The sequence below is a fragment of the Cebidichthys violaceus genome, unplaced genomic scaffold (assembly GCF_023349555.1).
Source record: "Cebidichthys violaceus isolate CVI_PGR_0920_01 unplaced genomic scaffold, fCebVio1.0.p SCAF_20, whole genome shotgun sequence".
In the NCBI taxonomy this organism is placed as follows: Eukaryota; Metazoa; Chordata; class Actinopteri; order Perciformes; family Stichaeidae; genus Cebidichthys; species Cebidichthys violaceus.
The window spans coordinates 6,593,088-6,872,283 of NW_027176373.1; the positions used below are offsets into that span (position 1 = coordinate 6,593,088).

Below are 279,196 nucleotides of genomic sequence, written 5' to 3' on the forward strand. Positions count from 1 at the left end.
AGAGTAAATTATTTCTGAGCCATGCGTGTGTTCAATTACAACTTTAATCCAAAATTGATCTCAATACATTGGGCTCCATCATAATGAAATTTGATAAGTGTCCCAAAAATGAAATCTAAACTAAAACAATCAAGTTGAAAACAAGAATGACGGTGGCGGTGGCAACATGATGCAGATAACAACACTAATAATAAAACACAACAGGTATGGGGCAAAACAAAAAAAGTTAGATGAGTTTTGTAAGGAATAACAAGGCAGATGGTTATTTTCAATTTATATCATTATTCACATACATAAACTCTGTTTCATCCTCTCTTTTTTGCTAAAATGTTCTAAGTCCTACTTTGTTTTAGGATTGTTCTGCAAAAGTGAATTCTTTCTCGCATTTAGCGAGTGGCGGGTGCAAATTTTGGACCCTCCATGAATGTCTGCACAACATTTTATCGCGACCCATCCAATATTTGTCAGGATAGCCTGAACTTAAGTTTATTAAAATGTTGCTAAATAAGCTCATGTTAATTACTTTTTATAATCTAATTATAATCTAAAGAAGGGTTTAACCAAGTCTTTGTGGGTTTTAGTACCCTCCAATAGAACAGAGTGAGCATGAAGCTAAAGTTTGCTGGATTGCATTGCAACTCCACTTAGTCTACAGTGGCAAAAGACTCTAGACAAAGTATGTCACATTAGAATCTCCTTGTTATTATCAATTTAGACAATGTAATTGTGTATCTTGATATGATTCCATTGAAAGACAATAAGTGATCATATTGAATTATCAACCAGGTCTAATGAACCACAGACGTCACTTTTAGCATCATAAGTGAAATTCCATTCACCCCCACTGTATTGGGGTAAATCTCAGTCGAGGATACCTCAAAGTAAAACAAAAACTGTGCATGTGTTCTTAGAGCAGGACAAGGTAACAATAATACTCAAGTAAAAAGTAGAAGTAGACTAGCTTTCAGTTGCATACTGCTTATGGTTTGAATGCTAAGTAATCATAGAATCTTGATACTGTATGTCAACTGTGCCGTTTTCTGGGCACTTCTGGCCTTTCAATTTCACCTACGGCTGCATAGTCTGTCTTGCAGGACTATGAATTAGAGCATCATTTCTTGAGAGCTGCTAAGATATATATATATATATATATTAAAAAAAAACTCGGGACAGCCATCTCATATCCCAGTTCAGACAGAAAATGACAGACCAAAGGTCAACAAGATGAAAATAGGTTTCATTGCACATTCAAAGCATGCACAGCTGAAAGTGACTGCACAGAGCAGTGGCGTTGTGATTTTCTAACAAGCACCTTTGTCTTTGGGTATGTAAAGGCCTGAGTGCTAAAGCTACTGTGTATTGCTGACTATGGGGTGTAAAAGACTTCCAGTTGAAATGAACGTGATCACACACAAGCTGAATAACCCAAAGATGATGAGATGTCCTTTCTCAACAGCTGCTGCTTGCTCAGCAGGTGAAACAGGAAAGTCTAAGAACTCAATTGTTTCATTGAAATCAGTGCGCTTCGCTGTAACTTAGAAAATCACAAACGGGAACATGCTCTCATATTTCTCATTTTCTTATTTTTCTAATTCTTGTTTCAAACAGATCACCAGTTTTTCACGCAGGGGCATTCAAAGCCTTGCGATTTTTATTGCCTGTCTTGCTGCATGAATAATATCCCATTAAATCTGCAGTGACAGTTGAACTAAATCATGACCCGGCTTTAAGGAAGCCATTGACAAGAAGGAAAGCTAAGTCCTTACAATTTTCTGGGGCCAGATGGGGGCTGATGGAGTGTGAAGCACTTAAAAAGCTAAACATGGTGCCCTTTTACCTTTTACAGTAATTCAAAATGGTTTTTGAGGGCCTTTCATAGATACCTTGCCAGTCTTTCGTAGGTTGCAGGATATCTATGAAAAAAAGATTCGATGCAGAAATTGAAAGTGTTACCGTTCAGCAATCTCCTATCCGTTAACTCTAACTCAGCCATATTATAGCAAAGCACAGATTCACTGATTTGTATATGCTGTCCTTTCTTTGTTTCCTTTTGTACAGCAGCCTTGGTTAGCAGTTCACAAATGACGTTGCAGACTCACAAAGCCCTGGTCCATTGTGTGCTGCTCTTCAGCACGATAGCCTAGTTCCAGCCCCTTATCTTCAAGCCTTTTATTATTAACAGAAATGTAACATGAACAACAAAAACTGCTTTAAAGCAGAGGTGGCTGGTGGCTTCAGCATGGGCAAGCAAACGTCCACGAGTTGTCCCCAGCTCTCGCAATGTTGTTTTTACCTCCCTGACAACCGCAGAACAGATGCACAGCCTCTAAAAACTTCAGCTAGCTGAGAGCTAGACAGGAGTCCTGGGACATGCCAGAGATTGCTATTATTGTTTCAGGGCCCCGAGTTAGTATTAGTCAGGAGACCCAGAAATTCTAGCAGTACACCTGCCTCTGACTTGAAGTGACAGCTCCCTTCTCACTACCTTGTGTCTTTTCTGTCATCACCACAGTATCATACCGATCAGAGGGTATCACATAAAGAGCCTACTTGATTCTTTTACTTTGTGAGCAAGCTCCCAGTGCGCCGTCTTACATTTGCACTCACCAGTGGAGTGTGCCTCTCAGCAATCCAGCAAGGAGGGAAATGGTCTAGAGTGATTACTCACTCACTCACTCACTCACTCACTCACTCACTCACTCACTCACTCACTCACTCACACACACACAAATACGTATACAATAAATAGCATTTAAGGACCGATTGCAAAGCAATATCAGCAATATATTTTATTATATAACTTGAGTTTTTCTTGTTTATAGAGAGTATTATATCTATGCTATTTCTGCTGCATGTTACACTTGAGATGTGTGTATATATATATATATATATATATATATATATATATAAATATATATATTTATTTTATATAAATATATATATATTTTGTGTTTTAAGTTTGAGAGATTATGCATCATGTCAAACGTTTGTATAGCTAAATGTCTAAATGTAGGCCATTTTTACATAAAATTAGATTGTCTTGATTAATACGAGTGAGTTTTATGTAAAAATCTAAATTAGGTATATATATATATATATATGTGTGTGTACTGCAGTAGCTATAACACTAGATGAGATAAAATTCCCCTCATGGTCATAGGGGTAATGGTAAATCGGCCTAATACTTCACTAATACTAATAATAATTATATACTTGTAATTTGGTCATATTGAATGAGATATCCCAATTTTGACTGAGGACTTAAAAAAATGGTACTCACACACAACACCAGCAGTAAATGGGTACGTCAATTTTGTCCTACCTAGTTACATATTTTTGTCCTTAAAACAACAATTACCTCAAACTAAACCTATTTCTAATCTAAATTTGCAATGTTGACCAGGCAAAATGTCCTCACTAACCAGAACTGTTCTTACTCTCAAGGTCTAAAACAACACACACACTTACCACTATAAGCCACAGACTGTAGACGTTCATAGTTATTTACATAATGCGGCCAGTGTACCCTGCTATTGTATGGGTGTGTGTGTGTGTGTGTGTGTGTGTGTGTGTGTGTGTGTGTACTGAGAAGAAAAGAGTAAAGGATAGCTGTAGATGTTTGTAGAGGCTGCACTCCCACTCAGTCACAGCAAGAGGTCCGTAACTTCAACTCCACCTTTAATATGAAGGACAGCTTACTCTATATGCCCAACTCTAAAGCTAGTGGAGTGTTCACAATGTGAGTGTGTCTATTTATCATTTAGAAGACAAAAGCTTCTACTTAGTGGTAAAGGGCAGGGTTTTAATGTTGGTTTGCAAGTTTAGGAGACACAGCAGTGGACTAAATGATGGAGCTAGTAAAAAGAATTAGCTCCATGGACTATACCAGATGTAAGCTATAAGACACTCGTTAAAAGCTACAGATATAGTAAAGTTTACAGTTCAGCCTTGTTAAGATCTGGCAAGCCTCAAGCACACGACTCATAGACTGTAAAACCTGTAAGACACTGGGAACAAAACACCTATGACACCATCAACCACCTTTTACTTTACCTTTTAAATGATCATGATTAACAGCCTGTATAGCAGACTCTATTATCAACCCAGTCTGTTACTTTGTATTTTTTATAGAAACGTATAAAAAGGCCCCACTTGATGGACTTTATACTAAGTGTATATCAACTTTAATATGAAATGTGACAACATCCAATTATAAAAATGTACCAGCATTATAAATGTATTTATCTGCATCATGTGATTAGGAGTCTGTGATTGTGGTTTCATTTTTAAAATGCCATAATTCAACAACAGTACACAATAAAGCACAAACACAGCAGGTACAGTATACACTTAAATAGTAGATTAGGTTTTGGAGTACCTAGCTGCATAAATTTGCATGTTCACGAGGAGAAATTCACTCAAGTACCTCTTGTTTGGAGTAGCTATGATTTTGGGTTGGTGTTATCTGAGATTTCGCAGTACATTAGATTCTGTTTTGATGCTATTGCAAGTTGCAGAGCTGACATTTTATGCGTAATAAATTCTGGAAAAAAAAAACAACTAAAAATGTTTTTATTTTCCGCATGGTAATGGGCAATAAAACTCTGTATTACAAGTCACAGAGGGGCATAAAGATGATGTGAAGACCATTGTTGTCTAATGTAGTTGTTGCAGTAGCTTGTATGGCTGCCTGATATGTCCAGCTTCATGATGCTGTATGTCTGGTCCCAATGCTTCTGGCATAAAGAGACAAGCTTCTTCTCACGTAGAATTCAACTTAATAAATTTGGACTTAAATGAACAACACATTACTACACATGTACAACCTGCAAATCAAACAGCATCAAAAGAATAATAAATACATGTCAATATGTCTTAAAAGAGTGTCATTAGTTCAGACTGAAAGTGATGAATTCTGATTGATTTTGCAGCTGAAAGACTGATGTGATGTAATCTTGTGGAGCCTTCATGTTGCTCTCTCATTGTCTGATTTTACTAATGTGACATAATTTGGTAGCTCTGATTCAGCCCAGTGTGCTGAGTTTTTAACTACTAAGTCACTAGAACAGCAAACTCTTTCCTTTTTTTTTTTGATCATGGAAGAAAAAGGAAAATTTATAAAAAATATTGTTTATTGAAGAGACCAAATATTGAACCCGGAAGATATGAATTAAATATTCATGATTAGAATCCAAAGCAAGGAGGTGGTATTTCAGATGTAATTTCTGTAGACAATGTGATTAGAGTAAACTTGACATGGTACACAACCCTATCATGTCAGAAAAAAAAATATTCAGATTTTGAAAACATGGTTCTTTATCTGAAAAGAAATACTCTTCTCATATGGGAAGGCTTTTGTTTGGAGTAAATGAAGCATAATGTGCCTTGTAATTGGGGTTAAACAAAGGATTTGACATAAATGGTCTTGTCACAGCCCTAATATCTTCATGTCATGGCTGGTTATTAATAGGAGGTGGTAATTTAGGCCAGATCACCAGATTCTTTTTCACTGCTTTGATACAGATTATATCATAATTTGTTTCTCTGCTCTTGTGACAGTAAATGTGGTTCTGTGCTGTGCTCATACACGTTTGTGCATATTGGAATTGTGCAATAGTGATGTTTTTTTAATCAGTATTTATTCTTTAAAATGTTGGATTGTATGTACATATTTAGTTGTTTTTGCTGTATTTGCAGCCTGTTCTTGTATTCTGGAATTATTGGTTGTGTTTTCTGCTTCTACAGCACATTTCTGTATTTTGTTCTTGATTTTGCTGTGCTTTTCGTTATTAGTTGTGTTTTCCGATTCTGATTTTACAGTTTGTCTTCTGATTCTGATTTTGTTTTATTTCTGTTTAAAGCACATCTCTGTATTTTTGTAGTTTTTCTTGATTTTGCAGCATGTTTCTGTATCTGGTTGTGTTTTCTATTTTCGCAATGTTTTTTTAATTTTGTATCTGAATACTCTGCATGTGTTGTCAAATTGGAGAAGATGTTTTCTTCATTTGCTTATGTTTTGTCTCTTTGCATATGTTTTCTTAAGCTGCATTGTGTTGAGCATTTAGGGACATCATAAATAAGAGTATAAAACATGTCCTATCCATATATAAATTATATGGCATATCATCTCTCATGATAGTGCAACTGGCCATGGACTGTAGCTCATGACTTATGTTCTGGATGGATGTGTCTGTTTGACAAAGAGAGCAAGAAAGAGATTCAGTTAACATACAAGAACATGTGAACATACTTATTTTTCTTGCTTGTTTACTGTCAGCATCTCTCTAAAGTCATCCTGTGATGAGAGAGAGAGAGAGAGAGAGAGAGAGAGAGAGAGAGAGAGAGAGAGAGAGAGAGAGAGAGAGAGAGAGAAAGAGTTTTAGGCATGCATCGTCAGCACAAGTCTACACCTCCTTGCCATCAGGGAGCTGATGCTATGCTTTTCTTCAACATTACCTTGACGTAGTCCCTCATGAATGTGAAATTTATGTATTCCTAACTTTTGAAGAAAGTTCTCCACAGTCAAAGAAGTCACATACAGCATCTCATAAGTCACAATCTATTAAAAAAATAAAGGGGACTAAAATATTTATGCTTCAAGATCATTTAAACCCAAGCCTTTGATTGTGCTTCCACCCATTTTGTTTTCTTCCTTTTACTTCCTTTCTTTCACATTAGCACGCATGTACACACACACACACACACACACACACACACACACACACACACACACACACACACACACACACACACACACAGAATAAAACTGCTCATCTCTCTCTTGACTCCGGCTTTTTTTCTTTTATAATGAATCCTTTGCATCAGCATCACCTTCCACTGAATCTTGATTTGTTGACAGATGTGACAAAAATAACCACCAATTATTAGTAGATAAAAACAAGTGAAGAGGATAAATGTCTGATCCTTTTCCTCGGCTTATCAAAACGCAGCTGTATTAACACCTTCTGATTTATTGTTATTGATGGAGACATTACTGAGAGCATGACATTTCTACTACGATACAATCTTACGCCATGCGTCTCATTCGTGGCAGGACTCATGTCTGCTCAGTGTTCTCCCGTCCCTCGCCTTAACAACCCTGTCAAGGTATCTTAGCAACATGTCAATCGTTTTTTCCAAACAGCAGGTAATTTGTAGGCTAGACTGTGGACTGAGCTGATTGTCAGGTTTTCTAAATGCCTTTTCTTAACGCCTTTTAGCTGGTGCTGTGCTTAATATGTGGAAAATATGTGCAATTAAAATGTGCTTTCTGCTTGTAGAAAGGGGTGAATTTACTTTAAGTGTATAGGCTGTACATTGAAGGTTCACCTCATCCCAGATGTGTCTGACAAGGAGATCTGTGCAGCAGTCTGCCAAGCAGAATGCCATATGGAGCTAAATAGAGGAACTGAGTTGGGCCAGTTTCCTCTCTGCTTGCAGACACACTGCCACAGTGTGGGATGGTGTTGAATGAATGCAGAAGCAGTCACTCCCCAACACTGTGATCACTCTTCTTCCACCTCTACCCCACAGCAGTCTTACATTAAATTCAGCCTTCGCCTGTTTCCTGAATCCATTATCACTTTTGTTCTATTCATCTTCTGCACACTGTATGAAGCAGTTCCTGATACAAACTCTGGTGGGTGCTCTGAAACCTTAGATCTTCCAGCTTAAAAGGTAGGTCCCATCTACCCATGCCAATCCGCTAATCATTAATCATTTTGGGCACCTGATGTGAGCTAGTGCACAAATACGTGTATGTGTGTTTTGGTGAATTTAATAATTGGGTTGGTTTTGCTTTTTTTGTTGCTGTTGTTGTTAATGTGTGTTACTTATATTTGTCTGTTTTGTCGTGTTTCAAGCCATCTGTGGCCACTGTCATAGCACATATTGGCAGTAAATAAAGAGGACTGGCTCTAAAGTGCACATGTTGCTGCAATAGGTTACTTTCTCAGATTTTACAGTTTGTCTTTTCAGCGTGAAAGCTGGCAGCAAAGAATACATCACACCTCACCCAGCACTGCTCAAGCCCAGTTTGATAAACAAAATGTGAGTTTGTGAGCTATTTGTTGTGGTTATTTAACCAGTGTGACTAGTAAATGATCTTGTGTTTTAAGTATTTTAAAAACTGCTTAAAGTCTATATAGATTGACTTGTTTATACTGTATGAAGATTAAACAAAGGAAGAAGGAAATTAAAAAAAGATATATTAAATGTACAAAATACAGTAAGCATCACTTATGGTGCCTTTAACACAGGCTTGCTTCATCAGGCCCTCTTTAATATTCTCCTCCTCAGCCTGTGTTTTTGATAAGGTACATTGCCATTCTGGGGTCCTGTCTCAGGCGCTTGTTTCAACACACAACTTTAATGGGTTGGAGCAAAAAAAACAACAACGTAATGATATTTAGAATATGAATTTGAATAAGATGGAACAAGCCAATTAAATATGTGGTGTGTCTCAGTAGGCATACATAAGTGGCTCCGACGGATTGGAAAAGAAAATGAAAAAAAATAAAACATCGCAAGTTTCTCTTGTTCAATTTTAATTTAAAGCTTAGGATACACAGCCATGCGTTGCCTGTCAGTCAGCTGTGTGGCTACAGTTGCATAGCAGATTAGGAGGTAAAGGTCTGTTGTATTCATGGGTTTTCCTGTAAGTATGGATCAGAGGGTTCGTACATTAGCTCCTCCAGTCGTTGCTTTTAGATTGATAATAATGGATTGTAAGTATTGAATAAGTAGGTACATTTAAATGTGTGTTTAGTGGCTTTAGCTGAAAGCATGATTCAAGTTTGTAATATTTTGTTTTTTATTTCAATCCCACGTTGCCCATTTGTTTTTCCCCATTACATTGTGGTGCCAAATGTACATGTTACTAATAAGCATGTCTTTTCTCATGCTTCAAGTCACAGCAGACTTTTTCTGTAATCTTTCCTTAACCTTAACCTGTAAGTGTCTAAATGTTAACCATAAAAAAAACATGTATTGCTGCTGTAGTTGCTAAGTGCAGATACTGTATTACAATATTCTGGCAGAAAACAAATACAATACTTAATCAGTCAATGTGTTACTGATGCATTTAGCATCAACATTTTGCTATTTGCCAGATTTCATAGCAACATTACCTATAATGCTAATAGAACTTGTAATTGGAGCGGTGTTACTTTTCCCCACCAACTGCAAATTTGCAAATTACCCCGATATCAACATAAAATCCAGGAGACGGGGTTGTTTATTTTCATTGATTTGTCCATCATCTCTAGTGGTGATAACAAAATTTTGCTCACTGGGAACATGGCAAAATGTAAGAAAACAGAATCATCCTTTAAAGTACTGTATGGAACTGCAGTGAATGTTGATGCATATAGTATATACTGCACAGCTGATATACTGTAAGGTGCCAGTCATTTTATATATTTACTATTATGTGTATGCATGTGAGAGAGTGTCAATGGATGCCTGTGAGAGTGGGACACTTATTTCGTACAAGAGAAGAAGAGAAGATTGGATAAGGCTCACCAAAGAGAAACCAGGTGAGAGATCGAGGTGTGGGTGGATTTTATTTAAATTTCCAGCCGTTACATATTCAGCGGGGAGAGAAAGGCAGGGCAGGACTGGTGCGCTCTGCTTGGGTGTTTTTACTGAAATAAAATGGAGGGTATTGGTGATGAGAGTTGATGGGGTGCAAGAAGGGGGGTGAACTCTTTGAAAACTACTCCAGGAAAGTTACATTTATTTATCATTACATTTAATACATCTTCAATTTATAAAAAAAAAAAAAAAAAAAAAAAGGAGCGAGTTCAGGAAGACTCAGAAATGTCACAAGGCTGTAACAGAGAGAGGCGGTTGGTGGTTAAGGAGAGAAATTGGGAGCATAGTGAGAGCACAGGGATAAAAAGGAAGGACTGTGTGGATAGAGAAGGAGAGGGAAGAGAGTGAACGAGAGGTAGGATCCTCATACGTGCCATTGCTCTTTTTCCTGCCCCTCCTGCTCAACCTCAGGCACATTAAATTCACTTTAACGTTTGCTACATCTGTAATGTGGCATCTCAGCACCCCTTCCACCCTCCCCTGAGACACCAGGATAATCTCTGCTAAGCCTTCAGGAGAGAGGGGTTTTATCCCTCCGCTGACAGATAGAGAGAGACAGAAAGAGGGTGAGGGGGAAAGAGCTGGCTACTGGAGGATAACGACATAGATAATGAGTTAGCTGTCAAAAGACTTTTTTCTACCTCTACTTCCTCTCCTCCATGTTCCTCAACCCAACCCAGCTGCTCAATCAGTTGGGAGTTGCTTTTGCACTTGCTTTATATTGTATTAAATCAACGGTACAGTACAGAGACCGTACTGGAATTTGAGCATCAAATTCAGGCTTTATAGTGTCTTTATTTGCGTGAGCGAAATTCAAGCACCAGATGACAAATCAAGATATGAAAATATAATGGTAGATAATTGTTGCATACTTGGACACAAGGGACATCCAGGCGTGCATAACTTTTAAAGAACGTTTTTACTTCTCTGAAAGCACAGACATTCATGCGCATCAGCGCAACGTAACCGCATGCTGCAGGCTGTTTTTGGTCTAGTGAATGAAGCAAGCATAACGCCCCCCTCGCTTCCTACCCAAAGGACCCTTAAGCTGACTAAAGTGCCTGTATGAGCTTTACTCATAACCAAACTAAAACATTGCAGATTAACATATGCCAGGTGATGAATCAACAAAACAAATAAAATAAATAAATAATAAATAAATGAGAATATATGAGAATATGGGGTGGTGTCCATGTCCAGTTTCACTTTGCTATGACTTTCTCAGCAGCAGAACAGCTGGTAGGAGTGAAACTGACATATAGTGTTCCTACCTATTTTGCTTTTTGGTAGCTGGAAAACAGATTGCTCCCTAAATACAAGCTGACAATTGTGAAGAACTGTTGACACCAATTTTTTACTGACAACTAAAAGCAGTATAGAGTTTGACATTGTGGGAAATGTGCTTATTCACTTTCTTGCCGACATTTGGATAAGAAGATCGATACCACTCTCAGTTTTGTTGAGGGAAGCAAACTTCTTTGACAAAAACAAACTCTATCGTCTAGTTAGGGATGTAGAGCTGTCTTTTTTCATGGATGGCCTGTTCACAAGCAAGCAAGGTCTCAACAGGAGGACTGTGAGGTACAAAGCAAACAGTTATGAGAAGGATTTGTAGCAGTGTAACATAAACTTTTTGACCTTAGCTAATGAGCATCAAGATCCAAACTGCAAGGGATAGCATAGAGGATACTTTTTTTTCTCTTAAGAGATGTATAAACTTACTGCAATGGTGAATACTTTAGTATTTGTAGTATGTATGTAAAGAAATGCAATAGTTCAGAAAAGCAAGTTTTCATACCAAACAGCAGCTAAGGATTTTGATAGATAGCCAATCTCTCTAGTTTAGGTTTAAGTAATGAGTGCATGGGCAGAGTGAGCACATGTATGCAGGTAGGTAGCATTACCGTTACCTTGTGAATTACACAGCTGATAATGCCATCTAGCTGACATCACTTAAAAGTACATATCTATTTCTAACACCTGGCAGTGATGAATGCCATTAAATAACATTGTATATCTGTTCTTGCATGTTAATATAGGGCACAGTAAGCTCTATAATAACTGCATACTTGTCACACTGTCATACTGTCCATAACACCAGATCTTGTGTTGTACAATTTCTGACGGGACTATAAATTCAATCTTTCCTATTTTCTTTAACTTGTACTCCAGCGCTCCATCATGTTCAGTATAGGGCAATTTAATGCAAGTACGTACAAATCCTATACCTGCCGGTTTACTTTTGGTGTGGCTTCCCATAATACCAACAATCAGTTACGCAATAAAATGCGTACAATTTTGAAAAGAGCAAACATGTTAATCTTGGGGATCCTGAAAGATTTGCAAAGCCAATGTGTGTGCGTGTGTGGATTCCACAGATATAGGAGTATTACAGGAAAAAGGTCAGGGCAAACTAGAGAAAAGACGAGAAAGAAAAACAAGCCAGAGTGTGTGTGTGTATGAGTGACTGTGTTTTGCAAACTGTGCCTTCAATGTGCACAAGAGGACCGTACTCGGGTCAATGTCAGGTCAATGCAGCAGCTGTTTGATGTTGACAAGGTTGACAAAGACATAACTCTTACTACCGGTGAGGAATGCCATGGGTAAGACACAGCAGAGACCTTCAGCGCTAGTAAGACAGACATGCTGGGAAAAGAGCCCTGCCACTGTGACCAAACACAGAGTGACAGGAGAAAGTGGATGATAATACCAGCGGCAGTGGGAGCCTGTATGACAGGTGGGAGTGTACTGAGCCCAATTATGTGAAAGCATGCAGGGAGCAACAGGGATGGGGAACACACACGCATTCTGCACATCTCCAACTTTATGGGGATTGTTGTTAGATAAGACAGAAAGAGGACTTTCAGTATTTCAGAATCGTGCTGGAAAGAACAATTCGTCAACCAGGGACATTGATGGGCTAAGATGTGATGGATCAGGTGCATCGTCACTTACAGAGTGGGATCAGTTTTTTACTTCGCTTTGCATACTTTTTTTTTACAGCTTGCATCCCTTTTACAACTTCCTGAGTGACTGGAGACCAAGAGCAAATCAATGATCATAGAAAGTGCATGCTTGCATTATAGTTATCATGAAAACCAAGGAAATTCTCCCAAGCTGTAGGAAAGAGACAAGAAAAACACTACCGGTGTACTGCCTGTCAGATGTTGCTGCCGGGCCTCCCATTCTTTGGTGGAGGCAAAATTCTGAGCACATCACATACTGGTGGTTACACGGGCATGTGGGCTTATTGCACAGTTTAAGTCGAGGAAAATTGCTGGTATCTAGCAAAATATTGTGCTTTTACAAACATAGTGTGGTTTGGTTGAAATTGCATAAATTCTGGCAGATGCTCAATGCAAAGCGTCTGGGGAGAATCACATTCTCACGTCAAGCCTCAAAAACTGTGACTGGGCTGGACCTACTTTATTCCTCTCTCTTGGAGAGGGAGGCCATTTCTCACAACATACATACATAGACATATCACCTCAAAATATTTGTTTGGCTTCGGAGGCTAGCTGGTATGGCCTTGTTGGCAAAATTCAGCAGTGTAAGAATGCAGCCTACAGGAGATGAAAACGCGACTTTATTAGAATTCACAACAACCAGTGTGTGTAAGATGGAATTTCTCCGACCTCATTTAGTAGCAGGGTTTTCCATTAGTCAAGTGTTGTTGCTGCTTGCTTAACCAAGGGGAAAATGGGTTTTTAAAACTGCCACTCCTGAATATGTTCACAGTGTGTGTGTGTGTGTGTGTGTGTGTGTGTGTGTGATGGTGTTCATATTTGTGTGTGTGTACATACATCTCTGAGGTGACTACAGTGTGAGCTTGTGAGCGCAGGTATGTGCCGTACGAGAGCAATGGGGTTATGTCTAATGGATTTATCGCTGACAGTGGGGTTCAGAGGAACGATTTGACAGTCATCACATTCTCAGTTGAGGCTATAGAGCTATAGCAGTGGTGGGCAATAAATAATTATTTTTAATGAATCATCCTCAAGCTAGAAACTCACTGAGTCGGGAGTGGTATTGTTTCAAGGAGTTCTGAGTATATATACGACATCCCTGTCTAGGCTGCAGAGTCACAGTCACAATAATAATTAACAATGTGGCTAGATTTAAAAAGTAAAAACAATTGAGCCTTAGTCTATTAAAAATAAATTAAAAACACATACTTTAAAAATGGTGCAAGTCTTATGAGCTACTCCTATAAGGGTACTATAACTTATAACTGATCGAACTGTGATGATGTGTCGAATTCAAAATTGATTAATTCATATTCAGGGTTCTTGCTCCCTGTCAATCTCGCTGCACGTCTCTCCTCTCTGCTGCGGACAGGGGCTGTGCGAGTCATCCAATCTGATCAAATCATGTGGCACAAAATCCGCTACAGGAGATATCTTCACCAATACAAATAAAATGTCCTATTTTATCAATAGTGACGATCTTTCGCCATAAATGAGTATGTTCCGTAGACTGTTCTCTCTCTCTCTCTCTCTCTCTCGGCTGCGTGCCGTATAGCGGCAATACGCAATTACAACTATCCACTCCAACAATTGTTTTGGGATTGCTTGTGACAGCCATAGTGTCCACCTTTAGCTGCACTCGCAAAATCAATCTGCACAACGTTGGTAGCGCCACTGCGCTACCCATGCCCCGGTGTTGTTGTGGACGGTGGGGCAATGGGAGGGGGATGAAGCATCAATGCAAATTTGTAATAGAGCTACTCAATGAATAGTTTCAGGCCTAAAATCAACAACACTCTATTCTACAAGTAAAAACTAAAATCATAATAATAATAACTTTATTTATACAGCACCTTTGGTGAAAAACAGAGTTGCTTTGACAGACAAAGCAACGCAATAAAACAACAGTGAGGCCCAATAAAGCAAGACAAACTAAGGTAAAATATTAACCCAGGTAAAACAGTACAACAGATGAAACGTAAAAACAGTCAATATGATAAAAAGAAGAAAGAAAATAAATAAAGAAAATAATTTAGTAAAATAAAATAATATCAATTATAAAATAAAGCAGTTAAGCAATGACATCACATAAAAGCCAGTCTGTAAAAATGGGTTTTAAGAAGTGATTTAAAAGAGACTACTGATTCTGCGAGCCTTATCTCCTCAGGCAGGTCGTTCCAAAGCCGAGGGGCCCTGTTGGCACAAGCACAGTCGCATTTAGTTTTTAGCCTCGACTTTGTAACAGCCAGAAAGGCCCCACCTGAGGATCTATGGCTACAAGCTGGTTCATAAGTGGTCAACATTTCTATATTCTTTAAAAGACGGGCTTTAAAAGTGAATTTAAAAGTAAAATCTTAAAAATCATTTATAAAACAAACTGGCAGCCAATGAGGTGATGTGATGTTGTGTGTTAAAACCAGTGAAAAACCTAGCTTCTGCGTTCTGAACTAGTTGGAGGCAAGAGAGTGACTTTTGGTTGACACTAGAGAGAAGGGAGTTACAGTAGTCAAGTCTTGAAAAGATGAATGCATGAATTGAAAATAAATGATGAATTGTATCAATAGGACACACTAAAATAGCAGCTAGGCTTCTTGGGTCATCAGATCTCAAGGGAAGGTATATCTGTGTGTCATCTGCGTAGCAATGGAAAAAAGACATTGTCACGTTGGATGATTTGACCAAGTGGGAGCATGTATAAGGAAAATAGAATTGGCCCTAAAGTTGAACATTGTGGTACACCACAGGTAATGTGAGATGTAGAGGATGAGTAATTACTTATGGTGACCGAGTGGGTTCTATCTGAAAGGTAAGAATAAAACCAACTAAGTTCAGCGTCCTTGATGCCACCCAGGTTTTAAGACGGTTGATTAAAATGGTCTACTGTGACAAAAGCTGCACTTCCTGCCCACTGCTAAAAAGAGATCATTGGATACCTTGAGGAGCGCAGTTTCTGTGCTGTAAAGCTCTGAAACCTGACTGAAACTTCTCAAAGACGTTATTAAGACACATAAAAGCATAACAGTTGGGTTGAAACCACTTTCTCTAAAACTTTTGGTAAAACCAGAAGTTTAGAAAGATGCCTAAAATTGCTAAGAACAGAGGGATCAAGATTAGGTTTCTTAAAAAGAGGTTGGACCGCAGCATGTTTAAGAGTCAATGGAAAAGTTCCTGTTGCTATGAGATATCAATAATCAATAAAATATTGGGCACGGATGTATCAATAACCTCTTTAAGAAATTGAGTTGGTATAAAATCAAGACTGCACGTGGTTGATTTCATACAGCATATGATTTCAGCTAAAAAGGACAGCGATACAGGTTTAAAATTGCTAAAGTAACTAGGAATATCCCTACTGACATGTATGGTTTTCTCTAATTTAAAATTAAGTTCGAGAAAAAGGAAGTTCTTTCACTGCTGTTTGATAAGTCTTCATTGCATGTTTTTCCAAATCTCAGAAAATACATTTTACATAAAGTTTTTTGGGTGAATTTGTTTTGTCTTTCAGGGGGGCAACAGAGTCCTGGACAATCAGACAGGTGTGATTAAAACCGGAGACCAGCTCCTCTAAATTAAAAATAGGATTAAAGGCAGTTAAAAAGGCAGTAACAAAAAAACTCACAAAACTTTCAAGCGGACATAGAGTTAAAAACCCGGCGGAGGACAGGTGAAGTGTGAGAAACTGGTAAGGGATGAGAAGTGCACTTACACTCATACAACTTACAGTAGATATCTTTGAATATGCACGGTAATTTAGGACTAGCCCGGAGGAGACTGGAACTAGGGATCACAGCAAGAATGAGAGAAGCAAACGGCTGTCAAGGGGAACCAACCCACTAACACAAACTCACGCACCCTTCAAGATGAGTATCATTTTGAGTCTCAGTCTCGCTGGAACAATTAGAGTGTAAGAGAAGGCTGAGCTCCTGTCTGCTCGTCTTCACTGAGGATTAATTAATTCTACTATAGTCTATGAGGATTGCAGCAAGTAAATGAGAAGGGGGTGTAAATGAGAAAGACAATATTTTTGTCACAACTTTACAACAACTTTTATTAACTTTAAACATCGCAGTGTGAATCAAAGAAGGACCTTTTGGATACATCACAATTAACGTCTTCAAACTTAAATTGGCAATCCATGCGTTATGTCTTTATTGTGTGTGTGTGTGTGTGTGTGTGTGTGTGTGTGTGTGTGGGGGTGTGTGTGTGTGTGTGTGTGTGTGTGTGTGGGGGTGTGTATCTGATATATATATATATATATATATATACACACATATATATGTAGATATACATGCCAGCAAAGAATGCATGTGCAAAACCCCAGTTGGCCCTGCAACAAATACTGCCCTTCTAGTAGCAATCTCTTACATTTCAGCTCACACACTAGGGAAGAGTGTGCAGCGAGCCCAATGCTTCTTCAAACAGAGATTTGTGGTTGAGGTGATTTTACACTCAAGTGCTATAAAATCTTCAGTCACTTACAGATGTGTATATATAGAGAAAAACACGGGAAAAAGTAATTTATGTTGGACACCTCCACATACACTTGAGTTTCCACTTATTTTCACATTATCATATTATGTGGGGGAGGAAGTGCAACCTTCGCACCTTTAGAGAGACTGATGAAGACCTTTGAACTTGAGTATTATTGATATATTGACTTAATTCTGATCACCTCAACGATGATCATCAACCAACACAAGCTTCATTATTGGACACTCACAGCAACTCATGAAGTCTGTGCTATGTTCCAACATATGCATAACTTTCAAAGCCCTTGCACTGAACAAATAATTTGCAATTTAATTTGGTTCTACCAAACGACAGAAGAAATATAATATTCAGTTTACTCTCATGTGAAAAGTCCACTTGCTGTAGCTTATGCAGTGTAGCTTTTTTTTTGTCTTTTGCCTTAGGCTTTCAGCAAAGTTTGCTCAACTTTTTCTGCTGTGTCTCTCTTTGTATCAGAAATGAAAGCCAGCACGGACTTGGGTTTTCTCAAAGTATCTTGGGATTGTCTGTGCAAGTCTTTCAAGCATCCCTCGTCATCTCCATCTCTCCCTCCTCTAAAAACCCCCTGTGGCTTGTGTTCAGACTGTTATACATTAGATAGTATGTGTGTGTGTGTGTGTGTGTGTGTGTGTGTGTCCATGTACATGGGATTTTCAGCGAGTGCACACCATGTATCACTGATTTGTTGTGTTACTAGAGGAAGAGCACAAGGTCTCATAAACGTCTCATGAAGTTTTCTCTCTGGGGTTTCCCTCAGACGTTTCTTTTGCCCCCGACACTAACTTTTCCCCCAATTTACTACCACACACTTAAATTCAAATCGGCCTTACTGACATTTTGAATCCCAAAAATACAGATATTAATTACTTTCGTGTCGTGCAAATCATTTTGTCATAAACTTTCATCTTTAGGATATGTTTTTTTCAATCTCAGTTAAAAACAAGATGCAACGCATTCTACTTTGAATGTGGCATGCTATTGTTTCTCAAAATACATTTCACAATTTTGTAAGTTGCTCTTGTATTTGCAGAACCAGCAGAGCCACTCGGGAGGGCTGGGCTACCTGTTCTTGAGGTCAGGATGCACTTCAAGGTTTTAGGTTCAGTCATAGCTTTCATTAGGAGATACTACACATTTCCCCATTTACTTTGGAATTTAATTATTTTCCTAGCATTCTTCTCTTTTTTAGGTGGTTCAGTCTTCTTAATGAAGTTCACTGAATTGAACCCCAGAACAGACTGGCCTTGCAGATGGAGACCTACTTATTTCTCATGTTGAACTGAAGGATTTTGACAATGATATGACTCGCCTATTAAGGAGATGGATTCATTTTGATGGCTCATTTTTTAGGGCAATTTGTGGAGAAGAAATGGTCAATTTATGTCTCCCTCTGTAAGTCTGTAATGTATGTTTTAGTAAGAGTTAGCACTGCAGAGGCTGAAGCAGCTTTTAGCAGGTGTAGAGCTATGATGTCCAGAGATAAAGACACACACACACACACACACACACACACACACACACACACACTGTGGTCACATGCAAATGCACACATGCACACACTTGGAGCTTGTGAATCCACACCCTCACAGCCAACACAGTATATTTGAATATTGGTATACTGCAGATCGCCCACATCATTTAAACTTCATAATGCCTCATTGAGACAAGCAGCAAATTATTGTTGCCATAGAAACACATTTACCTTTTGAGCATATTTCCTGGAAAATGGTGGTAGCTCACGCTTAGGGGTAATGACTAGGTTATGCACAATAGCATGTTAAATCAACTGCTAAAAGAAAAATAAATAAATCAGCTGTGAGCTTTTAAAAAAAAAAAGCGCTTTGATATTATTAGCAATTAATGTAGACTGTAGGTGCAGTCAGACTGCTCCTTTCTGCCCCTTTAACCCCCACACACACACACACACACACACACACACACACACACACACACACACACTTACTTATGTCAGTTTTTCTCAATACCATGGATAAGCAAATGTACACTTATTATGATAACTCAATTTAATTGGATGATGAAGTAGTGTGCCAGCAGGTCAGCAATGTATAAAGTTGTGTTTTGGAGTCCATCAGAGTCACAGGAAATAAATGTTTCTAGTGGTTCTTGCAGTTGAAGGTGATAACCCGAAGTGCGGTACTGCAAGTCACGATGTAGTCACTTGTATGTGCTGTGCGAGTCTTAAGACTAGATGGACATATCATGACCTACCACATGCCCCTCCTGCATATTTTATTATCGACAGCTTTTTAATGCAAGTGACTGAAGAGACACTCATGACTGACCCTCGTGAATTAAAGAATCTGGACCGCATTGGTTATTTTTTGTTGTTTTTATACAAACTTGAGTGTTTCTTTGTTTTACATGTTTATCATATGATAAGTTACACACAACAAAACTGAACTATAAATCAGTGACATACCTTTTGAGTATTTTCCATTTTTTTCCCTTATTCAATTCTCTCTTCATTTAAATCATCCCACAGTAAATACAATAATCAATCAGCCTCCAAAGGTTTATTATGCAAAATAGTCTGTCCAATAATATTTCTAATAATATTTCTAATTCAAAGCTTGAATGTCCAACAACTTATATTTCTCCCCTGAATGCCGTACATTTCTCATCAGCTTGCTGGTTTGACAAGCAGCAATAAATTACCGTGCAACAAACTATTTGAAAAAATAACCAGAACAAAACAGGTGATTCTAAATCTGGGACTCGGGAAACTAAATGAAAACCAGATGTAATGTTCCCTCTGTCACATGCTCCAAAAGCAAAACAAGTTTGGAGTAGTTGCTCCAAATGTAATGCACTGAAAACTGTGGCACATGTTTACATGCATGCAATATATTTGTGTGCTAGAGAGAGAGAGAGAGAGAGAGAGAGAGAGAGAGAGAGAGAGAGAAAGATAAAAAGATATGCTTCTGACCTTGAAAGAGAAGAGAGTTAGAGCTTCCTCCTTATTGTAATAGCTTTATCAGACATTCGCTATGTACAAATCTCGACCGATGATACCATCAGCCCTGAAACAACAGGATTCTGTTTCAAGGTGGACTTCTTCTTTAATGTTTAGTTGTTCCGATCAATGCCAGAGCTCATCTTTGTTAGAACATTTCTTAGCTCCTCCCTTGAGAACAAAGTAATCTCTTACTTGAGATGGCCCGATACACAGACAGCTTGCATCTCTGTGTCTGTGTGTGTATGTGTGTTTGTGTGTGTGTACCCATGTCTGTGTGTTTAGTAAGTGTTGTCAGGTTGATGCCCGAGGCGAGTTATTAAGCAGCAATCCTGATGCCTCAGGCCACTGTAAGACCTTTACTGTCTCCTAATGCAGCCAGGGACTCTGTGTGTGTGTGTGTGTGTGTGTGTGTGTGTGTGTGTGTGTGTGTGTGTGTGTGTGTGGTTGTATTTCCGGATGTTTTTGCATGTGAGCAGTAGCAACTGTGTGTCATTTAATTTGTGTACGTCTGGTATACTGAGGAATGGTTGTATGTATGGGGAGGGCTGCGGATAAAGAGGTGCGTGGTTGTGGTTACACAAACGAAGGATTCTCTGGAGATAGCCATGTCTTTCCTCTCAGCCTGCGTGCGTCCTTATTAGGTGGGGAATACTTTTTTTTTTCTTCTTCACCTACCTCACTTCAGTTTGCTTAGATTTGTGAATCATTTCTGGCAGGCCTCCTCTATCAGAATATTTCAGCAATGTGTCCATTGTGTGCCAGAATGCTGCTGGCACATCAAACCTATTCTGGGGCCCTAAAGCTATGTTAACAAGTTTGCAGCACAACTACAAGTGAAAGGGCTTGAGGATGGATGTAGATGTGAGCCTGCATTGAAGAAGAGGCACATCCATGTGTGTGTGTGTGTGTGTGTGTGTGTGTGTGTGTGTGTGTGTGTGTGTGTGTGTGTGTATTCTCCACTGGCCCGCAGTAAAGGCTGTGAAATTGTTCAGGTCAGAACTATTTACTAGGCTGCTGTAAGTGTGTGTGCGTGTGTGTGCCCGCCACACATCATTCCATAGCTAAATGTTATTGCCAGAGAGATTACACTCCTTATATCCCTATTACCAGCTGCTCTCTCACTTCCTCTGCCTCTCCCTCTACTTCATATTCATTTTCGTCTCTCCATCCGTCTGCTTTCATATGTCTTCCTCTTTCACCACGTATCGCTCTCTCTCTCTTTTTAATTCTCTGCTTCTCTTGGGAAGCACTGGAGTCAGGCAAGGGCTTAAACATCAGGGTAAACGGGATAATACTGCATTTTGACATGCCACATATTATTTCCCCTTCAATTTCACTGCTTGCCGCCGAATGCAGGACTTTTTTCCTCCCTGCATCTCCTCCGCTCACCCTTTCTCCTTATCTCCCTGTCATAATGTGTTGCAGGTAGGATAGCATAGTGGCTGAACAGATTGCACTATACCTTCCAAATCCCTCATTTTTTTTTTATTCATTATTGACTGTCCTCTGTTCAACAAAAGTGAGCTCACAACAGCATAAGGGGATAGGAGAGAGAAAAAGTCACGGGAGTTTATTGCTGACAAACCGATGTTGCACTGCATGGCCAGTGACGGTCAAGCTATCTCATTTTCCAAGTAAAACTTTAGCGAGATCTTGCATTTGTCCCAGCCTCAAAAAAATATACAAGCTATCGATCCTTTGGTTTCCCCCAGTCTAGGAAGCACATGCACACTCAAAACATGTGCAATTAAACTTGGATTTCAAACATTGGACAGCCCTACTATACAACACTGGATTTATTTATTTTTTGGGATGATTTTTGTTGCCATTATCTGTGGTATTCATACACAGAGCTATTTAACATACATCAAGACCATTGTACTATCCTGGAGAATAGATGCATTTTATGTTGGCAGTGTCATTGTGCTTGTACCAAGTGCCATGTGCTGCATTGTAGACCAAAAAGCTGCTGTCATTGTAATTCAACATTTTCGCAGCATTCATAGCATGTTATTATGGATCTTGATAGGCCAATCAGATTGCATCTATGGAGGGAAACACTGTTGCTGCAGAGTATTCACCCAAACAGTGTTAAACAAGATGAACCCAAGCTGTTTGTGTGCTTGTTGTTTAATAATGCATCAGACAGACAGACAGAGATGCCTTGCTTAATAGATAACTATAAGACAGACAGGGGCTCATTGACTGCATTTCACTCATGCTGCTGGACGCTGGAAATAGCCTGCTAACGCTACATGAATGCTGGGAAACGTTATAGAACGTTTCTTCACTTCCCCTGAACGAGCATTAGCAGATACACAGGAACAGTGTCTCTCTGCTATTGCAACTCAAATTGTGTGAGTTTTGGTCATACTAACTACAACAATTACCAAGAGCAAAATATATTTGCTTATTAAATCCATGCTTTACTTGTCAATGCAAATGAATAATATGCCTATTTGGAAATTGTGGAAAGTGTGGCCTATACTACCAATGTTTCTGACCGTAAGTAACTCTGACCTGGGTTTGTTTTTCAGTGCTGGATTTAGTGATATTTGGGCCTCAGTCAAACTCTGCCTTGCTTTTCTTTTCACCCTCGCTAAATGAGAATGTTCGTATTGGTATTATAAAACTATTAACTTTCAATTACACAGTAAAAGTCCTGCATTAAAATGTTTACTTCAAGTGAAAATCAGGCATTGTTCTAATATTTTGCTGGATAGTTTAATGAAAAATAATGCAATAACCCTTTTACAGGTTGCCTACCTTGTCTAATGGCAAAGTCTGCCCCTGGTATGTTTTCCTGTGAACCAGAGTGTATTTCACCGGTGTTGCTGACTGCGAGTAGTCCAAAATAGACTTGGATGTGTGACGCAACAATGTTATAGCAGGTGAATGTTTCAGGACCAAAGAAGTGTTGAGTGTGAAGTTGTCTGTATGAGTGGTTCTCAACAAAAGCTACAAGCAGCAGCGCCACAAGCCAAGCATTCAGCCCATTCTGAACAGGCGTGTTTTTAACAAGCACTTTACTAGTAAATGTATATACATGATCGCTGAATCATTTATGAGGTTGCAAATTGCGCTGATAAAAATCCAAAACAATTTTAACATGACTACACGCAAAAGATGTACTACAACCCGAAGCACCTGCACTATATTATGATTTATGATTACATTTCAGCTATTTGACAGCAAACAACTCTGATGACAAACATTTAAAAATGATGGTAGGCAGGTGGATCACATTTTGACCAGTCCGGCTTGCCTCCCTCCCTCTCTGCTGTTCTATCTACCTGCCTCCCCTGACTGTCTGACAGGCAGATGTTTGGGCTGTGAGGTGAGGAGGTGACTCCACTGGGAGTCCTCTCCCCAGTAATTGGCTGTCACACACAGCTTCCCAAAGTTGGCAAACGGATTTCTTGGCATCCGTGAGCATAGGGGGGTAAGGCCAGGGATAATATGGCAAGGTGAAGGCTTTAACTGCAGGTGTAAGTGTGTGTGCTTAACCTCTTACTAGCACACTCTGTCCCTCTCTCACTTAACTACCTCTTCGCCTGTCTTTCTTTCACTCTTTCTCTCTAACCTTCTACAGATCTGGTACTCCGTCTTGCTGTGTGCACACCTTGGCACTGCTCAATAACCGTTTTTTCTTCCAGTGGTCACTTCATAGTCGTCTACTACCAGCTTACAAACCCACCTCCCGGCCTTTTCTGTCATATATACCTAGCACTCTCTTAATCAGCACACATTGCTGACTGGAGGGAGCCAGAGGACACGGAGGGGCCAGATAATAACAACAGACAATTGTCTAGCTTAAATGTTATGCTGTTTCTCGTTAATACTTATTAAATGACATACAAAAACAAAAAAAAACAAAAAAAACGAACAAGGAAGGCTGATGGTAGCATTACTGTTCTATACGATTGTGGCTCAGAAGGGAGAGCGGGTCATCCTTCAATCAGAAGATCGGCTGTCGATCCCCAGCTCCCCCATCTCAATGTGTCCTTAGGCAATCTGCCATGGGTGTGTGAATGGATTAGATAGTCCTGATGGGCAGGTAGCACCTTGCATGTTAATCAGTGTATGAATTGGTGAATGACATGTAATGTAACAGAACTTTGAGTGGTCGAAAGACTAGAAAGTCGCTGTACAAGTCCATTTAGCATTACTATTAGCCACCCATGCACCCAAGTATGGCACAGTTTAGTTTCCACCTCAATACACCATCTCTGCTGGTAAGATTTACAGTCTCAAAAATGAATCCTCACGTGGAGAAACTCAAGCATTCTGGGCAGCACCCACATGATGCAAGACAGTTCAACCTACATGATCTCAGCTGGGTATTAACTAAAACGTGATATAATTCTTCTACCACGTTGCTGTGGTAGAGAGTGTCACTGGGATGTTGAGGGAGCCTTACTGTAGATTACCATTTGTGTCACCACAACCACGCAATTCTTTACCGGGATAAACTGCTAACGTATAACACTGTGCAGGACACAACGGCTATGTTCAGACTGCAGGCAAAAGTGTGCATATGTGACTCTGATCTGTTGTTTTATTTCATAACAGTGTGAACAGCACAAATCACATGGAATCTGATTCTGGCCACTGTCATATGTGGTCCTAGATCAGATACAGATATGATAATTGTTTTGCAATGCGACCTCAGTCTGAACAGTTATATTGGAATTTATGCAACTTTTAGCTCATACACACACACACCTCTGTACAGAAGTAGCAGCCATGGCTCCACAAAATGCCATAGATTTTCAGGCGTACTTTCAGCTGGGAGACGTGCATAATAAAACACACTCTATTCAAACTCGACAGAAAGAAAAACAAAAACTACCGTCTTGATTAGTCTTTCTCCACTGTTCCAACAATCATTAACTCTGGTTTTTGTCAAAATAAATCCTGAAATCACACTGTTAGATAGGAAATGTGCCGGGCTCCACACACTGTTTATCCTCACCGTCACTCTCTCTGACAGCTGCACATCAATTTTTAAATGAAACCATAAACGCTCAGTGGCCTCCATGTTTACTTCCGTACAACAGCATGCTGCATGTTAAGTCTTTTGTTATTGTTCTTTTGCAAACGTGGGTCAGTTCACACTGGAATATGATTTGGCCACATTAAAAAAAATTATGAAAGAAAAAAAAAATCCGATCAGAGCAATAAATCCAAATTTAGACTCAGGCTTGCAGTGTGAAGGTAGTCTAAGTAGCTTAATTCCTAAACCCCACTCCTTTTCCCTATTTATTTTAATCTCCTATGAAAGTGTCCTCTCCTAACCTTATCCTTGCTGAAGGATAAATATCTATAATTTCCCTCAAACTGTACAACACTAATCTGCCACAAGCTCACCCAGTCTTTAACAATAACTGGATAGTCTCAGCTGCTACCTAAATCCTATTTGGTAGAAGGAACTTAAAAGATTCACCTGAGCAGATGAATATAATGCCATCCATTAAGATTGATCTCACATTCATTTGTATAGCGTCTTGTGATAGCTGTTCATGTGGTTATGTATGTTGAATTTAAATTGGAAAATGTACAAGTGACAGTGTACAGGTGGTTGTAGTGTCAGATAGCTGTATATGTTGCATGCATACATAATGAGAAAAAACCTGAACCAACCCATAATTAACAGAGAGAGAGGAGAGCAGTGCAGCCGTCTAAGCTGAAAGTGTGCACAATGCTTAGAGCATTAACTTGTGACAGAAAGTCTACAAGAGAGGGGATTTTTAAGTAATAGAAGCTGCTGAGGCTGAGACGCATCAACAAATCACACTCAAGTTCCTGTCCCGTGTGGTGCTCCTCAGAGGCGATGAGTCTTAATAAGTATATATTGCTTGAGCCTGAGGCTTAGCTTCACCAACAAAAATCTGTTTTATAATTTTAGAGTAGCAGAAAATTACAGGACGTCTACTTTTTGATGCAGTTAATTAGTGATCAAACAGGGCTCCGACTACCAGGGGACGATTATATCTATCGCCACACCTACATATACAACATCATACATCAGCTTGTAGTTTATTTAGCTTATAACAGATTTTGTGCAGATTTGCACAAATTTGAAAGCATTTGAAAATTGCCATCTTGGTTTTTTGGAGCTAGAAGTGACATGAAAAGGTGGAGCTAAGTACATTTTAGGTGACCAAAATGTCAACTTTCATGAACTATACTATAAAAGAGTTAAAGTTGTAAGACAAAAACACAGACAACTCCCAGAGCAGACAACGCTGTGGTAGCAACCTGTCAATCACAAAGTAGCCACGCTCTAAAGCATACCCCATTATATTCTATTTCACTCTAAATGGGACCATAACTTATAAAATCAACATCATGCTGTATTGAAGAAAACTTCAACTAGCGATTGAGACCATAAACTCATGTTTACAATGTTTACTGAGGTAGTAAATCAAGTGCAAAGTAGGGTCATTTTCTCATAGACTTCTGTACAACCAGAGGAGTCGCCCCCTGCTGGCTATTAGAATGAATGCAAGTTTACGGCACTTTCACATTGGCTTTACTTTTCAGGCCCAGAGGCTGCCGCCTGGGTTTAGAAGTTTTACATTTTACACAAAAACAACTTAGTTAAGGTAACATGATGGCAATGCATTGAGCTACAGGGTGATTGTCTTCATCATTAAAAGAAACCAACCCATTCCTTTGAATGGCACTTTGTGAGGCCATCCATCAACCACGAACCTTTCCCCAAAACTTTTTGTGTTGGTAGAACAATACATGCTACTGTCGTCTTCGCTACTGAACAAGTCATTTCAACAAATGTAGTTTTCAGTGGTTTTAATATATGACCGATGGAGCTCACTGTTCGGCGAGAACAGCCTTGATATCTTATCTGTGAGGAAAGTAAAAAAAGTCAACGCTTCCTGATTTTATTTGTGTCAAAGTTTCACAACAAACTTTAGCGCTGATAATAAACATTAATGTTTACCCCCGTCAAACTAGAGGCTACTGCGTCTTACAACTATATTCCTACTGGTACCATCGCCATGGTGTAGAGATCCCTTGTAGATCCGCAAGAGTTCTGGGACTTTCATGGGCGACAAGAGGCCAGCTGCCGTTAGTTGTGATTGGATTTCATGCAGCTCTGTTCATTCTATTGTGTTGCATTTCTTAGGAAAGGCTCCCACTTTTCTCATACCTTGGTGTCCAGACAGGATAAGAGCAAAATCTCTTTTGATTTTCACACAGCTCCTGTGTCCAGACTGGCAGGCTGTCTGCTGCTTTAGGGCAGTAGAAATAAGGTTTCATGGATAAAGACTGAAGATGATTAGAGGTTGTGTCAATGGGACTGTGTGAAAAATCTGAAATGACTGTGAAATATGTCTCAGTAGGTTTTAGAAACACTTCATATATCCCTTCACAAGGGCAAGTACAAAAATTACTTTATTTTATATTTAACACTATTTTATTTACATGGCTAGGTAACTCCTCAATGTCAACTGAGACAGAAACAGAAAATGAGACAGATTTTAAAATAATGCACACTAAAAAGGTTAACAATGAATGAATAAGGTCTCTTATCATTCATTTGTTAAAGCATATCTATCAGTGTTTCTTTCCTAAAGCCAGAACAAACAGCACTACTGACTTGAGTCAGTAAATAAATCAGGCTGTTCCAAAGAGAATGAACTGGCAGCTTTCCCAATCGCTACTCTGTAGAGAGGCGTCAGATTTTACATCTTGAAAACAATACAGGCTCCGCTATTAGTTTTTTAGTTAAGTGATAGTGAAAGCATCCAGGATGACAGTCTGGGGTTATGGTTTTATTTTCTCATTGAGAGCTTGTAGAGATAGCAGTAAACATCACTTCAGTAGAAACAAATTCTGATGTTGATTTGCATTTCTGCAAACTTCTGGTTGTAAGATGTTTATTTTCCAATACTATTGATTGAAAAGCCCCATAATCGGTGAAACAACTTCTTAAGATTAGTGTTATTCTGCTCAAAGTCAAACCAGCCCACCATTAAAGTGTCCATTTTTTTATCAAATTAACACCAGCGGAGTTCTAATTACATGTGTCGCAAAGCGCCTCGGTTTCCTACTTTGCTTCTTCTACATTTTATTATGCAAGTCCTTTTATTCGTCTCTGACGACGTGCTGCATTCTGCTCTGAGCACCACAGCAACAGATCATTTCTTTCTGTGATCAAGCAAAGGCTATTTACGTGGCTAGATGAAAGGAAGACATTTGCACTGGTTTGATAGCACCAAAGGAGCCAGCAGTAGACTGTATCAATATGAGAATCATTTAGCCTGAGGCTATTCTGGAAACATGAATGCACCCAAATGGTAGTGCAGTGTTCAAGTGTGAGATAACCTGATGCAACTTAGCCCGCAATCCTCTGTCTTAATTATCTATGTGTATTCACAACCTCAGGTTTTACATTTTGCAGAAATTAGCGGGGTGTATTGTATTAAATGATGGTTAAATGACGGTTCCCAGTGTCAAGTAAAGAAATGCAAATTAAATGGTGAAAAAAAACAGACAGCGATGACAGGAAAAGAACTGAGGGAGGAGGAATTACAAAAAATGAGGTGGAGGGAGAAAAAATTATATGTAGAAGAGATGTAAATATAAGAAAGTAAAAAGGATTGAATGTGTCCCATGATGTTATCTTGGCATAATTGGACTTGAACGCACTTCTCTTAGATTATGGGTAAATAAAAATCAATTTGAAAAACTCAACAGCAATATTTCTTTTCAGAAATCATGACCAGATTACTCAAAATAATCCACAGACCTTGTTGTGAACAGTTTCATGTTTTTTAAGGTTTTCAAATGTATTTCTTTGGCGCTTTAAGCACCAAGCCGAGTGCCATAAAGTCCCATTATATTTGAGAGAAGGCAGACATCTCTTAACTGATATCTCCTAACTTGGCAACTCACGCCAACATAATCTAGACTGATAAATAGCTCTATAGGTAAGAGGAAAACATTAAAAAAAATGTATTGTGGGGTGAACTGTCCTTTTAAGGTGTGTAAGAGACATAGTCATCAGGTTACTCCAACAGGACTTTCAGCATTGCATCAGGGGGGCAAAAATCACCCTGTTGCATCATCCAAAGTAGCGGCAACAACTTACTAACTGCCTGTAGGCCACGTATTGGGCCTGAATGTGGGAAAGTAAATAATTAAAATGTTTCGTGAAAAACGCAGGATTGTATAGTTACAAGCAGTTGTCCATCACTCCCACTGATTTTGGTGCACAGTCAAGTTTTGTCTTACACTGCTCCCAGAAGAGGAAAAGTAAAAAGAGGGATGAAGCCCTTTTTGTCTCCCAGCCGGTCTCAATTGACGGTGTTTCTGCCCCAGATTACATCAGGACCCTCAATGGGTGAAGCCTCAGTCAATATATGGAGGCGTCCATCTCCGAAACTGTAACTGGGTGTTTGTCTTCATCAAGTAACTTACTTCATCAGGTAAATTAATGTGTATGACTTGATCATGTATTATAGGGAAAATAAGGCTTACGTTTTCATTTTCTTAAGTCAACACTCTGTAAACAGCAAATTGTTTTTATCTAAACTTACCCAGCCATTGACCTTTACTGTATATGGGGGTGGTGCTATCTGATCTTCACGAGGAAATGTACTCTAGTCCAAAATCATTGCATGCACCGTCATTATCACAGTTGCCATCTTTTTTCACTTATCCCTTATGTGGAAAAATCAAATCTCAACGTTTCGTAACACCTTGCATTTCTTGGCTGACATTTATGTTAGGGGGCTGTATTTTTTCTGATACCTGTGAATCCAAAAAGCAAGTCAAACCATCCATTGAGATATTTACAACACATACAATCCTAAATCTAATATTTAAATCTAAATTGAATACAAGTGATACAATTGTAAGTACTACATCATTGATCATTTGCTGCTAAAAATCTGAGTAATTGATAGTGAAACAGGCTAAGCAGGTGAAGCAGAAGGGCTTTCTAGACTCATCATGTGCAACAAATTACAGAGAGTGAGGCTACATTTTTAAAATGTGTAGTGTTCACTCATTCGTTAGCTTGAGAGATTACATGCGCACATGCCCAGCTTTGATGAAAAGCAACAAGGTCACCCTCGATATCTAGGCTTTCAAACATCATTCCAGGAAATAAAACAAATGAAAAACTACCTGAAGAACATTTAGACGAGGCAGGTTGCAGGGAAAGTGGGGACCCAGAATCTAAATTTCAACACATTAACACTTGGAAGGCACTGAACACAATACAGTACATATCCTGATTATAACAGTATCCACATAGGCATAGGTATATAGGAAACACTTGTACAACTTCTAACTATTCACCCACAGCAAAATTATAGCAGGTGACACATCTGATCCTCTCTAAACAAATCATACAGAAAGCTAATTTGCAATCAGAAAAGCAGTCAGCATTTAAATTGTAAAGACTTCTGCCAGCAGTTCTGCTTAATAATGCAGAGCTTTTGTTTCCAGGGTACAATATTATTACTGGTGTGTGTGTGTGTGTGTGTGTGTGTGTGTGTGTGTGTGTGTGTGTGTGTGTGTGTGTGTGTGTGTTAATTCCTCAAGTTAATAATGAAATGTTCAAAGAAATTCTGAGAAGTTTGGAAAATCATGCCAGTAGATATTTGGTTGTTTTACCACAAACATTGGTGAATTTAAGTTATTGTACTTTCTGCTTTCGTCAGCTTGTTCTAAGTAGGTTTATGTAATATACATTTGTATTGTAATCTATGCAATCTTAAACGTGGCAGAGCTTGAGGAACACAGGAGTGGTGTTACGTGCTGGGAGGCTGATGGACTGAATGATACTGGAAGGGACACCTAGTCTGATGGGTAGATGTATAGAGAGGTTAATGGATAAAGCGTTGACCTTTGTACATGTCAGCACCCATAGGTGTGTAATCCTAGCTCCATCTCAGCCCTTCATAATGGAGACATTGCCTTGTAATAATGCCTGGAAAGTGTTTACAAAGATCAAGATAAAGAAGAACTGGAGCGATGCCGTTTCCGTTAGAGACAATCTCATGGTCCTGCAAAGTGCACTTCTGAGAAGGTTATCCTTGAATGGAAGTACATAGTCCTTTCATAGGGATGTCAGAACACAGGTATTAATGTACTGCCATTTACATAGCCCAATTTCAAAGCCATAACTCCTTATTTTTCTTCATAAATTATGTTGGCCATGAGGGTCAAAAAGCAACATTTCAGCACACAATGACATTTCGGGAAGAGCAATGACATTTCACAAAACAACGATATTTTGCTAAATGCGACAAAAATAGGGAAAACACAATGACGTTAAGGTGAGAGTTAAACCGGAAAAGCTAGGGACTTATTCGACAATGATTCCTCATCACTGATTGTATGTACATTCTGTCAGTAAGCAACAAATGGAGTACTTCTTCTTTTGGATATCCGACTGGATGCCTTCCGGCAGATTGCTGCCTCTCTCAGGTCGGGATGATAACATAAAATTAAACTTTATTTATCCCGAGGGAAATTGCTGTGTAGCAGTTGCACTACAAAGTGGGAAGAGTGCAATTATAAAAGTTTTATATTTCAGTTCAGAATATACAACAATCGTAAATAGTTTCTTTCGCTGTGTTATCACTGTTTTTTTTTCCAACCCACAGGTTTTCTGGCAAGTCCCTTACTGTGCAATGAGTGCGAGCTTAGCTATTGCATACATTATAGCCTATATTTATCGTAACTCCAGATTTAAGGTGTTCAGAGGCAGGTGGCAGGAGCCGTGGGGGACCCAAAGGCAGCCAAGCATCATCCACAATGGCCAGTCCAGCCTAGAATGATGGCTCTCAGGTCCGCCTGGCATACGTGATGGAAGAACATCCAGTCTTCTAGGAACATGGAGTGCATATACTGTATATAAATTCACAAGGTGTAGAGTTGTATCCTATAGCTTAATAAGAAAATAGGTATAAGAATAATTCCTCTATTGACATTCTGAATTTATTTTGTTTATTTATTAGACTAAAAAGCTCACAGAGTTTGTGGAACGTAGAGTCTGGAGGCTCTTCTTTTTTTGGCCGATTTAACCCACATTCACCCCTCCCGACAATCGGAATGGAAATCCGGTCCGGGACGATGGTCAGTACAGCTGTCCGGCCAAGATTATCGGGTAATGTGAATGATTTACAGGTCCATTCTTAAACCTCCCTCACTGTTTGGGCCACCCCGATAATATAATGTTTGATATTTATTTAGGAGTTTAAATCTGGATGATAAAATTACTACTTTCAGATTGGGACAATAGCAGCCAATCAGAGAGAGACAAGCTGGAGCAGCGCCCGTGTTTTCAAGCAACGTTAAACGTTCTAGCCCTTGAAGCTAACATCAGCTAGCATACTATTTTTGAGAGATATTCTCACTTCCAGCTCTCGCTGAAAAATGTGATGACCGCATCTTCCCATACCTCATGCAGAATCATTTAATGTTCTGCCTTTGTTTTTTCTCAGTGTACACTACACTACAGCAAATTGTAGCATCATGTCAGTATAATGTTTCCTCTGGCATGATAATCCTAATAATACATTATAGTGTGTAATGCAGCATTATTTTCAACTCTTGTAAAAAGTGCATGTTTGACATTAGAGAAAAGAACATCTGTGAAGTTTCTCCTTCTGTGATGCATTCTGATTTAAAAATCGGTTTGGGTTTTCAAACTCCTGTAATCTGATCCCGATTTAAGAGTGGGTAGTCTATGATACAATCTGGCAAATGGGTGGAGAAAGACGGCTGGTATATAAATATATTTTGCAATGGAGATAACAAGGAAATAAGGAACAGGGACTTGGATTGGCAGCAACACAATAAGGGCTACTTCAGGATAGGTTGGGGAACAGCATTTATCTGAAATGACTGGGAAAAAACGAGCATCAATGAGCAAAATGACTTGCTCGTGTGACACCTACATCAGTCTGCATTGGGATTACAGTCCATTTCCATGAAAACTGAGAGACATGCTTATCTGTTGTGTACAGCTAAACACCTGAAACTCACTAACTTATAATACTGACAAATTTGGTAAGGGATTTCATGATGTATTTTAAAGCATGGACAAGCTTCTACAACAATTTGAAATTTATTTTATTGATGTAGAATTTTCATTACATTTAAAATCAAGATGTTCCACAACGACTGTTAAGAACAGATAGATTCAAATGTTGAAAATCAAACATATGGTGTAAAGTATTACAGTGCCAGTTACAGTAATGCTGTGGACAATTTCAGTAAATAAGCTGCCAATTTGCACAGTGCCTGGAAAAAATAAAAAAGTCTCCTGGTGTCACCATTTCTCACCTGGTTATAAGCCTGTTATCTGTGCCTCCCTGGTCTGCCTCTGGCCCACTCTCCTCGATACTTTGCCCAGCCAATCACACAGGCAGCCACCTCAGAGTTAGCCAGGGACTCAGAGAGCCATGCTGAGGGGACATGGTGACTGTCACTTCAAATCATGAAGTGACAAGAAAAATGCCATTTCCTTTGTAGTGGAAGCCTTGGGTAAGAAATGATGAATCATTCCCATGCAGCTTGCAAAATTCTTAAGCAATTTCCATCTTGGGCAAATGCAGCGAGCTCATTTAAAAAAAAGAAGAAAAAAAAAAGAAAAGGCACCAGACGTGACCACAAACTTTTAGCGCCCACTCAGTGCCCCCATCAGCAGCTGACAACATTTACAATGTGTGAGTAAAGCAAGTGGATGAAAGACTCTCATAGGGTTCAGTTAATGCATTAGTAAGACAGACTAATGGATACAAATGGGACCTAATAAATTTCCCTTCCGTTAATTATTTATATATTTAACTTTTTTCGTGGCATTGTTGATTAGATAAACAGGAAAGCCTCTGCATTTCTATGTAAATAGCCATTTTAACACCCAAGATTTTTAGGAAAACAGCAAATCTGAACTCAAACTGAATTTTGTTTCGATGAGTCAATTCTTTACTTTCCACTGCATTTATGTTATCTCCATTTTGTCGCACTGTTTTGTGCCATTGTCTTGAGTTTTCAGTCAATGCACATTTAAGATTTTGTTTTTCATTTCGGTTTTCTCTGTTTTGACAGTAGGAATACTCAAAGGGCAAACTGAATTACCGAGACTCTCTCCATGTTGACCACACCGAGGGAAGAGCTGCTCTGTTTCTCTACCAAGGCCAAATATGTTAACAAGGCAGCAGACTCCAACACTCTGGGACCTTCTCCAAACCGTTCTTGGTATGGGTCCAATGTTTGGCTGCATATGTACTGTATATGATTGCCTGGGCTTGCAGGTGGCAGAGGGGGACAGATGTTGGACCTTTGTTTTCCCCTTGTTAAACGTGTCTCCGGAGAGCTTGTTTTTTTCACTGGACCATATAAACAAGAGTCTCCGCTGCCACTCACACATTTGCTCTCCCTCTCTCTACAATGATTTCCTTCACACAGAGAATGTATGCACTACAGTTTTATATTGGCAAATGTGTGGGTAAAGACAGACATGAGTCAATGAGATCGAACAGTGAGAAAGATGACAAAACACAATGACATGAACAGCTTCTTGCGGTTTGTGTTCTTCCTTTCTGAAAATCTGATTGATGTAAAATGTGAAGCTCATTGTGGACATAATGCTGGATCTTTAAAAAGGCAGAGCAACATTTTTTCATGGCAACATTTTTGTTTCTATAAAAGGTGTCTATAAAGTTATTTTTGTATTGATTCCAAAATTTGAAATGCAATTTGTTAAGAATGAAGTCCAAGAATTGACGATAAGGAGCTTTTTTTAAGGCGTAAAAGAGACCAGAAGCATAACGTCATTCCCAAGCACCAGTGGCCTGTTATGGCTGAATACACACATACTTTGAGTATAGCTAACCACTCATGCTTTCTCCCATCTCTCCCTCTCAGTTTCTCATGGGTCTTCGCTATTTCGTTCTATCCATAACTTTTTTCCCCCTCAAGCTCTTCTTTTTAAATCCTCAGGCAAACCTTGCTCATTCCCTTGCGCCTCATTTTCTACACACTCTCACCTAACTTCACCCCTGCTTTACATTCGTTCTCCTCCAGCTAGATAATACCTCTTTGTCTTGCCGTTTTCTCTCCAGTCTGACTGATGATGCTGTTCAACTGATGTAAGATTGCTGCAGGTGTGTAACACCTTGTCTTTGGGGGGACTGAGGAAGACAAACAAACCAAAGACACTGGTTTTCTGTGCTTATATATATATCCAAGTTGTTCAGCTTAGTAGGCCTATGATGGTTTAGTGAGGCTAACCTTCTCCATCTCTGCCCTCCTGTTCATGCCTGCCTCTCTCTGCAAACTCAGCTGAGTCATGGGTTCTGAATCTTTAAAAGCCTTTCCCACACTCTCCCCAAAGAATCTTGAATTTTTTTCCTTCTTCTCCTCACCTCCAACTTTCTTAAAATCATGAGTACACTCATCCAAAGCAACTTCTCTCCCTGAAACTCTATGAGGCCCACGCACAGCCTCTGCTGAGGAAAATATTGCCACCTACAAGAACTTCACCACCAATGTCTTACGTTGTGGTGAGGATGCGGGAGAGCAGTTGTCTGTGTATATTTTGAGGGAAGAGTGGGGAGCAGAGATTATTCTCATGGCATCTCTACATTGCTGAATATCATTACGTGACAAGTGACAGGAAAGACACATACTCCCTATGCCAAAAGTGAAGTAGCACGCAGTGGTACAGTAAGGCATATGCATTTCTGTGGTTACACAAAGGGAATAAGTAAAAGTTGGGGAATGATGAAGTTTTGGGTATGAATATTTACTTTTGACTACAACTAATTAAAGACTGTATGGTCTCTGCTGGTAAACAGTCCATATAATAGATTGTATTACTACACTCGTAACATATTCTTGATTCCTCTTTAGCCATGCTAGTCTTTGTATTTTACCAGATATATTATATGTGTACAACAGACAAACACACTATGGCAATAGCTATTCTGTCCATGTAGTGACATTTTGGGGGCATTGGCAGTACATCTAACGCTGTGCTTTAATTGATTTTGTGTTGTAAACTGATACCCTAAAGAAATCAGCATGTTGTTTAAAAAAAAAAAAAAAAACTATTGAGAGCTGTGCCAGCAACTACAGCAAGAAAATTGCTGACACAATATTTTCCCATTTCCGCAAGGGCATGAGATTCAAAGGGATTGGAGGAAAGAAACCGCACATGGTCTCTTCTGCCTTTAAGTCAGAGTCAAATGGAAGCTATAGCATCTTTAGCTTCTGTACTGTGACATATTTCCGAGTGAAAAGGAATATTTGAGCGGTATACAGTAACAGAAGGGATTAAAATCAAATCCTTAGCATTTGAGTCGATGGCTAAAATGTAGGCAGGCCAAGAACTTAACGCAACAAGGAGCTATGGAGGACTGTCAGCTCCAAAATGAAATGAAATCAAAGTTTTTGCAAACTGACATCCAAACATCTCTTCCAAATATTCACTCTACATTGTGCTGTTAGCTACAACAACTTTTTATATGACTGGTGGGGCTAACTAGTTGACATTTGATTGGATTATTTATTTATTTTTAAACGCCCCAAGTAAAGAATGAGTCAAACATTTCAAACTGTTTGACAGGGAGAGAAGAGACAGGGATTTTAATGTAAAAAAAACAACTAATATAGAGTTGTTTGACAAATACTTGGCATATAACAAGAGATGAAAGAACAATTTACACAGGGACACAGAATAGAAAACTGGGAAATGTATTTTTCTGTAAGTGTGTCTTTAAGGCTTGGTGGTTCCAAATTGAACAAAGTGATTCATAAATGTCGGGCAGAAGGTAAGTTGGATGCATTATTGTTAAACTGGATCATTTTGTGTCAAGCTTTACGTCCTGCGAGAGGAATAAGTGTCTTGTTAAATCAGTCAGCACTGATAACAGAGGAGGGAGCGACTTCAAAAAAGTTGAAAAGTAATGATGGCAGTTCCGCAGCCACCAAATATAATAAAATAAATACATGAAAAATAACTCAAAGATGCATCATTAAACACACAATTAAAAAGTACAATTTACACTCACTTTACTCATTATAATGGTGTTAAATTTAGTTCACAGAGAAAAGTTTTTAATTAGTGGCATTCTACTGACAGGTGCTACAAAGCGGCACTATATTTATCTCAACTAGAAACCATATAACAAGGCATAATATATATAAAAAAATAAGAATTAATTTGCATTTTGTCACTTGATGTGCTACAACTATGGTGCACGACAAGTATATCAGTTTTCTTCCTCAGAGATAAGAAGGAGAACGAGCAGCTGATCGTGAACAGTAAGCAGCAAACCAAGGTGTACCATTAGCCCAACATAAATACAGTCAAACAGCATGTAAAGATAACCCACGGGTCACTGCTAAAGAGTAGAGGGTTGTACTTGTGATGATTAAGAACCACAGCATATTGCACAAAGATAGAATTTGTGTTATATAATATTTAATAAATGACATGAGTCTGCTTAAGTGTGGGCTTTATAAAAATGAGGGTTAAGAAAAGCAAGGCAAACATTATGTATACACCACTGGAGCTCCAAAAAGAAAGTAGTACAACACTAACTTGTATGTTTATGAAGTTACGTTTGAGTCTTTTAGGACACATCTGAGGATTTAGGCCAACAGAATAAAGAGGGACTACTCTGCCCTAAAACCCAGCATCCATTTTACTCAAGTGTCCTTCACAAAGACATGAAATCCCCTCCAACTTTGTGCTCTGTGTCCTGCTGCGAGCTGACCTGTTTGTGTTCACTGCAAGATCAATAAACTATCACCTTGTTTTCACATTGGACAGTTCTCAGGTTCCAGCAGGTAGGAGCTGAAGATGGAAGCTGCCGGAAGATTCTTGATCAGATAACAAGATCAGAAGAGAGAATTGGGGGAGACGAGGCAACCATAAAACATTGCAGTACAGCGGAGAATGGAGATGGATTTGAACTAGAAGCTGTGTAAAGGGCAATCAAGTCTCTGGTGAGTTTAGCTGGAGGACACCAGTTTCAAAACCCCCGCCTGGAGAGACAGGAGTGAGAGGAGTATAATCAGTGAGGTTACAAAAGTTTGTGGGAGAGTGGAGAAGGGTCATGGTTTGGAATAAGTGCTTGGGATGTCAACCTCTTCTTCAAACAAGCAGACAAAATACTTTGTGAAAAAGAAGGGGAAGTGAAGGTAGAGAATAGTTTCCAAAAAAGGTAGAAGCAGAGGATTGGGCATCTTGACTCTCCATTTGTCGACCACTTCAAAAAGGATCTTTCTGGTTGGCTTTTCCACATTTCCAAATATTTATACTGTACACGTTCTCTGAATGTAAATGTGTAAGGGGTTACTGTGGTAAGTAAGGTGCTTAGGAAAACATGACTAAAGCTGTAAAGTGAAATAGAAAAAGATAAATATTCCCAGTGCACTCAGCATCTGAGGATTTAAAGGTGGTGAAGACATTTTTGCTGTCCTTCTATTATTGTTACTTTGCGCTCTAACAATACAATATAGATTTTAGTCGTATTCATGTTCTAACAGCATGTCTTTGTACCATGCTTGAGTGTGTTTGTAGGCACTTTTCAAAATGATTTATAGATACAGCAAAAAAGGGAGGCAAAACATATCTACTAAATAAGACCTACAAGTCTGAATAAAAAATGTAACTTAAGTTGTGTGTGTGTGTGTGTGTGTGTGTGTGTGTGTGTGGGGGGGGGGGTAATATCAATATTAAAAGACAAGACTGTAAAAGTGTGTTTTACTCTGCTGTGTTCGACATTAACCATGGCCTTTTGGTCACCAAGTTTTATGAGGTCTCTCTGGAAAACGAGACTGTGTGTCTCATTGAGATAACTGGTCTAAATATCAGTTTCATGAAAATAAAAAAGTATTCGCCAACGCAATACCACAGTTGCAAAAACATCCGCCGGTTCCCAGAGCAAGTTGGTCTTTGGACTCAAGGTCCTAATAGCTCTAATGACTGTGGCCTGGGGCATATCTGACTCAGATAGAGCGGAAATCAGTGAAGATCTAATCCGTGACTGCAAAATTTGCCAGCAAAAATGGCAACACTTTTAGAATATGATGATTAATTGTGATTCCTTTCCAGGCATTTGTCACTTTTGTCAACATTTAAATGATATTAAATGAGACACTTCAGCTCCACATATCAGTAGTAAGATGGGTCAAAACAATTTAATGAAGCAGGATTTTTCTCTAGAGGGAAAATACACCAGAAAATCCTTTCATTCATCAGGGGAGGTTTTAGTGGTAACCAGGGATTTCTGCTATTACATATACCAGACCTTAGTATTATGAAACTGAAATAGCTCTCTTTGAAATAAGATAAGCGAAGAAATACCATGACAGTTGAATATTAGCCTTTCATAATGTCACACATCTGTAGCAAGCCTCCATTAAGGCACTGAATATGCAGTGTATTCTTGAGTTATCCTTCCAGCAAAGTAGCAGCTGCCACGAAGGCCTCTAAAAGTTAAATAAAAGCAGAACTAAGGCATTAAATGTTAAAATAAACACCAAGATTATCACCTCACCCAACTGCCAAAACATGCAGCGCAGCTACTCTATTACTGTGCCTGGAAGAATGTGTGTGTGTGTGTGTGTGTGTGTGTGTGTGTGTGTGTGTGTGTGTGTGAGAGAGAGATGCATCTTTGGTGAAAGATAACGCAGAGATGGACACAGTAGGCTACTCACAGATACAATGTCCATGCTGTGAATTTTTATCTTTTGCTGGACTAGTGGATTCAGGCTTCAAATTTGGACCTGGCAGCTGTGCCTTTATTGGTGGCACTGTGTCCATTTTTGGCACGGACTCAGCAGTGGCTTTTAGCTCAGTTCTACAAAACTCGGTGCTGAGAGATTCATGGACTGTCCTAAGGGGTCCTCCGACAGTATGTGTGGAGACGGGGGAGTGGGAGTTGATAGGAGACTAGACTGACACCAGCAACTGATAGCAGGACTAAAACCACTGACTCTCTACCTGACATACACACACAAATACACGTATGCACACACAAAAGGGGCTGAAAGGAGGACAAAGCCTGAGGCTCTCAGTAGGGAATCCATCCTTGGAAAGATGGATTTCAAAGTAGAAGAACCTCGCTCTCTCTACCCTTCCCTCCCTTATCTCCTCCTCCTTCTTCATCCCTCTCTTAGCACTGCAAGGTGGAAAAATGACCTGCTGCAATCAGGAAAAAATGGCGACACACATGCATACATACACACACATCCACCACTTGCAAGAAGTGGGTACTCCTATGGTCTACTTCCTACCCTCTCTTAAAACGCCGTAACAATTATTCATGTCATTATTTGATATGTTTGTTTACATATGATGTATACGACTTATGTTCATGAATATTGTTTTGTTTGTATTAAAACTACATAGTAAATAGGTTTATGTTGGGCAGGGACAGATTTAGTTTTGGCAATGTCCTTCAAGAAGGCATGTGAAGCAGCAGAGGGGATTGAACTCCGCTTTTTACAGATTTACGTTTACGGTGAAACTGCATTAACTGTTTTGAAGATTTGATGGTGTTCATTCCCTCTCGGTTGTGTGCAGCCAGCGATGTATGTTTGTGTTTTATGTTTCGTCCTGCATATTTACAGTTGTGTTTGTGTGCGATGCGAATGCAAGCTTCTTTGTACATTGCCATGTATTTTTTAACAGTTCGAAGGTGGTTTTGATGACAGTGATGTTGACTGAGGTGCAAGTAAGACGACAATCCATCAGTAACAAAAGAACCACGAAGTTGGGCACTTCCAATATCACTGGAGGGAGTGATACTCTATACAGTATTTCGGCAATCAAGTCATCCAGGTGAACCACCACATATGTCTATAGTTAGTGGTGTAAGCACAAAATTAAAACGAATGCAGTGTGGGTACATGCCTGTGCTGTTGCCATGACAGAAAGAGATGGTGCAGGTGAAAAAATAAAAAAACATTTGGGTACACAGATGACAGAAAACCAACAGGGCCATGTAAAAATGTAAAAACAGACCTCCTATACATGAGCATGTCATTGACACGGACCTGGCACAAGCGCAAACAGACATTTACGCAAGAGAATCCTAATTATAGCCTTTAACTATAATGCTGGCAGCTCTCTAATTGCCAATTAACTCAGGGTCACTGCTGTTATCTCTCAATCGCACCCGCCTCTGTGCTTTGCCCCCTACTCCTCCTCCAGGAAAAGAGGGAGCTTTTACTCCATCCCTTGCTCGTTCACCTCGTGTGTGCAGACCCAAACCAAAGCAGTGTTTAATTTGTTGTATTTCTTTTGAAAAGCTGTGCAATAGCGAGGGACATGACAATAACTAAATGGTTATCGTTTTGTGTCACCGCTACAGAATTGTCTGAGCTCCTGCTTACCCTGGCTGGTCTGCATTCTGCTCGACTGCCACTAAATCACCTAAACCCTCTCCCAAGAACAAACACACACACACACACACACACACACACACACACAACAGTCCATTACCAACACACACACAAACACACATAGACTAAGCCACTAAATCACAGAGAGCAAATGTGACAGGATAGCTAATCTAACTGTAAACACATTTACAGTTAATCCTGAAACAGAAATGGCCCTTGGAAAATACATAATAGTAATGGGAAGGAAAAAAAACAAATTCATCTCAGGAGAGACAGAGAGCTTGAGGTGAGAGAATGGATGTTCAGTTTAATTCAAAATAACCCAAACTCACATTAAAAGATGCACATACACACTCACAAACACTCAAAGCTGCGTGTTTAGTTGTATGCGCCCTTATCACCACCACGTTGAGCAGATATAGAGTTGTTAGTAAAAGTGCACACACATGACTATACAGTAGGTGCAGTTACGCAGCAGTTACAGCACGATAAATTCACATTTATACCATTAGCAAACAAAGTTTCCATCTACAATCGATCTTCTTCAGGTGAAAAAGTAAAAAGGGAGGTCTATTCTGGAGCAAAACATTGTCAGATAATGCTTTGATACAATTTCTTTTTCTTTTTTTTTAATTGGAGCTGTGTAGGTGTTACTGCTGACATATGAGTTGTACCTTGTATACTGTATATACAACAATGACAGTAAGATGTTGCTTATGCTTCCATATGAGCTTGCGTGTGTGTGCGTGCTTTTCACAAACTTCTTCAAGAGTAAAAAAAGGAACAATAACAAATCCTGTCCAAGCCATCATGCAGGAGTAGAAAATGTCTCAAGGAATAGGCCTAATAAGGATCATAATGGCAAACGTAGCAAAGTATTTCTCTTTTAAGTAGGCTGCTTAGTATTTCAGAGGAGTTCTTTAAACGTCTCCCTGAGAAGAATGAATAGAGAGCAGGGTGGTAGGAGGGAAGGGGAGATGGGCGACATAGCAAGTAAACCAGGGAGGGTGGAGGATTGAAGCGGACAGGAAAAAGGAGGTATTGAGGGTAGCTGTATCATGAAACGGCTTGCAGGGTCTTAACACTGAGGGGTAATGAGTAAATAGCTCCGTCTATATTCATTTTTCTCAAACAGTTTCTTTGCAAATGCATAAGCACATGGTCTTTTCCTTTGATCAATGTCATTTTCCAGAGATAGGAAAGGTTAAAAGGATCAGTGGTTTTACAGCCAACCTCTCTTTTCCATTACATAGGCTACGTTTACCAATATCTGGATCAGACAAATCATGGCAAATATCAAAGCTGTAATGACAAGGTTTATAAACCCTAGATTCACACAGCGTTTATGTAATATTTCCGGATCATTGAAATGGTTTCAGTAAGTCTCAGTGATTAGCCTCCCTGACTTTCACATCAAGTCACATCAAATCAAGACGAAGGTCACATGTTTTCTTTAAGTATTTGTTTAACCATGCACACAGGAGAATCACTCTCAGGAAACACGGCAATGCTCGGACAGTAAATAGTATTTATGTCCTCCAAAACAGCAGGGGACAAGTGTACTTTGTTTTCTCAGTCCTCAATCATCTCCGACTACAAGATCTCAGATGAAATTGGTGCAACTATAAAGTACTATTTTGTATGGCTGTGCAAAAATATCAATATAGCTTACTATCGTGATAATATTTCTAAGAATAGTGTATTGATACGTCCGCGGCTGCTATCGATACATAAAAGAAAAATCCTGTTTTAAACAGATTTAAAATGTCCTTTAAATTGCCTCAAATCCATGTGTGTGTCAAACAACCTCCTTCTCCGCTCCTGTAACGCTAGACGTCGCTGCCTGTTTCCTTCTAAGTTAAGGCCAGTGACTTCCCAGCCATGATCCTGCCAAAATCACAACATGGCATCTCACAAGCAAGCTGCCATATACCGCTCTACAGTACACCGCTCTACAGTATACGCAGTATGTGATCCCGAATCATTCCTGTCGACACATGATGGATGTAGCAGTGTAGTGCCCAGTATTTACAAAGAGGTGACAAAACTGGTCAAAACATCGCTCCCCCGCTGCAGAGAGAGTAGCCCTGATGTGATATTTTCATATATCATAAGTGCATTTCAGTGCTGAGTGGCAATGTACAATACAAATACCTATGATGCAATTTGTCTGCTGAGTTATCAATACGTCATGTACATATTAGACTATCCAGATGTTAAACAGCAAGTTCTATTTTCAGCTTGATTTTTACATTTTTCATAAAAAAAGAAAAGAGTATTGCAATATATTGCAATATGTATTTGTCATCGTAATCAACATCATCGATCACAAAAATAGTTGTCGGAGCATCGCAAGTATTGTCTGTTCCTGGTCAAAGCATGCATTCCTTTGGAGAAAAACCTTGCCTATGATTCTCTCCAGCAATGTGGTGCTCTGTACACTCTGCAAATTGAAAAATGGCTTATCACAGCAGTACAACTGTTATGCACGAACCAAAAGCGAAAGCATCCTGGAGCGCTTTGTCAAGACAGCAGCGGCAGCAAGACAGCACCGTGTCTTGTTTACTTTTTGTCCCCACCAAGGCATGATACATATAGTGTTAGAATTATCAACACGAGAAACGTGTTTCTGTTAGTTATAGTCACTTGAAATTGATTTTCTAAATGTTTCTTTATTGGCCCCATGCTAAACTTCTGCACTGCTGCTGTTATGGTAATGTGACGTTACACCATCACAACATCTAATGTTGTTTTTCGGCTGTTTAAAAAGTTCTGTTTACTTTAACAGCCACGTATGAGTGACAAAATGGCTTTAGCTGACGTTACTGACTGTTGTTTCAATTATTTCCCTTGGCCCACACTGATGATGGATATAAAGATACATTTAATTATCCTGACTGCTTATTACTCCATGAAATAAATCCATGTCATACCCATTTCAAGTTTTAAATCAAGTATTCTACAGGTCACGTAAAGGGTTGCTCACATTCGGTGATCAAACTAATCTGTTTGTCACAGCAATTCTTTTGAATTTGAGGTCCAGTATTTCTCTGATCAGGAATCTGACAAACAAGACAAATACGGTATTATCATGTTACATTTGTTTGTTTTTACGAGAAGATGGTAGAATCAAATATTAAAATATTAAATCAGAGTTTAAGTTGTTGATATTTATTTTGGGTATATTAACTAATCGTTAATTTAAAAAAACTATCTGGAGGATAATAGATGCATTTGTTGAATTTAGATTAATCAAAAAATAATGGTTAGGTTAGGCCTTTTATGAGGCATGAACACAGACAATTTGTGGGAATCAAGCCATTGATATCACAACACAGGGATACTCACTCTACCACAAACCTCTAACCTTTACATTTATTTACATTAATTTCCCTAAAATCAAAGTTATGTTATTTTATCAAGTAGTCTTTTGATATCTGCAGTTGTGTATGTGTATGCTAATGAGCTTTGATACCTCCATTTTTTATTAATTTACTTGTTTATCTGTTGTCTGTCAAAAACATAATTCGTGCACTGCTTGCTGTCACAATGTTTTCATAATTTAAATAGGTGATGTGATTTGATTCATTCATTGATTAATTTATTCATTCCTTCATTGTATTCAAGTGTAGCACCCTGTAGTGTTGCAGCGCTGCTCTCCTTCACCACAGTCATGCTCTACAGCAAAGACACTCTGCTGCATATGCTAGTGAAAATTAGAGTGAGAGTGGGACAAATGATTTAGGCAAACATTGAGTGACTGAGGTTAGCAAAATCCACAGATTTGCTAAGCAAGACAATAATTATCATAAGCAAGGAAGAGCGTACAAAAAATTCAGGTAGTAGCAATGTAATTTTAGCTGGAGCCAATTACCGTAAATTCTGTAACTTGATGACAGGCAAAGAAATGTTACTTGTCTGTTGTCTGGCTCCCTGTGGAGTTTTAGAACCCCAGTAAAGTTAAGGAGCTGTTTTTTTTTAATGAGTGGGTCTCTGATCTCTTCGAATTATGCATACGCACAAGGACACACGTGACGCAAGTCCCACGATATAAAGTCCTACCAATGGTGTCACACTATTCCACTTAACTACAGGTAGTGGTAACCAAGAAAGTTGGACGAAAAAAAGTGCTACTAATAAACATGGATGTAAACAATGCTGGACTTAAAAAACAACTTTGTGTTTTGCAGAGTTAAGCTGAAAACACACTGCCGCGTCATGTGACACGTGTCAATTGTAAGCGCTGCAGTGCCTCAACAGAAGAACACACAACAGTCAATGAAATAGGAGAGTTGCCCATTGTAATTGTCTACTTTTGATTATAAATGTATAATCTCTAGGCTACCATATACCAGTTGATGTTCTCCCTACATATATACTGCTGCAGGGATGAGGTATTTTTGCAGGCCAACCCCAGAATTTAGCATCACACTGGTTCCATCGACAAAAAGCTGACGGGATTTTTCCATTGGATTTCAGAATATTACAGAAAATAAGCTCTGTGGCAAACAGAAGTTTATGATACTCACAAGTTTTTCTTCCCAAATAAACACCACTTTTAAAAGTTTTGAAGGGCAAATGCAACTGCTAGGAATAAAGTACTAACGTTATCAAAACTACTATAAACTACATCACAGTTGCAGGAGCGTGAGTATATAAGTAAATGAGGAAGTAAATGCTGATTTGTTGCCGTTTTGTTGTCTCATTTCGCAACTTGTTAGACGTGTAAAAGCTTTAAAATTCACAACTGGAGTATTTACTGACATATTATAAATAGTATAACAAAATCTCTTAAACTGGTGTTAACAACAGACTTAATTTCAGGCATCTAACAAACATCTATTTAAAAAAAACATTGACTTCAAGACGAGGGAACCTGAAGTGCAGAAAAGCTGACTCCTTTCCAGGTTTTAGGACTCGATCCTGCAGCACTCTATAGCCTAAATCTAAACACAGGGGCCATAACACTGAACGTGAACATAACTGTTGTTTGAGCCAACAAATTCACCACAGCAATATGTCTTCTTGTCAAGCTGATCACACGCAGAGGAGTCATTCTTCAACTTAAACTTCCATTCATATCATATGACCTTATTTACCTAAACTAAATATACAACTTGGGGGCCCACACTCTCACAAGCACAAAATCACTCTGCAACTCAAAAGTAGTGTCTTTTAAAATAAAAGAAAACTATGGAGGCCAGAAAGGTTGTTTGGGAGTGTTGTCTCCTAAAACAAATGACCACTTTACTTGCCAGCGCAAGCTACCATAATGAAGTGCATGTGCAATAATACTTTGTACTCACAAGTCCATTGGAGTGACACCTGGCGCATGGCGAAGATATGAGTGGCGCATTGGCGAGTGACGGAGAGGAAGAGCCGTGAGGGTGCTTCAGTCCAACATGGCGCTCTGCTCTGGTGACAACAGTTCAGATAGGGAGACATCTACTCCTCGTTGAGTCCGAGGAGAGTTCCCTCTCTGTCCAATGAGTACACAACTAACGATGACACACAGTGACACCTCTGCTTGCGTCACCACACAGTGACAGAGTGCTGTTTGCGATTAGCATCGCAACTTTTACAAAGTGCATCGAATCAGTACACGCGCGCACACGCAAACGCACGCCTTTACCTTCTGCAGGTTGCAATACGTCCTCAACCGGCTGGCATTCGTTGTTAGGACATATTCTCACTCTGCAGACATCCACAGCCCCCCCCCCCCCCCCCAGTTTCTTGTTTTATATTCACAATGATCAGATGAAAATAAACTAGTTCCAATACAACTCACTTACTATAAATATTTCAAAGAGTATTTATTCATCTTTATATGCTCATTTATTTTGTCTACTACTTAAAATTATTCCTCAGCAGTTTTACCATTATCTGCTTTTCCTCACTCTGAAGTTCCATGAATACTTCCATTGTACAGTATTTAAAGAATGTGGACAAGATTGTCTGAGTCATAATTTATGCCTACAATATGCCCAAGTGTTCATGTTTATTCATGGCTGTATTGTGAGTATTACAAAGATAAGACATCACTCTCTCTCAAGAGAGGAGATCACAAAAGTACAAAACCTCACTCTTCATCAGTTCTTTATTTTAAAGTCTTGGCAAGATAAATGTAGGTCTGTCGGTTAAAGGAGGATATCTCATTTATAGATCCTACATCCATGGATTTTCCATGTTGCACAAACATTTTTTCCTTAGTGACATAGAATACGCAGACCTGACTTGGCACCAGTTTTCCCTTCTGTCTTTCTCTCATTTAATTAATTCACTGTGGTGATACATAAGCCGTCTGACGATGAACACTCTAGCGGAAATTCTAACCAACTGTGAAGAACTCTGCATCACACATTTAATGAATTATTTGCAGATTACATTCGTGGGAGGCAAACTGTGATTATGTTTCAGTCATTATCAGACAAGATCACAACCAGGATTTGGTCCAATTTTCAGTCGTGAAGTGTATATATATATATATATATATTTATATATATATATATATATTTATATATATTTTATCACATGATATTCAGCAGCAGCTCCAAGTTCAATTATTTTCCAAGCACCTTTAACTGCTCTTAATCACAATCACATTCAAGTTAATTAGTCATTGTTTACATTTAATGAAGATGCTTAAATGCAGTTTATAATCTGACAAGAGCTCACTGTCACTCATAATTTCAGTTATACAATTGCTCCTACCTTGAACATGCCACTGTATGGGCTGTGGCAAATTATTTCTCCCTCTGCAACTCCCCTTCTTGTCCTATTTTGTACTGCCATACTTGTCAATGGCATATCTTTTCAGGTGCATTTTGTGTACCCCATATCTCAATAAAATGTGATTCTGTTGTGCTGAGTCCCGCACTGCAGCTTGGAGACACAGGGGAGAAGTGCCTGCTCTTTCAAATAAAACCACACAAACATTTTTGCAATATATGGCCCTATATCCTCTGTCTCAGACAGGTATACAAGGTATCATGTCAACTGTTTGTTGACGTGCCACATTTTGTGCATAGGTGTCATCCCACAATCAATGTGATATATAGATCATTAAAAACACAGACTTTCTTAAATTGCTTGGCAGTAAATTAGTTGATGAGGTTTTGTGTGCCCACACCCGTTGTACTCTTTGAACATGATGTCTATTAAGTTCCAGTCGGATATGTGACCCACAATAACCTAGATTCTATTTACAGCATTTTCATATCTAAATCATCGCATAAAAAACAGCTTTATTACACAATGCTCCAGATTGACTGACTGACTGACTGACTTAGGGAGAATTAGTCATTAATCATGTTACTGTCAGAATCTAAATAACTGAGTTCATTGTGAGTCAGTCCCTCAATTTAAGACATTCTAGTAAGATTATCCAAACAGCTCTCTTGGTGGGGCAAAACAGAAGAGTCTAATCTGTAATGTCATATCAAAGCACAGCCCTGAGCGGCTCCATTGAAAATAAATGAAGCACTGACTTTAGGAACACACGATATGCTTGTCTAAACTTTGCCCTATGTCATCCTGTTTTGTTCTTTTATTGCCTCTCTAGCTGATACTTATCTTTTCTATTTCTCTTTCACCTGCCTATTGTTCCTAAAGACACTATATTATTCAGTTTTTCTGACTGATTTACTGTATATATCTTGTGGGGTTTTTTCTCTTCCTGGATTGCAACAACAAAATTAAACCTCTGTGTTTTGAAAAATACAAATACAAAAAACTAGCAATTAACACTGTAAGTGATGTCTCACTGTTTTAGAGTGAGCAACGGACATAGCACAGCCTTGAATCTCATGCATAAACATGTCCTGACGCACACATACACCAGCACCCTTAATCCCATTTCTTTATTTAGTCGTTTTGGGGCTCATGAAGATCTAAAGAGATTGACTGAGCTACCATACCTTGAGGGATCACTGTGCTGTTGGAGGTGGTCCTCAGTCACGCCTCCAGTAACACTGATGATGGACTAAATCAATTAGATGGACCAGATACTTGTTTTTTTCCGCCCTGGATCCATGGAGCACAGTGGGACTTCCATCTATTCATCTACCACAGGTGACACACACACACACACACACACACACACACACACACATACACAGACTGGCACACAGGCATTGGCATACAGTGTCTGATGTGAATAACAAGAGCTCTACAGAGGGTCCAATCCCACGTTTAAGTATTCTGAGTCCCACACAGTTTTTCATTCGATCACCACCCTCCAGCCTGATATGAAAGCTAAACCATGGAATTGTTTATCGATCAACTTTTAACGAGCAACAAACCAGCAAAAGCAAATGAATACCAAATACCAAAACCTAGCCCGGCAAACATGCAGATGTGATGGTCACTCATTTAGATATGGAAATGTCCGCGCAAACATGCTGAAACCGTCAGACCACAACAATAGTCTAGGAATAATGGAGATGTGTTCAAAGCGATATTTGCTCATAGATTTAATTTGCTATTCCTGTTCTGATTTATTAATTGCTGCATTCGGCGTGTGTGGAGGCTTTGTTATTGTTGTTGTCCTTTGGCTGTTTGTCTGGACCAATTACGGTTGATCCTCCCGGGAGTAGACTGGACTCTTCAGATGTCTGCTTATAATCCATTGATTCCTTTCATCTCTGGTTGCAGTTGTGTATGTGTGTGTGTGTGTGTGTGTGTGTGTGTGTGTGTGTGTGTGTGTGTGTGTGCCTGTGCTTGTGTGTGGATGAGGGCGTGTTTGTCAAAGACAGATGGGGGTGGGTGGTTGTGTCTATGTGTTGGAAATGAGTCGATCTCATTTACACTGGTCTCTTTGCCCAACTGGGGGAGGGAGGACGCCTCACGCTTTTGTTGCCTCTCTGTTTCCTTCCTATTTCTCTCTCTCTCTCTCTCTCTCTCTCTCTCTCTCTCTCTCTCTCTCTCTCTCTCTCTCTCTCTCTCTCTCTCTCTCTCTCTCTCTCTCTCTGTTTCCTCACATATGCTCATAGCATTCTGTTGTTAACGTTCTCTGTCTCATTTGTCTCGCACTAAAACTATATCTTCCTTTCCCCCCCTTTGCATTACAACCCCCTATCTTAGTCTGTCCATCTTTGGCCGTCCACCTATTCACTCTCAATTTCAATCTTCGGCTGTTTTCTATTATTCTGTCTATTTCTATTTCACTATCGTTCACTCAGAATCCATTTTAATCTCTTACTCACTCACTCTTTCCCCATGTACTTACTGGGGTTCCATCTCTATCTCTTCTTGTTTCTCTCACCGTGCATCAGATAGTGTTAATTCAAAATCACACTTGCCAAATTGGGGATGTAGAAGGCAACGATATCATTTACAACAATGTGCAACATAGAAATTGTCGCATATTTATTTCAAATTCAACACAACTCGCTTGTACAATTAATTTCTCTGACTATCATGGCCTAATAATTAGCTTGTTTGAATCTTTTCAACAAGAGAGCAGCTCCAGTGGAAATTCATCCACTGGAAATTAGCTTCAAAGCTTGTACAAACCTCATCGCAGCAGCTTTGTTGATTCGTCTCCACAAAGACTGGCCACGAAACAAGGGGGATTAGTGCCGAGAGAAATATGCGGACTTGTGTGAGTCTTAATCGGGTAAGATGGATTCTCAATGTCACAAATCTATATTGTAACCAATATGAGAGACGTATGTATTGTATGGTTCGTAATCATCCTGCCAGATTGACGGGAAATTTTAAGATTACAAAGCAACATTGTTCATCGTTGAGGTGCAGTATAATTCCACAAACACACATGCTCTTGTTTCACACACAGAGATATCACTGGATAATCACAATGTTTCAAGCTGCTGTTAAACAAGTGACATGCAGTTAATACAATATGTCTGATCATCAGGAACGATAATAACTGTGGTAATTATCCATTACATATGTACACATACACACATATGGAGATGTACTTCCGCTCTCTGCCCTTTTCTCTGTCTCCCTTCGGTGTGTCTTTCAGGGTGGCTGGATGGATTTTGCTCCTACAGTATAGATGATATGACTCGAAGTGATAAGCTCCCAGAGTGGAAAGTCAAACGCTGTCTGGTCTCTTTACCATGATCATGATCCCATCACCTCACACTCATTATACAATTTAGAGCAGTGATTTTGATCAATCACCACCCATTGTAGTATCACTGTAGCAACCTTGAGGCTTTTCACAGAATTGAGGTTTTCTAAATAACTGCCTTACAGAGAGAGAGAGAGTGTGAAATAGAGAGGATAGAACCACAACGTTTCTGTCTGTCAAACATTTTCTCTTTGCACTCTCACTTTAATGTCTCTGCATAGTGTAGTGTGTTGCTTGGACAGATATAGCAGTAATTCTTTCTGTATGCATGCATGCATCTGTCTATGTGTAGTATAGTTCTGATATGTCGTTTGTTGCATCTGTGTTTTAAGTGTAACTTCACCCCCAGGTCTGAACCTAACTCCACCAACCGCATCATTTTTAAAAATGCTAAAAAAGAAGTGGACAAAGGGCTGAAGTGGTGGAAGGGGAGGGGGGAGCGCATGGATGTGTGAGGCAGGAGTTGCTCAGTGGACGGTTAAATTTCTATTTTTAGATCAATTTCATGACATAGATAAGTCCCGACCAAGCCCCCATGAAGACCTTTTGCTTTGAAGCAAATCTGATGTTGTGGACAAAAATCGTTGGTAACATGATGCCATTGTGCCCAAATTGGCCCATACACTTACATTGGGGGAGAGATGTGCGTAGGTTTTTAGGTATTCAATTGTACGAACAATTGAATAATTCTTATTTAAATCATTAGGTCCTAAAAGTTGTAAAATGCTCTATTAGCCGAATCCAGAGATATTTTCCTTCCTCCGTTCATGTGAATGAGGCTGGACCGAGGACTGGGAGGCGGGGTTTAAAGGAAACGCTAGTGCACTCATCTGAAGTCTTTACTTCAAAGTGTCGACGCTATGCCAGCAAAACAGTAGATGGCGTGTTCAGCCATTTTCATCCCATGAAATACTGATTTTTATACATTTGGCAAGAAATTTCAATTTTAACACCATCATTAATGTGTTTTATCACAGTACTCAAAAAACACGTTTAAGTGTGCAGTACCTCTTTAAGTGCACTGCTTTTGTGTAAAGTCTTGCCATCTTCGTGTGTCTGACACAAGTCATCCTTTCTTCATTTCATATTTTGTGACAACCACAGAAAATAATAGAACATAATTGCATGTTTGTATCTAACTTCCTTGGCACTTTTCCTTTTGTTTTGACTTCAACTTTCAGATTTGTCCTTGTTTTTCATTCAAGAAGTTATAAATTGCAAGGGAGCTGCCGCTTTAGATTTTGTCTTCTCAAGTTCCATGTTGAGATAAGGTGTTGTTGTTCGATACAAAACTGCATTAGCAGTAATTGCATTGTTTCACTGAGGTGCCTAAAAACAACAGTTTTGTACAACAGTTTTGTTTCATTGTGTTTTAAAGGCAAGCATAAAGAGAGAGGGAATCAAACACCTTGGGGCAGAACTTGCTTCTTCAGCAATAACAGTAAAACGGCTTTGTGGCAAAGCAAAGCACCATTTTTAGAGTGCAATTAGGGAGACTTTAATCACTTCTGACTGCTCACACGTGTGTGTGTGTGTGTGTGTGTGTGTGTGTGTGTGTGTGTGTGTGTGTGTGTGTATGCTTTTCTTCACCTTATAAAAAGCAGTCGACAACACGTATTTGACTATTTCCCTTGTTCATCATGGGTATCTGTGTGTGTACATTCAAATATGTATGTCACCTACACACTGTGTGTGTGTGTGTGTGTGTGTGTGTGTGTGTGTGTGTGTGTTTATGTCCTTGTATTTTGCTGACTTTAAGAATGAATGGCGAAAGGATGATACGATTTTGATTGGAGCTCTTTACTGAGGTGGCTCACAGCCTCTGAGAAAAAAGAGAGAGTGTACAGCAGAGAGCTTGGACCTTGTTTCAAGCAAAGCCAGCATTACAATAAATGTAAGCAACACTGAGAAAAGAGAGAGTCTCCATGAATCAGGCAATATGATGCCTCGTAGTGACTTAGTGAGCTCCGTTCTCTCTGCAACTTTCCTCCAGTCTCTCTGGTGCTTTATCTAATGACAACTAACACTTGAGGTGTAGGAGGTGGGAGCAAAGCAAAAGTGAGCAGAAGAGTGGAAAAAAAGTTTCCAAAGTTCTTGCGTTTTCACGCTATTGTAGACTTTGTGGCCCAGATGCCCCCAGAGAGTCCCTTGACTGTCCTACTTGACGGGCTCAGGTTTGCTACTGATTACATTTTCCACGTCCTGCTATGTAGAATTCTCCCTCAGAAGGGAAATGCACACTGGATAGGGACAAAGTCCCTTACTTGTATGAGTCAGTCTCCCCTGAGGGTCTATTTGGTCACTTTGAAGCCACTCAGGCTAAGTTTGAGTGGAGGAAGGAGCATCAGACCCTACATAACATAATTCTGAGACAAATTGTGAAGTCCAAGCAGCCCATGGGCGCCCATAAGATCTTAATTGCAATTTCCTGCCAAATGAACGGGGTCTGTTGACATTAGGGGTGTTATTGTCGTGATGCCATATGGCACTTGACAGAGGCTTTGCTGTAGCACGGCATAATCCTCTGCTACATGCTTTTGGTGACAATTAAATTGAGCTACACAAAGTCAAAAGAGTGGCACAGTAGGTGAAATCGTGAGCAAAAGTTAAATTATTAAACATGCCCCTGAGAATCTCTATGAAACGTTTTGAGAATATCTGGTTGAAGATCATTGAATTTCTTCTTTCATTGTTCAGAAATGGCACCGAATTCTAAGTGCCTGTACAGTTAGGACATGTTAATGAGTACCTGTATTTTCTATATATCTGTTTAACAGTGACAGACATACTTCTATCACATGGCAATCTGTGAAGTGTGTACGTCCTTTTGTAACTGACTTGTCGCTGACTGCCAAATTATTTCACAATAAGGGAGGACATCTGATTAACCGTTATCCCATTCGTTGATGGTGGATTGACCTTAAGGCCAATATACTCAACAGGTGATCTCAGCCTGTTGTAGCATAACAATGTCTTTTGTGACTAGGATTGGCAAACTTGGACTGTATCTTCCATTTGTTTACTGTACCCAGTAAGAGCAAAATGTCAATTTCAACAGCACATGTCCATTCATGTCAGTGTGTCATTGTTGTGAACCCAAAAATACCCCTGTAGAGGAAATGATGTGATGACATTTCCGAGCACCCTGTTGCATACATTTCCAAATTCAATAGATATTGCACTGATTAGTGTTGGTTACTAATATAACTGGGAATTGTTGAATATCATGGAATACACCTAGGCAGCTCGAGTATGTCTTTTTAACTTTGTGCACGATGTCACATATCAACTTCAATCACTGCCTCTTCCCTTATTCCCCATCCCCTTCACTTCTTCCCAGGCTTTATCCTCGTTGTTGTCTTTGATACTTCCTCCTCTCTGTGATTCTGCTGCTCCCTCCATCCCTCCTCTGTCTTAAGACAGCTTGGGCTGAGAAGAACTCTGCTGTGGGATAACTTCATTACAAAGCAACCAGGGGAATCGAGGGAGGTTGAAACAGAGGAAGAGGGTGGGGGCGAGATGGGAGAGATAAGCAGCAGTGTTGTTTTAAAGCTGTATTCCTTTCATGCCTTCATCTCATCTCTCTGCTCTTGTCCTTCACTAATAGAGAGATAGTCTGGCATTAAATGAGGAGACACTCACCTTCTCATGGGTACCACATAAGCGACATCTCAGTGCACTGCTTTAGATGGTGATGTACCAACGTGATTAATATTTTTTATTGAATCCTTGTTGGTTTGGTTTCTTTTTGGCTTCCAGGAAGGAAGAGATGCTAATTCTGTGGCAGGTGAAAGGGAATTTTATGTCCCTAACAACGTGACAGTTTTAATGTCTAATACCCAGAGATATCTTGTTCTGGTGTGTATTCACAGTATGTGAGTGTAAGAGAGAGAGAGATAAGGACACAGAGAAAGCTTTGAATGTGTTTGCATGTTTTACCTTTTTTTTGTTTTTATGAACGATGGCAGCCTCAGTTGTCTTGAGGAGTTGCTCATGATGCAAACAACAATCAAGCGCCCCTTCAAGTGTTTTTGTTTATGAGCCAGATAATCATCCTCTCCAACATTTGTTTCCAGCACGTTTGTCCTCTCCCCCACCTTCTGTTTCCATCTATCTACCCTTTGTGCCATAATGAAATATAATAAGAAGATGGGACATGTTAAGCTGAGCCCATTATGCTGTGAAGCAGTCATCCTAGCATCATTTAAGTTTTCTTAATTGAATCCCAACAGGCAAGAGCAACTCTATGAAGTCAGCATTTGGTCCCCCTTTCTCTGTCTCTGTGTGTGCACGTGTGTGTGTGAGCGCATGCGTGTGTCTGTGGGCGTGCACGTGTTTGTCTTGCAGCTGCAGTGTAATATTTTTCCCCGGTTGAAAGTTATTTCTGTCACAAGAAAAGGTTTTTGTAAACAAGAGGAACTTGAAGACACTTTGCCCCAAGGCAGCAAGGCTATCATCTCACTCACTTACGCATACGCTCGTCTTTTGGGGTTTGCAGGGTTCACAACTTTAAGAGTGACAGAGACAGAACGGTAGAATGTGTGATTAGCCCTACATACTGTATAGAGATGGTGTATTTAAATAGAGCAGATATTCTTGTTAAATTGCCTTCTCGCTGTGTCGCATTAATATTACTACGACTGATTTTGTCTACAAGCGGAGTAAAACTGTTCACCGTGATTGGCTTAAAACTCCTACTTTTCCGGAGTTGATTCAGAATGTGATTCTTAATTTAGAAAAAAAGCTGGAATTGTATTTAACATACTTGGAAACAGTTAAAATAACTAGAAAATATATCAGGCTCCACGGAACAGGCAATAAGGCAAAGTCATGTCCTCCAACTTCTGAGGGAGCTGAAAGCGAGAAAACACAAACAACTAACAGTCAGTGTGAACACAGAATCATACTTCCCATCTCAAAACAACAATCCAGCTACTATTTAGCTCCATCAAAACAAGCTTATCTGTTTGTTGACACATTATGTCAGTGATGAGATGGCACAATAAAAATCGTAATGCCTCCCAAGCTAATCGCCTCAAAATGCACAAACGGCATAAAAAAAACCTCTCAGCAACTCCGAGTCTGCAAAAAAAACACATGTGGACATAAGGATCTGCATCCCAAAAGCCACAAAAAAGTCTGTGATAGCTTTTACAGTCTTCATTGATGTACTCAACTCAACATCTAATGATGCTCATCTTCCAAAAATGGTCGCAGGGCGACTTTCCACTTAGGAAAGATAGCAAGGCAGGCAAGTTACTTCACAAGCAAATATGTCCCTCGTCATTGTTTTCAAATTATAATACTTGCATAGTTTATATATTCATTATTTTGCCCCCCTGCATGCAGAGTAGTTGCCATTCTTGTCTAAGCAGCCCCTTGGGGCGGTGGGGATGTAGTGTTTAGCTTAGGAAAACGTCTGTAGAGTGGATGGTTCCTTACAAAGTGTAATGTAATGTAAGTGTAATGTTCTTTGTCCCCTCGTCTCTTTTTTTGCTGGAAGTTGAGTTTCCTCCTGTCAAACCTGCACTGGTGTTTGGAAGCATCTCACTTTGATGGCCTTAGCTTTGAAAGAGTCACCTCCGTGATGGAACCGGTAGGTAACAAAGGTACAGTGGAGTATTTCGCTGTAATTCTGCTGCTGACACATAGAGTCAGAGGCCGGAGAGGGAATGGTGATGGCATTGTGCGCAAAAAAACCTTGAGAGCAATAATGACATAGAGAAAGTGTGTATTGGGATTACAAACATTTCATTAAAGTGTAGCCTACTATCCGAGATTCTCTCATTACGTGGGTCCGTGTCTCAATGTCCGTGCTGTCACTATAGACAGTAAATGCACTCACCGAATGGCTCATGGCTGCTGAAGGGATATCTCAGGTGAATAGGGTAAGAAAATGAACTAATGCATATTTGCAAAACTTCCCCAGTTGAATACTTACTTTAAGACAATTATTTTTTGTATTACATGTTTTCTGAAAATGTATATTTAAATATGAAAATGCTTCATTATATTATTAAATATGTGTTAATTTGCATACATTTTTCAGTTTCATTTTGTTGACATATTAGAGTCAAAGGCTTTGTAAGAGGAATTTTTGGATATCTCTTTGTATCACTCCATAAATCAGAAAATATTGTCAACAGCCATGAAAAAATATATTTTCGCCATGTTTTCAGGAATAAAGTATGATATAAATCAGGCTATTAATGATGCATGAACAAAGCCCTCTGGAAAAACCTTCAGAATATGGAATAAGGAATAAAACTGGAAAGTTTGGTGTATGTAAGTGCTACAGAAGTGGAGACTTCCGGCTCAGAGTATGAGAAAAATCTAATTTCGAGACAACGTCCTATAAAGTTATGTGTTTTAAAATGACATACATTTTTCAAGATAGCACTACAGGCAAAAAGTGTAAAAAAAAATAACTAGTAGATATCACCATAAACGTCCCTAGTTTATTCCTTTCACTAAGAAAATCATTCTCGTCAATCATCATTGTTTTGTGTATTTTATTGTTTAAATATGCAAATGAGGCATTATCTATTCTATTATCTATAAATAGCTTCTGTCTTCTTTAGACTTTACAACAAGCCAGAAAAGTGTCAATGAATTGATTTCAATCAGGAGAAACTTGTTTTATAATTTAACAATGATTTATTATACAAGCAACAAATATGAAAAGTGCAAAGTCTTTGGCGGTTGGACTCCATCCTGAAGTAATCACCGAGGGTAGGGATACTGAGGTCCAATAGGCCTAATCCCCCCTGGAGTCCAGACACTGGTGGTGGTGGTGGTGAAAGACGTTGTTGCAACCTGATGATGAATCAGGAGCATGACTGTGATGCTGACTGGAGGTGACTGGGGTGGAGGAGGGTCGCATCTGCTCAACGCTGAAATGACAACTGACAGCAGCAGAGAGGAGAAGACTTTTTAAAGTTTGACAGCAACGATGTGATTGGCTTAAAGAAATCGTGAACAGAATCTGGTTGGTTACTTAACAGTGCACGCCCCCAATCAGCTGATAGAGTAATTACAAGGAGAGGAGAGACAGAGATTATGAATGTTTGTCTTCCTGACTGAACTTGCGCTTGAGCTTCATTTCATGGGACTGTAGCATTCACAGCAGAATTACTGGAGTGTTTTTTTTTCATACCTTTATACTTTTTTCTCAGCTTCTCCCTTTCTCTAAGCTCCCTGATGAGAGTTCCTGAACTGAGAGGAGGAAGAAGAAGCAGGATAATGAGATGTGGTAATCAAAAGCAGGTAATAATGGATAATTGAGGTCTGCTTGTAGCAGAGGCGTCAGTCAGCAAAGTCCCCTCACTTTTCCCATTTATCCTCAAAAGTTCACACATTCAACCTAACACTCTCACCTCTAAAAGAGAAATGCCTTTTCCTTCAACCTTTCAGCAGGAAAGTCTAATCTCATCCGTTACAGCGATTTTTTTCTTCCTTTTTATGGGATCATTTCCCTCACTTCTGAACCTCTTCCTAACACTTTCCTCAATTTTCATATAGCCTCTTTCAGCTTTTATATTATTTAGAGTTCCTCGGGGAGTTCAATACAAAAAAGTGATTCCACTGTTTTTGTCTTTGTTTGGATTCTGATGTTTTTCTTTAAATGTAATATCAGGACTGTGCAAGCTCATCAGGAGGGGAGGAATGGATTTGTATGAAAGAACCAACTTAATCAAAAAGTAACTGCCTCCTTTAATATTCAAACAATACCTTAATTAATCCTATAGCCTATATTCCCCACATGGAATCTGAAGATAGGCTACTATTTAATCTGATTTTCATCTACAAAGAGGTAGAGAAGGTACAGACTTAACGTGTCTTTGTTTTGCCTTCTACCCAGCATGCCTATTTAGTTGGAGGGTTTAAGTGCTTCTTCTGTGGCCATGTAGCGACTGCTGAAAGGCACTGGCACTTGAAAACAGACAGGGCCATTTAGGTGCTTTCATCGTCTCCACAATCATTATTTGCCTGATGCATATTCAGCTACAGAATAGCGATGACTGGACTAATTCACTTAAGATAATTAAGTGAAGTGGGTTTGTTGTGTCATTTTAGCCATCCCTTGTCCTCTCCATCCTGTGCCTTTTTCTTTTTTTTCTTTTTGGCCGAACCCTCCAGGGAAACAATTAGGCTGGGCATCCATTGAACAATACAGACAGCATTCGCCCTTCCCCTCCCTCCATCTTCAGTAAGAGAAATGTATGTTTCAGCTGCTTTTGAATGCCTGAAGAAAAAATTACCATGGAGATAAAATCCGCATCTACATATCTATAGAATCCATATTTCCTCTAATCCTGAAGCACACTGTGTGACATTCATGCCTATCGTAAGAATGCTTAGTTATGTAGCCAGGTACATATTTTTCCACCCATCCCTTTCTCGATCCTCATCTATGTTTTCTGGACTAATTCTGCCCCCTACTGGGTGTAGTGACTTTAAAAAAAAATATTAATTTAATTTAATTCTTATTTTTCACTTTACAGCACAATCAGCAGCTGTTGAGTAAAGCTTTCAATATGCAATCTTGTTTTCAGGTCCTCATTCAGGGAATCGTAGCTTGTGCTGCTCACGTTCATAGTGTCTTTGCTGTGTCATTTTCAGTGACGAAGGAGCAGTGGGAGCCATCTGTTGTGACTTCACATGCAATGTGATTTCACAGGCTGCTTTTACAGCCTGAAACTATCCTGGCCTCCTCAGCCTGTCTTTATGAGACACATCAAGGACAACTTGCTAGTAAAGTGTGTTTGTGAATATGTGTGTGTGCTTGTGAGGAGAGTGCTTGTCATTGTGAGAGAGGGAGAAAGAGAGAGGCCACCATCTATCGCCCTGTAACAAAAGCTGCTCCTGTTAAATCACCCAGCTGAACACGCATAAATACTGAAATGCATCATTTACCGAGGTGGGCAGAGACATGCCACCATTACTCCGTTCCAGCTGCTTGACTGGATTTTTCAAATATTTTTGCTCTAAATAGCTTCACTGGACTATTGGTTGTGCTTATTCAAGTATATATTGAAATAAACCGCCGTGCAATGAGCATTGTTTTGCCATTGTAGCATTACATTTATTTGAATTTGGAGGAACCTCCTCTTAAACAGATGCAAAAAACTCAAGAAAGAAATACCACACAGTGTCAATCACTTAATTGACAATTAATTTGAAATTATTTAATTAAAATTTGTAATTGACAAAAGTTTAAGTGGAAACTGGATGGAGACACTATCTAAAAACTGTAATCTTTTTACTTTAGATATTATGATGCAAGGAGGAACGCTTTTTTTTATCACCCCAGGAGCAGACTAAAATGGCATCCATAATTGACAGAGGTATGTCAGTGCTCAAGAATTCTGAAGCAGATTACAGCCTAAAAATCCCATTAGGAACTGAATTGAATGGAATTGAACGGACCGGCATACGACTATCCTCTCTGCTGACATCTTCACTCTGATTTTAATTCCGCTTTCACGTCATATCAAATTTACCATAAATATGAGAATCCAACTGGGAAAAAATGGGCATGTCAGCCTCCTAGTGCTAATTACAAACAGGATGTGTGGGAATTTTTGTTGGCTCCGTTATCTCCCACTTGGCATTACAAATTGCAAAAAGCTTGTCAGCTGGCAAACACAGCAACAAACCCAGTGATGTCAGCAGTCCAAGTTAATACAAAGTAGAATTATCAGTTATAATAACACTAATATAATCAAGTCTGAAAAGCCTGTAATGTATGCTTGTTTGTGTTGGACTTAAATTCAGACATAAACTGTGTTGAATTTAGGTAGTCCAAAGAGGTCCCTTCAATATGACATTAACAAATAGAATGGCTGACAGAAAAAAATAACCTAATTGTCTGCCAGAATTGAAGAAATGGGGCAGTTGTACCCTAAGCGTTAGCTATTGATTTGCGATGAGTTTGCAGCTTGGGGAAATCTTACTCTTTAATTGTTCCAATTACAGAAATGCTCCGTGCTTGCTGATCACTCCAAACTAGAGACCAACACAAACTTTGCATTCAGGCAGTTGAAGGAAATGAGACGTTGTCCCCCATTCACACACTCACACCTGACCCCACAAACCTCTCAGAAACACCTTGACACACCTACATTCTCCCTGAGAGCTGCAGATCACTCTACATCAACAAAGCAGCAAGCTGCTGTGTTATTTTCTGCCAGGTCTAACTAAAACTAACACGACCCAACTTCAAAGCCAAACTTACCTTCCCCCTTTCGGATCACACAGTATAACTGTAGATCAGCTCTGGACACGGTTCGGCAATGTGACAGCTCTGACACAGCATGCCTCATGGCTGCAAAATGGTTTCAATGTCCCCTGAAAGCATTCACCATTCTGCATCTCTTGCAGTATACCTCACCCAAGACAGATCCAGAATCAGCCCCCTGGACAGTGGTTGAGACAGTTGGTTATTGTGACAAAATCTTCTTTGAGTTGCAGTTTGAATTACATTTTTAAACATCATCTACTTGTGTTTTATTGATAATTTATCACTCATATAAATACATTCACCCCGTACACGCTAGATAATTTGGTTCTGCAGAGATTCAGTACATTTCTTACAATCTAATAACAGATTTCTTATGATTCCATCATTTAACCCCACGCATCATGATGTGTGTTAGACGCCTCTTCTTCTCCTCAAAGAAGTGTAGTCTGAGGGAGGAATCTGCATATATTAAACCTAAATGAACCCAGAGATATCTCAGCAACACTTCATTATTATGATATGATATTTGAATAATCCTATTCATGAAAGTTGTATGTGTTTTCTAGGTTAGATACAAGATGCAAATTAAACATTCTCTTTTTTTCTATCAGAGTACAACATTTAATGAAACATCTTGCCATCAAATACAGTGAGATCTTGAGGTTTACTTTATTTCACCAGGATAATCCACTCAGTATCAGTGCTGCTTTCCAGGGAGTCATGGGTACATATCAAATACAAATGACAAGACAGTAGAACAGTCTGTCAGTACAATCTGTACTGATCAAGTGTCCAGATTAGAGTTTTCATTTGAATGCCTGTAGACCAGTTTGTTCACTTGTAGACATGTCTAATCGATTCCTCGTATGACCATTCGGGTCTGTAAGTGAAGCTCTGTTGACCACTTGTTGAAATCTTTTAAGTTACCCTGCAGTAGTGCTAGGAGCCAGGCACTTCTACTGAAATAATAAGGAAAGGGGACATTGTAAAAAGTTATGGGGAAAAAATGCACCTAAACACAACACATGTTTGATCGACTTATTATACAGCTTCCACTGTAGGGAAGGATCCTGTGTCACAGTTCAGTCATCCAGCCATCAGTAATTTTCCATTGATCCTGCCTCTGCCCCACTCAACCTGTCAGCCACGCCCACCTCGTCAGTTCACTCCACTCACCTGTGCACACAGCTGCCTCTCATCACATGCAATCAGCCCAGCATATAGTCACCAGCTCCACACTCACTCCTTTGCCAGATTGTTCTTTGCCATGCGAGTCTTTCCAGCGTTCTCCCGCCTGTCTTCCTGGTACCGACCTCGCCTGTCCCTGATTCCCTGCTTCATCTGCCTCCTGGTTATTCGACCTAGCCTTCCGTCCCTGACCAAGAACTTTGCCTCTCCTCTCCTGATTCCTGTTTGCCGGTTTCTAAACCGTTTGCCTGTCTGCCGGAGTCTAAGTAAAACGTTGAACTTTTTACCTCTGTCTTCTGAGTCCTTTGTACTGCAATTGGGTCCATACACCACCCGTTACATCCTGTGTCACACTTAAAGTGTGATATCTACATGAAAATGAGGATCGTAGATGTTAAATCCATCACTAATTGTTTAAGAGTTTCTGATGTTTCTACATTTTTGAGAGAGCCCAGCGAGCATAGGCCAAGACTTAGTGTTTTAGAAATTAGATTTTAGTTTTTAGTTTATGGCAGGTCTTTCAACATTAGGGCTTGCTGACGTTCCTCTGTCACATATTGAATCTGCACTTAATAATCTGTGTTTGAAGGTAATTCATCTAAAAACAAAAGTAAAGGTCCATGTACACTTCCCTGTGGCACACCAAAACTGCATGAGCTAAACAGGGAATTTGAATGGAAACATATGGAAACATCCTTATTGATATAACCGTTTATGAAACCGTCATTATTAACAGTCAAAGCCGCGCTGAAATGAAGGGAACCAGGAGATGATGTTGAAACCAGCTTAACCCCTTGTCCATCAAGGCAAAACTTTTTATTGCGTGGACAGGTGTCATATACAGTTTTTATCCAATACTAGCAAGCTATGGTTGCATATGAAATATGGAAGAAATAAAAAAATAACCAAAGGCAACTCACTGTCAGACTATGAATCTACATTTCAAAAACTGTCTATCTACTTTGTTTGGGATTGCAGTAGAATTATGTATTTCACTGCAATCTCAAATCATGTTGTCTAAAGAGGGAACTTGACCAGCTGCCATAAGTCATTGTCTGATTGGCACCTCCCAGAGTCATTACACACACACACACACACACACACACTGTGTATTGCTCTAAGTAAGATATCTTGTCAAAAAGTCAAAATGTTTTCAATAAAGTAGCCTATTTTCAGCAGTTACTATATGTCCGGGTTCATAAACACATCACTAACTTGTCATACTTGACTGCTGATAGACGTAATCACCACTAAAAGAAATAATGACCCTGATAATGAAATCCCTCATTACGTTAATTAGCAGTACTTGTAGAAAACTGTGATGCATTATAAGAAGAATAGAAGCATTTTAGAAGCATGATCATCTTATTTAACTGAAAAAAATATCAAATAACATCAAGATAAACATTAGAAATGTTCACTTAATAAGATGTTAGCATCTAATTATGATAATTATTATTAATATATACACACACCTTAATTTTTATTCATGAAAGATAGTCAGTATTGTTTGCAAAAAACAAACAAACTTAACAAAACATAGGACATTTAAATCACAAAGCAATCAGTATTTAAACGAAGGGACATTTTAAGGTTTGTTATTAAATCTTGGAAATGGAACCAATTACTGTGAAGACCCCCAGCCTTTTGGTTGACAGATAAAGAAATGTACACGAACCTGAGCTGTCTAATGTCACTCCCTTTTGCTATTGACTGGTGGGTGGGGGGGCTTCACAAGATGATTCAACTCATCACACACTTCAGGAGGGGGAGCGTCTTGGGTGATTCAGAATTTGTGCTAGTGTGTGTGTCTGTTTATGTCTGAGGCCCGATGGGTAAGTATTTATTTGTGCTTTTCTTTGTGTGACTACTTCCACCTTTCATCACTTACAAAAGCACAGACTTAGTGTGTCTGTTTGGCTGGCTCGGCTTTGTATTTGTGTGTCTGATCTGTCTGACTCACTGGAGTGAAAAGGTTTTTGGGATGTTGTCTGTGCTGAGGCCTACTTAAACACAGAATAAAGAAAAATAGTCTCTGTTTGGTTCAAGCCCCCTCTCTCTCTCTCTCTCTCTCTCTCTCTCTCTCTCTCTCTCTCTCTCTCTCTCTCTCTCTCTCTCTCTCTCTCTCTCTCTCTCTCTCTCTCTCTCCCCATCTGGCATCCCTTTCTGTTGGTCTCTGTAAATATCTGCTCAGTCTGACTGTACATCCTGACCTTGATGGTGAACTCTCCAGCGCTGACTGAGAATCAGAGGTAGCTGTGAAAAAAAGCAGTTGAATACTGAGCGGCACACATTTAACCAGGGCAAGTGAAGAATTATTTTTCCAGGCGCTCTCTCTTCAAGAACACACAAAGCACAAATAAAACACATAAGAAAGATTTCCTTGGAGGCAGGGACAGACTGATATGATCTAAACCAGAGGTCTACTCAACAATGGCAGTGCTTACTGCCACAGAAAGATAAACCTTGTAAATGACACTAAAGGTGAAAACGGAAGCGATCGTCAACTTGATACCTACATGAGTGCTACATTGTGTCAGCCTGTCAGTGGACCAATTAACAATGTTCCAACACAATCAGGATAATGCAAAGGTCTGGATTCACTTTCCTTTTTGGTGATGCTGTGACAACACATAATGAGATTTTAGCCTGTAGGCACAGAGGCACATCAGAATGACTGGTGAGACGTTGCCATAGATTCAACGGCTTGCATATTGATAAAAGCTTTACCAGAGCACCATTTAGCACTTTGTCAGCTCTCCTTGAACAGGGGAGGAAGATTTTTTTTTGGGGGGGAAACTAAGGACGACAGAGTGACAGACAACAGTATGTGCATTTTGAGTTTGAGACTGTGCATCCTAACCGTTTCACTCCAAATTGTTTCTAATACAATGTGGAAAAGAATGTATGTGGAAAAGAATGTACGTCTAAAAAAATGTATGAAAGAAATGTACCTTTATTGAGTTTGTTTACATGTCAACTGAGATGTAGATAACTTACAAATGGGAGTACAACTTGCCTGTTTGTCTCTGACCAGCATATTTAATACACCAAATGCTAAATTTGCAAGAAACGTGTGAATATTTTTTATCCTAGCAAAAAGAAAACAGTGGTGACTCAATTACCTCCATCAGGCCCACAGTTAAATTTGTTAAATGGCCATCTTGACCTCTTGCACATCGATGCTCTCAGAAGAAAGAAACCTACGGGATCTCACAGAAATACATACAATGACCACGACCTCTCAACAGCGTATTGGGTGATGGTGGCGCATAGTGTGTTACAATTACACTAGTCTTAGGCATTGTCACAAACGTAACAACACAGAACTAACTCCATAATAACTCAACACTTAGAAACACAGGCCCAATCCCAGTCTCCACCCTTACGGACTCACGGACTTTGAGGCGCGCTCCCTCAAAGTCCGTGAGGGTTTAGGGCTGTCCCACTGTCAAATCGTTGAGTGTTTGAGGGCTCTCTGGCAGACATTTTGAGCCCTTTATGAACCCTTTCCATAAATCACCATTAGATGCAGACTTTGCCTAAGGGAATTACCCACAAATCATTACAATGTGACGTTAAACACGGGGTAACCAGTGGACGCAGGTAGACGTAAAAAAAAGGTAAACAAAGAGGACGGCACACGTGTGTTCAGCCTGTCATATTAAATTTACTCAGAAACATTAAGGGTTAAAGATGGAACAAAAACCAAAAAAATCAGAGGATATTTATACATCAAATATTTGATTTTGTTATGTTGCAACAAAGTGCTGTCCCATTCGTATTTATGCCATTTCAAGCCCTCACAGTCTCTCACACTCAACCACTTACCAGGTGACGTCAGTAAGTCCTTGAGGGTTCAAGGTTTGAGGCTTTAGGGGGGACATTGGGATTGGGCCACAAACACTGGTCTGGAACACCAGTCGGGTGGTTGGAGGTCCTGTGTTTGTTTGACTCTCCTACCCTGCCCTGCTGTCCACCATCAATGGTCTTTCTCACTGCTCAATACTATCACCAGCTCTGACCATTGCCATAGTCACGTGGATGCATTTAATTTGTGTGTCCACCAAAAAAAAAAGATCCTAACAGACTTACCATTGGCATTGTTTCCATGGTGACGACACATAATTTGACACAACCACGGAATGCTTGGCAACCAGATTGAAAGAGACCTTTTGATATACCAGCAATGCTGGCTTTGAAAATCTGATATATTTAATTTTATGTAACTGTTCTGTAATTTATACAGTACAAGTTCTATGAAATTATGACTAATAAAGTAACAGCTAATTTAGAATATTTTGCAGCCCCAGCTGGGTCTTCTTGTTCCTGTTGGGAATGTAAATTTGTATATATATATATATATATATATATTAAACAAATATTCATTTTAGTTTAAGATATGTTGGTCAAAGGCAACAACAAAAAGAAGATGGACAGGCTTGACTCATTTCCAGCATGACACAGTTATTAACTCATGTTAAAATATCACTGGAAGGCCTTTCTTGACATTTTATTTGAATACACCAGCTAATGTAATAGTTATTTTTTTCAAATGTATCTACAGTGATTGTTTTAGCTTTACTGCATTGCAGTAGAAGCCAGCAAACTATCGATGACCCAGGACATCTAACAGATATGATAACATGCTAAAGCCAACATAGCAATGCACTCATCAATGTCGCTACATTAATGCAACAAAAAAAAGTTCAGCAGAAATAAATAGCAGTGGGGTCACATCTCTCCTCTTCCCAAACTGTTCCTGACAGTGCTGCAGAAAGTTTGAAGGGTTTCAAAGGAGTTTGAAGTTAATGTAAAAAGATCATTTTGATATAGAGCTGCTGTTTGGGAGATGGAAATAAGTCACACAGTGTTCTTCTGCTTTGTCATTAGCAAGTTAATACATTTGTTTGTTTATGTGACTTCAATCTTTTTGTAGTTGCTTCACTGCCAATCGTTATTTCTCTCACTCTCACCCTCTCTCTCACACGCACACACACAGCTGTCTATGAATCCCTGGAGACCAATTTGCCTGCAGCTGGCATACTGTAGGTGGTACCGGCCATGGGGCATTTACCCATTTACCAAAGTAATGAGGCTTACTACTATTCATGGGTCTCTTGCTCCTCCGCTTTAAAAAAATAGCTGAATGCTCCTCCGTTTTCTCCCACACACAGTGAAGGAAAGTTTTTTGGGTGACTTTGGCTCAACCTATAGTCTAAGAATTCATATAGCACAAAATCTAACTGGATGAACTGCAATTTAGCACAACGAGCCCTAAAGGAACAGTTTCTTCAAACAGGGCTGTTGCAAGGCAAGGGTAACAATACTGTGGCAGTCTTGGTCGCCATCACACAAGCACAGCTGTGTGTAACAAAACAGACCCCATAGAGCAAATACATAACCGGAGGGTAGCATCAAGGTGTGCCAAGATTCGCAAGCTGGAAGAGGAAGAAGTTTAGTGTTACCTGAAAGAGTGCAGTAATTTGAGCTTCATTATTGGACTACGGTTTAACCTTCATGCCAAAACTTCAGCTAGTTGCCAAGACCCCCCTGCACCCATTACTTCTCTGACATATCCTGCCAGGATGCAATTATTATTTTTTTTCACTGGCAGCACAGCAACTGACAGCAAACAGAAATCTTTTACTGTTGGGACTGATAACAATCAACAACAATTGTTTGCATTCTGGAGAGGCCTCTTCCTGTGAAACCATTGATGGGCCCTTGACATAAGTGGAGGTGGTGAAGCAGAGGGTCATGGCACCGTATACTGCAGTGACAGCAAAGAGACAGCAAGGCTTGTGCATAACCCACGAGTCTACTAGATAGTAATTAAGAGGTGGAGACCAGGCGTGACGAGAGACTGAGAATGATACTTGTCTTCCTGCTTGAACTTCGGCTGAAAGGATTTGGACAATTAGAACAATAAGAACAAGTTTAGCACAAACAAGTTAATTCTCGCCCAAGAGTTTGATTTGGGCTGCAAAAAGGCAGCACATAAAGGGACAGAAAATAAAAAAGCACATAAAAAAACATGTAATATAAAAGCCAAGTGCACAGGACCTTGGGACATAAAAACATCAACATGAAAACACAAACATAGCACATAAAAATCCATACACAATGCCCCAATAACAACAATGAGCAACAGTGGGCATCACACCCATCACAGCTCTAGGTCCCATTATGGAAAACACCAACCCACATCCTGCTCCTCATCTTCAGGAGACCACTGGACATCAGCACAAATTAGTTTCTGTAGCTATTAGTCATAACAGTGGACAGCATAAAACTGGAACTAGTGGTAGGAGTTGAAACTTATGCTGAAGTCAGGAACAATTTATTATTGAGTAGGCGTATGTTAAGACAGCTAAGGGGGAAAGGGAACTGGAGGATTCAAGCAGACAAATGAAAGCAACTTGCAGTCCCACCAGAGATTGTCAGCCGCAGTCTGAGGCCTGAATCTGAATTACAATCCAGCACTCGGCCGTCTGTTTACTTGGTAGAGTTCACCCTGGTACGAGAGGAATGTCAGATGAGGGCAGAGTAGCCTTTGTGGATTTGTATGCCACATGTATATGAGTTTAGAGGTTTGTGGATGGGCCAGAAAGGGCAACCAGTGACTCAGCTGAAAAGAAAAAAATGCAAGTTGGAGTCAAAAATATGCACCAAATTATACAGTTAGTTATGATTTACTGTTGCAATTGCAAAGTTATGGTCACAGACTTACAGGGATTTATTTTTCCATACACTATATGTATTGACTCATAAAAAAGGATCCCTCTCAATCATCACTTATGACCCACTAGAGGTGTGTAGCAGTGCCTGGCACTCATACTTTCGAAGAAACATTTGTTTATTGAACTGGATTGAGATATCAGAATCAGACCATGGTTTTAGTTTAATTCTAAGTTATATGATGATTTTCTTCAACAGTATCTGCAGAGAACCTGCCTTCTGCCTGTATTGTCACTTTTTGGCTGTGTTCGGAATGATTCTTTGGGTGTCAATCTCTATAAAAAAGTAGCGACCATGTGCCAGATTGTAAGCCGGTCAGACACGGCGCAGAACAAACGGCAAGCAGGTAAAGCCTGTTCTAAATGAGAGTGAATCTGGGGGTGGCTTTCACCCGCTGGCGAGCACCCTTACCCTTGTTGAGCCATGGAGGAGGGGCCAACTTTGAATGTTGTATTTACAAACTGCAACCGACAGATCCTACTCATTGTGCATTTAAGCTTAAGGTTTACCGATCCAGAAGCTAGACAGATCTTTCTTTGACTTTCTCTTCTTGGTATTTCTTTTTTTTTTACTACAACAGAGCTTCTCCCCATAGTTAGTTCTGAATGTAATTGGACTTTCCAGGTGATAGCGTTGAGGCTACTTCATTTGAACTCCAATACTTGTGCTGGTCCTTCTGCAATTCATGAAAATATGCCAATTCAGAACAGATGTTCTGAATTCAGGAGCAAATGATTTGTATTCTACTGTGCTCTGAAATAGCTGATAGAACTAAATGTTACATGTAATTACATGCAAATGTTCTCCTAACTTTCATCCACTCCCCAGACTAAAACTAAGCCTTGTCTCGAATGAGTCCCGACCACACAGCACAGCAACGCTCCTGTCCCATGACGATCCTGTGTGTCCTGCAGGATTCTGATTTAATGCCAGCCTCTATTGTAGATGATTACAAGTCTGATCAGCATTGATGGTGGATGAAGTCTCTTGGAGTTTGTGTGGGCATATGCCTAAAAAACAAAAACAAAAATAGAGAAGATGAAAGTTTCTTAAGTGGGAGGTGCCCACTTGATAACACCAATAGCAACAGCAAGGCGCAGCTCTCATTAACCCTCATCCCATCTCTGCACATGAAAGGAAGTTTCCTCCATAGTCCTCAACACCATAACAGATAGTTACATCAGATCCATGTCCACTGGCGAATGATAATCTGTATTCTTCTGTGCATGCTGCAAAAATGCCTGGGTGTGAAATTTAAGCAGCATAAATGTCTCCCAACAAAGCAAAGTTCAAGTGAGTGCTGTGGGACTCAAAGTTCTTGTTTTTTTCAGAATTTCATTCTAGAGAGTTGTTGGGCGTTTTTTTCTTTTCTTGTGATTCAAGGAGAAAATCCCCCTGAAAGTCAGAACTTTTCATAGAGCATTCTTCAGTACTAATTTCAAGAAAAACACATTTTCTTTTGAGCGCCAGGTTTGATAAAATATACAGTAACATTAATCTTAGAGCAGAGGAGGAAAGTAGGCTGATGTAGCCACGTGTCACATCCATGATATTTGTAAACGTGTTAATTATAGATTAATTCATGCTCTCGTTTTCACATCTCAACTTCAACTGCTACATTGGTGAGCTTTAGATAACAACTTGTCAACTTCCCACTGTCACACTGAGGTAAAGTATTAACTGACAGAAGCATGACATTTTTTATTACTTCAAGAGAAGGCCACTACACACCGCTGTTACACTGTCAAAATTATTCAGTAAGGATTTGTGTTATATGCTGCAAGGGGGAGGCATTGTGCCTCAAGCCTCATAAGAGGTCCTTGCAGCATTAAATGTGCTTGTCTGTGAGCTATAAATCACTTTGATGTAATCCTGCCATGTTTGTATCACTCTTTTACTATCTGAATGACACAATATTTGCTCAAACAGTGAGAATCACAAGTATGCCAGATTTTAGTATAGAGTTTTCAAACTTCCATCAAGGTTATGTTGTCAATGTGCTAACACCATCACAGTGTTTCCCCTCACATGACACCACATTGGGATATGCTTCTCCTGTTTCATATTCCTGTGGCTGTTGGTAGAAGTTATTTACTCACACACGTCATTATTATTCCTGCTGATTGCTGAAAGCAGGCAGTTGTCAGCACAACACCCTGAATGTGTGAGGATCTTCGTTTTGCTCGCAAGTGTTGCCTTCTTCTCTGACATTAGTGGCTCTACCTCATGTTTGCTTCAAGAAACCCTCTGAGCTGAAGCATAAGAAATGGGCAGATCATTTTTGGCTTTGCTGCCTTTGTCAATAACTTAATAATTAAGTCGTTTTTTTGTGATAGTGAATGATTTAATTTTTCCATTCATAGAGTAATAGAGTAACTGTAAGGGTTTACCCAAGCCTTAGTCCTGCACCCATTGAACTCACTTTTGTGCAGGCCAACTCTTACTAAAAATTACTCAGTGACTCTTAAACCCTGACCTTAACCTTCCTCCTACTCTTCTCCCTCTTTCTCCCCCACCCCCAACACACAGTGTGATGTTCATCTATCTTCTGTAATGCAATGATAATAGAAGCAAAATGCTTTGAAGGCCCCTCATCTGTGAAATAACCTTATCCTTTGCCTCTTTGCTGGGTTTTCTCATTTTGTGTGTGGTTGCAGATAAAGAAAGCATGACTGGATACAACATTGTGCACAATATCAGTCAAAAACTTGAATCATTTTCAAACGTCACCCCTTCTTAAATAGGATGATATTTACCACTACTCACACACCTTTTCTTTTCCTCCTCTCCTCCTCATCCATCTCCTCTCCGGCTCTCACGGCGCCTGTGGCCCATCAGCAGCAGCAGCAGCAGCAGCAGTTTGTGTTTCCACAAACAGAGAGAAGGCAGGAGAAACCCACCATGACAGGCAGATAACAATGCTGCAACACCACACTAATTGGCCTGGGGCTTACAGGGAGAGTCTGGTGTTCAGCAGCCTGGTATTTTGGGATGTGAAAGCAGAAGGGGGGGAGGTGGGAAAGTGTGCGTGTGTGTTGGGGGGGGGGGGCAAGGAGTGTCAGTTTTGATTATGGATGAATTGTGAGATAAGTTGAGTTAGGACATGTTTTTGTGAGGTTGAGAGAATTGTGTGTGTATGTCTGCGAGTGTTTATTTGTGTGTTTCTGCGTGTGGGTTGTATGTGCATGAACGTCTGCTACACAAGGCTCTAATCAGAGGAGATAATGTTTAAGCACAAGTTTTTTTTCATGAGTGATCAAAGAGGGCCCTCATAAAGTATGCTAACACAACCATGTTCACTCATGCAAACATTTCATTTACATATACAACTATCTTTGATGATATTTCTATAAGGCCTTATGTTGCAGGCTTGAATGTTACATAAGGATTGTTTTCAACAGGGGAATTTACAATTGTTTTATTGATTTATGCCTTTGACACCACAGAAATAAGCCACAGCACACCCACTCACATCAATAAAAAGTACATTATACTCTCAAAATTACATTACACCACTACCAGCTATCTGTACAGGTTTACTTCACATACAGTAATTTCATCCAATTCTTTTCAACTTTCTTGTTGGTCCTGTTAGCTGTTCAAAAAGCAAACTGCACCATTAATCACATGGTAAGGGAAGGGAACAGTTCACTTGGCAGCTCAAAAATCGAGTTGTATCTGAACTTGTACGTTTAACCACATACTGTAGCACAATGACAAACAAGAGCTTGGACTTGCGTCGGAGATCTCAAGAATGAAAGTACCTCAGTGGTCTGGGACTTGCGCCAATAAACTAAAAAAGAAGCTTCACTTCCATCAATGAGTGAAAAGCCTTTTATATACAGTATCTGGCCTATACTCCAGCCTCTCTTCTGTTGTGCTTTTTTTCCCTCACCAACCCCACTGGGACTCCACCTGAGGGTTTGTCAGAGATCAGTTTGTGTCAGTTGACATGACAGTGTGTAGCCTACTTAAAGTTCTGAAGTAAAAAGGAAAAATACATAAATGCAGTATTTATATGTCTATATATGGATTATGACGTATGAAAGACGTCACTTCCTACTTCTTTTTATCAATCATCTTTCAAAATTTAGAACAGGAAAATATTTTTAATTTCACAACTTAATTTGTTGTTATTTCAAAACACATAAAAATACACAGTGCACATGCCTACACTCGCTCTCTCTCTCTCTCACACACACACACACACACACACACACACACACACACACACACACACACACACACACACACACATAATATAGGCAGAATAATCTGTCTGCAGTAGAATTTTAATAAACTCACAGCATGTGCAATATGTGAATGCCTATGATTGTCCGTTCATGAGTGCATTACATATACAGTACACTGTATATGTAATGCAAATCCTACTCAATCAAAACCTTTATGTGGGAGGTTATTGACTTAATAATGAGTTATTGCGGGAAAATATTATTTCACAAAAATATGCTTAATGTATTTTAGTACTGCACACTCTAAAGGTGCTATATAAGAGTATAAGAGCATATGAGCTAGCCAGCGCAGCTCACGTGCACGAACATGCACTATAAGCATTTGCGGCTGTCCCGGCTATGTCAACCAAGCAAGGAGAAGCTCGGATAACAACACACAGAGAGGGAGAGCGATTTTATTCTCTGCTCAGGTTGACATTACTCCTCTACATCATTGTATAGCAAATAGTTGTTTGCTGCTATATTAATGCTCTGAAGGTCGAATAGAAAACCCTAAAGAGAAGCAGGACACAGCTGCTTTAACATAAGCTTTTATCACAGTGTTGTGTTTGAACCTTTCCAACTAACTTATGCCACTGTACTGTTTATTATCTAAAGCAGGTTCCTAGCTTTTCAGTTGGCTTCAACTATGTATGAAGTTGTTTTTACCAAGACAAAACATAGCTTGTGACAATTTAGAATCCTCTCTCTGCCTTTTGGGAAATAAAGTTTCATGAGTGTGTCAAAATCTTAAAGGTCAACAATGGTCATTCTCATCAGTCTTTTCAGGCGCTGCACTCAGCAGCCTCCCGAAGACCTTTCACATCATGACACAGCTTTGAAATGATGTGAGCCTTTAGTGTCCATGCTATTCAAAATGAGAAGAGATCTACACAGAACTTGAAGAAAGACAGAAACAGCATGAAGATACCATACCAAATACCATAGATTATCATTGAGTCTCAGTGACTCAGAAATGAAAGTAAGATTTATCATATTTTAAAGAGACAAGCAATCTGTGTTGCTGCACAACCCTTTCATTTTGTAATAATATAAAGATGTGTCAGTGGAAAGCTCCGCTGTCTTACCAGTGCCATGTCTTTCTTCTTGTCCATTCCATTGATCTACACTTTTCTAACTTTCTTAAATACCATCAAGATTTCAAATAGTGTTGATAGGAAAGACAAGACTAGATTAGAGGGGGGTTTGCTTGAGCATCCGTTTCTCCTTTTAAAAGTATTCCAGGATCCTTTAGTTTGAGTCAATCAATAACCTGTCAGATAGAAAATCTTTTCTCTTTTTGCCCAGTCCACCCGCTGCTCCTCGACTCAACTCAATCCAGCTCTCTCCTTCAGCCTTTCTCTCAAACTCGTTTTTATTACCTTGAGTCTATTGAGTGGGCCTGCCAGCTGAAAGAAACATTGCCCACTCTTGCACTGCTCAGTTACTTAATAAAAGAAGGGTCACGGTGTCAGAGATGCTCAGCAAATTGGGTGGTAGAAAAACCACACATTACAAAGTACAAAGTTCTGCTCCTGTAAAACCAAACCCACTCTGATTCTCTCAAGTGTGCCACTTCCAACATTTGCTGTACTGTCGGCTTTTGATTCTGTGGACTGAAGACATTTTGTCACTTCAAAATGGATTGTCTGAGCTCTAAAAGGACTGAGAGTGTTTACAGTAAATCAAAGATATAAAGGTCCCTTTTTCGGGGAAAATTGAGGTAATAACTGAAACAATTACATAACTGAACCCATGCCACAGTAAATGTCAACAGTAAATAGTGTTTTTAATGGCCATGTCAAAATAAATTAGATTTTAAATAAATCGTTGACAAAAAACAGATTGTGTTAAAGTGTTCAGATAAGTTTCTCAGTTCTGATAGTTCAACATATACAATAATATTCATTCATGCTAGTTTAGGTACATTACTTGTAATTCAGATTACAAAAGTTCACAATTCTTGAGAGGAGGGAATTACTTTTTTATGTTCAATAAGCTTTAAATAGATTTAAGATTAAATGTGATTGACTGTGAACATTATGCAATGGTAAGTATCACCTGATGCGCTGCTATTCACCCTTTTCACAGCACCCCGCTAAAATTGTTTTAAGATGGATTTGGATTTGGAAATGGTTAGGAAAGGTTTACTGTTTTCTACAGTTAGACATGAACTATTACATGCTCATTAAAGATGCACTGTTTAGGATTTGGCAGCAACTAGTGGTGAGTTTGCAGATTGCAACCAACTGAAACTTGTCCAGTGTGCCAAGCGTGTAAAAGAACTACGGTGACTGACGCGAAAACCTGAAGAGGACCCGCTCTGTAGATATTAAAGGCTCATTCTAAGATAACGAAAGCACAACGAATATTATTTTCAGGTGATTACAAACTAAAGAAAACATACTTCGTAACTTTATATTCCATTTGGGTTAACCTTTTAAAAACGAGGCCTATTTGCAGGCCTCAGCTCGAAAAAAGATAAGAAATACCTAATTGAGTGTATAATTAATAAATGCCCCAAAATGATACATACTGTTCCTCAACAGATCACATGATCTAATAAAAGTCACAATCACTGAGGTTTGCCAATATATCTAGTCAAAGCTGATGGACACAGTTGATCATTTTTGGCAGCTGATTTTTATTTATTTAGTGTAAACTTATTTTCCTCTCAGTCTATCTCTCAAGTCATCTTGCAATCTGAACAAACGAGGTAAAAACCCCAGAGAGGTTTACCCGTGGGACCAGAAACACCTCTCAGCTCAGGTAATCATCGGTTGTCAATCATCCATCATTCGCGGCCTGTCAGTACATACTCATGGCATCACATCATTTAGATGATTGATGACCAGTTGGGGTAAAAAATAAAATAACAAAACACTAGTCTTACAATCTGTTTCTAAGAAATATTGTGGATGCTTTTATGCAGTGTCATATACACCTATACACTCATGCATGAAAATGAACGGGTTAAATGTGTACTCTACTATTACACACCATTGAGACACAAACCAGAAAGACAAGGACAGTAGTTATCTTACAGCATTGCTGACTTCTATTAAAATACTAATCACTGGGAGTTACAGGAACTAATGGTGACATCTGTAAATTGAGTTTCCTGCAAAAGTTTAGTAATTATTGAGCACCAGTGCTTGTGCATTTGTTCAGTTTAAAGTGTTAAATACAATTTAAATAGTCTAAAAAGTCATAATTAACATACATTACATCACCAATGGCAAAACCTGGACTGTAATAAAGAACAAAAGAGTAGAGTGAGAGAGAGTGCTTTTATGTGTAAGATTTGCATCTTTTTTCTCTTGTGGACAGATTAGAGGTTCCTATATATTATGGTTTTTTCACTTCTTTTATGTAATTGTTTATTTATAAAGCTCTCATGTGTCTGCTTTGATCCGCATGGTATAAGATACTTCACACATTTTGTGCATACAGTATATTTACATATGTTTCTATACACATACAGTATACATTTGTGCTAAATTAGATTCTCTCATCAGCTGAGTGGGAGTGAGAAGACTATATGCTCACCATCATCAGTGTCAGTGACTCGCCATTAAAGCTGTACCCATTTGGTCTTCTGTGTTTAATTGTTACCAGTCTGCTTAAGTAACAATATTTTACTGACTTTGACTGCAAGAGGGTATATAATGACTACTCAGCCTAAGTGAGTTTGCGATGCCAAATATGATTTGTGATTGCGAACTATGAAAGAATTATTATAAATTAATTTACATAAAACTGTATCGTAATAATTTATATGGATGACCAACATTGCTAAAAATGTCTCCTCAGCTCCACTTTCTACATTTATTGCTCATCATCCATTTGCAATACAGAGAAAGGAACATTAATAAGTAAGTAAACAAACTAACATTGTCAAACCAATGGATAATATAAATTAGTTGTATGTATAAATGTAATTGATTTTGCATGTACTTAATTGATGGTTACCCAAATGCAAACATTTCAATTTATTGTATCACAAATGTACGGTGATAGATGTTTTTATCTATATTAACCATCCTATAGAACATATTTCAACAAATAAGACACAAGGTATCACAAATGTGAACACCAAAATGTATTGCCCAATTCTTGACTCATATGAAGGTCTTGTCCATTGAATCTGCTGACAACTAATTAACTGATCAAGGTGATAATTCTTTATTTTGATCATTGCAATTACTGTGGTTCAAACTTGACATCAGAGTAGGCTAACAAGTCACACAGATATTTGTACCGTGTGGTGTAGACAGTTTTTTATCGCCCACTTATATGACAGATTGAATGCCAAGCACAGTCGATGGGCCAAAGCCAACTTTGATGCTGTTGATTTTTGGGAAGCTGCCATTGGGCGCAATGCAGCTTGGTAGCAAGGTCAACACATTTTTGAAAGAGCTCAATCTTCAGCACATGGCAAAGTCTGATGCACAGTGGCTTATGTTGATACTTCAGATTTAGGTGTTGTAATTTCTGTAATCAACGTGCATTCACCTATACACTAACCACAATTTCCACATGACTTACATTAATTACACTCATCTAATATATCACAAAAACACAAACCCACGTATCCTTATAAAAGGTGAGTGTTAGGCAGGCACGCTCCTTCATCGACCCACACAAAATGCCTGAAAGCACATTGACCGTGGTGGCCCAGTGGGACTGCAGAGTCAATACAAACCAACAGGAGCAATTGATTGATTGATTGATCCCCTGCAACCCTACTCTCCTTCTCTCCTCTGCCTCATGCCCTCCTTCCACACCCCACCTTCCCTCCTCCCTGCAGTCTCTGTTGGCTTGTTCAGTCCTAGTATCTTCAGTCCAAATGTATCAAAATTGGATCAAGATCCAGGAGACATGTACTGCAGTTCCCACCTTGCATTAGAATGCATCTCAGACTACGTCCACAATAAGCCAGCTAAATCTGAAAAATCATTTTCACTCGGTTTTGGCCTTCAATCCACATTAAACTGGCGTTTTTTCACATCCAAGTAAAGAGCTTTCCAAAAACGCTCAGCAGATGGGATGAATCTGGCCTCATACTTTTGGTATGGACAGGTGCATCTTTTGGAAATGACGTGTCACCAATGGAGGTTTAACTAGCTGAGATAAGTAACAGCGCAGAGTCTGTCCCACTCCTACATGTTGGCTGCGATGCAGAATTTGTCTACATATTCTGAAAGACTATGAAGAAGGAGAAGATATTTGGCTGCTTTTTGCAGGTACAAAAACAACCTGAAATAGTTTATTTTCCGATTTAGCCGGCTTAGAGCAAATATAGTCCAACTTGTGAGATCACTTTTAGTCTTTACTTCCCTGTTTAAATTTGGTTTTAACTACAAGTTGCTGAAGCAAAAAAAATACACATTTGTATTTGGCCATATTATTACTGAAAAAAATTGCAGTTGCTGTTAACCTTTCCGCTGACACCAACTTCAAAAATGCATCAGAGATGTTTGGAGTTTTGGCAAATTCTACAGACACATATCCCTGACCACATTGAATATTGATTGGGAGGTCCAATGTATCCACATTGCAGTTTGCCTTTCGATCCACGTAGGATGACATAAACTGAGACACGTTTTTAATTATTAGGTGTGCAGGACTATTTAAAATCCCTGATCTCATTGTCAACCTCAACCTTGCTATATATTTTCCAGAGCAAGCTGCAAGGATACAATCCTTATTCCTTGTACTGATGAAATAGCAAATGACTGTACAGTATATATTGATTATTAATAATCTCCATTTCAAGTTCAAACAATTTGTATGCCGTTCTCACCTGGTCATTTATTATTTTTTCTTTGAGGGAAAAAATTAGGCGTATTTGTTTGACTGGAACAGAGGTAGAAATCGTGATGAACTCCCATCTGGACCTTTTATCAGGGTACATATTTTAATGAGCCAAACACAGAAAGAGAGACAGGAAGCGAGGTCAGCTTTAAACACAGTGATTAGCAGTTCAAAGAGAACAACCGGGGTTTCATCTAGCTCTCCTCCTCTTGGCCTTCCCTCCCCTCACACTCAGCTCCTCTCATCTTCAAACGACCCGGGTGGAGGGTGGAGGGTGAGGCACGGCCTCTCCTGGGTCAACCTACAGGGAGCATTGATGGCAAGGAGATGGAAGGCTGGAGGGCAGCTTTGTTGCCTGCTTGGCCTCTTCCCTTGCTGGGCAGTGATTAAATCAAGGCCCTGGTGCGAGGCCTTCTGCTGGGGCAGCGGTGGGCTTCTACCCCTGGTGCGCTTGGATGTGTCCCTAAGAAGAGATGTCACAAAGTGCTTGTTATTTGTTTTCTCCTTTTCCCTACCATGGGCCAAATGAATTATTCACAGATGCTCAAAATCTCAAGTTGTTATTGTTAACCTGCTGGATATCAAACATAAGATCAGGCTGGCTTTTGATGCTCTTCACTGATATGGGCTACTTCACAAAGCCCTTGGACTTCAAGAACAGGCAATCGTTAAAGGTGACAGGAATCACAAAAAGGTAATCTCAAGTCAAAAGGCTGGTGTGAAAGCCCTTGAATTGATAGTATTTTGTTTCACACCAGCACACATACCAGATTGTATTAGGAAATTCTCTGTTTTAATATCATCTTCAGACCATAGAACCTTGGGAATTATGAAAAGCATCCTAAGCTTAAAAAAGTGTACTTTGAGTACAAGAGTTCGGGATTGAAAGGCAGGAGCAGGTGAGAATGTAGGTCAGGTGTAAATGAGCTCTCTACAGCTATTATTGAAGTACCTTTGAGCAATCCCCAGTTGTTCTAGCGGAGCGGCTTAGTGGAAAACAGCAGAATGTGGTTGCCCTTGGCAACTCCCTAGTGGGAATCTATATAACTATATGAACGTGACACAGTATGGTGCTGAAAAATAGCATGCATGCTCAGCTAAAGCCCCTTATTCAAAAAGTCAAACGTTCAGAAAAAATATATAATGTGTAAACTTTGTAAAGATTTATCTTGCAGAGCACAAGCGGGTGATCGCTGTGCCCCAGGTCTTGTTACTGTCAGCTTGACATAAAGAAGGGGAATGCATTCAGACCGAGTTATTGTTATGTAATTACCCTGAAATGAAGAAAAAACAATTCTTTTCGTCTTTGCATATAAACTTTTAGGAGATTCGACCTCTTCCTGCAGAGTAGTAGTGAGTGATCAGTGTGCCCCGGGTCCTGTTCCTCATGGGCTGACAGAAAGATGGGAGGAATGCATTCAGGGAGAGTCATCATTTATCCCTAAGTAATTACTCTGAAATCAAGGAGCTGAAATATCTGTGCTCAGGCGGATGGAAGAGAAAAGCCCCTGAAGGACTGCCTGAAACATACGCTGCTTGGAAATAAAAAGATGGAGAAGAGAATTAGAGACAGAAATGCAAAATGATAAGATGAGAGAGGATACAAGTTGATACAAGGTCAAGTAGTTTTAAAAGAGATGGTCTAATGAGCAGTCAGATACAATGATTAATCAGCAGACAGTGATGAATAGTGGAGTGGAGAGGTCTAAAAGTGTGTGCTTACTTTGTATGAGCTAAACTGTAGTCAAATAGCTTTAAGCAGAAAAAAACACATTTGTATTTGGCTATTAACCTTTCCTCAGACACCAACTTCAAAAATGCATCACAGATGTTTAATGTTTTGGCAAATTCTATGATCACATGTCCCTGACAACATTGAATATTGATTGGAAAGTCCAATCCCAGTGTATCCACAATACAGTTTGCCCTCTTAGGTTGACATAAACTGAGACATGTTTTTACTGCCAGGTGTGCACAGGGCCTATTTAAAATCAAACATGGAAATTAGTCAAAAGTTCTGCGTCAGGACGGTTTGTCAAGTATGATAGATTTTCAATCCCAGAACAATGAACTAAATAGAATTCAAACGCATTGTCTGGAATCATCAAAACGTACTCATTTGTTTGGCCAGCGTTGAGTGGGAACATCTGCTGCTAAAGGTGTGTATGTTTCTGAATGTGTGGAATTGGGTACAATTACTTTAATTTGTCCTAAAATGTTGTTGAAATTCCTCTCTGCATTAGCTCGCCTTTCATCTTCTAAACATCCCCATTGAAAATTCTCTCTTTTCATTTTTTCGAGTCTCCTCACCCTCCCTGTCTGCCAAATGAGAAGTTTAGTTAACACATCCAGCACTAATCTCAAGACCATTATGAGCGTTGCAGGGATGAAAGAATAGTAAGAGAGCGGATAAAAAGCACAGAGGGCTTTTGCTTCTTCTCCACTGTGCTGTCCGCTGGTTTTGAGGATGTTTGAGTACATCATTAAGAAGAAAATTAATCTTGAATTCTCTCTCTTCTCCTCTTCTCCTCTTCCACTTGAAGGCAGCAGTTTGTGAGCAACATCTCTCAGCGCACACATCTTTTTAATTCAACATGCATCTTTAACAGACACACACACACTCTCACTCTTATAAGCACACGTACTCAAGTGTTTGTGACTATGACAGGAAATGAATATTTAAGCTTTGAGCCGCAGGTGTAGGAGCTGCAGCCATTTCTTGAGTCTTCTTGAGCACATCATTTATTTACCAGTTTGAGGCTTCAAAGTGGGTTTAAATATCATAATTTTCTCTGTGTGTTCTCTTTAATAAGGCACATCATCTCCTCCACCCCCTTTCGCAAAACTTTAGTCTCCATCCGGTTGGCTCCAAGGTGCTGTGGGGAAGTAGATGTCCCTGAAAACATGTTTCTGTTTCTCCCTTATCAGGGTTTACAGATCAGGGTGTGCTAGTTTTCTTAAATCCCCAATACGAGTCCACCTGCTCCTAGGAGGGGGGAGAATTTGTCAGGAGAGGGACAATCTTTGCAAAGCGGGAGGAGATGTGCGTGTACTTAAATGTACACGTAAGCAAAAGTCCTGATAGTGTTTCTTTGTCTGGACAGGATGTGTAACTATGGCTCCCGGTGATTAGGCTTTGATGTTACCTTGAGTGATAGATGAGAGAGGATGAGGAGAAGGAGGAGGAGGAGGAGGAGGAGGAGGAGGGTTGGCGGAGAGGAAAGGTGATGTTGCTGACACTGCAGTTTGAGACAACTTTTTTCTCCATACGTTATTTGAAAAAAAGCCTTTGCCACCATTCAATCTCCACTCCTGATACTCGGCACAAAAAACAACAACTGCTTCACTTAAAAGGTACAGATAGGGAAGAGTATAAACTGGAAATGGGGAGGGGGAACAGCAGCCGAAAGGGAAGGGGATTTGAGAAGACGGGTAATGTCAATTTTTATTCTAATGCATGAAGGAGACAGTTAGAGGTCACTGCAGTATTCACAAGTGCGGGTTAACACCTGAGACAAACACATCCCCGCGCCGGAATCAAGTCCGATACAGAGAGCTCTGCTGTGTGTGACATGAGCAGTCAGAGAAGGCAGAGGACTGCTTTAACCGACACACATCAAATAGATCTTCTCGCGCATGCACACAAAACACACTATCAAGTATAAGAGAATGACTGGTACTGTTGTATTCTCTCTATAGAAGAAGTAATTGTCAGACAGTCCATGCGTGTGCTTCAAATGTGTGTTGTTGTTTGTCAGAGATTTTGGGTCCATTTGTGGTCAAACAGCTTTTGTGTTTGGCAGTTATTTGCTTGATTTTGTCCCAGTGATTGGTAGTAAGAATGGCCAGTAAAGCCTGCCGCACATACTTGTTATTCCTCCTCTGCTCGAGGAGGATAATGTACTCTGCTCGCACAAAGCATACAGAGTGTCTAAACAGAAATTACCTCAGTGAATCCTGATCCCCGGTTAGAGATAAGTATAATTAGTTATCCACAGTAGTCATTTTTTACAGCTTTGTACATGTGTGCTTGTATCACAACATGAATCTTCGGTCTTCAATGGACACCACTACCTGAGAGCAGACGTATGAAGAGCTTATTCCAAAATCAGATTTCCAGAGAAAATGGACTCCCTCGGTTGTAAAAACATGATTGCATTCATGAAAGCAAAGGCACGTGTTTTTGTTTTTCTTATATGAGTGTGCTTTAAGGAATGTTTGTTTTAAAAACTGATGAATTTGGACATCTTAATTTTGTCCAAACTAATATACATAGCTCTGTGTTAATGAAAGTCCTTAGTGTAGAGGTGGAAGGTGTAGATCCTCTTGTCCTTTCATTACAGCCCCTCTTTTTTTTTTTTTATTGTCATTCCATCTTCATTACCTCTTGACACGCACACTGTGTATTTAATAAGCTGGGTTATTCAACCCTGATGTTTGTTCCATCACTGCAAATGAAACCGTGGCTTCTATAACTTTGCTTTCATAGTTATACTGTATCCTGCGGGGGCAATTTAAAGTGGCACCACTCCTGCTGCACTACTCAAAGAAGAAATATATACTCTGCTCCCGCTTACCACGGTCCCCTGCACACACATACACAACAACCAAACAAATAATGATATACGTCTCAGACAAATTAAATTGCTTTTCCTTATACAAATAATCACCTGGTCACATAGCTTCATCTTAGCGATAAGAAGAGTAATTTGATGAGCCTTATGAACCTTTGAGTAGCGGTATTGATGTCATCTATATTCATGCTGGCTTGTTTCAGATACTTTCACTGGATCAGGAAATGTCATTGTATTTCATTAGCATTTATACATGAGTGAACTATGAGCACACCTTGGTCACAAATAAGACACAGCCTTTTGCTTACAAGGGGCTACAGTGCCCCCAAGTGGTATATAGAGGAATGAGATTCCTTATGAGACCAAGGCCAGGCCACATTTGTCTTTCCAACTTGGTTTAAACCAATGAGATTGCCTAACTGTTTCTGATCATCAAGCTACTTTAACATTATCAGGTCACCAGAGCACATGTAGTAATGGATTCTGGCTGTTAGAATTAAGAAATGGGGATAGCCATAGTTGAAAATGACGTTTTAAAGATGTATATCCAAAGCACCGAAGCAATACAAGTTCTTAAGTGCTCAGCGGATGGGGACCTCTTACAAGTCATTAATTTCCCATAGTGGAAGAATTACCATACAACAATAGATATGTGTTAAGATTATGTTCTTTACATAAAACTTGCTTTAACTTCGTACTCCAAAAGACATGCCCCTCTAATATGAAATTCAGAGGATTTATTATACTTCCGACGATGCACATCCATATGCACATTAGATGTGCATTCATGAGCACATAGAGTACATTTCTTAACTTCCCATCATCTCTACTTGTTAGTTTCAAGCATACTCCAGTCTTTATTGCATACTTTAGCCTTTATTGCATTTACGAAAAGGTTTCTGCAGTTAAAAAATCTTCTAGAAAATGTTAACCACTACAGCTTTGTTAGTAGCAATTAATTAATTCAAACCTGCACTTCTTACTATAACACAATAGGATAAGAATATGTTTTTTGCTCTAATGATGAATGTGTGAATGTGTTATGGAGACAAAAAAGGGGGCTCTGGGACTTCAAAACTGTAATCCTACCGTTAATGGGAAGACATTTATCTCCAATTATCGTTTAATGGCAAATGGTCATCTTGATGTTAATTAATCACAACATATCACTCCAGCTTCATCTGTGGTGACACTTTAATTTCAGCAGTTATTATCACTACCACAGCGCACACTACACTGTGTCAAGTAATGGCTCTGTAATGACCCTCCCTAACTGCAGCTCATGTCTGGCATTTATTAAAGGAACTGAATGCTGTCGTAGTCCAGAATGCATATTATCTGTTTCTATCAGGAGAGACATATGCTCCTCTCAACTCTATCCTTGTCCATAATGTGTTTAACATGCCACCATACATAGCAATCAGGGGCCATTTCAAAAGGTACGCATTTGAATCATCTTCCCCAGACTATTTTTCAAAAAGCTGTCGTCAGGAAAGTGAAAGATATAGCCCAGAGATAATGAGGGGTGAATGAAAGTGAGATAAAATGAGGAGACCATTTTTGAAGAAAAGGAATTTGTGAGAAAGGCGATGTGGGAAGGTCATTTTGTTGAAAATCTTTCAGCAGTTTCTTCTAGTAATATTTCATTCTGTCTATCTTCTTAAACATAAACTGATGACCGCAGACCTATTGACAAGCACAAATAGCCCACCCAACAACACATATGCATGTGCCTAATGTGGAGGCAAAGTGGGTGTTACGGCCTATATAGAGTGCCCAGGGGTACAGAGGAAGTAACATAAAAGGTGATAGAAAACCATGGCAAAAAAAAGTTTAACAAAATAAACAAGAGGATAAGGCAGCTGCAATTAGTTACATGTATTAACAGTATAGATGAACAGGAACAAACCAACTAAAAAAGGAAGCGTGACCATCAGGGTCTCAAAAGGCCAAAACAATAAACAAAACCCCCACACTAACTGGAAAAGAAGAGGTCAGCTGGCCTACGGAAAACAAACAGAACAACAATACTGAACTCCCTAACTAGTCACAAAAACAGTAGAAAACTTCACATAATAAAAGGCAGAGAACCCCTACAAAGCTTCCATTAAGTTTGAACCCCAGATATGGCAGCACAAATGCTCTTGGTAGCAGCAACAGCAGCAAACCCACAGCTCCACAGGCCAAAAGTGACCAAACGGGGCGAGGGAAAACACTGGATCCGGGGGTTGATATGCAGCTCCACTGATGAAATGAGGACTCTCAGGTGTGGATCATCAAGGGGCGTGGCAGACCTGAAAGCCTCTAGAAAAGAGGCTTAAGTCAGGGGGCGTAACGGTGGGTTTTATTCATTTAAGTCAAATCATTACATCCGCGGCCAAATAGACAAGCACCCCGCAGTCTTACAAACAGGCCAATCTGAAAAACTATAAGGTTTAGTGTTTCTTAACACTATATTCAAAACTTAGGTAACAACTTTTTTGTGGATATTTATGACAGATGTCATAAGTCATTCAGTTGATAATGCCACTTTCAGTGCAAAGTTTGCACCTCCTGGTGATCTCCATCATGGCAATTTGATACTAAACCTTTCATGGCAGACTTCACTGACAAACACAAATGACCTGTGGATGTTGTTACACTGAGATTGCGTTACTGAAAACTATCATATTAAGTTGATTTGACCATTTCAAAGTCAAACCCATTTGTCATCACAGCGTCATCAGTTATTCCCTTGACCATAAATACAATAGTCTTGAGGGTTTAGAGGAATACAGTGTGTTTTCACGCAGTCAAATGCTCTGTGTTATGCGTGTTATATGATGTCACAGTGGTTGCAATAGCTTGAACAAAAATGCAGGACTCAGCAATTATAGTAGTCAGGCTTACATGTTGCAAAAAAACAAAAAAAAACGGAAGATTTGTTACATAGATCGGATATTTATAATTCCTTTACTGTAATCTCAAATACAGCACTAGTTGAGCAAATATTGAAAGTTTTCTTTGTTTTGCCTCTCTTGTTTCATTTAAATGGATAAATGAAACAAGAAACTAAATAATAAATGTAATCATATAATGTAATGTAATTGTAGTGTAATCAAACAGATTTTGTTATATTTGTACAATGGACCTTGGAAAACGCAGAATAAACATACATAACTGACAAAAAATTTCAACATTAGCCTCAAATTTGAGGAACACTTTCTCAACAAATGATCACTTTCTGCTTGTGTTTTGCATTCATTTTATTTATTTGTATCAAATTGTCGTGCACGTCTCTGACGTGCGTCTGTACCAGTTTTGAACAATAGAGGGCAGTGTTGTGCTCATGATGCATGTGCTCAGCTTCCAATTTTGACGAAGAAGAAGAAACTCACTGACGGAAAATGGCTGACTTGCAGTGTGGGGATAGTTTATTTCTGCTAGAAGCACAATTTTAAGGTGCCTTACGTTTATACCATGCGCTGTTGCGTTTAGTAGAGAAGCATCATGTTTAAAAAGGCGAAACGAGCTAACTTTCGACGGCGGAATGAGTCCGACGAGGACGACCCGGAGGAGGGTCGACAGCCCCCAGTGGCGCCGATGTCGTTCGGGCCTGTCGTGGAGGAAATCCCGTTTATGGAGACTTCCAGTACCAGCGTTACCGGAGCACCCAACAGCGCGGATAACTACCACAGCAATGGATTTCAGGCTAACGCCTACAATATACGACCTGTCAAGAAAGAAAAGAAAGTCAAAGAAATACCCATCGTCGCAGCTACCGTGGTCGGACCCACGAAAGCCAGTTTGCTGAGTTTCGACGATGATGAAGGTAAGCTAGCCAATGCTAACGTAGCTAGCCGGTGAACGTGTGTTTGAGAGATCGTGTTGTCCTTACAGGTTTACATATTAACGGTATACTTAGCTCCTGCTTAGGATACGAAAATAATTCCATAAACTATTAACGTTATAGCTATCGTTAGTTAACGTTAAATACTTAATTTCTCCGGGAATCATTCCCAATAGCACCAACTTGACCTGGATGATGTGCATGCTTATCTTGACTCTGTTTGTAAACAGAAGGATCCGAGGTGTTCCGAGTGAAAAAATCCAATCACAGCAAGAAGATCGTCAAACAGCTGAAGAAAGAATACAAGGAGGACTTGGAGAAGTCTGGAAACAAACATGAAATCAAATCAGGTGGGTCTGTCATCACTGCTGTCACGTTAGTAATATTAGAATATTTTGATATACCCAGCTGAGTTTACAGCCGCAACGTTTGGCCCCAAATAGCAGACATCATAAAGCTCAATTTATGCATATCATTATAGTTTTTTGACAATGGAACAAATCTTAGCAAATACTCAGAACCTTGAGGGTAAAATGTCACATGTTGTGCCACAAGATGGGGTTAGATCTCGTAGGAAAGGGGATCTGCATTAAAGCTTAATGCCACTTTTGGGAGAAGTTATGAATTATACTTCTTTGCATCCAACCAAAACCATCCTCATATTGCTTTACCATCTATAGGAATCAATTAAAATTATCATCCAGATTAAATCAAATTTTAAGATCTATTTTCTGAAGTTGAAGGCGTTTGTTATTAGTTTGTTAGCTCCGTTATCCTCCTCCCACTAATTTTTCTCTGCACCCGGTTTTCTTAGATGCACCACCTCAGCCTGCGGTTGCCATCAAAGAGGAAGTGACCAGCAGAGCGGGCAGTGAACAGGGGGAGGAAGAAATGGAGGTGGACAGTGGCGATGAGCAGGAGGAAGAGGCCAAGAATCAAGGTGGCCAGGCACAAAGTCAAGTCTCCAAGAGCAACAACGCTGGAGCGTCGTTCAACACGCTTTCCTCCCTCGGCAGCCTGAGACCAGGTAAGACACACACGCATTTAAATGCCTGAACTATAAGCACTGGCACAACCAGTCTTAACGCTCATATGAGTCTGGTATTTGGACACACAAGAACTAAGATCAAGACCTGTTTCTCTCTTACGATAGGGGAGATCCCTGATGCGGCATTCATCCATGCTGCCAGAAAGCGCAGGCAGCTAGCTAGAGAGCTGGGGGGTGAGGCCCCTCTCGTAGAGTCCGAGACCCCGAAGAAGCGCATGGTGCGGGAAGAAGAACAAGATGCTAGCGACGATGAAGACGAGGACGAGAAGAGGATCCGCTTCAGCGGAGTCAAGAACAAAAGCCAGAGGCAAAAGATTGCAGAGGAGATAGGTAACCTAAGAAAATGGAGCAGTGACCGTTCAATGATTATATACAACTGTTTTCAATCTGTTGTCTCTAAGACGTGACCATCCCCTTCACAGGTATTGAGGGTAGTGATGACGAGGCACTGGATACAGGTCAGGATGAGGAGGTGAGCCGTTGGGAGCAGGAGCAGATTAGGAAAGGAATCAGCATACCCCAGGTAAGCCATACTAACTGCTTTTCTCCGTTTAATATCAATGTATATTGAATGCCTTTTGGTTTGTTGCCATATTAAACGCCTGATGTGAATTTCTTGTTTCTAATAATAGGTCCAAAGCAGCCAGCCAGAGGACAACACGGTCTACTACCAGAACAGCTACGAGAGCCAACCATACGGGTCTGCCTACAGCATGCCTTTCACCTACAGCACCGTGGCCCCGCTGCCCGCCAAGCTGACGGGCCGCGCAGACAACGGCTCCGTCCACTACGGGACGCCAATTAGCGATCTAATGCCGGTATCCATTGATCTGGTAAAGAAACGCCTGCAGGATAGGTAGGTTCAGTGGAAGACGGCGGCGACATCTAATATCAGTCTTCAGCTCAGCTGCTGCCATCTTTGTGTGCCGTGGACCTAGCCAAGCTATCCACAGATCTAAGGGCCAGAGAGGGAGTGTGGAGGTCTGGGGGGGGGTTACAAAAGAGTGCATTGTTTTAGCTCCTTGTCTCTTTGAATCTGGTTTCACGTTGTTCATTTGATGGCAGCATTTCTCTGCTTTCTCAGCCTCAACTAAGTCTTCATTACCGTCTTTCCCCTGTATGTCATGCGTCCGCAGGCTCAGCCAAATGCGCGCAGGCCACAACGCAAACGCCAGCCGCTACAAACAGATCGAAGAAGACCTAGCTGCCTCCGAGAGCGCCATATTGCAGCTGGAGGGCTCGTCCAATGACAATGCAGATCAATATAAATTCTTGCAAGAGATGCGAGGGTATGTTGGAGACTTGCTTGAGTGTTTCAGTGAAAAGGTAAGGGAGAATTTATCTGCCGTCCGATTAGCTGTCTTCTGATTTGTGTCTGTGTGATCTATGAGCACTTGATGTGGATTTTTAAAGGGGTAGGATACAATGAGAAATTTGTATTGTGAAACATTAATTGAGATGAAAAATAATTTTTTAAGACGCTATTGTTGACGCTAGGTAACCGAGCTGAAGAGCCAGTGTGACTGCGAACGAGTCACTTGGAGCAAACTCCATATATGTCCCAGTTGTGAAGACTGCCCTCATTTCAGTCATACATAACTTCGATAGTGTTACTTTGTATATAAAAAAATGCTCTGTTTTTACTGAATCTGATTGGTTAACGTTTTCAGCTACTTGAAACAGGAATGACAGGCATTACAGACAAAAAGTGAACAAAGTTATCGTAAGAGAACACAGTCTAGTGTCGTAGCCAACTATATACACAACTTCTTAAAACATAACGAAATGATGTCTCTGACATGAGCTATAGCTAGCTACTCACTGAATGCATGTCCAAATAGAATAATTCAGTCTTGCTCCTGCAGCAGCAGAGCAGCATCTGCATGGAACAAAGCGAGGACAGGCCTGCCAGCTGCCAACATGTGTTTTCTCATACACACACTAATGTCTGTTTGAACCCTGTTAGGTGATGGGAACAGGACACTTAAGCAGCCATTATCAGTGTGACTTTAGTATGGAGTGAATACAGTGTAAACTTCAATACTGGAACTTTATATTGTCAGTGTTGGGTAAAAACCGTCAACTCTACAATGTTGTGGTGTTATTGCATTAACTTCACAAGGCATTTAATTATGCCGTTAACTCAGATTATCATTATTTTTAGCTTAAAACGTCGGCTGAACAAAAGTCCTCTTTCCTTCAGAGAAATATGACATTTTAGAGTTTTCACTCAACACCAGCAGGATTTAGGTTCCAGTATTATTCTGTCCATCATGCTCCTCTTGTCCCTTCAGCCAGAACTCCCTGTGACTCGGAGCCCCAGCTTTTTTGTTTGGGTCAGAGGTCACAGAAGGCATCATATCTTTCAGGTGCCTGCTGTCCTGGAGCTGGAGGCTGCCATGCACCAGTTACTAAGGCAACGTGCCTCACGACTTGTCCAGAGAAGACAGGATGATATTAAAGATGAATCGTCGGAGTTTGCAAGCCTTTCAAGTCAGTCCATCTTGAAGGTTTTTATGATTTATTTGAACGGCCTCGTTAGTTCTGTGTGCGTGAGTGTGTGTGTGTGTGTGTGTGTTTGCTGTTCACATTCTTGTTGCCCACAACCCCCGTTTGTTTCCCCTCATGAGTGTGTTTTAAGGTTAATCGAGGTGTGGTTTGAGTGGATGTTCATACATGAGAACTGTTTTTATTGGAGGAGCTGTTTCGGCTACTCTTTATTGGCCGTGTCTCGCAGTCAGCTGGGTGCTTGTAACTCAGCTCAAGCAATGAGTCACTAAGTAAAGATAAATGATCTGTCAGTGACTTGTCATCTGTCACTTTCACTGTAACATATAGGAAGTTGCTGCCAGGTAAGTGACTAGAAAATGAATGATACCAAAATTATTTGTAACAAATATGATGTGTTGTTGCTGGTGTTACCTTTCACATATCAGGAGGTTTAGGTCAATATTTAAACTTGTTTTATACACTTTTAAAACAATCCTTTTGACTGTAACTTGCCTGTCTCGTCTAATTTAAATTTTGAAGTATTTGGGGTTATTCAAAATTTGTTGTGTGAGATGTTTAGGGCCCAGAATATAGAATGGGGTTATGGGTTGTCTCAGCTTGTTATTGCTGGTTCTAACATGACTCCTGTCTCTTGCAGGTAAAGCTGTCATGGCTCCTAATCTGGACTCATTTGGTCGTGACCGCGCAGCTTACCAAGAGAACAGTCGTCAGAGGCGGATAGCGGAAAGAGAAGCACGGCGGTACGAAGCGAAATCCTTCTCAAAGACACGTTTCCATGATTTTGTCGGCTAAATACATGTGACGAAATACTAGGCTACTGGTACTATGGTCCCAGTCTGAGCTTAGCTTTCTGTGCTTTTATTCACAAAAATGCAGCCTAGTTTGGTTTGTAAAGAATATGTTTGCCATGCAAGAGACCCTAAGTTCTCTTTTTTTTTTTAATGCCAAGCTAGTTTCAGTTTACCATAAATTCTGTCCGTGGTTTTAATGATCTGCCTTTGCTCTTGTGTAGAACTCGCCGGCGACAAGCTAGAGAGCAGAACGGAAAGAGGGCTGAGCATAAAGAAGGCTTATCATCCGACGATGAGGAGACCTCAACTGACATCACCAGCTTCAACATGGAGAGAGGTGCGTCATCAAGTTGCTGCAGACATGACATGCATCAGACATTCTGTAGTTCATGCCTAACTAAAGCCTTTCGTCCCATCCAGATCGTATCATCAGGGAATGTAAAAAAGTGTTTGAGGATGCGGTGGAGGACTTTCATTCTCTTGACTGCATCAAATCCCATTTTGAAGTGTGGAGGAGAGAATACGCCGATTGCTACAGAGATGCTTACATAGGCCTCTGTCTGCCCAAACTCTTTAACCCGTTAGTCCGCCTGCAGCTGATCACATGGAACCCTCTTGAGGTGAGGCGTGTGTATGCTTGTAGTGGAACATTTTGCTTTTTGAAATGGTAGAGGTAAACTCTCAAAACCACTTGTCTTTTTTTTTTTTCCTGCCCAGGCTCAGTGTGCAAATTTCGAGTACATGCTGTGGTTTGAGTCGCTGCTGTTCTACGGCTTCGAGGAGCACAGCACGTTGCAGAGAGGAGACGGGGATATCAGCCTGCTGCCTGCTATTGTGGAGAAGGTCATCCTCTCCAAACTGACAGGTAGAGTAACCCACACGGTCGCACTCGGCATACTAAGATGTTCAAGTACAAATCTGCCATGTATATTTATGGATTGGGTTGTGTGTGTCAGTGTTGGCAGAGGAAGTCTGGGACCCGCTGTCAAACAGTCAGACAGCCGGGCTGGTGGGCTTCATTCACAGACTCATGAAAGGTTACCCCACTGTGCTGCATGGGGACAACAGATACACACAGGTAACGTTCACTCTCTTACATAAACATAATGTACTTCACCTGCAAAACAAGAGATTTCTTTGGCTCATGTGATAGAATTATGATCATGTTGATTTCCTTTTTTTTTTTTTCTCTCTCATAAGGAGCTTTTGAAAACTGTTGTCTTCAGGACCAGGCGGACTCTGGATGAAGATGTCTTCCTTCCACTCTACCCCAAAAAGTGTGTTACACAATAGAGGAAGTCCAGTTTGTGTTTTTTTCAATCTATATGATGACACTTACTGATTAAAAAGTGTGTTTTTGCTTTTTCTTCAGTGTGTTGGAGAACAAGAACAGCGGCCCCTACTTATTCTACCAGCGGCAGTTCTGGTCCTGTGTTAAGGTATGTGCAGAGGTGGAGTAAACACAGTGTTGTTTTTACTTCTGTGGTAGCTAAAAAACAAAACGTAGTTGGTTATTGATATGCCGTTGTGTTGTCATCTTAGCTACTGGGCAACATCCTGCAGTGGGAAGGAATCTTATCCAGTTCCTGTCTGAAGGATCTTGCGCTGGACAGCACCGTGAATAGATACATCCTCTCTGCACTGCAGACCACGGACACTGGAGCGGACAATGTCCCAAAGTGCCAGAAGGTAGGAGACCCACCGGCTGTTTTTGTAGTTTCATGCTTCATGTGTATGTAAGACAAGACACCGTCAGAGTGCAATGAATGTGGACATGTCTCTTCCCATTGTGTTCACAGATCAAATAAAATATAACTTTCCTTTACACAAGCCCGTACTGCATTGACACACCTAATTAAATGTTTTAAAATGATTCCAGAGACATCCTACTGTTTTTAATAATACATGATGTGAGAGACCAAAGATTTGGTTGAGGAGCAGGTGGCTCGGTTGGTCTCATCGAACAGGGTGATGCAGAGCTTGTGTTTAACGCCTCCTTGTCCGTTCTTGTACCCGTTTTCAGGTGGTGGAGTGTCTGCCATTGCAGTGGTTCTGTGGACTGAAGGGCCAGCGCACGTTGCCTCAGTTGGAACCATTCTGTCGCTACCTCACCCACCTGGCCAACTCATTACACCGCAGCAGTTTGGGCGGTTCTGATGTAGATCGGCGCACTGCCAAGTAAGAAGCTCTGCACATACTGTACAGTTTGTTTGTCTCAATTTGGGGAATTCAGTTATAGCTCCATCTGTTGGAAATAATATGGAAGGTGCTTTAAGAAGGATACAATAGCAGATTGCACTGCCAGGGTTGTTTTGTTAAATCACAAAATAACAGTTTACTAACTACTGTTCGTAGAGGACTCCCTTGATCAAGACCTTGTTATGGGTTTTGTCAATACTGCGTCTTTTATAACTTTTAATTTCTGCCAACAGGGACCAAGTGAAAGAGGTTGTGAAGATGTTGGGCCACATGAATGCCCTGGACCACATCATCGCAGTTGCAGCAGAGCACGGCATTAAAGACATCAAGCCTCTTTTGGAAGCCAAGTCGTAGAGGAGGACATGGCAATAGCAACTTTTAATACGTCTTTTGTCGTGTTCAGCACATTGAAGCCATTTGGATCACTGAAGTCGGACTCCTGGGGAAAAAACAAACAAACTGCGTAAATGAATTTGAAATAAAACGTGACAGTTGCTACCTTGCCTGAAAAGAGAAGGTAAAAGACCTTGGTGTAAATATTGTGAATAATGTATAGAAAGGTGTGCTCATATGCTCAACACAAGGCCTTGTATTGTCAGTTCAGATAGACCATTCAGCTGGCAATATTTCAAATGCATAATTTATTCAGAATAAACTATTGTTGATATGGGTGACTGGCATATGTTTGGGAAATGTCTGATCTCTAAATTGACACCGTAGTCAACCTGGCTCTCTGTAAAAACTGCTTAACCACCTTTTGTTTTTCTCTCACATACTCTACTTTTATGTGCCAGAAATACCAAAAGGTAGAAATGCACCCTGTAAAGAGACTGAAAACCACCTGATCTCCTGGTACTCTGTGAGACAGTTGATATGGTTTTTGTTCTTGGACCGCCCACTTCACTCTTCTGTGTCACCTATGGACGTCCCCGATGACCCTTCCACAGCGGAGAGCTTTGTATTCAATTTTGTAAAACAATTTTGTGTTAGTATTTTATTTGCCTGTGAATAAAATATTCACTTGAATGATCACTCTCTCATTTCAATTAAGTGAAAAGTGTGGCTTATTGGATGGTGGTCTTACATTTTTATGCACATTCTGACCATAAAAAGGAACAATCCAAAATATTTAGGAATACTTGTTTAAGGACTCCTCTATAGATTGAAAGAGAATAACTGTTTTCTGGATACTCCGTTTAGTTTAGGCAAGGCAGGAAGCTTCAATGGAGCAGCTGTGACTTTGTCTCGTGATCAAAACTCTTCATCATGCTGTTAATGTGAAATCACGAACGACTTGTTGATTTTAGCCAGTCGCCACTTGTGACAGTTCTCAGGCAGTTTGTGACTAATGGCTATTGCACAACTGTAATGGTAATGAGCGGGCGGGGCTGCGTGTTTGCCCCCCGTATCCCCTCCTCCGTCTGAACACGCAACACAGAGAAACCCGAAACCTTTAAAAAAAAAGAAGAAAAAAAAACATTCCTACCACCTGTAAAGACGGACATTTAATTTAGTGTTGCGTTTGCGTTGACGCAGTTTTGTCTACTCCAATTTCCACTTTTCAGACCTCGAGGAAATCACTCGCTTGTATCACTGTTCCATGCGCTCCCGCAGGATCTGCAAGGTAAATAACCGCTCTTACAACGTCGCCGCATTCAAATGGTTAAACAGTGTGTGATTACTAACTTTCTAGCATCTGTTGGCCCGTGCTGGATGATTTCCAGGTGATGCACAGCATCTAGGGAGCACAGGGGAAACGCATATTCCCGTGCGTTTCCCCCACGCCTTGAACCACATGCCCCTTTCGTAGCCCCCATTTTAACTGCTGCAGAAGTGCTACTGTTTCCTGCAGCGTGCATGCGAATGGACATATACTACAAGTGAGTTGCACAATGTCCTCTTCATGCAACTTGCACCTCGTTGCTAAACAAAGTGAAGTTTGGGTCATTCTACATGTAGAGGCTTCTAAACATGAATTGTCTGTAACCATGGTCATGTAATATGAGAGAGGGGATCCAGGGGTGTGCTAAGTCTGGTTTTGACTGTGAGGAGCTGCAGTGTAGAGAGGGCTGGTGATGCACGTGAGGAAGGAAGGTGGTGACTGTGGGATTTGGAATAGAGATGCAACAGTCCTGGGCTCAACACTGGTCTGAAACCAGGAGTGAGAGGTCTACACCCCCCTTCTGGAGTGTAAAAACTAGTCTGACATGCAGAGCAAGCTGAACATTCCAAGTGTTGGTAAATGTACACACTCACAGTGAAGTAAAAGTACCATGAAGGAAAAGTGATTACGCTGTGGCTCAAATCCATGCATCCTACCATTTAAGTTGAGATGTAAAAAGTCTCCTTCAGGGTTGAATTATAGATGTACTATCTTAACCTGTGGAACCTGAGTCGGCACAGTTTGTTACTTTGCTCCTCTGGAAAATAAAAGTGGAAAGGTCGAATCTGTACTGTAGTTCAGGAAAGCATACAATCAACAAGAACAGTGTGAATGGTCATAGTGTTATAAAGCCCATACAGTGTTCCAGTTTGATGGAAGTATGACTCAACCTGCCTCAGCCTAATGGATTCTCACCACAGTTTGGTATTTGAAAAAGCAGCTGGGAACACATTAAAAGTGACACGCCATCAACGGTGTTCGGCAAAAGCAGTAGCAGAAGAAAGTGACCAAAAAAAAGAGACAAATAGTTGTTAGATTAATAACTGACTGTATGTTTCTATCCTACATTTGATTATATTTTAAGAATGACTTAGTAACAAGCGTTGACCTTTTGGATCTTGATGGCAAGATCCAGTCGGTCTAACTTTAGCTGGTCTGAAAGGGGGTCACTAACGAGCAAGTTGCTGACTGCAGGGCTGTATGAAGCCTATATAAATGCACCGAGGGATGGCTGTGGAAGCTTTCCAGGTTCACTGAGATTTTGGAGATGCTAGGGCTTCATATTTCCTCTTTGCTGCATTTCCAGGATACATGTTTGGTTTCCTGTGTAATCAGTAATAACAGCATATACGTGTATTTTCTCTGAACAGAGTTTTGGCTTTTTGTTTACACTCAGTTAAGATGAAACAAGTTGCAGTTGATGGGTTTTTGACATTGACTTGCCGCCGCTTTGTGCAAAACGGAAGAAACTGTAGCGGCAGTAAATAGATTGCAGTGTGTACAAAACATGGATCAGGGGTTTATGGTGCTGGATAATAGCAATACACGCTCGCACACAATATGTAGTCATGCTTGCGGAAGTGATTAGCTGCTGGAATAGAAACAGATAGAGATTCTGAAAGTGAACTTTGTATTCAATGGGCAGTGACGCCTCGTACAAGCCTTTTAACTGTCAAACGTGCTACTGACCTGTTTTCTTATGAGCTATCTCAATACACAATATCCAAATACAAATGTGCACAAATATGGTGTGTTAAAAGACATTTCAATTTCACTTTGTAGTGCTATTTTACTGAAACAAAAAATATAAATATTCTCTCAGAGGAATCAGATATCGGACGAAAAACAGTTTCTTAACCTTTTATTTGAACTGTGAGTACTATGTTAATGTCCTAAAGGCTAACACTTGGAACACTGGATAACTACAATATTAAGATGTTTCTCTGAGTATTCCAGATGTCTTGGATATTCAACAATTGCAGATATTTAGTCCAACCAAATTAGCAGCAAATAATTAGCAAAGAGACTCCAGTGTTAAACAGAGCTGTCAGTACATTTCGCTATCTGTCATGTGATTGTAGCGCCCCATGTTGTTTGCTCAAAAAGTACAGAGTTTTTGGTGTTTTAGCATCAACTATCTTTGTAGTAGAACTGAATGGAGTTAAAGGGTCAACCTTTTGTTTCCTGAAATATGTGACTACTTCTCCGGACCGTGTCAGGAATAGGATGACAGTTGGATTGTTGTGTGTTCAGACAGGTGGAGGGCACGTTGTCATTGGTCCCTTATCACACGTTCTTAGTTTCGCTAGAAGCGTAAATCATTCTCTCTTTATGGTCAAAACGTGGCTGCCTATGACTTTGCCTGTTCCTGACAGACTGACTGATTGGCACTCATGAAATCCACACACACAACAAGTTCAAGGTGACCCATTAGGGCACGCGGACAGTCAAACAGCGACACATCAAATTGTTTACAGGCGGCAAAAGATAAAACCTGTTATTAAGACTACACCGGGAGTTGCAATAGGATGCATGGGATGGAAACATATGGGACATGTCAACATTCTGCTGTTGCATACCGTTCTCTCTCCTCAGTGAACCCACTTCCATCCTATAGTGAGTGTATGCATTTGAGCTGAACTGAGTGACCCCAAAACTGTCAAACAATCCATCAACACAGTGGACTGTATAGATATAGGAGTATGCATTATACTTTTTTCATTCCTCCAACATAACACTGAACAATTTAATGAGAGATACATGAAATTGTTGCTGAGGGACTTACACGGGGGGGACTATATTAATGCTATTTATTCCAAATCCAGTTATTTTGTGGGTAGTCATTAAAGAGTACTGCTAGCCTTCCTAAATGTCAAGCAGTGTCATATTTGTGGTGTACTCTCATAGGTTCTAAAGGATCACACCCCCTTCCCTGTTCATCCACTCCCTCCCACTGACGGGCACTGCCTTTGCCTTCTGCACAACTCTTCTGCTGCACTCTCTCTCTGCCAAAACACTTTTAAACTGACAGTGGGCTGGGTATATGTGTGTGTGTGTGTGTGTGTGTGTGTGTGTGTGTGTGTGTGTGTGTGTGTGTGTATGTGTGTGCACACACTGACTTAAGATGGGACCATGCTCTCTAAAGCCTGAAGTTTGCAAGGCTATTTTATCTTTAAATCCCACGCCTTATTCCTGAGGTATTACTGTGTAAATAATAATTAAATTTCGATGAATTCAAACAAAGCATGCATGTATGAATGTATGTACTGAGATGCATGACTGACACCAATGCAAAAGGCTTGTCTGGATGCAGCCACTTACATTACATTACATTTCTGTTTCAAAATTAGCTGCTGCTTTTGCAGATAAACTGTGTTACCGTGACTGTTTACATCTATGCAGCTCCAACTCCGGAATTATAAAAGATGTTACAGGCATCCAGAGTTATTACTGTAAATATACTTGCGTTAAGGTTTTCATGATCAGCCAACGACTGCTACATTTTACCGTGCTTGTGTGTACATGCGTGCGTGTGCTGCTTCGAATAGCAAAGCCATGTGATTCCTCCAGGTTCTATTTCAGAGCGGCTGCTGTCAAACTCTCTGCAGTCTTCACAGCAGCTTCAAGAATGGTTAACAAATGTGCCGTTTAATCCCTCTATCTGTCACCGTTTTTTTTCAAACTTTCCCATCAGATCAACAGGTGAAGCCTATCTGTAGGTGGTTTGAAGTAAGTACTCCTTATATTTTCTCATTCCGCCTTTCGGGAACAGGTTATTATTAGCATTTTGACGTTGATCGGCAGCATTGACAACGTCTGTGTTTTTCATTGTGCCTCCTGTTTCAAACACGTGAGGTTGTTTGGAATAGCCGGATTTCCTTCTGTTTGTTTGAGGTGTCATTATTTGGTCTGATGAATGAATTGTAAACCCAGGTCAGTAAGGGGTCATGTGGTTCATATAGTCTATTTTCTTCTGCTATGTGCTTGCACGTGTGTGTTTGTTCCTATATGCGTTTCATGGTCACCCCTGGATATTTCAATAGTATTTTCATCAAGCTTTTGTTAATGACCATCCCAGGTTTTACAAAAACAAGCCGTCGTAATAATCAGCTACTTATTTATCTGGGCAGAATAATAATATACCGTAAGCATGGGCTCAGCAGTCTTACTGCTGCTGGTTTGATCCAGCAATTTAATGGATTACTTGTGCAACAGCGGTTTCCCTTAAATTAGTTTTTTTGTTAACGGTTGAACAAAACAGACATTTCTCTAGATGGACTCTTTATTTGCTGTATGTATGCATTTCATCATGGGGTGACTGTGGCTCAGTGGTAGAGCAGTGGTAGTGGCTATGACTGAATATGTTAAAAGCTACTATTTGTAAAGTGAGAAAATGCAACACAAACATATTTATGGCCCCTTTCAGTTTTCATTTAGGAGGAACTTTATTTAGTTATGACAATCTCCATGATGCACCCATACATCCATCAACTTCTTGCAGGTGTTGGGCTGTTTTTTTTTATGTGTAACACAACAAAAAAACTGCTTGATTTATAAGCTTGAATGAGATGTGTATGATTATCTATTAGTATGTTGATTATGTTCTAGATATATTTACTGTTTTTTATAAGAAAACCAGAACATATTTTGCAATTTTCTTTAAAAACAAAGCAAATTTATTAAATCTTCTGACAATCTACTATTCCATTAATCAATTCGTTCTAATTAAATGGCACATTATTATGTTGTAGGCCCCTAATGGTGTGCAATAAGTGTAATTCCTTCCTCCCCATTTCTAAAGAACATCCAGCGAGCCTCACTGCCACCAAGCGGCATCATTTATTAACGATGACACAGTGCAGACAATAAGGACCTCTGCAAAACTTAATAGAAGCTGCAGGTGGAAATGGCTGTATTAAAATGTCGTCTGACTTGTAATAATTGCAATAATTTCAGCTTGATTATGGGGGAAAAGAAACAATTCTTTCAGTAGCAGTGGCAGTGCTTTGTGTTCAGCTTTGAGCCAGCAAAGTGTTTCTTAATGTATAAGCTTGTAGCACTGCAGGAAAACAATTGTTGTGGTTTAGCAGTGTTTGATGGGTTTCTGAGAAAAACTAATACAGTAAACATGCCCCACTGCATATTTAAGCTTTGAATACAAGTATATCCATTTAGAGATTTTGTAAAACTGCAATATATTTTGTCACATGTGGTCAAATACTGAACCTGAATGTTTTCTGGAAAGAAAGAAAAAAGACCACAAGGTTGTCACCTTAGCTTACCCTTGTGTGGCAGTTTCCATACGGTGTGACACGACTGTTGTACTGTCCACATGACCTTACTGGGTTAATGTCCTCATGTGGAGCGGTGCCATTATTTCGAAATGGGCCACAGTGTTATGCTGCTGCATGTCTGGTATCTCTTCCATGGGACATACCACTGGACTTTTGCCATACCGCCACAACTTAACTTACATAGCTGCAGGACATTGTTTATACTCCCTCCCCTCTGTCTTTCCTCTTTCCATTCCTCTGTCTGTCCTCTCTGGGCCAATATTAAGTATTACCTCTCACTTTGTGAGCTCAGCCCTGGGGAATGTGCATGACATGTTGGACAGACCACTGACTCACAGTGTCTTCTCAGCAACCACTTGGGAAAGAGGTCTTACAGCTGCTTTTTTGCCTCTAGAGAGTAGAGGTAGTTTCCAACAGCTGCTCAATAGTGGATTGTCCTTGTTTGTACCATTGCAGAGATAAATAGTAATGGCCATGATAGGTTTAGTTTCTTCTGCTATGTGTAGGAGTAACACAATGTAACGAGTCTCTGCGGCGTGTTTCCTGACAGTGTTTTCTGTGTCATGATGAGCTCTGATTGTCTTCGTCTTGAACAGTCTGTTCTAGGGCTTCGCCTCCTCTCCTGTGAGCTGTGTTATGTAACACATGTCAGCAACGTATCCAGCAATAAGATGGATTATCCCTATAGGCTTCTGGTTTTTTGGCTAGCAGTCACACATTGTGGATTTGGGTTGCGTTATGTAACGCCCCAGGAAACAGTGTTCTACTTTCAACAAGTTTGTCAAACCCCTTAACCCAGTGTGCAACACGTCACCACTGTGCAAACCATGTGTTTATTGAAAGACTGCTATAAAAAGTTCTGCGCTTATTTTGAAGCACTTGAGTCAACTGTAGGTGTGAGGAACTTTAAATCCCTTTCCCTCTTCTTCTCTCTCCCGTTAGGTTGTGTGTGACATCTCCCCCTCGCCCCCTGTGACCTCTGAACCCCGGTCAACCATCTCCCCCTCCCTGAGGTCAGACTGGGATCCATGGCGCTGAAGAAGCTTCTGGGTTTCGGGAAGCAGTTGCTGAGAGTGAAGGTGGTGGACTGTAACACGGAAGACTCCCGTCTGTCCCGATGCCTCAACACTTTTGACCTTGTGGCCCTGGGTGTGGGAAGTACGCTGGGTGCTGGCGTCTACGTGCTGGCCGGCGCTGTTGCGCGAGAGAATTCAGGTAAGTTGACATCTCAGCAAGCGATTGAAAGATGTTCTTAAAGCCTCTAATCATGTGATGTCCATTGTCTCCCCCCCCATAGGTCCTGCCATTGTGCTGTCTTTCCTGATAGCAGCGTTAGCCTCAGTGCTGGCAGGTCTGTGCTATGCTGAGTTTGGAGCCCGTGTTCCCAAGACAGGCTCAGCTTATCTCTACTCCTATGTGACTGTAGGGGAACTCTGGGCCTTCATCACTGGATGGAACCTCATCCTCTCCTATATCATTGGTAAACAACACGCAAATTCCTCGTTTACTACTATGTTGCCTCCTTTTTGTTGTTTGAGCTCCCATGCAGATAGAGAAACAGAATGAGAGGGTACAACCAAGACAACCAAAAGCACAGGCACCACAAATTCTACCTCAACTGCTTCATCTATCTTCATCTCAGGTACCTCCAGCGTGGCTCGAGCATGGAGCGCCACCTTCGACGAGTTGGTAGGGAAGAGCATAGAGCAGTTCTGCAGGGAGTACATGTCCATGAATGCACCGGGTATATTGGCAAAGTACCCCGACATGTTTGCTGTTCTCATCATATTCACCCTCACAGGTAGGAAAACCTCTTTTCTTACTGTCCCTCTCTCTCGTGTCACAAAGAGCATGCTTTATATCGCCAGCGTGCGGTGTCTTTCCCTTAAAGTCCTTCCTTATAGTTGACATTGCTGCAGTGGCGGATATTCACTACAGATAAATAGTAGGAGTACAAAACTTGTGTAACCAGTTGAATTTATCGCCGCTCCAGTGTAGTCTCCTCCTTCAAACAAGTTTTCTTTCTTTCTGTCCATGTCTTCTCCATTTTCTAAGGTCTGCTGGCATTCGGGGTCAAAGAGTCAGCTATGGTGAACAAGGTTTTTACGTGTATCAACGTCCTGGTCTTGCTGTTCATGGTGGTCTCTGGCCTGGTCAAAGGTACTCTGAAGAACTGGCAGCTGGACCCCGAAGAGATCCTACATGCCAATTATACCAGTAACTCCAGCCTCAAGTAAGAATGAGGATTCACACACACCCACCTCTATATCAAAGATGTTCTGTGAAACATCCTGTTACATTTGATACTACATTATTCAGTGTGATGAGTCTCAGTTACTCTGGATAATCCAAAAACCTCAATTCTTTGCAATTTTTATGAACTGATATTTAAAAAGAAAATCATCAAATACAGGTTATTTTTTGCTGACTTTAATCGTTCTTTTCTTCTCTGCTCAGTCTGACAGAAATCCTGCCAACCAAAGAGAGTTTAGGAGTGGGCGGCTTCATGCCGTTTGGTTTCACAGGCGTCCTGTCGGGAGCTGCTACCTGTTTCTATGCCTTTGTCGGATTTGACTGCATCGCTACCACAGGTCAGTGCCAGAAAACTCAGTTAGCCCTGTTTTCCTTTTGCTCCAGCTCTCTTATACCTTCTTTTGCCTCATGGGTATGTGTCAGTGTGTGAAAGGGGTGTTGTAACTGAATGGGACCATTTCCATCCTAAGCTTGTTTAAACATCCAGGAGTGTTACATAAGAGGGGCAGGGCAGAGTGAAAAGAGACAGTTTAGTGAGTTTGACAAAAATTGTCTCTTGGTGGAATGCAAAGCACTTTAAGCAAGCAAACGCAGGTTAAGATGAAATCATGATATCAGGTTCGGTGTTTGACATTTTTTTCTACACTGTGCCGATCTACACTTGTGAATTGGTGTGTGTCTTCATCCATGTAGTTCTGTTTAATCGGTTGAAGGCCTCTGGATTCTAAAGAAAAGGGAAAAAAGGGGGGTGGGCTCTTCAGTTTAACTGCTCTCTGGACCCCCGGCTATTCCCACCCCTCTTGTTCCTGTATTCTAATTGGCTACCGTGAGGTTGACCCTGAATGATTGCTTCAGTTTGGCTTGTGAGTGCATGTCTGTCACACACACACATACATTCTCAGCAAACCCTAAACCATTATATCATGTGTGTGTGTGTGTGTGTGTGTGTGTGTGTGTGTGTGTGTGTGTGTGTGTGTGTGTGTGTGTGTGTGTGTCGGTGTGTGTGTATTCTGGCTACCAAGAGTTAAATTGGCATGAAGCCCTTACCCCTTCCCCCTCCACATGCACACACAAATGTAGACATAGGCACACATACATCCACACGATTGTTACCCGTTATGCATATTACCTCTGACCTTCCCATAATCTGCGGCGATCATTAGCTGTCATGAATGGTGGTGTCGGAGGGGAACCAGACAGTGTTATACAGACTCCATCATCGCAATGTGATTTCACTGCAGAACAAGACGTGAGTGTTCGCCTGAGGAGCTCTGTTGTATAATCACCTGCGGCTGAATGGTTGGGTGTTTTCGTCTTCTGGGTGCACTGGGAAAATAAGCAGCTTGTTCAGTTTGTTGCAAAAATGTTTCTTAAATACATTTGTTTGCCCTATTTTCCACATTTTTGGGAATTCTGCCAATACGACATTATCGTTTGGGGAGTAGGGGGGCATGTATGTGTGTTTATTTGTATTATTATTAATAGTATATATATATATATATATATATATATATATATATATATATATATATATATATATATATATATATATTAATTTTATCACAAAAAAAACACATTTGTAGGACTGCCCAATGTGATGGAGCAGTTGATAATGCAGATTTGTCTCTTGAAATTTCAATAGGCAGGACTTTTATGCTTTAAAAAAAATTTAATGCATAAGTCGGCACCTGGTGAAGTAATAAATTGGTGAACATGTACTTGTTTCCCTGTTTAACTGTGTCTGTTCCTCGTCTACGCCCTAGGCGAAGAGGTGAAGAACCCCCAGAGAGCCATCCCTATTGGCATCGTATCCTCGCTGCTCATCTGCTTTGTAGCGTACTTTGGGGTTTCTGCCGCACTCACCCTCATGATGCCATACTACCTGCTTGACAGCAACAGCCCTCTGCCTGTAGCTTTTAAATATGTGGGCTGGGGAGGAGCCAAGTATGCTGTAGCTGTAGGCTCTCTTTGTGCTCTGTCTACTAGGTAAGCAGTTACACACACATACACACCTGCATTGGTCTGCCGTTAGCTTAAAATGCATGCTCATGTACTCGTTCACACACACACACACACACACACACACACACACACACACACACACACACACATACATATATAGACATTCCTGTGTCTGGGACTATGTGAATGTATATTTAACTTCAAAAGGCATTTGATCCCTTGACTAAAAATAAGAACACTGCTAAGAATATATGGTACCATCAGTGTATATATGTTATTATGTAACTCATGTAACCGAAGGCCACCACATGCTCGATTTTTTTATTTAATAATCAGTTTTTAATGGTTTTATAATGGCGGTGTTATTCTACATACATGCTTTTATTTTGAATGCCTGTTGCTGTGATAGAGAATTATTAAAGATGATTAACTATGGATTCTATACATTTTAAAATGTGCAAAATATATTTAAGGTCATGAACAGATGTGTGCTTTGATATTAAACATGTTCCTGCATGCAACTATTATTCTCACTGTATATGTTTTGCACAATATACAGTATATTATGTTATGTAAATGTATGATGTTGCTTGTATCTGTGAGCTGGTGTCTCTGTTCATGTACGTTTCACGGCATTTTCGTGGGTGTAAGTGTGGATACTATATATCCTGGTCTTCCTCCCTGGTAGCCTGCTGGGTGCTATGTTCCCCATGCCCCGCGTCATCTGGGCTATGGCCGACGATGGGCTGCTTTTCAAGTTCATGGCCGAGATCAGCCCCCGCACCAAAACCCCGCTAACCGCAACCCTCACCTCTGGCGTAGGGGCAGGTGAGACACTAACACGCATGTTTTTAAACAGCAACTTTTTTCAACGAGGCTTCTTTTCAAGCTGCTGGGCTGAGCTGCATCGGGTTGGAAATGCTCTGGTCTGCTGATTGCAGATTCAATTTAATTGTGTTATAAAGAAACGTGCCAGAAATCAACACTTCAGCATGAAGGGGGCTTCACTAACTGTCATGGCCAGGTCTCTTATGTAGTTGGTTGAGGCGTTCTTCTAACACGGGTCAGTGGCTGGACTTACATACCTGCATCTTGGTGGTGTAAGAAGAATAATAAACTCCAAACTAAACTGCTTGCTGAAGTAACCAAATATTTTTTTTTTTTTTTTACAAAGAGTAAAGTGCATGTGGAGCATCATATTTGCTATTTCAGGGAGAGACATTTTGCATGCTGGCATGAAAATATCTTTGGTCCAACCTCACGCCCCTGCTGCTCTACAGTGCAGCCGTCCGGTCTCCCGCTACACGTCCCCGCCCGAAATCCGCAACTACTATCCTTGCCAAACGTATTTGTCTCCTTTAACTAATTCCTCCCCTTTCTTCCCTACTGACCTCTTTCCATTCTTCCTTTCCACTTGTTCCTCTATCATGCCCCTACAACTGTTGTCCCAATCTGATGTTTTCCTCCCCACGCCTCCCCAGTCTGTTGGGCTCCATGTTCCCCCTTCCCCGTATCATCTTTGCCATGGCTCGGGATGGCCTGCTCTTCTCCTTCCTGTCCCATGTCAGCGAGAGGAAATCCCCCATAACGTCCACTGTGGCCGCTGGCGTTATGTCTGGTAAGATTGTTAAATGGAGACTGATAAAGAGTATTTGGGAAGAGAGACGGAGAGAGAGGGCATGAAGGGAGGAAGGTATGAGATGATGTGAAAGTAGAATTAAAGAAAGAGCATGCAAGAAAGGAGTACAACGTGCAGGATCCGCTTTGACCTTTCTGTCAGCCGTCGTTAGTGGATGCTATGTATGGGCACGAATGGCAACAGGGAAGAAGTGGTTGTGACCATTGAAACATGCATTTTTCTAAATGTTTTGCAACTGTCATTTCTACATGGAAAAGGGTTGTGTTGAGGCAAAGGGAGTCACCACATTTTTTCCGATGTGGTGCTTATGTGTGCCTCGTTTGCTGATCTTTGCGCTATAATGTTACACAAAAAGTCTACAGCCATGCCAGCAGCTCTGAGGGCCTGAACTACACTCAGCAGTGCTTTGAACTAAGTGCAAAAACTCAGCATGGTAACATACTCACAGTGACAATGCTTGCATGCTGATGTATCGCAGATATAATGTTTACCTTGTTAACCATGTTCGATTGACCTAGACATTTAAAGCGCAGACATGTTTATGGAAAATCCAAGGACCATCTTGAGAACACATTACGGTCCTCTCTATTTATTATTTTCATAGTAACAAAGGTCCTTAGGATCAGACAATCTAATTTTTTCCCCTCTCTCTCTCTCTCTCTCTCTCTCTCTCTCTCTCTCTCTCCTCTTTTCATGCTCATTGAAGCTATCATGGCATTTCTGTTCGACCTGAAGGACCTGGTGGACCTGATGTCGATAGGGACGCTGCTGGCCTACACATTAGTGGCTGCCTGTGTCCTGGTGCTCAGGTCAGTGGGGGGACATAAGTATGTAGAGTTTATCCAGGGTCAGCGGTTCGGAAAAGCAGAATAATATCCGTGTTGGAGTTGGTCCAGCTTGAAGCTCAAAACACTTAACACTTCCATCGCCACCTTCCTGCTGCCACATTTGTTTACATCTCTTTTTAGCAACCAGTGAAACTCAGCCCTGCATTCTTGTTGAAAGCAGTTTCATACGACCAATATATACTAAATATGGCTTTAACTGCTGTTGCTAAAAACGTGGCTGCAGCTGACATAACAGCATAATTGACATTACTTATAAAGATGTTCATGGTGCACAACATCTGCTCCTTATCACTGCATTACCAGTGGGACTAGCAACTATTTACAGTGATGTGAATACAGAGTAAATTAGCAATGGTAAAACAGCTAAGTGTGTGTGTGTGTGTGTGTGTGTGTGTGTGTGTGTGTGTGTGTGTGTGTGTGTGTGTGTGTGTGTGTGTGTGTGTGTGTGTGTGTGTGTGTGTGTGTGTGTGTGTCAGGTACCAGCCCGAGCAGCCCGGCCTGATGTATGAGATGGCCAACACTCTGGATGAGGTGGAGCTGAGCGACGGCATCAGTGTCCCCAGTATGGGCATCCTGCCTGGTGTGGAGGAGAGATTCAGTTTCAAGACCCTCCTGTTCCCAGATGACACTGAGCCGTCGACACTGTCAGGCTTCGCTGTCAACATCTGTGCCGCTGCCATGGGTACGTGATTATAGATTGTATAAATCGTAACTGAGTCCTGGTTGGTGAATTAAATGGAAGTTGTGCAGAGTTACACATGAAATGATTTAAAAACATATCTTCTTGTGCAGGAACGTTGATCCTGGTGTTCAGCGTACTGGCAGTGCATGGAGGCGCTGCGGTGTGGAACATCGTAGCCCTATGTGTCATCTTCATGGCGTGTCTCCTCCTCACCTTTATTGTCTGGAGACAGCCTGAGAGCAAGACAAAGCTGTCCTTTAAGGTTTGATTTCAGAAACTCAGTCTGTAGAATAGTTCGGATAAAAAAAATAAGTAGTTTTAGTAGTTTTTTCAACACTACCTGGGATCCTTTCACTTTGTTATGTCTTAACGCAAGTTGTCATGTTTCCTTATGATACTGGACTCTTTAGGTTCCACTGCTCCCCTTCCTTCCAGTGATCAGCATGTTTGTCAATGTTTACCTGATGATGCAGCTGGACAGAGGCACTTGGATACGGTTTTCTGTCTGGATGGCTATAGGTAGGCAGTCTTTATTTTCTAACATCATGATTGTCTTTCAAGGGGGACATGATAGTTGCAGAAACTGTATCCTGCCGTTTCAGGTTTCGTGATCTACTTCTGCTACGGCATTCATCATAGCACCGAGGCCGCTCTGGCCCGCTCGTCTCCGGACACAGAGATGAACGAGCGCAATCGCAATTCAGAGGCTTCCCCGGAAAAGGAGGCCTTCCTGCACAATGGCGTAGAAGCCAAGGAAGACGATGAGGATTTGTAGGCTGCATTGGAACGTGCCACGTACATTTCTACCTCCCCTGATGTCAGTTTGTCTGTGTAAGAGTATTTTTGACTGCTCACTTGCAGTGCTCCTTTTTGGGTGGAAAGTACTGATAAATCACTTTTACCCTAAATTTCATGAACCTGTGACTTTCCCTCTTGACTGCTGGGTAGAAAACAGAAAACTAGGGATAGTACTCAAAAGCAGAGCTTCTTGAGCCATGATTGACATGTCCTATTATTTCAGTGTTTTGTTATAAGCTTGCTACCCCTTTTGTTTGGCCTTGAGCTCCAAATGCTCGTTATTGCTTGGCTGTATGAGAGGGGAGGGCTCTTGTGGTGCACTGGAGCTAGGACACAGGTGCACAGGTGGTAACAGCTTTTGTCTGGGTGCCAGAAACAGAAATGCTGTACATGTAGTCTCTGTCTGTGAAAACAAAACGACTGTACATGTCTAATTCTTAAAAAAATTAGATACTACTCAGTTTTGAATACAGATTGGTACAAATCCTCTTAAACCTGCCGACTCTTAGGGAGGACTGTTAAAGCAGCTTTTCACCATCAGTTACATGACAAGTGAGAGCTTGCACAATGCGCTGCAAAACACTCGTTAATGATATAATTACCCCTGTTCACTAGCAGAAAACGGTGGTCAAACTGCAGGGAGCTGAAGCCTACAGTGTCCATGAGATCAATACCATCTGAGGTCCCAGGCTTTCACTTGTGGTTATATTATTGTGGTTATTCAGCTTGGATCTGGCTGCAAATAATAATGCTGAAACTGCCGTATCAAGACAGTAAACAACATTGTGTTGGACAGTTCGTTACTGTGACATACAGATCTAGTCCTGTCAGGGGCATTTTACATTCAAGCCATCTGACTTGTAATAGTTTACCTGATATCTGGTTTTAAATCCTCTTTACAATTTTAATGACAGTGCTTAAAATACACTCTTATTTTTGTGATATTTAATACCCTTTGTAAATGAATGAAACCCGGATGCTACATGTTGAGCATCAGGTGAAGACATTGACAGTTGCTGAACGTCAGTTAATGTTGTGTAACATTAGATGATAGGGAATTTTCACAGTGCTGGCTGCTGTGTGTTTTTGCATCTGTAGCTTGTAGCATTTAGGTTCTCTTCTTCAAAAAATTATACAGGCTGCCTTTTTTTTTGTTTTTTGGGATGTTACATTTGGAAGAATGTTTTTGTTCCTAATTTGTTCTCACCTTTTCTCATGTTTATTAATGTCTTTATATTTCCCGCTTCCTAAAACACGTCAATACCAGTGCGCCTTACCCATCATGAATCTGATTCAATTTCATATTTACAATTAAGTGAAAGCCTTTGAACAGTTTTGTCTGTCATTCTTCCTTGTCAAAACCAAGCGTACCGTACCCACCGTGCAACTTGACCGCCAACAGTTCAATCAGATATTAAAATGTGTTATGCTATAAACTAATGTAGCTTGGGGCCAGTAGCGTCAGGGAGAGATGAGGAGAGGGCTACAGAGGTTTGGTAAGCTCACTTCTTTCTAACTGCAAACCCCGAGATTTTCATTTTTCAAACTTGTAGTTTTAAGACTCAACTGACAAGATGACTCAAGGGACATCACTTGAGGCAATTTATCTGACTTTGAACGTAGTTTGTCGAGTAAAATTAGAGTTCCCCTTTGACGAAAAAATTCTTCATTTAAATGCAGACCAATGCATTAACACTCATTACTTTTTAACCTTTAAGCTCATTCTCTGTGGTTGTGGGAGTCTTTTACAACAAAGTAGTTGTCTATAAGTATAAATAAACATGTATAATCAACATTGTGTATAAAAGTTTGTTTATATTTCTTGCAGTAAATTATTTGTAAATTTGAGAAGGGTTTATATTATGTTGCCCTGCTTGTGTCTGACATTGTGTTGATTATTTTGTGTTTACGTGAAACTTTATCCTCAGGGTTGGCAAAATCCCTGCCTTCACCTTCATTTGTCATGAGTTTGGGGTTCATACTGGGCCTCAGTAGAAGTGTAATAATGTGATATTGCATTGCTTCTTCAAGTCTCACTTTTGACTTATCCAGGGGTTTTGGTAATTTTTCTACTAAACATGATAATATCCATTGTTGAATTGTTAGACAAAGCAATTCTTTAGTTACAAACGAGCAGTTTCACAGATAGTCAAAGCATTTTTCCCATAATTGTATAATTTTCAAAGAAATCTACAAATGCACGATATAACATAACAACGCAACAGCAGTTAACCCTGCTTAATGTTAAAACGTAGTCCCCTTGTTAGTTTTGAAAGACAGAGGGATTCATGTGTATTTGAAAATCTATCTTCGGGCATAATGAGTACATGTTTTTCTTTCATGTCATGCCAAACCTCAGTGTTTACTTCTAAAACAAGTACAATGTCCATACATACATAAAAGAGGGAGCTACTTTCTTACACTTTTGATGCTGCTTTAAACCCCCACCGACCTTAGCTTTCCCTTTACATGACGTGTCACATCATAAGGCGTTTGATGTTTCAAATCCATCACCGGTGTTGGTGGCCGGCTGCTTCATGTTTATGTTGTTTCGCTGTGATTTCCCTACTTTCTTTTTTTTGCTTGCCTTTCCCTGGTTGTCGTTGGCTTCCTTTACTTTGTAAATGCTGAAAAAAGCACAAAAACAAATCGGTATGTTTAGGTCACATCAATGTTTTCTCATTTTGTTATTCATCACTGGCTTCATTAGCCTTTTATTGAGCTTTTTAATCATATCTCACAGCCTTCTTCACCAGATGGACATCGTCCAACAGTCAGTGTATCAATGTCAACATGGACGAGGAAGTCCATAAAGTCAAAGTTACATACTTACTGTAGGTTAGATAAGGATAATAGATAACAGAGGAAGACCATGAGATGCGGCTGAAATCTCCAGAATAGTGGGCCTCGTCTTTCTTTCTTTTTTGTCAAAGTGCATTCTGGTGTCATGTAAATGTCCAGCACCTGCAGCCTAAACATGTAATAGGCCAGAATAAACAGGCTTCCAGATGTTAATGTTAAACAACTGCCTAATGATGCCTGACAACAACAAAAAAGACAGATTGCCTTTTCATGTTGTTGTTTTTTCACAATGAAAATCACCATGTGTGGGATTTGAAATTCCTTTACTGTGAATGAGGGGCTGAATGCTACTCATGGATTTTTTTTCTTTTTTCATTAACAAAAACTCATGCCCAATCACATTAGTAAATATCCCACACATAGCAACTTTAATAGTAGTGTCAACATGTAGTCGAAATAGCAGGCATTCATTCCTAGCAGTTAAGGATGCCTACATAGTTGTTGTCTCCTTACCCTCTATTTCTTTTTGTTAAAGTATGTATGTTTCGTGCATCACTCCTGTAAATAAAAAAGAGCTTTTGAACATCCAGACTCTTCGTGTCGGGTTTTTATTTTGAAATCCACTGATTTTGAACTTCTAATATGATCCAGCAGAGTGCGCACACGTGTTGAGAGAGAGAGACAGTGAAACTCTGGCGCCTGAGCATAAGGCTGCTTTGCCAGGTGTCGGCTGCAGCATCAGCACCGCTCCTCCTCCTGTCCGCAGCATCTCTCTCTCTCTCTCTCTCTCTCTCTCTCTCTCTCTCTCTCTCTCTCTCTCTCTCTCTCTCTCTCTCTCTCTCTCTCTCTCTCTCTCTCTCTCTCTCTCTCTCTCTCTCTCTCTCTCTCTCTCTCTCCTTGCACTGCGAGTCAGAGAGAGACACAGAGAGAGAGAAAGAGTGGAAAGACACGCTTGTGTTTCGTTTTGCCACCAACTGCATTTGAGCGACTTTTCTTAAACGAATCACACAAACCCGAAGGTAAGTCGCACAGCTGAAAACACCCCGCGGGCTATCTTTTTTGCAGCGATGCTTCGGAGTCCAGCGTAGGTTTTCTTGAAGATTATGGCGCACGTATTTCGCCCGTAGGAGAACCGGATCTTGGTGCTGAATCGGTTCGCTGGGCAATCTCAGCGAAATATTGATCTCCTCATGTTGTTATCGCAGACACGATGCAGTGCAGCTTGTGACATTTCACAGCCTGTTTATAAAAAAAACAAAAAAAGTGCTAAATGGAAGTTGATCAGCAGATGTGCGTAGTCAACTGTGAGTGGAGCAGTAGGTTTTGGAGAGAGAGAGAGAGTGAGGTCAGACAGGGAAGAGCAGGTCGGTGTGATTGATGGAGCAGGTCGCGTCTCTGGGTGATGCTAATGATCAGACACAGATTATCCTGGCTTTAGACCTGACTCCAGCTATGATCCACTGAGAGGTGACAACGAAGATACTGTGGAGACGTCTGTATTCTTTTTGGTAAGAATAATTATTCATTATTTGTATCTATTAGGCTACCGTTAGTAGTTATTTTCTGACATCAAGTAAAAGAAAAAAAAATATTAAAATAATATATATTTCAAAGCCCCATCCTTTGCAGTTTTCCCATGCCAAGAAATCTGCCAGTTGTTTTATAGTTGTGTAGTGGTATTTTAGTGTTATCCTGACTCAGACTTAAACAATTGAAGGGGAAGTGGTTTTGCAAGCAGTATGAGCAGTGTGTGAAGAATGTTAAGTTGAATTTTGCTCTCTTTTGGGACTGATCACACCATCAGGGAAATATTTTTGCGCAATTTAGCAAAGATAGAAGTATTCATTTTGTAAAATATTGCCTGTTCATTCTCTTCACCTTCATTTACCGTAAAGGCATGCATGAGTTGCTCTTGCAGCTGCACACTCAAAGATCTCACTCTTATTCTTTAGCATCTTCTAACTCAGGTGCGAAGCCAGATGAGTCACATGCTCAGTGTTTTTATGTGCTTTAGTTACTTTTGCAACAATTCCTCAGCTTCAGCTATAGGTTACTTAGTAGAAGGGAGTCGGGAGAGGAAAGACAGGAAGGGATGGATCAAGTGAAGTTGGGCAGATCTTTCTTGTCTCTTGTTCTGATTGATCGGTGTCTGATGATCAAGTTGTCCTCAACACTGTGTGCAGAAGGAACAGATTCCCTGTCTTTTTTGCAACTGTGAGCCCACCGGTTAGCATTTGGCTGCGCTGCCCCGACACGTGGTCGATGGATTCTGCTCATGTGCATAAAATATGTTCGAGAAGTGCATTTTTTGTTTTTCATTGGAATTGTCTGATGCCGTTATTGATCCCAATATCAGAGACTTCCCAGGTCTATGGATCTTCCAGTCCATCACAGGGCAGCAGAGCCTGTGGCCTTGGCTGTAGCTGCTGTACTAGATGGTGATGCATGTGTGATTGATTCATTACATCTGACCTCCGCAATGACTGAACAGCGATCAATTTAGCAGATCTCTGCCAGGAAAACCACTTGCAGCAGTGTCTGTGCGTGTGTGTGTTTTGTTGTAGTGCTCAGGCTCAGGTGCTTCTGTGTGAGTGCTTGTGCAGGTAAGACAGTTTGTCACAAAGCCCTTGAGTGTAGCGGGGAGACCTTCAAGGTCATTTTATAGGACAGAAGAGAGGAGAAGGTGGAGGGGGGGAGAAAACTGAAATAAGTGAAGTGAAGGAGAAAGGAGGAGATATATGTCAGTATGCTTCTCAATTTTAATGTATGTTTGTTTTTTAATTCACTTGTATTTGTACAAAGGTGTTGTGCTATAATTGATACCACAGTGGTCTGTATATTGTAGAATACTTATGTGAACATTTTAGTTTGTAAAAAGTAGCTGAATGTGTATGTTGAGACAAGAGGGAATGACAGTATGAGGAGGAGGCTTCAGCTATTTCACTGTTGTGACTCATAATTAAACAATTTGGAGGCTTGTCTTTGCTCAGTATGAGGATGGTACTTGTGTGTGTGTGTGTGTGTGTGTGTGTGAGAGAATAAAGTGTCAACACACATGCAAACACACACTCTCAAATCCACGCTGTCTTTGTCTGGAAGGTGGCAATGAGCTTGTTGTAGCTCCTCCCCTGCAGTCACAGGCAGGACATCAGAGGGTGAACAGAAAGACACGCCTCCGCTGATGACACACACATACACACACACACACACACCTCCCCGTCCTGGAGTCAACATGAAAGACCTTGTTCACTTGTGTGTATGTGTGTGCATCCGTTTTCTGAATTTGTGCAATCAGTTACTTTTTTTTCAGTTTCACAATGTTTCTGCATTAAAATTAAGCTAAGTTTAAATTAAGCAAACGAATGCTACACTGTGAATGAAACTAAACGGAGCCTGTGCAGCAGCATTTTTGTGGGGGGGGGACAGAGCTGTAAGTGCTATTCTTAACTTGACTGTAAAAAGCCACAGAATCATTCATTTTTTATGATACTTCTCCAGACTGTACAAACATTGAAAAATGAACTTCTCTGTCAAAACGGCAGCATATTTGAATCCTTAAACTGAGCAGCATTCCTCAGGACTTTTTTGCCCCATTCAGTACTCTCTCACCTTCCTTTGTCTTTTTGTGACACCCACACAACCGCTTTCAAACCATTACCATATCATTTTTTTTTAATTCTGCACATCATCACCACCCTAAAAAACCCTCAGCTCACGCTATTCTTTGCTCACCTCTCACTGATCCTTTGCCAGTTTTCCCCTCCCCCACACCCCTGGGGTTTGCCACATTACACATGCATACACACACTCACACATTTCAATACAAAGTAGAATCCCCCACATCCCCATTCATCTCCTCCCCTCCTCGCTCTCTGCAGTTTCATTTTTTTCTATTATCATATTTTCCTAAAATAAACAGAAGTGACTCAGCCTGTCTCTAAGTTGCACTCAGCTTTCTTTGTCTCGGTTGCTTCACCTTGCCAGCTTTATGTCTGTATGTGTGTGTGCGTGTGAGTGTAAGCATGTGCCAACTTCCCTGCGGTCCCACAGAGAATTCTATCGGTGAATTCTTTTGCATTTGAAGTGTACTCCTTTCCTCTCCTCTTTGTCCCCACATACAGTCATGCAAGAGTTAACATTTTTCTCTGCGACAGGAGTAAGGGTAGTGGGTGGAGGGGCTTTGCTAATAACAATGCGGTGCAACAGCAACCAGTCTGGACGGACACCCTTTTTCTCCTCTCCTCCATGCCATCCCTGTCTGGATCTATGTTTTAACTGCAGGGCTCAATGAACCAATAAACACAAGGTCTCTTGTCTTCCTCTCTCTCTCCTAATTCTCTCCTCCAGGCTGTAGCAGTCAGTGTATTTCTAATCACGCTAATCTCTTTACTCGGCTCCCTTTGCTTTGTTCTCAACTCATCTCATTCTCGTTGTCATTTCTCTTTTCATTTCCTGCACATTTTGTCTTTCCTTCATCCATCTCAGCTACAATCCATACTTAGAGGCTGCATATGCACAGCAAAACCAGACAGGAAAAGCAGGACCATGTCTGATTCGGTGGAGGATTCATACCCAGTACTTGCCAAAAGAGATTTTTCATCAGAAGCTAAATTTTCTCCAGTGTGAAGCTGCCTCTTTGTCTCTGCTCCTGCTGCAGCGACAGTCACTGCCAGAGTGTGTGTATAGGTGCTTCTCACGCCGCTGAATGAGTAACTTTGCAATGCACATGTGCAAGCGTACATTGACGCGTTAGTTTAGGTGTTAATGTTCTTCGTGATCCGTTTCTTTTTTTAGTACAATGCAGTTTATCTCTCCAGCTGTGTGAAAAACAAAGAGACAAACCTTGAGTGTGAAAAATACTTGATGGATGGATGTGTGAACCATTTTTTCATTTCGCTGTGGCCTAATTAAATTCTATTATTGACATATTGTGATTTTCAGATGATTTCATATCAGGTTGCAAATACCGCATGGCCGCGTGCATGCAGATATAAATCAGCTTTTATTGCAGATGATCTGATTTTCTCATTCTCTTTATTCAGTTAGGTATGACCACCCACTCTGACCCGAGATCTACAGAAATCCTGTTACAGTTCCCCCCTGCGATATAGAATTGACTTCCCATGGGGATCAAAAAGGCGTCCGACTGTGTGTATGTGGGAATGGAGCGGGATAGAGGGAGACAAAGGTGGAGAGAGGAGGATTATTTGGGCAGATTTTGTCTGCTGATGTGCAAACCCATACAGATGAAAATGGGATTGATCACTTTGCCCTGCCTCATTAACTGTGTATTATTAAGATGGAAGAGAAAGATTTAGGGAGGGAGAAGAGACGAGGAAGAGAGAGACAGACATGAATCATTATATTTTTTTTAAATATACCAATAAAACAGATGGGAATAACTAAAGGGACCAATCTTAATTGAATACAGCTGGGAGCTATATTGTGCTGCAGTCAGGGAAGCAAAGATATTTTTAAGGAGCAGCTCTGTTGTTGCTTTTTGATGCCACATCTATAAAAAAAAGTGCAGAGCAACTGGAGGATAATACTTCTGGATACCTCCCAGTTCGGCTTCACTGCTCTCTGTGATGGTGATCCTCTGCTGTATGCATAGTGAGTTGTTGCTAGGTTCACACATACAAACACTTGACAGTTTAGTGAATCACTACTGTGAAAGTTTTGTCTACTGGCTGTCTATTGTGTCTTCTGTGAAACAGAGCTCTTAGCTTATTTCAGTGCTATTTCTGTCTGTGTTGTGTGGCTGACAGAGCTGGGAGGAGAAGGAATGGATGACTAAAGCTTAGCTTATTTCTGAATAGACTTACTCACTAAGCTTTATCCTGCAGGATGATTGTGTGGGAATAGAATCCAAAGAAAGGAATACTATACATTTTCTCCCAAAATGGATGATTGTTTTTGTGTATACATCATTTGTCGTTTATTTTATATATTTTTTTATATGTGAATGTGTAAAAGTCTTACATGTATCCATATTTCTGTGGCGCACACACACACACACACACACACACACACACACACACACCACACACACACACACACACACACACACACACACACAAGGAAAGTGTGCAAGGCTGATGTCATTAGAGATTAATTACATGCTTGCTAAGAACAGCATGTATTGTATTAGAAGATTGGAGTTTCATCTTTAAAGAATAACTGCTACAGTGCATTTTAATGTAAATCCTGCACTAAATCTAATTATGTCATGTGATAACACCCAGGAGTCATAAATTATGGTTACGCACACGTCAACCACTCTGTCCTTTGTGTTCCCTCCATCTATTTTGCTTCTATCTCAGTGTTCTGGAATTCACGTCTCTGCCGATGTATGTGTGTGTGTATATGTGGATGAAAGAGATGGCACAGTATGTGTGTGTGTGTGTGTAGGTGTGTGTGTGTCGTTGGGTTCCCCTGGGACCAGAGAGCTATAAACCTGTCTGCTCTCCAGTGGGGGAGGAGAGAATAAAGCAAAGTGCCAAAGACAAATGGCTCCTGTAATAGCCACATGTGCTGCTGGACCGACAACAAAAGGCGCTCAGAGTGTGTGTGTGTGTGTGTGTGTGCGCATGTGTCGATTTGTTTGTCTCTGCAGGTGTAAGCCTGTCCCAGCGAGACACAATGCACTGATATGCACATACAGTCTTTATGTGTCACATGTGTTCACATGATTCTGAAAACGTAAACCAACTCACTCACATTAAAAAAGAGCTTTGTTTTACACTTCCTACCTTGCTTGACTTCCCAGGCTCTTTGAGAGAGAAATATACGGAAATCTTTTGGCAAGTTCCTTTTGCGATTTAGCTTTTTTTTTTTCAACTAAAATTAAATTATGTGCAGCACCTTTCTTTCCCTGAGTGAAAAAAAGTTAAAATTAAAAATCCCTCTAATATTTAGATTCTCTATCAAAACAAAAATTGCTTCGAGTGGGTAGGGGGGTTGAAACTTGTGTTTCATTTTGTAAAAGCAATAACCTCCCCATGATCACACGTTCTTTGGACCACACTTGACTTAAAAAATACAATACCCTCCCCCACAAACTCTCAAAATACTATATTTATGGCAAACATCCTGCTCAGATGTATGATTGTTATATGATGCTTGGCTGGGAGTGTTCTTCCAGGCCTGCAGTTTCAAAAGCACAGAGTTAAATATCATAACAAAATCCATCTTTGTACCCATTTGATTTTTTTATTAAATCTGAAAGAGCCTCCCTAAACAATTCAGACTACCTTCCCATCCGCAAAATTAATAAATAAAAACCCTTCTCTGACCCCATGTCCCCCTCCTAATCATTTTCATACAGTCCACTTATACCACTTGGATTATTACGGCTAACATGAGATTCACCACCTGCAGAACAGAAATTTATAAAAATGGATAAGTTACAGTTCATCATTGGGAGCAATTTAGTGCTCATTAGCAATTTATATATGGTAAAATAAATTTACATTACATTATTTTAGCAGATGCTTTTTATCCAAAGCAACTTACAATTCAAATTCTATCATACTGTAGGCACAGCTACAGGAGCAAATTTAGGGTTAAGTTTCTTGCTCATGGACACATCGACATGCGGACTAGTGGAGCCGCCGGAGCCGGGGATTGAACCCCCGATCCTCTGATTGAAGGACGGCCCTGTTCTCCACTTAGTCACCGTCAGCCAATAATTACTTCACTTTTGTCTCGTCTCTGCGAGAAACGGGGCTATAATAAGCTCATACTATGGAGGTACGATGTATTCCCTTCCATCAGCCTAATTAGCAAGCCGTAGCTCTCCTTCTTCAACTGTCTTCCTTTTTTTTTTTTTATCCATCTGCATGTCTCATCTCTCCACCACATGTCTGTGTCTCATTTTTCACCCACACAGACGCGCTCACATTCAGAGAAGAAAAAGAAAGATGGGGAAGGCCTTTCTCTCTTTCCAATTCTACTCCACTCTAGATTTTATTTAGCCCTCATTCCAGCGTGTTGTTGTTCTCAGCTCGTCATTTTCCACCTTCTGAGAAGGGCTTTCTACGGTTCAGAGCAGCTCTTGATAGGTTAGGAGCCTGGTGAAAACCTCCTTTAACTGAATTTGATCCTGCTGAGATATGGTCTTATCCTGCCCATGCTCTCCTTCACTTCAGCGACCCGTCTATCTTCCACTTGCTGGGATATGATTGCTCCCTAGATGAGTAGTATGTACCCGGGGAGGAAATCTCTCTCTCTCTCTCTCTCTCTCTCTCCTCCTCATCTCTCTCTCTCTCTCTCTCTCTCTCTCTCTCTCTCTCTCTCTCTCTCCTCTCTCTCTCTCTCTCTCTCTCTCTCTCTCCTCTCTCTCCTCTCTCTCTCCTCTCTCTCTCTCTCTCTCTCTCTCTCTCCTCTCTCTCTCTCTCTCTCTCTCTCTCTCTCTCGACCGTGGCTAAGTGGAGAGCAGGGCCGTCTTTCAATCAGCGGGTCAGTGGTTCAATCCCCGGCTCCTGCTCCGCTAGTCTCATGTCAATGTGTCCTTGAGCAAGACACTTAGCCCAAAAATTGCTCCTGTAGCTGTGCCTACGGTAGATAGATAATTGTAAGTCGCTTTGGATAAAAGCGTCTGCTAAATGACCGTAATGTAATATATATGTATATATATTTACCGATATCCATGCATGGGTGTGAGTTCACACGTGAAAGCGTTGCATAGCAGAGTGTATCCATGAGCTGTGAAAAAGCACATGGCTGACCTTCAGGACAGCCCATCTCTTTCTAACGCGACCTTCTTCCCTGATGGAAGACGCTGGGGTCAGGACGGCTTCCCAGGGATATGGCATTTCCATGACAACAGAAGCAGGACTGTTGAATGTTTTCCCAGAGGAATTCAGACAGAGTGATTGCGTCAATCCATTGAAACAAAAGATGAAACAAAGCCTACATTCATTACATATTCCAATCCAGCATTCATACAAGAAGGATTTCTATTGTATTTATTCACTGTGGATAACTGGTAAAGGAATACATTTGCTACAGTATTTGCTTGAAGCACTGTTGGCAGAAGTGTATACACAACTCCTACAGCCAAAAATGGTTCCCCTGTGTACTTCCTCTAATTTTTTGCAGTGTTTCTAGAAGGGCCTTGATGATCAAAGATCACATTTGTTACACCTGTAATTGCATAATACATATTCCAGTCAAAGGAAAGCCCCTCACCAACATCAGTCCTGCTTTATCCACTCACTCCCTTGTGATGCTTTTTACATCTAAGTAAGTATGTCACCAATAAAAGGAAGTATGACAGAACCTGTTTTCTCAAATGCATGTCTCCTGAAGCATCCCAAGATACACTTGATTCTGTACACTTTTTATCATCACAACAGGTCATTTTACTCACATAGTCACATAGACAGGTTGTTTGGCTCTTTGTCTGATTATGTTTAGGATTTTGCCAGATTGCTTTTGTCTGCCTCTGCTGCAAGGTGGTGTGCAGCTTATTGTGGTTCAGCCACTGTGACCAAACTCAGCGCTCAGCCTCTCAAGACTGCTGTCATCAGCACAACCTCCAGTACTACATCAGTGCCGTAATTGATCTGCCACCATGTCCTCTCAGAGAATTCTCTCTACAGCTCTCTGTCTCTCTCCGTCTCCCGTCCCTCTCCCTCCCCGCCTCTTTAAATTGTGTTTTATAATTAGCTTATTATTTGATTGTGTGCACTAGCTAAGGGTAAATATTAGCAGTGTTCACAGAGTACAGAAGACAGTGTGCTGGTTATAATAAATTTTGTTTGTCTATTTGTCTACCACAATGAATTTTCCCTCTACCATTTTGCAATCTCATCTCAAGCTGAATATTATTAGTATAGTAAATAAATGATCATTTTATAAAATATAATACAGTGGCAAGTGAACATTACAACAACGTCAAAGTTTATGTTAAAGAGTGTTAAATGTTATTTGGTCATAAAAGTTTCAGAATTTCAAACCTTGAGTAAAACAACCTTCACCTTTTTTCAGCTCACAGAGATTCCAGCAGCTTCTTTTTAACAGATTCTTCAGGAAAATATCTTGAAATTACTTCTTAGGTGACTTTCAGGAATACAAATCACACCCTTGAATGTTTTTCCTCCAAGTGCATTTGGACAAACTGTAGTTTTGCACCCTATTGGTGCTGCATCATATGCGCCACAAGCAGTGAGAGCTGCCTTCTTAGCAGTTCACTGATATCACTGCCACAGGACACATGGAGAAGGCACCTGCTAATGAGTACAGAGTACCCCGCTGCACATATAATTAGAGGGTGGGAGTTCTAATTGAACTAACTCAAATATTCAGCGTGATTGTTTGAAGACACATAACTTCAGTCTATACGAGTTCTGTGTATATGATGTAGGAAAGAAAACAAACCACAGAGTCCTTTAAAATTGTGCGGTTTTAATGCGTCTGGTTAAAGGCAGAAGGAGAATTCTTCATAGAGCTCTTGCATAATTATTAAGAGATTGAAATGTAAAGAGACTAAGAGAGTGTTTCCTCTGAGATCAAAAACATAACAGTCATTGTCAGAATAGCCAAAGTTTTCCTTGATGCGTTAATGATGCGCATATATATATATATATATATATATATATATATATATATATATATATATATATATATATATATATATATATATATATATATATACTGCTGTGATTAAACAGTCCTGCACAAGATATATAAAAACAAACTTTGCCCTACCCGCCATCTGCTCATCTATTGACTGTACATGTTTTAATGGCACCACATACAGTCAGTTACTAACTGTACTCACATTCAACACACCCTTTTTGTTTGTTTTCTGTACATACTGCAGAAGTTTTCCTTTCCACAGAGCAGGATGTGCTGTTGCTGTGTTCAATCGAATTGTGGCATCGGCTAAATCAGCCATATGGCATGTTAAGGACGACATGTTGAGAGAAGAGTGTAAACCTTCCTGCAGTAATCAGACCTACAGTATAGATTTATTCCTCCTGAGCTGGATGTTTTGACTCCTTGCCTGTGACGACATCCACCAACCATACATCATTTTCATGTTGGGAACATGCATGCACTTGAGCATATTAGAGACACTGTTTGCTTTCGTTGTATATTCTATAAAACCATTTAAACATACCGTTATTGCACATGTTTTTAACCTATCCTCCTTCTGCCTTCTCTTTTTCAAAGTCTCATGAGGAAAAAAGCTCATTACAAAACACTTTACACCCTTCCCTCTCTTCCTCTTTGCCTGTCTTCATCAGATATCTCCAGGGTTATTCTTTCACTTACATGTAAACAGTCTGTAGCCTCATATCTGCCATTTCTCTCTCTCTCTTCTCGTTTCTTTAGTAAACATACATCGTCGTTTGATAATTGCATTCCTATTAGCAATGCTGCACTATACTCTTACTGGTTACAACATGAATTGTATTTAGTGTTTGTCTAAATATAGACTATTTGAAAAAAATGCATTTAAAATAGAAACAAGGTAATTCCAAGACGATCACTTCCTCTCGTGCCTCAATTGTCTTTTTGTTCCAAAGGCAGCCAGTAAAGAGAAGAAGACTAGGGGTGCTGTGTGCAGCTGATTTCAGAAAACGCTGACATGAATTGTAGAATGGGTTCTACAAAAGTAGCTGCTTTTCAGGTTTATTTGTTGCCCTTTCTTACGGTTTCCTTTTGTTTCTTTTATTTCAGATTGAACAGACTTCCATCTCCCCGAAGAGCCATACAAAGACAGCTCTTCTGACTCACAGTAAATGAAAGTTAAGTGGCGAGTTGAAGTGAAAAAGGTTCCATGAGATGACATTTGGCCCTTGGAATAATCAACTGAAGGGCCATCATCAAACAGACCCTGAAGAGGTGAGGCAGCGAGTGAAGAAACGCTTGTAACTCCATAGATGGCCTCAGCACACTGCAGGTGTCTTTGAGCACGCCAAAAGAATCAGTCCGTCATGAGCATCCCAACTGGTTTACAGGGACTGAGGGTCAATGTTGAAAGAGGAGAGAAGATTGGGAACAAAACACAGATCCAGTTCCCCCAATCAGGGGATGATAATGCCAATCGATTATCTTCCACAGAGGACACAGGTTACAGCACAAGCTCCATACCACCTTTGGTCTCGCAGAGCGAATCCCCCAACAAGTTAGTGATCTGGGGCTCTGAGCAGCAATGTTTGGAGCCTGAGCTCAGAGAGTTTGAGCTTTTGGAGTGTCGGGAGATACATACATTCTTGGGAAACAGGGATCAGGAGGAGGAGGAGGAGGAGGATGACGATGGAGGAAGTATGAGGGATGGTAAAGATGAGGGCCCCATGTCCATATCCTCAAGCTCCACTGCCAGCTCCGCTTCGACCGGCGCAAGGAGAAATGACAATGACAACAACAAATGGGAGAACAGAATACAGGGGGGCAGAGAGGTGCAGAAAAGGATTGCCTGTCACAGCACTGAAGAGCTAGACACATGTGTGACAGGCTCACTAGAGAAAAGGGACACCAGGCCAGGCAGAGACAGGGAGAGACGGAAGGGAGGTCTGAAGGAGTCCAAGTCTGAGACAAATGTGTTTGTCTCCAGTCTGTCAGCTGTTTCCCTCAGTGGGAGCCTGTCGAGTGCTCTGGATAGTAGCAGAGAAGCGCAGTCTCTCGTCTCTCTGTCCAACTCTAAGACCAATCCTTATCCCAATACAAACCACACTACCTCAGCCCAGACCAGAAGAAGGGCAGGCCCTTTAGATGCCAACCAGAACTCCCCACCATCGCATCCTCAGGAGAAACAAGGCCATCCTCAATACTACAGCCAGGATCAGAGACAGGACGAGGGAAGTCATCATAGAAATGGATTGACCTCCGACGGGTTGCTGGGCCAAAGGAGGAAGGCAGGATTTGAGGAAAGGGTTATGCCACCGCGACGGCAACAGCTCGTCAGACCCCTTTGTCAGACAGAAGTGGGAAGAGTGAGGAGCTTAACAGAGACCAATGCTCATCAAGCTGAGACAGGGCAACCATCTTCCCCCAAACCCTCTCCAGATTCACACAGTAGTGGGTCAAACAGACAGTTTACGAAATCGTCTTTACGGGAACCATCGGATTTTTCCAACCTGTACAGCACACCTGGAGGTTCTCAGCTCAGGCAGCCCAATCAGGCAGCCCAGAGGGAGGCTCCACCTGCAGAAAAACAGCCAGCCACAACTGCATGGTATAATTCAAGTCCTTCAAATCCTTCCACTTTCGAGAAGAGACCCCAGACTCAGCTCACATACAGAAGGTATTGCTCTAGTCCCAACAGGATGGGGGTTGATTCCAGGTCATCTACCCCTCCCCACTCCCCTCTCAGGACACCACAGGGTTCACCACGCCGGCAGCCCTCCATGTACCTCGTTTCCAGGAATGTCCCTGGAGTGGTTAGACACATCCCGTCAGGATGCAACCCTGTTGTAACAACATCAGCTCAGGGTTATGGCAACAGTTGCATGAGAGTACCAGTCAAAACCAATATAAGCACAAGTGGAATCCCCAAAGCGCCTCTTAGCAACCAGCAGAGCTCTAACCACAACTCCAGCCCTAAAGAGAGCTCCCCATCACCTAAGCTTAAACCTAAAGGAGTCCGGCCCAAAATCATTACTTACGTCCGAAAGAATCCTCAGTTCAAGCCCCAGGCTGCTGATGGACCTTATCAGGTATCCTCTCTACCGTCCAGGCTGTCAGCATACACACACGGCCAAACAACCACTTCCTTTAAAGACACCGCTAAAGATCCATCCAAGCCCGATGCAGAAACCAGAGGAGCCCCAGTGCTCAGTGCCTCCAACCTGCTTTATGACAAGTACCGCCAGGAGACGCAGACAAACCTCTTCCCATCAGGAATGCTGAGCAGGAGTATCAAGCCCCCTGGACATACACACACCGTCCCCCCGGCACACACACACAGCCACTCGGCACCCCCAAAACTGGGCAGCAAAGCAGACACCTTCTACGGGGCGCCTTCTGAGGTGAGCATTATGTACAGGCTTTATTATAAGTATCTGATTTCAAGGTTGTTGTTTTTTTTAATTATAAATCGTTCTTCATTCAAGAATGAAGATTGCATTATACTTGACTTCTATAGGACTATAGGATATAAAGGACTTTCTATCCTGTTCAGATTAAGCACAATCCACTATTACTAACAATCACACAATCAGTGAAGGGACAGAATTTAATTATGATAGTTCCTAATTGCTTTATGATATACATTATATTAAACATATTAAGTGCAAAGACTCTTCTGTTAAATTAGTTGATTCTGTCAGTTTCACTAGCTGATGTCCATAATTTCTATCCCACAGTAAAACATGTATAATTGATCACAGATCTTGTGTATTTTATTCCCACTTTCTCAAGAGCTGCTCATTATCCCTTATTGATTCTGATTAAATAGCTTCATTTGGTATTCATACTCATACAGCGTCAAACACCAACATGCGGAAATAAATAGTTAATGCATTTTGAAGTACAAAGCCCACAGGGACAAGAGGGTTCTCAACGGTTTTTTTTGCCACTGCATGCACGTTGGCATTTTGTCCAGCACACAGGCTGCTGAGAGACAACACTTACTCTTGAATTACCCCGGTGGTGTTAAACAGTTTAACATCCCAATTTCCCTGCATGTCGTCAGGCTGTTTGTGACTTTGACTCACAGCATCAGCCATATTAAGTGGACACACTCCAAGATGGAGGAAATCTTGTTATCTATTACTACTCATGATCAGCCACATCATATTTTAATAATTTGTTTTGGTCATACAGAATGTTCGATGACTAACAGACTATATGGCTGCAATGATAGATGTAAAGTATGATTTTGGTGCTGGTGAATTAGAATAAAGGTAGCATCAAATGATTTTTTGCCCAGTTTGTCCACAATACCACAGGCAAAATTCACAATATTTAACATGTCATGGCAGCCGACTTTCCTGGTGAACACATTAGCATGTATGTGTCATGGACTTTATATGACACACACTATTTACATGTAAAAGCTTCAAGGTGTTTTTTTTACAGTCATAGCAAACAAATGCATGTATGAAAAAAGTAACAGAGTATTAATTATTTGAATGCTCTCAGTATTATCATTATTCACATTAATTATGAGCCTTTGCTTAAATGACTTAGTTTTCATTACAGTCTCGGGGCCTAGCATACAGCATATATTTTTCAATGATAGGATTTTGAACTTGATTTCATTATTTTGATTTTTAGGTGGGAAGATCTGCCAGTTTTAAAGGGAGTACAGCTGAGGACGCGTTGCAGTCGAGGGCCGGAGGAAGCGGCAGCCTCCTGCGCTCAGGCAGAGGTCTGCGTCTGGGTCTGGGAGCTGTCAACAGGACGACTACGGGCTCAGCCAAGGGCAGAGGGCCCAGTCAAAATCAGAGGTCAGCACTGGTCTTCAGCCAGCCAGTCCAACCGGTCAGCCCAGCAACCAGTCAGAAAAACCAAGATAACACAGGTAAGAGATTTCCCCAAATTATGTTTTAGAGCAGAAAGAACACGGAGATGGCCCGTTTTGAGCTAAAGTTTGTGTCAGCTTTTATTTCAGCAACCTTAAATTAGTCTCACCAGAGAGAGACACCTTATCGTTCTTCTCTTTTGTAGCAATGAGCAGAGCAACGATATTGGCCTGAGATGAAGGCAGGTTATTAAAATACATTCTGTGAGATTTCTTTTGGCTAAACTGATTGGAAGGTTTTAAGAAAGAAATACTCTGAGGGGACTGCTCCAGAAGGCTGCCATCTACAAAACTAAATAGATACATAAAAGCTTGCTCACACTTTCTCTACACACAGCAAAATTCAAATTCAGATACCACCTCTGACTTCTGAAGTCAGATTTACGTTACAGCTCGGCTGCCGCTAGAATACCCAAGTATGGAATTTGCTCATCAGCCGGCTATGCCGTTTATCACTTCCATGCATATTTCATCTGCTCTCTCACTGAGTGTGACATACGTGTTCATACGTGCACTCAAAGACACACATAACACAAAACTGCACATACTGAATTGATCAGCATAGTGTTATGATTTGCCTGGCTTCCTTATCATAATCCTTATTAATACATATGTATGGCGTCTCAGTGTTGCTTGGCCCTCTGGGAACTACAGACTTTGAAGTGCAAAGCAATTAAGGTTTAAGTAACGCCAGTATCTTCTTGCTGGAATCATCTCTCATCCCTGCTGTACCCTGCCCTAAAGAGGCCGCATGGATAAACACTAGCTACAATATGTACTGTATATACAGCATGGGTCAACATTGTGTGTGTCAGTTCTTGTAGGCTATGTAATTAAGGGAATTCTGTTGTTTTTGTTGTTTTTTTCATCCATCTCCTGGAGAAATCTGAGCCGTAAACCTTAAAAACGTGCCAATAAGCACTTTATGTTTCCTTTGTTCTTTTCATCACTGGGAGTTACAACTTTTCAGGTTTTTGTGAAGGGAAATCGCTCCATCTTGCGTACACATATTATAGTAATTATACTGTATATAGCAGTCAAAGTACTTTCACTACTCACATAATTACCATGTAGGGTTTAAACTGTCTATTGTTATGATAATGAGGACTATCCACTTACAGGACAGGGCGTTTGTGATGAAGCTACTGTAACTTCTGCATATTGAGGCTCTCATCCTCCCGTCTTCACAGCAGCGACGCCCCGTGCTTTGCTTGGGTAGCTCCACAGAGATTGCAATGCACTCAAGTATCACATTTAATAATATGCAATTTAACGCTTTGTGGAGGAAATCCATGCAGGTTGCTGCAACTCACCTTGGGCTTTAATTAAAATTGCTTGGTCGTTATAGTGCTTATCCCAGCTGCCTGTCCCATTGACTTTTCAGAACCCAATTTACATTATCCATCTCAAGTAAGTAAGTGCTCTCTCGATCAGTAAAAGCCAATGGTTGGAAGATGTTTTCATTTTTCAGGGGTTGTTGAGAGACTGTAGGTGGTGTTTCCGACCTAAGGGGAAAGTTTTATTCAAATCTTTGGAATGGCTAAAGGGAGAAAACGGCAAGCCCAGGAAAACACCCAGGGTTTGTGATTCATGATGCCTTTTCAAAATCATACTTTTATACATTTTTGTCCTATTTGTGTAGTTTTGAGAGCTGCTTTATCAGGTAGAGTGTATTTTGCAGGTGCAAATAAAGACGAATAAGAAAGTGAGAAACTACAAACCAGAGGACAGAACAGAAAGACAGTCAAAGTCATATTAATATTTCCATTCCCTTCCAATTCCTTTTTAGATTGTTATGAATAATATGTATCTTCAGTTAACAGGAGCTTAGCTCAGTGCTATCTAGGCTGAAGGTGTTTGTCAGGCTCACTTCCCTCATTCGTCTCTCAGAGGGGATGAATGGAGTGGTGAGGGGCAGGAGGAAAATGAGGACATTTATCTTTAATGATCCTGACCTTCTCACTCAAGAGGAGCGAGCTCAAATCTGATAAACAGAACCCGTGGCACACAGGCAGATATTGAAAAAGGAAGTGATAAGTGAGAACACTGGCGCTGATGAAGCTGGAGGGGAGATACACTGGAGACTTTTCTCCCTCGCACTGTCCCACTTTGTCTTTCTCTACCAACAGAGCTTGAATTCTCCTTCTCAGAGTTCTTCCTTTCTTGTATTGATGCGGCGGCTCCCCTGTAGCATGTGGAGCCCACAGCTGTGCCAAATAGTTGAGGAAAGTAGGGCTTCCTACCTTATCTCTGCAGCCAGCAGGGGATAATTCTTCTCTTCTGTCTAGGATCTAAACCGTGTACTGCAGGCTGGGGTTTCTCTCCCAGGCCTGAGGATTTTCCCACTGCCCACTGTGTGTAAATGTGCACAGTCTTGGTTGTTCATGCACATTTCATCTGTTTGGCTGTCGGAAACCATAGATTACCGAGAGCTCCATTGCTCACTGGAGCTAAGATTACTTTTTTTATCCTCCCTTTCTCTCTTTGATTCCAGGTCTTTTCTTTCTCTTTCACTGGCAATATGTTTTTAATCTTCCTCTCTCTTTTAATCAACCTTTAATATTCTATAATATAGTTTTGAGTCCTGAACGGTAGAGGAACGGCTTTTAAGCAGCAACTGCATAAGTGCAGAATCAATGTAATACCTATAATAACGAGGAATTCCTGACTGTGTAATGAACTATAAACACAGGCAAACACAGTGTATGTATGTATTGGAAATATATATAATCTGTGTCCTAAATTGTGGGTGTCATATTGAACGTCATAACAGTGTTGGCATTAGGAAGCTGTTGGCCGCCAGCCCAGTCTGTGAGCACGGTCAGAGCCAAAAGCAGCTGTTACCAGGTTGTTGTGTACATTGTTATCATATTTGCTTGCTGCAGCAATCAGAGTCATAACACAAAACTTTGTGGTGCCCAATGGTAGCTTAGTCAACACAGGATGATGAATGATTCACAGGGGAAATAAACATCAAGGCTATGCTGTTGGTATGTAAGTGGTGATTAATGAGTTTGCAGTAGTCACACACACACACTTTTACTCCCTACTCTTGTGGCGCTGTCCGTTCAGCACCACAGGCTTCAGCTCAAACAAAGTGAGCAAAATGCAGCTAAGTCCCGCCCCTCGAACGCAGACTAGCCAATCATAGCGTAGCTTCGGCCAACTCTGAACAGAGCCCAACAACTATCCGGTTTTGTTGGTTCACTTTTACACTGTGATCTGTAGGCTTTAGCTTCTGTCTTTATCTATTCAACCCGTTTTCGCTGCTGAATCAGTTTGACATCCTGGATATATCCTACAAGCGCATGTTGGATACCCTTCAGCCAGTTCTCTCTGGAATAGCTTTTTCGTTTTTCCAAACATTTGATAATATTTCTGCAGGGAGTGCAATAAGTGACAGTGTGGGCTCCATGGGTGCTCTGACAGCCTGACGGACTAGCAGCATAGAGGCGGTGCTTAACAAAGGGTCACCCGATAAGTTGAAATGCAGGGAATGATTAGTTTGCTATTGTCTGCTGACTGTCCGGCTGCTGCTGTAATATCAGTTCATCCAAGGACACCCCATGTAAATTTAACAGTATATACGTAGTATTATTTGGGTTTTCACAGTGTTTTTTTTTTTCGAATAATAAATGACAACATGATTCTTCATTGTGCTTTTTCTTTATTGTGAACAGATAACCAGGTTTTTACCCATAATGCTCCTCCTCCTGCTGCTCCAGCGACTGCAGCGTCACAGCCCCAGGCCATGGCCGCCAGGTCCCCGCTTCCCAAAGCAAGCCAGTCAGGCCTGCGCCCCCCAGGCTTCAGCTCCAGCCGCCTCCCCGCGGGCCGCCTGGCAGCCTTCGGCTTCGTCAGGAGCTCCAGCATCTCATCCGCCTCCTCGGTCCACTCTGCTGACAGCACACAGAGTGACCACTGCAGGACAGCTCACCGTGAGTCCACTCATTAGCATCACCATACTGTGTTCATTGCTTTCTTCTATCCCATTATGCATATAGTTTGCATAAACAGCCCCCTCCCACATTAATTATGTTACAGTTTGCTTCCTCTTCCTGTGCTCCACCCTGTTACAATTTATTCTTCACTCTGTATTTTCATACACAAGCACCAAGTCAATAACAACTGTAGGGCTGCAGTTTTGCAAAGCACATTTTCTGCAACACACGAGGACACAATATAAGGAATATTTCTGGTAATAGACATTACCAATGCAATCAACTTATCGTTAATCGCTGGGTATTATGATTAGACAACGTTTGAATGCATGCAAGTTTCACTGTGTGTTGTGCATGTATCACACATGATTGGCCCAAATAGATGGCACCAATATTCATTAATTAAAATCATTATCATTAAGGCTAAATGTGTGGAACATTATGACGGAATTGCTTAATTTGCTCTAGGATGATTCTTGAGATTCATGAGTAAAAGGTGACGACATGGTGCAAAGTTGGTGTGATATTACAGATAAGAAGGCAGAAGGACTTACTTTATGAAAAGTAGAAAATATAAATTTCCCACAACTGTGATGAATCATTGATACATATACTGAAAGGGCACGACACTTCCCCCATTTGATAGCTCAGCTTTTTTTGTCTTAAATCTATGAAAAAAATAACATAGCACAGGCTCCTAACTAGGTCTGTGCCGCAAATTCAGTCAGCATGAGCAGAGATAACAGTATCGTATTGATAGTGCTCATTTTCACAGAGAACTGGAGCTGTACTTACAGTTGGGATTTCAATGCAGCTCGGCAGGCTGGTTGTTAGTTGGCTGAATTTGTAGCTGCATGTGTTTTTAATGTGACCTACATAGGGAATGCTTGCTCTTCCTCTCCCAGTTACAGTTGACGTAAGCACCTCCATTCTCACGCATGTCAGGCCCCCTGTTATGTCATCACTCCATTCCCTCCTTCCCCCCTTTTCGCTCCCTCATTGGTTGGAAATTAATACAAACTGTGCGGTAATGTGGGGGAGGCACCGGGATAAAAAGGACTCCCTTGGGTTTCCACAGCAGTGTTTTTTTTATTTTTTATAAAAGTGGCATAAATGTGGAGATTCACCAGATTTACCAAATCTATTAATATATTTCATACAGGACTACACATTAAATGGTTTCTGCATGTTTGGGTTGGACCATTATAGATTAAAGGCCTCAATCAACGAGTAGTGCTCTAATTGCATTGTGAGTATTGACCAAGTGTGTTGGCATGTGTCTGCGCAATAGGGCGGAAATGATTAATTGAAAAGTCATTCTTTAGGCAAAAATGCCAAGCACTTACCGGTTCAAGCTTCCTCTTTTCTGACCAAACAGTTAATCAATGAATTAAGAAAACAATCATTAGCTGCAGCAATAGTAAAAACTTCTCTTCTCTCTTTGTCTTTTGATCTCTATATTCTCATACATGAACTGAATCAGTTGCACATGGTGACATGATTTTTCTCCACACTGGGTTTTCCACCAACCTGAATTTTCTGTAGAACACATCTTTAAATTTCCTCCTAGATTTTAAACCCTTATCTCAAACATAATTTAAATAGATCTTAAAAGCTGTGGCACTGTAGCAATCAACATGCTTAAGTGATCCTTAAAGTAATACCCTACAGCATCTAAAGTACATTTGTCCAGTCATAATGTTAAAAGACCAGCAGAACAGTAATGGGCTGGAAACCCAGTTTCCATGACAGTTGGGTGCTTATATGCCACTAACTTGCGCTTGCAGCTCAATATTTAGATTTTTCAATTTCTGTTTTAGTTTGTTGTTGGAGACAAATGCAACTCAATTGACAGTATTGAATTTAGCCTCCCTTTCTTGCAGATAATAAATAAATAAAATGACCATGCAAATATCAATATCTTTAATCAATGAAATGGGATTCTGCTGTACATTTCTGACCAGAGATCACAAATTAATTAACAACGTATATCAGACTTTTATTATACAGTGCATCAACTAAATAAATTCTTAAGGTAAAACATACACAATGTAACAGTGACCTAAACTCATGCTTGTTAGCATATTGTGTATTGCAGCTGCCAATATGAATGTCCAGATTTACTCCAGTGTCACCTGTAGTCCCAAACTCCTTGGGCATTTTGACCACTTTGTAAATATCACATCTGTAAACACACACACACACACACACACACACACACACACACACACACACACACACACACACACACACACACACACACACACACACACACACACACACACACACACACACACACACACACACACACACACACACACACACACACACACACACACACACACACACCAGCAGAATGCAAAAGACTAGAAGTTGTAAAAGTAGAGCCTGCAGCACAATGTTCCTCTTCCTGCTGTTGAACTGCTGCTGCTCGGAGCATGGCAAGACCAAAATGGAGTAAAGGATGATAGACATGTGAGGCAAAAGATTCAGGTCCTTTGAAGTTCATTTCTGTGTGTGTGTGTGTGTGTGTGTGTGTGTGTGTGTGTGTGTGTGTGTGTGTGTGTGTGTGTGTGTGTGTGTGTGTGTGTGTGTGTGTGTGTGTGTGTGTGTGACAGGCAGGAGGGGAGAGCAGGAACATTAACTTCCCCTTTTTGACTCTGTGTGGTGCTTTTGACCTTTCGCTGCGAGGCATTTGAACTCTCGCTCTGGTTCAACCTTCAAGACTAAACTGGGCTGTCGCTCCTGCTCTGTCTCTCCTAGTGTGGAGCTTTAACCAAAGGGTTGTCTGATGCCTTTTTGCCTAACCTTTATTTGGGAAACATTTAAAAAAAATGTTTTAAAAGCTTTAAAAACTAACTCCTCTCTTTTCTGAACCTGGATTCATTCGTCCCGTTTGTTCCTAATATTTCCTGCTAAATCATTACTGTGTATGAAACAAGCTGGATATAAAAAAAAATTGCAAGTGCTTTAAGCTAAACGTTTGAGTACTGCATGATGATGAAATGCTGAGACTTTGTTTTTTGTCCCCAGGGCAATTTAGGAAAACTGAAAAAAATAGGGGTGACATTTCGTTCAAAGTTAAGCTATTCCATGATTTGAATATTAGATATTGTCAAATTTATCCAACAATAATTGCATTTATAAATCCTTATGTTGCCCAAGGCAATGTGTGAAATATTGCAGCATGTTTCTGAGTCACTTCACAAACCATTTGTAGACAGATGTTGTGATTCGAAGCAAGAAGTGAAATACCAATGTGGAGACAAAAATGAAGTGAGATTCTTCATTTTCTGATTTCCAAAGGCTCTGTTTTTGTTTAATATGTGTTTATTTGTGCATGTATGGAAGTACGTGATGTATGCATGTGGTGATTATTCAAGATTTTCCTCGACCACTCGGGGATCTTTGCCCCCTCTTACTGAGCTCCAACTCAGATCAAAGAACATAAGGATTGACAGATGAGTTCTCACACATGCTTCCATCAAGGATGTTCAGGGAGCCGCAGCAACCCAGCACCTCCCTCTGACAGAGAGCCAGGCTCAGTTCCTCGTTTTCCCCATTGATCAGCAAGCAAAACAGACTCCATTAGGGCTCTGGATGATAGGAGAAATCATTAAGGAGTAGAGCGATGGGGAGGAAAGGATTGCCAGGCTCCAGTAAAGTGGGTTAGAGGAAGGATCCCTAGAGTTTAAACTCCCCCACTGTCGTAGCTCGTCAACCTGCTCTGATCAATGGGTAACATGCAGATGTGTGTGTGTGTGTGTGTGTGTGTGTGTGTGTGTGTGTGTGTGTGTGTGTGTGTGTGTGTGTGTGTGTGTGTGTATATATATATATATATATATACACACTGTATATGTGCAAATGGCATTATGTGTCCGTGGAGAGGCAGAGGAAAACGACTTGGAATGGGAGAATGTGATGTAATTTGCACAGACATCAGTTCAGAATCACAATGTTAAAGGGTTGGGTTGCCCAAATCAGTCACACAGTTTCTGCCTCCACCCCAAAAAACGTGCCGTTAATGGAAATTTGTGCTCACAGCGTTGAAAAATTACATTTAAAAAAGGCTGAATAATCTCTTTCCACACACAATGTCCCGGTTATTTGGACTAATCCACTGAACACACACACACACACACACACACACACACACACACACACACACACACACACACACACACACACACACACACACACACACACACACACACTTTTTATAGTTTAGTATAGTATAGTAGTTTTTATAGGCAGAAAAAAGTTCCAATAAGTGTTGACAGCTTCTGTTGATTTCCAATGCTGTGAACACCACAAATGATGAAGGTAGACATTTCAAAGATATACTTTATCTAAAAAAAAAAAGTTGGTGAAATAAAACTATTTGCATGGCTAGATACTACTAGATGTGTTTTATTGTGAAATAAAAACTACTAGCCTTCAAGACACACTGCAGATTATTTTAAGTGAAACAAATCAGATACGTGAGCATAAAAATGGAACTTACACACCCAGGTGACTTTGAGCTAAACTGGTCTGGCCTTGATTGATTCTTATCGCCTGTTTGCATATAAGTATGCATGCTATTACGTGTGTGTTTGTCTAGCATCTAGGGGTGCTACAGGTTACTCTATATGACATTGATTAGCCATTAAACCAATCCTCCCTTTAATGCAAACGCTGACGTCCCCTATGGTGTTTCAGGGATGTGTGTATGCGCATTAGAGAGAGAGCATCCATGCTTGTAAAAAACCTATAGGGATACATTCTTAATTCCGCTGTGATTGACAGACTCCATTACATTGCTGAGGGGAGAATCCAGCAGAAGGAAGCTGATGAAGCCTGTGCCTTTGAGCCATGCTGACTCCATGATGGAAACTCAATCACCAAACCAAACTTAGCATTATTAAAGCGTTATCACCTGCATCACTCTTCTCTTTCGGTGAAAATCAAATAAACGGAAGGGAAAACTGAGCCGCCAGCTGATGGAGAAGAGGAGCTGAAGGCAGATGTGGGGATAAAAGCAAATTCAATGAGACAAAACGAGTTGAGGGGAGAGAGGAAGAAAAAAAAAAAGGAGCGGAAAGAGATATGCATGGAGGGATTGGCGCGGGGAGGAGAGTGGATGCTATACCCCCAGATGCCATGGCTCCGTTTTGGTCTGTGACTCATGCTAGCTCACTGTGAACAGATGGTTTCTATGGTGCATGCTCACACACACGGATATGCACACACACACACACACACACACACACACACACACACACACACACACACACACACACACACACACACACACACACACACACACACACACACACACACACACACACACACACCAGAGAAGGGAATTAGATGGGCCAATTAGATATGGCTGCCATTCTGCGGCTGAGGAGAGAAAAACTAACATGGCAGAGGCTTATTGAAGCAGCAGAGCTGTGACAGTGAAGACAGTGGTTGCTAACTGATAAACTCCCAGTATTTTATCTAGCTCCATCTTATTCACGGTTTATGAGCTTAACTGATTGTCCTGACAGACAAAAACATTGAGAACTGGAGCATCAAAATCAGATAAAAATGTAAGAGATACTAATTCAGCATTATACTGTAAAGAGAGCCGAGGTCATTTCATTTTTCTCAAATAATTCCTTGTTATTTATTACTAAGCAGATTTGGGACAGCACTAGTGGATCTTGACATTCATTAAAAGAAGTCAATCTTTCAGTCTTTCATTAATAAGAAAATCTTTATCTTGTGTTTTTGAGATTTTATGGCCTACGAGTCCGAAAATAACACTTTAATTGTAAAAGCCTGATTCATTTGAATGTCATACTTATAATGCTGCTTGATCAATTTATAATCTACCACGAAGGATCTTGTTGACCATAAGATACACCACATTTCCCTCTGGTTGAGCTGAAGCTTTAATCTCCTGACCTCTCTGGATCCTGGCAGAAGACGGGAGCCCTGTGGATGCTTCCGTCAGCTCAAGTGTTATCTAATCTATCTCACAGTCTGCAGCCCTGGTCTAGTCTCTGCATGACAATTACTTTGTGCTTTATGTATGCGGCGTTAACCTTGACTTTCACAAACATCTCTTCAGAGGCACAAGGGTGTACTTTGCATTTGCAGACCTTTATTTTGCCAGGAGGAGTTTATCATTCGAGACACACAGTTAGGCACAGTTTGAAAGCTGTTAGGAAATGTTTTGAGTTAAGATATTGTTTAGAAAAAAAAATGTCTAAAACTTTAACTCCAAATCCATGAATCTAATTTACTTGACAGTGATTGGCATGTAATTAAAGCTGATTTCACACTCAAGCATAATATATAATTTTAGATTTGTGCACACATTTTGTTCTGGCACTTAAAAAGTACACTGACTGACACCGATCTGCTTGGAGATACAATTTGGCAAAATGTTAAACATGTTGCTTCAGTGTTTAAACCAATTTACAGACTTCTCTCAAAACAGGATGAAACTTTATTCAGATAATGTGCGGCATATACTGTAAGTATAGCATAAATATATAAGATCACAGGATAATTAGGGAATAGAGTGTCCTATGCTTTTACATTACATTACAGTCATTTAGCAGACGCTTTTATCCAAAGCTTTATGACTGATGGATGAATAGTGACAGCTAGACAGCTAAAAGCAGCTTCAAATCAATGACAGGGAGCTAAGATTAGGAAGCAGGACAAATTGTAGGCTTGTGAAAGACACAATTTTAAACTTAATTACACACAATGTCTCTTGTATTGAATAGTGTTGAATGAATCTGACGTCCGTGTCTGAGAACATGTAGTCTAATATTACAAGCACACTGAAGATTAGACTTCAAAATCCACGAAAATGATACTGAATATAAGCACTATGTATATCTCTCTTTAAACCAATTTAAAATGTCTCTGTGGTATTATATTATTTCAGTTGTTTATATTGTTGTGACCTGGCTCAGGAGGCCATAACGAAAAGGGCTTCACACCAAATTAACATTTAACAAAAATGAGCTTTATCTAAACCAAATGAAGATGCCAAATAAGAATTGTTAAGACGTGGATGTCGGGATAATCAGTGGTGTAAGTATACATGAGGATCATAATGGATGTGTGTGTCTTATAAGGTGCAAAACAAGGTATGATGATAAACTAAAGCAACATACTGAATCAAATGGATGCCTGTAAGGAGAAGAGTGCAAACTGCAGCAGCACAGCAGAAAGAGAGAAAGTGACTACTAGTGAAAGCCAGGGCTTTATAGACTGGGGAACCGGACCCAGGTGTTCCCACTTGGCCCTAACGATCTCCTGCCACCAGGTGGAAAACATGGCAAACACAAAAGCACAGTTCAGATAATAGTTGTATCCATTCACAATTAACATGGAGACATCACTCATTAAAATAACTTGATTCAATGAACATCTACAAACACAATTCAATTAAATCAGTTATGCAATTTTTTTGCAAAATGTTTTTACCCCCTTGGCATTTTTTCTATAATGTTATATTACAACTATGAAATAAAGAAATATTTTTATTTGGATTTTAGGTAATGGACCTTCACAAAAGTCAAAATTGGTGAAGCAAAATGAAAAAAAAAGTATATTTTTTGTGTGTATATATATATATATATATATATATATATATATATATATATATATATATATATATATATATGTGTATATATATATATACATATACATATATATATATATATATGTATATATATATCATATTTTATATATATATATATATATATAAAAAAATATATATTAAAGTGGTGCGTGCCCATGTATTCGCCTCCTTTGCTATGAAACCCCTAAATAAGATCTGGTGCTACCAATTACCTTCAGAAATCACATGATTAGTTAAATAAAGTCAACCTGTGTGCAATCTAAGTGTAGCATGATTGAAGGGAGCACCATTAAATATGAAAGAATTACAAAGAATATGGCACCGCAACAAACCTGCCAAGAGAGCACCAATACTCACAGACCAGGCCAGGAGGACATTAATCAGAGAGGCAACAAAGAGACCAAAGATAACCTGAAGGTGCTGGGAAGCTCCACAGAGGAGATTGGAGTATCTGTTCATAGGACCACTTTAAGCTGTACACTCCACAGAGATGGGCTTTATTGAAAAGTGGCCAGAAAAATGCATTGCTTAAAAGGAAAAAAAAGAAATGAAATGAGTTTTGGTGAACTCCGAACATGTTTTTCATTTATATAAGTTCTCCATCCCTCACATAAAACCCACCACCAGCTTATCAGCTACCCCCTAAATATCCCAATGAGTCAACGTGTCCGTTGATGCTGCTAAGCATATACCGTAACATTTATTTCCCTGGGGCTATACATTTTTGTAGAAAAGCCATTTCTTTGGCATGTCAGCACTGCAGTCTGTACAGTGGCTCCAGTTCACATTGGTTGTTTGCGTGTATGCAACCTGGATGGACTACACCAATTCCTTTAGGACAGCTATAGAGTTTCTTTTGTAGAATATGATTGTGCTGATTTAGCTGGCAACCTCAAAATGGTTTATGCTTCAGTCAAATGAAACGCCTCCGAGGTATGAATGTAGCCATTTCACAATCAAATTAAACTTGTGCAAGTGACATGCAGCATTGCCATTTTCCTTATACATCAATGGGAAATGCTGAGGATACGCATACAAACCTCAGACCAATCCGTTTCTGTGTATAGGACTCAGATACAAGAGTCAGCATTATTCTACTGGCATTATTTTTGCTGTGAGGTGCAATCTGCTCCAATAAATTGGCCTCCCACTGAGCTTGAAAAACCTTGTGCCTTTTGTTCTCAACCGTTTCACCATGTTCTTGATCCCTTTTTAATATCTTTGGTATTTTTCGTCAGTCTTCATAAAACGCTAGGCTTGCCACTGGCTCCTCTTTGTAGCTCTTTTTATATTCTTTTGTTTGCTTCTTCCTGATCCCATACAGCCAGCCTCTTCCCATCTTCATCACGCTCTGTTATCTGCAATCGGCAGGCATCTTGCCAATCAGTGATGCATATCAGCTTGCTTTTACCATTAATGAAACACATCCCTTTTTCTCTATAAGCCTCTGAATGACACTCTCCTTTTGATCATTCAAAGCATTCTTTGTCTGGGAACCAGGCACCATCATTTACTCTTCCTCTCTGTGCTTTGGAAATTTGTTCAAGACATATTTGACCTATGACTAATGAGCACATCTCAGTTCATATCAACCAGCTAATTGATCTGTGTCAACTCCAAAAACGGAGCACCAGTCAAAGCATTTTAGGTCAATGCCGAAAATTTGTTTTTTTGTTATTTACAAATCCAGTTTTTATCTTTGAGATTCTAACCAATGGAAGTCTTCATGTAGATGGTGTTTACAGCAGTAATTGCAGCGCTAAGTAACAGCAGAGCAGTGCTCTGTGGCTGTCCAAGATCTGGCCAGAACACACTGTTCATGCCCTTGACTGGTTCATGAGGAGGAAATACTGCAAACAGCCTCACTAATCAACTCTTGGATTGCTCTCGGTTGACTAATGAAGCTTTTTTGGAACGCAACATGCATCACTAGTATATGGTGAGGCAGCAACTTGAGTAGGACAGCCGTATATATATCACAGTGTAGCATGTTTTCTGGTAATTCACAGTCTATATGAAACATAGACAGAGGTATGTAAAAGTTCACAAGCAGCTTTATCAGAGAAAACCGGTGAAAGTCTATCCGGAGATTGCGGTGGAATGGGGCAGGAAGAGTGGGCTGAGCTGTAGGCTAGAGAGCAGACTGGCGAGGCAGGCACAGATAGGACTTGAAGCACAAGGGTACTCAGGATTATACAGGGTTAGGGCAAACAGGAGGATACAACTTGAGAAAGCAAAACTACAAACTGACTGAGCATTTCAACCATACTGGCAACCTAAAACACATTTTCTGCATTTTTTTGTTGTTGTTTTCAATTACAGGTGCCAAAACAAATATTTTCAGTACCTATTAGATATCTTTCAAAATATCCAAGTATTTTTTTATCACATACAATATTGTACTGTGTTCTACACTGCTGTAACTGCTCAATGACTAGGATCGACCAAACACAAATTTGTCACAAATAATAATCATTGTCTTGTTGTCATTGCAGCATGGTAGGGCACGCTATGCTCAGTGGTCTGCTATTTTGCTCTTAGTTAGCATTGCCATACTCCATAGCTCCAATTCTGAAATATCTTGTTATTCATTTGGCACTGACATATAATTTGCATCATCAGTTTCTTCAGGCACTTCTTCACTTCAAAGTTACTATCATCAAACCTTCTTGTGGCTCAGGGGGTAGGGAACATACTCTACTGATTGCAGGCTTGGTGGTTTGATACCTGGCTCCCCTACCATTGCATGGTAACTTGCTGCCATCAGAGTGCGAGTGTGTGTGTGTGTGTGTGTGTGTGTGTGTGTGTGTGTGTGTGTGTGTGTGTGTGTGTGTGTGTGTGTGTGTGTGCGTGTGCGTGTGCATGTGTATGTGTGTGAAAGTGCTTAACTGAATAAAATTAATGATAGGCAATAATGCCTAACATAGTTCTGAATGTCCAACATAGTCCCTGGTCTCTAAAGACCCACGGTAGGGGTTCTACATGCATACAGTTTATGCTTATCTTGCATGCAACAAAACAGCTCTGATTTTTAAGAAGTATTGGAAAATATTGTATTTTACAATTTGCTGGAGCCATAATGAACCACGAGCTAAACTTCAGAAAAGGCTGAGTATGAAAGTAAATCTATTTATATGAAGCTGTATACAAACATGCTGAGTTAAATATGTGGTTGGTAGAATTGTTATGTTAAATATGAATGTTGAATGATTTTTGTGGTTATGCCTTTCCGAGCCCCCTCTGGTTCAGCTCCGCTACTGACTGTATGTTGTTTAATCAATTAAGGAGATTGATGACACCGGTGTATAGGACACCTGATGAGACGGTGGAAGGGAACAGTTTTTCAAAGGCAAATTAAGAAATTATACCACTTAAATATTGATTTCGTTTTTAATAATTTCAGAGGACAATATCAAAGTCAAAATCTTTGTTAATTAAATCCCTTAGTTGACTTTCAAATAGTGGCCTATTATTATGGTTTGCATGTCGTCAACTCAGCTCAAACTGTGGCTTACTGGATGTGGGATTTTTTGGAATCCACTATTTTAATAATTCATGCGCCAGCGCTGTTTACCTGGCTACATTAGGTGTACCATTCATTTTCCCCTTCTTTTTCTTTCTTTTTTGTTTTTCAAGAGTTGTCAAGCATATTCTGTTAAATGGCCACTTTGTATATTTACTGGTATTTGTTTTCTTAGGATAAAAAGACTAGTTTCGTATGTTCAGATATGCAGTGGCTGCAGATTTTCTTTGTAAGCGACCAAATGAGTCAAGTTCCTACTCACTATTTACCCCAAAATTGGTATAATGCAGCAAGTGTTGGAGGGAGCAAATAAAGAAGTGGTTATAACTAGATCAGTGTGTCTCTACACTTTCTACACCGAAACAATCTTCACAAATGGAAAGGCTGCTCATGTGAATAGATGACGTGGTGTGCTATTATGATCCAGAGTGAGGGACTTGGCTTGAAACAAAAGAAAATGCAGACCAAAAGCAACTATTGCAATCTAAATTTTCCCAGCAGCTTGGGATTTTTTTTCCCATCACATTGTCCAACAAGCACTGGTTTCTGAGGATGCGGAGAGAATGCCCTACATATCTTAATCACCAATCTCATGGCTTCTTACAAGCAGCTTTATATTGAATTGTTCATCCCTGCTTGTCACACGAAGAAGGTAGAGAAGTGCAGGCAATCTTTTGTGTCATTATTGATCGGGGAGATGAGCAGGATTTACGCAGTGTGTGAGAGTGCATGTGTGCTTGCAAGTGTGTAAACTATCTGCTAGTCATTTAATAGATTATAGCTGCAGTATAGGCCAGAATGAGCGATGATCAGTGCGCTTATGTGTGAGAGTGCATTGTATTTTCCTGTGTATGTGCTCATGTGGAAGTGTTAAAGTGTCCCAGTGTAAAACATGTGTGTGTGCAGGATAAGTGTGCTGCTGCAGGTTAACAAAAGGAAGATTGAGAGCAGCAGCAGTGAGACCCAGAGGTTACAATCCATTTCTCAGTCCAGTGAACCTGAATTCAGACATAACACAGCCCTACCAGACTGTAGAAAAAACAATATATGATTATAAAAAAAAGGAAGGGGCAATTGAGATATAGCAACTCAGAAAGGGAACTTTGTAGATATATCCTAACATATGCAATGTAAATTTTAAAAAAAACATATAAACACAATAATTCTGTGTTTTCCAGGTCTGAGTGTGAGTGAGGATCCTCCTCTTCACAGAGTGACCACCAGCCCTCCATTGACTGATCACCAGAGAGGGGCACCTTGTCGCAGCAACAGCCTCCAGCCGCCCTCCACTCCAGCTCTTCCCCGGCGCTACCTGCCTGCTCAGCCAAGAAGTTCTCCTGGAGGTCAGTCAAAGTTTTTATTGGAGAACAGATCACATTTCTTGGTTCAACTACAGAAATAATTTGTATTTTTAGAACAATCTATACTCTACTATAAAGATTTTGTGAGGATTTTCTGTAATTTGGCTCAGACTCATTTCAACATGGACTAAAAATAAGTCAAAATGTGTATTTCAGGTTGTGCAGAAACAATGCAGGGAACTCACCCCTATATGCAAATACAATCTGAGCTTCATGCATGTGAGAGAGAGAGAGAAGCATTTTTTTCACCAAGAACAGATTGTGTCCTATTGTCACATGCTGTTGTCACATGTGGTAAACAATTTAATAAACAGCAAACCATACACAATGTATTATGTATGTTCTGGTGTTCAGAAGCAGAAGCAAATTCAGCGTCAATTGTAAACAACAGGTTTTATAGTCAGTACTTGGAAATCAAAGAGCAAGCGCTTGTGTTCTAGAAACAATACTTTGCACAAATGTTAAATATTTTTATAGTGAGAAATCTATGGTAGAAGAGGCATACAGTGTTCTCACTGCATATATGGCCCAATTTTTTTTATTTCATCTTTTCTCTGCCTCCATATACAGTACAGTGTAGCACATAACTCAGCACGACCTCCTGCTCTTAGGGGTTGTTGAAAGTAGTTACGGGAAATGCTGGAACCCACTAACTTAACGATGAGACACTTCACTTACAAGATCTCACAGAATGTGTTGAACTGCGTTAGAGATATCCAAGGGTGGAATTGCCTTTCAAGTGTTCGTTTCGGCCATTTATTCCAGTGTACTCCGTTCTGATGACAGCACTTTCTAATGTCCTAGAAAACGTTTAAATAACAAGGTTTAAAAGCTTAAAATACACTTACAGCTTTTAAAGCTATTGTTAAGCATCATAAACCACCACACATTTAACATGTTCTACTGCTAATACATGTTTTTGAGCTTGTCGGTTCACAACTGTCCTCGTTGATGGTGCCAATACGATCTGTTCAGAGGCGAGGAGGCGCACAAGCAGTGATGCTTTTCACACATGGAAATTAAACCCAGACGGCTTGTAGTATCACACTTCTCTCACTCACACTTATCTCATGTCTTTAAACTTTTACAGTATAGCTGACTGAATAAAAGACAAAAACTCTGCTATCCTTGCTGTAGTGTTAGCAGAATATCACAAACAAAACTTTCCAGGGCAAAACGCATTTTAAAGGTGAGATCATCCTTGTGTTGTTGTCAACAGGTCCCCCCCCCCCCCATTCAGGTCTGTGTGCTAGGAATGCAGACTGTTTATGAATGTCTCACCTTGTGTTTTTGTAGGCCCCTGCTGATTTTAAATGTGCTGTAAATTATTGATGAAGAAATACCTAAGGAGTCCCTGTCAACCTGCAAGTCGTGCACAGACACTACTTTTATCTGTACTAGATAATACATTTGTATGTGTCCATATCAATTCAACGCAGACATTTTTCTGACATCTGCACATACGTCTTAAATCAGTCGACAAACACATCTTTCATGTTGAGCCCCTGAAAGCACAAAACCAAAAACCTTCTTCGCACAAAGCCCAAAACAAGCCATTAGCACTAATTATGTGGAATAATTATGTAATCTTAGCATGCTAATATGCTAAACCAAGATAGTGAAAATGTTAGCTATTATACCGACATTATGAGCATGTTAGCGTGATGATGTTAGCTATAGAATTAGCTCAAAACATTGCACAGCCTCACAGAGCCACTACCATGCTTGTAGACACTTAGTCTAACTAAGCTTGGAATGCACTATGTGAAAATATTGTTTATTCACATCTTGCAACTGTAGCCGAATAACTGAGCAAGATCATTTTGGAGTTGCTGTAAGGCATGTTAATTTATTTTTTAAATTTTGATATCTGTTTACCCCTGCCTCTAGTCTTTGTGTTCAGCTAAGCTAAACACCTCCCAGCTACCTCTTGCCAAAATATATTAGGGGTTTAAAGTGTTTGTTGAATTTTCAAGTACAAGTTCAAGACAGTCATGCTGGGTTTTAGTAACATTACAGTGCCATGAATGAGTGTGTGTGTGTGTGTGTGTGTGTGTGTGTGTGTGTGTGTGTGTGTGTGTGTGTGTGTGTGTGTGTGTACGTGAGTCTGGGGTTCACTTGGCGGTAATGAGTCACTCTGAGAGCCACATTTGCATGACCACACCAAAACATGAACAGTGAACACACACACACACACACACACACACACACACACACACACACAGACACGCTGTCTCTGCAGGCCTAAAGTATCTCTCCAGGGTTATTTGGGGGATTTGTTCAGGATCAGAGGCTTCTCTTCCATTACAGGTCTAATTAGTTTCTTTTCAAGGCCTCTCTCCTTCTCTCCTCTTTGCTTCACAACAGATTCCCTGCTAACCTCCTGAAACCTTTTTCCTTATTCACCATCATCTGTTTTTTTTCATCGCACATTTATTTTTTCTCCTGGGTAAAGCATCTCACATTTATTGTTTTAAATCCAGCTACTTTCTCTACTCCCACACACTCCACCTACTCTGCGACATAGTTCCTGATTGTCTCGTCTGCAAAGAGTGTAATGTCGCAGAGAGCAGGGAGGTGATGGGCACATCTTGCCAGTATGCTCTGCTTCTCTTTGACCTAGAGTCCCGTGGGACATAGTTATACAACACAGCAGGGGGTGAGATAGCTGGAGATGAAAGCAGAAGAGTAACAGAAAGATTGAAAAAGTTAGGAGAGGGGAAAAATCAACAAAGAAATGGAAAAGAGAGTGAGAAGTCGGCGGGTAAGGGTGGTTGGTTTGGTCCTTGTGTGCGTATGTAGGTGGAAGTTTGATTGACATAATGTGATATAAATATCAGGTAGCTTTTTAACGTGTTACTGTTACATTTATGTTGTCATAATCTTTTCTGTTTAAAGTAAGTCCCACTGATTGGTTGTATCCGTGTTGATTGACAGTTGGCAGGAAGGAGTTTCAGCGGAGTTCAGAGGTCACACATTCCCTCCCGTCCTCCCCAAAGAGGCTGGCGGTGGTTCCTCCCAAACCTCAGTCCCCGGGTGAGTCTTTCCTCTTGTTATCAAAACATATCATACAAAATGCACATATGTAAACAGTGGCGTGTAATCCTACTCGACCAGCCCACCGGATTGTCTACCTTTCCAAACCTTTCAAAAAAAGTGTCCTTCCATTTATGACCTCTTCTTAATCCACATACACCGAGAACCAGCTTTTTGCTCTATGCAGCCTGTACCTTTCTTCCTCTTGGCTCTACAGTGGGAAAATTATTTTCTCGTAGGATTGCAGAGGGCCGACCCATTTTTCCTTGCAGAGATAACACTCAACACCTCAGGCTACACCTCTCTCTTTGCTCACTTCACTGAGCACTAAAGTGCGGGTGTTACTGTTCTCTTTGCTGCATCTTTTGCTGGACGTTGTCTCTTCCCACACAGTCACATAAAAAAGAAAAACATTTTCTTTCTCTCTGATTCTCAGCACTGTAGCTTTGCTGTTGTTTACGAGGACTTACAGATATTGAAAGTTGGCTGCTCCCACTTGAAGCTGCTCTAGACAGTCTGCCAGCAAAATGTCAGCATGTTGAAATGAAAATGAAATTGATCTCATGAATAACCCTTTAACCACACCATGGCAGGGACTCACACATACATTTCTACATTACCAACAGTGGACCACCACAGTACTCCAACCAAGTCTGGATCATTTTCTTATACTTGCATCAACAAAGAAATGTTCATGGTCTAGTCAACTTCTGATGTCATATGATTTCTTTGTGATTAATTACAACTGAAAAGAAAAGATCATACTGCTGACTGTTTCATCCCTAATTTTATCCTGTACGTTGTACTCTTTTTCCTCCCATTTTTAGATTGTAAAATATTTGGTTCTCTTCTGCCTTCTGTGTTGAGCTTGGAACTTAAAATATCCGCTAAAGTTGAGCATTTATATTTTTTTACAAAAGCATTATAACAAATTATGTTTCAAGAGACTGGTTTATTTAGTAATTAGCCTGTGTAATAACCCCTCTACAGTCTGAAAGACTTGCCTGGGACTGCAGGCCATTCACACTATGGAGGAGTATTATAGTGTAACAATATGTGTGAGTGAGTCATTATAATCCCTACTCCAGCCAGCAAGAGCAGTGCTGAGCATGGACTTAAAATAGACTTAAACATTCACACACCTGCAAGCCCCCTCTTGGCTAAAATAATAATAATAAAAAATGATTTTAGCATTATTTAAAGCATGGCCAACAGGGGACTTCCAAAATGTCCCCTGTTGGCCATGGAGTCCCCTGTTGGTGAATAAGTAACAATGCCGATGTCCATTGTTGGATAGAAAGGTAAATACACACAAACACACACACACACAAGGTATGAGTCCCACAAGGTCTGCCGTCACCTTTTCCTCATTGTTTCTCGCATCATTATTCCTCCTCCATCAACCCCTCTGCTATCATCTGCATGCTGTCTTTCAGGTAAACCTACAGATATCTAAGTAGGTGTGTTTGTGTGTGTGCCTGAAAAGAGGGAGACACAATTTACATAAGACTTTTAGAAGAAGTCGTTTTCAAAGACGGGGAATCCTAATGGGCCTTCAAGGCAAACACGCTGATGAAGATGCAATATTGAAACAGTTTCTGATATTTGCAAAGCCACGTCTTGATTATTCCATTCCATGAAAATACATATTTTTTGCCATTTGATGTTTAGCTCTTACATTTTTAAAGAGAAATCACCCCATTTTCGGTTTTACTCATGCACATACACTTGAAAGAATACATATGTGTTTGATTTGTGTTTTGAGCTAAATTGGCCTAAAACGTCTAACCTTTCATCCCCCCTTCTTACTGAATTCTTTGTCTCTCCACTCTCTTCTCTCGTTTACCAGTGGCCCATAGCGCTCCCCTCATGTTATCCCCCCACCTCCCTCTAACCCATCTTTCACTCATTACCTGGGACCCTGCACCTCAAGCCCAGCCTCTGGTTGTCATGGAGACCATGCTTCATGCATCAGTAGGCCTGAATTATATGGTTTAAGCAGGTGATGTGGAGCTGCAGGGATTTTGGTATTGTGTGTGTGTGTGTGTGCAGACACACACAGGCTTGTTTGTCAGTCTGTGTGAACATATATGGACGGTACATTTTAAAAGAATGTCGTCTATCCGCTGCTGTGCTCGGATACTGTGCATCTCCACAGGCTGGTATCTGCTCACACTACATGACAAGGTGACTCACACAGAGGTTAATCGGCCCGTCTGTATGTCAACTACAGCTTAATGGTTGTGCCCCCTCCAAGGGAAAATGGCCTCCACGTGTTTGTGTTTGACTGGCCTTTAAATTACCTCAATCATTAATGGCCTTTACTCAATGTGTCTAATGTTTTCACACAAACACAATACACATGATACACTCATACAAGCATACTGTAACAGTGTCTATATATTATTGCATACTGCAACTCAATCATTTCTTGAAAATGACGACATTCATCATGAAGGATTGGGTGGTCCATCATGAGGAACACCGAACTGGGAATTACCCCAAAGGCTTCCTCTGTAGGAAAGATTCAATTACCTTACGATCATTTATCATGTGAGCACAGTCATTAGCAATAGGTCAGGTCAAATCACCTCTGATTCCATACTCATCTATTTCATAGATAGATGTGTCCTAGTTCGATTTAAGTATCAGTACATGACTAATTAACGGCATATGGGAGATATCATATTCCGTATGTGTAATTTGAATATTTCTATTACATATGTATTTACAATGTTAAAAAAAACAAGCTAACACAAACGTTTCAACTCAATTACATTTTTCTTTGTTTGTTTTTTCTCTCCCTACAGTCCAGTCCGGGCAGCGGCCCGCAGCAGCAGTGCGAGGGTCAGCTCCCCTGGGGTCCCCTCGCCGCGTGGCCCCCCTGAGGCCGCAGCAGGAACAGCAGGAGAGCCTGCAGAGGGAGAAAGAGGAGGCTCAACAGAAAGAGAGAGAGAGGCAAGCAGAGGAAAGAAAAAAAGAAGAGCTAAAGGAGGAGGTGAGTTGCTAGGAGAATCTGCAGCACCCCATGGAGTTTGCACTATTGCATTCTATTGTATTCTTTGTCACATAGGTTCAGAGGCTGCAGGGACGCTGTGAGCAGCAGGAGAGGCAGCTTGTAGCTCTAAGAGAAGAACTGAGGAAGACTTCCTTGGGTCTGGAAGCCTTTATTATCACCACTCAGCATTACTGCCTCAAGGTAGCCAACTTGAATAATACAATGCATACAAATGAATATGTCATATACCATAATAAGGCTATCATAATTATGTCTATTTCCTCCACAGTCCAATCTTCTACTATCAGGTCTGAAGGTTAATCTATGATCCTATATAGATAGACAGTGCTTCATCCTTTCCATTTACTTAGAGCCTGGACTGTAGAAAATATGCTCTCTTAGCACATGAACTCAAGAACACATACAGTATTAAACGTTGTGAGGTGAAATGAGATTCACCTCACGGTCCTCGAGCAGCACGATGCGCAAGAGTGATCGCTACTGTGGGAAAGGTCCTCCAGAGTTCAGTGTGTCGCTGTGCTGGTTTCATCCAGCTCTCTGTGTCTGATGGAATGATTTAGCCTCTAACGTGTGATTGCTTTAATACTGCCGCCAGACTGTCGAGGGACCGTCTGACTTCTTTATGATCACTGTCTGAGTGCTACAGTCACCAGCCCATAGGTTAGATACAGCAAGCTTTAAGACAAGAATGCTTTAAGTGTTTACTTGTTTGAGTAGGTTTGAGCTCCCTCTGCTGGCATTACAGTTACTGTATAGACACGGACAACATGCAGTATGTACATGCATATGAGTTGATTCATATCGATAAGCAACATTGTGTTTATCGTAGTAGTAGAATTCAGTCTAACCTCATTTTCTATAGAGTAGCATATATATATATATATATATATATATATATATAAGAACTCTCCACATATCATCATGTTAGCATGCTGACAATAGCATTTAGTTTAAAACACCACTGTGTCTAAGTATGGGCCTCACAGAGCTGCTAGCATGGTTTGTGGTCTTGTTACATTAACAGCAGGTAACTCACTGTTGTATTTTATAAATGCTACTTGGAACCTGCATTATGATAAAATGTTGTTTATTTCTAATTTCCAATTTCCAGAATAAAACTACAAAGGAAAATCAAAGAAAATTGTCGTTGGAAATGCAAAAGATCAGAGAGGAAATGGGTGAGTGAGAATCAACACATGACCGGACAAATAGAAACACCAAATCAATCCCACCAGGCAACAGCACAGGTGCTACTAATAACACTAACGATGGCTCATTAGTGATTTCAATAAGTAAGATGTTCTAAGAGTTTGAGGGAGCACCCTATAATTCTGCTTTTTTTATTTTAAAATGATTCATAAATCATACTATGAATAAATAACAAAATTAATTCTATATAATTGAAACCCAAATGGAGGTTTCATTCATTTTAATCAAATTAAACCCTGACCCCAGTTTGTATAGTTATGAATGTACAGTAAAATGTCTGCCCTCTCGAAGATAACACACTAAGATACACTCTGCTTCATACACAGCATTCAATTCAGCGCGATGGGAGAGACTCCATCAGGAGAAGACGGCGCTGGAGGAGGCGTTTGAGCGAGAGCTACAGGAGCTGCAGCAGCAGCAGGAGGCAGAGCTGGCTGCTGTGGAGGATGTGCTCAGGAAGTGTCACTCAGCAGAGGCCGAACACCTGAAGGAGGAGCATCGGTCAGAGATGGAGGAGCTGAGGACTCAGCAGCAGGAACAGGTGAAAGAAACATGGGGCATCATGGGAGATGTGTGAAATGATGTGCGCTTTGATAAGATCTGATCTTTTATCACATGATAAACCTTGTCAGTCATTAAAGTTTGTATGTGTGTGTGTGTGTGTGTGTGTGTGTGTGTGTGTGTTAGATGGAGGAGATGACAGTCACCCACCGGGCAGCCTTTCAGGAGCTCAGAGACATGCATAACATTACCATGGCAACACTACATGAGGAGCACGCCCGTACAATGAGAGGTGTGATTTTAGACGTTATTTTAAACACAGTTTGACACCAGCACTGGGAGAAACAAACATAAACTCTCTTTTTCCATTGTGCTTCTGTATCTGTGTGTAGACTTAAGGAAAGCTCATGAGCAACAGAAGATGCTCCTAGAGGAAGATTTTGAGAAACTCAGGCTTTCTCTACAGGTATGTTGCCATAAAAATTACACTTAATGGTTTATTTTTTGGTTGATGCACACTGATATGTACTGAGGCAATGTATGTTATTGTGTTTGTGTGTGTGTATGCTTATCCAGGATCAAGTGGATACTCTCACATTTCAAAACCAGAGTCTGAGGGACAAAGCCAAACGATTTGAGGAGGCTTTGAGGAGGAGTACAGATGAACAGATAGTTGTGAGTTCACCTCCTCTCTAAGATAAATACACAGACACTTACGGACCACTCCCCTAACTTTCTTGTGTCTTGTGTCTTTCTTCATGTGCACACGTGTCTGTAACAGGATGCTTTGGCTCCATACCAGCACATTGAACAAGATCTGAAGAGCTTGAAGGAGGTTGTGGAGATGAAGAACCAGCAGATACACCATCAAGAGAAGAAGATCTCCGATTTGGAGAAAGTGGTAGGCTCAAAACAGCTAACAAACACACACATGCACACTGGTCTGGATACACAAGTGTGTCCGGTGAGTGAAGATTACACTGTGGTTGTATTTCACTTTCGAGCAGGCCCAAAAGAACGTGTTCCTTGAGGAGAAGGTCCAGGTTCTGCAGCAGCAGAATGAAGATCTGAGGGCTCGTATTGATAATAACCTAGTCCTGTCAAGGTAAGACACGTTCAGTCATCATTTAGTCAATCTCTACTTTTCAACCCCCTGATTTAAACTGTACATGCTGCTTTGTGCTAAGGTTAGCTTCCTCCATGCTTTTATCCCTGCAGGCAACTGTCTGAGGAGAACGCCAACCTCCACGATTCAGTCGAGAAGGAGAGCACTGAGAAGAAGCGGCTGAGTCGGAACAACGAGGAGCTCCTGTGGCGTCTGCAGACCAGCCCCCTCATGTCCCCCGCCTCCTCCCCGCTGCATCGCTCCTTCTCCACCTCCCCCGTCCCCTCATCTTCATTCTTCTCCTCCTCACCTGTAGCGGGGTGTGACTCCCCCACCCACTGCTACAGCTGTCCCCAGCAGGCTCAGTACTGCTCCCCGTCCCACAGAGCCGCCACCAATCAAAACGTCTCCCCTGGACCAGGCACGCCAACTCACAGAGCAACAAGCAATCAGAATTACTCCCCTGGCCCGGCCACGCCCACACACAGAGTGACAGCCAATCGCTGTAACTCAGCCGCGTGTCTCAGCTCTTTCCAGAGATAAGCTCACGTCTCTTGCTCTCTCTCTCTCTCTCTCTCTCTCTCTCTCTCTCTCTCTCTCTCTCTCTCTCTCTCTCTCTCTCTTTCTCTCTCTCTCTTTCTCTCTCTCTCTCTTTTATTTTCTTATCTGGCTCATTCTCGTTTATTTCCATAATTCTCCTCCATTTTTGAATGTGAATGCCATTGAAATACATGTTGGAGAAAAACTAGGACTGTAGTCTCAGGACAGTCAGTGTCAAAGCACCAAGGTTAATCTTGAAGCCTCTGCAGCTGGTGGTGTCCATCATGTGAAACATAGCTTTGTACACACAGCCTCATATTGTAATGGAAACTGCAGCTGAGTTCTCTGTCCCTAATCCCAACTTGTTTAACGCAGACTGTACATACTGTATGATAGTGACACAGATGTGTGTCGACATGTAGTGAAAGCTCCCTGCATGAGTAGTCATGAGCCCCGCACAGACCCAAACAATACAGATGGAAAGTAGCACACTCTTGTCACCCCAACACAATACTCTGGTGTGTTTAAAACACGTCCATGTCCTCGATAAAATAAGCTATATACTCTCTCTCTTGTTAGGATCAGTTTCTCATAATCAATTCTTTTCTTTTTTTTATCTGAAAAACATGCCCAACAAAACGCCTTATACTAGTCCTGCCGTCTCACCAGCAGAGAACAACCAACAATTTATTTCATAAAGGACTTTGGATAAAGAATTGGTTTGCAAATCAAGTGAATCTTGGTGTAATCTTTGTAATAGTTGTACTCGTGTGGGACATCCCAACCTGGAACCCGAGCCCTTTTACCTGCAAAATCCAGAGGACTTAATGTTGAAACCTTTGCCAGGTCTTCCTCCAGCATCTCAACACATGATGAGCTACTCTTCACTTTTGGGATCCCTCAGGTCAACTATGTCTGCCATTTTGAATTTACCTCAGCGGGAATGTGCAGTGTGTTGTGTCTGTGGCTCAACAGCAACAACAACAACAACAACAACAAAAACACACAGCTAGCAGGGAGCTCAAAGCTAAGGGGGAAACCTTACACAGGAATCGCTCTTTTTAAATGTTTTTGTGAATTTCTTTTTTAAAAATGTGATGTTTCTATTCATTTTAATTTACATGTATTTTGCTACTTAAGCAAGCATGTACTGTGAAAGTCTTCCAGTCTTAATGTGAAACGTATTATCGCTGTGGTCTGTCTATTTATCAAGTTTGAGGTGGGAAAGTGAACAAACGGGGGAATATGTGACGTACCACAGGAGAGAGGAGATATACTAACTTGTTGTCATCACACATACACAGGTGGTGTTCGGGGGACTGTGCTAGGAAATGGTATATAAGCTACGTAGGTTAAACAAGATACAGGTTAACCCTCGGTTCGCCTCTTTGTGACTGTGTTGCAAAGATAAGTGTCGCCCTTTCTGAACCTCTTCATAACCTCTTCTGATGCTTCGGGTTTCTTTATCTGATCGACACTTTTATCCTTGCAATATAATTCAATACGTTTGCAAGCTACACTTAATTCTCAGTGTGCACGAATATATCGTTCAGGGAATTGTTTTCTAAATTTAGATTAGAAATATTTTTTTTTCCCTTTTGTATAGCTTCTCTACAGAACATTCAACACTCAAGATACTTCCCGAGATAACTTTCCTCTTATATGTAATACAAATAATACAGAAACCAACCTTTGGTATATATAAATGAGAATTATTTTATAGCATATGGATTGTCATAGCTGCTTCCTGTACTGTACTCTACTGACAAACTTACCCTCAGGGTTCTAATCTTTCATCTGGCTTTTTCAATGAAACCTACGGTATTACACAGTGTAATCTCAGTGATCTACCCGCACATTAACGAACAAAGCTGTTCAGACTACACATGTAAATGAGCTTCTGTAAATAAACCAGTATTACTAGTGAGAAGGGATGAGGGTAAGTCTGCGTTGTGTCAGTCGCAGCGACATTGCTAATGGGAGCATGGGTTAGGGTTAGTCATGTTTCTCTGTTAAGTTACAGGTTAAGTAAATGTAACGTTTTACCAGCATGTAAAGGATGACGTTTCTGGTTAGCTGTTTTTTCAGTACAGTAATAGACTTTTAAGTAGATCTTTAATTGCCATACCAGCACTTTTGATGGCCGTGAAAAAGTAAAAATCTTTTCATGGATCTTCAAGATTTTTTGTATGACACGTACACAGGGTTAAACACTCTTAAACGAAAGAATGTTAAATACAGCATAGGATTTGAGAAATGTATCTCAATTCCCACTTATTTTATACCTACACTAATAATTTTTGAGAATGTCTTTGCATAACGATCAATTGTAAGAATATGCTAGTCAGAGTCACTGTGTTTTCGAATGTTTTAGGGTTGCAGTTCACCCACTGTGCATCATTGAATGACTCTTCAGGGTCCTCCTAAAGGTCACTTCAGGTGCAAAAAAACCAAGTCTACAAGGATGCAACAAAAACTACTGTTTACAAATGACAGCGTAAAGTCACAAATTTCATCTTAAATTGATATTTCACTTTTGAATGGACTATGATTTCTAAACAATGAACTGGTAATGACCCTTCAATGTGTCCTGTGGACATCTGTGTCTCACTATGCGCTGAATGTCAAAAATGTAATGACTGCATTTTATACAAGTCATTCATGTGATTTTGTCTGATATAGAAGGACCTCTCGTCTGACCGCTATGTAGCAGCCATTTAATATGTAGCACTTGGTTGAGCCTCCCCACAAGAAACATGTTTATCTAATCCATTAGGGATTGAAGTTCATGTTTAAATGCTGTTGTGGTGAATGTCTCCATCAGCAGAATATTAATTTGTGGAGGTAAGCTATACGACTACCCCTTGTGGATTTGGTCCAGAGACAAAGTTCACTGAATATGTTTCTTCTGGCACTGATTGTAGGGTTGAATGTAAATACATTTACAACATGGGTTGTGTCTTAGTGCATCAACAAAGTAATAGAAGCATGTTTTTCCTGTCTTTGCTAATTCTCTCTCTCTCTCTCTTCTTTTATCTCTCTGCATTTGTGGTGGTCAAATTGTAACCATAGCGTAGGAGGCCTAGAAGACAAGGAACGAGATAGTTCAACATGTAATGTATACAAAGTATGTTGATGCTTTTATTTGTACTTTTTGGGGAGAATACAGTATTAAAAAATATACAAGGAAAGTCATGTGACGTCCGTGTTTTGTTTACTGAAAAGTCTTGCTCTCCATTCAAAAGTTTGTGTGTTTATCTGCTACATGTATTCTGAATACAATGGCTTGTCCTAGTTCACAGCATCCTGTTGATCAAAGTAAAGTTTGGTATAACTACCATGTTTAGAGTTGGTTGGTTTACCCTTTTTGATCAGATCTGTTGTTTTTCTCTTGTCTCTCACTCGTATCTAGCAGCAACACTGAGGTGTTAGGACCTATTGGTGAGTGGTGAAGAGATACAATCACCAACATGTTCTATGACAGTGACAAAAACATATAACCTATAACTAATCCCGCATACATTATATTAGGGATTCAAGATCCGAGGCAACAGAAGCTGTTTGACTAAGAATAAAACGTCAACAAATAGTTTTAAACATTTTACATTTAATTTCAGTATCAAAATATGCAACTGCTCAACATTAAGGCATATGATATGAATGATACATAATAGTTTTAACTACATACATCTAGTATGTTGAAGACATAGAAACTATGCTAATCTACATCACATTGTTAGCAGGACTCGATCACAGCTTGACTACATGTAAACCATAAAGGTGTTTCTACGAAAAAAAATCCTATACCCGCTTTGCGTGAGTCTTCTAATGCTGAAATACATAATACCAAAAACCAGGTTGTCTTTTAAGTATTTATTCTCTGCGCAGAAAAGGTTCAATCATCACAACAGAATGCGTACAGTCTCAGTGAGGAAGAACCTCGAAAAAAGTGAACAAGCTTTCTTTATACAGAATGAGCAAAGGTGGGGGCCGATGGCCGATGTTACAGACGTTTCGGTCAGACTTTTGGTCTCAGACTGATAGGAACAACAAGTGAAAACAATCGGCCAGCAACCAAAACAAGCGGCCCAAAGGCCTTGGCATGGAACATTGTCATACAACACAGTTAGTTATCTATGTGAACAGGCAAGGGAGAATTATTCTTTTGCACAACAGAGACACGGTGAAGTTCAACAAAGTCCAGAGCAAAATGACTTATGCATGAATACAATATACTGAGTAGAAATATATACTACGTAAAAAATGACCATTACATCAGTCTGAAGAAATGTCAACCATACAACAACAGCATCATCTCACGTCCTGAGAGTTTATTCTAGAAATATACCCTGAACCCCTCTAAATCATGTTTAATTTGACAGCAACTTTAGAGGATGAACAAACTAAGGTATCACTTCCGCATGAAGTGAGATATGATGTCCATGGGCAGGGGGAAGATGATGGTGGAGTTCTTCTCTGCTGCGATGGTGTTGAGAGTCTGCAGGTAGCGCAGCTGCAAGGCTGACGGAGACTCTGCGATCACAAGGGACGCCTCCTTCAGGGCACGAGATGCATTCATCTCACCCTCTGCTGCAATCACCTATACGTAGATCAAGAAAGAGATATTAGGTTGGCACACAATAACTAGCATAAAAGTAAACACCTGGATAATAACGTACGTTGTGTTTCACAGTAAGTTATTGTACAACACTGTATGCATGTACTGTGTATGTGTCATCATGTCCTTGCCTTGGCTCTGGCCTCTCGTGAAGCCTCTGCTTCGGCAGCCATGGCTCTCTGCAGCTGATGTGGCAGCTTCACATCTTTAATCTCCACACGTTCCACCTTGATGCCCCAGTTGTCTGTGGCTTCATCCAGGTTGAACTGAAAAAGACAGAAAGGGGAAGTGCTTACTCCTGCAGCTTACACCATAACTGGTTCATTGATTATTCCATACCATCTATTGATGAAATGCACACATCAAGCTGTCCATTAGAGATGAAAAATCAAGAAGAACAAGACAACCAAATGTCTTTTAGAATTTGTTTAAATGATGTGGTGCCCTCCTTTGAAACAACCCCTCAGAAAACACAATGCACATATTATATCTAAGGCCAGAGATGCCAGCCTGAGACTTTCCTGTACCTGCATGCTGTGAGCGATGCCCTCGCGGTCAGACAAGAGCTCAGCCAGGTTCTTAGTCCCCAGGACATTTCTGAGGGTGGTTTGAGCCAGCAGACGGGTGGAGTAGTCAGCATTAGACACGTTGGCCACAGAAGCAATGGGATTACTGACCCGGAAGTACACCACTCCGTCCACCGAAACAGTAACCGAGTCCTTGGTCAGGATCTAGAGTAGTAATACATGGCAGTTTGTTTGTGAGTGTCCACAGATTAGAACTGAAATCAATTTGTCTCGCTCTTTGTGCCAACCCTACCTCTTGTGGTGGGATGTCAAACGAAACTGTTCGCAAATCCACTTTCACAAAGGAGTCAGTGCACGGTAAAATAAAGAAAATTCCTGTGGACAATCAAAAGTTTAAAAAAACAAAACTTTACATTACTATATTGTAGCAATCTGGAAATAACCCCTTTTCTTTTTTTGTTACCACAAATTATATCCCAATCTAGGATTCTTTTTTTTTTGCATTTGGTCAAAAAACTAAAAAAGGCAGAAATTGTTATTGTTTGTACCTGGTCCTTTGGCCTTCCTGTCTGTAATGCGGCCCAGTCTAAAGATGACAGCGCGCTCATACTCCTGAACAATCTGCAGGGAGACCACAGCACAAGCTCCATTAACATTCAAACCTGCAACAAAGGAAATGCCGGTTTCTGCTTTCCAACCCACTGTGCTCATTTTTTTTGTAGTTCACTCACCTTCAGACAAAACCAGACGGTGATGGGGAAGAGGCAAATTGTGAAGATGCCAGACAGAATGACTATGACCCAACCAATGCATCCCAAAGACCCTGTACGTTCAGCTAGAGAGAGAGAGACAACAGTGTCTGTTTAACATTCTGTGAAATCCCTAAAAAACAACATGAAATGGAGAGGAAAGCCTCCAAATTGTAGCCAAGTAAGAGATGTGAAGAAGCAAGAAGAAAAAAGATCTTATAAACTGGGTCATAATGAGGGAAAATATGGAGATCTGCCATACAATCCCAGAAGGTCACTGATCAGAAACCAGTTTAAAAATGACTTTGGAAGTGGAGGCGATGTCTTTTGGTCCTCTGTAACTACACCAGTTAATGAAAGTTTACATCCATTCGACGATACACTATACTATTAATATTGTCCTGGAAATCAGATTAGAACATTAGTTTGAATCCATATTAATTAATCGTTTTTTAAGCTTAGATATAACACTGATACTGGCAGTTTATACACAGAGAGACTCTCACACAAAAGAGTGCAAACCGCTATTGGTCATGTAAGCTGAAGTGTGGGAAAGGTGTGCGTGTCGTATCAGGTCATAGTTTCCATGTATTTCAGTCGTTATCTGTGCCTGTTTTGCAATAAAGCCTTTACATGTCGCACTTTAACCCTCCTGTTATGTTCGTTTTTAGGTACAGCCATAATGTTCGCGGGTCAATTTGACCCGGTGCATGTTTAATCATCCAAAAGTGGTCAGAAACAAAAAAATCCTAATAAATATAGTTTGTACTTCATCACCAACTCCCTTACTAACAATTCAATCAGTATTTAGTGGAATGTAGTTGTTCACCCCTCCATAGATCTTAGTTCAATTAGGATAACCCACTCATTTTCATGAAAAATACATGTTCAAACATTTCTTTTGGTACTTTGGAAAAACCTAGATATAAATTGCATTAGTCTACCATAACATGTATTTATTTCTAAATTTTTTGTACATTTTGAAACTTTCTTTTTTTCATGGGGTGATGTAGATAAATAGAGATGAGACACCTCTGCTGTTCAGGGTCATATTGACCCGCTCACTCAAAATCAAGCCAAATAAATACAAAAGGATTTGTATTGAAAGTAAACTTCATTTATGTTCATTCATAGTGTTAAGAAACATAAATTTACAAAAATGAAAAAGAGATGAGCACAATGAACAAGGTGTGTGTGTGTTTGTGTGATTGTGTTTCCTCATTTCCTCGTTTCCTCATCTGATGGTTCATAATCAGTACCATTATAATCTGAATTGACCTCAAGATGATCTTCATCTTCAGACACATCCTCCTCTATTTCACTGTCGTGATCAAGGATGTGCTCCAGAGCCTCCAGGGCGGTCATCCTTTGTTTCTGTTGCTCATGTTGTCCTACAGTATTCTGCTGTGTTGTATGCATCTGCAGAGTGTAATGTTGGTAGGACTCTCAAGCAACCCTCCCCTGCTAAGTGTGGGTGGAGCTTATAAAAGGTTCCCGTCAAAATAGTATCCGTATTTCTCGCACAGGTGGGGTAGTGAGAAAGAGTGTGTGTGCGTGTGTGTGTGTGTGTGTGTGTGTGTGTGTGTGTGTGTGTGTGTGTGTGTGTGTGTGAGAAATGGGGTGAAACATGGTGGGAGGGAGTAAGAAATACTTTGTCTCACGTTTTCAAAGAAATAAATAGTCTAAACTTGACACTTCTGACCCCTTATAGCCTCCATTTTCACTGCCGGGTCAAATTGATCTGAACATCATCTCTGTTATAGAAACCTGCAGGGGGTGGTTGCAAATGCATGATATTTTGTATTTATTTTTTAAACGTTGATTACACTAATTAAGGCAAGCAGAAGAAGTTTCATACAGAAAAAGTACTTTAAAATATTTTTTCTAGATTTTCAAACTTTGAAACGTGTCAATTTAACATAGGATGTCAAATAGGATAGTCACATAGGATGCTGATTATATTTACATTTTCAAAAAGCTTCAACCATGTGTGTTTTTGTATTGCTTGTCTTGTCATTTGCTTTGTCTTAGTGTCATTATAAGCAACAGTATTCTGTTTCTAGGTCAAACCACAATGCAGTTTCCTGTTGTTGAACTAAAGGACATTTTACTGCCGCACTACACTGCTAAGGAGCATTAGTGCACATTAGCGAGTCTTGCAAATTCATTTCTCCTGTTTCATGTGATCTAGAATAGTTACTGGAAAAAAGCAATACATATTTTTTGAGGATTGCTACAATACTATAACCATAGCTTACATTGCGCCGATCTTCATTATGTCTGTATATTTTTTCAATAAAAAAAACACTAAAACCTATTTGGATGGAAGAAATTGTAAACAATACACAAATTATGTCCACATAATCTGTGCACCCAATTCATGTAATTGCACTGCCTCACCAACAAACACCTGAGTGAAAGAGGATGCATGTAAATAAGAGTACACACCTCCTTTGTTGATATACGCTTTAAACATTGAACTGTAAGCCTGACAATCTGCTGCTGGTAATATCTTACTTTTTAACACAACCAGTCATGTAGCATTAAAGCTCAGAAGAAAAGACATTAAAAAGAAATATGGTCAATCTTACATATTAAATCGTCTTTGCTCATTCCTCTTCTCTTCTGGCTTTCCACTTGGCCTTCCATTTCCATGCTGGTTAGAACTGAGAGGGAAGTGTGTTGAGTTTGTTGAAGTGTGTCTGAATAGGTGGAAGTCACCCAGCCTTTTAAAGGTGTAATGCCGGATTATAACAGCTCAGAGAAGGTGTGGCTCCTACTCTGAGTTGATCATTAACAAAGTACAATTACCATGATGCTAATAGATAACTGGATAATCTCAGTGCTGTTGCACTGAACCATACAATACCAACCAATTAAACAGAGAACACAATGTGTATGTAATGTATTGCCATTTCTCTGAAGCAGAAGCAACTTTCCCTCTTTTCAATTCCTACTAATGAAGAACTATTACCCAATCTTAAATTTGTTTTGAAGAGAATCAAAGTTATCAATGTTACATGAACAATTCAATACCTGCAAGTCCCATCACAAATCCATAGAAAGAACAAAAGAAAAGAAAAACCAAACAAAGAGAGGATAGGGGATATTCAACATTTCTGTTAAATAGACATAATTTGATGATTGGAATGAACAAAAAGCTTCTACACTTGTTGTAGTACATGGGGACATGTTTGTTACTGTTGCATGAATGACACTAGTTTCCTTAAGAATAAATAGCAAGGTGGAATAACTACTTATATATATATATATATATATATATATATATATATATATATAAATTACTTACTGAAGATACAGAAACCAAATAAATGTATCGTAATTATATATACAATTATATTAGGGATAAAAAAGTTGGCTACAATGGACACAAACTGGAATAATGGAAAATGCTCCAGTGAGATCCCATGACTGGGTGTGTCTTTCTTCATGTGCACACGTGTCTGTAACAGGATGCTTTGGCTCCATACCAGCACATTGAACAAGATCTGAAGAGCTTGAAGGACGTTGTGGAGATGAAGAACCAGCAGATACATCATCAAGAGAAGAAGATCTCCGATCTGGAGAAAGTGGAAGGCTCAAAACAGCTAACAAACACACACATGCACACTGGTCTGGATACACAAGTGTGTCCGGTGAGTGAAGATTACACTGTGGTTGTATTTCACTTTCGAGCAGGCCCAAAAGAATGTGTTCCTTGAGGAGAAGGTCCAGGTTCTGCAGCAGCAGAATGAAGATCTGAGGGCTCGTATTGATAATAACCTAGTCCTGTCAAGGTAAGACACGTTCAGTCATCATTTAGTCAATCTCTACTTTTCAACCCCCTGATTTAAACTGTACATGCTGCTTTGTGCTAAGGTTAGCTTCCTCCGTGATTTTATCCCTGCAGGCAACTGTCTGAGGAGAACGCCAACCTCCACGATTCAGTCTAGAAGGCAAGTTTATTTGTATAGCATATTTCAACAACAAGGCAATTCAAAGTGCTTCACATAAAACCATTAAAAACATCAAAACATAAGGTAAAAGAAAAGGAGATTTAAAAATAATTAAGAACATTGATTGAAACATTAAAAACAGTCATTAAAACACTAAAAAGCAGTGTAAGAAACAAAATACAGTAGTAGTAAAATACAGATATTGATTAATATCCTTGAATCTGGTTCAATTAAAGGCAGCAGCCAACAGAAAAGTCTTCAGTCTTGATTTAAAGGAGCTGAGGGTCTCTGCAGACCTGTAGCTTTCTGGGACTTTGTTCCAGATATGTGGAGCAGAAAAAATGAACACTGCTTCTTCATGTTTGGTTCTGACTCTGGGAACAGAAAGTAGACCGGTCCCAGACGACCTGAGGGGTCGGGATGGTTCATAAGGTAGCAGCAGATCAGAGATGTATTTTGGCCCTAAACCATTCAGTGCTTTATAAACCAACAGCAGGATTTTAAAGTCAATTCTTTGTTGGACAGGAAGCCAGTGCAAAGACCTCAGAACTGGAGTGTTGTGATCCACTTTCTTGGTCATAGTGAGGACTCGAGCTGCAGCGTTCTGAATTACTTTTTACAGAGACCTGTAAACACGCCATTACAGTAGTTGAGTACTGAAGATAAATGCACGGACAAGTTTTTCCAAATCCTGTTGAGAAATAAGTCCTTTCTCCTTTTCCTTTATATATTCTTCAGGTGATAGTAGGCTGATTTTGTAATTGTCTTGATATGGCTATTCAGGTTGAGGTCTGAATCCATAACTACATCTAGATTGGTTTGTAGTTTTTAACATCAGTGATTGAAGCTGAGCGCTGACTTTCAACCGTTCATCCTTGGTACCAAAAACAATGACTTCTGTTTTATCTTTGTTTAATTGAGAAGGAGAGCACTGAGAAGAAGCGGGTGAGTCGGAACTGAGGAGCTTCTGTGGCATCTCATGTCCCCCGCCTCCTCCCCGCTGCATTGCTCCTTCTCCACCTCCCCCGTCCCCTCATCTTCATTCTTCTCCTCCTCACCTGTAGCGGGGGTGTGACTCCCCCACCCACTGCTATGGCTGTCCCCAGCAGGCTCAGTACTGCTCCCCGTCCCACAGAGCCGCCATCAGTCAAAACGTCCAGGGGATTGAAACGCCCATGTTCATGTTTAAATGCTGTTGTGGTGAATGTCTCCATCAGCAGAATATTAATTTGTGGAGGTAAGCTATACGACTTCCCCTTGTGGATTTGGTCCAGAGACAAAGTTCACTGAATATGTTTCTTCTGGCACTGATTGTATTGTTGAATGTAAATACATTTACAACATGGGTTGTGTCTTAGTGCATCAACAAAGTAATAGAAGCATGTTTTTCCTGTCTTTGCTAATTCTCTCTCTCTCTCTCTTCTTTTATCTCTCTGCATTTGTGGTGGTCAAATTGTAACCGTAGCGTAGGAGGCCTAGAAGACAAGGAACGAGATAGTTCAACATGTAATGTATACAAAGTATGTTGATGCTTTTATTTGTACTTTTTGGGGAGAATACAGTATTAAAAAATATACAAGGAAAGTCATGTGACGTCCGTGTTTCATTTACTGAAAAGTCTTGCTCTCCATTCAAAAGTTTGTGTGTTTATCTGCTACATGTATTCTGAATACAATGGCTTGTTCTAGTTCACAGCATCCTGTTGATCAAAGTAAAGTTTGGTATAACTACCATGTTTAGAGTTGGTTGGTTTACCCTTTTTGATCAGATCTGTTGTTTTTCTCTTGTCTCTCACTCATATCTAGCGACAACACTGAGGTGTTAGGACCTATTGGTGAGTGGTGAAGAGATACAATCACCAACATGTTCTATGACAGTGACAAAAACATATAACCTATAACTAATCCCGCATACATTATATTAGGGATTCAAGATCCGAGGCAACAGAAGCTGTTTGACTAAGAATAAAACGTCAACAAATAGTTTTAAACATTTTACATTTAATTTCAGTATCAAAATATGCAACTGCTCAACATTAAGGCATATGATACGAATGATACATAATAGTTTTAACTACATACATCTAGTATGTTGAAGACATAGAAACTATGCTAATCTACATCACATTGTTAGCAGGACTCGATCACAGCTTGACTACATGTAAACCATAAAGGTGTTTCTATGATCAGTCTGAAGAAATGTCAACCATACAACAACAGCATCATCTCACGTCCTGAGAGTTTATTCTAGAAATATACCCTGAACCCCTCTAAATCATGTTTAATTTGACAGCAACTTTAGAGGATGAACAAACTAAGGTATCACTTCCGCATGAAGTGAGATATGATGTCCATGGGCAGGGGGAAGATGATGGTGGAGTTCTTCTCTGCTGCGATGGTGTTGAGAGTCTGCAGGTAGCGCAGCTGCAAGGCTGACGGAGACTCTGCGATCACAAGGGACGCCTCCTTCAGGGCACGAGATGCATTCATCTCACCCTCTGCTGCAATCACCTATACGTAGATCAAGAAAGAGATATTAGGTTGGCACACAATAACTAGCCTAAAAGTAAACACCTGGATAATAACGTACGTTGTGTTTCACAGTAAGTTATTGTACAACACTGTATGCATGTACTGTGTATGTGTCATCATGTCCTTGCCTTGGCTCTGGCCTCTCGTGAAGCCTCTGCTTCGGCAGCCATGGCTCTCTGCAGCTGATGTGGCAGCTTCACATCTTTAATCTCCACACGTTCCACCTTGATGCCCCAGTTGTCTGTGGCTTCATCCAGGTTGAACTGAAAAAGATAGAAAGGGGAAGTGCTTACTCCTGCAGCTTACACCATAACTGGTTCATTGATTATTCCATACCATCTATTGATGAAATGCACACATCAAGCTGTCCATTAGAGATGAAAAATCAAGAAGAACAAGACAACCAAATGTCTTTTAGAATTTGTTTAAATGATGTGGTGCCCTCCTTTGAAACAACCCCTCAGAAAACACAATGCACATATTATATCTAAGGCCAGAGATGCCAGCCTGAGACTTTCCTGTACCTGCATGCTGTGAGCGATGCCCTCGCGGTCAGACAAGAGCTCAGCCAGGTTCTTAGTCCCCAGGACATTTCTGAGGGTGGTTTGAGCCAGCAGACGGGTGGAGAAGTCAGCATTAGACACGTTGGCCACAGAAGCAATGGGGTCACTGACCCGAAAGTACACCACTCCGTCCACCGAAACAGTAACCGAGTCCTTGGTCAGGATCTAGAGTAGTAATACATGGCAGTTTGTTTGTAAGTGTCCACAGATTAGAACTGAAATCAATTTGTCTCGCTCTTTGTGCCAACCCTACCTCTTGTGGTGGGATGTCAAACGAAACTGTTCGCAAATCCACTTTCACAAAGGAGTCAGTGCACGGTAAAATAAAGAAAATTCCTGTGGACAATCAAAAGTTTAAAAAAACAAAACTTTACATTACTATATTGTAGCAATCTGGAAATAACCCCTTTTCTTTTTTTGTTACCACAAATTATATCCCAATCTAGGATTCTTTTTTTTTTTGCATTTGGTCAAAAAACTAAAAAAGGCAGAAATTGTTATTGTTTGTACCTGGTCCTTTGGCCTTCCTGTCTGTAATGCGGCCCAGTCTAAAGATGACAGCGCGCTCATACTCCTGAACAATCTGCAGGGAGACCACAGCACAAGCTCCATTAACATTCAAACCTGCAACAAAGGAAATGCCGGTTTCTGCTTTCCAACCCACTGTGCTCATTTTTTTTGTAGTTCACTCACCTTCAGACAAAACCAGACGGTGATGGGGAAGAGGCAAATTGTGAAGATGCCAGACAGAATGACTATGACCCAACCAATGCATCCCAAAGACCCTGTACGTTCAGCTAGAGAGAGAGAGACAACAGTGTCTGTTTAACATTCTGTGAAATCCCTAAAAAACAACATGAAATGGAGAGGAAAGCCTCCAAATTGTAGCCAAGTAAGAGATGTGAAGAAGCAAGAAGAAAAAAGATCTTATAAACTGGGTCATAATGAGGGAAAATATGGAGATCTGCCATACAATCCCAGAAGGTCACTGATCAGAAACCAGTTTAAAAATGACTTTGGAAGTGGAGGCGATGTCTTTTGGTCCTCTGTAACTACACCAGTTAATGAAAGTTTACATCCATTCGACGATACACTATACTATTAATATTGTCCTGGAAATCAGATTAGAACATTGGTTTGAATCCATATCAATTAATCGTTTTTTAAGCTTAGATATAACACTGATACTGGCAGTTTACACACAGAGAGACTCACACAAAAGAGTGCAAACAATAAAATGTTTACCCATGCAACATGATCTCTGGAGTACTGCGTTGGTCATGTAAGCTGAAGTGTGGGAAAGGTGTGCGTGTCGTATCAGGTCATAGTTTCCATGTATTTCAGTCGTTATCTGTGCCTGTTTTGCAATAAAGCCTTTACATGTCGCACTTTAAGGTTCATACCTCAGCAGCCTGCAGTATTACAGTCAGAGGATGCTGATTATATTTAAATTTTCAAAAAGCTTCAATCATGTGTGTTTTTGTATTGCTTGTCTTGTCATTTGCTTTGTCTTAGTGTCATTATAAGCAACAGCATTCTGTTTCTAGGTCAAACCACAATGCAGTTTCCTGTTGTTGAACTAAAGGACATTTTACTGCCGCACTACACTGCTAAGGAGCATTAGTGCACATTAGCGAGTCTTGCAAATTCATTTCTCCTGTTTCATGTGATCTAGAATAGTTACTGGAAAAAAGCAATACATATTTTTTGAGGATTGCTACAATACTATAACCATAGCTTACATTGCGCTGATCTTCATTATGTCTGTATATTTTTTCAATAAAATAGGTTTAAAAAATAAAAAAAACACTAAAACCTATTTGGATGGAAGAAATTATAAACAATACACAAATTATGTCCACATAATCTGTGCACCCAATTCATGTAATTGCACTGCCTCACCAACAAACACCTGAGTGAAAGAGGATGCATGTAAATGATGTGTACACTATCTCTGTCACACAATCCTGTCCAACAGGTTGGTGGTGCATACAAAGACGAGTGAAATGATGATAATATGAAAGCGAGTTGTTATCAGCAAACCAAATAAAAGGGACAATTACACAAACGCTGTCTGTGTGACATGACAGCTCCTTGTTCCCCTGACTTCACAGAGCACGGACACACACAAACACTCAGAGTCACATGCTTTTGGGACTCTTATCTCAGTAGCATGTGATTTCTGTCTCTATGACGACAGAGTACTTTGCCCTCGCCTCTCTGGCTACATTCTAACCTACACAGGTGAGCTCCTACGTATATACATCACACATAATACCCTCCTGCTCACACAACAATGTAATGGTATCGTACAATCAACACAGAACTCATGTTTCATGGAAGAGTAAACACCTCCTTTGTTGATATACGCTTTAAACATTGAACTGTAAGCCTGACAATCTGCTGCTGGTAATATCTTACTTTTTAACACAACCAGTCATGTAGCATTAAAGCTCAGAAGAAAAGACATTAAAAAGAAATATGGTCGATCTTACATATTAAATCGTCTTTGCTCATTCCTCTTCTCTTCTGGCTTTCCACTTGGTCTTCCATTTCCATGTGCTGGTTAGAACTGAGAGGGAAGTGTGTTGAGTTTGTTGAAGTGTGTCTGAATAGGTGGAAGTCACCCAGCCTTTTAAAGGTGTAATGCCGGATTATAACAGCTCAGAGAAGGTGTGGCTCCTACTCTGAGTTGATCATTAACAAAGTACAATTACCATGATGCTAATAGATAACTGCATAATCTCAGTGCCGTTGCACTGAACCTTACAATACCACCCCAATTAAACAGAACATTATGTTTATGTATTATGTAATGTATTGCCATTTCTCTGAAGCAGAAGCAAATAATGCAATGCTCTACATTCCCTCTTTTCACTTTCTACTAGAATGAGGAACTATTACCCAATCTTAAATTTAGCTAACTTTACTTACTTTTTGAAGAGAATGAGGGTTATCGATGTTTTATAAACAATTCAATAACTACAAGTCCCATCTCAAATCCATAGAAAGAACCAAACAAAGAGAGGATAGGGGATATTCAACATTTCTGTTAAATAGACGGAATTTGATGATTGGAATGAACAAAAAGCTTCTACACTTGTTGTAGTACATGGGGACATGTTTGTTACTGTTGCATGAATGACACTAGTTTCCTTAAGAATAAATAGCAAGGGGAAATAACTACTATATATATATATATATATATATATATGTATATATATATATATATATGTATATATGTGTGTGTGTGTGTGTGTGTGTGTGTGTGTGTGTGTGTGTGTGTGTGTGTGTGTGTGTGTGTGTGTGTGTGTGTGTGTGTGTGTGTGTGTGTGTATACAGTTGTGGTCAAAAGTTTACATACACTTGTAAAGAACATAATGTCATGGCTCTCTTGAGTTTCCCCGTTATTTCTACAACTCTGATTTTTCTCGGATAGAGTGATTGGAACAGATACTTCTTTGTCACAAAAAACATTCATGAAGTTTGGTTCTTTCATGACTTTATTATGGGTTAACAGAAAAAGTGATCAAATCTGCTGGGTCAAAGATATACATACAGCAGTGCTAATATTTGGTTACATGTCCCTTGGCCATTTTCACTTCAATTAGGCGCTTTTGGTAGCCATCCACAAGCTTCTGGCAAGCTTCTCGTTGAATCTTTGACCACTCCTCTTGACAGAATTGGTGCAGTTCAGTTAAATTTGATGGCTTTCTGACATAGACTTGTTTCTTCAGCATTGTCCACATGTTCTCAATTGGATTTAAGTCAGGACTTTGGGAAGGCCATTCTAAAACCCTAATTCTAGCCTGATTTAGCCATTCCATTACCACTTTTGATGTGTGTTTGGGGTCATTGTCCTGTTGGAACACCCAACTGCGCCCAAGACCCAACCTTCGGGCTGATGATTTTAGGTTATCTTGAAGAATTTGAAGGTAATCCTCCTTCTTCATTATCCCATTTACTCTCTGTAAAGCGCCAGTTCCATTGGCAGCAAAACAGCCCCACAGCATAATACTACCACCACCGTGCTTGACGGTAGGCATGGTGTTCTTGGGGTTAAAGGCCTCACCTTTTCTCCTCCAAACATATTGCTGGGCATTGTGGCCAAACAGCTCGATTTTTGTTTCGTCTGACCACAGAACTTTCCTCCAGAAGGTCTTATCTTTGTCCATGTGATCAGCAGCAAACTTCAGTCGAGCCTTAAGGTGCCGCTTTTGGAGCAAGGGCTTCCTTCTTGCACGGCAGCCTCTCAGTCCATGGAGATGCAAAACACGCTTGACTGTGGACACTGACACCTGTGTTCCAGCAGCTTCTAATTCTTGGCAGATCTGCTTTTTGGTGGTTCTCGGTTGACTCTTCACCCTCCTGACCAATTTTCTCTCAGCAGCAGGTGTTAGCTTGCGTTGTCTTCCTGATCGTGGCAGTGACAAAACAGTGCCATGCACTTTATACTTACAAACAATTGTTTGCACTGTTGCTCTTGGGACCTGCAGCTGCTTTGAAATGGCTCCAAGTGACTTTCCTGACTTCTTCAAGTCAATGATTCGCTTTTTCAGATCCATGCTGAGCTCCTTTGACTTTCCCATTGTAGCGTTTGTATCCAATGAGCCCTATTTAAATGGCCTCAGAGAAGTCACCAGCTGTAGTCACTCATAATCACTCACAAGAAGTTAAGAGGCCATGCTATGAAGCTCATTTCATTGACACAACTTTCTAAGTCACCAAAATTGCTAATTCATGTTGCTGTATGTATATTTTTGACCCAGCAGATTTTGTCACTTTTTCTGTTAACCCATAATAAAGTCATGAAAGAACCAAACTTCATGAATGTTTTTTGTGACAAAGAAGTATCTGTTCCAATCACTCTATCAGAGAAAAATCAGAGTTGTAGAAATAACTGGAAACTCAAGAGAGCCATGACATTATGTTCTTTACAAGTGTATGTAAACTTTTGACCACAACTGTGTATATATATATATATATATATATATATATATATATATATATATATATACACACACACACACACACACACACACATATATATATATATATATATATATACACACACATATATACATATATACACACATATATATAGTAGTTATTTCCCCTTGCTATTACATATATATATATATATATATATATATAAAAACAAAATACTTACTGAATTTATAGAAACTAAATAAATATATTAGGGATAAAACATATTTTAGGGATAAAACATATTTTATGTTCCATTGTAGCCAAAATATGGCTACAATGGAAAGAATCCTGCAATAATAGAAAATGCTCCAGTGAGATCCCATGACTGGGTGTTGGATTCTCATGACTAATTAACACATGACTGATGGCATCACTTGTGTGTTGAGCAATATTGCGGATGATCATGATAAGCACCGTGTAAAGTTCTTAACGAACTGTAAGTAGGCTGTAAAACTATTAGAATACTGAGGGTTGAATAAAATAACAGAAAATAGAATAACAATTGCATATTAATTAACACATTTACCACAGCCTTTGTGCTGGTCATTATTTGGTCACTTTTGAGGCAGCATTTTGTAATATTGAACAACTATCCTGTTACTTTCTCTGACCATGGACCTTTACTTTGCTGATATAATAAAGTATGTATGAAGATGTCCCTCTACCACAGCAATTAGCATTGTTTAGCCCCTGTGCACTATCGATTAATCTGACTTATAAAAGCAATGGCTTTCCTGACAGCCGTGGCACAGAAAAGAGATACAGCAACAGCTACAGCAACCAGCAGTTTACTGACAAAATAATAAAATGGGTGCAAATACAAAAAAGGACACAAAACATAAACACAGGGAATCAAACGGCTCGTCTCTTACTCTCAACTGTCTCTGAGTGTACTGAGGTTCACAGTAAATGAGGTAAAATTACAGTTTTCACTATGTTGCAAAGCATTACTGAAGAATAAAGACATGTATCTCAAATCCATATATCGATCAACATATGCTTGTCCTCAGAAACATCTGCATACAGTAGATCTGGTCAATACTGTAATAATACCACTAGCAGGGTGACATCTGTCAAACGAAATGTGTAAACATACGCAATGTGAATCACGGGAAACTGCTGACAGCCATACACGTGTGTTCACTGAAACTTCACACAGACATGAGTGGAACTGCCAAATGCAAGTTTTTGTGTACAACACTCCCACCCCCGACACAGCGAAAATATGATGTTCCTCAAAATGTGACCGCGCCATATAGCACAATATACCATGAGCCACCAAAAGGATTCATGTCATAACACAATAATCAATCAGTATCGTACGCATGTCCACTGTGACTGCATGAAATACATGAGGATACTGTCAATTCATTACACGATATCATGTACATCTCTCAATTTCATTTCTATAATTCATTATTCACTAATAAGTGTTGATAAACTCGATTAAAAACGGGCAAGTCCAGCTAGCATTTAAACCAGTCATGGTCTACTTGTAAAACCTAACAACTGATATTTACAACTGTTCACTATGAATAATGTAGGAAATATGCCATCCCCCCACATACTATTTCAACTGTTTTCACAATAGTGTTTCTTGTAGTAGTAAGTCATTCTGGCTGTAACATACACATGATTGGAACTCTTCAAATCGGTCCCATGTTCTTCAGGGTTCAAGACCAAGAAAATAAAAACGCGACAACTGCTGAGGGGTCGGGATCGACGTGTAAGTGTACTCAATGTTTTAAAGTTTCACTGCCAACCCAACTGGGGGTGCAGGCCTGGTTGGAGGGGGAAGGGGTTTCCTGGGCCGGGAGGATAGTTGGTGAAACTGTTGGGCTGAGGAGGGAAGCTCTCCAACGCAGACGAGGGATGAGCCTGGAACAAGACAAAAAGCATCAAGGCTTTATCAAACCGACATTCAAATCATTTTACTCTGCCAGAGCACAGTGTGTGTGTGTGTGTGTGTGTGTGTGTGTGTGTGTGTGTGTGTGTGTGTGTGTGTGTGTGTGTGTGTGTGTGTGTGTGTGTGTGTGTGTGTGTGTGTATACCTGCAGCAGGGCAGACTGCATGGCTGAGTTGTGGAGGCCACCGAGGGCAGCCGGAGAGGCAGAGGGTGAGAAGCCCGGCACCCCCGGGAAGGACAGCAAGCCGGGGAACCCGCTGCTTCCTGGAGGCTGGAGTCCACTGCTCAACCTGTAACACGCAGAAATGCTACCATCATCACTACAATAGTACGTTCAGTAGGTTTATAATACTCATTTTTAATTTGAATGTGATAAAATACTACACACATTCTACTAAACTATAATGAGTAGAATTGTTGCTGGTTTTTAAAAAGGAGTTGTTCTCTCGTATCTGACCATTTAAATATAAGGCTAGGGCCGGCATTCTGTTAGCTTAGCTTAGCATATAGACTGGAAATGAGTTAGCTAGGCTCTTTTCAAAAAGGTAACAAAATGCAATACCCCTAAAGCTCACTAGTTATATCTCTTTGTATTATCCATATGAAAAACAGTGTAAAATTGTCATTTGGCTGTTTTACAGGAGGTAATGTGATGAATATGTCTGATCAGTTGAACCAGTAGGAAGTTAATGCTCTCATCTTCCTCTGTGCCGCACAGCGATTATGCGCCTTTAACATAAAGCCTAAAACTAAAACTCTAGAACTATTCCTTATCTGTATACAGAATAATGTACCAATGCATGTATGAGAGCGGATACCTTATTACAGGAGTAGTATATATGGTTGGATATGTAATTTAAAGTGAAAAATGTATTATATTCTTCCCTACTATACTATTATTATGATGTATAACATGCTTGCTCATTTAATAGCTCTTGCAAGGAGGACACCACCCACCTGTTGTGTATAAAATGTCGATAGAAAAGGTGAGGCTGTTGTTGCAACACTTGTTCACAGACAAGATAACCTGCTAAATATATGGTTGACAATAATCACCTAGCAGACAACTCACAAGGAACTCTGTGAGACGACACAAACCAAAGGCTGGGCCTGACCCTCACAGTAGTAGACTTTGCACTTGGGGGCAGTGTTTCCACCCATCATGGAAAATCGATGCACATGGTTTATGACGCCCTTCAACCTGTCGTTTTCACAAGACATCTCATTTTTTTCTTAACCACCTTTATACTACTACTGTTTTAAGGAATAAGAAAAAGTATCCGCTCCCATACATACATTTGTAGATTCATTTAAAATATTAACACAAACATTGGTACATTATTTTGTATAGTGACTTAAAGGAATAGTATTAGATTTTTAGTTTTAGGCATTTTGATAAATTCCCTTTGCGGGGAGGAGAGCAGTAACTTTCACAGACCTACATTTAAATTTAGTAGCGGCTATGGTCTTTTCATGTCAGACTAAATTAAATAATAAAGTAAGTAAAGTAAATCAATATTAAATCATTAGGTTTATTTTAGATTATCCATGTAACATGGCTTCTGAATACTGGAAAGTAAAAATGTTACATGTCACATACCCGGGCTGGAAGTTGGAGCTGAAAGCCGACGCAAAGCCCGGTAACACTGGCGATGACGATGGAACTCCAGCTGCGGCCGCCGCTGCCACCGCCGCTGCCTGCAGTGGTGAAACCGACGCTACTGAAGACGAAGAGGCCCCTGGCAGGCCCATGAATGAAGACAACACGGGGCTCCCGGCACCATGCCCTCCTGAAACCCCCAGCGCTTGGAAAGCAGCGGGGTTAGCACCAGGCGGAAGGCCTGGGAACAACGAGGGGCCCAGACCGAAAGGGGAGGCTGCGGCGGCGTTAGGGCCCAGGCCTGAGTAGATGGAGGTTTGTGGATGGTTAGACATGTTGGTACTGGGAGACATCGAGGGCATGGACGAAGGCATGGAGGAAGGTGGGAGAGAGGATGAAAGGGAGGAAAAGGGGGACAGGCCAGGGTAATGAGAGGGTGCCGGGCTGGAGGACAGAGCTTGGAAGCCGGTGAGACCGACCGGACTAGAGAGAGAGACTTGAGGAGAACCCGAGGGGTGAGACAGACCCAAGGAACGAGCCAGAGCGGCCTGGGCAGAACCTTGCACCACGAACGAGCTAACGGAGGGTGTGCCGGAGCGAGAGGTTCCCTTGAAAGCAGATGGCACAGGGCTGTTACTGCCACTGTTACTACCCCCGGTGTGTCTGTTCAGCACTCCGGCGGCGGCCATGGCAGCCTGAATCTGTGCTGAATGAGACGGGGAGGGTTTGGGACTGGGACCTGAAGTGGAACAGTTCGGATTAACTGGAGCGGATTGTCCAGAGGGGGTGTAACTTCGGATCACTGACCCAGAGGGGTTACCTGCTTGCGGGTGTATGCCGTGGTGGGTGGGTCCTGACTGGTGATCCGTAGACTGAGAGAAACCCCTCTGCTGGTTTGAGCCCATGGCGTTTGTCTGAGATAAAGGGTCTGGGCCGCTGCGGGAGGAAGCGGGGGTGCCCGGTCGGGAAACGGTATGGAAGGGGGAAGGGGAGAAGCCCCCGCTGCCGGGGACAGGAGTCCCACAAGGGGTGCCGGAAGGCGTGTGGGCTTTAATGACAGACGAAGGTGTCGGTGTAACATGGCCGCCGGGGGTCTGTGGACCACCTTTAATCACAGACGGGGACGGAGCAGGGGAGGGAGAATTAGGGTTGTGAGAGGGAACCATGCCGGGGAAGACCGGTGTGATCGGGGTTGTGGGAGGTGGCTGAGCGGGAGACGCTTGAGGTGGGACAGGGGTAGAAGGCGTGGACCCGTGAGGGATGAGGAGGGGCCCGCTGTTGACTCCAGGCGTGGTGTGCTGGGGATTTCCTGGTTTGGCGTAACCTGGAGGGACAAAAAGGTAGAAGTTGGTGAAAAAGATGATCTCAAATAATGGTATTATCCGACATTGTGTTAGAATCAACTAAGAAAAAAAGCAAATACTTTTTAATAGTACCACATAGTTGCATTAAATAACTGTAGGAAAAGAAAAGGTTAAAACCCAACAAACTATAGTAGAAGAAGCAATGCACAGCAAGGAGGACTAGCCAGAGAGCATCCCTGCGGTGTGCAACTTATTATATGGAAATAATAAAAAATTTCAAGATTGGAATATGTCTTCTTCTTACCTTTGGGGAAATGTTTACATACCGTATTTTTCAGACTATAAAGCGCACCGGATTATAAGGCGCACTGTGAATTAACGTGTCTATGTTCACACATAAACCGCACCGGATTATAAGGCGCATTAAGCAAAACAACACAGTCCGGTAAATCAAACTTTATTCAACTCAGTTGTAACAACAAATACCGGTACAGAAAAATACACTCACTTATCGATTCATTCCTCTTCCACAAATCCATCGAATTCTTCATCTTCAGTGTCTGAGTGAAACAGCTATGCGATTTCGGCATCAAGAATGCCCGAATCCCTCTCGTCATTTTCCGAGTCAGTCTTGTTGCCGTTATCGGTACTTGGCTGTTCAGTGATGATTCCAGCTTTCGTGAAAGCTCGGACGACGGTTGCGACCGATGGTTACTTGTTGTGCTTATTGATCGATTTTGACTTTTAGTTTAGACATTACATTCCTGTTACGGGGCCGATCAGGTAGTGACACAGCGTACCGTAATGCTCCGAATATCCATTGAGCGGAGCGGCTTCGTTGCTTACCAAAGTCGTACTTACACATTTCGGCAGATTTTTGAGCGCATTGTACCACATAAAATCGATCAATAAGCACAACAAGTGACCATACATAAGGCGCGCTGGATTATAAGGCGCACTGTCAATTTTTGAGAAAATTTAAGGATTTTAAGTGCGCCTTATAGTCCGAAAAATACGGTAACTTATTTGGCTCGGTAACTGCATATATTCACTTTCATCACACACACTGTGCTGATCTCTGCTTTGGACACTTTGGTCAATTTAATACAACTTGAGAAATCTTAAGACCCTACGTCTCCCCAAAGGCCCTAAGAGATGTATTTCAACTGTGAAAACTGATGAGAAACTGCATTCAAAAATACAAGTTATCCCAAGCGATGCATGTTAAATGCCAGCAAAGAAAAAGATTAATGACATTAGTTCAAAGCTATTCCTGGTCCACGCCACAACAGACCCATCCTCACAATTCATCAACGCACACTTCTACACTGACTGACCAGAAAACAGAAGTACCTTCATGTTGTACTGCAATACAATAGCCTTGCTTTTGACCATTCTGTGGTGTTGTTCAGGACTGTATTACACTGAAAAGTATTTATGTTGAATACTTTTTGTCTTCTTTACCTACACATTTAGAGGAGAACAAAAACTGGATCATGTCTAATATCAGAAATGGCAACACCCCCCTAAATAATATTGCAGAATTGAATCCATCCCTCTACAGCTCTAAAACAAAAAGGAATCCAGTACACAGCTCTGCTTTGGGTTGCACTAAAATGTACGACGGGGCATATTTTTCTGGTCACTCAGTGTTCTCCAGAAGTGAGAGGCTCATTCTTCACCTGATAAAAGGCATTCAAAACTTGAGAAGCACAGGTAAGCAGCATGCCAGAGAGTTAGGCCGCAAGCTTCGAGGAACGTCTATTTGCTCTCTCACACAGACGCGCTTCCAACGAATCATACCTGCTACTTTGTGGGTGGAGTTGTAGGGGGGAGGGGCCACGCTGGTAGTTATAACCCCTCCCACAGAAACAAGGCCTGCGTTGTTGTACGCACCTGAGTAGTAGTTACACATATTAATAGCGTCCACCGTACATTCATATACACACACACACACACACACACATTCACATACACATACACAACTAACTATACCTCAACCAATCCCAGATGGAAAAAAACAAAAAAAACATGCCTCATTGTACCTAAAACCACTCAAAGCAGCAGTATTAAATCCTCAATTGTTTGAGAGCCCTTCTATTTTACACATCCCTTTTCCTATCATCGACAAGTTGTGTGTACAGTGTTGGATTACAGGGCAGGGCGTGGGAAAGCAGGGATGAGTGTGTGTATGAGGGTCATTTCTTACTTGGCGCGATGGTGGCGTGGGGTCGGCACGGTGGTATAGGGTAGGGCACAGGCCGATGTGGGTTGTAGGTTGATGGAAACTAAAAAAAAAAAAAAAAAAGGAAAAGCTTAACACTCTTAACTGATCAGCCAGTTCTGTCTAATTCTGTAATTCAAGTTTTCAAAAGCAATAGACAAGTTACACATTGATGTTACATTGTTAAAACACTGAGTGAAAACCAGAAAGAAAAATGTGGAAGATCAAACCACTTGTTGTGTATAAAAGCCCAACAAATGAGGGATTTTTAGGCAGCATATGGTGGTCGTTTTAATACAAATGTCCCCATATTCCAAGATGATTATCTTTAATGAATAGCTGAAGTCAAAACATTTTGTATAGCCTCATCAGTCACAACATTTACACTATTTAGAAATGAATGGAGTACAGTGTGCAAAATTGATTTCCACGCTTTACATCTAAATGTGAAGAGTGTGTCTTGATGTGTTCTTCCTCAAATATTTCTTAGTCCGACAGTCGTCTATTGTTAGCTTTTAAACCATGACTTGACGTGTAGGATAAAGTTTTTATTAAGCGTAAGCATTGTTATTAGTCATGTGAGGCCTCGTCACTTAGTTATGAGGGTTCTCTGGAGCATCCTGGTACTGTTACATCATCCCAGTCTGTGATTCTCATTCTGGTGCTTACGGGTTTGAAAGGTCCAATGATGCGAGCAGAAATTCCTTTCCCCTCAAGATTGTTAGAAGTGTCCTCTTTCTTCTCCGCTTCTTTCTTTACTGGAGGAATTCCCTGTGTATCAAAAACAAAATACACGTTTACAAAGTCAGGCTTATTTTAAGCAGACAAAATGTGTCAGGTGTGCCACTTTTTTGCTGGCACTTCAATTCAAAATCACAAGACAAACACATGAGCTCAGTATCACTATCAGCTATTTCAGACCAATTACATTTTTTTGTATGCAACACAGTTTTTACAAAAAAAAAAAAAAAAAAGGTACACAGCATTCAAAGTAAAATAACATTTTAGAATGAACTTAACCTTCTATAGTTCTTCCTCTAAACAGTACAAGTTGTTAGTGAAGAGCCCTGGACATACTTACAGGGAATGTGCCACTGACCAGGCTGGGTCTACCTTTAGGGTATGGGTTTCCTGGTATCATACCACACGAGGAGATCATGGCTACAGGAGCCTTGCAGCCAACCTTACATACCTAGTGACACACAAGTGTAGTATTCTTTTAGAAACTGTGTGTGTGTTTGCTTGTATTTACAGCATGCATTGAAACCTTACAATTTTCAGGGATGTCAAAGATAATGCATTAACACAAGCACACCGCTATTCTAAAAGCATCACTTTAGACCGTTTCATTATTTAAATTGCATCAATTGATTGGAGACAATTGTTCACTGGGGCTATCGCTACCACAGGGGTTCCACAGGGACTTTTGATACCGAGACATAAAATCAGCAACCTACCTAGAACACAAACAACACCATGAAATTAGATTTGTATCGGTGAACTTACTTGCTCCAGTATCCTGCGAGCCCGCTTCTTCTCAGACAAGTGTATGCGAAACAGATCCTCCACAGGACGATAGTTTTGAGCATCTGAAATGTTCCTGTTTGGGAATAAAAATCCATATTAAAACAAGTAACTAATTACCCAATCGGCTGATATTACAACATTTGACCCTATGTTCTTTTTTTTAAATGCATTTTCAAAATGTACTCACAAAGCTATTAGTTCCAGGACAATCAGTCGATCCTTTGAGAAGGTGAAGCAATTCAGGATATTTGCAACTTTGGTTGTGGGGATTGCAACCATTTTCTAAAGGCAACAGAAGGAGAAACGTGTTTAACCAACACTTTAAAACATACCAACGACAGAGAGAGAGGTGGTAATGCCACACAAAATAATAACTTTTTACACAATTAAATTACATCCATTTCTAGAAAACATATTTAGCAATGCAAAATGTAAACTTTGTTGCCACTTAAAACACGCGTTACTCACATGCTGCAGAGCTTTAACAGCTTTGATCTGTGGCTCCGCCCATGAGAAATATTTCAGTATCTCCATCACCTGCGGATGTTCAAGACAGTGTTACAACGTATAACCGAGAGATAAACATCACATGGCCGTGTCGCTGTATGGACAGTTACCTGCTCACTGGAGAAATAGCCGTGCACCTGCTCTATGGCTTTGATCCGCTGATCTGTCAGGACACACTGAAACACACAATGAAGAATTACCAAAACCCCTAAAATATGAGACAATTTCAAATCTTAAATCAGTCAGACAATTTGGGATTAGACACTCCTTACCTTTCTTATCTCATCCAAGACTATATCAAATGATTTCTTATCCATGTTTGTTGATTTAAATAAACGCTCGCCTCTTGGTCAATAAATACAGTTATTATACCACGCAATTGGTAAATACACGTTTTACAATGCAGCAGATAAGATGATTTGAGATAAAATGCATTCGGATGACTTAAAGTCTAAATACCATGCTTGCCATCCAACGTTACTGATTCAAATCCATAATGCTGCAAAAGCATGATTCAAAGCATTGCTTATTTGCAGTAAATCCGTATCCTTTAGTTTCGTAGTAAAGGTCTTTACAGTGCTTATATAAAATACAACTTTCCGCCCATGAACAATGACTTCCAAACAAGAGAAGCTGTGTCTGCAGTGGAAATCCTGCCTGCACCAGATTTGTCCGCAGCTAACAACAAGCTAGCCAGCTACAGCAATCCTTAGAATTCTGTGCACAACTCAACAAAAAGACACTGGGAAAGGCGGATTTCTTTGGACCTAAATTCATTCAAGTTTAGTTTATATCCAGTGCTAGCGATAATTACGATAAAGACTGGAAAATATAAAAAAGAAATCATTACAAATTTTAAAATAACGCGCTCGGAAATATAGCAGCCTTGCTAGCTCCCCCTGACAGCTGGCGCTATTAACGTCAACAGCCGAAAGGACCCCTAAAGAAGGCAGCCTGTCAGAAAAGACCCCATGCAGCAAAGTATGAATATATAACAGAATTATAGTTGGTTTAGTGGTATAAATAATGCTATCATTTGATGTATTGACAACATAACTATCGATTTAATTTATTCTGATTCATATATATTTTTCGTGTTCTATGTTGGTGTTTTTAAGCAGGCAGAGTCAGGGCAAAACAGCGTACAGGAAGTAAACATAAAAATGGGTCTCGGCGGCAGAGCAGCATTATAGACAATAATCGTCTGTTGTAATAGTAAAAATGGACTGCTTTTCATGGTCGAATGGGCTCTTGGAAATAAACGAAACTTTAGTGATCCAGCAACGAGGTGTCAGACTGTATGACGGCGATGATAAGGTATAGTTTTGTCTTCTGATGGCGAAGTTTGTGGCCTGACACAACAATACAGCAGCTACAACTTCCGTGCAACAATGTTAATAAGAGAACGTTAGCTGAATGATTTTGACGGTTTGATTAATTAACATAATAACGTCATGTACTCTCCTGTCATTGGACCAGGCTAAGCTTGATGTTGGAGTTGCCTTGTTGAGCACCCATCGGTTGATCTGGAGGGACGTTAAAAACCATGTAAGACAGCAGTGATCGTGTGAGAGTTGGTTCCACATTGTTCACAGATTTGTCTTTTCATATTTTATGTTGTGTGTCTCTCTTGTGTGACTTCTGTATTTCTCTTGTCACTTGTAGGAATGCTGCATAGCCATGCCCCTGTCACAGATCATCTTCTTTGAGGAGCAGGCTGCAGGAATAGGAAAGAGGTGAGTGTCAGTAAATACATCTTGTGTTGGGCACAGGAATATGAACAGAAATGAGAAGTAGGCTATCAGAATTACATTAACATAGACAACAAAATAGTGTGTTTTTATACCTAAATTTGAACCAAAACCCTTTATTAAGGTTCATTTAATAGCTTTTTTTCTGGAGCTAAATGCTTCTTGTTGTTAAGAGGGCTCCGTTGTGATCACATGAATAAAGTATGGAGCTTTGGTCACGTGATAACTGGTAGTTGTATTTGGGGAGAATATCATAGCTCCCTGTAGTTGAAAGATCTGGGAAAAAATCGTTAGTTGATAATAATTTTAATTTAAAAGAAGAAAATGGTGAATTGACTATTTGCATTTCTTATCCTGTAGTGCAAAAATAATTATCCACCTGCATGCAACGCCTTCCAACAAGGAGCCAGGTCCCTACCAACATAGCAAGTACTCCTTCATCAAGCTGTCCTTCAAAGAACACGGGCAGATTGAGGTAGTGCCACTCATACAAGTAGCTAAAAGAGCTTTTTTCTTTACCTTTTTCATCTTTTAATGAGCATTCTTAAGTGAGACTCTTTACTGCTGGGAACTGACGTGGTGTCGTTTGCTTGCAGTTTTACAGGAGGCTAACAGAAGAAATGACTCAGAAGAGATGGGAGAATACGCCAGCCTCACAACCCATCCCCACAGGAACCGGCTCTCAGGTTAGAAGCTGAACAGATGCTCCTTCGCATCCGGTTAGACTCTTCACTTCACCAGCCAAACTGCCTTTCAGCATTTTATTAGGTGATGTACACACCTATCAATTCCATTTATGTACCACAGGATGGCAGTGTTGTCTCCATATTTATGGGCTTGTCTATATCATTGGTCTAGTCAGAACTTCTTCTGCCTTATGACGATTCACCAATATATAATAGTGACACGTATTGCTCAATTGGTAGAAATTGGCATTGACATCAATTTAAGTATAGTGTCCCACAGCAGCACTCACACCAAAGTAAAAATAAACTTCTATGTTGGCAGTTACACTCTGTCCTTTCATTTGCATTAGGTCATATGTCTCTAAATGAGATTACATACATTATTGATAAACACTAAGAAATCACAGTCACTAAAATTGATTTATGTACCGTAACAGCAGTTGACCACAATGTGTTCCCTCGTTTGTCTTTCCGTTCAGACTTCTTTTAAAGTGTCTCTGTGTTACGTTTCAGATCGTGTGTTTTTCTTTCCTTTGTGGTCACGCAGGCAGGAAGAACGCGCGCCGTGGGGATTGTTGGCATTGAGAGGAAGATAGAGGAGAAGAGGAAAGAAACAGACAAAAATATTTCTGAGGTACTGTCGAGCAAAAATACGGAAATACCGAGAAATGTGTCTCCTCAAAGCTCCCAGCTGATGATGTTTATTTAGCCATATTTTTATGGAAATGACTGTGAACATGCTGAGAATACGGAGTGGTTTAGTTCAAGAGCTTTCTATGAATGTTTTGATCTGTTTGTTTTTTTTCTGCCAAATACTTGTCACCATCGGAATTTATTGTAACTGACATTAAATCAAGCTGACCACAGCTGCTGTGACTTTCATAAGGCATCCATGAAGTTATGTGTTTATGCAACCTCAGTTGGTATTTATTGAATATGAATACAATAAAATGAAATAAAAATGACGTATATTTAGCTGAATGTTAAGGGTGTAGTGCTAGGGAGACTGTTCAGTTTTTGGGTGGGGCTTTTGTGGAATGATATTTCAATTATATATGTAGCCATGAAGTTTTTGTGGTTTATTTAATTGTGAAAATTGTGAATTACCCTTTTAGTCTCTCTTTTTTTTTTTTTTTTTTTCCAGGCCTTTGAGGATCTCAGTAAGCTGATGGTGAAGGTAAAGAACGCTTTCCTTTTGTATGTTCATATTTTGTTACTGTAGTTGTTGATTTAATATATAATTATTTACCTTTTTGAAGTCTTCTTATGTTCAAACATCATAACCATAGATATCAAACCTGTGTTAAGCTCATATACGGCTATGCGGTGGGATTTGCTGAGTGATTGTCTGCTTTAAATAACAGGCCAAGGAGATGGTGGAGCTGTCCAGATCTATAGCCAACAAGATCAAAGACAAGCAGGGAGACATTACAGAAGATGAGGTAGGAACTTGAGCATAATCAGACACGGAAACAGGAGAACAATGGGCGTGGCTTCAAACTACTGCTCATACAGCAATAACTAATCATAAAGTACTCTTTAACCTCACTGGACCATTATGCACACAACTGATGTTGTGATTACATGATGCCGCTACACCTTGTCATTCTTTACTCGTAATTACCCACAATATTTTTTCCAAGTAGTTTTGCTTTTTATTAACAGTTTTGTTCTGCTTTATAGACAATTCGGTTTAAGTCCTACCTGCTGAGCATGGGTATTGCTAACCCCGTGACCAGGGAAACTCATGGATCAGGTACACATTACCATTTGCAGCTAGCTAAGCAGCTGGGAGATATGCTACAGGCTCCTCTGGAGGTTGGTGTGATTTTACATCTAAGATCAAACTCTAATGTTAGTCATCTATTTCTTTTCCATTTTCTGACTCTTATTACTCTTGCTCTCTCTCAGGAGCGTGGGGGTATGATGGCTCTCACTGAGGTGTACTGTCTTGTCAACCGTGCCAGAGGGATGGAGGTAATGCTCACAGATGCACACCCAGAAACACTGAACATCGTACTTGAGTGGGCATACCCATGTTCACTCTAGCTGAACTAATACTACACAGCTTATACATTCTCACTACACACAAAGGTCTTTGGTGTCAGGCACATAGGTCACTTTTCTGTCCCTTTGTACAGCTCTTATCTCCAGAAGATTTGGTAAACGCCTGCAAGATGTTTGAGTCGTTGAAGCTCCCGTTGAGGTGAGTTTTGTTTGTCTTTGTATTGTTTAATTTATGTCTTCCCTCTTTCATACATTCATATATGTATAGATCAGCCTTTGTGTTATGTAGTGCAGGGTTGACGCCTGCACTATATCCCAGAGGCCAGGCTCTTCCTGTCTGACTTCCTGTTGTTGGAGGTATTGTCCAGACCTCTGCGACTGTCATTTCCTGTCACTTCCAGCACCACGCTGGTCCTAGTACCCGCAAACTGGTTGCTGTTCTTCAGCCAGCGCTCCTTATATTAGCTTCATAAAACATCATTCCTCTCTCTCTCTCTCTCTCTCTCTCTCTCTCTCTCTCTCTCTCTCTCTCTCTCTCTCTCTCTCTCTCTCTCTCTCTCGCTCGCGCACACGCACGCACACACACACACACACACACACACACACACACACACACACACACACACACTGTTGCCGTCATCCATCTTGTCCTCTTTGTAGGCTGCGTGTGTTTGACAGCGGTGTGATGGTGGTCCAGCTGCAGTCTCACAGCGAAGAGGAAATGATAGCCTCAGCACTGGACAATGTAAGCGTTTACCATTACAAACATCATACTGACATTGACACGCTTTAGACGGATCAAACAGCATGCTGTCTTGGATATATATTTTTAAGTCAGTCGCCAGCATTAGGTTCAAAGTTTTTAATTAATTCCACATCTTGTCTCATCTTCTTCTTCTACAGGTGTCAGACAAAGGCTCCTTGACCGCAGAGGAGTTTGCAAAGCTCTTGGGTCTCTCTGTTCTTCTCTCCAAAGAACGGTAAGTTGTGAATCTCATCAATACAGATGACACAGGCGATCTGTTTTACTACACCGTGTTGGTATAACATTGAGAATATTCACAGTTTTCTTTGTTTCTCATTTAATTCTTCTTCTCTTCTCTATTCCTTCCTCTGTCTCCAGGTTGTTGCTGGCTGAGAAGGTGGGCCACCTGTGTAGAGATGACTCTGTTGAGGGTTTGAGATTCTACCCGAACCTCTTTTGACCTGTTCACAGTCATTGTTGCTGAAAAAGGAAAAAAAAATAACTTCAACTGGGCAGCACTGTCTCTGCTGATAGACTAATGCATTGGCACTACATGAGCGTAGCGCTGCACGGCAGAGAGTCTGCTGTACTTTGAGTGCGATAATGTACCTATTCAGTCTGGTTATGATTTTTTAACGGTTGGTGGTAGATCTTTGCAAATCCACCTTAGGCACTGCCAGCTATCGTCCAGAAACTGCTCAAATACTGTACAAGCAGCAAAGTGTTCCCAGATCTGCTCTGTTTGATGGAGTGATCATCATGTGCATTTAGTAACAAATAGGTTTGGGAAAATTGATATAATGGGATATCCTGTGGACATTTTCTTCACACATTCTTGTGACGCAAAGCGTATACTTATTTTTTACAAAACAAGTATGGATTGTTATGAAAGGCCCATAACGAGTGATTACATGTTTTCCAAAGTAAAATGTACATTTCTGTAATAAATGAACAAGGAATGAAGCTTTGTCATGTTGTCTCATCTTCTGTGGAGGGAGAGAACATGCCCAGATGTCCAGCTTACAATGAATTTAAAAACCCTGATTTACCTTTCATCTTGTCCATTAAAACGGGATTAATGTCTTTTGTTCTCCTGTCAAACTGTTTTTGAATGTAATAACTTTTGTCTAGAATACATTCAAGAAAGATCAAGAAGATAAAATAAAATGCCTAATCTGCTGTTAGTTTAGTTCACAGTGATAGGGCATGTTGCCAAATGTCAATATTCATTCAATTAATCCATTCATTGCAGAGGTTATGTTGTAGAAAGGCCAGTTGTGACCGTTTTGAAGGCAGACTGAAGGTAAGCACCCTATAAATGCACTTGTAAAATCACATTACCATGTCTACTCACAGTAAATCATAAAGAGTAACTGCAGAAGTAATAATGAATTGGTGAGATGGGAGCATATTATAATAAATCCCATCTGGGCTTAAGTAGCCTCATGTCTAAAAGTTATGTTTTCTGCTGAGATTGTTACTATAATGTCTAATCTGTGTGTGTGTGTGTGTGTGTGTGTGTGTCCTTGTAGAGCTTCTCACACAGAATAAACAGTTCTTTGTTCCCATTGTGAACAGAGCTGAACAGTAAAGGGTGTTTCATTTTCAGAGACGCTTCCTGTTTTCAGCTGTCTCTCTTGAGGAAATGTGAAGGTCTCAGCGCTACAGCTGATTAGATTACATGTATAGTTCACGAATATACCTACTTGTTTCAAGAGTTAAACTGAGGCAGGACTGATCGTAATGATTAGAGATTCATGCATGACATTGAACTTTGGGTGAGGATCTTAAAAGACAAAATAGGTCCTGTTCTTGCATGCTGATATGGATTTACTCAATGGTGCATTTTAAGTGAATCCATGAGGCTGAATCAGTGTCATCTGCTCAAATCTCAGTTTTCTTTCATCAATGGATAATAGAAGAAGACCTTGTCAGTCATCTTATGTGGGGGGGGGGGGGGGGGGGGGGGGGGGGGGGGGGTCATCTGATTGTTTGTGATGAATAGTTCTTCTGTTTACTGTCATGACTTAATTGTATAAAACGTTTTATTTTGCTACCCTGCCTCCTGGGCTGATTGAGATACACAACGCTACCCTGTCTTGATTTTCCATATGACTTTATCATGATATTCTTATAGACAATCGTTTACAACATCTTCATACACATTTTGTTTTTATCTGTGAATAAAGTTAAAACACAGTTAAAAAGTAAACTTGAGAAACAGGTCACGCATCTTATTAAAAGGTGATTGTTGGATAAAAAAATGCAAAATTTGTTTAAAACATTTCCTCATTCATATTTATCTCTGCATTTCTTTCTGGAATAAAATAGCCTATTGGTTTGTTTACCGCTGCACAGTCGCCTACGTTGTCTTTACTGTGCCTGTAAATTTTTGGGAAGAAACAGACAGACGGATAATATTCAATCCGCCCTGCTGCTGCTGACCGTGAAGTGACTGTGAGCGGAATCTCTCACGCGCTCTGAACACCGGCGCGCGCCTATTGAGATCTCAGTTGGGTCTTTGACGCTGGTCCCGCTGACCGACTGTCATTAGTAGTTTATCAGTCGAAAAAAAACAAGTTTTACCAGCACGTGGAGGGACTGTTGTTGTCGGTTTCTGTGTTGCAAAATTGGAGGTGAATTATGCTGTGCTGAGTCGACAACAAATGTGAGTACAAAAGCTCTATTTTCCAGCTAAAAGCAATGAGGGTTATGAACACAGTGTGCCTGAGATGTTAAACTTTGGGTCTAAGAACTAGATAGCCTATGCTAAAACCCAGGTTTAGAATTATATTTAACATGTATTATTTATTATATTTTCCAAATAAATAACATTATATATATTCAGCCTTCTTGGTGGCTAAGCACAGATACATTTGAGATGAGTTTAAAGGAGATACTATCTTTGGTTAGGAGTTGACTATTATACTCTTCACCTGAGAATAAATATTAGGCAAAGTTTTTGACCCAGCTACAGTGCATTCAAGTAGCGTAATGTACTAATTTAAGTAAAAACTTATATACAGTCTATGGTCCATGCTAGTGCAAAGCAAACCCGAATACTACGATTTGAATGGGAGTGTGAAATCCAGGCAGCAGCCTGGTGCCAGAAAAATTGTTCCTTGGAATGTTTATAATTTGTACAGTAGAGAAACAATAATGACAACTTTGCAAGCAACCACACAACAAGGATTTGGCTCTCCTTCATGAATATTTGTTATGGACTGCTTGTCTGCTGATGGAAGGAAGAGTCTCCACTGTTAATCCAAAAAAGTCATGGTCAGAGCTTCATGTTCCAGCCTTCCTGTTTTACCTCAGATCAGTGCACTGCATCTTCCAAGCCTCATTCTGTCCGATGACGCCCACAACCACTATTGGTTGTTGCCTGCTGCCTTCTTGTGGATTCTTTGTTTATTTTGTGATTTGCCTCTGATTTGTAGAGGTCAGGGATGGTGGAAGAGGACGGTCATGTGCTGAAGGAGAAAACCGAGGCACGGACATCGGAATGCCACAGGCTGTCTCACTGCTGCCCTTTCTGCTGGCACTCATGGGATATGGTGAGTGTCCCCAAACAACAATCTTAATAACACGACTGCATGTTTGAAAATGCTGGCAGGATCATTCATTTTTGTCATTCACTTGATCAAGCAAACACATGTTAACTTAAACGTGCTCTACCACCCTGGAGGGAAAAAAAGGCAGAGGATTGAAGGGTGTAATGTCGGGTCAGCCTCTTCCTCTTCCCACACCCTCTGTGCTTTTGTGAGGTTTTTACAGCAGGATTTAGACACTGCACGGCACAATAGCTCTTAAAATAATGTGCAACTGTGCGGCAAACATTTTTACTTTTTCCCTGGATGCTGATAGGCCTATTGTAATTTAACTGGATGTCACCTGGACATGGGAAATACCGTATATCAATAGGCCTATACATCATTTGTTGTTAGATAAATGTGCATGGGATTTTGGTATCATAAATCATGATGCACAATTATTATGTTGTCAAAGGTTTTCCCATATTGATTACTAAAATGTGTATGAACTAGAAATGTTCCCATTTTACTACCATACAGTCCAAACATTACAACTTAACATATTGTCCACACCTAAACAGATATTTGTATCAATTATAGAACATGTTAATGACTCACTGCAGAAAACTGAGTCACAGACACAGCTCTATGGCCACGGTAACAGTCAGCTTGCAAAGTCAAGACAAACAAGAACAATAAAAAAGCAGATGTACAAAATGCAGTAGATTTTTGTGCACGATGCATGAACAATAGGTGAAATGGTCTCTTTCTTTGCTTTATGTGACTCCTTTTCATCCTTTCCTGTAGCTTTGGCAGGGCTCAATATCTGGCCCTCCTTCCACGTTGCCCTCAGCAACGCCAGTGTATTTGTGGACTTCAGCACAAAATCCAACAGCAGCACCATCCGCAACACAAGCCTTTCGCTGGTCAACACGGAAACCAACACCACCCTTCTGACCAGGACTATCCCCAACATCCAATCGGCCGGTAGGGTGGAGTTCAAGTGTTCTTGCTTCCTGTATGCAGGAACTTTCCGGTTCCTGCTGAGGCAGACCAGCATCACTGCTGGTTCTCGTGCTGATGGCACACATGGCAGTAGTGCGGAGAGCACTGCCTGGTGGTGGAGTTCAGAACTGCAGGTGCAGTGGCCCACCTTTCACATCGCTGTGGACAGGGCCGGAAACCACTCAGGATCATTTCAGGCAAGACAAACAAGATCTCAAACTTGAAACACTAAGGTTTATTGTGCTGCGGAACGAGGATCAGAGTGATCTATACATCTCTTCTTCTCTCTCTCTCTCTCTCCAGGTTGGGATATCCACTAATGAACACTTTCAGGCTTGCTCCGGTGGCATCGACTCGGCTCTCTTCTTAGAAGTCAGCTACATGGAGTACAACAAGATAGGGCGAATCAGCATCGACAAGGTCCAAGCCCGCACGCGACACCCAATCAAACCCCTCCGTTCCCAGAATGTTGAGCTGTCCTGCGCCTTCCCCTTCACAGAGAGAGACTTCATAAAAGTGGCTTTACGATCTCCTCACGCAGCACAGGATGTGAAGAGCTCTGGACCGCTCTACCTGTCCCGCATCTTCTCCTATAAGCTGCTGGTGGAAAATACCAACGCTTACAGGAGTGGTTGTGAAGGGACTATGACTGTTAAACTGATAACCCCACCTTGTGCTCACGTCAATGGGAAAGTATTGCTGTATAAGGAGGCAGGTGTTGGGAGAGGGATTGCGGGTTCCTCAGGGATGGAGGCAGGTGAAACAGCACTGGTGGGGTTTGGAGCAGAGGAGCCCTCTTCACCTCTGTTGGCCTTCAACTGGCTGACCCAGGGAGAGAACGAGACAGAATTCAACTGCTCTGTGTTTTACACTGGAAGAAACAAGTACTGCTTTCGCTTTGTTTTTAACTTCAGTCGCTCCCCCAGCCCCGCACAGACCTGTTTGGTGGTTCACAGGAGTGCAGGTGAGATGTAATAGATCGACACATGCACATTTGGCACCTGCCAAAAATACATTTACACTGTGATCTTCCTAAAACCTGGAGGGAAGGAGTAACTTTCTCTCAGTCATTAATCAAGGAATGGTTTCATTAAGGAGTAGGCAAAGTGCCTTTTTCATAGAAGACATTTGACCGGCCAAAATAAGAAGAACACAGGTGTTAAAATTAAAATGAATGATGGCTGTATTCCATTTAGCTGCTTTGGTTTCTGGGTCCTGATGTTGTGTCTGCTTGCTCATTGTCACACTGTCATTTAATATCTATAAATAGCAATATCCTGGTGAGATTGAACATTGCATTATAAAAAAAAAAAAAGATGACAGCCTCATAAGATTGTTTTGCGTTAAAGTCAAACTTTTAGAAGCAAACACAAAGACTATTTTAAGGCTTGACTGAAATAGTCATCTTTTTTTTTGTTTTTCGAGGTGGAGGGTGACCTTATCTGTCTCAACAACATAACAAGATCAGATGTAGAGCTATGTTGAAATCGTATTATGAAAATGCAGTGTGCAAACGGAACATCATAACATAAAAAAACATGAAATCGGTGCCAACAAAGCATATCACCACAATGCAGAAAATAGGCCTCGTAAACTACAGCTGACGGGCCGTGCCACTATATTTACTCTTGTACATTCCCTTGCATCCTAGTGTAACTAATACCACAGTGCATAATGTCACATCACACTGAAGTGTCAGCCTCAGCACATAACTCATTATTCTGTTATTTACTGTGCAGCTACACAACTGAGTCATTCATAAGAAATTATAATGTTAACATAGGCAGCACTAACTTTAAGGCCATTTACCAATTAGATAATAAACCGTTGAACTGTCACATTCTAAATATAGTCAGATGCCTTTGTCGCTGTGTGTCCTGGCTTTGTCTATTTTGGGGATGAAGCATTAACTGGTCGATGTCATGTGATATGATGGTTGCATCTTTTTCAGCTCCAGGGTTCTATTTGTTATACTTCTACTGGCTTTTTATTCCCTCAAAATGATCCCAGCATTACACAACATTCACATTAACAACACATATTTAACGCTTGTGCACTTACTAATTTATCTGCAATTTAAAAAAAATTGCCAATCTGTTTTTCTGCAGAGTCATGGGGCCCGTGGCTGCCGTGGAGTGTGTGCAGTGTGAGCTGTGGAGAGGGGGTGAGGGAACGAGTGCGTGAGTGTTTGCTGCCCTCAGGTGTGGGAGGGATGCAGTGCACTGGCATGGTGAAGGAACAGTCCCTCTGCTCGCTGGAGGACTGTGTCGGTCAGTCTTTTCATCCCTCACTCTCTCTGTCCCTTGATTTTCACTTTCTCATATTTCCTCATATTTCTCCTCGTCCAAAAAACACTAGATGTGCTTTTGGAGCATACCATTTACATAACTGTCTCCCTTTTCTTGTTCCCAGTGGTGCCCGCTCCTTCTCCATCCCTCCCACCTGTGGCTGTCGGAGTTGCCCCCCTGGGTGGTAACATGGTCGTGGTGGTCGGTATCTCCCTCTGCCTGGCTGTGATTCTGGCTACTGTTCTGGTGACTTTGTGGAGAAAGCTTTGCAAGACCCCTCAGTGCAGCTCTGTCCGCAGAGGCTCCATGCATTCCCCTGGGGGACGCAAGCTCTCCGACGAGGCGTCCATTTGTGGCCACAGCCTCCAGAGGCCCAGCCTGTCTGACGGCCATGGCCAACCGGGAGGCACGGGTGTGGGTGTAGCCCAGAAAGACAGGCCTTCCCCGAGCAGTCAGCCTCTCTCACAGGCCCTGGTGATACCTCTCTCACAGGACCCAGAAAGGCTGTCCCCCACAGGTCTGAAGGTGCTGCCACCAATATTTGGGTATGTTTAGAATATTCTTTACTTTCATCACCTGAGAACATTTTTTGTCACTCCCCCAGTCTTAGAAATAACAATATTGTCTCTCTAGGTACCATTTGGCTCAGCAGCAGTTGAAAGAAATGAAGAAGAAGGGGTTAAAGGAGGCAACACAGCTGTACCATGTCTCTTCCAGCCCTGTCCATGACACCGTGTTAGGGACATCTGCTTCACCCACAAACTCCCCCATTCCTATGCCAAGTGGATTCACTCATCCCACACTCCCAGTGGGCCTCCAGGACGACGCTAACCACAATCATTTTCGGGTTGCAACTCGCTTTTCTGAGCTGCCATCGCAGACTCCTAGGGTCCCCCCAGACAGACTGAGTCCCAGAGTGGAGCTCGTCTTAGGTCCTTCTGCTCATGCAAGTGGGGGCAGCTCAAAATGGCGTGACCGCACCGCTGACTGGGTGGAGATGGTAGAGAGGAGTGGGTTAGTTGGTCTCAGAGGAGGAGGAGAAGCAGCGATGGGAAACTCCTTTAATAAGAATCCAAATTTCCGCCGGACCTCCAGTTTTAACGACACCAAACCCCAACCTCTATCCTCTGTACATTCCAGACAGTTTAGAGAAAGGAGCATGACCCAGGTCAACTATCCAGCTTTATTTATGCGTTCATATTTTTACATTGTAGATCATATTTCCTTAATTAACAGAGATAATACATTGTCCTTTTCAGGTTGGATCTCGGACCCTTCCTGAAGGAAGTTGTTGGAATAAAGGAGGATGGGAGAGGCAGCCATACAGCTCTTACCCCATTCCAGAGCACGGGGCCCCAGAGTGGGCTAAATCCAGACCCCAGAGAAATGAGCAGAGGAAGCCCTGGATAGAAACAGCTGCTCTTTCTCACAGCAATGAGCTCAAACACACGGGAACCAACACAAACAGCATTTCAGCAGAAGTCGGTGGCGCTCAGGATAGGCAAAGGGGTGGTGAGGCAGGAGGTGGAGAGGGAATCTCGGGGATCGGGGGTCCAGCCGCAGGGCTCGCCGGCCTGAGTGTGGATCGCGCAGAGCGTGCTGAGCAGAACTGGAACCGTCGTGGCCCATCGCCTATCCAGAGGAACATCCTGGCCCGGAAATTGAAGGAGGCTCAGTCGTGCTCTGGGGTCAAGGGGCGGCAGCGCAGCTCCACCTTTAGTGTATCGCCCTCGGAGCAGAGGAAAGGCCGCTGCCACTCTCTGCCAATGTCTGGAGGCTACAGCAGCGGTGGTGGCTCGCCCTACAGGCTGAGTGAGGCAGAGCAGAGGATGTTAGACCTAGATCTGTCCTCAGCATATGTAGGCGAGGAGGACTAGAGGTTTGTAGTACTGCACCAGGGAGGAATTTCCATTGCTATTTCCATTAAATCCTAGTCATGTCTTGATCCTCACACAGACCCACATATCAGTGAAGATTGTATTGTATGTTTGAGATTTTGGACGTTTGCTTATATATGAGGGAGAGAGAAAGACATCATTTTATTTTTTGAAAAGCTATTTAAGTTTCTATTTCAAAAAAACGTTTTACCATTTACATTTTTTTTATTGGAATTATTTAATTTTTCAAATTTGACATGCATTATAATTTAACATATACTATCTTCAGAGTGTCTCTATAGGTTTCTTAATGTATCAACTACTGGTACAGTATTTACCATAATAAGTCATATGGCCTTATCTGTGTGCCCTGTCAATGACAGCATTTAAAACAGTACAGAAGACAGGTAGTCTTCTTGTTCTACATTGCTGAATGTGCTTATTGTATCATGCTGTGAAGTCCCACTGTATAAAATTGTGCTGTTGTGAAAGTCACTCTCACTGTGATGTTTACGGTGAAGTGACAATTTTCTATGTGTGACGTCAAGAATTGTTCAGAAGTCAGAACAGCAGTATGCAGTTGTAACTGTGTTTGATGACAGTCAAAAATGAAGATCAGTGAGACATTGGGGCTGAGATGCTGTTTGTTTTATTGTTTGAGTAATTTTATACACTTCATAGAGAGCAGTGCTTAGTGAAAAATAGAAGATACTGTACCGTCAACATTTGATTATGGTTTCAAATGATTAACCAATGGTTGAAGTTCAAATAGAAAGAAATTAAACACAACATCAGTCTTTCCCTTCATTTGTTTTTCATTCTGAATCACACAAGGGAATTATGAAACCTGTCATTTTTACATTTCCCCTGCTCCACTGCCTGCGACGTCCAAGAAAACCAGAGGCCGCACCTTCATGGCGGTGTGTCTGAGGGAATACCAAAGGCCTTTCCAGGTCCCCCACACCACTCCATCGTCACGCTGGCCCTTGTACTTCCCTTTGCGGTAGAACTTCCCATTTAGGTTGGCTGCATGACATCTATAGATAAAAGGTAAGTACACAATGTCAAGGATGCTACATTTTCCTGAAGACAAAATGAAGCAATTCAACCTTTGTATATTTTTTAAAACAATTGCTTTGTGTTTAAAAAAACAACAGACAGAACAAAACTCACTACAGAAACTTAAACTGTATTTCCAGAAATGTGGTCATGCTTGTGCAAAATTCAAGCAGAAGGAAGACAACGCACAGAGCAATAGTGATACACACTAGGTTTTATTTAAAAGGTCTCACCTGTTGAACCACCAACCTGCCCTATTCTCCTCAGCACAGCTGCCCTGAAGGTAACGGTCATTGTCCTGTCGATGACCATCATCAGTCTTTCACCGTCATCATTTGCACATTGTCATTATGACATGATGTATTGGTAAAAAAGGGAAAGATGACTAACCTGATCTCTGGTGCTGAACTGCATCCCGCTGAGGCAAGCAGACCACTGCTCCACCATCCCCCCACCACCAGTCAGAGCATCTCCAGCTTTCCCACTATACGGCCCATACTGGAGACGATACTTATCCTGAAATAGGCATTAAGGGAAGTGATGTTTGTTGGGAATCACAGTTAGTCCTGAGACTAACAGAACTGTAAAACTGTTTATCTTACGGCCTCATCGGTGGTCTTGAAGTTCTCATAAAATGCATAACTTCTCTGTCCATCCCAGTCCATTAGATCTATCTTCACCAGGTTCTTACCTTCAGGGTAAAGAAATACAGGCAAGAAATGAGAAGAAGAAAAAAACAGCAAATCAGGCAGAACATTACAGAAAAATAAAATACTGCTTATAAAAATAGATTCTGGGAGTTAAATCATTTCTGACCCTCTGACAGTAGGGAATACATGTGCTCATTCCCCAACCAAAACTCATCATTCCACAGTTTGAAGTCACCAAAGCCATCTCTGTAGTCTACCCAGTCTCTAGAATGAGAATTAGGCAGATATATTACTTCACATGAAACAGCTGTGGACGTTCACCTACACAACACCTGCACTTTAATCTGACGCTTTGCAAGGATTTTGAGATTTATAATACTCCCATATACTGTACGTAGGCTAGTTTCTTTTCTTAAATACCTGTTGAAGTCAACTTTTCCATGCCGACGTCTCTGAAACACCGTCCACCCTCCTCCATCCTCCATGTCACAGTAGGCCAAAAAAGGTTCCTGGTGTAATTTGGGTCTGATGCGGTAGAAACCGCTTGGTGGTCTCAGTCTGTCAAACAGCTCAGAGCAGTCTAGAAAAAAAGCATTGAAAAGGCTTTAAAGATAGCTGATTATCATCCTCACCATTGTAACTCATAATACACTTACTTCATGTTGTATATTAGGAACATATATTATTATTTCATGAAATGTAGGCTATGTGCTGTATATTGGATGTTCCAAACTCTTACTTAAAATAAACACCCACACACTTATATGGGCTTTGCTTACCTTTGTCATAGACAATCAAATTGCCTCCAGGTGGAAGTGGTTTAATCTGTGTCATGTCAGAGCTGTCTAATGCCCCACTGTTGTTGTGGTTCACACCAGGGGCTGTGTCAGTTTCAGGTTTAGTTTTAGCCAAAGCAGGTTGAAATGGCCGGATGTATTTGTGCATCTGCAAGTGCTCAACCTGCCAATTCCCGATCAAGAGTTTATTCTCAAGTTTCCTTATGCTGCGCTTGAGAGCTGCCACCTCTGGCCCGCACGATTCCACTGCCTTTAATGAGGAAAACCGATTTCAAGTTAAACATGACATTTCTAACCTTGTTTTAATACTAGAGGGGCCAGCAAAAACATAGGGCCTTACAGCAGGCATCTATGAAACAGGTTTTTATTTATATTGACTTTCCGGACTTTCTAGGAATGATAGTTTGTTTACAGCCCTGCCTGCAATTTATGTTTTTTGAACCAAGTGTTTTCCATTGTCAATGTCAATACAAAAATAAAGATACTGAAACCCTTAACGAGTATAGGATAAGCTACATACTGACAACGGTGTAGAAGAGGCCATGGTCGGGCACATCAGAGCCAACAACAGCAGCACTGCCATGACTTTTAGGAAAAAGTCCTTTGCTGCTATATCAGTCTGAAATGTTAAACACAATAAGATACAACAAATACTACAATTCTTCAAGCTTTCTTCAAAATATCTGCAGCACAAGCCTACCTTCATTTCACGAAGTCTCCCCTTGTTTGCTCTGGGTTCAGCGTTCTTTTCCTCTGAAAAACATGTCAGTATATTATTTATAGGCTGGGCCGGTTCTGCATGGTCCACATTAGAGGATCCAGGCTGACCAACCTTGCCAAACTATGAACTCCAGCCAGTTTGACGTGTTCCTTCTCCATCAACAATTATGGTATTTGGGATGTGTAGCTGATCCCAGACCTGCAAATGTCCACATGGACAGAAAGTGTTGAGAGGACTCCATTTCTTAAATACCAGAAGTACTGCTCTTTGTATTTTTCATATTTTCTTTTCTTTCAAAATTTGGTAAACAAAATCATTCTAAAAATGTGCATATATACATCCATGTTCTGCCAGAGTACGCCCTAAGGACATCCAGTATTGTCTTCATTAAATAGAAATCAATGTGACCCTTACAGCGGGTTCAGGTGAACATGTGCTGAACAAGCTTTAAAAAATCGCCCATATATCCTACATGTTAAGAAAAAAAGCTGTCTGGGTAGGCTGTAGATATGGCTCCCCCTACTGTTTGTAGTCGGTGGTAAATATGTATGTATATATATATATATATATATATATATATATATATATATATATATATATATATATATACACACACATTTATTTGAATTGACATAAATTTATCGTCATTTTTGTCTGTTATGAATATGTAATTTTCCAACCATGACTTTGTTTTTAAGCACTTAGAAACCCTGGTTTTGAAAAGAACAATTCAAAGTACAAAAAAGTACAGTTACATACTGGTGTAGCCTACCGGTTATTGTACTATCTCAGAGAGTATTTTACTTTTAATTTAGGATTTCCCTGGGGTTTTGCCAAAGTTGATCTTTTTTTTAATGGTTCACCTTAAACTGAAAAAAGATATATTACCACAAATGCAAATTATTTGCATGTTTTTGCAAATAAAAAGCAATGCGTTTGACATACTTTTAACGTTGTACGTTTGCAGCTATACTTTGAACGCGCGTTGAATTAAAACCAGATGTTCCAGAGGAGGGAGGTGTGAGACGACTGTAGCCCCTTTTTAAGTTTGCTTACAAAAGCTCTTCACATGACGGTTACGTTAAGGCTCGGTCACTTTTCGTGTCAAAGAGGTTCTGAGGAGGAGAGATGAGTAAAGAGTACCGAGGAAAAAGAAAAAGGGGCCTGAGCGTTTTTTCACTGAGCTCCAGGAAGTCCGAAACCGCTACGTTTGCAAAAAACGAAGAGGAATAGTGGATGGAGAGAGCGAGAGAGAGAAAATCTACCCGGTTAACCTTTGAACCGTCTTCCTTTGTCCTCACAAGGAGAAGTCACAAGACAAACTCCCGTATAATTTCACGAATGACAGTCCATACGGTAAGCAGGCGGCGAGAGTGTATCTAGTTTTTGAGGGACTGCTGTAATTTGGTTTAAACGGATAAACAAACAGTCTAAGGAGAAGAAGGGACTGTGGGAGGGCTCTCAGCACAGAGGACCTGAAACGGGTGGTGTGTGTGGTTAAATCTTGTGCTTTTCATTTTTCTTAAAAGGTAATAATATATTGTGGGTTCCTCATTTTCTTAAGGAATTTGCACATGTGTTGCATCATTGGCTATACCTTAATCTGCACACTGGTTGCTAGTTTAGTTCTGGGAAGCACTAATGCACTCCTGGATGCTGATTAGAAGTTTGATTCTAGTGTTTGTCTTTCTTTCAAAGATGCAGTATTTTATAATCAGGACAGCACTAACACGTTTTTTGTTCTCTGGCTTGTCTCTCATTTTTACACTGACTTTGGAGCAACATGCTGAACAAGGGAGTTTAATAATCATGGGAGTTTAATCTTTCAACACTGTTGTTTTCAAATGCAGAAACTACGTGCTCAGAACAAAGCAATAAGGAAGACGCACACATCATGTCCTCTGTCTATTTCAGTCCAGGGTCGGATTCAGGTGTAAATGGGTGAGGATTGTCATGTTTGCTGTTTCTTTTTATGTGAGTGTGGTGATGTGTTGTTGTCTTTTCTTTTCGGCCTGCATATTTGGAGGATTGTTATCTCTCTCTCTCTCTCTCTCTCTCTCTCTCTCTCTCTCTCTCTCTCTCTCTCTCTCTCTCTCTCTCTCTATTAGAAACATTGCAAAGATGGAGGATGCTAAAGTTGAGATTGACGATGGGAAGGATGAAAGTGTGGTCCCAGACACAATGTATCAGTAAGTTCATAAGGCTTGGACTGCAGACAGTTTTATACAACACTCATATTCAGAAGGAGCATATTTAGTGGCTAACTTTCTTTTATCCTTTGCAGCAATATCCGGAAGAAGATAGCACCTTTAGTTATGTCCTTTGGATTTCGGTAAGTCTGCTTTGGGAAGTCTTTTGGAGCATATTTGCCAATGATGATTATTTTCCTTGCCTGGTCGTGTTTGATGGTTATTAAGCTTATGTCTATTCGTCCAGTATATTTGGCGTGATACTGATCCTCGTGGACTTTGTGCTGGTGATTGTGGACTTATCCCTGCCTGCCAAGAGCAGAGAGGTTGGAGATGCCTTAGAGGCCGTGTCCCTCACCATCTCCTTCTTCTTTCTCGCTGACGTTCTCCTGCGGGTCTACGTGGAGGGGTGAGTGAGTGTAGCCACTTCTAAAGCGTACCTTTTTTGTGAAGATTTAGTTAATTGTTTTCTGACACTGTGTTAGTAGGGGGATAATTCAGTCACTATTTTGTGGTGTGGCTGTATTAGATATGCAATATATTGTAAACTGCACCAAATATTCATATTATTTTACCCATGCCTTCAGTTAATTCTGCACAATTGCTTGCTAGTGAATGTTGGTTAAATTTTTTTTTAAATTTTTTTTTTTAAAAGAGTGACTCAAACATTCCCGGAGTCCACTGTCAGCAGAAATCAAGTGCGATTAGCCGTTAGACAGGAAGTTCTGAAGAGGAAGCTTGACAGGAAATGTATAGCATGTACGGGGCTGTTCCTTGGGGAACATAATGAATATCGCTGATTAAATACTTTCTACTACAGTAATGTTAGTTTCAGACACATACTATTATTTGCACGTTAATTGTCTCATGTTGTGTCTTTATAGGTTCAAAGTTTACTTCAGCTCCAAGCTGAACATCGTAGACGCTTGTGTTGTGGTAATCACGCTGGTGGTCACCATGATCTACACCTTCAGTGACCTGTCAGGAGCCAGCCTCATCCCCAGGTACCTGCTTTCCCAGCTATTGCTAGAAATGGCTCACACATTTGTGTTAGACATTGTGTGCATTTGTGGTGGATAAAGACTTATAAAATTATGGAAGAATTTGAGACCTCTGCAGGATCTGGAGGAATACTTGGATTTGGGTATAAAGGCTTACGTTTAGTACCTGAAGATTAATTTGTAATGATCCACAAATTGATGTTGCTTTAATGCCCCACACACTCATAGCCCACCCACACAGGTGTTTTCACTTATGTTGCCTGATTAGACCTTTTCTCAGGTGCAAACTGTGCTTAATCAACATCTCCCTCAGTCTCCTGTTGGTTTTGTTGCACCTGTTAGTGTGCGACCATTTAGTCCAAAGAGTTCGGGGACACCATGTAATTCCCTAACAGCCAGGGTAATAGAAAACAATTACCCTAAAACACCAGGGTAATTGAAAACACCTGTGTGGGTGTGTGGGGCTATTATTTTATTTAAAAAAAAAAGCCTAGATGAAGAATCCTGCTGTACAATAGCACTACCAAATTTTGGGGACCCTTTCGGAACAAAAATATTCTTTCCTTTTCCTGTTTACTGTAAATATGTTGCAAGGATAAAGACAATAATAATAGTATTGCTTCAGTGGATTCCTTTTTATTTTATAATTATATTATTCAATTGTGATACACAATTCTTATATCCAAACTTTTCAAGTGTTTCATTGAAAAATATTATTTGGTTTAATCCCAGACTGAACAATATACAATCAATGCAGTGAACATCAAAAATAATATTTAGCATTTTGGGTGTACTGATGATACTAATGTAATATTTTTCCACCATATTGCCGAACCCCAACATCACACTACAGTACTTACGAATAAAATTGGCCATATTTTATTTTAGTAAAAATTTGTATTTTTTTAAGTACCTTTTATAAATAAATAAATGTTGCGTACATTATACTCGATGTCATTAAGCTGTTAATGTTTGTTTAATGATTCACAAGTATATATTTCTTATTAATTCTTCATCAGGGTGGTGACGTTTCTCCGTTTCCTGAGAATAATAATCCTGGTGAGGGTTTTCAGACTGGCTGCTCAGAGCAAAGAGCTGGAGAAGGTCACCAGGAGGATGGTAAGATCGTCACCATGGATGCGTAGAAAACTGTGAACCTCTAATTTAGTTAAGTTCATCGGAGTCTTCAGGAATTTTTGCAGCGGTGTAGAAATAGTTTGCATCAAGAGAGAAGAAGGATTCTTACTTCCTGATCATTGACTTGTTATTTTTTTTTTCAGGTTTCTGAGAACAAGCGGCGTTATCAAAAGGATGGATTTGACCTTGACCTTACCTATGTCACAGGTATATGTTACATGCTGTGTAATGCCAAAAATAAATATAGAAAAATTACACCCTTTTTAAGAAATGGAACATTTGTTTGCATCTTAAACCCACTTCTTTAGACCGCGTCATCGCCATGTCTTTCCCCTCCTCTGGGAAGCAGTCATTCTACAGGAATCCAATCAAGGTAATTCTGACACAACCAGAGTACACGTTCGATAGCTTCAATCTAATTACACTCACCAATATCAAAATGAATCCATTCATAGGCACCATTGTTACAAAGAACTTCCAACATAAAGTAGACCCACAGACTTCACACGCACACCTCAACAGGAGTCTTAACCTATTCCTCCTCTCTTTCTGTGTAGGAGGTGGCGAGGTTCCTAGACACTAAACATGAAGGCCACTATAAAGTTTACAACCTATGCAGTAAGTTGGCACCTCCTCTCGTCACATGTGCTGCATTCAACTACACAAAACAAGTTAATCTCGTGTTTTGTTTCCAGGTGAGAAAGGCTACGACCCCCAGTTCTTCCACTACAAGGTTGAACGGGTGTTCATTGATGACCACAATGTCCCCTCATTGGAGTGAGTAACATTTTCTGTTGTGATGTGGCTTTTTTTTATTTATTCCACCCCTCTCTTTTTGTTGACACAACCACTATGATTGGTAGTGTCAATAAAGTTTATCTTATCTTATCACAGGTATGTGTACTGACTAAGTATTCTGAACACAGGATGTATCACTAACTACCATTACGAGTTGTCCAATAGTTTGCCAGATTATCTCAATGTCTCAATTTGTTGTCTACTACTGTATCTGTCTCAGGGACATGTTGAAATACACTGCAAATGTGAGGGAGTGGATGTCTGCTGATCCCAAAAACATCATTGCTATTCACTGTAAAGGAGGGAAAGGTGAGGCCACCGATCCCGACTTTCATTGTCATTTTGTGAATTATTTGACCTGAACAAAGACAGTTTGGTGTACAGTTGCTTAAAATGTGTAAATGTCACTCTTAGTTTACCTTCTACTGCTCTCTTTCACAGGTCGCACAGGTACTATGGTGTGCACCTGGTTTATTGACAGTGACCAGTTTGAGAGTGCAAAGGTACGTCTCTTTTAGTTTGAGAGTTGTTAAAGCGAGGGTTATTGAATCAGCAAAACTTTTTCAAACCTTTTACTGATAATAATTTCTGTTTGTCCACCAGGACAGTCTGGAGTATTTTGGTGAGAGGAGGACGGACACGAGTCAGAGCTCCAAGTTTCAGGGAGTGGAGACGCCCTCTCAGGTTAGAGCAAGATACATAGAATAGAGGCATTTATCGAGAACTTTTACTATTGTAGTACTATGTGAAGAATTAAAAAATAAAGTCTGACTGGCGCCTCCCAGAACTTTTAAACTGGATGACAGAAGGGGTGAAAGCAACAAATGGAAATGACTCACTTTTCTACAAACAGGAACTATTGTCATCAAAATAGGTACTACAATCCCTAGCAGTAACATAATTTACCATATATAATGCACATACACTATGTATCATACATTTAGCTATAAGCGCGTTAATCTTGACAGTTAAGTGAATTGTCAGAAGAGAAAATGAATTAGTTTTCCTTCTTAAACTACAGACTCTGTTTGAAGATGTTTTTTCTGTGATGTCTGTGTGAACCACAGAGCCGGTACGTGGGCTACTACGAGACCATGAAGACCAAGTTCAACAGACAGCTGCCTCCACCTAAAAGCCTCACGATCAAGAGCATCCGCATCCACTCGATAGCAGGTAAACCCAGCAAATACCAAGTAACTTTATGCTTTACATATCTTTGTTCCTGTGTTAATACCTACATTTTTTTGTTGTTGTTGCTTTCACCCAGGTGTGGGTAAAGGTGATGGCAGTGATCTCAGGGTTAAGATAATTGTGAAGAAAGAGCTGGTATTTCAATGCGTGTGTGCCAAACAGGACAACTGCACAGTGAGTCACACACTCAGCACATGCACTCATCGAGTCATATTTATTTGTTGAATGTGTGAATGTTTTTTTTTTTAGGTGTTTCCTGATGTAGGCAATAATGCAGCAGTCATCAGCCTACAGAATGGGCCTGTGGTTGAAGGGGATGTGAAAGTCATGTTTGAGTCCAGTGCTGTGAGTGCTTTCGTTTACATCCACAAACTACATACAGTATGTAAGTAACACTGGTGATCAGCTCGAGTGTCCTACGATTCTCCTTTGTGTTCATGCTTCCCATTAGGGTCTTCCAAAAGGATACGAAGATGTTCCGTTCTACTTCTGGTTCAATACGTCTTTCATAGAAGACAACAAGTAAGTCTTGATGCAATGGTTTATTTAGCTCTTGACTCGATAGTTTTCATATACCGTTTTGACGTTAGTGCCGACTGAACTCTTCATTCCCTCCACAGGCTGTTTCTTCCCAGAGAAGAGCTGGACAACCCACACAAACCGAAGATGTGGGACCTGTACAAGGAGGACTTTGGTGTCACCATGCTCTTCTCTGAACCATAATGAAAGATGAACATGATTAAATGGCTTGTTACAGTTGTGCTTTTAATAATGGACGCCGAGCAGAAATTGGTAGATTGAACACTAACTCAGCAAATGAATGAGTTCATAGAAAAGCTTAAAACTACTTCTGTTCAAATGTATGATTTTGAGGGTAGCGGAGTCCACTGAATCAAATCTTGTAGACTGCAGTGTTGCTCTGATGAGTTGTGGCTCTTAAACTGAAATGAATAGAGGGGTATGTGGAAGAATTACCATTAAATGTGTCTTACAGTGAATCAGTTTGTGTGGTGACTATTTTGGGTGTCCTAAAACACTTTCACGTTTATGAAATCATGCTTATAAGTTGGGCTGTATTTGACGGTCCATTTTTTTAATCTAACTTCCCAGTCATCAATCCCTTCTGAAGTATTTAGTTGATTTGAAACTGTTTCTAATACACCATGTCTAGCTACTACTGAATGCAGTGGTTTGTTAGAATGGCTGAAAATGTTCTGAGTGAGGAAACCACAGTTACACACAGGAGACATTTCTCAGTTTCTGCAAGGAGGGGATTAAGTCATCTGTATGAGACTTCTTGCCATTTCAGAAGGATAGGCAGCAGCTAAACAGTTATTCATATTACAATATATAAAAGCAGTCAAGTATGCTTTGAGAAATTTCACCAAGCTCTACCAAAAAAAAAAAAGCATTCAATGTGTCCCCTCACAGAAGACAAAGTAAACAGTATTAGATTACATCTTTTATTCATAATTTATACAATCTCTTAACATTGTTGCATTCTTTGTCATGCTCATGTTACACCACAGGCCACAGACTGAGAGCTGATAGCCTTCCCATGCTCGTCACACTTTGGGTCTATCAAACCTGAAAGTTAACTAGCCAAACAAACAATTAAAGTGCAGACAGCATTAAACCTCAGAGGCTAAAACTGTTCCTCATTTAGTTTTGAAGTCGTTTGAGGCAGATCGTGCTCCAATTTAAAGTAAATACTGTACTGGCCTAAATCCCCACAAAAAAGGTGCCGATGAAGGAAGTCAAAATGACAGAGCAAAGCTCAAACCTGAGCTCCATTATTGCACCACATTCAATTAAGCATTTGCTTTACAAAGCGTTGTGGGACAGCAAGTACTGTGCTACAATTTACAAGAAATTCTGTATCTTGAGATTAAGTTCAAGCTATTCTTTAGTAGAGTCACAAGATTGTTGCTAAGGAGAGATATATGTAACAATTTTTCCTGATACAAGGCACCAAGTACAATAGAATTGCAAAAATCATGACAAAACAACTAAACTCCGGCAATTTTGTGCATTTCAAGTAAACAGAACACCGTTCAGGACAATTTCAAGCAGTCTTTACGAAATTGGCATTGCAAAACAGCAGTTGACAAACCCAAAGTCAGTTACAATCACAATCAGATGTCTTTGTAAAAACATGACTGATAACTCAAGACATAACTAAGAGTTCTTCGGACATCTCAGGTTCACAAAATCCACATCAACCGTCAGTAATGAGTAATAGCTCTCGTGACTTTTCTACTAAACAATCCTTGTTGAACAACCAGCAAAAGAAAAATACACTTTTCGGCAGAATTTCAGATTTGGTCTTTTTTTTTTTTTTCCCCCCCTCACCCAGACATTCAGTCCAAACCTCCTCTGGTCAACAGAGGGTTTTTCTGGCAGCCCGTGCCAAGTTTCCTTCAAAACCATTGACAAAGTCGCACTGCTCCAGCTCGTCATATCGCCCGCTTCGCAGAAAGCAGAGCAAAGTGGTTTTGCACGTCTCCTGGCAGGGCGCCGACACGTGTCCTTTAAATCTTAAGTACCAGAACTTTTGGAAGACCCGGTCGTCGTTGATAAAGGTCCGCAGCATCCCGTCGTAGTCGGAAGGGAACAGACTTGTCAGACCGTAGGCCTTGGTGGCACGGTACAGCAGCGTCCATTTGGGGTTCTGTTCCGGGCTACTCGGTGCTCCTGGACTGTGGTTGGCCTCCGTGAGGTTCAGGATGTAGGTTTCATGGTCAAGCACCAGCCTGGAACTGCCTTTGTAATTCCCATCCACATAGTAGACACGGAAACCTGGAAAGAAGAAAAATATTTAGCTGCGTGTTGCTTCTGAAATGTTGGGAGGTCAATGAACTAGTTTATGAACTCACCTGGGTTAAGATTAACGTAAGTAGTGACACTGGGCGCAATGAATGCCACTCCCAGTGGGCGGGTCATGGTTGCCTCGTCATAAAACATTTGGAACTCATCGAGGTGCGTATGGCCGAAAAACTGTCCAGTAACTGTACTTTCATATCTGGAGGAAAATACAGAGGAAGTTAAACAAGAAAGAGAAACCTTTACAACTTCTCATCAGTCACATGCAGCAGCGTTAACCACAGTAGGTCACTGAACTTTAAATAGAAGTAAAATATACATTGATTAACTAAAGCCGACACACAAAACCACACGAAAGATCCGATCTAGCCATAAAAACAAAGAGGAAGTGAAACAAGCGCTGCTCGTTCAGCGTTCACAACTTCATGTCCTCTGCTCAGTAACAGCAAGTAAACAGAAAAAGATGTGCTGCTCCTCCAATTGTCTTCACTGCAGCAATTTGGCATCTTTAGGTTTACATGATCAGTGTAGCTACCTGTTGAGAATGTGGTAGTAGTTCCAGCTCCAGCTGCCAAGACACAGGCCAGGTGGAATGTGACCAATTATATGTACCTAAAACAAAATGTTTTAATTAAAAACCAGCAAATATAGGGAAGTAAAATGGCCATAGAGTCTTTACCCACATCTAGAATGCAGCACATGGCTTGGGTAGGAACTGGACCACACTAACAGTTTGATTGGTTTTACAATGTTTAGTGACCCAATGTCTTCAGTCCTTTTGTTTTTGCAGCTGTACTCACCTTCTCTCCCTTGTCCTCACTGGCCTGGAGAATCTGGACCAGCCACTGCAGCTGATTAGCGGGATCAGTAGAGTTCACCATCAGCCAGAAGTTCTCTCGAGCACAAAAGTTCATGTTGAGAGAGACCACCCTCAGACCGGTCTGAATCTCCATTGTGTAGAATCCTCCATATCTGAAAAATACATCAAGAGACGTAGCTGAAGGACGCAAAGTACACACGCAAAATGAGACCACTTCCGATTGCGAAAAGTGGGAAGTAAACTACAACAAATTTTTTTAAATAAAAGTGAAAACATCTGACTAAAACAGCTCATTATCTAGAACAAACTTTGCTTTGTCACTTTTTAATATAACAGCACTTACGCCTCATCTACAGGGTGACATGACCGGCAGCGCAACATCACACAAACATTTTGATGTTAAAAACATTTACTTTAAAGTCTTCAAAGCCTGCTTCGGTAACCACTGTGCCCATTCCTCTGCCATTGTATCGTAGAGCCAGGAGCAGGATCTGTTGCCATGAACGAATGGTGGGGGGAAGCTGTTCACTGGCGTGCTCTCATGGTTCCCTACAGCAGGGTACACCGTCACATTGGGCCCCAGGTGTCTGGACAGAAGACGGGAGCGAGAGTCAATAGCTGTTTGCATCAATTCTAGAGGCCTGTACTATGAAGCATGATTTGGGTTAAGCGGGACAACTTAAGGTTTAACCACAGCTGTGGGACCACTTAGCGTGATTGCGGAGTTAGGGTTTGTGAAGCCCAATCGAACGAGATATCCTCAGTATGTAAACTGGCTTCGTAGCACAGGCCTCAAGTAACACATGACAAAGCAGCAGCAACATCATCATCATTCCCAATGTTATCAGAATGTTTTGAGTGAAATTCCAAAAGCATTACCAGTAACATGGTTATTCTATTTAAAAACTAGCTAAGTGGTGAAGTTATCAGCAGTAATAGGCAGAGTACACATCCACTATGTTATGTGTGAAAGGAGCAATTCTGTTTCTCTTACATCAAAAATACTCATTGAATCCTAAAAGGAGAATTACTTGTGGATGAGCCTGGAGACGACCGTAAGCTCCGACAACTGCTGTTTCCTGGTCTGAGACCAAACATTGTGCGCTGGTATGTCTCCGGTCCAGTAGACCCAGTCCCAGGGTCCGTCTCTGGCGACGTTCTCCAGGAGGTTCTCCACCGTCCGTAGCGGCAGATCACACTTACTGTAGGTTCCCCAGAACCCGGCCTCCCTCTTCCGCCAGCTGGGAGAGCCCGAGTCATTTCGACAACACAGGGGGTCCTTGCAGTCTCCGGCACTGCCGGCTACATACTCCTGTCAGTGGAGAGGGTTATATTTAGAAGCAGGGCTTGATCCAAAGCCAAGTCAGGTGACCAAAAGCCTACCAATTTCTAGTTAGTCATTCCAAATTTCCTGAGAAAACAGCAACTTTACTTTCAAGTAAATCAGTAACTTCCACTTTTGTTTTTTAGAGGGTAGATTACAGTCCTTGAATTTATACTGGCTAACCTCTCCATGACACTCACCTGGTCCCAGTGGATGTCCGTTAGAAACAGGACCCTGCTCTGTGGAGAGCCAGGTTTGGGAAGAACGGGTGGTGTAACAGGGGGCTTGGGGACCTTCGGCAGGGTGATGTTCCATGGGGCATAGATGTCAAACTTGCCACAGGAAGGGCCCACGAGCAGGGCACACGCTTCAGTGGGCCACAGCACGGACTGCTCCAGAGCGCGGATGAAGTCGTCCCGGAACAACTCCGTTATTTGCCGGCACACCTGCTCGTCAGCCAGATGGAGACGAGTACATGCCTCTCCCACTGCACGGGCCACTCGCTCTTCATTCATGTTAGTCTAGGAGAGGTAATAAAGAGAGCAGGTGTGCAAATACAATTAAATAAGATTACTTAAGGTCAACAAAGAGATCATATGATCAAGATGTCTCAAGGATGTTTTTGTGCTAACTCAGCAATACAGTCACAGGGGGTTATAAAAACATAAGATTAAGTGGGCCGTCTCCATATAGGGGCCTTAGTGCCACATTTGATTGCACATTTAAGCAAACCTGTTTAAAACAGTTAACTTATAAAATAAACTAAAGTGGCAAACATTCTTAGTGGTAGAAATGATAATGCAGTACAAATCAAACACCACCAAAAATACAGAGTGACCCTTAAATTGAAGCAACACCTCTTTTAGCAGTTGCATGTCAAATTTACCACCATGTAAAGATAAGTGTTACAGCAGCGATGTTTTATTAAAGTGCATTACTTTAAACTAGGTGTACCTACTAAACCAGCAACTTGGTCTAACAAGACACCCTATCAAAACCACCTTGCTCATAAAAAGTAGCTGTGTTTTTAAATACATCATTACTTATTTCTAGCATCCTCTTTAGTAGCCTGGGTGAGAAACATGCTCAAACATTTACCAGCAGGGCGACATCGAGGATGGTGAAGACCGCTTTGCACAGGGGGCAGGTGAGATTCCTCCAGTTAAAGCCCACACTCTGACGGCTAAACCGCTCCAGGAACACCATGACGGGCTGCTGCGTGGTCGGTGCCGGATGACACGAGCCAAACAGCGGCCACGAGAACACTAGAGAGCAGGCTAGGAGTCCAAAGCAGGGCAGCAGCGCGGGGAGCTTCATCGTCCTGACTGACAGCAGGAGTCCTCCGAGAACTGTTTGCTTTCAGTCTGAGTGAAGGAGAGGAACAAAACAGAAGGCGAGAAGTGTCACGGAAGTAACACTCGGTGTAGTTTAACACTTCAAGTTCAGAAGAAATGATTCATTACACCCACAAACTTATTTGAAAAAAGGGCTTCAACACAAAACCGGCAAACCGTCTGCTAACAAGGTCGCGAAGCTAGCTACTCTTTCGGCAATGTAACGTCACGTTACCTCAAAAAAAAAAAGTGCAGTCCGGACGGTGTTCGTCGTCTTCTCAGGAGATTTAAGGCGGTCCCGTTTCCACTTCGACAAACTGTAACGTTAGCCTGCAGGAAACAAAGCGTCCTGTCTATCGACGGGACTCTGCTTGTTGTGAAGCGTGGAGCTCTCTGCTCGGTCTTGTGAAAGGCACAGACAGTCAGCTGACTCGTCACGTGACACACTTTTTTTTCTCGTGAGCAAATTAATTGTAACTTTCTGCAGCTGGTAGATCAATTTAGTCGCTTTGGAGAATGCGTTGATCTTTCCACCCCCTATTTTGGCAGTAACTACTCTCATTTTGCACCAGTTACACCGTTGCTTAATCCAAAAACAGTTTAACTATACATTCCCAATTTAAACTCAAATGTACACCTACCCCCACATACCCATATACAGCATCCCAACATAATCCGTCGAGATTTAATTTGTTGTGACACGCCACTAACTCATGAAAATAGGACAATGGATCCTACAAAACTATTAAATCATTTGTTCTTTGAGAAATCTGCATCCATAGCCTGTGAGCTGAGCTCGAAGGTTCATTATAGACATTAGAAAAAGTGATTTGACAGTAAATTTTAAGCACAGGGTCCAGTAACTGTACATTTCCTGAAGCTTTCAGCCCCATCTTGTGGCCTTCATCAGTGGAGTGAGCGTGCTCAGTGGACAACTGAACTACCAACTGAATTGTCTCAATAGAAAAACTCTATCCACTGAAGAAAGCCACAAGATTTGGCTGAAAACTTTCCAACAATCGGCATAATTAAAAAATAAATAAACAAAAGAACAAGGATTTGTCATAAATATAAAACATTTATTGCATTGGTATTTGCTAACGTGTATAAAAGCATTGTTTACACACATGTCTTTGGATCTGTTTGTCTGAATCATCGCTGACACTGAATATAATCCACACTGGATTCAAAAGTTTGCCAATATTCCAGTGAACATGTTTCAGCCATAATAAAAGAGCTATAGGCGAAAGAACATTTATACCTCAAATTTAATTTATACAAGAACAGCATTATAATACGTATTGTTTAAATTGTGTAGCGAAAGTGGTCTCTGACATTATTTACAGTGGCTTAGCAGATACATTATTGAAGTGAAGTGGTTTGATGATTAACAAAAACCCATTGTAACAGCAGTGTACAGATTGCTGTGAAGGCATTCACTTGTCTTGCATCTTCTCCAGAATGGGGACGATCATGTCAAACTTGGGTCTCTTGGCTGGGTCTTCGTTCATGCAGAGCCTCATCAGCTTACAGATATGAGGGGAAATCCCTGGTGGAATGGTTGGCCGAAGACCTTCGAGAGCCACCTGAGGAATACAGGTAGAATACAGAAATGTGGGTGTGGGAATACAGACAAGCCAGTGGGTAGATACTGTAAATACCACACCCTCTTACCTTCATGCCTATCTCCATGTGTGAGAGGTCAGCGAAAGGGACCTCTCTGGTAACCAGCTCCCACAGTAACACAGCAAAGCTCCACATGTCAGCAGATCTTCTGTTGATGTCTTCAGGCCTCTTTTGCAGGGCTGCGAACAAGAGGGAGAAGGAAACTCATAAACATGATAGAAAAAACTCATTTGTTTGTTTGTTTTTATTCTGTAACACGGGCAACACACCACATGACTACCACTTAACTGGGACTAAATTATAGCATACAGCATGTTCCTTACATGACTCATAAAGTCTGAGAAGGCATTATGAGAGGAGGAAGTAGGTGGAAAGGAGGAGAACAAAGAAGGAAAAGGGGATACATACCTTCAGGGGCCATCCATGCTGGGGAGTAACTACGACCAGGACACTGGAAGGAGAACTTAGCATCTGCCATGCTTACTCTGGCTGTCATGTCCTCATCAATCTGTAAATCAAACATCTGGCTCGTCAATGAGTCACAGGGTCACCTTTATTGAGAGTTGCTGTCGAGGCAATAATAGACTCAAATCGTTTTGCTAATATTTGTGGACAGTAAAGTAGTGTCTCACCATGACATGCTTACTGTTGAGGTAAAGCCGTGAAACCATTGGTTCTAAGGTGTGAAGGAAAGCCATGCCGCTGGCAATGTCCAATGCAAACTTCACTGCTTGGTTTTGGTCAACCACCAGAGCTGAGGAAGAGGAAGAGGAAGACACAGGAGGACAGGAGAAGAAAGTTAAAAGTAGGATGGGGTGAGGATGGGTGTGCGATGTTATCCATCTACAGTAGCAATCCTCAGCCAAGTCATTTCCACTTTGTATATAGATTCAAGTACATACTAGTGCCCTGATGCAGGATGTTGAAGAGGGATCCGTATGGCATGTAGTGGGTAATGACGATGGGGTGAGGGGATGGAGGTGACTGACAAGCCCCAAGAACAGGCAGAATGTTTGGATGAGAAAAAATCCTATGGAGACAGACACAGAATGTAAATGTTGAAAGTACACAGTAATATGTATTTCTCAGCTGATTAGGAATAAAAACACTTTGCTGTTGGGAGGAAACCCCATCAAGGAAAACCCATTAAGACAGGAAATGTCCTAAAAAAGTACCCATGCACCACATTTGTATCATCCTTGGCCCTTTAAAGTTAAAATGAAGCTCTTTAATTTTTACAGTGCATGTCAGATTATACGTTGCCTCAGAATTCTTCAGCATATACTCATCCCAAATGCTTTCATGTGTGCTACAATTCTTAAGAGAGAGCAAGAACTGAAGCCAACATGAAAGCACACTGCCAAGTTCTTCCAATTCCATACTCAGCCTTCCTGCTGCGGGTTCATTCTTTGAATCGGCCTGCTCAAAAGCTTTCTTCAATTTTGTCCTATTAAGGTTTTGTTGAGTTTGTTTTTTTCTGTCACTTAAAAGTTGGTCAAAAAAGTTTGCATTGATTAAACAAGGCCAATTTATGTATTATGTTGAAATGCTTCCCTTTATGTTTTTTTTTGTTTTTGTTTTTTTACACTGTTGGATCATTTTATGTTGCGATTTGTTTCATACAAGAACATTAACACGACAAACAGAATTACAAAATACTGTTTCCTTTCTACTATGATTGATTTAATCCCATGTCAGAATGGATTTAATGTTTACGGTGATGGAAGGCGGTTTGTGGAATTTGTTTTTCATATTGTAGAGCAGAGCACATCACACACATTAGACAGCTGCCAACAACTGTTTCATCACAAAACCATCCACAACCCATTTCCTTGACCTCTAACAATAAAGAAAACCTTCTTCTTGTTGCACAAAAATCCTGCAGCAGGATCCTAAATCCTCTTTGACCACAGACACTCAATCACATCCATCCTCACATTGGCACTATGTTTACCAGGATGCGATAGTCAGTCCAAATGCTCATAGACTACATATGGTTCATACAAACAGCAGAACCAAATGTATTAGCCTCAGTTTATGCGAACAAACAGATTGATGACATGCGAAGCTCATAAATGAACCCTGATATTTATATGTTTTGTGCAGACACCACAATAAATGCCCTTAAGAGACAACCAAAACCACCACCATTCCCTTTTCATTGTTAGAAAACTGATGTGTAAATTACCTGAGTTTTGGATGCTCCTCGTTGAAGTCTCTGCTCTTCCTGGTGGTCCAGTCTCTCACCTGAAGCACCTTCACTATAATCTCATCCCCTTGCCACCGACCCTGCCATAACTGCAGACAGAGCACATAGCCCAGTTAACAAGTTGGGAACTGAAAAGAAATAAAAAAAGACTGAAACAGTAGTAAACATAGAGTGCAACTGACCTCTCCGGACTGATTTTCATTGATCTTTGCCAGGAGCGAAAGCTGCTTAAAATCAATACCAGCCTGTTTGTTGAGGGTACCATTACCTGAAAGAGCCAAAACAGGAATAATCAAACATCCTGATGTGATGTGATAATTTGTTTCTTTCATGAGGTGAATTTTACTCACGAGGTCGTGTTCGCATGGTTCCCTTCCAGAAAGTTTCCTTATAGGGTACCTTGGCCATACTCTGACCCATTTTCTCTGCCTTTTCTACATAAAAGAAAGAACAACACAAAAATAAAGAGGGGATCCTTTTTTATTTTGCCAATATAATGATTTACTTTTCCTATGGAATAATATAACCTGTTAAAATACCCATAAATGACCTCTGACCTTGAAGCAGCTGTCTCAGGTGAGGCTTGGCCTTGTCCAGAGGTGTCTGTCCATACCTGTTACATACACACACCTGGGCACCACTGGTCACCAAGTCCTAAAAAGAAAGCTTATGATTTTTGTTTTGGGTTAAAAGCAAAGACACTGACAAAAAAGTGCACTGTAGTGTCCGTTTCTCCCCAGAAGAGGGCATTTTCAGCCAACAGATTGTGCTAAAAGAACATGAGTGTGTGTGTGTGTGTGTGTGTGTGTGTGTGTGTGTGTGTGTGTGTTGTACTGCACCTCTGCCACTTCGTCTTGGCCCCAGAAGCAGGCGTAGTGAAGAGGTGTGTTTCCGTGCTCGTTGACCGTATTGGGGTCGGCTTTGCACTGAATCAGCTGGCATTCACAGGTCATAGTGTGAGAAAAATTAGCAACGAAGCAAGTTTCCTCCCCTCGGACAATGTAAACAGAGCGCGAAGGGTCCAGTTGTAACCGTATTGTGTGCTTACCTTTGCCACAATGTCTCTATGTCCGTGACTGGCGGCGAGATGTAATGGAGTATCATCTCCACGGTTCATCACATTAATACGAGCACCTCGCATGATGAGCATGTCAACAACTCCGCTCCTCCCTTCCCTGCATGCCCAGTGGAGGGGGCTGAAGCCATGGTCGTCACTAAAACACAAGACACAGGGTGAGAATGAATAGCAAAGAAGCATGTGTCCTAAACTTAGAATTAGACTTAGAATGTTTTTCAAAAATGACAATATTTGGAAAAATGCGTAGGGTGCTGTCTTAACAACTCTCAGCATTTACCAGAGGCAAAATACTCTCTGTGTGGTTCGCTCTTCCTCTACCTACCAATCTTTATTTAGACTTGAACATGTTTCCTCGTGCCCGTCTGACGACTGGCCTAGTGGTAAATATGTCCGTGCAACCTGGAATGCCTGCTAACATGTGCAAAGACGCAGACAGCGTCTTAAATAGACGTTAAATTTTAAATATTAATATATTTAATTAATATAAAAATAAGATATTTTAAATATCCATTTAAAATTAAACTTAAAAATTTAAGTTTAAAATAGCACCGCTGCCGTCTACAAGGAGCCAAGCTACCACCTATGTGTTACTGGCCCCTTCACCCAAGTGACTCCTTCACATTAGCTGACCCTGGGGCAGCTGCTGGGGCTCCTCACAACTCCCCGCGAAGCCACAAACTCTACACTCTGTGTAACAACAAACCTCAAGAGGGCTTGTATGTCCTGTAGGAAATAGCTGCAGTACTAGCTCGCACTAAAGTGAAATAGCAGTTAGTCGCATTCTCGGTCAATTCGGATCCAGCACTGTGGACAGACAGTTCATAGTCAGACTGACCCTGTGTGCTATAAAAAGTAACTCGGGAACGACAGAGTGGAAAATACACAGTGGAATCCTCAGCTTCACATTCCCTGTGAGTCTCCCTCTCTCTTCTTCCCTGTGTCTTCCTGTGGTCACTCGCTCAAATACACACACACACACACACACACACACACACACACACACACACATACACACACACACACACACACACACACAGCTCCCAGGGGAGATCTGAAATGGCATTTCATGTTCGTCTCAGTGGACTCCCTCTCCAGTTCCTACTTTCAGCTTCAAAATTCGGGGGAAAAGCACATTTTCCTACCAACACAACGCTAACTACAAATGATTGGATATCCCGAAAGAGAAGAAAGACACAGACACAGTTGAGTCTCTTCATATTAGCAGCTAAAGCCGGCCTCCAGCATAATGACTGGTCTCTCAGATGTTTATGTGGGACTGCAACTCGCTGCCTGAGAAGCTCTGTCAGCGAGGGCCTGGCCCTGTATGGAGTTGAACAGAGGAAATGGCCTTGGCTGTTGCGTGGTTGGCTAGCAGCACCGCAGCCCTCAAACTCAATGTCAACAAACTGCACATATATGGCCTGGCCTAAGAATGAGATAACAGAGGTCTTTAGCAGTGAGGTCTTGTAGCTCCTTTCTGGCAAGGAAATTGTGTTAACAGGCAGAAGTGCTCTGATTATCCTAAACATTGCTATAAAAATGTAATAGGGCTGCAACTCATGTCCGTTTTTAGTTTCATTATCACTTATATTTTGGATGAATTCATTATGTTATAATATAGCCTATATGTCACAAATTATAAGAAAAAAAAGAAAGCACATTGCATTGAGTGACATCTTCAAACTGGTTGCTTTGCTTGACCAACAGTATAAAACTCCAAATATTAAATTTTAAATGATTATGTGATTATTTTCTTAAAAAAATCTACTAAATCATTTCAGCACTATAATCGAAAAGTGTCTGTGTGATTTTCGGGATGTGTTTTAGCATATATTCTGTTGCCGGAGTCATAAATTGACGTCATGGCACAACCTCCACAAATCACCCACTGCTTTTAGACACGCGCAGTTTTTGGGGATGACATCATAAGGAAAGAAATCCAAGAAGACGAGGGAAACGATTGGACTGGAATTACCAAAAGCTGGGTGATGTTCGGCAGTGTGTGGAGTTGCAGGGAGAGCACAATATGGAAACTATTTGACCACCTCTAATGTGCCAAGGACTGCTTTGTACGCACACACACACACACACACACACACACACACACACACACACACACACACACACACATAATCACACACACACACCAGCACAGACTCACTCACCCGCCATACCAAATGTGGTACGTTTGCTATAAAGTCAACCCCATTCATTAGAGGGCCGTACTCAATTTGTTACTGCACAGACTTTACAGCGAGACTCCAACATCCAAGAGATGATGAGGACGGTCGTCTTCAAAGCTTCGTGTGTGTGTGACTGAAGTGTGTGCAGATTAATCTTCTTACCCCAAGTTAAGGTCATTCTCTGTGTTGTCCAACCACAGGCGAACAGCAACAGAGTTCCCTTCTCGACACTGTGTGAAGATGTCGTCCATGGTTATGCTGTGGGTTGCCTCTTTTGACTGGTTGCTCTTTCTATCTCTTTTGAGATCAGGAACATGTAGCCTGCAAAAGGTGTTATATAAAAGACTCCTTTGTGTGAGAGAGCTTGTGTTTTCCCTCCTGAAAAACTATGGAAAATACATAAATTTGTTCAAGTGATTTTGCTGCGCACCGTACATCTTCCAGGAGGACCATTTTTGCCAGATAGACAGACATCACTCACTGTCTCTAAGTTCACTTATATTAAGTCAATGTCCATAATGTCAAATTCATGTGTTTATTATCCTCAAAAGAGCCATGTGTGAATAATGTACTTAATGTTTTGTCTTTTAGCCTACGGTATCAGTATATTCCTAAAACAAATCCATTAACAGTAACTTCAAGTCATTGCCTCATGATTGTTAAATGCAACATTTACTCCATCTGCTGCGCAAAGAAACATAAAAAGCCAGACAGAGCCCATTGAAATGACAGTATGAAAGTATGAGGTAGTGAAATAGCTGTACATTCCCACATTTCCCCTTGGCTCTGTCCACCTCCGTTGAAATCGGAAGGGCTGGCCTATTGGATCACTTTGAAATCTATTGTTATAAAGTCAAAGTGAATTTGGACATCCACAACAAAACTTCCGCAAACCACAATGGAAACAAAACTAGTTAAATAGAAAACCGTTCTCAGAACTCTTACCAGCTGCGAATCGATCGGTTTCTTCTCAGTTTCTTTTTTTTTTTCTTCCCCGAAAAAGTCGGTCGTCTCCTGAAATTTAAGAGCAGAGAATAGTCGGTCGGAGTCCACGCCCCGCTCCTACGAGTTGATGTTGGCTACTGGTGAGAAGTTAGAGGAGCTCTGCTACTGGCAAGCCCAATGTCCCGGGACACCGACATAACAGCGCCCCCTGCTGGGGGCAATGCAATCATGCTATACATCCAGCGGCACAACTGCACGGGGCCGAAAATACCGAGCTCAGGTGTGATGGCGGAGGAGGTGTATAAATCATGCATCTTTTACTGAAAATTGTCCCTATACAAACTACATGTGTTCCAAATGCATGGGAATGAAAAATAACCTGCTAATCAAGACGACGGTCACCATGTATTGGAGGAAAAATAAATTATTTGTCTCCTTGCCGTTTACCATCACTATAATATCTGTGATTCGTATTCTGTATTTGTATTAATTAAACTATCCATCAGAGGGAAGGCAGCATTATGGGAATTGCATATTGATAAAAAGAAGCAATGGACCTGGATATGCTAATTCAAAATATAATTGGTTTTATGTTTGTATTAGAATTGGTTGGATTATGGCATGACCATATCCTTCAAACTGGAACTAACCAACTATTTTCATTCTTAGTCAAATGCATTTTTTCTAGTTACGCTGAGGAATGAATTTACTTTGTGGTTGAGGAATAAAGCCGCTGGGCACACTGATTCAAGATCGCTTATTTTGAAGACACGTTTAGTGGAAAGACAGGAAATTATGGGAGGAGAGGGAAGTGATGATATGTGACTACGGTCATGAACTGGACCAACACCCAAAACAGTGAGAGCGTGGGCATGATACGCCCCGACCACTGCTGCGTCAGGACATCCAGCAGCAGCAGGACCTTACAAGAGGTTGTCAATGGAAAATTTAAATTAAATACATGACAAAAGCAATGGACACTCATTTTTTATTATTATGGAAAATGATCACCTTTCAAACTGTTTTTAGAAACGTGTGTTCAGGGTGTCCTCAGATGGAGACCTCCGGGCTGCTGGAAGTCCAGACTGAAGTCAAAATATGATCAAGCCTCTACGATCAAGGAGGCAGCTTGGGGATCGGCAATGTCACTGCCGTCACTAAACCATCATTTTTCAACTGACACACACACACACACACACACACACACACACACACACACACACACACACACACACACACACACACACACACACACACACACACACACACGTTTTGCCTCTTATCACAAAACATTTACACCTATGATTGTAATGTCTGCATATTTGTTTTTGTTAACATTTCGGACACTTTGCAATACTGTCAGAAATAACTATATAGTCTTATCAAGAGTGACATGCTTGACTATGTTTTGTCACCATAGGGGTTCATTTTATTAAACAGAAAAGCATCAACTGTTGACATTCGAGAGAATAAACTCAGAAACAGACTACATGACATAAAGGGTTCATATGTAACAATAGTTGAAATGTTATTGTATAGTTCATGTCAATCTATTAATCAGCCATTCTTTTCAGCAATACAGCGAATGCCACATTTGGGTTGAGGCCACATCACTACAGTTTAACCTCCGGAGACACACCCAGTCCGGCCATCATTACTGCCCTGACGGCGGGGCAACCTCTGGGGCCGTCTGCTGGCCTGACAGGCTTTCCATGGATTTAGACACTGTAGGTGCAGCTACTGTTGACACGGGCACATCTGGTTTAGACGCCGTGAATACAGGCGCTGAGATCTCAGACTCAAATTGGGCACCAGCTATTGGCGGCAGAGGAAAGCCTGCTGTAAAAGATGGTCCAGCTTCATTAAGCACAGAGAAACTCGCTGTTTCAATCACAGGTGTGAGCGGTGTGGCGGCTGATAATTTGACTTCTGACGCCGCTGTGGAATTGGACATGGCAGCGTCAAGCTCAACCGGAATACTCAATCCTACTGGCTTTAAGACCTCTGGTCCAGCATCGTCAATCGTCATTGGGGTAAACGGTTGATCCAACAGTGGAGCTACTGGTGGAGGCTGAGAGAAGGTGACGGGGGTTTGAGAAGCTGGTGAGGCCTCTGCGGCAGGAGGCTCCACGTATGCAGATGCGGCAGCCTCTGCTGCCTTGGCACTTTCTGCTGCCTTGCTCTCCATCTCCTCCATCCGACGCTGCACCATCCGAGGCATCAGCTGCACGTAGGAGCCCATCAGACGGTGGTTGGAGCGAATCAGCTTCCCCGCGCAGCTGTCCACACATTTCTCCTGGAAAGACAACAGCAATCGGCGACGATGAGTGGACAACTTAAAGTAAGCACTTTGTAACAAAACAGGTTAGAAAGGTGCAGTACAAATACAGCCTTAAGTGTTCCCTGAACACTATATGGCCTAAAGTATATAAACAGAGTCCACAGATATTCACCACGGACATATGGGTGTGTCATGTTTGTGTGTCTATATACTTTTGGCCGTGTTATGCATGGTTATATGCACACATGTATAATCTATATGATTTCCAGCTTTCGTACCTCGTCCATGGTGAGGTTTCTGTAGTTGAAGTTGCTGCTGCATCGCTGGAAGCAAGTTTCAGTCATGCGGTTGTAAACCAGAAGGAAATCCCGCAGCTGTAAGAGACACAATCACCCAAAGTCACAATCAAACTTTTACAAATAAGCCCCAATGCATCTGCCATTGAATCTGAATGAGACTCACATTTCTCAGTTGCTGGTCAGTATCCATCGTGATTCCGTCTGAAGTTAACTCAATGTTATAGTTAGCTAAAATGCTAACATCGAGAGCTTGAATCAAGCCGGTTATGGATTCCCTGATCTTTAGCTGTCTGAGGGTGAACGACACCACACTTCCGCAAGACGTAATTTAGATGTCAGCTTCAACGTATCAACTAATCGCACCAAAACACGAACTGATTCAAGAAATAGTGTAAAGATGGCATGACATTCACATGCGCGCTGCCATTTTTGCAACAAAGATCGTCTACGAGCAGGAAGACGCGTCACTCGGTCATAATTAAAGTGGCGACACAAAGCGTTTCAACTTCGCCCTTAGCGTCTCCAAGTGGTGCAGTTGTTGGTGCTGTACCGGATCTCTTTGGTGGTTATTATTAAGGTTAACAACCTCACCTTCCTGTATGAATAATAACAGAGCTGTTTGCTCTCTGTTTCGATGTGAAGTTGTCACAAAGACTTATTTAATTACACCTCGTAGTGAATCCCCCTTGGATAAAAGTTTGTTTATTTCTACACAAATACAAATTTCCTTTAAAATTATACAAGGTTTAACCTGCAAAGTATTTTCTCAAGAAATTTTAAGATGATTTTAATACAGACTTTACTTTTTGCACAGCTCAACCTGCTGATGGTTCTAAATGTATTATCAACATCTTGTAAAAAGATTTTACACTATTTTATATTTGGATTCTTTACTTATGACAGAACGTTTTAGGTAAGGACATATATCATATTTATTTTGATTATTTTACACATAAAGTACATAAAATCCACTAAATGCTAAACCAACAAAAAGGCCATAACAACTGTAACGGCATGCATTGCCTGCATGTGAAGTATTATACAATTAGAATTTGTGCCTTAGATATTCCTATTTTCTATTTTTTTTTATATATATATATATATTTAGATATATTTTTCTTATTATCTACAGTTGGCCTTCTGGCAAGTTAGTTTGAAATGTATGCATTTTGCACTGTTGTAATTCCACGATTCGGCCACTATAATATTTTGCTTCAAAACCTTACGCTCTTCCTGGGGCCCAAACAGACCTACATTTGGAAAGATTAGTCTGTAACTCACATCATTTTTCTTGAGGTAAATCAACTTACCAGTATGAACACTCAAATACCCCTAATGTAAAATCATTAGATCCTAAAAGTAGTAAAATGCACTCATAGCCAAAACCAGATATACTTTTGTGCCGCCGTTCATTTTCAAAGAGCCCCTCAGACTGAGTTTGGGATAAAAGGAAATGCTAGTGCGCTTTCTCTATATGGGCCCATGGTTCCGGAAGATTCAGCTAATTGTATCACTTGATAGTCAAAACATTGTTGCTTTTGCTGTCTTTATACTTGTTCGTTCATGATAATGTGGATACAATATTAAATTGTGGGATATATGAATTACAGTGCATTACTTTTTCTTAGGTTTTGCTAAGAGTGCTGGATGAGACCAGTCTGACCGGGCTGACGGAGTTTAATTTTTGACATTTGTCTGTTTTTGCAGCTGTTATCTTCAATATGTGTTAGAGCCTCGATTTCTCACAGCTTTGGGATATGATGTTGAACTAATTTAGGCAGACATTTCACAGTTTTGATCCACTCAAAATCACCAAAGATGACAGTGGAGAGCGCAAAGAACTGAATGTCTAACCAACTGACTAAAGGCGTAGTTAGGAACTGTCTTACAAGTGCGATATGACTCATTGCAGAATTCAATAACTTTTGTTTAACAACATAACATTCTCACAACCCTGCCATCATAGTGACAGCACCTCACTCCTGTGAGATTAAAACAAAATAAAAATTCATGGGTTTCAATGCAATTATGTGCAAGTCAAGGTTGTTATTACAATAGCTTCAAAAGTTCACAGTATCTTATTCATTTCTTTTACGGAAATTAGCTTCCTCAGTTCAGAATATTTTGACATCAAAACACTGCTCATGTGTCTTTGGCATCCTCTCACCGATTGTCTAACATTATGTACTTTTCAAGATTATTTAATGGTTTCTGAATATATCAACATAATCACCTGTTCATCAAAACAGTTGTAAAATAGCCCTTAGGAAAATCTTTTAACATTATTAACATTTGATATCGGTAAGTGCATTTGCTTTCTATTCTCCTGACCACTCAAAGCTCTTTACCTGCAAACATTGACCCATTCATACACTGATGGCAAATGCTGCCATGCAACGGGCCACCTGTTCATCAGATTTTATTCTAATCATTCATCCACACACGGATGGCACAGTTGGTGCCATCCGTGTTGGTGAGAGTGGATCCAGAATTAACGGTGGAGCAGGGGAGACAAAGAGAGCAGCACTGTAGGATGGAAAGCAGACTGGCAAGGCGATGGGCGCGACAGGCAGAGAAGGGACTTGAAGCACATGGATACAGGATTATACACGGTTCAGACAAACAGGAGGATGAAACTCAAAACTTGAAACTGGCAGTAGCATTTGTACCATATTGGCAACCTGAATGATGTGGCAAAGATGGGAGTGTAGAGCCGGGGAAAATGTACTGCAGGAGCTTGATGAGTAGATGGTTGATTAATAGCAGAAGAGTTGAGTGGCACGCCTAGACAAACACACATAGACAGAGAGAGAACAAACAGGGGACCACACAAGAAACACAGGGGTAAAACAGAAAACACTAGGAATGAGGGAAAGGCTCAGTCGAACCATTACTTAACTAAACAAATGGATCCGAAATAAGTTTTAAAATGGGCAGTACAAAAATGTTTGATCAGTCCAGTGGTCAACTCGTTAGAAATTGGAAACACTTGACATCATGTATGACAAATGATTTATTGAAATGGTGTAAGTGCCACATAATAATGTGTGAATGTTTCAAAATCATAATTCAAAATAGATGAAAATCTTAATTCAACAGGCAACAGTTGAACAGGTTACAAACACAGTGTGTGTTTAGGAAGTAAAGATGGGCACACAGTTGTGCCAGCAGATTTGCAAAGCTTGTTTGACCTGCTGTCCACGTTGTTGGAATAAAACTGGACATTTTTACTTTATAACTTTATTTCACTTAGCAGATTTTAGGACGAAACGACTGCTTGCCAAAAACCCACAGCCTTTGAGATCAGACAGTCAGCTGCAGAAGAAGTTGAAATTTGAAAGCTGCAGTCAGCTAACTTAACAGTTTTGGACAGCAGCGTTCTTTCCGGCAGGGCCCAGAAGCAATTCATAAGAAAACTGAAAGCCGACAATGCATATACTCCTCGGATAGTCCCATTAACCTGAGTTGGGAAGTTATTTTTCTGACCTTAGTGTTTTAATTTAACTCATAATATGAAAGCAACATGGACTTTACAAAGAAGAAGTGTTGTTTTATTGCTCAGAGTGCTTAAACAACACGTAAGCTGTTTCCGAGTTGTTGTTATGACTTCAGGGGGTGTTCATGTGAATGTTTTTTTAAGGAAATGCTGCATATTCTACCTTTTACATCATTACCAGTAACCTTTTTCCATAAATATGCACATGGCAAGGTTGTAATTTCAATAGCTTTATCTCAGCAATTAATTTGTAATACTAATGAGAGAATTCAAAGTTTCCATCTGATGGCGGAAGTTAAGCACCAAAGTCCATTCTCTCCTCAATGCTCTCTTGAAAGTGAGCAAATGGAAAATCTACTTAACATAACCTATTCTATGATATAAGCAACGAATTTAGTATTTTTTTGATTCATTTTGTGTTTCTGGTTGACTGAGAGGCAATTTGATAGACAGTCCTCTTGATTGACAGCAGCTGCTCTCCTAGCAGACTCCTCGTTAAGAGATCGGTCTCAGCAGCTGTGTTGGACCAGGTTTTAAAAGCCTACCACGCCTTTGTTCTTTCTCTTCACGTCGTGAACCAGTATGTGGTCCCTCTCTGTTCTTTTTGGTTGGCCAAACTCTGTGATGGCTTTTAGTTTACCTCCACTGTACTTTGGACTTTTAGAGTATTAGAGTAATCAGATTGTATTTTGGTTGTAATGAGTAGCGTAACGCATGATAGTTACATTTCTCATCTGAATTTATGCTTAAACTATTTTTTAATTGGGCTCAGATGATTCATACGCACTAATGAAGCATGCAGTCAGGCTTTCTTAATGTAAACGCACCTTTTAAATGAAATGCATCTCATGTTCAAACCACATTTTTCAAGTCTTGGGAATATTTGATGCCCTTTCATCCTAATCAATTAATGTGAATGACATTTTTTTCTAAGCTTCTGTTGAGGTTTTAGATTTAAATCTTTAAATGTCTGTCAAATTTTTATGACACCATCACCCTTAAAAAAAGTTTGGAAAATACTACTTTTGAAAGTCTTAAAGACAACAAATATAGCTTGACTATTTTGTTGGATAAAAATGTAAGTTTTGGAAATTACATCTCTTTAATCAATAAATTTGAACATTTGAACTTTACAATGCTGTGGAGTTATTGGTTGGAATAGTGGTTGGAATATGAGTCTGATTTTTACAGCCACCACTGGAATCTAGTTCTACAATTAATATAATGCTAATAATATTAATGTAGCCTGATTTTTATCTGGAATTACCAGATTCAAACAGTCTGAATATACATGGGTCCTTGCTGGATGTTCTCACTTTAATCGTATTTATTGGGCACATCCCACTTATGGATGTTTGTCCAATAATTGCGTCATTGGCTGACTGATCAGGTGGTCAAAGTCCTCCTATCCGTTTTCTTCTTCTTCTTCTTCTTCTTCTTCTTCTTCTGGTCTGTCATTCTTTTTCGCAATGTTAATATTAAACAATTTCTTTTTTTACTTGAGCCAAGGTCTTTATCTCAGGCGATACAACAATCACCGCCTCTGTTATTACAGCTCAAGCTATTTTTTTTTGTTGTATCACTTCCGTGGAAATGTTGGTGATTGTCTCAATTTCTTCAGTAGTTGTTAATTGCTTTAGAGGCTATGCAACTCTCTTTCACAACAGCTTCAGTGCTTTCTCTATGATAAACCTCGAGACAAATGTATTTCCTTATAAAGAAAATGGGGGCGTGGCAGTATGCTGATTGAGAATAGTGGGCATGCACGACACCAGTCAATTTAGATTTGATTCTATTTCACTAACATACTGTATGTACGGTGGTCAGAACAAGATTGGCTGCTGCGCACATGTCATGAATCCAACAGTAATTTTTTACGTGTGCACTTATTTTAGCTGCAAAATAAGAAGAACATTTGCTTATGCACATGCATATATTTGTGAATGAGACCCAATACTAGGGCTGTACCAAATCATTATTATTTTTTATTTCTTTTACATTCAAAGCTTCTATTGAGGTTTTCAAATGAATCTTGCTGCTAGACCGCCACATTAATATGGGTTCCGTAATCCCTTGTATGTAGCAAGTCAAAGAACAAACAATTATTTGCCAACAAATTTGGATTTGTTACATAAAAAACCTTTTGTGAATTTTGGAAATTATGAAATCTATTTTTAATTCAATTAATTTGGACTTTTGGACAGACGAAAACAACTGTCTCATTGGTCCATGAAATGCAAATCTATTGTTATCATCATCATCATCATCATCATCATCATCATTACCTTAAAAAGCAGAAGTTAGGTTTAGGCAATAAAACCACAACAACACTTTGGGACACTTGGTGTCGTGCACTGGTCTTGTGGTTGAAAGTCCTGTGTTTGTTGGGTTCTTCCACCTGGTCTTTTTTAAGATATGACAGTACGTCACTTGCTCTGACCATAGCTTTTGTCACGTGGATGCATTTTAATTTGCGTGTTCTGTTGAAGAAAGTCCAGTTCAGAAGTTGTTGTTGTGGTGGTGTGAGTTTAATGAAGCATGCCGGCACATTGGTGAACTTACAGACACAGAGCAGACGACACAGACACAACGAGTAAGGATTCTTCGCGATTGTTTCAATTGCTTATGGTACCTATACCTATGTTTGAAACTGTAGCTGATAATTTACATATGACAAAATGCTACTAATTACAACTTTAACATGACAAAGGTGAAGTGGAAGTCTCTATGGAAGACAAAGCAAATATTTCCAGGTTTTTTCTTACCAAGAAATGACAGTTACTAATAGTGCCTTTTTATTTGTGTAATCCGGAGAGGGGAACGAGGCCATGGTCGGCTTGCAGGTCTCTGACTGCTAAGTTCACTTCAGAGCTCAGCTCCCTCAGCAGATAACAGGGCAGTAAATTATCCTCCCCAAGTGGAGATTACAGAGAGGAAAATAACACTTTTAGCAGACGGCGCATTAGCTCACACATGCAATAGATTATGAAGCTAATGAACATTATCGTAACTTTGAAGTGGAACATCTTCTGTGGGTGACATTTACATGAGTATATGCCCACAGGAACATAAAATGTCATTACTTATAAATCCTACTTTCTTATGCTTAAATGTATCTTCATATTAACATTTATCTACAGTCATTACATAAGTGAAAAGTTGATTTACATATGCTTAGGCAACATTTATTCAAGAAAGTTTCAAAGCTTGGCTATCGCCTACAGCATGGAAAACAAATGTATGATTTTTTTTCCTTCACACATTTCTGAGACATCTGTTGATGTATGATTATGAGACATCAAAACAATGAAAGATCTTTCGTGTCCTGTGATGTTTTCATTGTCTTTCGCAATAAATAGAAAATTTCCATGTGGCCCTTGACCTCTAAATGTCAGCCAGTTTCCTTCTCTCTGTATATCCTGTACATTGATTACTTCCTCTGCGCAGAAAGGTACACATTTTGTTCCTTAGATGCTCAGTGTGGGGAGTGGAAATGAAATTGCGCAAAGCTTGTTGAATATTGAAGGTGACATAGTTTTCATCCTTGCAGACATTGTAATGGACAGTCACTTTTGCTTTTTCAGGTTTCTTATTCAATTGTAACCGTCGTAATATGATGTCTGTCTAATGCTGTTGGTTATCATGGCTAAAGCTGCTGATGAAACGATCCGCGCCACTCTGAATAGCCTCTGACTCTGTAAGCTGTGTGCATACACTCCCATTACTGTCTTGTCTATTTTTTCTTTCCTCATTTCCTTGCTCTCCTTTCCACTTTGTACTTTGCCCATCCTCCCTCCTTATTCCCTCCCAACCCACATCCTCCCTCTCCATGTTTATGCCCCATTCTCTTTCCATCTCCTCTGTCTCTTGAGCTATCTGTTGACTGTTCAGGTAGATGCTACTGTGTGAAACCAGGGTGCTGGTGTCTCTGGAAGGAAGGTGAGCATCCATGTCTGCTTCCACGTCCAAGAAGGAATTCACAGGGGGTGTGAGATGGACTGGCAGCTCATCTTGAAGTTTGTTTCGTCCCTGAGCGTGGCCTTGCTGGTGGCTGGTGGTCTTCTTCATGCGTTTCTTTGCCATCTTTAGATCCAGCGAGGCATAATTCAGTTCAGGCTGTAAAGACTTGTGTCAAACACAAGACAAAATATTTTCATTAGTAAACAAAAAAAGCTGCAGCACTTTCAATGATGTATTCTAGATCTTATGGCGGAAGGTTCTCATGTATTTCTGTAAGTCTGGTTTATTTTTAGAATGTGCTTAATTGTGTTTCATTTACCACAATGTCTTTGGTGCTGCCTTCCGTTTTGAAAGCAAATCTGTCAGCATGGGTTTGAACTGGTCTGCACTGTGCGTGTGTATTTTTGCACCAAATACATGCTATCACATTTTAGTTTCAGTGTGAATGTAACAATAAATATACTAGATTACCAGCATTTACAAATTATAGTCAAGTGACTGGTCTAGAATAGGATTATACTTAGTAAACAACTCATAAAACCAGCTGTTGCTTTAGTGCATATTATATTAACTACATTTCATCTTCCGTATTGGATTCAACACATTCACCCATTAACAACCATTCACACACTGAAGGCAGGGGCTACCATGCAAGGTGCCAGCTGCCCACAAGACTCTAACTAATCATTCATACAACAATTTGGGGCTAAGGGTATAACAGAATGCTACATCACATAGTATATAATATAGTACGTAATATCATCACAGACCGAAGTCTGAACATACAGTCAAAGCAGTTACCTTCATACGATCTCTTGTCTGTTGCATGGTCATTATCTCATAGCAAACCTCTACAGAATCTGAACAAGTGAAACACAGGATTTGGTCATCTGTTTGACATTGTTCTAATCACAATAGGCACACATATACTTCACAAATAAGAAGACAAATATCTAGATTTTTAAAGGTTCATCTGACTAAATGTTATAATTTAATTTGAACAAACACAGCTAAATTTATAAAATGACAGGAATTTAAACAGTGGTTGAAAAGGAGATACAGTTTGAATCCAAATGCATTTATTTATGCATGTATCTAAAGTGTAACCTGCATGGAATTGATCCATCCAAAACACACTGAATGTTTCTAAAACTTGGCCACATGGCATTTGTAATAATATACTGTCTGCAAACACACATAAAATGAACATTTATATTGTAATTATTATGAAAAATTTAGTAGACACATTATACAAATATAATTGTGTTTTACTGGCATTCCAAGAAAAATTCAGTGATTTCTTGAAGTTCACAGAATGCAGGCAGTGCTCACCTCTTCTTTCTGAGCTGATGTTACCGTAGATTGGATTATCCTGTTGCCCATGATGATTGTGGGGATTTTCCTGCTGCTCATCATCATTGAGGTTATGAAAATAATGTCCTTCATCTTGTGACGGGCTTCATCAAGATATGGAAGAACAAAAAGTATTTTTCTATAATAAGATGTCATTTGAACATTAAAAAGAATACTTATTACTAACTACAAATGAAGATGTATTGAACTAAATAATAATTGGCAGACATGCATACATGTTTAAGCGTCATTAAATAAATAAATAAAAAGCATACCTTTCTGCTGTACAAATGTGTTTGAGGCAGCACTTGTCTGTGTCTGTATGAACAAAATATTTAGCAATTTGACGTATGCCTTGTAAAAGCTGAGAGGTTTACAATCAGTGGTGACCACATTTGAAAAAACAATTTACGTGTAACCATACAGTACCTCTACACAATTTGGTGCTTCGTCTGATGCAGAAGATGACATTGAGACACAAAGAGATGAACAAGGCCAGAGATAACAGCACCAGAGCTACAGCGTCATCTAAAAGACAAACACAAAACGACTCCAACTCACTAGTTTTTATTTTTTATTTTTCTGACAAACAAAGATGTAAGTAAAAGCTTCTACAATTCTAAACCCTGACTTTTAAGATGAGAAATTTAAAGGAAAAAACGAAAGCAGCCATTATAAAATGTTGTTCATTCTACGCACTGTACCAATTTCAGCTAAACAATAATGGCAAATTTCACAGGAAAATCATTCTTTTAACTGTAACCACAATTGTATTGTAAATTGATCTCAATTTCTAAGTTGAATACATTTGATGAAAAAGCATCAAATGTGTGCCACATGGTATGATAACGCTACGTAGGGCCTACTGACATCGACAAAACAAGGTAGCATGTGAATACTATACTACAGTAAAAAGAGCATTATGATTATCATCTCACTGCTGTTTCACAGTTTGTGCTGCCATATTCTGTGACATGCGCTTTAGAAAGTTTTTGTGGTAAAAGCGATATGGGATACAACATTAAGACCAGTGCAAAGTAACAATATTAGATACAAGTTGTAGATCTAAATCTAATTTGAGGAGATCCTACCTGACATGTTCCAGTCGTCTTGAACAAAAAGTTGTCTGTCTGACACGATTGCTCTCAGACTACAGGGCGTCAACGTGTTTAGTCAGTGAGGTGAGCTACACTGTAGTCTATTTTTACTTTGCCTTAGTTACCTCTCTCTTGTCACAGTGCTTTGAAAACTGCCTGCTCTTCAGTTACAAACAGGAAGCAAAGTAACCTCATTCTGAGGCACCCAGTCTCGATCCCATTGTGAGGTACAATACAATCTAAAATAGATGACTATCTAAAGATGAAAATGGTTAATATCTCATTAGCAAGTTCAATGTTATTTATTGTTGTAATAAAATGTCAGCACATAAACAAACAAGCAAAAACAACTTTGCACCCTAAAAACATAATTGGCATTTTCATTTTATTTATTTGTGAGCTAAGTATTTTTATCTGTTCTGTAAATTCAAAAAGATTCAACCCACATTTGTAGCCCTAACTTACTAAACCTAATTCTGAACTTAACCCTAAAATAAATAGTTACACTTGTGGTGAACTCATATATCACTTTCCTCAAAGCGAGAAGGTGCACACAGGTGAATTTGGTTTGAATACAGTACAATTGAGCTTTATGTATTATTTGGGTTGTCTGTGTGCATGGGGCTTCAGAGCTATAGATGTCAAGAATGTAATTTGTCTTACACAGAGTACGTTGTGGTTTTGCTACTGTGGTTGGAAAATCAGAAAGAAAAAAAAAAGCCGCTTTGAAAGGTCTCTCAGTATAGGTGTGTGTGTGTGTGTGTGTGTGTGTGTGTGTGTGTGTGTGTGTGTGTGTGTGTGTGTGTGTGTGTGTGAGAGAGAGAGTGAATGAGAGAGAAACTACATTTTTAGTCTCGAAGAGATGATCAACACATAAGAATATTTTTTTATATAAAACCTGTAAATACTCAAAAATATGAAAAGCTATATTAAAATTTCCAATACCCACTTCCTGTGTGTGTGTGTGTGTGTGTGAGAGAGAGTGTGTGAGAGAGAGAGAGAGAGAGAGAGAGAGAGAGTGAGTGTGTGAGGAGTGTGTGTGTGTGTGTGAGAGAGAGAGAGAGAGAGAGAGAGAGAGAGAGAGAGTGTGTGAGGAGTGTGTGTGTGTGTGTGTGTGTGAGAGAGAGAGAGAGAGAGAGAGAGAGAGAGAGAGAGAGAGAGTGTGAGGAGTGTGTGTGTGTGTGTGTGTGTGTGTGTGTGTGTGTGTGTGAGAGAGAGAGAGAGAGAGAGAGAGAGAGAGAGAGAGAGAGAGATGGTGTCAAGTGGCTGTTATGACATTTAGCCTATGTGGTTTGTGGTTAAGGTCCCACTTTGTAGTCCAGTGTCACTCTGTGGTACATGTGGACAACAGTGGTCTTTGATATAAATGTGTCTGTCAGTTTGCTGCATTAGCACTAAACAGCTGCAATAATTAAAAGCAACCCATTGGATATCTGGGCAAGAAAACCTAATTTGCAGCTATAAGAGATGAAAGACAGAATTGGAAAGTAAATCAGCCATATAGTTCAGAGTTTATATGGAATTAAAATGTTTATTCATTGCTGCATAAGATATAGTTGACTTTATTAGAAAGATGCAGTGAACATATAATATGGCAAGAATACCATTAAAGAATGTAAGTAACACAAGCACCGTCTGTGTAATTGCTCAAAGTCAATTTAAAGGGTAAATGGACTGTACTTGTATAGCACCTTTCTAGTTTTCTGACCACTGAAAGCGCTTTAACACTACATGTCATTCACCCACTGATGGCAGGGGCTACCATGCAAGGTGCCACCTGGCCATCAGGACTAACTAACCATTCACACCCATTCTTTCATAGGCACAGCTTTGGGGAGCAACTTGGGGTTAAGTGTCCATGCAGCCAATCTTCTGATTTAAAGACAACCCGTTATACCTCTGAGCCACAGCTGCCCAGAGTCAAATTAAACCAGCTTATATTTTCAAATGACAGACACATGACTTTACACCACTTTATATAGAAAAAGCATAGAACCCAACCCAGTTACACACAAAGCCCATATTTGTACAATTGTCTGTATTGGAACTGCAGTTTCAACTGACCATAACTGCAAGTGATACTCTTTATAATTCTGCATGTAACCAAAATAGGATACAGTGTACACACTATATCCCCACAATAACTTGCAATGTATCAACTGTCATTGGAAATATATTAGACATTATACATTGATAACCATTTGTTTCATATCTTTAAGTTCTGTCACAGAGTTGCATCTTGAAGTGTGGAAAGGCTGTGTTGAAATCTCATGGTGCCTTGCAGATGTATACTTGACTGGAGGAGGAGGGGGTTTGAACGGAGGCGGTAGATTCATCCTGCAGAGAGAGCATGAATATTGACTCTTTCCATTGCTAGAAAATTTGTTGTATCCAAAAAGCATGCCGTTTTTATAGATCATGTGTTTCTATTGGTAAAAATGAGAGATATGAGGTTCACCCAGTGCATGACCCTGAATAAATACAAGCAGGTGTAGAGGATAGTTGCATGGATAGTTAATGAGAGTTTTACCTCTCCTTCCTTTTTAGTCTCAAGTAGAGAAAGCCAGCCGCAGCTATCAATACCAGGAATGGAACGATGATTAACCACAACAGATGACTCCGTGCACCACCAGTACCTGAGAAGCAAATTCAGTGAGGGGAAATAGTGTCATTTTGGGGGACAGCAACAGCAAAAGATATGTTTCTAAGATATCGATCAGCTTGCTCTGGTGAAACCCTGCAGACTCCAATACATATTGATAATAAATGTAAAGTTACAAAAGCGTTTTGCCCAGAGGCAGAAGAAAAGTGTCATGCCATCCTCCCCCTCAGCAGGTTGCACTCTTTTTAACAAGATTTCTACCTTTTTTTTAAAATGCATCTAGCCTGAGGCTGATAAAACTGGAATCTGCAAAGCCTTCATATGTGATGAAGATACAGATGGTGAAATCAAAGAAACTGTGGCTGTTATTCATCTTTATTTTTCTTAAGAGGGTCTTGCCTTTGAGCATTTAGTTCTGTTGTTAGTAGTTATTTGCTGCATTGAAAAGTTTTTTATTGTATTCTTTCTGGCACATCTGCTGCTCGCAGACCCCAGAGCAAATAATGTGCCCAAAACAATCTGAGAGCATCGCTAAAAAGCCTTTTTTCAGGTCGTAGTATGGTTGATAATGGTCACAGATTCTATCCTTGGAATGTTTTATTCATGGGAGGGAAATGTAACAAATTTGCCAACCTGGATCAATTGTGTCACCTTCATCCTCAATGACTATCGTTGTAGTTCCAGTGCTCAGAGTTGGGGCTGCACCAGGATTGCCTCCCATGGACTCATTCTTCGTCCCATATGTTGATCTGAAAACCTTATTACCATAACTTGAAGTTGTGGAGAGATTGCTGGCCACTGATGTGTTGAAATTGTGAGTTGGGTGTATCTCCTGATCAGTGGAGTTGTTAAAGTGATTGGGGTCAGTGTGTGTGATAGGGGATAACGTGACACTGACATGTGTAGAATTTGTTAAAGAGGTAATATACTCTTCAGCTGTAGTATTTCTGGAGTTAGGATTATCATCTTTTACATCAGTGCTCATATTCATGGTCCAAGCTACATTGGCATCAGTTGTTGAAAGCCCAGTGGCCGGTGATGTGGTAAGGCCGCTGTCTGTTGATTCGATCAAACCCTCCTCAGTTACATTAGACTGTGGTGGCACTGTCGCAACATCTGAAAGTAGCAAAACATGGATTAAATATGTTGTCAGCAACCATAGACTGCACTGTTTTGCTGTTGGCACTGCATCAAATACCTACTTTTTTGAAGCTCCACAGTGTTTACTTGTCAGAAAAATAAATACTTGACATGGTAAACTGCACATGGATTCACAAACTGTAGCCAGGAAACTGTACATGTTAGCGGCATTCAAGTAATATTTGGGAAATACGCTTAACAGCTTTCTTGCCAAGAGTTCAATGTCACTCGTATCTCTAAGTTAAAAATGTAGCTGCTTAGCTTAAGCATAAAGACTGGAAACTGTTTGTTGACAATCTGCTTACGAGCACCTCTGCAGGTTAAGTCTAGTTTGTTTAATCCGAACAAACAGAAATGTGAAACTGATGGGTTGTAGTTTTACAGGAGTAAAAAGAGTCAAATCCTGGGCTGGAAGTATTTTTTCAGCAGGTGCAGTATAACTTCCTGGAGTCTCTGCTGGTTGTCTGGCAACTGCTACTGGCTAAGAAATAGTCCAGCACTTAACCTCCAGTAAAATGGCAAGTGGCGATTTTACATCTTGGTTTTTGTTCACATTTCCCAAAATGTTGAACAATTCCTTTTAACAAGCTTCACATTGGAAAGTTGAATGTGGAGTAGAAACTGTAAGTGATGCACTACAAAACTTTAAAATACCCAGTGCACAGTTGTACATCATTAAAACATGGACAGAGTTGGCATTTATGAGGCCACTCTGTGCATAATCAATGGGGCTTATTCAAGAACCTGGGCTGTGAAACCATGGGCATGAGTCCTGAGGCAAAGGTGTGGGCATGAATTGCAAATTCAATAGTGTGGTGTTAACATATTCTTAATCAATGAATACATTAGATAATCTGTTGTGCATCAGTTGATTTCAACTATTTTTTTTCTACACCCCCTACACCAGGAAATATCCATTGTGAATTTCAGCTTGATGATACGTAACTAAGAAAAGCATATTAAATACAACCCAATGCACTGTGATCTTATACAAAGTGTTTCAAGCATCTAAATTCAGTATTTTTCAAGCCTTCATACTGTACTACTCCTATATGTCCAACAGATTGTGCTCTCACCCCATGTCATAATTCAGAGACAATGTTTAGACTCTGCTGTGTTTGTTCTTGTGGTTTGAAAGTAAATGGTAAGAAAGAGCAGGAAGTGACTTCTGACATCTATGTGGCTTGCGTTTTTTCTTTTGTTACAGTTTGAAATTCTCATGAGAAGCATGAACACAGGAAGAGAAAAGACGGCTGAGGATTATTTTCCTACACAAGGAACAATACCAAACTATATCACCAGTGGGGGCAGACAACATGCAGTTTGGTTGTTTTACAATTTAAAACTGTATACTGTTTTAGTTAAGCTTGGATCAGTATACATATACATCAGTATACCTGAATCCCACGAGTCAATTGATTTGCAGTTTCACTCTTAAAGTTTTGTAGCTCAAAATGTATTCACAGTTACTGGTGCGTCCTCATAACAGTGCTTCAACATCCTTTGAATCTCTCTTTCCTTTTCAGCTAATTAAAAAATTAAATTGAGCGAGCTCCAGTATAATATCAAAAGTCAAGTATCAGCTTTTTGGTCCAGTGCAGTTTATTAAGTCAGTCAGTCTCTTGGTCCCTCTACTAGATTGTTAATCCAGCCCTGAGGAAATGCTGAAATTGAGTTTTACACAAAGAGAGAAATAACGGCAAAGAAATGTAGAGGCTCACCTGTCCTTAAGCTTGTGGTTGCTGTCAGCACTGTGATGATAAAGTCTTTATGCAGACTTGTGTTTCCTGTGTTGACACTTAGTGTATAAACCCCTGCGTGAGCATCAGTCACACACCACAGCTCCAGAGATTCATTGTCTGACACCAGCGTCTTGTTCTAGGGCAGAACAAGATTATGTATATAAATACCTTTTTTCATACAGAGGTTTTTTTGTGTATTGTAGATTTTGATGTCAGAGTTAATCAAATCATCTTGACGTTCAATGAATGAAATGAAATTCATGTAAGGTCAGAAATGGGCTGATTAACAGATTTTTTTCCGATACCTTGGTCCATTTGTACTTTGCATCAGGGAACAGTTTGCATTTAATGGTCACATTTTCTCCAGAATGGACCTTGACTGCTCTATCCACATCACACATTATATTAACATCATCTAATAGAGAGAAAATGTAAGATTATTTGGATTGACAACACAATAATGCTTATTTAAAACATCTGCTGTAAAATGAATACAGCAAATGACTATTAGCAAAAACAATTCTGACAGATGCAATACACATACACAACCTCTTCTGCCTCTAATTTGTCTATAACACCCCTTCAGCTCCGTTACGGCTCAATAGAAGGTAAGGGTGTATTGTGCCTGCGTCATTGGACAACTAAATGAGTGATGAGGCAAAAAAAAAAAAGTAGGCCAAACAGAGGGATGAAAATACATGGATAGCAAAGCCTTTAGACGTGTTCTTGAAATTATTACATACATTTGCTCAGAAGAAAATAAGTTTTGAGATTGGCAAAGGAACGGCGCTCTGATGCAATCAGGAGTAACATGAAATATATGCATTGGACATTAAGATAGAAAGTTACTGCACATCTCTATCCTGCAGCGTCTGGTTGTGGTAGTGTATGGCTTAATATACTTGCCTTCATCTTACCTTTGATCTCTAGCACTGTTTCTTTCCAGATGGAGCCCAGAGGAAAACTTGAAATGTAACAACTATAGATACCACTGTCCTGTGTTGTCACCCCGTAAAGTTGAAGATGGGAGCCCATCGACGCATTCTCAATCTGCATGGTGACGTTAGGCCAGAGTAGATTGAGTCCTTTATATGGGCTGTACACAGCCAGCTTTGTGTTTTTGTTCTTCATCCATTCAATACTGACAATCGTGAGAGCAGGACTGTTTCTTACAGTGCAGGGCAAGGTAACGTTCTGGCCCACTACTGCATCCATCCTTTTATGATAGAACACCTCAGCACCCTGGAGCCCTGTCGAGCACATCAGATAGCATTGGAAGCAAGAAAAGTGAAGAGACAAAATCACTTACACTTTGAAGTTGGTATTACAGACTGCAGTCCGCTGGGATGCAGGCAGATACAATCATAGCATTATACTGAGGCAGCTTGTCACACCAGAAGCCAATACATATTTCCAACCCATGGTGAATATCCCATTGTTGCTGGAATGTTACATGTCTAAAGCACATGTGGTCCAGGATTACCTTGTATAATTGAGGCAAGGAGCAGGAGAGAGAAGGCCGTTTCCAGGGTACCTCTAGCCATGTCTGAGCATCTCAAACTCATTACGACCAATCGGGCTGACTCTATTGAGGGATTCAGCCAAGACAGAAAGAGTAGACTGTCGACTGAGGTTAAAGAGTGGTGTAGAGACTGAGAGACAGAGAACAGGAAGACCTATCTTCACAGGAAGCCACACAGAGTCAGTCATATATGTAGCGCTGTAGCTTTGCGGTGAAAACCTTGTGTGCAAAGCAGATACTTGCAATAGTATCTGTAAAGTAAGTAAGTAAATCTCCGCAGTGCTTATTATTATTTAATCTTTTATCTGAGACTAACAGACAAATGACTAACTGAGTTTTTTATTACATCACTGAGGATCTAAAAACATCCATGAAGAAATATATCAAGGGAACACACAAACACAAGCTAGACTGAAAGATTAATGCTTTATTGAATAAACTTCATTCATTCCAAACATGTGCAGGTTGAAAATTAAATTAGGTAGTTTTTAATTAATTAAATTATTTGAACTGTATTTTTGTAAGTAACTCAATGTTTAATTTAGTACAATGTCTTCATGTGAGAATGAATACATATAAAAATGGATTCTTGTAGGCACAACACAAAGAGACAAACCGTACACACACCTGCCGTTTTGTATCTATGATGTGCATGTTTCTTATAACTCCATCTGTTGGTCAATACACACTCAAGAGACAATTCAATCTGGAAATCATCTCCTCCTCCCCTCATTTGGTTTATCTTCTTTTCAAGGTGAGCCACTAACTTCCATAAAATAATAATAAAAATGACATATTTGAAAAATGTGATAAATTGATTCATCATCTGTCCTTCAGATGACAGCCTTGTTTTGCCCTCTGTGCTTGTTTGTGGTTAATGTCTCAGAGCAGAACTTATACAAAGCTCCTCACAATATAATGAGCAACATTCTTCCTGTAAGACATTGAACACTGAACTTATAATGCATAAATTCATTCTTAAAGAATTATTTGTCTGTAGCTTCACGAGAGATGGCTTCATATAACTTTGCCTAATTACCAGCATTTTCTGTGCTAATTTGATGAATTGTGGAAATGTTCTTCAGGGATACAAGATAAACCTGTTGATATACTTATTTGATAAATGGGTGGCCATGTTTTCAAAAGTTAGGGTTGCAGTATTTCATTAATCAATCAGAAAGAAATAATAACTGTTATTAGTATCACAAAATGCTGTTATCCAAACAGCTTGTCCATCTTTTATTCCTTTTATCTTCTTCACATATTATGAGCTCTCCCCTTCATATATTCTGGATATTCCCTGTAAACCCCACAATGCATTTAGATGACTAATAACTTTACAGTCATATTCTGTGTATGACCTTTTATAACTTGAATTAGGGCTTGGAAGAGTGAAAAAACACTGAAAGAATACTGATAGAAATATTCCTTTGGAGAGTAGTCAAAGTGTAACGGGACCTTGCAGTGTTGCTCCATTTAAAAAGGGCAGCATCACTTCACCGGGGAGTCGAGGAAATCTCAAGGATTTTTGACAGAATGTAACATTGCTGTGACTACTTCATTCAGTGGCCCACAAATAATGTTGGGAACAAAATTAATTTTGGGCAATAACAATATTCTCATTGAACTATTCTCATTCACAATTAAATAATAATGAACAAAATTAATTACTACTCTAGGTAGGCTGTGCTTTCTGCTTTCTCTGGCATGGTGAAAAGGAAAGAGTGCGGTGACCTGCTGGTGCACCCGGCACTTCCTGCACACACTAACAGTTCCACACTGAGGGCTCGAGGGCTCCTGCTCTGTGACCTGGACCAAATTGCACTTGTTGCAGCATATTGCACCAAAACACTTAGTTGTCAATTCTGTGTGTAGATATTTGTATCCGTGTGTGTGTGATGTGTACGTCTTTGTGTCCACTGACCTCAAGAGAGTGTGTGACCACACATCCACACATTCTGCACTGCTCATTTATCCACATTCACTGCTCTGTTTCACAGTGTTATATCTCTGAACAAGTGTGATTTTTAGAGGCAATGAATTATTAAAATCTGGGCATGTTAGACAGATTGTCTGACTACAAACCAGTCAGTGCCCTTAGAGACTACTGGTGCAAAATATAACAGAGTGTAACTTATCCTATTTTCACATTCTAAACCTTCTGAGAAAAGATAATGAACATGCATGCTATCTATTTGAATGAGCACATAGAGTATTGATCATGGTGCACACATGATCTGGATCTGAATGATCTTATAACATTAAAGGAAACAAGAATAGAAGGACTTATGGCTGAGTGAGCAAGTTGATATATACCGTAGTTCTTACTAGAAAAACGGTGTTATTATAGGAACCTGTGTCATTTTTTATGCCGGAGCTGAGCAGTGTGTCAAATTGTGATGGGTTGGATAACCTGGAACCATTTCCAACACAGCACAAATGTTTGTTTTTTTTCTTCCACAGATTGTTGCTCACAGCATTTTTATGTATTTATTTTTTACCATATTTGCTCTTGTCCCTCTAAGTATTCCCACTTACAAACAGGACAGCTTTGGCTCATCTTGCTTTGAGCTAAATGCTAATATCATTATGTTAACATGCTCATAATGACAACGCTAATATGATGATGTTTAGCAGGTAAAGGTTCACCACCTCAATTTAACGTGTTAGCATGCTAACATTCCCTAATTAGTACTAAATAGAGTAAAGCTGAGGCTGATGGGAGTAACTAGTTTTGCTGGTATTTGGTCATGAATCAATGTATTGGACAAATTTGTTGATGTGATGATCATGGTCATGGTAATCTGGCTCCATCCTCTGGAGACCATGAATGTCTGTGCAAACAGTAATCCATCCAATATTTGCTGTTTACTAAAACCTATCCTTAGAGTGACGGTTAAAAGCAAAACATGTTTAAGCCACATTAGCTCTATCTTTTCAAACCAGTGATGCTACATGAAATTTCAGAGAAGTTACCAACATCCTGTCCTAGAAACCATAAATACCCACACCCTGTCAGTAGACCTGCATGTTTAGCTTGCATCTAGAACCAATGTGATGCAGAGCCAGTAAAACCAACATATGCCAACAAGAGAGCATATGGTGGAGTGCAACACACAACATTTTGGGGGGGGGGGGGGGCTTTTAATAATGCCCTTATTTTGAGAAAAGGCTTTATACCCATCCAGAAAATCACACATTTACAATGATTGTGTTCACCTTCACCCTTTTTCACCTATTGTTCCTTTTATGTGTGTCTCCTGTTTTCCTCCTCACCCCCGATATTTGGTAACAAGTTCAGTGTTTCTTTTGAAGGATAAATGGATGGGTACAAACAGCAAGCACAGCAGTGGCTGAGAAACCCCAAACTCTGAACAACATCAAACTTTCTGAAAATGGGACATTTTTGGAGACCGTCAGGAGTGGGAGCGAGAGTGAGTGAGGGAGAGACAAATTGAGAGAGCCATTGTGGTGGATAAAAAATGTTTTATAACTTGTCAGGACTGTACACAATGGGCCACTGAATTAATTGTTTAAGATGGTGAATAGTGTATGGGGGTGTAAGGTGGGATAGAAAAAAACTGAAATGTAACAATTTATTCATCACTCTCCCACCTTGTAGAAAAACAGAACAAAATGACAGTGAGAAGCAACACCAGAAACTGTAGTAAACAGTGAAATAATGGAGTGTAGACATATACAGTGTGCATGAATGGTCGCTGTGGATGCTGTGTGCACCGCACATAAAAAGCAGCGTGAGATTAGAGGGAATACAATATCATACATCAGTGGGTTTGTTGGAGTATGTTATCAATTAGGGACAATCATATGAGCTCCTCTGCCCCCTTCAAAATAAGTAACCATAAATGTAGTATGACACCTCTAGACCTTTCATTCACAAAAGACAAACTAGAACCAAAAGAAATGCAGCAATATCTCTTTTTGACTTTAAAACAATGCCTAATTAAATAGTTTACACAAAAGGTTAATTGGGTGGTCAACTTCATTTTAGTTTTCACAATGGCTCCCTCTTTTACAGATACGCTCATAATAAAGCTATACTTAGAAACACACTATTGGTTGTCTCAGAGCAAATCAGTGTTCTTTATTAAAAGCCATCAAAATGTCAGCTTAGAGCCGATAATCCCCAATTATCCCCTGGACATGAATAAAGTATCTCTATCAAACAAAGCACAGAGGGTGAATAAAAGTGACTGTGTTGGCAATGTAGGATTTTGAATGCAGAAATGTCTCCCCTTGCTGTTCTGCACAACAAAAGGAATGGCATCACGCCACATTCCTCCAGTGATGAAGAGGAGTTTATTTGTGGTATATCTAAAATTGTTTTTTGATCTTTTGAAGCTAAACAAACAGCTTCAAGTCAGATTCCCTCCTTGTGAAAGCCGTTAAATTCTCTTGTTTGTCTTAATTCCCTTTTTTATTTCCGTTTATTCCCTCCGGTGGGAAAGACATGCTTCTGCTTTTACTGTCTCATGTGTTTACACTGATCTCTCTGACAGCACAAATAGTTATAGCAAATGTCTTGTTGACTTGTACTTTTAGTTATTAATAGTCTACAATGTATCTTACAGTGCTGAGCCAGAAAACTCAAAGTACTGGAGTTTGTTAATTGTTGCTGTTGTACAGAACCATTACTGTGATGTCTCTGGGTTTCTTGCTTGAATGCAAGTCCTCTGGGACTTAAGTGCATTGAGGAGGAACTAACCCAACAGATGAGAACCTCAGGCTCCAACTGTTAGCTCATTCCTATTGTGATATACGCAGCTCCATCCCGTGTTCGACCCACTCACTCCGACTTGTACTTTTTCATGTCTTTCCTCTCAGCAGTCTTGCTATATCTCGTCATCCTCTGATTCTAACTTAATTCTCATGAGAAAGTCTTAACTCACCTGGAATTCCTTAGTTGTCGTAATTCAGCATCTTTAATACCTCAGCTTACTTTCTGACCATTTGAGCTGCCCCTTCAGAAGGGGCTAGTGGAATAAAACTACTTTTAGGTATAAGGGAATGTTGAATGTTGTCAGATGGGATCAAACAGATTTATATTATCCTGAGACTTATTGACCCACTCTGCAACTCTACGGCGCTAGCCTCTTTTAGCTCATTGTTTCAGTTCTACGCCCAGGAAATTTACAGTTCTGTACAGCACTGTATGCTTCCTGCATACAAAAAAGAAAACAAAAAAGTACAAAACAACAGACGGACAAAGAACATCTGCACATGCTGTTGCGTGTCAGTGAGGAAAGCTGTCATTAAAACCCAGGACCTTGAGTATGGAACGTGTGGACTCATGTAGCAAGAGTTCTCCTCCGCAAAGTTACAGATAACTTCTTGGAAAAAGCCCCCGGCTCAGTCTATCAAGCTAATACCACTTTCTGATGCTAAAGCATGATTCCTCATGGATTCAACACGCACACAAACAGCTTGTCTCTGACAGTTTTCTCTGCGTGGGTAGTTTGTCTGTTATCATCTAAAATGATATTCGAGAGGGTTTAAGATTTTGACAACGTGTCTAGAGACGCTGAGAGTGTGCACTGTGGGACAAGATTTGCAGAGGAGGGTGAATTTATGCCCATCATTTGACTTGAATGGTGACAAAGAAATGAAATGCAATCTAGTTTAGAATCTGTGTTTACATGGCACGTTTGTGGGCTTGTGTGTGTGTGTGTGTGTTTGTATACTTCCATGTGTTTTTGGGGCAGGGGACAAGTAAACAACTGCCCTCCAGCTTTTTCCTTCCAGTCCAATCCAATTCAAAGCAATCATCGAGGCAGTATTTGTTCGTAAGTTGGCTCCCTCTGTGGTCTAGTTATATTGTCCCTTAATGTGCTCCAGTTGGTATTCAGTGTGTAGTGGCATTAGCAGCAGCATGTGTTTTAGTAAAGCACTGCAATAATTGATGGGAGGAGAGTGGTGGCTCTTCTTAGCCAGAACAAAATGGCAACATAACACAAGCACATGTTCTTTACGAACCTCTCTGTAATAACACTGTCATTTTTGTGCAGAGAACAGTACTCTGTGATGGAATTCTTGTCTTGATTCATTTATTTGCTATTTCACATGCACATCAGCACAAAGACATGGAACACACTCTTGTAAACATTGGGAGTGCTGTAAACAAATATTTTATTTATCATTTATTTCTGTCAATACAAACCTTTGCGGTGTAGCACTGGGAAACAAAATAGTTGCCTTTACTTAATTGCATGTTAGTGTCTGCAGAATGCCGGTGTTAACATCATTTTCTCCACACTTTTGTTTTCCAGTGCTGACCTCCGTCAGCAACCAAATGGTTAAATTAGTTTTCAATTGGTACCCGATTCATACCACAAGATTGTGCTACAATGTAGCTCGTGGACGATAAAATAAATTGCTACCAGATTGTGTTCAGATCATATTGCTCACCTATTACATTACATTATAGTCATTTAGCAGACGCTTTTATCCAAAGCGACTTACAAGAAGTGTATTCAACATTGGTAATCAAGAGAACTACTACTTACCAGAAGTCATAAGTGCATCTCCTTTTCTTTTTTTAAACAAGCATCTAAGAGAATGAACCAGAGTAAAAGTACAGTGCAGAAACAAACTAATATGAATACAATAAGTGCTAAGTGGGTAATGGAGGTCTGTTAATATGAATCCAAAAGACAACTCATTCCTTCCTTGGTGTATGAAAAACTGCAAAACGTAACACTGTGAGGTTTCTGTGGTCCACTCTTACGGGAAGTCAACAGAGAGCCAACTAGGCAGAAATGTTTGGAGTGACATAAGGTGCTGCTGTGTTGGCACGGCGTAACGGAGTCACATTGAGACATGATTCATTATCCTTGTGACTAATTTCACTTCGACCATCCCCCCCTATTAGTCATCACGATTATCTCCGCTCCAGCTTCCTCTGACTGACAGATCGACCCTTGTATTAACATTCTTCACACACATTGAGCAGCTTTAAGAGTATCAATTTATATCCTCTCATGATCTCAGTTTCTATTTAGTTTGATATGAAATATCAAGATGTTGCTTTAAATGTTAAGAGATGGCTGAAAATAATAGGAAGGGAAAAAAGTAAATAATTTGAGGCAAATTAAAGCATTATGCTACAAAACCAGTATAGATGCATTCTTGTTACTGTGAAACTAGGAGTTTGAATGTCTGAGAAAAAGCTACTAATTATAACTATATTATCAATAATTATAATATTGATAATAATATAATATTGATCATACTAATCAATAATTAACTGATTATAGTAATAATCAGTTAATTATTAATAACGGATAATTTAGATCAGTTCTTATAAAATTAATTTATATTCATTTGCATTGATTACATCTGTGTATTCCTTGCTCACCTGAATTTGGGGGATGATGGTTCTTGACGACCACAAAATCCTAGTCCAAAAAATGTTGGGCGATATTTGAGTGTTTTTATTATTGCTCATGTTCATACGCTTGCATCCAGGTATTGTCAGTCACCAATTACCTGCTGGAAAAACTGTGACGTCACATCACTGCAAACATGCAAATTATATTCACAATAATCATTTAAAAAAAATTAAATAGTGATGATGATGATCAAGAAACTCATTTACATAGCACTTTTCTGAACAATATTACAAAGTGTTTTACAAAAAGGACAAAAGGAAATGTATCCTCACAAGGCAGATACAATGAGAATAAGTCCAAAGGACATGAGTATTCATGAAGTAAATTCAATAAAATGAATAAGATTTGATAAAGAGGAAGGACAAGAGCATAAATAAAAACATAAATCTAACATTTCCAAAAGCTAGATTCATAGTGTGTCTGAGTTCAGCTCTAATAGTCCCAGCAGGGCTCCAGCCGCAGATCTTAATGTTTGAGAGGAGGCACATACCAGGTCAATAAATCAGTGATGTATTTAGGAGCAAGGCCATTTAAGGCCTTAAAAGTAAGCATTAACATTTGCCAGTGCAGGGAAGCAAGCAAAGGGGTGATGTGATCATGCCTCTTTGACCCGGTAATGAGTCGAGCAGCAGTCTCTTGTAGCAACTAGAGTCAGTGAAGGGAGCCCTGGCTGATACCCAAATAAAGTACGTTGCAATAATTAGGCTGAGAATAGACACAAACATGTACCACTTTTTGTAGATCAGCAATTGATAAAAATTACCTTATTGCAAAAGGTGCAAGTTGTATATCAATGTAGATAAAATACACTACAAACCAGAAGGCCATAAAAAGCAATCAAGGTGTATTGCTTTTATGAAATGGTCACTACATATACGTTTCATAAAATAAACACACTTCACTATATTTTTGCATTTTTTGTTACTAGCAAATAATTGTTTATTTTGCAAAATGATTAGGGTGATTAACATTTATCCGGATTTAGCCATTAATTAGGCAATTATTTAGTGTTTAATCATTGCACTCCTCTTTGCTGGTACAGGGATGTTTTAGTCTGGACAGCTGTGTTTTTAATTATGCAGTGCCTGAAGCAAGGACATTGCTCCAGTATCTTCTTTTGCTGGAGTTTGGATGCTAGTAAGATTGCAGGGCGATTCACATGATTTCTCTTGCCTCTAGGCAGGAATCAGAGTTTTGTACAGTATTGCTTCTCAAGCAGCCGTAGTAGGTTGTCTCAGTAACAAATTTGTGGCAACATGTAGCCATGGAAGTTCACCCCCTTCAGCTCTCTAGTAAACCTAATGTTCAGAGAAAGGGGGAAAAAAAGTTGCAGTGACATTGTCACCACACATCAACCTTTGTCAGTATACTATGCTAACTTTACACAGTAGCTGTTTTCCTTTGCCAGTTATATCATTTTAGTTCCAGAGCCTGTCACCTGCTGAGTAACCAAGCTACACTGTAACAAAACATTATATCACGATAATTGACAACATACCTAGAGACAAGTGAGCATAATATGCTATAATAAATATAAACTCAGCTATCAAAGTTACATCGTTAATGGGATTGGGTGGCAGTAGCCTGGCTGCTCAAACATAAATCCCGTAGACTGTCTTGTTTCTTTTGCCAGCATCTTTGTGTTTTTCTTGTGCATTCATTGAATGACAGCATTCTGACCGTTCTCATCCTGGTAGGACTGGAATTATCAGTTTTAGAAATGTATAGTTGTTAATATTGGAGACTAACTTTGTTGCTGCTTAAAGTCCATCTCGTAATTTATTCAGAGGAAAAAAAGTAATTGTCCAGATAGCAAAACTGGCCAATTGTTTCCAACTGAATCAGGAGGGAAAACCCTCACATCTTAGAGAAAAGAAGAAAAAAAGAGTATTACAGTAAAGGTCAGAAACATATATCTTTTCTATCAGAAGTAGGCATGAATAAAGTTTAAATGAGTTGTCTCTTTTCTAGACTAGAGTCTACAGCAGAGGTAGCCTGGTCGCCCGCAGGGACCACGTGAGTCGCCCGCAAGGCATGTTCTAAAAATAGCACTAGTCACCGTGGAGCTCCGTCTAAAAAATGTAATTGCTGTTCATTTTAAATCAAAAACGCTTGCATTAATGTAGATTTTAAAATGACAATATTTCTTGTCATAAGAGAGTTGGGTACCCGGAGGCGCACGGCGGACAGCCAGGACGAGGCCCCCGCACCGCACTAAGTTTTCAGGTTCCGAATAGCGGGCGCTTCCCGTTGGCGCAGGAGCGCACCCCGTCGTCAGGTCCGTCAGTCCTCGAAACAGGCTGCGTGGCAACAACTCGTGGGTGGCGGGGGTAGAGGCGAGGCAACGCAATCCGACCGAAAAGGCCCTTCACATATATTATTATTATTATTATTAATAAAAGGTGATCTGTGCAACTTTGTTAATCAGGAAGTTTGTATCAAACAAGTAGCCCTTCGTACTACTCAGTACCCTTGAAGTAGCTCTCAGTTTCAAAAAGGTTGGTGACCCCTGGTCTACAGTCATGTTAGCAGCACTGTGAGGCTGTACTCTGGATCAGTCTGAGCTAAATGCTAATGTCGGCATGTTAACATGCTCATACTCGGAAAATGTGCAGATGTTTATTTGTCCCATGTTCACCATCTTAGTTTAGCATAAAAACATTTATAGCAACATAAATAGCATTAAACACAAAGAACAGCTTTAACCAATGGGGTTACTTAGTTTTGGCGGTTTTGACATTTTGATTTTGATGATAGGACGAGATGAAAAGTCAGAATCACCAACGTTAACACAATTCATCCTGAGGAGGACATGAATGTTTGTACTTAATTCCATGGCAATCCTTCCATTTCTTGTTGAGACATTTCCCTCTGAACCAAAAATGTCAACCTGCTGGTGGCGCTAGAGTTGACGATTACATAACCTTCTGGATACATACCTATAAAACCCCAAGATAAACAGGAGTGCTCTCTTCATCTTTACTAAGCTGCCAGAGACAGCGAATTGGACGTCAAAGACGTTTACGCATTAGACAGCTCGGTATTACAAAGCAGGATCTGTGCCTGACTCCTCTACCCACATCAAGCATGCTTATGCAACTGCCACTGCTCTTGCACAGGCAAACAGCCAGTTAGTTAGCTTGTAAAGCAGCAGCAACAGCAGCGCCAGTATCCACATACTGAGAAATGGCATGGTCATGGTATGTGCTTCCTGACTCCCAGCTGGTCAGCTGGCTTCTCTATTTGAAGTGTAGGCTCTATGCCAATGCAACATACGGACAGAAGGAGAGTGTAACTACATATAAAAAAAGAAGATAGGGATTTAAAATACACTGTCCACAGACCACTGGTTTCCTTGATAAAAAAGATATGAAGGAATGTTTCACTACCTAATCATCATGATGGCTGAGGCAAAGGGATATTTTCTGCATACATGAAACTTTTAACAAATTATAAAGATAAACAATGCAATTTCCAGAGGCTGGCCTCATCATAAAAACAATTGTTTGCTTCCTGACAAACGACCAAGTCATGCAAATGTTTTTTTAACAAAATATGAAAGGGTAAATTATAATGGAACAGTTTTTTAATATCAGCATTCTAAAGATGCGGGCAAACAAGTTAATAGGCGACCACTAAAACACATGTCATGTCTTTCCAGCAGAAAAGGAGAGTAATAACCAAAACAGGTACAACAGATTCATTCAACACTCCTCATTATAGGAAAAAATGACCAATTCCAAATATATTCTTAATAACAGGGTCTCCTTTTATTTAATCGTATAACAAACAGGATGCCACCTGAATTATGTTGTTATATTAACATGATGAGGAAATATTTTTATTAATGTATCCAAGTCCCAAGCTATACATCTGAAATGTATCAGCAAAACTCTCTGTGAGATTAAATTGTTTGACTACAATATCTGCCTCTATAGCAACAAAAGCATGATTCATATTATGTGTTTATTCAAAGAGTTTAAGATTAGGGAAATATTGTGGTCTTGGCTAAATATGGAAAGACTCAACAATACCATGAAGCACAAGACAGGACATGCTGACTTTATTAACATTCAACCAAACACCATGCCCTTCCTCAGGTATGAAAGACATGTACTTTGTTCGCTCGCCACATCAACCCTCGCCACCTTCCTGTCATTCATGTGGATCAAAATATGGCACTTTCTTCACTTGAAAAAACATTGCTACAGAATGCAATCTCAGCGGTTATTTCATTTGAAAAGTTCTTGGTAAAACGAATGACTTGTATATACAATCAATGTCATTTCCAGGAGACGGGGTTGATTCTAATTATATTCATATTCAGTCTGACTTTGAGAACTCATCTGCATTCAGTCCGACACAATTAACTCTCTTGGATCCACAAAGAAGCTCCTTTACATTACCATCTTCTAAACCTCTGCTGAGATTACTGTGCAGTTGAGTTTTGGTTTTGCTGTCCCTGGAAGCATCATGTGACAATTGTTATTGTGACAGGAGCTTGCTGTTGTACTGCAGTCCCAAATGCACTCAGTGCTGTTATTCCGCAAGGCCATGATCTAACTGTCCCCCTCAATAAAATACTGGGCTAACTGCGAGCAACAGAATAAGTCTTAATGAACTGTGTAGCCGGGATGATTGTTGATCTGCTTCTCTCAGCTCGGTGTCTCTCTGTAGTTAGTGTTGCTGCTGAAGTTCTCTAACAGAAAACCCTTTTCGCTTCTTCGGTACTCAAGATTTGATTATACCTTTACAGTGTCTGCCTCTGCTTTCCACAGAAATGCCTCTCTTTTTCTGTCACTTTTATTTATGTGAAAACACATACACTTTATTACTTTAATATATGTTCACGGACTTCTTTGGAGCATAAAACCTGGAAGACACAAACTCTGCTTGACACTTGGGGACATTATGTCTCCAGTTAAACACATCAGATTCATTCAATGGTCCAGGAAGATGTCTTCTAAAATATCACGCTGCCACCTGCAGACAGTGCACTACCTTGTTTCCTAGGCACTTCAGCACTCATAACTATAGCTGTGAGACTGCATCAAATAGAGGCTGATAGTGAGGAACACATTGGCACAGTATTTCCCACCTGCTGCTCCGCTGGTCTTCATGCAACAACATCTGTTCTATCATAAACCGTAAGGTGTGAAACGCACATCTCACTTACTGTTTCACGCCTTGGAAATAGAAGACAAACTGTGAGTGTTTGCACTTTGTGATTAATAAAGTTCCATATAGCTGAGTTAAATAAATGGAAGCTTCACTCTTAAGCTGTAAAATATGATAATACATTCATTAATTAAAGATAAGCCAATACCCCCTGAATTTGAAAACCAGTCCAGTGTTGATGTTTTTATAAATGTAATTGTCTCAGCGCATTAGCAGATGCTAGATGATGTTCAGTGTCACAGTAGGTTGAGCTTTGAAGCTCCGTCTTTCTGTCAGTTGTTTGTGGAAAAATGATCTCACTAACATCTTTAGTGAGATGTTTTGTTTTTTGTTTTTTTTCCAGATAAAATGTTTTTGTCCCAATTTATTTCTACCCAATTCTCTGAAATTCTGCACATCTCTTTCTCAAATTGTTTGATTACAGATACCTCTCTAGTCTCCAGCTCAGATGTTCCAAAATTGTTTCTCATCAGGAAAGTTATTTGGTAAGATTTTGCCTCAAGAATGAAGATTTTTCTTTCTGCTAGGTATAATTTTGGGCTGAATTGCATGCCAGACAGAGGTGAGATATCATTGAAAAAAATATACGAAAGTTTAGTGAGGGAAATGCAAGAGAGGCCGACAGAAACATAGACCAAGGGCTTTGATACGGTCCAACACACGCATCTCTTTAACGTGTTCAGAGACCCTTCTCTCTCTCCCCCACTTCATTTGATCCACCTAGTCTACTCATCCTCTATTCTCATTATCGTGAATGCAGCATGGCATGCAGTTGGATTTGGTCCACAAGCCATTCATTCTAATTACATTCCACAGTTAAACTGGCAAATGTTTTAAATGCAGTATGAGGTCTTTAGGAGAAGGCCAGATTTTTTTTTTTTTAACAGAGACACAGACATTCTTGTCACTTTTAATTATGTTACATTATGTACACTTCTTTCATGTGAGTGCATTCCTGTAGCCCTCTATCTCTTCTCTCCAAAAAATCCTTAGTCACTCCCTGATCAGATAAGCACATCTGAATGAAAATCAGTTCAGGGGTTCAGGGGGTCACCAAATACATTAGGAGTCAACACATGCATTTCAATTTTATGCCCATTACAGTTTGATATTTCTTCTCTACATAAAGATAATTTGTTCAGATGGAGCCACAATAGAAAGCCAAGGTGTCAAACAAAAGCAATAGGATTCATCCTCTGGAGACTATGAATAGTGGCAGCCAATTTGGCATTCATTGTTGATGTCTTTTTCTGCACCAAAGCTTGAATGGACAAAAAGACCACGTGTTGAAAATGTGGATGAGGTAATTGACTCTGGTTTTCAATTAGTGTTACTGTATCTTACACAAAAAAGGGTCAACATTGAAAAATAAGTCAAATTACCTTTTTAAGAAAGTAGGGTATGCCTTTGATTGAACATATATGGTCTCTTTGAAGAGATATGCATACGTGTGTCCCAGTTTGTCTCTTTGTATGTTTATGTAAGCATGATTATGTCATGCATTCATACGTGTATGATTTTCCCCAGTGGGTCATATGTCGGTCATGGACAGCTCCAGAACCAATTCTGATCCATGCTATAAAAGGCGTTCTTTATATTGTTCATGTTATATGTAACACACATTAAATTCCTCACTGAAGAATATAATCAGTAATGTTGCTTATGGAAACAAACATTTCCAAAAGTATGTCTAATGGTGTCCTGTTGTATACAAAAGCTTGTCCTATAAGCCATTCATACCAGAAACAAAACATTATAAAAAAACAGTGATCACATGATAATGACGAAAAGGCCTGTATAGTCTTACCACAGTCAGAGACTGTCAAGGGAGTTCTGGACAGGACCCAATAGCAAGACCACAAGACAGGATCCAGGTACAGAATAGACTTTATTTACTCTGGACAGAAGGCAGGATTGACGGTGTGGTTCCCCGTGGACCGACACCGGAAGCAGGCAAACTAGTAGGCACAGGGATGGAAGCCGGGCACGGGGTTGGAAGCCGGTGGTAGACGGTACAGACTGCAGGACCAGGGTTGGTATAGTGCCAGGAGGATGATTAGTGGGATAAGGATCTGGTGTGTCAGCCTGCAAGAGGTGATTGGCTGGAGTGTCCCCAGCTGTGCACTAATCAGGGGTGTGGCCATGGGAGGTGTCTGGAGGCAGAGGAAAATCACAGAGCACATGGCACACAATAACAAACAGGGGAATGACAGAACACATGAGGAGAGGAGATCAGTGGAAACAGAAGTTAACACACAAACAGGTCAGACAGGGATCCTGACAGAGGCTGCATCATCAGAACATTTAAGGGAAAACGAACACCTTTAGAATAAATAGAGAAGCTTGATAGTTTGTCCATTGACAGCCGCTTTGAGTGAACACAGAACAGATTTGGCTTAATGTCTTTTGGCCCCAAAAGGTCTGGTCATACAGTATGAGCAGCTTACATATGGAAGACAATCTACTGGAACAATTATTTCATCCAGAGCAGTGTTAGTGGGAGTTGGGTTCTCCAAACGATCTCAAAGCAAGCACGAGTATCATTGTCTAGATTAGCCTGAAGCTTTGTTATACTCACGCTTGGCAGTGCGAGTCTCCGCAGATGGGACGCATTCTCCAAGCATGCACAGAGGCGTTTATGCTCAATGTGCTGTTCGTTGCATTGTTCTCCGAAACGCCAGAGGGCGTACGAACGAAATGAGGTGTGAAAAATCAAAAAGACAAAGAGTGTAACTGAAAAAAGCCGTAAACCAACCTCCACTGAGGAGGGATAGTATTTATCTGTAAACTCGTATCTCATATTCATGATCTACTTTATTGCCTTGGTACAAGTCCTGTAAAGAAACAAGTCAAGTATTAAGTGTATTATAAAGAAACTAAGGTTGAATATCCTACAAACTATTTAATTTGTCTGCAAAATAAGTACTCAAATGCAGATTTTTAAGACCTCCTGTTTCTAAAGCATCTAAAACACATGTCTAGGGAAGGCCAATTTAAGAAGTGCTTTTAATAGTGAACTATTTGTGATAGTCACGTGATCACGCGCCAAGTTACAAAAATTCAGAGGTGCACAACTAAGCTCCGCGACCACTTGCGGACCCTTTGTGCACAACGTGCAGGCCGTGATTACGGCATTTTGTGGTGCGCACGGCTTCACTACGTTGAGTATAAATTACGCAGAGGTAGCTCTTTCTCACACATTCCACCAATATTCTGCTTTTGCAAGTGTTTCTTCTTAAGAATAAAAATCTAGATAAGAAAGCAAAGTAGATTTAAAAAAAGGAAGAAGTGAGACACACTGGAGCGGATGCATAATGATGTATTAATAATGATTTTTGTCTAACGCAATCCGTTCTGTCATTTCACTAGATACATTGTGCAGTTGTGGAACTGAAAGTCACAGTTAAATACTGATGGATGCATACCAAATGATGGTGCTGCTAAAATGTATCTCTGAGTAACTTTGCCTCAAAACTTAATCTGGGATTAAGGTGTGATAACTGCTGCCAGTATGTGACAGCTATGATTTTCTGAGGCAATTTGACGTTTTAAGTCATTTTTCTTACCAGTGCAAGGGGAAATACTACTCCTCAAAAGCTTGTATTCAAGAATTTGTGGGGAAACGAGAGGGTGGGGGCTATGCCGCGTTATCAGCTGTGATCTCCGTAACATGCACTAAAAGGCACACGCTGCACACAGAGGGAGAACAACTTCATTCTCTGCTCAGGTAGCCATTACTGACAATAGTTGTTTGTTGCTATATTAATGCTCTGAATATCGTATAGAGAACCTTTTTAATAAGGTGCATAATGATTTATATTTCTCATTGTGTTTCAAATTATGTTGTAATACATTTTGAATTACTTTGTGTTTAAAAGTTGTCATACAAATAAACACGTTTCACTTTTATTTGGGTTGTTTAGACCTTTTGGAGGGTTTAGGGCGTGTACAGACTACGCCTGATTGATTGACTCCTTGCCTCCCCTGTTTGTTTTCTTGTAGAGCAAGACAATTTCAGCCAGAATAAAATAAAATTTACATTAAATACCTTGCATGTCGTGTTCTCAACATTCTTGTACTTATGTCCTTAGACACAACGTGCCATAAATTAATCTCTTCTCATAAAAAAACAAACAATTATTTTACTTTTTTTATACGTGCTTAGTGGTGCATTATTATAGGATAAAATCACAAATGGAGGACATTTTCACAGATCAAAGCTATTTTTACAGCTGAATGAAATCAATTTGCAAACATAAACTGGCTACCACACTGAAAAAAAAGCCCACTAGCAATTGTTGATCTCATGAATGTTTTCAAATTAACCTGACTCAAAAACAAAGCTTTATCATATGCAACTAACAAAAACGTGCCTGGCCAGCAAACTCCTCCCTATCGTTGCCCTAATAAGTAATTTCAAAACGGTTTAACAAGCATTTCTGAGTGGAGCCTTATTGTTCTTCATGGAAACCACGTAACGATGGTGCGCATGCGTGTTGCTGTCATGTACGGGGTTTTAGCATCTGAGTTGGGGCTGAAAGCGATGCAGAGCGCGGCGGTTGGACATCTTGTGGACGGAAAGTCTAACTACGTGGGACCGAAGTTGGACAGTGAGTTATAAAGTAAAAATACCACTGTAATCTCTTCAAGATGTCGGATTTTTTTGAAACATGTGTGACTATTTTCTCCCTCTTTTTTCAGACAACGCTATATAAGGTCCGATCAAAAAGACATTTCTTCAGAGCTATAAAAACCAGTGTTGAGACCAGTCGGATTACTTCAGAGACCATCTACCAGAAAACCAGTCTACAACACACAACAGTCTTTTAAAGACTCCAGTCTTCAACAGACACCAACAGTCTTTTAAAGACTCCAGTCTACAACAGACACCAACAGTCTTTTTAAAGACTCCAGTCTACAACAGACACCAACAGTCTTTTTAGAGACTCGTCTTCAACAGACACCAAAAGTCTTTTAACGACTCTAGTCTACAACAGACACCAACAGTCTTTTTAAAGGCTCCAGTCTACAACAGACACCAACAGTCTTTTAAAGACTCCAGTCTACAACAGACACCAACAGTCTTTTAGAGACTCCAGTCTACAACAGACACCAACAGTCTTTGTAAAGACTCCAGTCTACAACAGACAGTGCCATGGATATTCGGAAAAATGTCGAACGCAGATTCACTGTTTGCAACACTAAAAACGCCAGCAGTCTAAAACAGACAGCAGAGCCTACAACAGACCAGCAGTCTACAACAGACACCAAAGTATTTTTAAAGACTTCAGAGTCTACAACAGACACCAAAGTCGTCTCCTCACCACTACAGTCTGCTACACACAGTGCCGTGGACAGAAGAAACGACCAGAGAAACAGGGCTGGCACTCCTCAGGGCCGTCCAGGACCTCCTCCAAAAGGGAATCCTCTGGACGACGAGATCGACCGTCTGAAAAAGCAGCTAAGAGACCTGGAGGCATTCAAAAAGAAGTCTGAGATTTAAAAGTGGAGTTTCTGTCGCACGGTGCACGACGGTGAGGTAAAAACAAGCCGTCTACAGAGGAGTCTAGAGGTCGCTGATGAGCGAATAAAGAAACCGAAAGGTCTTCAGGGGACAGAGATCAGCAAGTACAACAGGATGTTTACACAATATGAGGAAAAACTCTCTGAGCAAAACCACCAACTACTTGATCTCGGCGAGAAGAACGAGAGTCTCTCACAGAAGCTTAAAGAGTCTCAAAATATGCTCATCACCAAAGAAGCTGACCTCGTCCAAAACGATGAGGCCTGGAAGGAAGTCTACGACACTGGTGGAAAAGAACAACCAAGTCCTGGACCTGAGAGACCAGATCTGGGAATCCAAAATAACCGATTTACAATCAGTCAACAAAGGTCTGGACGATCTATTGATCAAGGAGCTGGCTAAGACTGAACTGTTGGCAGAGACCCAACAGAGCCAGGAGACAATCATCGAACAGTTGAAAGAGGATAACAAGATCCTGCAGGACATCTGTCCGACATTAAAGAAGAAGAAGAGGAGAGGAATCTTCTTCAAAAGGATGGACAAACAGACTGACGGAAGGAAAATGCAGAAGAAGATGAAGAAGAAAGACAAGGAGGACAAAGCTGAGATGAGGAAGAAAGACAAGGAGGACAAGCTGAGATGAAAAAGAAAGTGAAGGAGGAGAAGGAGACAAGGTTCTTCAACTGGATGCATACGACGAAGACTTGAGACCGTGACAGAAAGGTGGACGAGGCTGGAAATCAGTAGCAACATCTTCCTCCCCCCTTCACCTCTCCACCCTCCCTCCACCCCCACCTCCCCTTCCTTCATCCACCCTCTGTCACAGCTCTGCCACTTCTCTCCTGTCACTCCATCTCTCACTCACCTAATCAGCCACAACCCAGACCATCGTGGCACAGCCGCCGCCACATGCTTCGGTCCACTCTGGGCTCAAAGCAACCGACCACTATGCAACAGCGGCTAACCAACACCGCACTTCAGCCCCCATCTACCAGGTGGGTCAGAGGGTGTGGTTGTCGACCCGGGACCTACCCTGGTGGGACCTAAACTTGCGGGTCACAATTTTAAAAAACAACCAGTGAGTGTTAGCCAAGTGTTAATGTCAATGTTTTGCATGTATAATCTTAGTAGCAGTCACGTAAACGGTAAAACAAACATTACTTTACACTGAATGTCGGAGAAGTAACGTTACCAAAGCAAAGTAGCGTAGAAGTAACTTGTTACCTCAACAGCGGTTAGCCTCACCGTTAGCTAGGCTACGTATTTCCACCACTGCTAATTTCTTGCTAGCAAGGTGGCGTTACACAGTCTAGCAATACAGACAGGTATATAAAATATACCACAAAGTGTCAGAATACAACAGTTGAAGCAGAGTTACTACTCTAGTAAATATTAGGTTCTAATTAAAATTCACAACCTATATTACAGCCTATATTTGTGTGTCGCGTGACATTTCATTCATTCAATTAAACGCACCTTGGATAATACCTGAATTTCTGCAATTAATCGCGATTGATCCTGTAACAAGACGATTGGTATTACAATTCGGAAATTGTAATACCAGAAATTGGATAAAAAATGTTTCCAAATCGCACTTGTACTTGGAATTTTCATTAATAGTAAATTTAATTGGTTTTGTTCGTTTTGGAGGCAGGCCGTAATGTAAAGTAATTTCTTGCAACGGGAAGTTTGTTTAATAAAATCAAACTGCAGCCAGCCTAATTTATATGATAGATTATTCTACATTGGCTCACCTTTTGGCTTAAACTTAATTCTTTACAAAAATATGTTTATTTTTCCACATGGAACTATACATTCTCCTATTTCTCCTCGACTCGTCCAGCTTTGAGTCACTCAGGAGTGATTGTCAGAGACACCTGTACAAACAAACAGTCGGTTTTGAGATCTGCATTTGCTTTGAAAGTCTGTTATGTTACTAACACTGAAGCGCATTCTCACACATTCAGTTTTTTGTCGATTTTTACAGGGTGACAGTTATGATTGGATTCGGAGGTACACTCAAAACATTCAAGGTTAAGACCTGTCAAAATTACCTGGTTATGCCATTGGTCGACACAGGAAATACCGTTTAACTCGTGCACGCAGTGTATGATGGTCACAGAAATGCATGGCTGCATCAACCACAGTCCTGCCAGAACCCTTGACGTGCGTGAATATGCGAGTGCCCAATCAATGCTGCTTGCAGCTTTAATTATCGTCTGTCTTTCTTCGTGAAAACAAGGTGCTTGGGATACTGGTAAGCTCTTGAAATTTGGCACCCAAGGCAGTTGTGGCAAAAATAGCCGTCTGATATGGGGGTCGAGTATAACAAATTGGCTCGATAGCTCATAATTCCTGAGAGACACAAAACATTTTGCCTAATAAATACTTTCCAGTGTTCAATAGACACATATTCTGTGTTATCAAATAATTATTTCACGATCAGAATATCAATAAATACAGACTCTCTGTTAATGATTAAATTGTATTACTGGTAAATAATGCTAATATTAAAAATATCCATAAACCCGTCAGTGATGAAGATCACATGTTTTTTACTGTAGAAAATCACTATTTATTACAGAACCAGCTTCTGTCATTAACCTAAAATACCCTTTGGAATTTCTTCATTTGGAATCATTTTATTGTTCAACTTCAGGTTGTTGTTAAAATCACTTCAACTTAAACAGATACCAGTACTTCTTCTTTATAGTCACTGTCATGTAGTACAATTGTATTTTTTGAGGGGGGGGGATAAACCTGATTACCAGGAGGACACCCATGCAGGAAGAGGTAGCTACTGAAGTTCAGCCTCATGGTGCGTTACCGTTAACGTTTGGTGTTATGTATATATAATAGGGCTGGGCAAGTTAACGCATTCATTAATTAACGGCGACAATTATTGTATCGCGCATTAACGCATTTTTTTTTTCTATTATTAAGCAAACATTTTTAACACAACAACCGGGCAGCGAGCGGTGAATACCTGTGTTTGTGTGGCATTTCTCCCTTCTCCCCCCCCCGGGTGACATCCCCGAACTGGATCCCCTCCTACACTCCGTCAATTGTAATCGTTGCCCAGCACTAATATGTATATATATATATATATATATATATATATATATATATATATATATATATATACACACACATATATATATATATATATATATATATGCATATACACATATATATATATATATATATATATATATATATATATATATATATATATATATATATATACACATGCATATATATATATATATATATATATGCATATACACATATATATATATATACACACATATATATATATATATATACATATATATATATGTATATATATATATATGTATATATATATATATATACATCTATATATATATACATGTATGTATATATATATATGTGTGTATATATATATATATATATATATATATATGTATATATATGTGTGTGTATATATATATACATATATATATCTACGTATATATATATATACATATATACGTGTATATATATATACGTATAGTTATATATATACATATATACGTGTATATATATATATACGTATAGTTATATATATACATATATATATATGTGTTTATGTACATATGCGTGGCGGAGAGGGGCCCCGGCTTATCGCCCTTTAAGCCGTTTAACTGTCCGCCATCAACCATGGAAAAAATTATTCTGCTTAGTACGTGTTGTGGAAGTCCCAGATATCATAGTCCGGAGGAGCTCCGTGGATTTTATCAAGCTGTATTCACTGTGTCTAACAAGCCACACGTCGGCTGGTGAACTACAGCTGTATGAACCCCAAATAAACAGACAGAAAGGGATGCCGAAATAACTACATAATGATGCCGATTTGTAAAAAGTCTGAATTCATGTTTAGTTAGTTCTCTGCAAGACGACAAGCAAATCACTTTTAAAATACTTGTTTCCTCAATGGAGCTTGGATCGATCGGTGCTAGGCTAAGCTAACATTGTAGCAGCTCCAACAACACTTCAAAATAACGTCATCTCGGCATAAATGCGGCAGTGTCTTTTTCATTGCGTTTCACCAGTTGAACACAGACGGCTACAGTATGTATTTCCTGATTCAACAACGGCAGGGCGTCAGTGATGACAGGAGAAAGATCTCATTTCGCGCCGCGTTTGGTGTGAACGCAGCATTAGCTTTAGAATGTACTTGTATAGCGCTTTTCTATTTTTTCCGACCACTCAAAGAGCTTTCACACTATTTATCATCATTCACCCATTCATACACTGATGGTAGGGGCCATGCCCACTGTAGTGTTCTGATGCAGTGTGTTGAAACTCTGATTAAACACCAAGTTAAACCACAGCCAATGAAGACAGAGTCCACCTATTACTGTCACTCTTCACATTAACATGTTGTTATTTAATTATTGAAGTTATTTATACCACAATGTATGCTGAAAGCACCTGAGAAACTGCTGTTTGCCCTTAAGGGCAAGAAGTGAGGCGTCAGTGAATTATACAGCAAAAACACTCTGTAAAACTCCACAGGGGACATTAGAAGACACTTAGAACTCCTATTAATCTTACCAGCTCAGGAATGAGTTTTGCAATGTAAAGCAGCCAGGCCCCTGGAGATGCACACCTAAATGAATAACACTGTCCTTTCTACTTATCCTTCACCTCTAATTTCTGAGTGGAATAAATCTACATTAATAACATGTTGATGGTTTTACCTTTGATCAAATATTGGTAAAGAACTTTGTTTTCCACAACATGCAACATTTTTTATAACAATCGAATGACAACAATTAATATTAAAACCCTAAAAAAGCTATGTGGCATGTTTGATTTAGCATGAAGTCTTAGCAATTTTCTTTGCTTGTATATTTCTATACATTTTTAAACCACCTCTGATATTATCTTCTGACTCATTTCTGATGTTACATGAAAGGATATACTGTAGGCTCTGTAGTGTAGTGTAGGAGAAAACAAACCATGATGACACAAGGCAATGCCTTAGTGTTATGTAAGGTTGTATAGTTAGTGTAAAGCAGGTCATTTGTCATTTTCTGTATTTATGTGTGCAGATCCCTTTTTCAGTGAGAACTATAATTACTATTTTCTACACCTGCTTATCTGTTCAGGGTCACAGTGTATCCCAACATGAATTTGTTTTGAGGCTATCTATTTATCTATTTCAGTGATAAAAATATTTATATGTACATTTCTTTTAAACAATTGAAAAATATGATAATAGCCAAGAGGATCTCGCATGTTGTCCTCTTTGTTTCCATATGTCAAATTTGAACTATATGTGATGATATTACTCAGAAAGCTGATTTTGGTCAGGTTTTAAATCAATGCATATGACTGTGTTTTTCATAAATCAACAGCTTTCACTCTAATCCAAACCAGATATAACAGATGACGGAGAAAGTAACATTGTGTGTTACACTCCCGTCTGCACTGAGTAAATAATTGCATTGAAAAGGCAAACACATTGTGTTTGTCTGTAACGCGCATTTTACTGCCAGTGGTGTAAATTTTGTTCTACATATACTTTTTGTATCACTTTATTTCAAATTATACAATACTTGCATCACCAAGTTTTATTAGGGTCGTTCTACATTACATAAGAAAGATTTTGTCAATAGCTCAAGAGAAAATGTGTGTGTGTGTGTGTGTGTGTGTGTGTGTGTGTGTGTGTGTGTGTGTGTGCCTGTGTGGCTTCTCGAGGATTGCACTCAGTTGGCCTGAGGGAAATTTGACTTTGTCAAATCTCACATGGGCCACATGTTAATGTTAGCTGGAGGTGGTAGAACTGTTGATAAAGTATGACCAGGGGGAGTTCTGATGCTTATGGGATTTGAATAACTTCCACAAAAAAATAAACTGTATAAGTAATCCCCAAGAGGATCCCCTTCTGTGCGCACACACACACACACACACACACACACACACACACACACACACACACACACACACATTTACTTGCGATATTGATTCAATTTAAAGTGTCTCCTTTGTAAGAGACAAGAACATAATTATGATTTCCTCCCAAGTGAAGGACAACTTATTAAAGGGCAAGACTCTTATGTCAAGAGATTTTTCAATCAAAGAATGACAATGATACAGCTCTGTACACTTTCACTATGAACAGTAATTGAGACTTGTACTGATGTGATTACATATGAATATTACTTTCCATTTCAGACATGTAATTCATTAAGCTGAGGTGCATTTTCCAAATTGGCTTCACAGCAGACATTTTGACTTGAACCCAGGATGGTGCCCTATATTTATTCATTATTTTATATTTTATTACATTCATATTTTTGTTTGTAACTGACTTGATCTTAAAACTTAAACTGAACATAATATAACTCTATTTTTTTGTAGCTGTTTGGTTTGTCAGTAAGCAGGCAGCAACAGAGGAGAATAGAAAAAAAAGGAAGAGGACAGAAGGGAGGGAGATATGGGATAGTGCTGTAATTAAACTGAATACAAAACATCATAGCATCACAAAGCATTGTTACCATATCTAAATGAGCTGCAAAAGTGTATTTAATAGGCTTATAAAACAAAACAAAAATCAGCAAAACAACCCAAAGTATTATTTGAAATGTGGCTACTGAAGAAGGATGTCCCTCTTTGGAACTACTTCCAGTGGTCGTTAGAATCACGATGGAGATGTGAGGGAGCCGTGGCACAACTGCAGGGAAAATCGGGGATGGCTGTGGGTGTCTGGTAAATGGACAGGTGGTACTGAGGTGGAAAAACCTCTATTTTGATGGCTGCTTGACAGATGGGAAAAAAAATCCTTAAACACATCCATATACAGATGATGAAAACACAGAAAAGGTTTATGGTATTGTTTATTGTAATTGTTGCACATTTCTGCTTTGCTGCACTGTGCATGTGTTGTCAAATTGGTGAAGACGTTTTCTTCATGGGCTTTTTACAGCCGTGACGCTGAAATTATGTTCACCTTGTGAGTCTATTCACGTGTGTGTGTGTGTGTGTGTGTGTGTGTGTGTGTGTGTGTGTGTGTGTGTGTGTGTGTGTGTGTCACATCATGGCAAAGTGTGGTCCTTAAGAAACCTACTATAGCAGCAGTTTAGGGGGGTAAAACTATATATTGTTAACTGTAAAACCTACCAGCTCATCTTAATAAAAGAAGTAAGCTAACCCAACTTAAATGGCATAAAAAGTTGTAGTTACTTGAGTGATACACTAACATGAACTCGTAAGTGAACTGCAGCCATAATGACTCAGTCTGTTGGAGTTTGATCAACTTCTGGTAGACTTTCAAGTTAGGTGTATCAATTCCAATGTGTTGTATTAACTCATTTGATCTAAATTGATTTTATAGACAGTGGCTGTGTTCGAAAACTTAAATAGCTGTCTTGATCCTTGATCTGTCGTTAAGACAGGAGTCTGTAAATGTAAATTTTTTCGCTTAGATTTTTCAAAAGTTACCGAGAAATAGACACTGTACTATCCGATAACACCGTTATTGTAACCAGCAATAATGGTTGATGTGATTTGCGAGGAGTCAGTCAGCCAACTTTCTAATATTAGCACGTTAGCCTAGGTTAGATAGCCTAACGTTATTTCAGTGTACCAACGTCACACGTTATATTGCACGCTATCTTAAAAGACATTCGAAATTAACGGTTTTTTTAGATACCTTTGTTGTGGACAGAAATCAATACACGACTTGTTGAATTGTCTTAAAAGCAATATTACATTTATCCAATTATAACAGGAGTATTTAGTCCAGCAGTTAAACGTGCACGGACCTAGAATCTGCACATAAGAACAGAAAAAGGGCGCTTAAACAGAGTGCGCAGCGGTATTATGTATATTTTTGACAAATGATGTGATTGGTTCATTATGGTGGAGGCGGCTCTTGGTTTAGACTTTCTGAGGGCCTCATTGGAGCACAGGGATGTCCATCCCTCCAGGCTCACGGATTTCCACTCCTTCCTTGATGCTATCAGTATGTGTGCATGATGTGCAGCGTAGCGTAGGTTCAGCTAAGTGTCGCCGGCAGTCAGAAGGTCAAGCCTTGCTGGCCGAAACTATGTCTACTGCAGGAAAGCTCTGGTTCCTGTTTTTATCAGTCTCGAGGCTAACCAGACATTGTTTTCACTCTTGCAACATATTATTTGATGAATAGGCTTTAAGCTAAACCTTTGAAGTGTCACTGTACTTTCCATTGTGCAGACAGACGCTAGAATGCTCTGTCTGGAGTATTTGACCTTCTTCAGTGTTTTCCACATACATTTCTAAGCAATGAGCACAATAAAAGTGTGAGGTGTAACATTTAACGCTTATTTTGTTTTGGGCCTATGTGTTGTCGTTTCTTAATCAGTCATCAGTTACTATTTACAATACCTTCACCCGTAAGTTATCTCGCGTCAGACACCTGTCTTAACCCTCCTGTTATGTTAATTTTTTTACCTACAGCAATTATGTTACCGGGTAAATTTTGCTTTAGCACAAGCAATGTAGCTCACATCAACGCAGCGCACACACATGCTGCTGTTTGTGTGAAGTTGAACTAGCCAGGCGTAATGTTACACGGCACGTTGACCCAGCTCAGCGGGGAGGAGAGGATTTTCCACACACCTGTCTGTCTGGGACTGAAGTTAAGAAAGTGAAGAGAGAAGAGAGAATCTCACAGCGCAGATTTTCGGTGGTTTGAACGCATTTGCTGTCCTTAAACCAAGTAAGGTAAGGCTGTTCTCTCTTTTATTAGCTTGCTAGCAAAATATTTGAAAAGCTAACGTTAGCATTACTGTAACGAAAGCGTGCACTCTCTCAAAGCGTTAACGTTTAGTTTGCCTGCAAAACAAGTTGCATTTTCACCCGTTAGAGTTGTTGACGTCTGCACATGATTTTCCATCCAAATTACATTGCCAGAGTGCAAGGAGTATCTGCGGTTAGCTTAAGTTAACGTTACCGAATAGGCTTAACATTGTTAACGTTAGCATGGTCGTGCTGGGCTCCACGTGGTGCTATCATTCACTCTGTTTCATTCACATGCAATATTCACCACTGCAGTTAGGACAATGGGATTGAAATTTTAATGTAACAGTTATATTAAACGGTTGATTTAATTTAAGGCATTCAACATATTAGCTGCCTAACATTGTTAACGTTAGCATGGTTGTGCTGGGCTCCACGTGGTGATATCATTCAGTCTGTTTCATTCACATGCAATTTTCACCACTTGTGCAGTTAAGACAATGGGATTGAGATTTTAATATAAAAATTATATCAAATGGTTGATTTAATTTAAGGCATTCAACATATTTGTTGCTTATACAGCAAATACACAACTATACCAAACTAACGTCACTGCCTTATGTTAGCCACGTTTTTTTTCTTTCTTTTAAGCCTAACTTTAATAAATTGAACGGATTATTTTCATTTCAGTTGTGGCTGAGCTCATGGACCCAAGTCATGTGGAAATGTAAGTCATGTGCTTTTTCTAGTCCCATCAAAGTCTGCTTACTGAGACATTACAGACTCCAACATGGCCAGTATTCTACCGTTTCTCCCTTACCATGTTTGTATTACAACTGCATATGCACTTTTAGCAGTTTTAATTCACTCAAGATACACATGTCAAGAGTGCACAGACCTAATGTTAGTGAGAGAAGGGTAACAGGCAGTGACTCACATGGTGTGGCAGACAAGTTGGCATTTCATTGCCCTCTGTGTGATTTCAAGCAGCCATTTGTTGAGAGGGACATGCTTCTTCATCTAAGGGGACATTTAAAAATGAAGCAAACTGTTCCATGTCCATTTAGGGACTGCAAATTTAAATCAAATGTCTACTCGACATATAACTCTCACAAATGCAGAGAACATCAGAATGCCTCTGATTTTGATGCGTCCGTTGTAGTGCCAAATGAATCAAATGATTCCCAGGATATTGACATTGAACTTGATCAAGATGCAGCTCTTTCAGATGAAAACGATAACTATTCCAACCCAGTGGCTGGTAGCAGCACTGACAGTTTAGCTGACCAATTGCAACATAATTTGGCAGCCTTCTTTTTGAAACTGCAAACTATTCTCCATGTATCAGAGAGGGCAACACAGGAAATCATTGAGCATGTCGATGAGTTGTTTTCACTATCAAAACCTCTTGCAGAAGAAGCTGTTACGAAGGTACTGAAAAAACATAACTGCCCTTTTACTGCCACAGTTGTAAGTGATATTGTCCAGGCAGTCTCAGAGAGTAACATTTTGCACAAATCAATTACATCTGATGCTCCATTATCAACTGCTAAGAGGAGGAAGTCATATTATGAAAACAAGTTTCCACTTGTTAAGCCTGTGGAGTACCTTATTGAGTCTTTACAGCATACATGTATGTATGTGCCCATTCTCTCATCTCTGCAGGAGTTGCTGAAAAAAGCAGATTTATTGGAGAAAGTCCAAGAAGCTACCACACTACAGCCTGGTCAGTATTCTTCATTTCGAGATGGCTGTTACTGTCAAGAAAATCCACTTCTCTCCAGTGAGGGACTCAAATTACCTGTCATTCTATATATTGATGATTTTGAAGTTGTAAACCCTCTTGGAACCTCAAGGAAAATCTACAAAACATGTGCAGTTTATTGGACATTGGCTAGCCTGCCACTGAAGTATCGCTCAGCACTACACTGTATACAACTTGCCCTATTGTGCAATACAGATGATGGATTTTTGGATATGCAAAAGTGTTTGCACCACTCTTGAACGACCTAAAGATCCTGGAAGAGCAAGGTGTCTATATCGAGACACTTGGTCAGTGTCTCAAAAGTACAGTCTACTGTGTTGCGGCCGATAACCTTGGTGCACATGGGCTAGCTGGTTTCAAGGAGAGTTTTAGAGGTTTATACTGTTGTCGGTTTTGCCTCACTTCCAAGGAAGACATGCAGATATCAGATGCAACCACTGGTAGTTGTGAGATGAGAACAAAAAATCAACATGATTGCCTTGTTCAAGAAATACAAAATGATGGTTGTGAAAATGATTACGGTGTTAAAAAAAGTTGTGTCCTCTCTGATCATCTGTCATATTTCCACCCGATCACAGAATTTCCACCTGACATACTGCATGATCTGTTTGAAGGTGTGGTTCCTGTTGAGCTGGCCCTGTGTTTGAAAGGTATGATGAAAAAGAAATATTTCTCTTTGGAGGATCTAAATAAAGAAATATTGTCTTTTCCCTACCAACATTTTAACAAGGTTGACCGCCCCCGCCCAATTTCACTAACATTTGCCAATCGAGGAATAATTGGGGGAAATGGGCATGAGAACCATGCTCTACTTAGACTGCTGCCTGTTCTTATTGGCTCAAGAGTTCCAGAAGGGGACAGATTTTGGGAGGTCATGATGGAGTTAAAAGATATAGTTGAGCTTGCTGTGTCACATACTTTCACAGATGATAATATTCAGTACATGGCTTGCAAGATTGCAGATCACAGGCAGCTTCTTCAGGAGGTCTTCCCTAACTTGTTGTTACGGCCGAAGCATCATTTCATCGAGCACTACCCTCACCTCATAAAGTGTTTTGGACCTTTGGTGCATCTTTGGACAATGAGGTTTGAGGGAAAACACAAAGTTTTCAAGAAAATTGTTCGCCACGCGCAGAACTTTAAAAATGTTCATAAAACCATGGCAGAGAGACACCAAAAAAGGATGGCATTCTACATGTCATCACCAAGATTTTTAAAGACAGCAGTCCAGACTTCAAAAGTGGAATTTGTCTTTGTACAGTCTTTGCCCACAGATACACATGCACTCATTTTGAGCATCACAGACAGCAATAGTGTATATACTACAAAGGGGGTAACCATTGATGGCATGGATTTTGTGGCTGGCATGTTTGTACGCGCAGCCTTGCCTGAGTTTAAGGAGATCAAAAACATCTTACTGATTGGCAGTGAGATCTTCTTTGTACTGAAAGCCTTTGATACTTGGTATGTTGAGCATTTGCGCTCATATGAGCTGGTTGTTGACGAAAGAAAGGGCCATACAGTCAAACCTCTGTATCAGCTGACTGACCAAATGCCGTTGTTGGCCTACAAAGTGTCAAGCAAACTAATCCTCACACCTAAACATTTCATTCCAGTTTCAGAGTAAACGAAGAGCTCCACATCCAGCAGTCAGCAACAGCCTGTCATATCTGCATGCACAGAGTACCTGGACAAAGCAATACAATTACAGTAAGTGAGTACTATTTTCCACTGATTAAATAATATGGGGGAACCAGATGTTAATGTTGCTGTGCAGGCAGAGTAGCTGCTGAAACATACGCTAACCTTTGCAGTATTTTTTTTGTTTGTTTGTTACAGGCTTCTCATTCACAGTTGTAGAAATGGCAACGCCTGATGTCCTCAAGCTAAGGGTCATTCTTGATGAAGTCAATGCCGAAAAGCTTAACTTGCTCTGTCACCCTGAGACTGTAAATGCCCTCATATTGGAGCTGAAAAAAAAGCTTGACCTGAACTTAAGACCCTGAATTTGACAATGTCTTATGCAATTTGGTTAATATAGAGGACCTGCCATCTATCGCAACTGTCAAGGTAGTAAAAATAATTTAATTGGATCTGAGTTCAGCCAGCACAGATGACACAGTGTTATTATCAGATAATACAGAGTCACCTGAGCGCCTCTGTAGATGGCCTGAAGTTTTTGTTGTTCCGACATTTTCATACGAGGTGGAGTTTGCATTAAGAGAGGGTAACTGCGTTTGAGAAGGAAGACAAAACCTTGAGGTTAACCAGGGATCAAAAACATAACATACTGGATGTGATGGCTGCGGAAATTTATAAACATAAAGCATATCCAAGTAGCAAACAGATAGGCAAGGCTGCAAATGCCCTTGTGAACAAACACCCCTGCCTGACAGAGAGAGGTTCCCAAACAGGATGTGAAGCATGGAAGAACAGCCTTCGCTTCAAGATGGGCAACTACAGGACTAAGCTGAGCAGAGCTGGCATAAAAGATGTGGCCGTGAATGCAGGAAAGTGCAGCAGCAGCAACCCGGAGGGTGCATCACCCCGGGCCAACATTAAACGACCCAAAAGAGGGGAAGTCCAGTTCCTCCCTAACTATCCCCGTGGTGAGAACAAGGACACCCTGGAGACCAGAAGGATGGAGATGCTGGAGGAGTTCAAGAAGACGCCAACTGACAGAGACATGGTTCTCGTCCATCAGCACATGCAGCGCACCTTTCCACTCCGACGTGAAGAGATTGTGACGTTAGCACCTCCCATCGCAGAATTGAAAGACAGATGGCCTGCCCTCTTCTCTGAAGCTCAAGTGAGTAAAAACATACTGGGACACTACACAAAAAACAAAGGTGACATGTCTTACACCCACACACACACAACCAACATTGATTATTGCTTGATTTGATTTAAAAATGGATTGTGACATTGTCCTCAGGATCATTTCATCAGGGAAACACAGCTCATGATTAATGTGAAAAATAAATGACTTCAAATCTTACTCTGGGAAACTTGCAACTTGCTTACCCTTTACGGATATGCTTAGAAAATGTAATTGTTGTCCAAAATTTTAAAACTAATCACATGAATCAGACCATTTTATAAATTCAAAATATGGACTTGTCATGATTTAGGCTCATTATGGGATGTCTCTTCATGCTTTTGTGTTTGGTACAGCTCTATGGCGAATTCCATAGGATCACCAATCAAAGCCTTTAATATTCCTTCTTTGCTGCGCTGGATAAAAACACTCCACAGCTGCTCAAACTCTACAAAGAGAGGAAGACTGGAGCTTTTGGTGAAAAGATGGCAGATCTGCTGATGGCATATGACGAGCAGGTAAGGGTGCTATTAATATGTTTACTGAAGGGTGGAAGTAACTACAATAATAATGACTGAACTGATGAAACAGCTATCAAATTAAATGGTCAATTTAATACAATTAAATGTTGCATCAAACAAAATCAATGAAATAAAATGGTCAAATCATATATTCAATATTTCAGTTAAAAACCTCTCTCTGTGTAAAAGGACAAGAATGACATCAGTGCAACTAGAACAGCAGCCCTGGCTGGGCTGCCACTGTACCTAAAAGAAGACTCATCAGTGATCTTCAAGAGTTGCAAGGTAACGTTAACTTCTCATTCTCCCTCGGCCTTCATTGCTCATCATCTCTTGTTTGCACTGATGAGCCACTGATTTATACAAAGTTGATGACTTTAGACTCGACAAAATTAGGAAAGACTTGCAACCTTCTTCCAAACCGAAAGATGAATAAAAATGTTGGAAGAATTTTTATTTTTTTTAAGTGTACCACAAATAATACATTAGATTTTGGTGAAGAGTGTTTTTTGACTTGGTAAAATAAATACTCAAGTTTAGAATTTGGACTCGACTTGAGTCTTGCCTGTCTTGACTTGGGACTTGAATACAAAGACTTGAGACTTAGACTTGATGACTTTGTCCCACCTCTGCAATCAAGTGTCTTCCCTCTACCATACCATTGTAAACTGTTTTATTCTACACCTGTGAATATTTGTTAGCACACTAATTTCATATGTTTCCCGGGAGTACCATCAAAGGTTTGTATCTTATTTATTAGCCTATCATGACGTGTTTGGTACACACATGTTCTGGACCTCATGTGTACTCCCTCTTTCAGGAGGAGGAGTTCGAAGCATTCCAGGAGGGTGCAGTGGCGCTGTTGGCCGTGGTGGCTGAAGAGCACACGGCTGCAGGGATTCCCTTTCAACCTCTCCATGTCTCAGTCATCCTGGAGGATCAGGTTGTAATGACTCTCAGATCTTGGACTGATGCACTGGTGGTGTTGTTTGGCTTGATCTATGCTCTCAATATGAGCTATCCGACGAAGCTGAGTGGCTTCTTTGAGTTCATCCAGGTTGTCCTCTTAAATCTAGATGATGGAAGAAAGCAGCTCAAACCTAAGTTGCAGGCCTTGAAAAATGAGCTAGAGTAAAGAGGCGACATCCTGCGCCAAGACTTCTAGCAGTCATGGTTTACAGCCCAACAAAGTCTTATATGCAGACATTAGTTCAGAAATGATCAGTTCATATAAAAATCGGGACTTGTATTGACTAAATTCCCTTTATGCACAGCTCAACTACTTCCTGAATCTCAGACGCTCTTTCATTTACTCTGGAACAGGATGGGACATAACTAATTAAACCACCTGTGCTTGATCTCAGCAGCCAACAACAAGCAAGCACACCTGGTTTAATTAGGTCCAATCCTGTATCAGAGGAAATATGTGTCTGGGATTCAGGAAGTATTGGAGCCTATAGCCTATTATTGCATAGGCATTGTCAACTCTTGCGTCCCGTCGATCCGGCTGTAAATAATGACTGCAGTGCTCAGATGTCTGCTGTACCGAAGAAGGGAATATCTGTGTTCTGTCAAAGAGTCTAGGTTATTGATAGTCAGTCTATTGGCGATAGCAGTTGTTGTGTTTGGTTCTTATCTGTTGTTCTTTCAAACCCAGCTGGCCAGTTGTTAAGCAAGCCCAACATTTTGTTAAGAGAAAATACAAAAACTTTTCATGACTCCTTTCAGTTTATCATTTTTGAAAAAATGTTTGTTGTGAGCACAATGTATTTTGATCAGTGATTTTTTTATTTTTTTTTATGTTGGCAGCTGTGTGGATTCATTTTGGCATAATGTGTAATGTTGTGGTAAAAAAAATAATCATATTGGTTCAAATAAATTCATTGCATCTAACTGAGTATTTGTATTGAGTTAATGCAACTTGAATGGTTCAAGGCAATCAGTTTCCTTAAATGAATTGAGTAGCTGCTATACCATTTTGAGTTGTTGTAACACAAGCTATTTAAGTTAGTCGGACTTAAATCATATATTTGTCTTACATAATTTTAATGAGTTCATACAAACATTACAAATAAGTTTAAATAATGAATATGTTTTAAGTTCAATACAAAGAATGGAGTTAGTACTAGTCATTTATTTACTTAAGTATACCTAACAATAAATACTTGAGTTAGGAGTACTCCATTTAAGCAATTCTTTCCACTAAAAGGATTTGAGTTATTTAACTTAAATGGTTCAAGGCAATCGGTTTCCTCAAACTATTTGAGTTGACTTTACTCATCAGGTTTTACAGTACTAATTGACTCCCAAAAAACGTTTTGTCAGTAACCTAATCCAAGTATTATAATATTAAAGTAACCTGACTTAGTTACTTCCTGTTACAATTGGATTACTTCAGTGTCAAATATGCATGTGCATGTTAATATATTGTTCTTTATTCTAAAATCTATTTCAAAATTGTAAACTTGCTAATCATCCCCATGGTAATAAATGTATCAGTAATATTATTACGTCTGTAACTATAGAATACACTTTGTTTGTATCCTAATTACGTAACACCGTTCCATGTACTCCCCCAAACCTGTGTAGCAACCGAAGCTGTTTTAGTACTTTGCCAGGTGTTTATATTTCTGTCTGTCTAACTGTCTGTATTAATTCATCACAAAACTTTACAGGTTGAGTTTAAAATAAAGGTCAAGTTTGAAAACGGGTGTGGTCTGAGCAAGGGTGCAGGTGGTAGGGGGGTAGAAAGAGGGTAAAGGACAATTGGCCTCCCAACTTTACATTGCTTTGGATGTTTCTGCACCACACAATTTTTGTCTAGTTTCAATGTTCAGTGCCACTGCAGGATGTAGCGTGCACTATATGTAGCAAGACAGAAAGTAAGGGAGAGGAAAGGGTGGTGGATGAATTTGGAGAAGCTGTGAAAGGGGACTTTTGGGTAGCCTCAAACTTCCTCTGAACAACTATTCAAATGGAAAAAGTGGAACATCCATCTTGTTCTACGTTGGACTGGGGAAGCAAACTATTGTCGAATGATAAGCAAAATAAATTGAGAAAATCCTAAAGAACCCCGGGCAAGTTGTTTTTCAGTCTGACTGCTATAAGCACCATCAGTTATGTCTATTAGGTATTGTGTCATAGTCAAGACCACCATTAAGTCCATCCACTGTCTTGGTGCAACCAGTACACGCAGTACAATACATTATACAGACAGCATTCTGAGCTAATGTCCCTGCTTACAAATTTGGTCAATATCAAAGATATGAGATGAATTTCTATGCAGATTGTATGAGTCTGCCTTTATTTCCCTGCATGTGTTGAAAGTTTAGAAGTAGAGAAGTAATCAAAACTGTACTTCCCATTTTCTGTTTATTTCGTTACTGGAGAAAGATCAAACTGCTCACTTTTCGTTCCTTGATGATGAGTGTTCTGAAATGAAACTTCTGTTTGTTTGAACAGGAGGGCACTGGCATCAATTATAACGTTTTTTTTTTTTTTTCTCCTTTCATTTACAGTTTATCTGTGCTCCCTGGTGCAAGTACTGTTTTTGAAGCTTGTCTATTTGACATGCTCTTCGACAAGCAAAATAAAGAGTAAATTAATTATCAAATGCCTTTAGCTGTCTATAGCCGAAAGCATGCTTATAGCAAGTCTGATGTATGAAGTCAGTTGACGCATGTTTAATGTCTGAGTTGTTTAATTGCACTGGGGGAGCAGAATACAAAAAAGCCTTGGTTACACACACACACACACACACACACACACACACATCAACGCAGGAACACATTTGCATGAACAACACGATCACAGGTGGTATAATTTCCAGACACACAGAGGAAATAAAAAATGGTACTTTTGCTAACCAGAAACTGAAAGTTGAAAGTGCCCATTCAACTCAAATTGTCCTACCATTTCATTTTGAGGTTGTTTTTTTTTCATTCTTCCCCTTTAACAAACCTATGGGTCTCCTGTCTTTTCAACACCTCTGAGTATTTGGAGAGTTGGAAAATAAGTCCCTATTTCATCATTCTGCCGCTGTCATCCCTGCTGAGACACCACATCAGCAGAAGGGTCCTGCTTGAAGCAAACCAGCGCAGAAATGATTGAGCGTTGCATTTCGACAGTGAGGGCTGTGTCAAGGGTCAAGGAGGTGAAACTATCCTCCCCAAAAGAAGATAGATACCTCTGAGCAGAGATCCAGGCCCTGTTTTGGAAACAAGCTGTCTGTCGTCCCCACCCAGGTCAAACGGAGGGGTTTTACTCCTCATACTTCCTGGTTCCCAAAAATACAGGAGAGTTACATGACCAGAAATTTTGGATCTCTGATCATGTATCTGGGGATTTTGCCCGATACATGAAGTCTCTTTGACAGAGCTCATACCGACTGTCCTGCTGCAGGCAGTTTGCAAACTGTGGTGCGGGTGCATTAGCAATGGCGTTACACATTTTAAAGGCGGTATGGTTCATGGCGACTGCCCATGTGGTGGTGCTGCTGGGGCTGCTGCACATGCGGCGCTTGCAGAGCTAGTTTGCCTGCCAAGAAGCACAACGTACGCTTGCCACCATTCCAGGTAGAATCAGTAACTCATATCATTGATTGATGTCCATCAATTAAATCTGTTGTTTGACATTTATACCGTTCAGCAGTTGAGAGAAGATTGTGAAAGCACATTTATATTACTTTTTATTTAATTTAGATCTAACATCAAACTCATTTACATTTGGAAATGTTATTGTTTCTCCTGACGGCTCTGATGGGCAGATGGGAGGTTAAGCTGTATGCGGTGACGGCTGTTCCTCTGTGGACATCTCTTCATCTTGAAAGTTGTTGGATGATTGTAGTTTGTTGAATCGCATTCTTCCATCTCTCACTCTGTAGCAGTTGGCTCGACTTTCTCCGTCTTTGGAACCTGGTCGTCTTCTTTGTTAAGGTTGGATTTGAAACGGTGTTCCTCATCTCCATCTCTCTTAGCAGGATGCCGAGTCATGTTATCACCCCCCTTTGTAGCAGCGGGGGGGGGGGTCATTACGGCACCTGTGCCAGTTTAAAATAGTCTTTCATTTTAAAGTCTTTTCTTTTAGAGTCTCTTGCTCTCAATAGTTGCTGGAATAAATCTTCAGTACTTTGGTGCATCGCAGGTAGGAGCTGCATGGCACATTAGACGGCACGTGACGGCCAGGGAGAGATCTGGCGTGAAGGCTTCAAAGTGATATTTGGGGTATTTTAGAAATAGCTTGAGGAAGGCACTTCTTCAGATTCCTGCTTCTCAGGTCAGCTGGATGTCCTCCCAGCCTGTGGAGATGTTTCTGCTCACAGTGGACCTTCGAGCCCTCCCCCTCCCAGGCCTGATGGAAAAAGGGGTGTAGGGTGGTGGAAACCTCCCTTCAGCATCCAGAGTCGAAGAGTAGTGACGAAGAGAAGAGAGTGAAGTCCTCTGATGTCTCCTGGCTTTACCTTCTTGATAAAAGGGTACAATTTTATGGTGGGAAAAGCAAACCACTCCCACCCTATCAACTGTCTTGATTATTTCATTTATTTCTTCCATGTTTGAAATGTGAGCTATCTCAGCTGCAGAACGACACTAAACAGTTTGGTATAAATTACTGAATAAAACCTTTTAATTTCAAATCAATTGCACAACAGATAGACATTGCTATCATGACAGACAGACCTACATATGTAGATATACATGTATGTGTACCTATATGCATAATAAGTGAATGGATGACATTAATCTCCACACTTCAGCACAAATCAGCATCCTGGGAGAGAGAGAAGATAGGGAGGACAAAAAATGTCCCGCCCCCCTTCCCCCTCTGTTGTTCTGTGCTGTGGTTGAGATAAAGTTGCAGGCCGAGCAAATAACATCCAGTTTATATGGCAGGAAACTGAAATGAATGTAAACAGAGTTGGCTATCATGAACTATATACATAACTTTTATAAACTCAGATGTTTAAATATCTATATATAAATTACTGGGACTTACTAAGACTAGGACTAGCATATTGAGTAAAAGTTTCTTTAAATTGTTTATTAACAATTGCATGGGTCTCTATGTCGTCAGCAATGTGGATGTCCATAACCAGAACGTGGGGTCATAAAACACCTGTATTGACCCCAAGTCATATCTTGAGTTTTTTGTCCAGACACATGGTAAATTGAGAGTCTAACCACTTAATGCCCTATGGGTCGTGAGAGCAGTTCCTGAAAGAAGTTTATTAGTTATTGTTTTGTCATCTTCTGTGGATGTCCACTACATAGGAAAGTCAATCAAGCAATGGAGTACACCTCATTTTTTAACTTCCCAGACTTGTTATAGTTGAACCCACCTCTTTTTTGCCAGAGCTAACCAGTGAGAAAAACTGAGCCAATGTAATTATTGAGCTTCAACATCATCACATGGCCACCAGGTACTCAGTGAAATTACAGTCTCTCATATGGCCATCAGAAAGCATGGCTCAGATTGTTCTGGAACCAATCAACATATGGTATTAAGACATGGCCAAGCCATATCACAGATCAACAATTAGCAATCAACCCACCATCAGGGAGATGGCACTTTCCACATAATCAACATTGTCCAACAAGCCCATTCACAGTGTTTGGCCTAGGCTTCCACAAATGCATGCTCAATCAGACGTTTTCATCCAGCTCATCAACCATTGGCAAATGCTGTGAACATGGCTGTAAACCATTGAAAGTTGACTCAATGAAGGTCTACCATTAAAGAGATTCTGAAGACATGAGTGCAATATGGATGACTAAAAGGTCGTTCGGCTTAACATCAACACAGCCAGCTGACTTTATCTGATGAAGGAGGTGGATGGAAGTGAAATATTTCCATCAGCGATATCAATTTCTTTATTCTTCTGGCAGATCCTTTCAGTATAAGCATTTCAAGATAAGGAAATTATATCTGTAGTGGTACATATTGTACACCATAACGTAGAAATAATTTCATGTTAGAGTTTTATTTCACAATTTTTAAATAACATGGTAAACCAAGAAAACATGTAATGGACAAATGTAACATAGGATAGTAAACCAAGCTGGGTCCTAATCTATCCCTCCTTTCTGGTTGTATTCATGAAAGACAAATCCAGCAAGGCTAACATTGTGAGCATGACATTTGCATTACTCTTTTAATGATTTATGTTTTGTAAAGCCACACACTCAAGGACAATTTTACTCAAATGGTAGGAGAAGCAGAAGATTGAGATGAGTTGGAGCTAGAACAAAAAGACAACGTGAGGGATATAATTAAGTGCTGTCAACACTGTTAAACTCGCTGGAATCCAGATCCCCGTGCACATACCAATACAATTACCCAACCAAGTCAGTGTCTTTTAGCGGAAGTCTATAAATAACTTAAGATATGAAGGTTAAATTGATATCTACCTATATTTACAATATGGAGTAAATGACTGACTTAAATCCATGCTAATGAAAACAAGGTCATACATTATATATGAAGACAGGTGATAACAAATGTTAGAGGCCTAAACTTTTGATTAACACTCAAGCATAATAATGTGCTGCACTGGAGGTAAGATGATGTAACACGAAACATATCACATATTCAGTAATCTAATCTAAACTCTTTTAGGTAATTAATTGCAACTCAATGGTTCTCATTTTGTCTGCGTGATTTAACTACCTCTACAGTCTTAAGACGCTCTCTCCCTCTGTTCAACTTGCATAACTCGCGTCCATATTTCCATTTTATCAGAGGAGCTGTAATGAACAGATCCCAGATTACTGTTTGATCCTGTCTTTAATACTTCCAGTCAGGCAACTGAGACACCTTCTGGACTTCCTCTACTAAGCAGATTTGGATCAAGAGAGCTGGGATTGCCTGCCAATCAGGAGAGTGAATACATTCAGGAAATATCCTATTAACTAAACTACATTTATCTGTGAAGCACCATGAAATGCAGTTTTGTTGCTCTGAGACTGTATGCCATTTACAAACAGTTTTATAAAGTGGGAGCTATGTGGGATTTTAGTCATGTTTAAAATTTAAATGCATCAAGAGTCTCGCAGTTCATCTGTGATACAAACAGAATGGGGAAAAATCCATTATATTTTTCACAAGTAATTTATAATGCTCGCCATTCCGATGTTAGATTGTGTCACAGTGTAAATCTACATACATCCCACTGGCACTCAGCATGCCTGCCTAGTAAATAAAAATATAAAGGTTTTCCCATTATTCACTTTGTTCATTCTTATTGAATAACTGGTGTAAATAGTAAGAAGCAGCAGCAATCATTTAGCGAATGTAATTGTTTACCATGAAAATATCACTAGAATGAACGGTACCAGTTATATAAAAAGAAGGGACACAAATAAACATACATTTAAAAAGTTAGTATGTAACAGTTACATTAGCTAGAGTTAACTATTACCCATGATATGTACTAGTTCCAATCAATAAATAAACTATGAAGACTTTATAAAGCCTGCCATTGACATTAAGTATCTCTTGTGTGCAAACCAATAAATGCAATTGATGTATATTTTATATAAGGGATCAAATAGGCCAGGAATATTAGGAAAAATGAAAGTTGAGTAGTCCTAATTAAATGTGATAATACATATGAGAACTGTATGGTAATTATATTGTAAAGGATTGTTAGGTTACAAAAAAGGTAATTCGACAGAAATTTGGAAGTCTAACATTCCATTTTTATGTTACATTAGTGTTCCTTTTTTTACAGTTTATGTGATGTATAGAACGTTATATATATTTTTTTACTGCATTTGTATACTGTATAGGGGATACTCTGCTGCCAGTTGATTTATTGAACATTGAACTAAACACTGCTGCAGCACAAATGTTATCATTATACCTAGCTAATTTATTCCAGACTGCTGGGTCAGATCTCACTCATAAATTCTTCTCTTTATATCCTGTAAGATAATATACGTAGTACTGTTAAAATGAAAGG

At 40.3% G+C, this 279,196-nt stretch overlaps 15 protein-coding genes and 1 long non-coding RNA gene across 22 annotated transcripts; 7 read left to right on the forward strand and 9 right to left on the reverse strand.

The window, feature by feature from the left end:
- The first annotated feature begins 87,716 nt into the window (after nucleotides 1–87,716).
- On the forward strand, nucleotides 87,717–95,753 carry paxbp1 (PAX3 and PAX7 binding protein 1). Its single transcript, XM_068715903.1, has 18 exons — nucleotides 87,717–88,156; nucleotides 88,405–88,524; nucleotides 88,989–89,201; nucleotides 89,328–89,552; nucleotides 89,645–89,745; nucleotides 89,855–90,078; nucleotides 90,359–90,548; nucleotides 91,592–91,715; nucleotides 92,371–92,473; nucleotides 92,746–92,861; nucleotides 92,945–93,144; nucleotides 93,242–93,389; nucleotides 93,481–93,602; nucleotides 93,725–93,801; nucleotides 93,897–93,963; nucleotides 94,067–94,213; nucleotides 94,548–94,702; nucleotides 94,957–95,753. The coding sequence occupies exons 1-18, from the start codon at nucleotides 87,835–87,837 to the stop codon at nucleotides 95,075–95,077; spliced, it is 2,775 nt and encodes a 924-aa protein (XP_068572004.1). The 5' UTR covers nucleotides 87,717–87,834; the 3' UTR covers nucleotides 95,078–95,753.
- Nucleotides 95,754–95,839: 86 nt separating this feature from the next.
- slc7a1a (solute carrier family 7 member 1a) lies at nucleotides 95,840–113,255 on the forward strand. 2 transcript variants are annotated; one of them, XM_068715904.1, is made up of 13 exons: nucleotides 95,840–96,347; nucleotides 102,623–102,895; nucleotides 102,978–103,160; nucleotides 103,323–103,481; nucleotides 103,736–103,913; nucleotides 104,138–104,271; nucleotides 105,697–105,919; nucleotides 106,584–106,723; nucleotides 108,241–108,343; nucleotides 108,859–109,064; nucleotides 109,175–109,326; nucleotides 109,475–109,583; nucleotides 109,667–113,255. In XM_068715904.1, exons 2-13 carry the CDS (start codon nucleotides 102,709–102,711, stop codon nucleotides 109,837–109,839), a joined length of 1,947 nt encoding a protein of 648 aa, XP_068572005.1. In that variant the 5' UTR covers nucleotides 95,840–96,347; nucleotides 102,623–102,708; the 3' UTR covers nucleotides 109,840–113,255. The 2 variants fall into 2 exon arrangements, with proteins under 2 accessions (XP_068572005.1, XP_068572007.1); XM_068715906.1 differs by lacking the exon at nucleotides 106,584–106,723 and adding an exon at nucleotides 107,377–107,513.
- A 325-nt stretch (nucleotides 113,256–113,580) lies between these two features.
- Nucleotides 113,581–157,201, forward strand: mtus2a (microtubule associated tumor suppressor candidate 2a). Of its 3 annotated transcripts, none has more exons than XM_068715907.1 (16): nucleotides 113,581–113,683; nucleotides 124,356–126,646; nucleotides 127,896–128,142; nucleotides 131,823–132,080; nucleotides 144,418–144,582; nucleotides 147,538–147,636; nucleotides 150,447–150,634; nucleotides 150,710–150,835; nucleotides 151,767–151,833; nucleotides 152,191–152,405; nucleotides 152,552–152,657; nucleotides 152,758–152,831; nucleotides 152,942–153,040; nucleotides 153,147–153,266; nucleotides 153,370–153,470; nucleotides 153,584–157,201. In XM_068715907.1, the coding sequence occupies exons 2-16, from the start codon at nucleotides 124,613–124,615 to the stop codon at nucleotides 154,011–154,013; spliced, it is 4,329 nt and encodes a 1,442-aa protein (XP_068572008.1). In that variant the 5' UTR covers nucleotides 113,581–113,683; nucleotides 124,356–124,612; the 3' UTR covers nucleotides 154,014–157,201. The 3 variants fall into 3 exon arrangements, with proteins under 3 accessions (XP_068572008.1, XP_068572010.1, XP_068572009.1); XM_068715909.1 differs by having other exon boundaries at nucleotides 153,373–153,470; XM_068715908.1 differs by lacking the exon at nucleotides 113,581–113,683 and adding an exon at nucleotides 114,075–114,172.
- A 396-nt stretch (nucleotides 157,202–157,597) lies between these two features.
- LOC137876389 (stomatin-like) lies at nucleotides 157,598–162,605 on the reverse strand. The gene is made up of 7 exons (XM_068715910.1): nucleotides 162,496–162,605; nucleotides 159,887–159,990; nucleotides 159,704–159,776; nucleotides 159,448–159,530; nucleotides 159,156–159,359; nucleotides 158,760–158,894; nucleotides 157,598–158,610 (listed from the first exon to the last, which is right to left on the reverse strand). Exons 1-7 carry the CDS (start codon nucleotides 162,557–162,559, stop codon nucleotides 158,422–158,424), a joined length of 852 nt encoding a protein of 283 aa, XP_068572011.1. The 5' UTR covers nucleotides 162,560–162,605; the 3' UTR covers nucleotides 157,598–158,421.
- A 3,235-nt stretch (nucleotides 162,606–165,840) lies between these two features.
- Nucleotides 165,841–169,590, reverse strand: LOC137876390 (stomatin-like). The gene is made up of 7 exons (XM_068715911.1): nucleotides 169,450–169,590; nucleotides 167,648–167,751; nucleotides 167,465–167,537; nucleotides 167,208–167,290; nucleotides 166,916–167,119; nucleotides 166,520–166,654; nucleotides 165,841–166,370 (listed from the first exon to the last, which is right to left on the reverse strand). The coding sequence occupies exons 1-7, from the start codon at nucleotides 169,511–169,513 to the stop codon at nucleotides 166,182–166,184; spliced, it is 852 nt and encodes a 283-aa protein (XP_068572012.1). The 5' UTR covers nucleotides 169,514–169,590; the 3' UTR covers nucleotides 165,841–166,181.
- Nucleotides 169,591–172,715: 3,125 nt separating this feature from the next.
- Nucleotides 172,716–181,909, reverse strand: proser1 (proline and serine rich 1). Of its 2 annotated transcripts, XM_068715912.1 has the most exons (12): nucleotides 181,284–181,909; nucleotides 181,122–181,187; nucleotides 180,973–181,041; nucleotides 180,692–180,786; nucleotides 180,484–180,577; nucleotides 180,059–180,169; nucleotides 179,647–179,748; nucleotides 178,963–179,041; nucleotides 178,557–178,649; nucleotides 175,450–176,773; nucleotides 173,995–174,139; nucleotides 172,716–173,821 (listed from the first exon to the last, which is right to left on the reverse strand). In XM_068715912.1, the coding sequence occupies exons 1-12, from the start codon at nucleotides 181,326–181,328 to the stop codon at nucleotides 173,696–173,698; spliced, it is 2,349 nt and encodes a 782-aa protein (XP_068572013.1). In that variant the 5' UTR covers nucleotides 181,329–181,909; the 3' UTR covers nucleotides 172,716–173,695. The 2 variants fall into 2 exon arrangements, with proteins under 2 accessions (XP_068572013.1, XP_068572014.1); XM_068715913.1 differs by lacking the exon at nucleotides 178,557–178,649.
- Nucleotides 181,910–182,162: 253 nt separating this feature from the next.
- Nucleotides 182,163–187,283, forward strand: vps36 (vacuolar protein sorting 36 homolog). Its single transcript, XM_068715914.1, has 14 exons — nucleotides 182,163–182,328; nucleotides 182,491–182,559; nucleotides 182,677–182,747; nucleotides 183,123–183,237; nucleotides 183,359–183,448; nucleotides 183,996–184,082; nucleotides 184,593–184,625; nucleotides 184,813–184,890; nucleotides 185,132–185,266; nucleotides 185,360–185,425; nucleotides 185,590–185,654; nucleotides 186,116–186,200; nucleotides 186,359–186,435; nucleotides 186,579–187,283. Exons 1-14 carry the CDS (start codon nucleotides 182,233–182,235, stop codon nucleotides 186,658–186,660), a joined length of 1,149 nt encoding a protein of 382 aa, XP_068572015.1. The 5' UTR covers nucleotides 182,163–182,232; the 3' UTR covers nucleotides 186,661–187,283.
- Nucleotides 187,284–188,702: 1,419 nt separating this feature from the next.
- LOC137876394 (thrombospondin type-1 domain-containing protein 1) lies at nucleotides 188,703–195,710 on the forward strand. The gene is made up of 8 exons (XM_068715915.1): nucleotides 188,703–188,868; nucleotides 189,641–189,757; nucleotides 190,541–190,935; nucleotides 191,042–191,702; nucleotides 192,847–193,008; nucleotides 193,151–193,571; nucleotides 193,660–194,194; nucleotides 194,286–195,710. Exons 2-8 carry the CDS (start codon nucleotides 189,706–189,708, stop codon nucleotides 194,901–194,903), a joined length of 2,844 nt encoding a protein of 947 aa, XP_068572016.1. The 5' UTR covers nucleotides 188,703–188,868; nucleotides 189,641–189,705; the 3' UTR covers nucleotides 194,904–195,710.
- A 49-nt stretch (nucleotides 195,711–195,759) lies between these two features.
- On the reverse strand, nucleotides 195,760–199,159 carry fgl1b (fibrinogen like 1B). Its single transcript, XM_068716570.1, has 11 exons — nucleotides 199,076–199,159; nucleotides 198,242–198,328; nucleotides 198,110–198,162; nucleotides 197,930–198,028; nucleotides 197,392–197,659; nucleotides 197,033–197,192; nucleotides 196,779–196,876; nucleotides 196,565–196,653; nucleotides 196,353–196,478; nucleotides 196,196–196,260; nucleotides 195,760–195,940 (listed from the first exon to the last, which is right to left on the reverse strand). Exons 3-11 carry the CDS (start codon nucleotides 198,113–198,115, stop codon nucleotides 195,760–195,762), a joined length of 1,092 nt encoding a protein of 363 aa, XP_068572671.1. The 5' UTR covers nucleotides 198,116–198,162; nucleotides 198,242–198,328; nucleotides 199,076–199,159.
- Nucleotides 199,160–199,279: 120 nt separating this feature from the next.
- Nucleotides 199,280–205,444, forward strand: tpte (transmembrane phosphatase with tensin homology). 3 transcript variants are annotated; one of them, XM_068715918.1, is made up of 19 exons: nucleotides 199,280–199,486; nucleotides 199,981–200,071; nucleotides 200,239–200,319; nucleotides 200,415–200,462; nucleotides 200,567–200,728; nucleotides 201,204–201,323; nucleotides 202,340–202,439; nucleotides 202,601–202,664; nucleotides 202,766–202,830; nucleotides 203,015–203,075; nucleotides 203,153–203,234; nucleotides 203,476–203,564; nucleotides 203,697–203,758; nucleotides 203,859–203,939; nucleotides 204,323–204,428; nucleotides 204,523–204,620; nucleotides 204,696–204,791; nucleotides 204,898–204,968; nucleotides 205,067–205,444. In XM_068715918.1, exons 2-19 carry the CDS (start codon nucleotides 200,025–200,027, stop codon nucleotides 205,167–205,169), a joined length of 1,536 nt encoding a protein of 511 aa, XP_068572019.1. In that variant the 5' UTR covers nucleotides 199,280–199,486; nucleotides 199,981–200,024; the 3' UTR covers nucleotides 205,170–205,444. The 3 variants fall into 3 exon arrangements, with proteins under 3 accessions (XP_068572019.1, XP_068572017.1, XP_068572020.1); XM_068715916.1 differs by lacking the exon at nucleotides 199,280–199,486 and adding an exon at nucleotides 199,493–199,659; XM_068715919.1 differs by lacking the exon at nucleotides 199,280–199,486 and adding an exon at nucleotides 199,493–199,617.
- A 451-nt stretch (nucleotides 205,445–205,895) lies between these two features.
- Nucleotides 205,896–211,094, reverse strand: smpd1 (sphingomyelin phosphodiesterase 1). Its single transcript, XM_068715920.1, has 9 exons — nucleotides 210,983–211,094; nucleotides 210,512–210,777; nucleotides 209,614–209,934; nucleotides 209,121–209,401; nucleotides 208,503–208,676; nucleotides 208,070–208,241; nucleotides 207,805–207,881; nucleotides 207,323–207,468; nucleotides 205,896–207,245 (listed from the first exon to the last, which is right to left on the reverse strand). The coding sequence occupies exons 2-9, from the start codon at nucleotides 210,728–210,730 to the stop codon at nucleotides 206,827–206,829; spliced, it is 1,809 nt and encodes a 602-aa protein (XP_068572021.1). The 5' UTR covers nucleotides 210,731–210,777; nucleotides 210,983–211,094; the 3' UTR covers nucleotides 205,896–206,826.
- A 711-nt stretch (nucleotides 211,095–211,805) lies between these two features.
- ilk (integrin-linked kinase) lies at nucleotides 211,806–218,917 on the reverse strand. The gene is made up of 13 exons (XM_068715921.1): nucleotides 218,789–218,917; nucleotides 218,006–218,164; nucleotides 215,631–215,796; nucleotides 215,422–215,517; nucleotides 215,140–215,236; nucleotides 214,933–215,016; nucleotides 214,765–214,850; nucleotides 214,562–214,671; nucleotides 213,276–213,403; nucleotides 213,006–213,127; nucleotides 212,782–212,881; nucleotides 212,422–212,552; nucleotides 211,806–212,333 (listed from the first exon to the last, which is right to left on the reverse strand). Exons 2-13 carry the CDS (start codon nucleotides 218,092–218,094, stop codon nucleotides 212,184–212,186), a joined length of 1,359 nt encoding a protein of 452 aa, XP_068572022.1. The 5' UTR covers nucleotides 218,095–218,164; nucleotides 218,789–218,917; the 3' UTR covers nucleotides 211,806–212,183.
- A 1,273-nt stretch (nucleotides 218,918–220,190) lies between these two features.
- Nucleotides 220,191–221,806, reverse strand: timm10b (translocase of inner mitochondrial membrane 10 homolog B (yeast)). Its single transcript, XM_068715926.1, has 3 exons — nucleotides 221,532–221,806; nucleotides 221,348–221,443; nucleotides 220,191–221,084 (listed from the first exon to the last, which is right to left on the reverse strand). The coding sequence occupies exons 1-3, from the start codon at nucleotides 221,556–221,558 to the stop codon at nucleotides 220,443–220,445; spliced, it is 765 nt and encodes a 254-aa protein (XP_068572027.1). The 5' UTR covers nucleotides 221,559–221,806; the 3' UTR covers nucleotides 220,191–220,442.
- A 5,589-nt stretch (nucleotides 221,807–227,395) lies between these two features.
- Nucleotides 227,396–231,366, reverse strand: LOC137876711 (uncharacterized). Its single transcript, XM_068716502.1, has 6 exons — nucleotides 231,269–231,366; nucleotides 230,607–230,705; nucleotides 230,453–230,495; nucleotides 230,157–230,281; nucleotides 229,626–229,684; nucleotides 227,396–228,989 (listed from the first exon to the last, which is right to left on the reverse strand). The coding sequence occupies exons 1-6, from the start codon at nucleotides 231,273–231,275 to the stop codon at nucleotides 228,489–228,491; spliced, it is 834 nt and encodes a 277-aa protein (XP_068572603.1). The 5' UTR covers nucleotides 231,276–231,366; the 3' UTR covers nucleotides 227,396–228,488.
- Nucleotides 231,367–233,233: 1,867 nt separating this feature from the next.
- Nucleotides 233,234–238,378, reverse strand: si:ch1073-15f19.2 (T-cell surface protein tactile). Its single transcript, XM_068715922.1, has 7 exons — nucleotides 238,242–238,378; nucleotides 237,676–238,008; nucleotides 237,064–237,173; nucleotides 236,738–236,894; nucleotides 234,510–234,992; nucleotides 233,805–233,910; nucleotides 233,234–233,611 (listed from the first exon to the last, which is right to left on the reverse strand). The coding sequence occupies exons 1-7, from the start codon at nucleotides 238,321–238,323 to the stop codon at nucleotides 233,458–233,460; spliced, it is 1,425 nt and encodes a 474-aa protein (XP_068572023.1). The 5' UTR covers nucleotides 238,324–238,378; the 3' UTR covers nucleotides 233,234–233,457.
- A 27,418-nt stretch (nucleotides 238,379–265,796) lies between these two features.
- On the forward strand, nucleotides 265,797–268,605 carry LOC137876824 (uncharacterized). Its single transcript, XR_011103465.1, has 4 exons — nucleotides 265,797–265,863; nucleotides 266,802–266,862; nucleotides 267,480–267,551; nucleotides 268,518–268,605. It is a non-coding gene; the product is annotated as an uncharacterized lncRNA (long non-coding RNA).
- The last annotated feature ends 10,591 nt before the right edge of the window (nucleotides 268,606–279,196 follow it).

Excerpts from the sequence above, each read along its gene's own strand:
- proser1 (XM_068715912.1), bottom strand. The coding sequence starts at position 181,328 with ATGGATAAGAAATCATTTGATATAGTCTTGGATGAGATAAGAAAG. Across the intron at positions 180,787-180,972 it reads CTGTTAAAGCTCTGCAGCAT|AAAATGGTTGCAATCCCCAC; the intron begins GTGAGTAACGCG and ends TGTTGCCTTTAG. Across the intron at positions 180,578-180,691 it reads GTCCTGGAACTAATAGCTTT|GAACATTTCAGATGCTCAAA; the intron begins GTGAGTACATTT and ends ATTCCCAAACAG.
- slc7a1a (XM_068715904.1), top strand. The coding sequence starts at position 102,709 with ATGGCGCTGAAGAAGCTTCTGGGTTTCGGGAAGCAGTTGCTGAGAGTG. Across the intron at positions 102,896-102,977 it reads TGTTGCGCGAGAGAATTCAG|GTCCTGCCATTGTGCTGTCT; the intron begins GTAAGTTGACAT and ends CCCCCCCCATAG. Across the intron at positions 109,327-109,474 it reads AGACAAAGCTGTCCTTTAAG|GTTCCACTGCTCCCCTTCCT; the intron begins GTTTGATTTCAG and ends TGGACTCTTTAG.
- si:ch1073-15f19.2 (XM_068715922.1), bottom strand. The coding sequence starts at position 238,323 with ATGAGTTTGAGATGCTCAGACATGGCTAGAGGTACCCTGGAAACGGCC. Across the intron at positions 238,009-238,241 it reads CCTTGCCTCAATTATACAAG|GGCTCCAGGGTGCTGAGGTG; the intron begins GTAATCCTGGAC and ends TGTGCTCGACAG. Across the intron at positions 237,174-237,675 it reads AACAGTGCTAGAGATCAAAG|ATGATGTTAATATAATGTGT; the intron begins GTAAGATGAAGG and ends TCTCTCTATTAG.
- paxbp1 (XM_068715903.1), top strand. The coding sequence starts at position 87,835 with ATGTTTAAAAAGGCGAAACGAGCTAACTTTCGACGGCGGAATGAGTCC. Across the intron at positions 92,474-92,745 it reads GCGGAAAGAGAAGCACGGCG|AACTCGCCGGCGACAAGCTA; the intron begins GTACGAAGCGAA and ends GCTCTTGTGTAG. Across the intron at positions 94,703-94,956 it reads GTAGATCGGCGCACTGCCAA|GGACCAAGTGAAAGAGGTTG; the intron begins GTAAGAAGCTCT and ends TTCTGCCAACAG.
- smpd1 (XM_068715920.1), bottom strand. The coding sequence starts at position 210,730 with ATGAAGCTCCCCGCGCTGCTGCCCTGCTTTGGACTCCTAGCCTGCTCT. Across the intron at positions 208,242-208,502 it reads CAGGCTTTGAAGACTTTAAA|ATATGGAGGATTCTACACAA; the intron begins GTAAATGTTTTT and ends TGTATTTTTCAG. Across the intron at positions 207,882-208,069 it reads GTGAGGACAAGGGAGAGAAG|GTACATATAATTGGTCACAT; the intron begins GTGAGTACAGCT and ends ATTTTGTTTTAG.
- LOC137876390 (XM_068715911.1), bottom strand. The coding sequence starts at position 169,513 with ATGGAAATGGAAGACCAAGTGGAAAGCCAGAAGAGAAGAGGAATGAGC. Across the intron at positions 167,291-167,464 it reads CAGGAAGGCCAAAGGACCAG|GAATTTTCTTTATTTTACCG; the intron begins GTACAAACAATA and ends GATTGTCCACAG. Across the intron at positions 166,371-166,519 it reads CACGAGAGGCCAGAGCCAAG|GTGATTGCAGCAGAGGGTGA; the intron begins GCAAGGACATGA and ends ATCTACGTATAG.
- mtus2a (XM_068715907.1), top strand. The coding sequence starts at position 124,613 with ATGAGCATCCCAACTGGTTTACAGGGACTGAGGGTCAATGTTGAAAGA. Across the intron at positions 126,647-127,895 it reads TCTACGGGGCGCCTTCTGAG|GTGGGAAGATCTGCCAGTTT; the intron begins GTGAGCATTATG and ends TTTGATTTTTAG. Across the intron at positions 152,658-152,757 it reads GCACGCCCGTACAATGAGAG|ACTTAAGGAAAGCTCATGAG; the intron begins GTGTGATTTTAG and ends ATCTGTGTGTAG.
- LOC137876394 (XM_068715915.1), top strand. The coding sequence starts at position 189,706 with ATGCCACAGGCTGTCTCACTGCTGCCCTTTCTGCTGGCACTCATGGGA. Across the intron at positions 189,758-190,540 it reads GCTGGCACTCATGGGATATG|CTTTGGCAGGGCTCAATATC; the intron begins GTGAGTGTCCCC and ends CCTTTCCTGTAG. Across the intron at positions 193,009-193,150 it reads CTCGCTGGAGGACTGTGTCG|TGGTGCCCGCTCCTTCTCCA; the intron begins GTCAGTCTTTTC and ends TCTTGTTCCCAG.
- LOC137876389 (XM_068715910.1), bottom strand. The coding sequence starts at position 162,559 with ATGGAAATGGAAGGCCAAGTGGAAAGCCAGAAGAGAAGAGGAATGAGC. Across the intron at positions 159,531-159,703 it reads CAGGAAGGCCAAAGGACCAG|GAATTTTCTTTATTTTACCG; the intron begins GTACAAACAATA and ends GATTGTCCACAG. Across the intron at positions 158,611-158,759 it reads CACGAGAGGCCAGAGCCAAG|GTGATTGCAGCAGAGGGTGA; the intron begins GCAAGGACATGA and ends ATCTACGTATAG.
- LOC137876711 (XM_068716502.1), bottom strand. Across the intron at positions 230,496-230,606 it reads AAGCACCAAATTGTGTAGAG|ACACAGACAAGTGCTGCCTC; the intron begins GTACTGTATGGT and ends TTGTTCATACAG. Across the intron at positions 230,282-230,452 it reads CACATTTGTACAGCAGAAAG|CCCGTCACAAGATGAAGGAC; the intron begins GTATGCTTTTTA and ends ATCTTGATGAAG.
- vps36 (XM_068715914.1), top strand. The coding sequence starts at position 182,233 with ATGGACTGCTTTTCATGGTCGAATGGGCTCTTGGAAATAAACGAAACT. Across the intron at positions 185,426-185,589 it reads ACCGTGCCAGAGGGATGGAG|CTCTTATCTCCAGAAGATTT; the intron begins GTAATGCTCACA and ends CCCTTTGTACAG. Across the intron at positions 186,201-186,358 it reads TAGCCTCAGCACTGGACAAT|GTGTCAGACAAAGGCTCCTT; the intron begins GTAAGCGTTTAC and ends CTTCTTCTACAG.
- tpte (XM_068715918.1), top strand. The coding sequence starts at position 200,025 with ATGTCCTCTGTCTATTTCAGTCCAGGGTCGGATTCAGGTGTAAATGG. Across the intron at positions 204,792-204,897 it reads TCATGTTTGAGTCCAGTGCT|GGTCTTCCAAAAGGATACGA; the intron begins GTGAGTGCTTTC and ends GCTTCCCATTAG. Across the intron at positions 204,969-205,066 it reads TCTTTCATAGAAGACAACAA|GCTGTTTCTTCCCAGAGAAG; the intron begins GTAAGTCTTGAT and ends TTCCCTCCACAG.
- timm10b (XM_068715926.1), bottom strand. The coding sequence starts at position 221,558 with ATGGATACTGACCAGCAACTGAGAAAT. Across the intron at positions 221,444-221,531 it reads CTGACCAGCAACTGAGAAAT|CTGCGGGATTTCCTTCTGGT; the intron begins GTGAGTCTCATT and ends TGTCTCTTACAG. Across the intron at positions 221,085-221,347 it reads GAAACCTCACCATGGACGAG|GAGAAATGTGTGGACAGCTG; the intron begins GTACGAAAGCTG and ends TTGTCTTTCCAG.
- ilk (XM_068715921.1), bottom strand. The coding sequence starts at position 218,094 with ATGGACGACATCTTCACACAGTGTCGAGAAGGGAACTCTGTTGCTGTT. Across the intron at positions 215,518-215,630 it reads ATAGAGACATTGTGGCAAAG|CTGATTCAGTGCAAAGCCGA; the intron begins GTAAGCACACAA and ends TGTGAATGCCAG. Across the intron at positions 213,404-214,561 it reads GAGGAGCATCCAAAACTCAG|GATTTTTTCTCATCCAAACA; the intron begins GTAATTTACACA and ends CTGTCTCCATAG.
- fgl1b (XM_068716570.1), bottom strand. Across the intron at positions 196,877-197,032 it reads GGAAAAGTTGACTTCAACAG|AGACTGGGTAGACTACAGAG; the intron begins GTATTTAAGAAA and ends TTCTCATTCTAG. Across the intron at positions 196,654-196,778 it reads GTATTCCCTACTGTCAGAGG|GTAAGAACCTGGTGAAGATA; the intron begins GTCAGAAATGAT and ends TTTACCCTGAAG.